General features: G+C 45.4%; 1 protein-coding gene across 1 annotated transcript; it reads left to right on the top strand.

The window, feature by feature from the left end:
* The first annotated feature begins 71420 nt into the window (after positions 1-71420).
* On the top strand, positions 71421-206831 carry EGFLAM (EGF like, fibronectin type III and laminin G domains). Its single transcript, XM_081212716.1, has 23 exons — positions 71421-71891; positions 106532-106641; positions 108602-108685; positions 112307-112333; positions 114715-114832; positions 115501-115636; positions 123619-123785; positions 130015-130130; positions 133436-133778; positions 135556-135656; positions 154240-154340; positions 155983-156127; positions 157952-158141; positions 169692-169817; positions 170942-171185; positions 182340-182451; positions 182742-182858; positions 184786-184966; positions 194416-194494; positions 195515-195658; positions 203256-203339; positions 205057-205160; positions 205813-206831. Exons 1-23 carry the CDS (start codon positions 71780-71782, stop codon positions 205965-205967), a joined length of 3096 nt encoding a protein of 1031 aa, XP_081068842.1. The 5' UTR covers positions 71421-71779; the 3' UTR covers positions 205968-206831.
* Positions 206832-207645: the final 814 nt, after the last annotated feature.

Below are 207645 nucleotides of genomic sequence, written 5' to 3'. Positions count from 1 at the left end.
ACCTCAGCAACTCAGCATTTTGGCTAATCTATTTTATTTACATATAAACACACATGGAGCACTGCAACATGGCTCCCTCTCTCTCTGGCATCAGACAGCAAAGAGAAAGAACAAAGGACAATAGTCCCACTTCACGGAACACAGTAACACAAACATCCTGTCTCTGTCACTTCCTACTCTGTGGAGTCAAAACATATACCGTCATGTGATAGACAAAAATCCCATGACTCCAATCATGGATCAGATTGCTGGACTAGACCAGGGTTCAAATCCCCACTCAAGCCACAAAGCCCACTTGGGTGACTTTGGGCCATTCACACTCTCTCAGCCTAACCAACCTCACAGGGTTGTTGTCAGGATAAAAATGGGGGGGGGGTGCACCACTACCAACAGTGGTTGCTTCTGCTGAATTTCCTAGATTCCCCCCTCCCCAATCAGAGAGCCAGTGTGGTGTAGTGGTTAAGAGCGGTAGACTCGTAATCTGGTGAACCGGGTTCACTTTCCCGCTCCTCCACATGCAGCTGCTGGGTGACCTTGGGCCAGTCACACTTCTTTGAAGTCTCTCAGCCCCACTCACCTCACAGAGTGTTTGTTGTGGGGGAGGAAGGGAAAGGAGAACGTTAGCCGCTTTGAGACTCCTTCGGGTAGTGATAAAGCGGGATATCAAATCCAGACTCCAAACTCCTTCCCATGCCACAGCCCACCTCATACAGCAAGGCCCACCAACCCTCAGGGGAACTTTTTGGGAGAGGTTATGGGGATTCCCAGTAGATGGGGGAATGGGAAATTCAGTTCCAATTTGCCCCGTGACACTCACATTTCCCTGGATCCATCCCATTTAAAATATACATTAAGTAGTAGCAATTGTAATGTTAGTTTCAGCAGCAGGAATAAATCACGGCCCTTTCCTAACTGAGATCCCTTCCACTCATTCATCTTTGTTGATTTCTCCCCTTAGGAAGGGGTGGTGGGAATACTTAGTACTTTCTAAAACAAACTTGCGCAGTGGGTGAGAGGAAGCTGTCGTTTAGACCTCTAATTTATAGGCAGGCAACACCTCCCCTAAATATTAGCTGGATTTTGCATCTGAACATGTGCAATCTATTAAAAGAGAAGATTCAGAGACCTTGGCCTGCATATTCTTCTCACATGGACAGGAAATGGAAAGAAAATTTTTCTACATACTCTATTGGTTATAATACTTTTATTAGATTCCAAGATAAATGTATATATATAATCGATGGTGCCTGCTTCATTCCATGAAGGGGCTATTATTGTAAGTTGTGCAATTCTTATAACACAGTCAGTGAAGGGAGCAGACTTGAGACACAAATGATTTTATTGGAGGAGGGTTGCTTTTTTTAAAAAAGAATTTGTACTTTTTGTATCTTGTTGTACATGTCTTTGGTGGATTCAGATTGTAGAGTGGTTTATAAATTAATGAAAAAAATTAATAATACTCGGCTTTCCTGCATCAGAAAAGGCGTTGGGTCTTAATGCATACAAAAGCCCCAGTGTGAAGAACAACAATTTCAATAAAACAACAATATCAGTATCCACAAAATCAGAAAAACACAAATATAAAAACAGTTTAACATCATGAGTCTATCAGCTGAATACCACTGGGAACTTCTGAAAACCTGCATAAAAATGCCATAAAAATGCCAACTAAATTTCAAGGGGCAAGGAGTTCCAAAGCTAGATCTAGAGCCTGTTCTTCTACATGTGTTGGGTCACTGAGAAGTTGAGAAGGCCCCGTGGTTGTCATGTCAAGCATGCTATTAAGCATGTGTTTTTGCCCTTTTCTGTAGCGTGAAGTTGACAGACATGCAAATAGATATGAGGTAAGAATGGGTGTCAGGGAGGAAGGGGACATTGACAAGGAAGGTTTATTTTATTCTTTATTTATTGAATTTATATACCGCCCTATACCCGGGGGTATCAGGGCGGCTCACAGAATAAAATCAAGACATAAAATCACAAAACACACAACAACCCAATAACCAGCCCACCCAGGTGAAGAGGTTCAGGTTTTCCAAATATGGTCTATCACCTCTCCACCCTTTTCAGCTTTCTGGTGGTATTTCTCCCACCTGCAATGGATGAGAAGTTAAGGAATAGATGGACAGGTCAACTTGCTAAGGCCCATGCTATATGAAAGACCTTTCCCCCTCATATGAACCTGCTCAGGTTTTGAGATCTTCATGGAAGGCCCTTCTTTTGCTCCCACCCCCATCACAAACATGTTTGGTGGAGACATAGGAGAAGACCTTCTTAGTAGCTGCTCCCAGACTTTGGGACTCCTTCCTGAGAGAAGCTAGACTGGCTTGCTCTATGTCCTTCCACTTTCTTGTTCCAACAAGCTTTGGGGAACTGACTGCTGGTGCCATGCTGTTTTTTATTTGTATGATTTTGATGGATTGGCTAGATTGATATATATATATATATATATATATATATATATATATATATATATATAGAGAGAGAGAGAGAGAGAGAGAGAGAGAGAGAGTTTTAATTCTACCAATATTTAACTGTTTTTTTAAATGATTTCCCCTTTATGTCTTTAGTTGTTCTTATTTTTATCTGTAAGCCACCTTCAGTACCTGCAAAGCAAAATGTGAGGTATAAAACAACAACAACATTAACAACAACAACTCGCATAGGTTTGGAATGTTAATCCAGACCTAAGTGGGCATGAACTGTCAAAATGTAAACCTCTTTGAGATACGTTCCATTTACCAGGTTTCCAGACTTTGTTATAGTATGCATTCTCAAGGCAAAAAAACAACCATTCTTAAGTTGCATGATCTAAGATACACTTTATTTTTATCCCACTAGAAAAGAATAGAGGAATGTGCTGAAGATTCAGTTCAATTGGCCCACATTCAATTGGCTCTGAATATTCGAATCTTGACTCGCAACCCTACTGTTCCTGTGACACTAGTCGTTCCCAAACTTAGCAACACCTATTTAGCAATTTCCCCTTTCCCTTTCTCTTCTCATAGCATTTCTGGGCAAGGTTATTGAGAGGGTAGCTGCCAACTAGATCTAGCTACTTTTGGAAGAGACAGATTTTCTAGACCCCTTTCGATCAGAATTCAGGTGTGGTTTGGGTACAGAAACTGTCTTGGTCACCCTGTACAATGACTTGTGTTGGGAAGAAGATAGAAGGGGTACAACTCAGTTGATGCTCACTGATCTCTTGGCAGCTTTCAGTACCATTGACTATGGTACCCTTTTGGATAAATTATTTAAGTTGGGTACGAGATACACTGCATTGTGGTAGTTCCATTCTTACTTAGATGACCGATTCCATAAGGTGCTTGGAAATCTTGTCACACTGTTAGATAAAATGTTTAAGGAACATCTTTTGTTTCAATCCTAATGAACCAATAAATTCCAATACACTTATAATTACCAGTTTGGTCCAAAGTCTGTATTTCGGTCCCATCATGTACCCCAGAGTTTGGCAATGAATATCCTTTTTTTCAGACTTAATGTGTAACATTGAACATTTTTTCAAATCAACATCACATCTGGACATCATTGCTAATAATTTGGTAACTTCCAGAAATCCTTTTGTTGCATTGTTCCCTTGGAATGGTTGTTAGCATTTTTGTTTTATGTCTCCTAACAGCTAAATGTTCTTGGTTATTTTATTAATTATTGAATTTTAAATTCAAATTTGTAATATTTTTACTTTCTTATTGAAAGGAATGGAAGAGTAATGTGATTCACTTTAATGGACTGTGACTGTACAATTTTCCCACAACTTCCTTGTGTAAAGGGAACACATTGAAGGGAAATACCAATGACTACCTCTTTCCACATGAGCTTATCCAGACTCTGAGATCATCCTCTGAGGCCCTTCTTTGTGTGCTTCCTCTATGAGAGGTCCAGAGTACGGCCACACGAGAACGGGCCTTTTCTGCAGTGGCTCCCTGTTTGTCCCCAGGTAAGCTCGACTGGCACTTTCATGATACATCTTTAGGCTCTGGGCAGAAACGTTCCTCTTTAACCAGGCCTTTAGCTGATTGACATTAGATGCCCTTTTAAATATGGTGTGGAAGGGAAGGGGAGGGTGTTTTGGATGTCTTTGTCTTTATTATTTTTATTATGTATTTTGTATTTTTCATATTGTAGTTTTATGTTGTGAACAGCCCTGAGATCTACGGGTATAAGGTGTTATACAAATTGTAATCATCATCATCATCAGGGCTGTCTTAAGTATATGCGGCACCGAGGTACAAAGATCCGCCCGACGCCCCCCCCCCAGGTTGCCCAGTCCCAGACGGGCAGGAGGGCAGAGCCAGCCGGCCACCTCAGCATCTCGCTGGCTCAGTCGCCCCCAAACTCACAGCAGCAGAAGAGCCCGTGACGGCACTCTGACTGATGGGCAAACTCTTCCCCGGACTCAACTCTCAGGCCCTGGACTCTTGGCCTGGCACCCCTGGGAGCCCGGGGTCCGGGTGCCCTGCACCCCTAGCGCCTATGGGTAAGACGGTCCTGATCATCATCATCTTTACTTTTGTGAAGTAGGCTAGTTTCTACTCACTTACAAGCCTCTCTCTGTTCTCCATCCAAGGCAAGGGACATCATTAGAGTCTAAGGCAGTGTTTCCCAACCTTTTTTGGGCAAAGGCACACTTGTTTGCTGAAAAAAATCTCGCGGCACACCACCATTACAGCCCCGTGACGTCAGCGCGCAGCGTCACGCCGGGAGGGACGCACGAAAGTGAAAGTTTTCAATTTTTCCCCTCCCCCTTGCCGGGGAACCTCCAAGCTTTGGGGGTGGGGGGGGGGAGGAGGCAGCAAAGCGAGGGACTGAGGGACGGCGGCAGCTGAGGCGACGGCGGCTGTTGTGGTGGTGGCGGCGATAGCGGGCGGAGGAGGGGGCGGCGGCGGGGCCGAGGTGGCCGGCGGTGGCGGGGGAGGCGGCGGTGGGTGGAGCAGGAGGGCGGCCGAGGCCGGTGAGGGAGTAGGGTTGCCCGGGGCTTGAGGAGCCGTCGCCGGGAGTTGCTGCTGCTGTTGTTGCTGCTGCTGCCCGGACATGCCGGCCTCCTCCTCGTCCGCTGTCTCGCGCTCCTCCCTTTTGCACGCGCTGCCCCGCCACCGCCCCATTGTCTGGGTCCTGTCAGCTGATCCTGTGTGTGTGTGTGAGGGGAGAATGGAGAGAGAAACCTCGGCACCACCACCGCGGAGCCGCCCCCGGCTCGACGCGGATCCTTGCCGCCGCCTCTCACCGCCCGACTCCCACGGCACACCAGCCAACCTCTCACGGCACACTAGTGTGCCGCGGAACACCGGTTGGGAAACACTGGTCTAAGGACACATTCCAGCTATTTCAATGGTGCTTGAATACTGGCGCTTATATGTCACAGTGCTGCAGAAGAGCTGCTCAAGTAGGCAAGCATAGATCCTGCATTGCTATGAATGATTTCCCGGGATAAAATCTTTAAAAAGCATTTAACACTATCCCTGAAAGAGGGCATTGCAACTGAGCAATGCGTTCCAGGAAATAAAACATCAAAATGATCCTGGTATTTGTTTTGTTAGGTTTCCCTTCGCTTTTGACCTTTAAAGGGACACTGCTGCCACCCTCTGGGTGGGCGGAGGAGAAAACCTCAAAGCCATAATATCCCCTCAGCTCTTCTTTTTTGTGTCCCCCCCACAAATGAATTGCAGGCAAGTTAGAGGGGATGTGAACTGAAACGACCCCCAAACACATTTGATTTTCATTAGAGTAAAAAGCTGTCAGCGGTTGCTAGAAGCGAAACGGTTTTGTTGTGGAAAACCTAAGTTGTTTACTTCTCCTTTGTTTAATAGGGTTCCCAGCTTTTAAAAGGCAAAATTTCTGATATCTGGGTGTGGGCTGAGTCACAGAAAACTCTCCCTATTTTATTTCTTTATTTTTATGCCTCACAAATCCCCTGTTGTTAAGCAATGCCAAAACAGGTGGAGCCAAAGCAAGTCTATGTACTCCAACAGGTAAGACATTGTGAAGCAGCAGGCTGAGATCAAACTCTAAATCATCTACACTTGATCAAGAATCCACTGAAAATAGTTTTAAATAAGAAATTTGAATAGAAATATCTCAGTAACATATAATAGATAAACCTGGAAAAACACTGTAGCTGGGTAAATAAACAACTTATAAAAACTGTACAAAATGTTGATCTTCAAAGCATTTTGACTTTGAAGTCTTCTTCAGTGTTCCTAATCGCATGTACAGTGGTACCTCAGGTTACATACGCTTCAGGTTACATACGCTTCAGGTTACAGACTCCGCTAACCCAGAAATAGTGCTTCAGGTTAAGAACTTTGCTTCAGGATGAGAAGAGAAATTGTGCTCCAGCGGCGCGGCAGCAGCGGGAGGCCCCATTAGCTAAAGTGGTGCTTCAGGTTAAGAACAGTTTCAGGTTAAGTACGGACCTCCGGAACGAATTAAGTACTTAACCTGAGGTACCACTGTATATTTATTTGTCCACTGTTTAGTACAAATACCAAATATCAAAAGGCTATTAAAAGGGGGGGCAACTAAGATATAAGATAAGTGAGAAAAATATGTGAAGTAACATTACCAGTCATGGCTAACAATAATGATATCTGTCTATAAAGCACCTTGTATACATATATTCTTCAGAATAAATGCTCAGACAATTGTGGTTAGAATAGGTGCCTCCAAAGATTGTCCAAAATTAGACCAAAAGCTTACCTAACTGTTCATTATTATTTTTGTTGCTATTTATTAAATTTGCATACCACCATCCATCGATCTCATGTTGGTTCACAACATAAAAATACAAGATAAAAGCACAAAATACATAATAAAAACAATAAAAGAAAACACAAACCAATAACCCCTGCCTAGTTTATAATGTCATTTTGCTGTCTACGGACAAGTGACTAGTTGAACTAATTTTGGATAATCTTTAGATGTTCCTATTGGCAGTGGGGTAATCGAAAAGAAGATTAGAAGAAAACAAAAATGGAAGATTAACTTATTTTTTAAGTGTCCCCTGAATTCTTGCCTGAGCTTTGTGTTCCGTTATTTATAATTTCTAGCCGTTGCTTGGCTTTGGCACGATTTTTGTTTTTTAACAACCACCCATTCATTTCCCTAAAAACCACACATTCAGTCTGAAACTGTCCAACTCAACTCATTTTCTGGTTTATACCTAGCTTTCAAAATCCATTGAATAAAATCTGTCCCGCAGGGTTTTTAAAGGAAGCTCACTGATTGCCTCTACTTTTCACTGACAGTGAGTCATATATTAAATGTCCTCAGAGACGAGAGGAACATGTGACTTGAGGTCCTAGAAGTCTGGTCAGGAATGCGATGAAACCAAACCTTGTAACTTCCTTGAATGAATTCAGAGCGATAGAGCAATAACATTAAGTATTTCAGAGGATTACTGGATTTTGGATCCTCTGCATGTGGGATTTTAAATGGTTTCCTCACACATTTGTGGAATCTCCCCCCGCCATTCTACATTCAAAAAATCTACAGTATACCTGTGTAGGCAACAGCTAAGCTGTACAACAGAACAGGTGAAACACACTTTTACACAAACACTTGGGTGTGTGTAGAGACAGCTTGAACTTAAGCTATGTGTAACATTTTCACACCCTCCGTATCTCTCCAAAAACGATTCTATTATTTTCCCTCAGATTGGTTTTCCCTCAGGCTATCCCTACCACCTACACAAAGTATGATTATTAATGGATATTATTATATTGTTTTGAGAAAGCAGAACCCTCTGAACAGTGATCAGATGAGGGACCACCTGGGAACCACATGTCTGCTAAATTGGATTCTGTGATGGAAGAAAGCAGAATAAAAATTTAAGAAAATAAATAGCACAATGCAATGCAATGCAATTATTGCTTAGAGATCTTTTACCCAACGGAGGATCAAAAGGATGCTTAATTTATTTGAAAGTCATTGCTGGAGGTTTAATTCTCAAAGAATGGATCATAAGTATTATTTTTTGTGGGCATGTCTGATATCATTCTTATATCATTCTGGCATTGAATACAGAGATGCAATAACAAACTGTTACAGTGATTTTGTGCTTCCATTAAATCCAGCAGGAATCTTTACAGTTTCTCATTTTCCCACTCTTAAGTTCTCCACATTCCCACACCACTTTGTGATAGGCTGGAGAATTGCATTGCAAAATCTGGAAAAGTACAAAATTTGTTTCACATATTTTTTTCAGAGAGTGTGAATTAGGTAGATTTGCCTTTAAATGCAAACTGAATCAAATTTATCCCCCCATCCCTATAAAGGAATGCCTATATTTGCCTTATAACAACTGATAAACACAGAGGATGATCTAGCAGGCTGATGAAGTGCATGACAAATTAGACGCGGATCACACTTTAAAGTTGAATAGCGCCATTGACATCAAGGAGACTTTTCTGGAAGAGTTTGAGACTTGTAGCCCACAGCCATTTTCAGAAAGCTCTTAGGCTCTGAGACCACCTTCAGGAAGCTCTTTGTAATATGAAACTCTTTGTTCCATGCAAAGCTTTGGCTTCCCAAGAGCATCTCTCCAGCGGAAGTTCAGTATTGTCAGGTGGTGTGAAAGGACATTCCACAGTCCAGTGATCTGCATCTGTTCTTACACAGCAATTCATTTGGGTATTAATATTTGCTGAACAAAGGGCAATATATTTTACCTTTCTTAAAAATAATAATAATCATTTTTAAACCTGTCCATGTAAAAGAAGAGGTTTTTTCTGAGTCTGGGGTGATGGATTTATTTAATGAACACAGAGGCTGAACACACTTACTAGCGAGTAAGCCCCTCTGAACACAGAGTTGTGTTGCATATTTCATCTACTTTTCATCTAGTTCTTAGCAAACCTTTATTGAATGTTGTTCTTTCTATTTTTTATTGTTTTCAAGTTAACTGCTTATATATATTTACTTTATTGAGTGGTGTGTTTTAATTAATTAATTAATGTGCATAGGATTCTGCTGTCAGAACACTAGGTCTGGAAATGCTTTATATATTTAGCAAAATGACAGATGTCTTTAATTCAGTTTTTGAATCTCACAGGTCTTCTAAAAGAAAGAGTATAGAAATACCTCTGTATTTTCAGAGGTTACTGAACATGGTTGAGGGACCTAAGGATACATGTGACCTATTCATTTTTAAAGGGTAGTATCCAATTGGTGTCGCCCTGTTGATGGAATAAATCCATCAGTGGGACATGTGTGTGTGTAGCATCTTTCAGTAATTCTTCCTCTCAACCTTTAGATCCCAAAAATCTTCTCTGGAAGATACCCCTAACCCTCTAGAGTAGATTTAGAAGGGCTGGGGGTGGGCTGGGGGGAGAGAGTGGTACAGTGGAGGGGATCCCTGAAAAGTGCCTTCTCCCCAGTTCTGTTGCCAAATGCCTTCTGCTGGCAGTATACTGTTTTTGTGGAAAACATAGTTTTCACAAGTTTTACATCAACAGTTTGGGTGGGTCAAGGGCCTTTCTGTTGCCTCTGCATGAGGTGGCTTCTCTTCTGTTTCAAGTTGTTGCTCTCCCCTCTGATGAACACACTGGGCTTTGATTCCTAGACTCACAACACAATGAGCCACATTGTTGCTTCAAAGCAAACTTGCGGGTCAGTTCGATGAACACTGCTGGGGTGGAGGGTGAGGGGAGCTCTCTCTCTCTCTGTGTGCGTGTGTGTTTGAGTGTGTGTGTTTAGGGGGTAGGAAACTCCTTCACAGAGAAGCCCTTACAGAGCTGAGACGACTGAGTCACCAGCTAACCCACACAAACAACTTGCGTTTGCAAAAGTCCCATTGACTATGGCGCGATTACTCCACGGGTCGAGAGGACAGAAGCTATAATGAGTCAGGAAGTAAACACAGGACTGGTGTCTCAGAAGAGTAGGGCTGCTATATTTATTCTCCGTCTCATGATTCGCAAGACTGTATTATTATTTTTATTAGCGCTGCCCACTGTTTTGCACCACGGCACACAACCAGAGGACAAGAAACTTGATTCAGCCATTGTGTGCAGATCCTATTTTTAACATCTTTAGCACTGGACCCACATGGGTCAGGCAGAGAGGACGAGGGCCTCAGTCAGCAGAAGAAGTTGCTGATGGCATGCAAACACTGCTGATGCTTGTCCTGGAATTTATTTAATTTATTAAATGTTCCTCCTACCCTTCCTTCCAAAGGAGTCCAGGCCAGCAAACAATCAAACGATGCCATTAAATATTTCAGCAGGGGTGAAGGAGGAAAGCAAGCAAGCAAATCGGTTCTTGAATTCATAGGTGTGCTTTAGGAAGCTTCCCCCCCAAAAAAAACCCCTAGCATTTTTGAAAAACACATTTGTGAAGATATGTAGGCGTTATTGAGGACTAAACACATTTACTAGGAAGCACAGTTTGGTCAATGGCCCTCATTCTGTTAATGGCAGCTCTGAATATAGGGAGTTGGAAACAAACAAACAAACTAGAAATGGCCCTATCGGAGTAGGTCACTGGGACAGCACTGAAATGAAACCCCCCTTTTAGCTTTTAAACAATCAATAGAAAGTCATTACTGGCTTTGGGCAGTGCTCTGCGGGTTTCCCACTGGTGACTGTAGCCAACAGAGTATTTCAGCTCACAACGCGTTGTTCCATGCCTGGTGTGTGCCCTGGAAAAACTTTTGAGAGGGATTGTGTACAGTAGTACCTTGGGTTCAGAACTTAATTCGTTCTGGAGGTCTGTTCTTAACCTGAAACTGTTCTTAACCCGAAGCTAATGGGGCCTCCCACTGCCGCCATGTTGCCAGAGCATGATTTCTGTACTCATCCTGAAGCAAAGTTCTTAACCTGAGGTACTATTTCTGGGTTAGTTGAGTCTGTAAACTGAAGTGTCTGTAACCTGAAGCGTTTGTAACCTGAGGTACCACTGTAGTTGTGAGACTCTTCTTCCTCACAACTACTTCACTCCCACCAGTGTTCTGGATGAGGCAGCGGGTTCTACTCCTTAGGTGTGGCCACAGAGAGGGTCTCTCCATCTGTGTCCCAACCAATCATGCATGCCACCATCATGGCACAAATAAGAGCTTTGCCAGCAGATCTTACAGAATGAGTATGATCCCAAGCTGCTTAGGTTTTTAAAGGTAATCGCTAGGCCTCCAACTCCCATCGACCCCAGCTAGCCAGGACAAAGACTGAGGATTGTGGGAGTTGTAGTCCACCAACATCTGGAGTGCCAAGGGTTTTCCATTCCCATTGTTGCTGTTATTTAATGTTTTGCTCTGAAAATCTAAGCCTGATGTATTCTATATATGTGAACCACCCTGAGACTTGCAGGTATAGGGTGATATATAAACTCAACAAATAAATAAATAAAATTGTATGTTTCAAAAGCAGTGCCGTAGCTACGGGGAAGGGGGCGTGCTGGCCAGGTTTTTTGCCCTGGGTGAAGCCTTCAGAGGGGTGCCATTGAGGCTCCCAGTCTCTCTGTGTGTGTATACGCAAATGCGTATGGGTGGGTGTGCCAAACTGGGTTTTGACCCAGGTGAAAGAAAGCCTAGTTTCACCCCTGTCAAAAGCTCATCTCTTTATCATTTTGATGTGTCCCCTATAAAATCTCAGCTTCTCAACTGTGAAATACTGTCAGTGTCACTGCATATTTCTGCCCCCACCCCATTTTTCTTAAACACTAAAAACTAACATTTGTATACATCTAATCCTATCATACTGAAATAAAATATCAGATGTCAAACATTTGAAACTCACTGTTGGCTAGAAAACTCACAGAATCCTCGGCCAATATTTGAATATTCAGATATTTTTAAATAATGTTACAGAGGAAAATATGTGGGAACAAATCCCACTGGCTTTATATTTTTCACTGTGTGATCCTACCATGGATTTTACTGCTGCTCTTATCTCCATGCTGACAGCATGCTCAGCAGTGCCTGTCTGTCCCGTCCCCAAAAAAACTTCATGAAAACTTTGTTAAGAGGTCTTAGCAGGCACACTGAGAATTTCCAGAGGAAAAACAAAACAAAAACACAAAGCTGCCTTTATTCATATGGGCCACCAAGTCTGCCACAAACATGACACCTCCATCTAATGTACATTTCCTCTGAGATCTCCTCATTGTCCTCTCCCAAGCAAAATCTATATTTATAATGCATAGTATCAAATTTAGAGACAACTGCAAGAATTGCAGCAGCAGCCCAACACAATATTTTAATTCTTGTCCGATGTTAGTGCACGAGTTTAAGCAAAATGAGGCCCTTCTGTCTGATCTCCCCCTCCTCTGCCCCCATTCCTGGGCAAAATATAATGCTCAGCTAGTGTTCTTTTTGCCTGGGGATTGCTTTTGTGGAATCAGGATAAAATGTGGTGCTCAGTTGCTAAACTAATGGAGAACTAAGTAGAGAAAACCATTAGTTGCTGTGTGCAATATAGATTTGCTGGGACTTTCGTAGAAGAGTCATTTAGCATGACACATGCTGACTGCGAGTGGGATTAAGGCTTCTCCTGGCATTCCTTTGTAAATACCAGCCCACGTTCTTGCAGCCAGACTCATGCGCTGATGACTGGAGCATCTGTAACGAGACAAAGGATTTCCATACCCCAAAACACTTTCATTCACTTTCAGAAACTAATGACAGGCATTTCTGGGAATGGACTCGCAATTTCTGACTCAATTATGGAAGAAATTAGATTAGAAGGTAGGCTGTCCTTCAAGGACAGGATTGAACGGTGCCATTGTTGTTAAACGTTCAGAGACAGACTGTCAACAACCCCATCCGTGATCCAGGAGACTTCCATGGAGTCGTGTGCTCCGGCTTAGCACTGTTGTGAACCGCAAGCCCAAGGTTTCACAGCCAGTTAGGTCCTGCGTTTCTCTGATTGACAACATAAGTCTTAATCTTGGATGGGAAAACCCAGCCATTTCCCATGAAGACTGGATACGTTTACAGAGATTCTGGCAAGTTGCTTCTTGTCATCAGAAGAGGATAGCTCAAGAACCACCCCTGACAATATGAACCTACCTGGACCATGAGTTAATATTTCGGGGCCCTTCACATGAGAGCTCCAGAGCGTGACAACATGAGAACAGGGACATGGGGAATGCTCTTCCTGGGGAGGTTTGGCTGCAACTTTCATTAAACACCTTTAGGTGCCAGGCGAAAACATTCCTGTTTATCCAGACCTTTGGCTGATATACACCCAATGCCCTTTTAAATGTGCTGTGAAAGGGGGGTTATTGGTTTGTTTCTGTTCTTATTTTTATTATGAATTTTGTGCTTTTATATTGTAATTTAGGAAAGTTTTTAATGTTTGATGTTTTATTTTGTTTAATATTCTGTTGGGAGCCGCCCAGAGTATCTGGGGAAACCCAGCTAGATGGGCATAGTATAAATAATACATCATCATCATCATCATCAACATCATCATCATCATCATCATTATTATTTTATTTTATGCTGTGAACAACCCTGAGGTCTTGGGATATAGGGCAGCATACAAATTTGATAAATAAAATAAATAATATTAGGGGTAGAATATGGCCAGCAGACTTATTGCCACCATTGACAGCCCTATCCTCCATTAATTTATCTAATTATTATTTTATTATTTATTCCCTAAATCTGAACAGATTTGTGGAGCTTTTTTTTGGTCTTCCCAGACATTTTGCCGAATTTGCCCAGAGGTGTCCAGGAAAACCCAGACACATGGCAACCCCAATTTATTGGATTTATATACTGCTGTACACCCACAGGTCTCTGGGCAGTTCACAGAACAATCCTCTTTTAAAGCCATCCAAGTTAGTGGCTGTCACTGCCTTTTGTGGGAGCGAATTCCATAGTGTAACTATGTGCTGCGTGAACAAGTCTTTTGTTTGTCCTGAACCTTCCGGCATTCAACTTCATTGGATGCCTGCTTGTTTGCTTCCTTGATAGTGCATGTGTTTGGCCACTATGGAAAATAGGATGCTGGATTAGAGAATATTTTGTCTGATCCAACAGGGCTGGGTGACGTGGATGTTAGAATTCCTGCTTCATGATTGCAGTCATGGGATTGTTGTCTATCACATGAGAGTGTATGTTTTGACTCCACAGAGTGGGAAGTGAATGAGGCAGGATGTTTGTGTTACTGCGTTCCATGAAGTGGGACTATTGTCTTTTATTCTTTCTCTTTGCTGTCTGATGCTAGAGAGAGAGGGAACCATGTTGCAGTGCTCCGTGTGTGTTTATATGTAAATCAAGTAGATTAGCCAAAATGCTGAGTTCCTGAGGTCTGTTATGCAAACTGCAAAGACTCTGCGGATCCCTAAGTGTGCTGATGTATGTTGGCATCGGTCGCTGTGATGTTCGGGCAGAAGAAAGCTTTTGAAGCTCCCGAACGATTGACCAGGAGGGAGGGAACATGCCAGTCGGGCATGTGTCTCTGCCAGGGTCCTACTTGAGAGTAGGACGAGCTCCTGACAACGGACGCTGTTAGGCAGTTGAATGTGCATGCATACTCTGTTTCCCTCCCACCCCCTCCACATGGCCCCGGGCACTGCCGACCCATGCTGTGCCACTGGCTGAAGATCAGATTAGCCCACAGTTACCAAATTAGTCCATGCCTAAGTTAGGATTCATAACTCTTCTAACTGGATTCCAGCGCATATCAGTTAATAAATATGTCATAGAATGTTTTGACCAGTAACCCTGTGGAAACTTGTCTCCAAAGCCTTTCTCTAAAGCAGTGGTGGGAAACATATGGTCTTATAGACAGTCAGCATCCCTGAACATTTGCCATGCTGATGGGCAGTTGACCCCAACAAGATCTAGAAGGCCACAAGCTTCAAAGAAAGCTCCCACGGGAGCAAGGCATTTCCAGGATTTGGAGATGCGTATTAAGCTACCTTTCTCTGTGTCTGACCATTTGTCCCAGGTACTGATTGACAGAGACTCTTCAGGCTCTCAGCAGAATTCATTTGCCGTGCTGCTATGCAAGTACCTTTCAACTGGAGATTGAACATAGCACTTTCTGCATGCAAAATAAATGCTCTAAAATGGAATTATGTATCTCCATGATATATTTTGCTTTTACTTTCATTGCCTCGTGATGTGTACGCATATTAATTATAACACTATCTTAGGATGGCAGAGATATTTCAAAGCAAATTGAGGTATTGCCAGGAACATAACGATTTTGTACTTGAGACCAGTGTCATTTAGCAACTCTTGCTTAATTCAAGACAACAACTGGCTCCAAACTCAATAGATAAAGGAATTTCCATACGTGTGTGTGTGTGTGTAGGATCCAGATATCATTCCTCAAGGACATGCTGTCTTGTGTGCATTTTCCAAACATTCAAAAAGCAACATTTTGCACATGGAAAAAGTGCAATTAGGAAAACAGGAAGCTGCCTTGTTCTGTGCCAGATCATTGGTTCATCCAGTTTAGTCATGTCTGTGCTAACTGGCAGAAGTTCTCCAGAGTTTCAGACTGGAGAATTTCCCAGATGTAGGGCACTGGACCTCAAGAACTTCTGTATGCAAAGCAGATGCTTAAGCTACAGCCCTTTTGCTGAAGATGGTGCACATGCAATGGTATGAGTGTCACTCGTGTATATCAGATATGAAGAGACTACATAAGAAATTTGCTGCTGCATCTATCTCATCCAGATGAATCTGGGCTATTTAAAAGCAGGAGATATAGACAACTACGCTCCCTGTTTGTCGCTAGCATTTGGCATTCACAGACATACTGCTCCTGTTCTCATTCCTTTTCTGATTTATTTTGTTCAAATTGTTGAAGCTGAAGTCTCACCCCATACCACTCTAGTGCAGAGAACTCAGCAAGGTATACAGCCAGCTGCCTATTGTCTAGTGACTGGCTGCTTCCTCTGCAGGTGACAATTTGTGCAGGCTTGCTCCAAAGCATGTTATACCTGCTTTGAGAGGTGAGTTGTTGTTGTTTAGTCGTTTAGTCGTGTCCGACTCTTCGTGACCCCATGGACCAGAGCATGCCAGACACTCCTGTCTTCCACTGCCTCCCGCAGTTTGGTCAAAGTTGATAGCTTCAAGAACACTGTCCAGCCATCTCGTCCTCTGTCGTCCCCTTCTCCATGTGCCCTCCATCTTTCCCAACATCAGGGTCTTTTCCAGGGAGTCTTCTCTTCTCATGAGGTGGCCAAAGTATTGGAGCCTCAGCTTCAGGATCTGTCCTTCCAGTGAGCACTCAGGGCTGATTTCCTTCAGAATGGAGAGGTTTGATCTTCTTGCAGTCCATGGGACTCTCAAGAGTCTCCTCCAGCACCATAATTCAAAAGCATCCATTCTGCAGCGATCAGCCTTCTTTATGGTCCAGCTCTCACTTCCATACACCACTACTGGGAAAACCATAGCTTTAACTATATGGACCTTTGTTGGCAAGGTGATGTCTCTGCTTTTTTTTATTTAAAAAAATGTATGAGTAGTCATACATAAATGTAACCAATAAACAAGGCTGAAATCTTACAGCCTCTTATCTAAGAGCCTTGCTGTACTCTGTGGGATTTATTTCTGAGAAGACATGTCATGTATGGCACTGTACTGTAAAACTACGTGCTATACCACAGGTAATATAAGAAGAGCCTGTTGGATCAGGCCAAATAGCATTAAACCAATTATTCCTAATTAAAATGTCCTGTATATGCAATGTTCATGATAAAACGCATTTGCGATGCAGCTGTACAGAATTGTCAGAACGCATACCCAGGACACAGTGTGCCCTTTTTGACTTTCATTGTGCTTTTATATGTTGTGTTTTAAATTCAGTTTAGAAAATAATTTATAATAGCAATTAAAGGCAGCAAAATGAAAAGAGTACAAAAATGAAACTAGTCCATCATGTTGTTGTTGTTGTTGTTGTTGTTGTTGTTGTTGTTGTTGTTGTTTCATATCCCGCCTTTTTCCCTGATGGGACTCAAGGTGACTTACAGAGAAAAACAAGAATTGCCAAAAAGATAGAAAAACCAATAATTAAAAACTAATTAAACATGAATAGACTTAAAGCTATATACATATATAAAATCTGTTTAAAACATACAAATAATTACAATAAAAGCAGAATGGGGCCCTTTAATTAAAAGTAGCCAGTTCCCAAAAGCCTGTTGGAACAAGAATGCAGAGCCGTACGTAAGTCGAAGTTCCACTGGAATGCAAAATGGATCAATCCGTTCCAGACTTTTAAAAACAACCCCTAAAACAGCAATTTAACATGCATTTTACTATCTAACGAGACCATTGATCCATAAAATGAAAGCAATAAACAATGTACTACAGCCACACCATCAATCCCTAACCCGTGGGATAACCCGTAGCTGAACTGGGTCCACACAGTCACAAAAACAAAACAAAGAAGCCACAAAAAGAAAAACGCTAAATCAATAGCAAAAACAGACAGACCTCAGCGTAACACTCAAAACGGAAGTGTGGCACTCAAATCGGAAGCCTGTCCTGTGTGTTACCATCCCCTTGTACCATATTTTAAACGGCATATGAAATGTCTTCGTTTCAAAAGAGAGTTTGCCACCCAGGGCTGTTGCTTTTTGACATTGTGGGGGAGCCTCCCTTTTCTGTTTACTTTTAGAGATGGAGAGGGAGGTGTTTGGCTGATACGCAGTCAGTCTTAAATATGTTTTATTGAGATGCTGCTGCTTTAAATTGTAAGGGTTATTTTTACTGTCTTCTTTGCATTTGCACTGACCTTTGTGAGGTGCTGGGGGAAGGGACTCTTTTTTCTCAAAGTCTACAGAGAAATAAACTCTAATTAAAACTATAACATGATAGGCACTCCCCTGCCCGAAACTCTCCTGAGCCCGTGAAACTAGTTGGGTAGTTCTTTGGCTCTAGGCCAGATCCTTACGCCACCATATTAGGATGATGTGATACGTGCCTTTATTGCTGATTAAAAATAAGTGTTCCGTAAGCGAAAACAAAGCTGAAAACTGTGGAGCGTCCTAGTGTCTAATTAGCTCCTCTGTGAACTATGATAGGTTTACACGAGTTAAGGAGGAAATATTCAGGATTAGTGAGATTTTCTTTTGTGTTTTGCGAGGATCACCGTTTGTGTTCTGTAAGGGTGTCACCCATATCAAAACGTGGTTATATGTACCCATCTGCCCTTGTGTCACCATTCTGACCCACCGGACCCCCCCCCCATTTCCCCTGCCATCTCTAGAGAGGCTGGGAGAGTGTTTTGGATCGCTGGCCTGCAATGTGATTCATCCTGGGATAAGCTAAAGTCAGATGCAAGGGGATATCGTCCCGCCGCTGAGAGCTATGTTATCATGGTCTATGCCTATAATGCTATCCCTCACAACCATCTCAATTTGATCTGGACATCCGGATTTTGTAACCTCATTTTATAACTGTTCCTCTGTCCCTAATTCCATCCTGTAGAGTTCTGAGGACATGTAACAAGAAGCCACTCAGCTACTTTCCCCTCGCTGCTCTGGGCCAGTGTCACCTGCTGTTTTGGCATCACCACCCAGGCATGCGCTGCCGCACTCCCCGCTGGAATGTCAGCTCGGCGTTTGAGATTCACACCCGCACTCGGAGTGCAGGGAGGGTTGGCTTCTGGAGCCAGGGCTGGTGTTTGGGAGCACATAAAAGCCCCGGAGTCCCCTCGCTTTTTGGCAGGACTTCAAGGGCTCTCTCAACGAAGAGGATCTTGACAGCATACTTGTAAACTCCACAGGCCCCAGGGGGGCTCAAACGCCACGATATATATGCTAGGCGGTTGGGATCGTCCAAAGGCTTGGCCTGTTATGCAGACATAGGTCTCCTGGTAAGAACCAGCATTTCTGACACCTGTTAATTGGCATTTAAAAGCATAAAGACTGTCAGAAGTCAATAAGGGGGAACGGAGCACAGCGACATTTGTTCTTCCTCTATTCGACGAAACAAAGGGGGAGGGGGAAAAATATTGTTTTAAAACTCTTTGCATAAGTGGGGGACCTGTCATAACAAACTGGAGAAAATAGGGTTCCCAATATCTTTTCTGCCAGGGTCAGAAAAAAAATATGTATAGGCTGCAATCATCCTACACCTATTTAACTGGAAGCTAGCCCCATGGAGAACAACCGGACATCTTTGTGGATAGATATGTATAAGGTTTCTTTCTCATTGGGCATGTAATTGTTCACTTTGATAGTAAACAGATGGCGTGAAAGTACTTCCATATGGACAAAATTGTTAATCTCTTAAAGGTGGGTTTTGTATGTTTGTCTTTAAAAAGATATTAATTTTCTTCACAAGCATTCTGTGAACTAACCTAGTGTTTGCCTCATTTGACAGAAGTGGACTGAGTCTGAGAAACAGTGGACTGATCACATACACACATGGGTGAACTGGACTTTGAATCCAGGTTTACATGTCTGAGGTTGTTCCAAGGCCAAATGAACAAAAGGCTGTGCCCATTTAGAGGGGCTCTTTTGCACTCAAGCACATAACTGTCCTTCTGCTAATGATGCCATTACAACAAGGCCATAGCTGGTGAGCGACAGGGGTGCAAAAACCAATAAGCCAGTCATCAATAGGGTGATGGGGAAAGGACTGAGGTACAGCTCCTCTTCAGCACCCTGGGTGCCAAGAGGGTGTCCAGGTGGGAAAAGGACAGGGCACAAGTTCAACATCTGGCACCTCCCGTGAAAAGGACCAGGTGGTGAGAAAGCCCTGGAGACCTAATGCCAGCCAGAGTGATCAGTACTGTATAAAGTAGCAGTATCAGTATAAAGCAGTATCAGTATAAAGTAGCTTCATATGATGGTCCCAGGATGTATTCTGAACCTTGTGTGTTTTGTGCAAGACATGGCCCACCACCTTCTTTTTAAAAAACATGATTCTCTCTGTTATCATCCTCTATGTCCCCCACTTTCTTTTATTTTTTATTTTTGCTGCAGCATTTTAGGTTTTCTTATTTACAATGAATTATTTAATTTATTGTGGTGGCGGGATAAAAACAGCCTGTCCACAAATCATTTTCAAGGGCTGTTCACCACCAATATATAAAATTCACATACCTTAATACCAGTGAGTAACAAAAACAATGTTTCCTTTTGCTTTTAATACCCAGTGCTGGATGTAGGACTTGATGTGAGCGAGGGCGAGGTTCTCAAGGTTTGGAAGATATAAAGCAGCAATAATGATGATGATGATGATGATGATGATGATGATGATGACAATAGGAATCACTGTGTCCGTAGGCAAAGCACATTTTCACCACCTCTGAGAAACCATTCAGAAGGAAGAACTTTTCACATAGTCAAACTATGGTATTCACTACCGCAGTATGTGGTGATAAAGGGAATGCATGAATAAGATAGTGAGGTTGTACATGCAAACTCTGCCAACATTCCTACTACTACGATTCCTCTTCTTCACCCTTTATCCTATGGTCCCAGGACAGGTTACAACAATTATAACCCAATGCTAATATCAATGTTAACAGACTTACAACCACAGAAATAAGGTAGATTTAGTGCTTTTCTTCTGGCAGTATTCAATGGTACACAGTACCGGCACCTTCCCCCCATCCCCCCAAATCTTGCAGCAGTGGACAAGGCCCAGAGCTTTTGGTGTGTGTGGAAAGAGGGGGAAAGAAGAAAACTGGGATGCAGGGGTGGATGTAGCCTGGCTGCTGTGAGGGGACGGGACAGGGCGCCTGTCTGTCTGGTTTGTCAGGCAGCGGACATTTTTTTGTAGGGGGAGTGACCTTCTATGTGACTCCTGTAAATAGGGCAGCAGAAGGCAAATCACCATGAACCTGGTAAGTATAGGCATAGTTTTTTTCTAGAAAAAAGTTACATCCTAAAAAATCCCATCATGGCTAAGGGTAGGGTGGGTGCGTGGGGGTATATAATGTGAGGTTTAATGTTAGGTCAAGGTGGCACAAACCAGAAGGGCAGCACACATGTCCCCCATGGTGTGCCTGAGGGCCTGGAGAGAGCTATAGATGGTTTTAGGTAAAGGTAAAGGGATCCCTGACCATTAGGTCCAGTCGTGGTCGACTCTGGGGTTGCGGCGCTCATCTCACTTTATTGGCCGAGGGAGCCGGCGTACAGCTTCTGGGTCATGTGGCCAGCATGACTAAGCCGCTTCTGGCAAACCAGAGCAGCGCACAGAAATGCCGTTTACCTTCCCACCAGAGCAGTACCTATTTATCTACTTGCACTTTGACGTGCTTTTGAACTGCTAGGTTTGCAGGAGCAGGGACTGAGCAACGGGAGCTCACCCCGCTGCAGGGATTCGAACCACTGACCTTCTGATTGGCAAGTCCTAGGCTCTGTGGTTTAACCCACAGCGCCACCCGCGTCCCCCATGGATGGTTTTAAAAGGGGATTAAATGGCTACCCATGGCCAGGGTCAAAGGTTAGCATGGGTGGATCTGTTGAGAGGTCAGAAATGGTGCAGGGTAAAAGGATTCACCTCAGGCCACCAATACTGACTCTCTCACGCCTTTTATTTTAATGTGTGCATTTTAAAGCTCACACTATCCAATTCTATACAAGTGGTTGGTGTTAATTTTTGGCCCTGTATTTTGGCAGGGCAATTTGTACTCGGGCTTTGCGCAGCTAGGCCTGACTTTGTTTTTGTTTTGTTTTTTGCCCTGCCCATGGGTTTGCTCCACGCTGCACCAGTGGAAACCTATCTGCAGCTGAAGTTTTGTTTCTGCAGAAAGGAGGGAGGTGGGGTTACCCATGTCCTCCTGGCCTTAGATTGGGTGAGCTGCTGATGCTGTAAGTGGAGGACAAGCCGTGGGGCTGGCCTTCAAGTAAAGGCATGTTAGTCTCTGGGCCTCCTTGAGTTACAGCTTGCTGAGCAACAGAGGCTGAATAGGTCTGCAGGAAAGTCAGGTAAGCTTATGGGTCTAGCAGGCTGTTAACCTGACCATTTGGATGGAACAATGCAAGAATCCTTAATGGATGGGTTATTAAAAAAACAAAACCCACAGCAATTCTACATAGGTGGGGGAGTGAAGATTGATTTCACAAAATGGAAGTTGAGGGAGGGCAGATGTGGAGTAGTGCAGAGCAGCTTACCGGGGGGGGGGGGGGAGAGAAGATTGGGATGTTGGCTGGTAGGTCTTAGCCGAATAATAATAAAAAAGTTGCAGATGTGACTAGGAATGGTGGGACTAACAAAGCAGAAACCATTCAGCAAAGCAACCTGTTTTTGGTAGCATCGTGAGGTGGTGGTGGTGGGAAGGAAAAGATGGACAAGATTGGTATCTGTATGGCACAAGGTAACTTGATAAAATGTTGACCCCAGCAAGGGGTGCGGAACAGAGAAATACATTTGGCTAGCATTGTATTAAAGGGAATCTTTCTCAAGCCTTAGTTTAGGACCACTGACTTTCACATTTCCTATTGCTGTTGCCCCTCCCTGTTTTCTATCACCTGGGTGTTAAGGCTCCCCATTCACTAGCGTGCTGTGAACTATGAAGCCATTTTAAACCGAGGCAGACCACAAGCACATCAACTGCACCTGGATATGATTCTCCAGGGTCTCACAAAGAGGCCTTTCACATCTCCCTGAGATTCGGTGGCCATCAAATTTGATCAGCATGCAGGTCATGGGTTTTACTTCTCAGTTCTGGCCCCTCCTTAAGTTCTTGTGAAGTCCCACGTGCAGCGAGTGTGTGTTTACCTCTACCTAAAAGCTAGCAGGTGGCGACCAAGTTAAAATACACTTTGTGGTATAATGTAGCATGCAAAGTTAGTGTTTCCCTATCCCTTGGGGAGTTAGGGAGGAAAAGGGGGAAAAGACAAAATGGACATTTAAAGGAGTAGAAAACAAGCAGAAAAAAAGACAAACTGAGCATCCCTTTTTGGCTTATGTGGAATAGGCTAAATAATTCTCCAAACTGCATCAATAGTCCAGGTTGACAAAGAAATCATTGCAACTTCAGTTGTCAGAATCAACTGTTGGAATGAGCCGTGCATTTGGCCTCTCGTAAGAGATCCTGTTTCAGGCTGTGTGCAAACTTTGGAAAGCTTTCCCGTGCTGGTTTCCCATCGGCTCAAATTTTCTGGGTACGCAAAAGACTAAATATATTCTTTTGAAATGAAAGCTAGGAATTTGGAGCATGGATTTGGAACCGTCGTTCTGCAGCTAGGATAAAAACCCCAACATCTGAATGTATGTACCACCAGCACTCCTCCTCCTACTACTACCACTACTACAATTACACTTAACCCCACTTAGGAAAAATCAACCCAGATTCATTGAACTGATGCGCCTCTCACTACAGTGGAATTGCACTCTCGAAAAACCTGTTTGAGTGACAACGAGATGCAGAGCCTAAGTATAGTTGGGCCTCAAGCCATCTTCTCAGTCATCTAATCTCATAAAATGCATCCAAAGTATGTCTTACTATGAAAACCATCTTGTAACTTTGATCACTGAAAAACAGCTACGTGGAAGTCCCCGAGACTCCTGAAATAAATCTACCCTGTCCCAGATTTTTTTCTGGCTCAGTAGGAGCATGAAACCTTTGAACAGGGAGAGTGCTATTTCTTAAAGTTACACCTGCAAACACAGTCCTATCCCAGTTATGTCCGCTCAGCAATATTGAGACTGTATTTGTGTACTGCTTTCCTTTACTTCTGAAAACAAGATGCTTCACTCAAGATGCTACCAGTATGTTCTTGTGTTAAATTAAGGTAAAAGTAAAGGGACCCCTGACCATTAGGTCCAGTCGTGACCGACTCTGGGGTTGCGGCGCTCATCTTTATTGGCCGAAGGAGCCGGCATACAGCTTCTGGGTCATGTGGCCAGCATGACTAAGCAGCTTCTGGTGAACCAGAGCAGCGCACGGAAACGCCATTTACCTTCCCACTGGAGCAGTACCTATTTATCTACTTGCACTTTGACGTGCTTTTGAACTGCTAGGTTGACAGGAGCAGGGACCGAGCAACGGGAGCTCACCCTGTCACGGGGATTTGAACCGCTGACCTTCTGATCGGCAAGCCCTAGGCTCTGTGGTTTAACCCACAGCGCCACCCACGTTAAAATCCTAAGCATATATAATTGGAAGACGTATGCACTGTACTCTCAACTATTAAGTTATAAAATTGCATTTATACCCCACTTCTCCAAGGAACTCAAGTGGCAAGCATTTGTTTTTCTCTCCACCGCCCTCCAATAATACAAACTTTCTCCTCACAATAATCCTTTGAGGTGTATCAGACTGAGAGAGAAAACAACTGGCCCAGTGTCACTCTATGAGCTCAATATAATCCAAGGAAAACATTAGAGGGCAAGTGCCCTCCCTTCCGCACTTAACCAAGAACTGCAAGTAGACACGGTTTTTGTACTAATAATTGCAAACATTAGTAGAATCATTACTGTCTTGCTGGGTTTGAGCTATTAAACCTTGCGGACATGGAAATAACTGATTCTTCTTCTGTGTTGCACTGTTGAGTGACCTCCCTTATCAACCAACAGTAACCTCTGAGCTTTCTAAGGCTAAAGTCACTCAATGCACCTTCTGAGAAAACGTATATAAGATTCCACTGTTGGGTTTTGATCCTGGCACACTTACCTGAGCCGAGTAAGTCCTATTAAACACACTGGGATTTACAGCTATGTGTAGATACGGATAGGGTTGCACCCAAAGTTAAGAGATTTTATGTATTTTAATTTATGTAGTTTTATTCGAGCACATTAAAAATGGTTTTCGTTAGGTTCATTAATAAGATTTCTGAAGCATTACAAGATTTGCCTGTTTCTGTTCCTCTGAGGAAAAGTTCTCACCTTGATTTGAAATCACCTGTCAAATCTTGAACAGTGGGCTGAAAGAGTACCTTCACTGCCTAAATAACTTCATGCAGAAGTAGAATACAAAACTTGTGTCTTTGACTCCGGAATCCTTCAACACTTGCGTGAGAGTCTCCATAAGTTCTGAAGGCACAAACATGCTATTTCCAAAGGGAATATACATTTCAGACCCGTTGTTGTTGTTTTATTAAAATTTGTATACTGCCCTCATCTGAAGATCCCAGCGTGGTTCACAACAAAAAAATACAGAGTGAGAATTCAAAATACCTTTGTCTTTTCCTGGGGGGGGGGAATTTTTGTAACTTGTAACTTTAAGTGCAATATAGATATATCTAATCAACTAATTAGACAACTTCCAGCTTCAATGTGATTTACGAGACAGCACGCACATGGCTTGTCAGAATACAACAGGTCCCCCCCCCCTTGTCTTGGTCTTAAATTTTGCTTGAACCTGTAAGCATATTAGACACATTTATTTCCAGCTGTTCAGTCGCTGGTTGAACCAATGCTTATCATCTCATTGGATCAGTGACCATGAAAAGAACACACTTCTCATTCAGGGTTTAAGAATAGACAAGCAGGTGCGGGAAAGAACCACACAAACAACCAGAGCTTCGACTGCTCTTTTTCTTTCCAGCAATTTCCACTACCAAAGAGACTAGCCACCTTTGAAGAACATCCCTTATCTCTTCAACACAGGGAACCCAAGCGGCAAGTAGAGTAAGCAAAAGCCCCGGTGGATTTCTGTCGGTTTGGAAGAGGAGTTTAACTCATTCTCTCACACTGCTTTCAGTGTGGATTCCTACAAAATACAGACGAGACAATTTTTGGAGAGGCAATTTTTGATGGAGTCATGACAAGGAGAGAAAGAGAGAGGGGGACTTAACTATTGACTCCTCAGTCCCCACATTTACAAGGGACGCGGGTGGCGCTGTGGGTTAAACCACAGAGCCTAGGGCTTGCCAATCAGAAGGTCGGCGGTTTGAATCCCTGCGATGGGGTGAGCTCCCGTTGCTTGGTCCCAGCTCCTGCCAACCTAGCAGTTCGAAAGCACGTCAAAGTGCAAGTAGATAAATAGGTACCGCTCTGGTGGGAAAGTAAACGGCGTTTCCGTGCACTGCTCTGGTTCTCCAGAAGCGGCTTAGTCATGCTGGCCACATGACCTGGAAGCTGTATGCCGGCTCCCTCGGCCAATAAAGCGAGATGAGCGCCGCAACCCCAGAGTCTGTCACAACTGGACCTAATGGTCAGCGGTCCATTTACCATTACCCTATACATTACAAACCAAGCATGTTAATTGTGTCCACACAATTAATGTTGTGCCTAGTTTGAACCCATCTCCCGGCTTTTAATCGTGGCCTATCAACATTGGTATCTTGGGCTAGATGGTGGATGGAGAAGACTTTGGTGGTCAGCAACCCAACTTGCACATAACCCCACAGCTAGGTATGAATGCTCCTGCCAACCTAGCAGTTCAAAAGCATGCCCAAAACTGCAGGTAGATAAACAGGTACCGCTCCGGCGGGAAGGTAAACGGCATTTCCATGCGCTGCTCTGGTTTCGGTGTTCCATTGCGCCAGAAGCGGCTTGGTCATGCTGGCCACTTGACACGGAAAAACTGTCTGCCGACAAACACCGGCTTCCTTGGCCTGTAAAGCGAGATGAGCGCCACAACCCCAGAGTCATCCGCGACTGGACTTCAGGGGTCACCTTTACCTTTTTAAGTATGAATGAGGAGGTGCACAGGGTGAAAAATCATAGCCGCTTTCCTCCTCCCGTGAACCTGCTGCTGTCACACTACCCAGAATTAAGCCATGGTTTGACTTGGCATTAGATGCTAGCCCAGACTCATTGTCCCTCTTCCTCCTTACAAACCACGAGTCATAAGCCAAGAGCAAAGCTTGGCTATAGCTTATGGTTTGTTTGTTTGTTTGCTTGCTTGCTTGCTTGCTTGGAGCGAGACAAACCATGAGTCTAGGTTCACATGTAATGGCTTGGCTGTGACATGGCAGTGGCAGGACAAAAGAAAGGGTGAGGCAGTTCCATGGTGCTCAGTGAATAAGGAGTGCCCCTAGGGGGTGGCTAATGAAACCTCTGGCACACAATGGCTTAGCTAACTAATATATGGCAGCTGTTGAGTGCTTGTTTATCATATGTTTGATCCTTTCACCTGTTTCTGTGCCTTCTATGTGAATCCTGCTGTGGGAGCAAAAGCTGTGGTGCTGTGAGAAAGAATGGGCTTCTGAATCCACAGAAGCTTAAAACCATTCCCATGCGCTGCTCATGTTTACTGTGGATAATCAGTGCCCTCTAGTGAGCTGGAACAGCAAAGGCAGCATCACCTTTCAAGCGCTGTTGCTTGTTTTATCAAAGTGGCTTAGTGTCACATGGGAAAGGTTTGCAGTTCAGTGGTAGAGTATCTGCTTTGAATACAGCAGGTCTCTTTGCCCTTTGGGGAATGATAACAAGCTTAAGAAAATGTTCAAATGTTTCTTCCCTGAAAAACCTGAAGCCTTCCTGCTAGGAATTATGGGTAAGGAAATCCCAAAAAAGTTCAGGAGAGTCTTTATGTATGTTACAGTCGCTGCCAGAATCCTAATCGCAAAAGACTGGGAGAGAGAGGATATCCCATCTAAATTAGACTGGCAAAATAAAGTAAGAGAGTACGCTGAACTGGTGAGATTATCAGCAAGGCTAAGAGATGTTACAGATGAAAAATTTACCAGAGAGTGGGAAATATACAGAGTCTATGTAAAAGAACATTGTCAAAAAATCAATCCGTTGGCAGATTTCTATTGAGCTTTGGTGTGTAAATAGGCTAATTTTATAAAATAATATCTATAGTAAGTTAAATAACATGGAGAAAGTAAAGTTTAAGTGCGTATTTAAGGAATTTAATTTGGGAACACAAGGGGAAGACTGGAGGTCTTGTCAAATCTAATCACAAATGGATGTACGAAGCAAGAATTAGTTAAAGAATGAATAATTTTTTATTTTTTATTTCTCATTTTGCTTTTAACATCTATGATACATTTCTGTTATAAAGTTTTCAACCAATATTCTAAATGTGAAAAAAGAAAAAAAGAATGCAGCAGGTCTCAGGTTCAAAACCCAGTATTCCTGTGTTCCTAATGCCAATCCTGTCTCTGCCTGTGCCAGGGAAACTTGTGCCAGTTTGCAATTGCCTTTCACCCTCCACTGTTCCCCTCCAGATAATCCCAATAGCTTTATTATTATTATCAATACATATTATAATCATTACATTTTGCAGTAGTCACAGAAATAAATTCAGTTCAAGTTCTTAGATGTTGTAACAGATCGATTTTTATTCAAGGGAGGGGTGACATGGGGCCCTCCCGATGTTGTTGGACTCCAACTTTCATCAGCTTTGACCATTGGTCATGCTGGCTGGTCTGCCCCATTTGGAAAGCAGCTCTGCGCACTCACCTTTGCACTAACTAATTCTCTGCATCATGCCTCCGCCAAGAAGAGAGTGTGCAAAGTGTGATCACACGCTTTGTTCACAATCACATTTCTATCTTTACTGGTGTTGATAATATACAGAATAAGCTGCATGTACGTTGTCACAAATTGCTTTCCATTCATGCCCTCCTGTCTTTCAGTTAACTTCACTTTGAAATAACTGTATCTCACTGGCCATTGCTTTCTGCCAAACCATTCCGAAGAAAGCCAGAAGGGCTTTCTCTCAAACCGGGAGACAGCTTGAGTCTCAACACTCCTGGTGTCAGATCATGCCCTGAGTCTTTGCTGTGTCCTGAATCCTGCCCGATCTTCTGGTTTGGGCGCTCTCTGCCCTGCGTTTCTCTGTTCCTCATCCGGTCCAAACTTACATCCCTGGCTCTTGGTCCAGCTATTCGGCTTATGTCCCCATGAGCCCCTGGCACGTACATATGTGCTTCCGCAGGATGACGATGGAGGGCGAAATTAATCAGCCTGATTTAGCCTATCATTAAGTTTCTCTGCTGTTTTTCTCTGCTGGCCCCTGTTTGAATCATCTCACTTGATGTACTCTGTGTCATCCTGTGGAGATTTTCAGGTGCTTTCCCCTTAGGGAACCTTCCTCTGCGAAGGAACCCCCACAGCACATTGTACTGATTCTGGGACATAGTTTAAGGTGTGTGCTCACTTTACACGACGCAGCATTAAACAAAAGAGTTGCACACATGCAAGGATTACCACTCTCGCAACAGGACTTTCCTCATCCTGTACGTGCCCTTTCCCATCCCCAAATATGCTCTGGAGCGTTGGCAGAAAACCCCAGAACAGATTTAGAGAGGGAGGGGAGAGAATGTTTTGTTTCGTAAAGATAATTCCTTTCCCTGACAGAACCAGCAGCGTAGAGTTAATGTTGAATGCAGGTTCTGGCAAGACATGCTTAGACAACACCATTTCTCTTCATGAACTGAGACAGCCTGCACAGAAAACACCCAACATGCTTCTCTATTCCTACTTACTGCAGGGTAGGAACTTTTAGATTCTAAGCCTCTCAGAAGCCAAAGCCCTGTGTTTTTCTACTTAGTAAAGTGCCATGCATGTTGATGGTCCAGTTCATCTGTAAGATCCTGTAGTCAGGTAGCTGCAGTCAGACAGCTTTTCAGAGATTCTTATCTGCTATTGCTGAAAAGCTTCCAAGGAACCCATGTTTCCTTGAACCACACTTGGGGAGCCCCTGTCATACAAGAAATCACATTTTAATTTTGTGTGATACTCCATTATCCTGTTATTGATTTTTCTGTAAGGAATAAACTTGCACGTTCCTGCTGACTCATTCGAAATTGGTGGATTAGATGACTTGAGGTCTTATGATTCTCCAGGGCTTCCTCCTGATTACCTGTTTATTGAACATTCGTCCAGTTTTTGTTTTTGTTTTTTTGCCCAAACTTACCCAGAGGTCATCCAATCTCTGCACTTTACTGAGCATCCATTTTGATTTGTTGGTGGGGATTCTACAGCAGTGAGCACTCACCTTGATTTGTTTGCCCATTGGTTATGCATCTTCCCAGTACATTTCCGAGCACAATTCAAAGTGTTGGTGCTGACCTTTAAAGCCCTAAACGGCCTCAGCCCAGTATACCTGAAGGAGCATCTCCACCCCCATCGTTCTACCCGGACACTGAGGTCCAGCACTGAGGGCCTTCTGGCGGTTCCCTCACTGTGAGAAGCCAAGTTACAGGGAACCAGGCAGAGGGCCTTCTTGGTAGTGGCGACTTCCCTGTGGAACACCCACCCACCAGATGTCAAAGAGAACAACAACTACCAGACTTTTAGAAGACATCTGAAGGCAGCCCTGTTTAAGGAAGCTTTTAATGTTTGATGTATTATAGTATTTATATATATTTTTTGGAAGCCACCCAGAGTGGCTGGGGAAGCCCAGCCAGATGGGTGGAGTATAAATAATAAATTATTATTATTATTATTATTATTATTATTATTATTATTATTATTATTACCATCAATCATCCATTTATTCCACACTTTTTAGTGAACTGGATTTTCCTATCACTGACAACAAAAAGCCTGTGCCCCCCACAAAAGTTGCACCCAATCACTTTAATTTATTTTAATTGCACAAATCTAAATTTCCAGTATGCAACAGAATCCCTCCCATAAAATACTGACAGTCTGGAGGTGATCCAGGACTGAAAAGGGAACAGGATCCAATTAGTTTTGCATATATGCTACTAGCAGTCCTGAAGGACATGGTTTGTAACTTGAAATGAACATCCTTGAGACCTTTGTACCCACAGACTCATTTGTATTTAGCAATAGAAATGGTCAGATTGTAAATAAAACCTTAGAAGGTTGTGAAGAGAGGAAGAGGCTGTTTAGTTCAATTCCTCACTGCAAGATGGGACCTTTGACCACAGACTGAGCAGTGTGATCCAGAACACAGCCTTTGGAACTAAATGTGTATCATGCTTGAAGGCTATGCTTCTCCAGATCTCTCATGCAAATGAGCCACCTCTCATCCCACAGCAGAAGGTGGGGGGGGGGAATCATTTTTAAAAGCCTAAGATTATTAGCTACCGTATTTTTCGCTCTATAACACGCACCCGACCATAACACGCACGTAGTTTTTAGAGGAGGAAAAGCCGTAGGCATGCCACCCGTAGGCATTCCCTCCATAATACGCACAGACATTTCCCCTTACTTTTTAGGAGGAAAAAAGTGAGTGTTATGGTGCAAAAAATACGGTAATTTGTGTTGGGCAACAAGAGTCATGCCCAGTCCTAAATATGGCAGTAAGCCTGAACTTGAGCAGAACTCATCCAAGATATTTTATAAGTGTGCTTGTCCAAACCAACTAGCATTATGTAGCTGTGGCTGTTTCTGAAGCCCCAGAGGAAGTAAGCACACATATACTGCAAAAGATAAGTGACATATAATGCAAGGCTAAATCTCAGTTTAATATACCAAGATACGAATGAGCATTTTGCCTGTACATTAAGCTCCTTCATTCCTGGCACAAAACAAGTGAACCAGGAAGTCTCTAATTAACCATAGGTTCTCATTTTGTTGAAGCAAGAAACAATGGTCTAACCAACTTCAAAATGTGGTTTAATATCCTGGCTAGTCTGACGCTAGAATAATAGTTTCTTGGTTTGGATGAAACAGGAAACAGTGGGTAATTAGAGGCTTCCTGGTGTGATTGTTTGTGTTGCAAATGGGCTGCCTCTGCAGTCAAAAGTCCTGTTCATATCTCAGCATCTTAAGCTGAGATGCGATTGTCCGAACTGGGCCAATGACATCGCTTTAACTCAGGAAGTTCAAGATTATCCTCCCATGGCATTTAAGGAACCTAGGCAGGCATTCCTGATTCCAGTTGCCGCATACATGAGATACTTCCAGCAGCTGGCCCTCATACCTTTTATAGGATCGGATTCAGCCTTCCTTGCATGGTGCACAGAATGAAAGTCCGGTCTAGGATTTAACTGTACCTGGTAGGGATCCAGTCTGCAAACAATAACGTCTGTGTGAAGCTCGGCCAGCCTTGCTGGAGCTTGCTGAACACGGTCTTGGTTGCCATTTCTGCAAGCTGTTCACTCTGCACATTGCTCTGCAAATCCCTATCCCTGATCTCAGATTGCAACCCCTAAATAACATAGTGGGGGGGTGGGGGCTGAGATCTAGTGGCATGTCCTGAATGCTGTTTTGCTAGAAGAAAGATGACTATCTTATCGGGTAAAGTTTCTTTTTCTCTCTGCATCCTACACTGGGCTGCTTTAAGTGCCTGGATAAATCACTCAGCCAAGCCATTAGTTCCTGGGTGGCAAAAAGACAGATATCATGTGCTTAGCTGTCAGTCTGGAGGTGAGAACATCGGACAACTGTGCGGGCAGGACATCCTCGGCTAAGGACCTTACACTGTGGAACTCACTTCCTCTGGCAGAAGATCAAAGGCAGATCTTTATCCCTCAGGGCATGGCACCGGGTTTATCTTTTGGGCCAAGTCTTTGAATTATTTTAATGTGTTGTTTATTGGTGGCTTGCAATATGTTGCAAGCCCAAAAAAGGTTTCAGATACATCTAACACATTGGGATTATAGCTGAGCCTGGGGTGGAGTTAGGATTTCGCTGAGATAATTTCTGAAAAGATTCCAAGAATGTTAGAAATTGGCCGGGGCGGGCGGGGTGTTTGGTGCATTAGAATGAGCGGTTATTTCATACCGATTTTGGAGGGGAGGGGGCGGAAGGAAGGCGGAGAGTGGAGGAACGTGCTAAAGTAAATACGGTGGGACCTCAGGCACCGGCTGCGTCGACACAAGTAGTTTTCTTCTTCAAAGTATACAGTCTTCTGTGCTCCTTAACTCATTTTTCTGTTCTTACTGGGAAATCACCCAAGAAACACTAATAGCATGCTGAACATTGTGACTTGATGCTATGTAGTTCTGAGTCCTGCGCACAGGGCCACCCGCCTGCCCACATTGTTGTTTCACTACACTCCTCAAAGCGTATTATGGACTAGTACCCCACCATGACAGCATCTTAAAAAGAAGAGACATTTTTCCATGTCAACAAAGGTCCGTATAGTTAAAGCTATGGTTTTCCCAGTAGTGATGTATGGAAGTGAGAGCTGGACCATAAAGAAGGCTGACTGCCAAAGAATTGATGCTTTTGAATTATGGTGCTGGAGGAGACTCTTGAGAGTCCCATGGACTGCAAGAAGATCAAACCTATCCATTCTTAAGGAAATCAGGCCTGAGTGCTCACAGGAAGGACAGATCCTGAAGGTGAGGCTCCAATACTTTGGCCACCTCATGAGAAGAGAAGACTCCCTGGAAAAGACCCTGATGTTGGGAAAGATGAAGGGCACAAGGAGAAGAGGATGACAGAGGACGAGATGGTTGGACAGTGTTCTCGAAGCTACCAGCATGAGTTTGACCAAACTGCGGGAGGCAGTGGAAGACAGGAGTGCATGGCATGCTCTGGTCCATGGCGTCACGAAGAGTCGGACATGACGAAACGACTAAACAACAACACCTCACCATAGCTGAGTACTGTGCACGCTTTGCACCTCCAGATGTTGACTAGGGCTAATGGGATGTAGAGTCCAACCATGCATGGGGATCCATAGTCTAGCCACCCCTGCCGTATGGTGTCTGCATTCATTGCAGGGGCAAAGAAAATTGAACTTTGTTGGCCACGTGGAACAATCACACAGTCTCCTCATTGCGTATCCACACTTCTGCCTTGTTGAGATTAAGCCATGTTTGAAGATGCTTCTATGATCTTGTGTTTCTTTGGTTAGAGAAGAGAGAAGGGGACTGCCAGCACATTAAAGCATCCTGACACACAGAAGGTGTCGCATATGCAGGCTCCTACTGCTTGTTTAAATCCGTCTTGTTAGTTGCTAAAAAGACGGGGCTATTGGGCTATAAAGGCAACTGCTTGTGAATGACCGCTGACTGTCATTGAAAAGCTGGGTCCTTTGCTGTTTTATGAATGGGCAACTGTGTTTGAGGCTGTGAACAGTAGCAAACCAGTGAGGGAAAAGATGAGACTGTAGCTAATCCATGAGACTTGTTTCTCCATTAATCTGCATTTTTTATTTATTTAAAAATTCCACATTTTAATGCTTTTTTCTAAACACTCACCCTCAAAAATACACATCCCTAAATGTATTTTCCACTGATATATTTGCAGTCACAAGTTTTTAAGGCTTATAGTTAAATTTTATTATTCTTTAAATTATTAAATGGAGTTCTTATTTCCTTGGATACACATTTTAAGTCTATTTAATCAATATATTGATTGTTAAATTCCACTCTGATCATTTCTATCATTTTTGTAAAGAGCTATGCAGAAATTTTGGTTTTAGTATGCTGGCTGTTTGGCCATAATAATAAACATTCATTCGCTTCTGAATTTATTTTGTCTTGAAATACACTTTTAAAAATATGGTTTGATAATTTCCTTTTGAGTCAAGAAGTGTCTTGGTGCATTTGGGAGTTGTAAAACCTGGGGGGTAAGTTCCAGTTTGCACATTAAGTCTTGGAGGTGTGGAATGGGTCAGTTCATGTTGCAATTTTTATCTTTCAAGCAGCTCTAGGAAAATATGAAATTTTGGGGAGCTCTTAAAGGAACTTCTTTGGCTCTCAAAGGCATGTCTTTGGCTCTCAAAGGCATTTTTGGTATATTGTAAACAAAAGTACAGCCAATAAAAAATGTGCACCAATTAATTACGTAAATGACAATGAATAGCTAAGTATAATATAGTATTGTACAAACACTGTATTTTCCCGTGTATAAGACTATATTCCCCCCAAATTTTTAAAGTTTAAAATTGGGGGGCGTCTTATACACAAAATGTTTAAAATATTTATTTATTAATTTGGGGCTCAAAAAATAGGGGTTGTCTTATACATGGGGGCGTCTTATACACAGAAGAATACAGTATATCTATATATATATATATATCTATAATATATGAATAATATAGTATATACAATATATAGTATATCAGTCTATATCTAGTCTATATCTAGTATACTATATACTATATATATAGTATAGTATAGTATAGTATAGTATAGTATAGTATAGTATAGTATATAGAATATAGAATATATAGGGTATTCAGTCAATGGGTATAAATATTTTTATAATGCTAGACTATTTTTATAATCCAAATAAAGTAAAAAATCACTGGCACTGAATAGGCATTTGCTAATCCTTGTACTTTCTTGATCCAGTTAGAACTAAACTCCTTTCTTCTATGCAATTGTTATCTTTGTCTGCCTTCTGCCAAAAGTTTGTCAGAAACTTTTGCCATCCAAGAGTCTATGGTTAACATCCAAGATGATGTTAAAGAGCTTTTCCATTATATATATTTTTTACACATCAACACAGCAGGAAAGGCCCATTCTCGTGTTGCCACCCTCCAGACCTCTCGCGGGGGAATCGCATGAAGAAGAGTCTCTGGATGGTTCATATGGGGAGAGGTGGTCCTTGAGGTATTGCGGTCCTGAGCTGGCTTAATCACTCAAAACCAGCACTTTGAATTGAGACCAGAAGCTGTCATCTAGAGATCTCTGATGCCAGTGGTATAAAAGGGATTGTGTTGCATATTTCTGCAGCTGTTGTTACCCTAGGTTATGAAGATGCGAAAAAGAAATAGGATGAGAACAACGTGATATTGATAGCATTGATCACTGCCTCAAGAATGGGGAAACCCAGCCAGATGGGCGGGGTATAAATAATAAAATTATTATTATCATTACTATTATTCCTTCCCAAATATACAGTATGGTTTTTAAAAATAAAAAATAAAAATCTCATTGTTGGCTAGCTTAGGCTTTTTTTTCTAACTTTATGTATCACGTCCCACGAGAAGTCTCAAAGTAATTTACAACATGATTAAAATACAATAACAAAAATACATAAACATGTTTTTAAAATGCTTTCTCTCTCTTTCTGTTTACAATGTACAATGCATATTCATTATGGCTGTTTCAAGTGCAGCAACACAGTACTAATATTGTGTATTAATCTTCAATGAGGCATGGAAGATGTTGGCTTGTGGGAGTGTGAAGTTGGTGGGGAGGCAACAAAATTTTGCAGGAGGAATTTGGTGTTGGTGTTTGGCTTGGGCATGTACACAAACACTGCTGAAGGCCTCTGAGGGCTGGACTCAGTCCACACCTTGCAGGTTACCCACAAGCGATTTAGGATATAGCTATTCCACAGGCATTTAATCTGTTTTCCTTCTTGGGAGACACTGTGAATTGCTTGTCCTGGAAGGAAGCTGGTGATTACTCATTAAAAATTCTCATTAGTTTTCCCAAACTACAGTTCCCAGGTCAGATTCTTTCAGAGAAGCCACAGCTATTAAATTGGTATAAAGCCAAATACAGTGGTACCTCGGGCTAAGAACTTAATTTGTTCCAGAGGTCCATTCTTAACCTAAAACTGTTCTTAACCTGAAGTACCACTTTAGCTAATGGGGCCGCCACCGTGTGATTTTTGTTCTCATCCTGAAGCAAAGTTCTTAACCCAAGGTATTATTTCTGGGTTAGCAGAGTCTGTAACCTGAAGCGTCTGTAATCTGAAGAGTCTGTAACCCGACGTACCACTGTATATGTTTATAGAATGGCTCCCCCCTTATTCTCTCTCTCTCTCTCTCTCTCCCTCCACACACACACATACTTCCAGCTATATTTCTCTTACAGTGGTACCTTGGGTTATGAACTCAATTCATTCCAGAGGTCTGTTCTTAACCCGAAGCCGTTCTTAACTTGAGGTGTGCCTTCGCTAATGGGGCCTCTCGCTGCTGCTGCGCCGCTGGCGTGCGATTTCTGTTCTCATTCTGGGGCAAAGTTCTCAACCCGAGGTACCACTTCCGGGTTAGTGGAGTTTGTAACCCGAAGTGTTTGTAACCTGAAGTGTTTGTAACCCGAGGTACCACTGTAATGTGGTTCTAAAAAGGGGGTCAATATTGCAAATGGCTCTAGGGCTACATTTCCATTTATTTATTAAATCTATCAGATTTTCCTTGGAAAGGGAAAACCTGGATAGATGGGGCAAAATGTGGGCTGGCATTGTGTGGATATGGCAACACACACACACACAAAACGCCACACCTGCGCATGCGTGAGGAGCATCCATGCCAAAACTGACATTCTTCGGGAAGCACCCTTAGTAGCAGATCCTGCAGGTGATATTTTTTCATTTCTGTCCACTAGATGTCAGACAAAGGCAGCAGATCTCTGCCATTCCCTTGCTTAGACTCTCATTTCATTCATTAGGTCTGTTGATGAATCTTTTTTTAGAAAAATATTTTTTATTAAGTTTTGCAATTTTATATTCATCACAATAACATTAGATCAAGAAAAAAGAAAACTACAATGCCCAATCTCCCCCACCCCCCTCATGACTTCCCTCAACTTCCTCTTCTGGTTCTTTGCACAATAACTTCTACTGCCTGATGTTTATGTGTGTGTGTGTGTATAAAAATATCGTAATTATTTTCACACTGTCTCTTACACTTTACTTAAATTCATATTATTCCATCTTAATCTCTAAATTTGTTTTGTTAATTCTAAGTGTTTACTCAAACCCTGCTAGTGAGTCCACTTCTTTACAATGCTTTTGAAAGTACAACATAAATGGTTCCCAGTCTTTTAAAAAATCTCTATTGTCCTTATCTCTAAGTTTTCCAGTTAACTTTGCCATTTCAGCATAATCCATCAGTTTTTCTTGCCATTCTTCTTTAGTTGGTATCTTGTGATTTTTCCATTTTTGTGTTATTAATATGCTAGCCACTGTTGTAGCATACATGAATAGTTTCTTCTGCTCTTTTGGCAAGTCTTAACCTGTAATGCCTAACAAAAACACACAAAAGTTATCTTAAGCATTCTTTTCATTTCATTATAAATCATTTCCCTTATTTTATTATATTTTACCATTCCACCACATATGAAAAACGTGGCTTCTTTTTCTTTTTCTTTACACTTCCAACACTTATTGGAGCCTGTTTTGTACATTTTTTGCCATTTTTACAGGCATCATATACCATCGATACATCATTTTCATATAATTCTCTTTCAACAATATACAGTCAGTAAATTTTAGATTCACTTACCATAATTTCCCCCAGTCTTCCATTAGTATGTTATGTCCTAAGTCTTGTGCCAGGTCTGTTGATACATCTTGCCCAGTGCAATGAGCACGAGTTTCCATCCATCCATATGTAGGCACAACAAACCTGGCATGAAAAAGATGGCAACACCTTTGAATCTGCTTTTTGCAACCGATGTGGTAGAGTTTGTGAACAACTTTGACGAAGGAAAAGAAGCCCCTCCCAATTCTACAATGGCAGAAAGTAGTGTCTATAATAATCAATTCACATGTACAGCAAACAAGTTACTGGTCTTTTTTTGTAGGAACTTGCTAGATAAAGTTTTGCACCAAATCACTCTTGCCCTTGCGACTGAAATAAAACATTGCATTTTTTACTGAAATGATGGAGAGTGGGGGGAAGCTCTGTCAATAGCAATTAACACCTGTGTTCAAAATCGCTTCTTCCTGGTGTGGATTTCGGTTTGTGTTCTTAGCATTTCCGTTGACAGAGCTTTCTTCCATTGATAGACTAAACCATTTTACAGTGGTGCCCCGCAAGACGAATGCCTCGCAAGACGAAAAACTCGCTAGACGAAAGGGTTTTCTGTTTTTGCGTTGCTTCGCTAGACGAATTTCCCTATGGGCTTGCTTCGCAAGACAGAAACGTCTTGCGTTTTTTTTTTAAAGCCGCTTGAAGAGGCGCAGTTGTGACGGACCGTGCTTCGCAAGACGAAAAACATCGCAAGACGAAAAGACTCACGGAACGAATTCTTTTCGTCTTGCGAGGCACCACTGTATTAAAAAGCCATCTTGCAGTACAATCTTAACCAGCTGTATTCAGAAGTAAGTCCTATTGAATTTAATGGTGCTTACTTCTAGGTAATCAGGATCAGGATTCCAGCCCCTGTTACCTGCTTCTGAGCAGTAGTGCAGTAGGGTGAGTATGGATTCTATGCATTACATGGTTTTATGGTAATGTGCTTGGCTTTGCTTATTCCAAAATGTAGTAAGCCAGTCTTGTTCGTGCTTCTGAGAGGGGACCCTGCACTTCTGTCCTGAAGTCCTGCCTCGATGGCACCACTGTCTCTGAATATCAGATGCCAAGGAGACCTAGCAGGGGTTGGCAGCATCTCATATTCTGCTCGTGAGCTTGAATAGGCACCTAGCTGAATGCTGCTCTGATCCATCAAGTTATTTTGTTTGCTTGCCGTAAGTTAGAATAGGTGATGTTAGAAAGCCATTTTTTGAGAGATGCAACTGTAGCAAGTAACCTTTGACAGATAAACTTCGATATAACCCCGTTGGCATTTTCCAGCCAAAGATGAGGATTTCAGTTTTCCATTGCAGCTATAGGTGTTTCATCAGGCATATGGATAATTATATAATTACATGTTTTTCTCTGTACTCGCTGAGCTGCAAATTGTGACAAAATGTCAGCTTGCTCTATGCCGCATAGCTGGCACTTACAGTAATTGGAACTATCTTGGCTGTGGTGTTGTGGTACGGCCATTTTATCTGTTGGTATTTTTCAGTAATAGGGATGTGGGTAAAACCTCAGTGCCTAGGACTTGTCGATCGCATGGTCGGCGGTTCGAATCCCCGCGGCGGGGTGAGCTCCCATCGTTCAGTCCCAGCTCCTGCCCACCTAGCAGTTCGAAAGCACTTTTAAGTGCAAGTAGATAAATAGGGACCTCTTTATAGCGGGAAGGTAAACGGCGTTTCCATGTGCTGCGCTGGTGCTGGCTCACCAGAGCAGCTTCGTCACGCTGGCCACGTGACCCGGAAGTGTCTTCGTCACACTGGCTCCTGGCCTCTTGAGCGAGATGAGCGTGCAACCCTAGAGTCGGTCACGACTGGCCCGTACAGGCAGGGGTACCTTTACCTTTTTATTTTTCAGTATTTTCATTTTTTTTAGTTCATAGATTTAGTTTAATAAATTTCATTGTCTCTTCTCCCACACACAGAGAGGATGGACTGTAGGTAGTTTAGTGCTTTGCAAAAGATTCCGGATTCAAACTATATGGAAGGTTTGAAAATGTTCTGGTCTGAAATGTTGAAGAATTGCTGGCCAACAACACAGGCCTGGGGTTTCCCCAACTTGAGTGCTGACAAACATTATTGCCCGTGAGGTAGGGATTTCTGGTTCATAAAATCTGTCAGACAACGGTAACATATTATAGGCACTTTGAAAAATTATCTCTCTCTTGTTTTATTCTTGTATTCTGTGCCTCTCTCCATTTTTATTTCCTTTTCCTTTTCATAGAATCATAGAATCATAGAGTTGGAGGAGACCACAAGGGCCATCGAGTCCAACCCCCTGCCAAGCAGGAAACACCATCAGAGCACTCCTGACATATGGTTGTCAAGCCTCTGCTTAAAGACCTCCAAAGTAGGACACTCCACCACACTCCTTGGCAGCAAATTCCACTGCCGAACAGCTCTTACTGTCAGGAAGTTCTTCCTAATGTTTAGGTGGAATCTTCTTTCTTGTAGTTTGGATCCATTGCTCCGTGTCCGCTTCTCTGGAGCAGCAGAAAACAACCTTTCTCCCTCCTCTATGTGACATCCTTTTATATATTTGAACATGGCTATCATATCACCCCTTAACACCCCTTTTGAACTGCAGCTCCCATCCTCTCTAACCATTGGCCATGCTGGCTGGTGCTGATGGGAAATTGAGTCCAAGAACATCTGGGTGACCACAGATTCCCCACCCCTTTTGGATCAATTGCCATTTTTCTAGGTTCAAAGTCATGTTGTTGTTGTTTAGTCGTTTAGTCGTGTCCGACTCTTCATGACCCCATGGACCAGAGCATGCCAGGCAATCCTACTGCCTCGCGCAGTTTGGTCAAACTCATGCTTCGAGAACACTGTCCAACCATCTCGTCCTCTGTCATCCCCTTCTCCTTGTGCCCTCCATCTTTCCCAACATCAGGGTCTTTTCCAGGGAATCTTCTCTTCTCATGAGGTGGCCAAAGTATTGGAGCCTCAGCTTCAGGATCTGTCCTTCCAGTGAGCACTCAGGGCTGATTTCCTTCAGAATGGATAGGTTTGATCTTCTTGCAGTCCATGGGACCCTCAAGAGTCTCCTCCAGCACCATAATTCAAAAGCATCAATTCTTCGGCGATCAGCCTTCTTTATTCAAAAGTCATTACACCTCTAAATACCAGCTGCTGGAGAACAACTGAGCGAAAGCTGTTGCCCTTGTGTCCTGCTTGTGGTCTTTCCAAATGCATCCATTTCACCTTTATCAGAAGTAGGAGCTGTGGGCTAGATGTGCAGAAATCTGAACAGGCAGGGATCATCTTATCAATTTTCCAAAAGAAAAGTATAATCTTTACTGGTTTTCAACAAAATAAAACGTAACAACTTTAATAACAACCCCACAGAGTATTTGAACATTTCCTATACAGCTTTATTAACTTTTCTCCCTCCCTTCTCCAGAACTGTAGCACCAAAGATTTGCCAGAAGCAGCGTCCAGTGATGAGATATCAAATCAATAATAATGTTTCCAAAAGGATTTTTGTATGCTCAGAGGCCATCCAGAAATCTGGATCCCCTTTATTATTAAATTCAGAGAATGGAAACCATGTCTTTATATAGTCATCTTTTTGTTGCTGTTTTTGCAGCCCCTCTGATTGTGGTGCATATTAACCTCTCAAATAGAACTAATTTCCAAACCCACACAACCCCTTCATTGATCGTAGGGCCCAGCTGAGGCGCCCAGTGTTGTGAAATTGTAATTCTTGCTGTCAGCACAAGGAACCGCATTACCTCCCTAGTTCTTGTGGTTTTATTAAGTTGCTCCCTGGTAGCTATTTGCATGAACTTTGGCGTCCTTGAGCTCGGTCACAAGTTTTCTCACTCGATAGTTAACGCTGGCCATCTGCCTTTGTCATTTTATCTTTTTTACTTCCATCACAGAACGCATCCTTGCTTATTTGCACTTGACTTGTTTATTTGCAATAAAGCCTGCTGGTTTTCTAATTTTAACACGACTTGCTTTACATGTTGGTGGGCCTAGCTTCTTCTGCTGTTGATGAGATCTATGCATGATTAATACTGAATGTGTTGCTACGTTTGTCCTCAATTCTTGGAGCAGATTTGAATTTTGCTGAGGTTTACTTCAAATGGGAAAGCGCCAAGTTTGCGGAACTCAATATGTATTGGGAAATATATTCATAACTGGCACCCTCAGTCGGATCACTCTGTTTTTTGATCTCGCTGGGCTTTGAAGTTTTTCATTCCTTTTACACTGGCAAATCTCACTCTCTGTCCACAAAAATGAAATGCTATTATCACTGCATGGTTGATCTGCTGTAAGACAAACGAGCCTTATTTTCTTTGCTGCAGATGTCACGTTGATTTGAGAACATTACCTGCTCATTAAAACTACTGGTTTAATTGCAAACTTGATATTGTTCAGAAATTAACAGAATTAATCAACACACGCTTGGAAACCAAGTTCTTAAGCATCACTAGTGCATAACCCATGATTAGCATGCAGTCCGAAAATAGAATTGGCTCCATTTTAATAGGTTAGCTGCAGGCAAAATACTATGTTTGAGCAATCATCTCCAGATGGACCGTTTTGGAAAATGGCAGCTGTTGCCAAATGAAGTCCACTGCAATTTGGTCCTATTTTGACCAGCGTAACAAACATGACATTTCACCCAAAAGGAGCATTTTCCCATAAGCTTAGCTATATGGCACGCTTGTTTTGCAGCCACTAGAGTTTAAAGCATATTTCGACAGTAAGGATCCTTCCATAATGTCACAATTTTTGGTTGGGGTTCAATTACATACCGGCAATTTCTGATTGCACAATTTGGAGCTTTTGTGCAGCAAATATGCTTCCCCTACCCCCAGAAATAATAATAATAATAATAATAATAATAATAATAATAATAATAATAATAATAATTGTATTAAGGAAATCCCCTGGAAAGTATGGGAAGCCACTTGCTTGATGCAACATAGCTTCCCTGCACATGAATCAGAATGAATGCACAATAAATATCCAGCATTGTCTAACGTCCCATTAATCTTTGTGCAAACAAATCAGGGTGAATACTCAATAAGCAGGTTATGTTGAAGCACCCCGATCTAATTTGATTATCTGTGACCCTTAAAAACTCAGCCTGCTCAGACTGTAGGCTTTTTGCATAGGTCCTATTAGCAGGTGCAAATATTTTAATATCAAAAAGCTTTCTCTGGCTATCAGTTGTACTTGCTGACCTGCAGAAATGCTGCTTTTAGTTGGCTTTGGGATTCTGTCTCCCTTTTTACTGTGCCAATTCTGTTGTGTTTAGTCAATGAACATATTTTAATATTTTTATTTTCTGCGTGTCCATGAGCGTACTATATGTAGTTTTGCCATCTTTGTGTATATCCAAAAATTGCTACCTGTCTGGATCTCATTCAGCCCAGGTACAGAAGTTTATTTTGGAGGGCTGGGTTTCAAAACCTTTGCACCTGGCGATCTGCTGCCTGTACACATAATCTTTTCCATTTCATGACTAGTAAGCTGATGAAGGATATTCTTATCTTCTTCTCATGGGTGGTTATAAATTCCTTTTTGTCAGGATTTTTTCCCTTTGTTTTGAAAGTTTACACATCTTCCAAACAAGCGATTCTCAAGCCTGCTTGCAAGTGATAGGTCATAAAACAGAATCTGCAAAACTCATTCATATGCACACAACACTCAGCAACCATTAGTCTCTTGATTGATGGATGGTTTGGGTGTCCTTCCCACCTCTCTCTGGTCCTTGAATTCTCTGGTCATTGAGCAACTGGAGGTTGTAGTGAGCATCTTTCTGGCAAGCCTGAGGGAACCAATTTCCTTGGAGCTGCTCCTTCTCTGGCCAACGAATTCCCCTTGCCATGGCATTCATTCTGGGAGAAGCAGAGGCCACGTTTCTAGTGGTGGTGGGGCGCCAGACTCCAGAGGCAAAATGGGCAGAGCAATAAATGCAAATGTTAACTTTGTACAGTAGGCTAGTTTCTGTCAGGAGTAGGACCCTGGCAGAGACACATGCCCGACTGGCATGTTCTCTCCCTCCTGGTCGATCGTTTGGGAGCTTCATAAGCTTTCTTCTGCCCAAACATCACAGTGACCGATGCCAACCGACACCGGCACACTTAGGGATCTGCAGAGTCTTCACAGCTTTGCGTAACAGACCGCAGCAACTCAGCATTTTGGCTAATCTATTTTATTTACATATAAACACACACGGAACACTGCAACATGGCTCCCTCTCTCTCTAGCATCAGACAGCAAAGAGAAAGAACAAAGGACAATAGTTCCATTTCATGGAACACAGTAACACAAACATCCTGTCTCCGTCACTTCCCACTTTGTCGAGTCAAAACATACACCGTCATGTGATACACAACGGTCCTATGACTGTAATCACGGAGCAGGAATTCTAACAGTTTCTTCACATGCTCAAATGTCCGTTTCTTTTCTCCATTCAAGACGAGCAGGAGACACCAGCGTTCAAGAATTCATTTGAGCCAGGCAAAAACACCCAATGAGGGTGTGAAGCTGCATCAATTAGGGGGGTGTCTTGGGGAAAGTCCTAAAGGGTGGACAGAGAGACCTTCAGCCCCCAGGCTTATTGTACCCTGTCTCCTAGGAGAAGGGGGTCTGTTGCAGGATTTTGTAGCCCTGCTACTTAAGAAAGGTACATTTTGAAGCTAGTTTATATACTCTGCACTTCAGGGGTAGCAAAATAATGTTGGGGGCATGAAGTACAAATATGTGTGCAGTCGCTCTGCATTGTTACAATGTGAGGTGCTCAATACTACATAGAAAGTTAGCTGAATGTTATTGTCTAGCCAGATGGAACCCTTTGGAATAAAGAAAATAATAAAACGAGGAAAACTGTGGCAGGGGGACAATTACACCACAATATCTTGTATCTCTGGTGGAGAGAAGCTTTGCAATGTATAATGTACATCAATTGCTGCAGGATTCTACCAACCTGTAATCACTATAGATGATTATCTTGGCTGCAATATTGCATATTAGAGGGATGGTTGGCAGTATATATGTTGCTTTCCTCCGACTGCTGCATCCTTTTAATTTCCCTTTCCTTTTATTTATCTATGCTTAAATCGTTGTCCCTTTTTGTGCGCTGAAAAGCCCATTGAGATTTGGTTCGCAGGGAAAACGCTAGAAGAAATAAACGTTTTTATCAAATAAAAAAAAAGTGTTGTTTTTAAATGTTAGTCATATTGCCCATTGATTTGATTTTTATTGCTCTCCAAACTCACAAGCCACTTTAATAGCAAATTCTTATATCCTTAACACCAAATAAACAAGAAAGGAATGAATAATATATTTTATTTATGTTGCTTTCCACAAGTTCAGTCTGAGCCCACCGGGCACTGATTTAATTTTCATTGCGCTGTGTTGCTAGCAGTTATACATCTATAATCTCCCACGCAGTGAGATGTTTGTATTGATGCTGGTTCCCTGTCTGCCCCACAGTTCTGTTCTCCCATCATATTCACAGATGTTGATCTGAGTTCGCCCTGACAATAAACTTCTGAAACAATGCCATATTATACACCCATCGCTGTATTTTCACCCGCAGCTCTTGAAATACCTATACATAAATGTGGGAATGGGGTGGAGAGGCTATCCACAGGCCCCCTCAGCTCGTGTGTATATGAGAGGGAATAAATGCCCTGTTGTTCGGCTCCAGCACCTGATCGCCAGAAGCAAGACTCAGCAGTCCAGCCACTCAATTCTACAGCCACTGAGCATTCTCGGTTCTTATTGGGCTGCTTTTGTTTGGGGTTCCTCTCTCTGGTTGAGGAAGGGTCTTGGCTTATTAGCAGAACAACTTCTTTGAATGAGGAGCATGTCAGGAGTTCAGCCTACACTCGAGTAGGACCCTGGCAGAGACACATACCCAACTGGCATGTTGCCTCCCTCCTGGTCGATCGTTCGGGAGCTTCATAAGCTTTCTTCTGCCCGAACATCACAGCGAACGATGCCAACCGACACCGGCACACTTAGGGATCCGCAGAGTTTGCGCAACTTGCGTGACAGACCTCAGCAACTTAGCATTTTGGCTAATCTACTTTATTTACATATAAACAGACACGGAGCTCTGCAACATGGCTCCCTCTCTCTCTAGCATCAGACAGCAAAGAGAAAAAGAACAAAGGACAATAGTCCCACTTCACAGAACACAGTAACACAAACATCCTGTCTCCGTCACTTCCCACTCTGTGGAGTCAAAACATATACCATCATGTGATAGACAACAATCCCATGACTGCAATTATGGAGCAGGAATTCTAACAGAGCATTCCTGGTTCAACCACTGGCATCTCCAGGTAAGGCGGTGAGGAACCCTGGGCTGAAATCCCAGGGAGCCACTGTCAGCCAGTGTAGAACGTGCTGAGACTAATGGATCAAGAGCTTTGTTATAAGGCAGCTTCCTATGCTCCTGTGTGATTTTTGTTTCTAAAGCCTTGTACTTCAGCAATCCCAGACAGCTGACAGTGTTGAGGGGTGGATGGAATAGAATTGGCTGTATCTTTGAACAGGAGCTCTCTGTAACACAATGCATGGTTCAGATCCCACTTCTGACTTCCACCCCACCAACACGACAGCTATGGTGGTTTTAGCTGGCTTTTCTACACGGCATCCCATTCGGAGGGGAAGTTGAGTGACAATTTTGTACTTAAGGCAATGGCTCAGTTACTCCCCACCTCCCTCGCTCCCCATAGCCTTTTATCATATTTTCGGACAAGTTTCAGAGAAGCTGCTGCTGTAAAAGGTTTCATTTCAAATGCCTGCTGCTGATCAGCATAGCTGAGGGGGCTACAATTTATGAGGAGAGCTAATTGCCTTTCACACTGTGCGGGGACGATGTTAATTTAGGAGATGCTGCTGAGACAAAAAGCTGGCTGATCAAGGAGTGAAACTGATCAAGATACTTTAGATCCATACGGTTGGGATTTTAGTCTATCGCTGGGAAGTTTAAAGTTCATCTTTGATAACATTCCGTCTCAGTCACAAGCTGTAGAATAATTATTATTTTTTAAAAAAAGAAAATTAAACTAAACTCGCCATATGATTGCATTATTTAAGCAGGTTAGTTTCTACATAGAAGTCTGTTCAGATTTTGCTTGCATATTTTGCCCCCGTGTGAAACTCCCTTTTGGAGAACGAATGATGGTTAGGACTGAAGCTGAATTTTGCAGTGAGTGGTTCTAGAATGCTACTCCTCTCAGCCTATTGATGGGGTGTCATCCTGCTGGTTCCAGCATCCCACATTTCCTCCTCCATTAATTCCCTGCCCCTGTTTGAGACAAAACTCTTATATTTCAGTGCAGTCCTAGCCCAAATGAAGGCAATGAATCCCATTAATTTTAATGGACCAGAATGGTACCCTGGCTGCACTAGTATCTCCTTTTTCCGGTTTCTGCCATGTTGTTTTGGGAGTTGCCAAGGTGGTGTTTGTGGGTGCCAAAATGCCCGCCAGGGCCTCCAATGACACCTGTGAAACGGTCTCAGTACATCCACTCATTTTGTACATCCACTCATTTTCCACTCAGTACATCCACTCATCCACTCAAAAGTCTACAGTACATAAGATAATGTTTGCTTTTCCTGCTCAGTTTTTGTTTGCACTGGCTCAGCCTATCCTACATTCAACACACAGAGATAATAATAATAATAATAATAATTATTAATAATAATAATAATAATAATTTATACCCTGCCCATCTGGCTGAGTTACCCCAGCCACTCTGGGCGGCTTCCAACAAAGTCTTAAAATACAGTAGTCTGTTAAACATTAAAAGCTTCCCTAAAGAGGGCTGCCTTCAGATGTCTTCTAAAAGTCTGGTAGTTGTTTTTCTCTTTGAGGGCGTTCCACAGAGCGGGTGCCACTACCAAGAAGGCCCTCTGCCTGGTTCCCTGTAACTTGGCTTCTCACAATGAGGGACCCGCCAGGAGGCCCTCGGCGCTAGACCTCAGTGTCTGGGCAGAATGATGGGAGTGGAGACTCTCCTTCAGGTATACTGGACCAAGGGCGTTTAGGGCTCTGAACACAGAGAGACTTAAACATGCCAAATTTCATTTGATGTCAGGATTGGACACCCACCTTCCCCTCCATTTTGAACTGAGGAGAGATGCAAAGAACTTCTGTGAGCAAGTGTGGCGTGGGAGTGGGTGTCATTCATTTGGGGATCCTTTTGTGTTCTGCATGCCGCCATGGTGGGCCATTTTTTGACTGATGCCCACGGCACAATCTTAAAATTCCAGATGTTCCCAACTTGCTCCAAAAGCTCAGCAACCCTCTATCTTGATATTATCTCTGTTCTTGACGGGTTGCTATCATTGTTGCCTGTCATTGTGGGCACCCAGATCAGGGCTTTTTCTGTGGTGGCACCCCAGTAGTAGAACATCCTTCATTTGGAGGCACAGCTATCCCAGGCTGGGATAGCTGGGATAGCAGGCTTGTTGGTTTTTGAATGTCTGATGTAGATTTTTTCAATTTTGTTGTTTTGTATGGGACAATGACAATAAAGATTATCGTATCATATTGTATCATAGATGACCATGTCACCGATGGTCATCCATCACATGACTCACTTATTTCCTCAATTCTTTGGAGGTATATTATTATTATTATTATTATTATTATTATTATTATTATTATTATTGTTATTATTATTATTATTATTTGCTGATTGTTAACATACCTTAACAAATGTGTTATTCCCATCTGTATTTTATTAGATATTAGGAATATGGAAGCTGTTTTAGACAACCAATGAGTATACCAATCAACAGTTCTACTATACATTATACTCTCCAGTGAAACAGTTTTTTTGCAAAACAATGACTCCTCTCACCACACCAAGCATGTACAGATGCAGAATACAATGTGGGATTGTGTTGAAGGGATGCTTAATAGTGCTGTTCTATGTATTTCATCAGCTATATGCGGAAAAGGAGGAGGAGAATGAACTATGAAATTTATACCAAGAACAAGACACGTTTCTCAAATTCAGAAGCTGTTATTAAATAGGGATCAGGGTGCAAAATCCTATTTTATTCAAGGAAATGAGCTCTTGTTGGAGGGAAATAATACAGAAAATACAGCACTATTGTGCAAAATAAGAGTTACTAAGATGAACATATGGGAATAGCTAGCCAGCTCCTTAACTCTTTAATGGGTAGGCCTTCCGTAAGCCATGCAATGTGATATTGTGGTGTGTTCAGACCTGCCTTTCTGTAATCTGCTAAAATAAAGCATATGAGATCTCTTTTGCTGCTACTCCTCACTGCTGCACTTCTCAGCTTTAATTTAACGAAATATCTTTTTATTCTCTCAAGAACCCTGTGCATTTTTTTCTTGCTTTTACATTGAGCCGTAGACTTTTACTCTGTTTTTATTGAGATATGATTAGATTACCAAGCCCAGTCAAGCCCTGTTCAGGAGGATAGGAGGCTGTTCCTATAATGTTCATCTGTCTAGGGTACCGATGGAGAACCTGTGACCTTCCAGCATCCTGACTGGGACTGAGGAAAGTTGAGAGACCAACAACATCTGGAAGGCTGTGGGTTCTTCATCCCTGGTGTAGTGGCATGTTTCCTACTTTGGGTGCAAGAGGGCCTGGATTCAAATCCTGAGCGTGCTCATGTGCACTGTGGAAAAGAGAGTCAAATCAGAGTATACAACACTGTTCTTGATGTGCTTCAGAATCCATGATATGGAGAAATTGGGGGAAGCTGTGGGTGAAGTCAAGTATTGCTGCACATCCAGTGTAATGCTGCTACTTCATGGTTATTTTTTTAAAAAAATATATTTTATTTAATTTTCCAAAAACAGGTATATATATGTATTTGTAACAATAAATAAATACAAATTTCAAAATAACAGAAAGAAAAAGGGCAATCAATGGCTACCCTTCTCCGAGAAACAATATGCTGTTGCCATGAACTTTTATTCTATTCATCATCAATCATAGAATCACAGAATTGTAGAGTTGGAAGGGACCCTGTGAGTCATCTAGTCCAACCCCCTGCAATGTAGGAGTCTCAGCGAAAGCATCCATGACAGGTGGCCATCCAACCTCTGCTTAAAAATTTGTCACCACTTGTCCTGAACTGGCAGGATGACAGGGAGGAGGAAGAGGAACCCAGCGAGAGGTGTAGCCATGACTGGGACACACTGGGGTAAGCAGAGGATGGGGAAGGAAATACGGGATGACAGAGGATGGCGATGGGATCAGTGCACAGGAACCAGAGCAGCAGGACCCAGAGCCAGGGGATCCCTGAGCCCACAACAGGCTCTGAGCCATAGGGGAGGAGTGCTCTAGGAGGCTGAGGCAGGTAAGGGCCCACAGCCAAGCTCATTACCTGGCCAGGTGGGACTCGCTAGCTCACAGAGTCGAGAATGGATTTCATGCTCTTTATTGAGCTCATAGTGGTGAGGAGGAATGGAAGTTCCCTCAGGATGTAGAATCATAGAATAGAATCATAGAATCATAGAGTTGGAAGAGACCACAAGGGCCATCGAGTCCAACCCCCTGCCAAGCAGGAAACACCATCAGAGCACTCCTGACATATGGTTGTCAAGCCTCTGCTTAAAGACCTCCAAAGAAGGAGACTCCACCACACTCCTTGGCAGCAAATTCCACTGTCAAACAGCTCTTACTGTCAGGAAGTTCTTCCTAATGTTTAGGTGGAATCTTCTTTCTTCTTCTTGTCTGCTTTATATACATTATTTACACAATGGGCCCGACGTGACTGGCTAATTCCGGGATTCTCCTGTAGGCCAATCAGGTTGCGGATTCACTTCCACCTGGAGCTGGATTGGGTGGCTTGTGTGGACCAATCAGACTGCTGCATTCTGGATCCTACTGTTCTAGGACCAATCAGACTGCTGCATTTTGGATCCTATTCAACCCAGTACATAACACTCTGGGAAGTGGGTTGTGATTCCTCAGCTAGAGAAGGCTTGGAACAGGTGACGGTCACATACCTCATCAAGTCCAGATGCTGCAATCAGCAGGCAAAGTATAAAGGAAAGCAGAGCTGAGGCGAGGTGCCTGCTCAACTGTTGATGGACCTTGGCTTGGGTGTTCCTGGACCTTTCTGGGACTGTGTTTGGGGTTTGACTCTCGACTGTATCCTGACTGCGAGACTTCAGACTTGGCTACTTGGATTGACCCTGGTCTGTGTTTCCTGTACCTTGGACTGGCCTTTGCTTGGGCGGATTGGCCCCTGGTTTTCGCACTTTGGACTTGGCATACAGACTTGCCACCAGGTAGGCTGGGGTTTCAGGACATTGCTACTCATTGGCAGATATCAAGTGTTCTAAATACTGGCAGATCTTGCTGGGAGAGTTTCTCGTGCCCTCCTTGTAGATGCTGTGGGTTGACCTTGGGTCCTGCTACATGCAAAGGAAGTTGCCACCGAGCTGCAGCCCTTTCCTGACACAACATGCCATGCTCTAGTTTCTCCCATCTCTGGTGTGGCAGCAACAGGAGAAGGGGAGCAGTGGGAACTTTTAAGCACAGCTGTTGCCGCTTCAAGCTGCATCGAACCACGGTTAGTTCTAAACAATGGTTTCGTTTACTGGAGTGAGACATCATCTAAAAACTGTAGCTGCTTGTAGTCAGGTAGAGATTGAGCGTAATGAGGCACTGGGTTAAGCTTCATTTGCAAATCATCTTCCCATGGCAACTGCAAAGCAGTCCAATTGCCAGTGTCCAGCACCATTAAGACTGTATACATCTGTGACACTTGACCTCTGCTATTGTGGCCATAAGAAGTAATCATATGTTCAGAAGCAGTTGGACTTCAAGCAGCTTGCTTCTTAATAACTTACTTGGCTATAAAGGAGCCCACTTGCTGAAGCTGTAGCCAGCTGCCCTCTGTCCCTCCAGGATTTATTATTTCATCATTTGTGTTGCATTGTTGAGTTTCTGCTGGGGAGGAAACATTATAAAGGGTAGGCTATTACCATCCATGATACGAGGCAAGCAGCTACTACAGCACCTTGCTGGTACCATAGCATCAGACTGATCGTGTTTCTAACTACAGTGTCTTTCAGAGCTTACTTCCATGGGCGTGCCCCAAAATATTCTTTTCAGACCATTCACCGGGGACACAAGTGGAAGTATGACTTCCTTCATGCTTTTTCAGTGATGGCTCCGACCTGGTGGAATGCTCTGTCCCATGAGACTAGGGCCCTGCAGGATTTAACCTCCTTCCGTCGGGCCTGTAAGACAGAGCTATTCTGCCTGGCCTTTAATTTGAATTCAGCCTGATCTTTTATTTCCCTTCCCTTCTCTTCCCTCCCCCTCCCCTTTTATGAAGATCACCCACTCTGAGACCCCACAGCTAATTCTCCCCTGGCCTCCTCGCTGGCCCAATTAGGACCAATTCAGCCTGCTAGCCCTGGGGATTATCTAATTGATTTTTGATTTTTGAATTTTATTGTTATTCATGTTTTTATATTGTATTTTATGCTGCTTTTATAATTAAGTGTTTTAAAGTGTTTTAAATTTGTTGTTAGCCACCCTGAGCCCAGTTTTTGAACTGGGAAGGGCGGGGTATAAATAAAAAATTAATAATAATAATGTTATTAGTGCCAACATGAATGTGTAAACCCCACTTAAATCAGCTCGTTCACTGAGAGCAGCAGTATTAGCTTCAAACAAACACAATTAGTGGATGGTTCTGTGTCAGAATGTATTCATGAAACAGGAGGATCCTGTTCATAATCTGCTCACGTTGCTCAAGTTGTGTACTACCTGAAGCAGGGGCAATGCTGATTAAGGGGTGGGGGAAGGGATTGTCATCAATGGGATTCTTTGAAGCCACGGAGGGGACGGGACACCTCCATCCTGATGTTTCTGACGCTCACGGTGTGAGTGACGTCGCATATGCAGCTAAAACAGCACCAACGATGCAGCTATACCAATTTCAGTTTCTCATTTTTCCAATCAAAATTGGTTCTCCAGATTTTTTCATCATTTTGCGTTATTTCTTAAGCTTTCATGAAAATTCATCAGCCATTGAGCATGAATTTGCATTGTTTTGGAAAGTCTGAATTGGGCAAGTCCACATTTCAATGCAAACTGAATTGAATATCATCCCTCTCACTTAACTGAGGCACAAGGAGTTATCAACTGGCTTGGGTAAACCCAAAGGTTTGCAGACGTTCCAAAATCCTTTGGGGGGGGGGAAGCTGAAGGACTCTCCCAAACATCCCAGTGAGGACTTAAGTGTGCTCATTGGCCGTGAAATGCTGACAGTTTTTGGGGGGCAGGGTGCTGGCTTAGGGAACAAGCTTGAATTATTCAGGGTCTTCTACTCCCAAGGCACTTTGGTAAGTTCTACTTAACTAGCTTTCTGGATTTAGCAATAGATTGGATAAACTGTGGGAACATCCTTTAGGAAAGAGATGACTTTGGCTTCCATCGCTGTAATCCATTTATTCTTCACACAAATACACAGCTCTATTCTTCTCTCTACATACATGTTACATTTGGGAGCCGAATTCCATATGTCTAAGTTCCAGTGAGAGCTGGACCATAAAGAAGGCTGATCACTGAAGAATTGATGCTTTTGAATTATGGTGCTGGAGGAGACTCTTGAGAGTCCCATGGACTGCAAGAAGATCAAACCTATCCATTCTGAAAGAAATCAGCCCTGAGTGCTCACTGGAAGGACAGATCCTGAAGGTGAGGCTCCAATACTTTGGCCACCTCATGAGAAGAGAAGACTCCCTGGAAAAGACCCTGATGCTGGGAAAGATGGAGGGCACAAGGAGAAGGGGACGACAAGGATGAGATGGTTGGACAGTGTTTTCGAAGCTACCAGCATGAGTTTGACCAAACTGCGGGAGGCAGTGGAAGACAGGAGTGCCTGGTGTGTTCTGGTCCACGGGGTCATGAAGAGTCGGACACGACTAAACAACAACAACAACAACAAGTTCCTACCTAAAAATTACTGATATGGCTGCACCACTTAGCCACTCAGAGCTCTCTGGCCTTTCGCAGTCCATAAGTCTATTCAGTGCAGATCCTATCTTTTCTTCCTCATTCCATATTTCAGATTCGCTGTGGAATCTGGTATATCAGATGCATCTCAGTAACTATAAAGGAAATACAGGGGAAAGAATGTGGCTCAGTGGAAGAGCATCTGCTTTGCATACAGAAGGTCTCAGGTTCAATCCCCGGTAATGACCCCTGCTTGAAACCCTGGAGAGCTGCTGCCAGTCAGTGTCGACAAAATTCTGACCTAGATTGATCAATGACTTGTCTCAGTACAAAGCAGCTTTGAGAGAGGGAGAGGAGATGATTGTTGTATGTGCATCCTCCCTAAAGCAGGAAAAGGGGGTTTCTTACACAGAGAAACAAAGGAGTCGGGTTGGGAGACAGTAAACAATTACTATTATAACTTGATTTGGCAGTATGTACCACTGAGAAGTTATGACCCTCAGTGACCCCCCTTATGGGAAAATGAGAGTGATTTGTTTGTTTGCTTGCTTGCTTACGTTCCTTACAAGGGCTCCCGCAGTGGAGTGCAACATTGGTAACATTAAAAGAATAGAAAACAATTTAAAACCATAGATTAAATGCCTATAGCATAATCAACCGAACCAGCATGTTTTAAATCAAACAGCAACAACAAACCGCCAGGAAACTCTGTAGCTCCCTAACAAGGTCTGACTCTAAATCTAGGATCTGGGAGGCGAGAGGGTTCAAATCCCCAATCAGCCATAAAGCACACTGGCAGACCTTGAGCCAATCACAGCCTTCCCCAAAGGTGTTACAATGCTACAATAAAAATAAAAACAACTGACTGAAATTTGTAAGACATTCAGCCATGCTTACTTCCCTGGGAGTGAGTTTCAAAGGGAGGCTTCTTGGTGTACCACATAGGATTCTAGTTTAAAGTTCAGATCTCTGCTATTCCATAACAGTTGGCAGTTTGTCTGTTGTTGTTGTTATAAAAATTCAACTGCATTTTAGTGAACATCTCTCCAGGTATACATTTTTTTTAAAGCAATTTTTCCTAATATAATATTTTTTTCTATTATATTTTCACTAAAATGCCCATTGTGAGGCTGGGACAAGGGATAAGATCTACATTTGATAGATGGCTTTGTATTTTTTTTATTCCCTTCCACTTTCTCTCTTCGTTTATTTCCTATTTTCTTTCTTTTTATTTAGATTAGTTTGGTTTTTATTGTATGTTGAAAAGTTTCGAGGCAAACATTATTATTTTTTTAAAAAGTCCAAATGCTTGTGCAAATGCCTGGAAAAAATAAGGCCTCAGTCGTAAACAGATTTTTAAAGGAATGATTCCCATTGAACTGGCTGCGAATGACCTCTCAGTTTTAACATGCATCAGAATATTGTGTACTTCTCCAGGTTAAAAGCCAATGAAGATTTAGGCTGCTGACACAAAGGGGAAAGGGAAAGAACGCCCCACCCTAATAATGACCCTCTGGAAAAGGTAAGCAAGCAAGACACTCTTTTATGTTGCATTTTCGGCTGTAAATGGTGTGTTGGCCATTTCCAGTCTCCAGCAGGGAAGTGTGTTAGAACTCCCTCTGGCTTAACCTCCAGATGATCATATATCTGCACTGACTCTGACCTTCCACAAATCCCCTTGGGATGAAAGGGGATTAATTCTCCCTGCTAACTTCAGTCTCTGAGGCAGTTGCTAGAACGCTAGCGAGCTGTACGAGATGAGGGGCTCCACTCTGACACCAGATATCACTTCTCATCTGTTCTGACACCAGATCACTCTGTATATTTGAAATAGCTTTGGGGGATATGACCCCAGCTTATGTGGCTTAGCAATCTGTCTCTGTGAATAATGGATTTCTTTGAAATTATAGTCCTTTAAAAGAAATTAACTGAATGTGCTTTAAGGAAGTTTGGGTGCTTGTGTGGTATGCATGTGTGTTCGAAATCCTGCTGTGCAAGGTTGGGAAAAGTCACTGTGCGAAGACTACATCGCCCAGTTAATTTCCCCCTACCTGCCTGGGAGCACCCTTATTTATCTTTGAATGTAGGAATACTGGTTTACCTGGTCCAATGAGAAATGGGTTACACAAGAGCACATCAGTTCTGTTCCAAAATGTAAATATCAGCTCACAATAGCCTAACAGGAGACCAGAATGATTGGTGACAGTATTTGCCAGGGTTAGAATAAAGAGTATGGGGACATTAAAAGGTAAAGGTAAAGGGATTCCTGACCATTAGGTCCAGTTGTGACCAACTCTGGGGTTGCGGCGCTCATCCTGCTTTACTGGCCGAGGGAGCCGGTGTTCAGATTCCAGGTCGTGTGGCCAGCATGACTAAGCAACTTCTGGTGAACCAGAGCAGTGCACGGAAATGCTGTTTACCTTCCTGCAGGAGCGCTACCTATTTATCTACTTGCACTTTGACGTGCTTTTGAACTGCTAGGTTGGCAGGAGCAGGGACTGAGCAACGGGAGCTCACCCCGTCTCGGGGATTCAAACCACCAACCTTCTGATCAGCAAGTCCTAGGCTCTGTGGTTTAACCCACAGCGCCACCTGCGTCCCTATGGGGACATTAGCAGAACTGTAATTTGACGCTCATTTCTCTACACACTGCGCTCGGAAATGTAGCTAGAAAACTATTCTCCTGTTCCTGCCTCTTAAGTGCTGCCTTCAATCCAGGGGCGGAGCAAGGTGCGGGCGGATCGCCCTGGGTGTCATCTCCAAGGGGGGAGTGACATTCGGTGTTCCAATCTGTGTGGGGAGGGGGGAAGCTGCGGCATTCCCCCCTTCATTTTGACAGCCCCGTGCTCCTGGGCTGCTGGAGGCGGCAGGGAGAGGACGCGATGGATGGAGGAGGCAAGCAAACAAGCGGAGGGAACTCTGGACCCAAACCCTGCAATCGCAAAAAAAGCACAACAACTTTGGCCAACTTTGGCCCCTAAAAGAAGCTCAACAACTACTGGCAATGACAATGCGTAGATCACAGGCAGTCTTTTTATATTGTGAGTAGATTGCAGTCTCTTGGGAATCCAACTAGATTTCAGTGTGTGTGTGGGGGGGGGGTGACAAGAAATTTCCCGTACCGGGTACCACCTGACCTTGCTACGCCACTGCTTCAATTCCACCTCACTTGAGTGGCAATGGAAAGGATGTTTCTTATTCCACTTTATGAATCCCATTTCCCCCACCACAAACACACTTTTGTTCCTGTTTTGGCTGCTCTTTTTCTCCCCCTGTGCCCTCATTTGCCTGCAGGTTGTTTTGGGAAATGAATTTTTTTTGGAAAGAGTTTTATCACAGTTTATCATTTGCAGCGATCACTTTTATTAGTTATTATGCTAAAATGTACCGTGCGCATATTGAGCTCTCTATAAAACCTCAAGGTCCTAAAATTGTTGTTGTTAACAAACCAACACACACAGTGTATAAGACCTTGAAAGTGAGAAGGAGTTTATATACGTTATATGACAACAATACTTACGGCGTAGTCCTGCAGCACAGCCTGCAAATCTATTCCTTAGAGGGCACGAGGGAGGTTTATAATATGTGTGCTCATTTATGTTTTAGTGTTTTCAACAACAGGACGGCCAAATCGAATTCCAGAATGTTTGTTATTGAGTGGGCCCCTGCAAGAGAACAAGACCATTTTAAGCATTTCTTCCTGTCCCTCTAAAGTTTATTGCCCAAACAAGAAGTTTCAACTCTGTCCATATGTTAGGTCTGTGAAGGGGTAAAGGGTAAAGGGACCCCTGACCATTAGGTCCAGTCGTGACCGACTCTGGGGTTGCAGCGCTCATCTTGCTTTATTGGCCAAGGGAGCCGGCGTACAGCTTCCGGGTCATGTGGCCAGCATGACTAAGCCGCTTCTGGCGAACCAGAGCAGCGCACAGAAACACCGTTTACCTTCCCGCCGGAGCGGTACCTATTTATCTACTTGCACTTTGACGTGCTTTCGAACTGCTAGGTTGGCAGGAGCAGGGACCGAGCAATGGGAGCTCACCCCGTCGCGGGGTTTCGAACTGCCAACCTTCTGATTGGCAAGTCCTAGGCTCTCTGGTTTAACCCACAGTGCCACCCGCGTCCCTTGGCCCATCCAAACAAGAAGTTGCAACTCTGTCCATTTGTTAGGTCTGTGAAGGGGTACCATCCAAGTAAATGGGCTTCAGGTCTCCACTTTCATGATGCCTGGCTTCCCATGGCCCATTCCCTGCGAACCCACATTTTAGCATGGACTTCTGGGTTGAGAAACCCTATGCTGGCCCAGCCTTCCAGGATCTGGGGATGCCTATGTGCATAGGCTTGTTCTACCTCCACTTTCCACCTGTTAAGTATAATTAACTGACACTGAAATGGAAAATGCCTGTATGTTGCTTTGGTGGGTGCACAGTTCATTAATGCACAAGCAGCATCACTGCAATGGTACCTTTAATAGTTTAAGCCTGGGAAGGGGCTACAGCTCAATGGCAGAGCACCTCCTTTGCATTCAGAAGGTCCCAGGTTCAGTCCTTGGCATCGCCTCTTAAAATACAGGTGATGGGAATGACATCTTCCTCAAACTCTGGAGAGCCACTGCTAATCAGAGTAGATAATGCTGGTCTAGATGGATTAATAGTCTGATTCAGCATTACAGGGCAATTTCCTATGTTCCATCTCCCTGTATTTTACAGTCCGCAGAGCTTTCCCCATGTCCTTCAGAAATCAATAGTTTCACTAGTTAGTTCAGTCTGCAAAACAGCACTTCTTGCATCTCAACAGCATCTAAATGCGTTGCCCTGAGTGCTTGATTATTAGAAACGTGGCTGCATTTGTCAATGCAAAATTCTGCCAGTGGAAACTTGCACCTTGCAAGAGGTAGTACGGCACACACTTCACTTTCTCCCTCTGAGAATGGACAATCGGTTTCAAAAATACACCAGGACATTTTTAACATATGCCCAGCCCCACCATGAACTGTACAAAGACAAAAAAAATTGAGATCATGTCATCTTCTTTATGTTTAATTATAGGTGCCTTCAAGTAACCGTTGTACATCTGTGACATACCACTGTGGTCCTCTCCACCTTAGCACTGGGAGCTTCTCCTGTCCAAGATTAATTTGCCCTCTCCGAAACATAAAATGAATACTGTAGAGTTAATTCCGCCTGTCTCTGGAACTCGATAAAGCCTCCAAGAAGCTTTTGAAATATCATAAAACTGAAAAAGGACCTTTTTTTATTTATAAAAAAGTACCGTAGTTTTTCATGTTTGCCTCAAAAGAGTAATAATGCCTTTTTAAAAAGAAATAGTTGGTTGCAAGATCTAATCAATACACCATTAAGTTACTGACAGAACTGAGATAAGATTACATGGTGAAGAAATTGTGAAACCTTTTACTTTTCCCATTTTCAGAAAGGAGAACCTAGGAAAGCATTTACTTTTTTTGCAAAAACTTCATATCAGCAACCCAAGGTAATCTCGCTTCTTTACTCGCATCAGAAGAGTCCATCTGGGGTTCAGGTGGTACAAAAGGACAAGGATTGTAATAGTTTCAGTATATCTGATTTCCCCAACCTGGTGCCCCCCCAGATAATTTGGACCACAACTCCCATCAACCCCACTGGCCACTGCTATTTGGGATAGGTAAAATCATTTTTTGAGTTTCCCAACTGGCTATGAATTGGTACTTTCAATAAATAAAAGCCAGTCTCAGCCAGTTTACAATTAATTCATATTTTGTTTGTTTTCATTTATATCCAACCTTTTCCCCCACCCTGAAACCAAAGGCTGGTTCCCTGGTGGTCACCCATCTTGACACTGACCAGATGCAGACCTGCTTAGCTTTAACTTAGTGATGTTTGCATGTGCCTTCACACCCAATTGTGGGATGTTTTATGCGTTAGTTCCTTGGCATAACAGAATGAGATGAAGATTTCATTGGGTAATCTAATACTCAAAATGCTAGAAAGAAAACCTTCTGCTTTCACATGCATACACCTTCAGTTGTGGGCATGGAAAATAGGAAAGGAGAGATTTAATTGGCCACTGTGGGTGTTGGCAGAATGTGGCTCTATTTTCAGAAGAAGAGAAAGGCAAACCCACCTTACTCCTCCCCCCCCCAAACTCTGCTGTGGCTTTTTGCAATCTCACCCACAAAGAGGAGCAGAATGATTACTCAGGAGCATCTCAATTTAGGTTGCTTACTTAGGGACAGATCTGCTGGGAGAGCATGCATATGCAGTGTTCACGTGGTGTAGGGACAGGGGAGAAATTTGAATGTGTCCACATTTAAAGTCAAATCTACCCAATGCTTTTTTTCTGGGGGTACACATACCCCTAAACATTTTGTGAATCTTTGTACTTTTCTCCATTTACTATACAGTGGTACCTCTGGTTACGTACTTAATTCATTCCGGAGGTCTGTTCTTAACCTGAAACTGTTCTTAACCTGAAGAACCACTTTAGCTAATGGGGCCTCCTGCTGCTGCTGCCGTGCCGCCACAGTGCGATTTCTGTTCTCATCCTGAAGCAAAGTTCTTAACCCGAGGTAATATTTCTGGGTTAGGGGAGTCTGTAACCTGAAGCATATGTAACCTGAAGCATATGTAACCCGACGTATCACTGTATTATTGTTTCCCAATTTGAAGTATAAAATGGTGATTTTCTTGAGTCAAAATGAGAGTACCCCTAAACACATTTTTTTAAAGAAAAAAGTACTGGACCTATCTAAATCAGTTTCTGAAACAATATAAGAACCAAAACACAACTGTCTTTCAAAATTTGCATTTCTCTGAATTTTGTAATGCATTCTCACCTTCCGCCAAGTAATATGTTAAAAAAATGCATATGCTAGGGTCAAGTGCGCATAAAAATGCATATGGTATTGAATATGACATACAAAAATTCATTATACTAGGGAAAATTGCTTTGCAAAAAGTTGTATATTAGGCTAAAGTGCATACAAAAAATGTGCATGTTAGAAATTGGCACTAAAATGATGATGAATGTTCAAGAGGACCTTTGGGGGGACAGGGAAGAGGACATATTTCAGGAAAATACCTGCAGCATTTGCATGGGCTATGATTATGAATGTCAGCAGACAGTGATTTATGTTCTTGCTGATATTTGTCACCGACGTTTCCATTCTGCTGCAGTTTGGCTTCCTCCCAAAGCCCCATTATTTGCCTTGCTGCCTTCTGTGATGTCATTAATTACATAATTCCACGCCATTCATTTCATTGCAAAGGAGATTTCAGAAAAGATGGGGGAGGGGAGTCAATACTTACGTATAATTCACAGATTATTATTATTATTCAAAAACCAACAGCTAATACAGATCGTGTTTGCTTGACTGACTTCTGTTATTGACTGCCAATCAACAAGCAAACTACAGCTTGTTTCTGCTCCTAAATCCATTTAGAATGGAGTTTTCTGTCATCCCGAGCTGTGATATTTGTCTTACAAATTGCCTGGCCTTTTTAGAGGAATTGGGTTTCAGGACCCTCCAACTTTTTTTTACAACCTGCAACCATCACATATAAACTCCAGCACTACTGTGTCTACAGACTGTCATACTGTTATAGTTTTAAGAGTTTTAAACTACTTTGAGGGTGGAACTGCATTATACCCTAGTAAAAATGTATTTCCAAATTTCATAGCTGCAAAGGTAACATGAATACAGTGCATTTGGTAATTTACAGGGGAGGATTGGCTCTAAGAAACTGTGCCTAACTCTCTTCCATCCACTAGCAATGGTAGGCGATTAGCAGCCATGATGGGTGATGAACAGATGACTGACAGAGGCTATCAGACATGTTAAGCGTTGTGGCAGAAATAGAATACAACTGGTATAAAACCTTCAGGTCATGCTGTGATGTAGGCTGTACAATGGTGGGGACAATCTTCTGAACTGAATTGGCTGTTAACTCTTAGAGCAATGGAGCCAGGTACTCTTGCTGGTACACTAGCCTATTTCTTCAGTTTGAGGAGGGCCAGGAAGAGAATGGAGAGAGAGGAAAGAGCGCTGACCCTTGTCGTCTGTTCAGAATGGGAGAACAGAGCTCTTTCACCAAGCATTCTGGACGTAAGGGACTCCTTACACAGAGACATTTATTTCGGCTTTGCTTAGTGTGAACTCTGGGAAATGGAAATTGGTTTCCAAAGCAAGAAAAGTAAATAACAAAGTTAAAGGTAAAGGGGCCCCTGACCATCAGGTCCAGTTTTGGACGACTCTGGGGTTGCGGCGCTCATCTCGCTTTATTGGCCAAGGGAGTCGGCGTACAGCTTCCGGGTCATGTGGCCAGCATGACTAAGCCACTTCTGGCGAACCAGAGCAGTGCACGGAAACGCTGTTCACCTTCCCGCTGGAGTGGTACCTATTTATCTACTTGCACTCTAATGTGCTTTCGAACTGCTAGGTTGGCAGGAGCAGGGACCGAGCAACGGGAGCGCACCCCGTCACGGGGATTCAAACTGCCGACCTTCTGATCGGCAAGCCCTAGGCTCTGCTCTGTGGTTTAGACCACAGCGCCACCCGCATCCCTAAGTTAAGCTCATCTAAAAAAACAAAAACAAAAACCCAAACCCTCAACAACAACAACAAACACTTTGTCAGTTCTTTACAGGTTTCCAAATGCAGCTCGAAAAGAAGAAATAACCAACAGAAGCTTGGTTTTTGAGTCACATATCTGAGATACCATGCTGTGCTTTGGATGAAACTAATTTGAAGCTTATTGAACCTTCCTTTTTTCATTGCTGTTGGCATATCCAAGTTCAGGTCCTACAGACACAATATTCTGCATCTACCTAGGAATTGTCATTCTTTGATTTTATTTCTCCCCTTGCCTGGTCCCAGAGGTAAATAGTGGACTTATACCAGCATATTTTTTTTTAAATAAATAAAGACAACCTTTTAATGTATGACAGTAGAACTTTAAAGCTTCTCAAGAGACTTACTATTATTAGGGACCTTAAGTTCTGCAAAGACCTCAATTGCATCTTTTGCTTTCTGCTGAGAGCATTCTCCTACCCCCACCCCCTTCTCACATTACACTGGTGATGTAGGAAATGCTGCATTGCTGATCCTTCATCACTTGGGTAACATTAGGTGTCCTGGGACACAGGGGAGGGCCTATTTTGCTGCATCTCCCTACACCAACATCTCTCCTCCAGGGTAATGTTGGCATGCGATGGATCTGCAGCTTAGGTTCTACCTACAGAGTCTGGGACTTCTGGCAGAGCAAGGATCAGCCCTGCCATTGTAACATGAGCCCAGTTTGTGTTGTCCTCTCTGTATACCAAGCAACAGCAGCAAGGGAATACAGGAAGGCCTTATCTGTGATAGCTCCCGAGATTGTCTAAGGAAACCTGGGTGTTCTCCAGAAGCACTAAAAGGTTGCTCAGTTTGGCCAAGCATTTAGGTGCAGGAGATTGGCAAGGGATTCCTTTTGATGCAGTGTTTAGAATCTTAGAAATTTATGAAGCTGCTTTCTGCTGAATCAGACCACAGGTCCATCTAGCTCAGTAGTCTGCTCTGGCTGGCAGTAGTTCTCCAGGGTTTCAGGCAGCCCTACCTGGAAAAGCCACGGATTGAACCTCAGATCTTGTGTGTGCAAGGCTATGCACACAAACTTTGTGTGTGATCTCAGGCCTTTTTTGTGGGAATGTTCAGGGATGCAGGAGAGCATATATTGTCTGATTATATCCTTATCCAACTTGTGTTAACAAGTTTCCCAATTTCAGCAGAGTAAAACATTCCCCTTTATTTTAAGTTTGCAATGGCAGTGTTTGCTCAGGCTCGCTAAAGCCTCTATAATGACTATTCTGGTAATTCCCCCTTATTCCCTCATAAAATAGAAGAGACGACACAGTCTTTTACAAAAGTATAAAAAGAGTTTACTCACATTCTGTTCACAATCAGATCCCAGAAGGCAGACTTAAGCTTAATGAAGTAACATACATTTGGAATCTATCTTATAAGAAGACAGTCCCTTTGTCCTCTCTTGGCTGGGAGCCAAGAGGGCATCTTTCACTCAGTAGATGTTGCTTCTTTGATGCATGTGGTGAAAGAGAGAAGGCCCTACCCCGTGCTTTTATCATTACCTGCACAGGTGAGGCCACACCCACCTCTAGTCACATGTAGAGGAAGTCTGTCCCAGCCCAGAGGGAAACAGGAAGTTTACCTGCTGGCTGGACAAACATCCCTCCCCATGTCTAAACATGTACACTCTAGGAATGTTGTACTTGACTGCTCTTGTGTTTCACATCCCACATATTTATCTGGCTCCTGGGGCTCTCTCCAGGAGTCTCAACTCAAGCATCCATGACAGGTGGCTATCCAACCTCTGCTTAAAAACCTTCAAGGAAGGAGAGCCCACCACCTCCCAATGAAATCCTTTCCACTGTCAAACGGCTCTTACCACCAGAAAGCTCTTCCTGAAGTTTAGCTTTCCTGATGTTTACATGAATCAAATGTGCCTTTGAACCCTGATAATGCCTCTTATCTGCATGGATGGAGGATAGAGATGTGTCGGTACAAACTACCATATAAAGGGGGGGGGACTACATTCGGTGCTCCACCCCCTTTTTCTGTGGGCCCACCCATCACTGGGTGACACACCCAGCTCTGAAGATTGCCCAGAAGTAAATGCAACCCATGAGCTGAAAAGTGCTCTCCACTCCTTCTCTAGAGCATTCCCCAGAATCCTTTGCAAAATATAGGATATCCATGACAGATACGCAGAGGTTGACAAGCTGGATGTGGAAAGGATTCCCTGAAGCTAGGAAGTTCGAAAACCACTTCCCCATTTTTGTGCCTGAGCACTTTTCAGCTCATGGGTTGCATTTCATCTAATAGTTTTCTTTACTCTCAGTGCTTTAGTGCAATGAATAGCGTAAGATAAACTCCACCTGTGTTTATAGCACTGACTCAGACGGTTCTTTCACGGAGCTCTTTCCCAAGACAGAGATGTGCCTGTTTTTCCATCCATCACAAAATGAAATTTCTTGTAAGCCTGCTGGACACACTGCTATTCCTTTTAAGCCATAGGCTGCCCACTTAGCCACCCACAGGATAAGACTTCCTGATTTTGCCAGACTGTTTTCAACTAAATATCCTGTTGTGTGGGATTAAAAGCAAGCCCTTCCAGAGCAAACAGTTTCCAAAACGTTGAAGGATAAAACCAGGTGTACAGCGCTGAAATAAAGCAATTAATATGCAGCCGGATAACAGCTCGAGCATTTTTTGTTTTTTTAAAAATTGCTTTATGAAAAAACATTATTGAACTCTGCAGAATGAAATGGAAATTAGGGGGTTTGGTAATTGGTATCACTCCTCCCCAAACATACAGCTCTGGCTTCTTTCTTTCTTTTTCTTTTTAAATATATTTTTGCTGTTTGCTTCTACAAATGCTGGTATTTTAATTGGCACTGTGGAAACGCACTGACTTTTGGAATGGCACTAGCATTTCCTGTGCAATGATTATTGCAGGCCTAATGTAGACAGACAGAAGGTCGTGCATGCATCAACTTCAGAGGCTATGAGTCAGGTCTGTGAGGCAGGCAGCCTATACCAGTAAGGCTTGGAGAAGCCTATTAACATACATTTTGAGCTGCTGTTTTGCTGTGACTCGGTGGCAGAACACATGCTCTGAATGCAGAAGGTTCCAGGTTCAATCCCTAGCATTTTCAGGGAGCACCGGGAAAGATTTCTGCCTGAAACCCTGCCAGTCAGTGTTGACTAATGCTGTGATTTTTTTCTTCCTGCATTCCCCGCTGCTCCTTCTCCCATCAATTAATAAGGAAATAAATCACATTCAAAAATTATCAAAGGGGGGCAGTCCTCACAGGTGGGGAACATGGTTTTTGTCATATTTCTGCTGCTTTTGGGGGTGGTTGTGGCTGTCCTTTCTCTCATTCTACAGACATCTCACCAGGCCTGTGGCTCAGTGATAGAGCGTCCATTTTGCAGGCCTAAGGTGCCAGATTCAGTCCCAGGCTAGAAATATGTCACCTGAAACTGCCCCTTGCCCGCTACAGCCTGCAAGAAGGGACTAGCTTTTTAACCATAAATTGATTTACCTGCTTTTGTATTTCCTTTTAGCCTGAATCAGTTTTGTGTACCGAAATGTCTTTCCTACAGTTTAACCTGCTTTTGGAGGTTCCACTCTATGATGTGTAGGGTAGCTTAATGTTTTCCCCATAAATTGTTTATGCAGTAATTTTCTTTATGACGACAACAAAAAGGGGAAACTTTTTAAAAGTTGTGATTAAGGAGCTGTGGTGGAGATGGGTTAGTGACATCACAGGTAGCAGCCAACGGGTACCCGCTTTAACAGTTTCCCCCCAAGCTGTTGGAAACAGGCCAAATCAGGTTTGTTTCTTTGTTTTTGCATTCAACTTGGAGCAGGAAAATATATATCCATTTGCAGAGCAGTAAAATGATCACCCCGTTTACAGCTATACATCTTAAAAGTGAGAGGGGAAGACGGTTAGCTGTTTACTTTGTGGAAAGGGAGTAGCAGGAGACTTCCGCTCCGACACAGCTTTCTGTGCAGTGCAATCACTTCTGCGCTTGCATCTGGCTGCCAGCTGGATTCCCTGCTGGAGCAATGCTGTGAAGATTCCCTAGGAGCCTTGCAAAGTGGCTCTGTGTGCAGCCACCTAGGGAATTGGTGCTTTTCAAACACTGGGAGTGTATTACCACAGGAACCTCAGCAGGAAAATATTTCACCTCTTGTACCATTTGAAAATTGCCACTACGGTAGCGATCAGGATCAGATGGCTGCTGTCCGTTTCAGCATTTTGCCTACATGCTGAGATGAAAGGCAGCTTTTGTCCTATTCAAAATAAAAAAATTCCTTCCAGTAGCACCTTAAAGACCAACTAAGTTAGTTCTTGGTATGAGCTTTCGTGTGCATGCACACTTCTTCAGATACTTTGTCCTATTGTCAGTATTGACTGGTGCTAGACTGCTAGACTGTAATGGTGTGTTTTTGGCCAATGAGGTCATGGACTATGCTCAGGTTGTTCAGTCCTGTCCCCCCCAACATCCTTCCTTGAAAAGATACTGTGGGCACTCAATTTTTACTGGCTTACAGGTGTGTTTTTAAGAAATGGTTTGGAGGCCCAGACCCTAGCTCTTTCGTACCAGACCCCAGATCTCTTGCTCCTCATTCTCTCTTCAAACTTATTTTTACAACTGGGCTTAGAACAATGAACTTGACTATTCCCCATCTCCCTTCCTTTCTGCTACATGCATCTGAAATTTGAGCAGGATTATGATGGCATAATTCCACTGGTAGCTTACATTAATTAGCAGAAGGTTAGGGACTGAAGATCCAAAGGTCTTGTCTACTTGATCATCACTTCTGAGGGATGTCAATTACCGGCATGAAATGTAAAGGTATTATATGAGGATAATGCATCCTCTTAAGGCATTGGATTGAGGTAAGCTTTCTCCTTAAAGGGATATCCCCCTACTCATGTTTTAGTCAGCACAAACAACAGATGAGGTGGTTCTTGAGCTGACTGACCACTTCAGAAGGCCCTTGGGAGACCATATTATTGAATTCTGCTCTCATTGTGCTGTCTAAGGGGGATGCTAATTTTGTATAAACAAAATAAACTTGCAGTTTGAAATCATCCCGCTCATGTACAGCTCCATTTTAATATTTTAATGTTCCATTATTTTAATGTTGTATTTTATTTTTGTTTTTAAGTTGTAATCACTCATCTTGTTTTTATTATTGCTTGTAAGCCGCTCTGAGCCCGGCCTTGGCTGGGGAGGGCGGGGTATAAATAAAAAATTATTATTATTATTATTATTATTATTATTATTATTATTAACAAATGGCACCTGCTACCTCAAATCAAGGTCAGTTTATCTTGGCACCCGAGACACAAAATCCTACAAGCACCTCCCTCTCTCTGGCAATAGAAATATAACAATAATACATTAAAAACAACAGTTTGTTCCCTTTTCCTGACACTCGAAATCTGCAACCACTTCACTTTACCTAATAGCAGGGCTGGTCTAAGGGACGCGGGTGGTGCTGTGGTCTAAACCACTGAGCCTAGGGCTTGCCGATAGGAAGGTCGGCGGTTCAAATCCCTGTGATGGGGTGAGCTCCCATTGTTTGGTCCCAGCTCCTGCCAACCTAGCAGTTGGAAAGCAAGTGCAAGTAGATAAATAGGTACCACTCTGGCGGGAAGGTAAACAGTGTTTCTGTGTGCTGCTCTGGTTTCGCCAGAAGTGGCTTAGTCATGCTGGCCACATAACCCAGAAAAACTGTCTGCGGACAAACGTCGGCTCCCTCGGCCAGTAAACCAAGATGAGCGATGCAACCCCAAAGTCGTCTACAACTGGACTTAACGGTCAGGGGTCCCTTTCCCTTTACTTTTAGGGCTGGTCTAGTCTCCTTTTGATACAAACACTCCCCATATAGAAAATTAAATGTCAGGAATGAGTATGCTAATTTTGTATAAACAAAATAAACTTGCAGTTTGAAATCATCCCGCTCATGTACAGCTCTACCACATCTCCAGTTGCACATGTGAGCTTGGTTTGTCTTGCCAGCTTTCATTTCCCCCTCTCGCCTTCCCCATCTTGTTCATGCAGCATTGGAGGTCTATTCCTGAACGGCATTCAATTAGGTTTTAGTCGTAGTAAAGGTAAAGGGACCCCTGACCATGAGGTCCAGTCGACGACTCTGAGGTTGCGGCGCTCATCTCGCTTTACTGGCCGAGGGAGCCGGCGTACAGCTTCCGAGTCATGTGGCCAGCATGACTAAGCCACTTCTGGCGAACCAGAGCAGTGCACGGAAACGCCGTTTACCCTCCCACCAGAGCGGTACCTATTTATCTACTTGCACTTTGACGTGCTTTCGAACTGCTAGTTTGGCAGGAGCAGGGACCAAGCAATGGGAGCTCACCCCGTCGCGGGGATTTGAACCGCCGACCTTCTGATCAGCAAGTCCTAGGCTCTGTGGTTTAACCCACAGCGCCACCTGCATCCCCTTTAGTCGTAGTAGACCTACTGAAATTAATGGACATAACTTAAGCTGTGTACACACTCCTGCTTATTCTGCATCCATGGTGCTCTTACCACTGGATTGCGAAGTGGTGTATGCATATGGCTAGCCACAATCCATATCTCTTCTGTATCTATCCTGTTGTTTCCCATACTGTATTTTGATGTCTCTCCCCACCCTTCCCCAGGAAACCAGCTTCAAACCGAACTGAAGAACAATCCACCTGTGTTTTAAGCTGGTAATATGTACACAACCATAGTCAATGGGTCCGCTCTGAGTTAAAGCTTAACTGAATACCACTCCTGGTTCCCTATGGATTCAGGTTACCTTCCCCCATTCCTATTCTCCAGCTTGCCGTCTTCGTCCTCCTTGCTACTAATCTGTATGGAAGTTACTATATTAGTCTGAGTGGCCAAAGTGGATTCAGCTTCCATCTGGAAAGATTAAACCTCGTTTATCTGCTTAACTCCGCTAGGACACTTAACAACTCAATTCCCTAACCATATTTACTTGGACATCAGACCCATTCATTTCAATGGGACTTATTTGCAAGTATTTGAGCTTACGGTTGCAACCCTAGCCTTCTGTCGCTCATATCCCTGTGCCAAACGTTAGCAGAATCTCAAATCCAAGATAAACTCAAGTGGTCAAAATTCGCTATTAAAAATCCCAGTGGGTTCAGGTCTGGAGCAGAGGTGAGGAACTTCTGCGTCATGGGCTGGATGCAACCCTTGGGGAATTCGCACCTGACCCACAGGATCACTCCTGCTTTACCCTGTTCCTCATCCTCAGCATCCATTTCTTCTCATTCAGCCGGAAAACAACAAATTACAGGTTCCTGGAAAGGATCGGAGAAACAGAAGAACGCTTGAGACAACTTAAAAAATGTAATCCCTTCCTCTCCCATGTGAAGTGATATAGCCCACTCTGCCACCACAAGACTCTACCACGTTCTTCAGCTGCAAGCTCAGAACAGGCTTCAAATTAAGCCCAGGAGAGATGGGAGCTGATTGTGCATTCTCTATTTTGCAGGAAGTATTTTAGATCAGATCTTCTGCAGAGAAAGTGGGGGAGGGCGGTGGAACCCAGAGTATGTTACGGATTGAGTGGCAGGTTCACAATTCTAATAATGCCCTTTGGGAAGTGATCTGAGCTTTTCTGAAGGAGTGGCATTGCAGAGCTTCTGGGCAGGAAAAAAAATAGGTAATTTCATTTCAAACAGTGACGGGCTGATACTTCCACAACTAGTAAGTGTCCCTTATGGTGTGGGGCAGTTTCTAATGTGCAATATGGCTCATTGTCCACAAGATTTAGAGTATAAACCTATACAAGTAGGTCCCACTGAGTTCAACAGGGCATATTCCCATATAAATGGGTAATGGACTGCAACCTTGAAAGTGCTATAATTTCAGCTTGTTTAATTCAGCACAATATTTTTCACTTAGGAAGTTTATTTTGTGTTGCCTGCAGCATGAATACTTTATTTTTTATTTTTATTTTAGGCTCGCTTCTGCTTTCTGTCCCATGCTTGCAGTTATGTAGAAATAGTGCAAGAGAAACTCAAAAACATGTTTTAATATCATGTGTGATGTAGAAAATGCCTACAATTTCCCCTAGGGGGTAGACTATTATGAAAGCCTCTCTGAGAAGTTTGGTTTGGCTCTGGGAGACTGTGATTTTAAAAAGCCAGGCGCATAAATCCACTTCTGCCACTGGATTCCACAAGTAGCCTTGGGCAAGTCTCATTACCTTTCCGAGTTGCGAGCTGGAAAGAGAGACTAAAAAATATATATATATTCTGAAGGTAAATGTCATATGGTCCTGAAAATCATTAGCCACCTTGGATTTATTTGTTTATTTTCCTAAGGGGGGATACATATTTAAATAAAAATAATGAATTAAAATAACCCCATGGGCGTAGCCAAGGGGGGCAAGGAGGGGCAGCTCTCCCCCAATCAATAAAAACACGTATCAAACTGAGGTTCTGTCCCCCAGCAAAAAGCCTGCCCCCCCACAAAAAGCCTGGCTACGCCCATGAACAACCCTTTGAAACCGGAACGTTTCAAATGAAGAGTAGGGAGGGGGTATTAATTTGGCAATTGTTTTAGGGAGCCGACTCCCCAGTTGGAGGAGTGGAGGAGAAATCTAAGGGAACGTTTGAGGAGAGGCAGCGTGTTTTTGGAGAAGGGACCCTGCCACGGAAAGGTTGTGGGGGGCTCGGGGAAAGAGCCGGGTGTGGTGGTGGGAAGGGCAGCCAACGGCTCTGGGGTCTGCTCTTACTGCGAGAGGGAACCGGCCGTTTTGCGCCGTGAGCGTTTGGAAATGCGCGCTGCGCTGCGGCGCGCAGTGAGCCACGGATCATCTTCCGCAGGGGGGCGTCGCTGGATCGCTCCTCAGAGGGAGGTGGGCGTCTTGTTGGATCCATCCTCTCAGAGACTATCCCGGGGGCGTAGTGGGGCGCAAGTGTGTGTGGAGAGGCAGTTAAGAGGCGCCTCATCCATTCGTTATAGTCGCTGTGCGCCCTCGCATTACTGGGGATTCTTCTAATCCCATCAAAGGGCAGGTCCCCGCCCTGTTGCGTGCGTAAAAACCGTGCTGCTTGCTCCGTGCCAGACCCACTTAAACCCGACTGGCTTCTACAGACGCCGGACTCGCGACTGGTCGTCCTCGCCCCCGCTTGCAACCCAGCACAAAGCTCCTCCCCGATTACCATAATCTCTAGGATCTTTTGGAGCGTCGTTACCACGGATTGCGAAGCCAGCCCTTCAGCGCGCTCTGCTCAACTTGCTCAAACTTTGCTTAAAATCATAATCATTCCTCCCCACATCGCAGCCGGTGTGTTTTGTTGGAAACAGGCCAATCCGATTTGAGCCAAAATGGATTTACACTGCCGGTCTCGCTGCAGCTCCCGGCGCCTGCTTTGGGTCCTGCTGGCTTGTTGCATCGGACCCTTAACCGCAAACAGAAGAAACATCCCAAGGAGGCAAGGTAAGAAAGAAAGAAAAGGAAGAAAGAAGGAGGGGCGCGCCAAACTCTCACCGACTCCAGTGCCCTCTCTCGTTGCTGAGTCCCTGGGCATCTTTTGGGAAGATCAAAAAAGTGCGAAGGAATCGCAGGCACGCGCCCGCTTGCCCTGCTGCGTGGTGTGCATAGGTGGTGGGTGGACGGGGAAGAGTTAAAAATAAAAACAAATTAAAAATAAAGGGCTCCCCCGCCCTCCCAAAGTAACGCGCGCGCTCTTAAGAGACGCACTTAAGCTCCTTCTATCGCGTATCCTCGCACACCTACTCGCCACCACCAGCTCCCGCTGCGTAAATCTTAGCGGTCTGGGGAAGCCACTGTTTTGGGTTTCGTTTTCATTTTAGCCCCCCGAAGAACGGCTGAGAGTTCAGACAGAGTCCATGTGATCTCAATTACTAGGCATTGGCGAGGGAAGAGAGCAAAGGGTGGGGTGGGGGGTTCCATGCCTTTAAAAGAACCATTATTTAATCCATATTGTCAAAACAGCTTCTCCATTTCCTGTTGGGAAAAGAACAATCGGACGAGTCATCTCTTTCTCCCCACCCGCCCCACAAATTCCACCCCCTCCCCCCGGTTTATTACGCGTAAAACAAATGAAAAAGGAGCCGAGGCAAATTGCAGGAAAGAACATCCATTTGTTTTAGGTCATTCCCCCCCAGCAAAAAAAAAAAAAAAATAAATTCCTGAGTTCATCAGCGACTCCCGGGGGAAGAGTATGTTTATGGTTTTAACTAAAATTCATTAAAAAGAAAAGGCATTAGCAGATGTGTCTTATGGTATTAATGATCTCTGCGAACACTGGGAAAATATGTTGTTAGTTCAGAGTTTACATCAAGCTTTGAGACAGACAGACAGACAGACAAGTCAGGCTTACTCCAATGTGATGTTTTACTAGAAAGAAAAGTTGAAGGGATTTGTAATCTTCCGGTCCTCTGTCTCCCAGTGGTGCTCCTTTGCTTTTTAAAAACAACAACAGCTGAGTCTTTGTAAGGCAGAAATTCAACCAGGTAAGTTTCTCTCCATCAACACCCCTCTTGTGCAAAAAGTTGAACCTGTTGGATTTCTGCCTGACATCAGTTGCTAAAGGAGCAGAAACCCCGCTCTGTGGTCTGGTCCGTTTTACTCCAGCTAATTTATTTCTAGCTAACAAGTTCTGCTTTAAAAGTAAGTGGCTTTTTTGTCAAAAGTTATTTGTCATTTTCTCCTTCATTGGAAGTGAGGATGCTCTGGGTGTTAGAAGCATTAGTACCTGGCTGATTAATATTTTAGTGGTTCATGATACTCCATTTAAAAATTAACTTTTCCTCCTGCCCTCTCATTAAAGACAGGCTCATTATACCACCTGCTTTTCCTCTTACTTGTTTCCCTGCTAAACGGAGTCTGTGTAACACAAGCTCTTGGGAGAGATGCCCCTTATTCTGTTTCATTCATTTCAAAAGTGATAGCTGATGTGAATGCCTGCCTGCCTAGTATTAGGTTCTCTGTCATCTTATTGTACAAAATGTCAGTGTGTTAATTGGATAGGGCTTCTGTACTCGCCTTCCGTACAATCAGTGTTTCCTTTTGCAGATAGCAACAGAAAGTCTGGGACGATTAGGCAAATAGAAATATTAACAGAAATAGTAGGACTTCGGAAATGTAGATTGTTCCGCTAGAAAGTAAGGTATCTCATGGACGTTGCCTAGCCCAACTCTTTGGAGTTATGCCTCAGTGGTAGAGCAATGCTCTACATAGAAGTTTCAAGTTCAACCCCTGAAACCTGCAGGTAGGTCTAGGAACCAAGCATGGAGAGCTACTGCCAGTCACTGAAAACCCTTTTGGACTTGGCATTGCCAAACCACCCCCATGGTTCAACTTTGACAGGTGTGTGGGGCAACCTTCCTGCTAATCACCAGGTGCCATTCTTGTTCTGTCAGCTGGGTTTTCCCATCCACCTTCCTGTGTGACTTGTGCAACACATCCCAAGCACCCTATAGCCAGCTAGTTGCCAGGTGCTTGGGAACCACAGCACAAGGAGCTATGCCAGCCCTATGGAAGCCACGAATATAGGGTCACACAACTAATCCAGCAGGGTTAACTGTCTGGCAGTTGATGGGTGGTTACTTCAGTGCTGTTTTTTGCAGGGATGGGCAGTGCAGTCAAATTTCCCATGGCAAAATCAGTTGCTCAGCCTGTCAGATGTAATTTCAGATGTAGGGCAGATGGGCATTGTTTGGAGTAAACAGCTTTGTGGGCCAAATCGTGCAGTCCCAAATTTGGTCCATGGGCCAGATATTCCGCACCCTAGGTGTACACCATGGCTAGCCAACCTAGTGCCTTCTAGATGTTGTTGGCCAACTTTCCCTTCATCCCTCACCATTGGCATGGGAGCTGTAGATTTGTTGAACAACATCTGGAGCCCAGCCATATTGTGCTGAATGGACCAGTGGTCTGACTTAAACTATACCTGGGAAATATTGAGCTCAGATGAGCTCACAAAGCAGTCTTGCAGATGGCACCAGTATATGCTTATTCTGAAGTGCAGTATTGTTGATGCACCTGTTACTTATTCAGACAGCATCTCCTCCTTGGACTCAAATGTGGAGAATTAAGGACATCCGTGCTTATAGACCTCCCCCATATGAGGGAGGACCCATACTGGGTCAGGAGCTCAATGCATTCGTGTTGGCATGCAGATAGACGCCCTTCTCACATGTGCAAAATGGATGGGGTGTTTATTTGGTCATTAGGTACATTGTTGGGTGATTGGAACGTGGGTGGCGCTGTGGGTTAAACCACAGAGCCTAGGACTTGCTGATCAGAAGGTCAGCGGTTCGAATCCCCGCGACGGTGTGAGCTCCCGTTCCTCGGTCCCAGCTCCTGCCAACCTAGCAGTTCGAAACCATGTCAAAGTGCAAGTAGATAAATAGGTACCGCTCTGGCGGGAAGGTAAACGGCATTTCCGTGCGCTGCTCTGGTTCACCAGAAGCGAGTTGGTCATGCTGGCCACATGACCTGGAAGCTGTACGCCTGCTCCCTTGGCCAATAAAGCGAGATGAGCGCCGCAACCCCAGAGTCAGCCACGACTGGACCTAATGGTCAGGGGTCCCTTTACCTTTATCTTACATTGTTGGGTATGACCTTCATGCATCCTTTAAACACCTGAGGGATCATCTGAAATCCCTTCATTATGGACAGTAATTCTACCACCTGGTCCATTGCTTACCTGTTCTTATATATAAGAACTCTTTCTTGTTATGCAACTTAAAAGCATGCTATCTTGCAACTTGAGAGTCACACATTCTTGCTTTTCCATCAGCTTCTTTCAGTAAATATAATGCAAGTTCTCCGTTTTCTTTAAGGAGACATTTGAAAACTACTTGTTTGGATACTTTGTAAGCAGCTGCGAAGGGAGGGACACATAATAACTTCTCCACATTTGTTAAGTGATTCAGTACCCCTCTTTCAAAAAATGGTGGTTGATTCCTGCTGCATTCATGGAGTTGGACCTATCGATGACCTTTGGGGTCCCTTCCAGCACTACAGTTCTGTGATTCTATGGAGCCAAACTCTTGTTTGGGGAGGGGGCTCATACTTAACCAAGGATAGCTCAGTTGGTAGAGCACGAGGCTCTGGATCTCAGGGTCGTAGGTTCAAGCCCCACGTTGGACAGAAGATTCCTGTGTTGGACTATAGATAACCCTTGTGGTCCCTTTCAACACTACAATTCTATGATTCAGTGGTAGAGCACATGTTTTGCATGTAGAAGGTCCTATGCTCAATCATGAGCATTTCCTGTTAAAAGGATCAAGTAGCCAATGATGGGAAAGTCTTCTTCCTGAGACCCTGGAAGGCTGTTTAACTAATGGTCTGACTCAGTACAGTGGTACCTCCGGTTGCGCACGGGATCCGTTTCGGAGCTCTGGTCGGATCCCGAGGAATTTGCAACCGGAGGTGCTTGTTCTGTGCATGCGCGCGTGGCGAAACTCGGAAAAATACTTCCGGGTTTGCTGAGTATGTAACCCAAAGGATACGCAATCAGAGGTGTGCGTATCCAGAGGTACCACTGTATAATGCTTTCCTTACTGTATGGGCTCACATTACAGCCTACGAGGCTTCTAGGCTTTTGCGTCTAGTCCAAACTTTACTGTAATTTCCCTAGAGACCATCAGTTAGCACATCCCGTCATGCAGCTGCAATATTAGTATTATTGCTGGTGAAACGCCCACCAAATAACATAAGGCAAGTTTATGTTTTAAAGCTGGAGAATGTCTCTTGACTAACAAGTAGACTTTGCTGTTTGTGCAAAACCTTTGACAATTAATAAGCCTACACACTTAACCCCTTCCCAGGGAATCAGTACTGTACTTATCTACCCTGATTGTTGCCCATTTCCGAAGGACTATGTTCAATCTTAGCCATTTGTTTACAGGCCTGTTCAGCGGGGCAGTCATTTCCCCCCACTTTTTTAAAGAGGGAACTGTTTTGACATGCAAATAGGTACAGTGGTACCTTGGTTTACAACCACAATCCGTTCCAGAGGTCCGTTTGTAAACCAAAACAGGTTGTAACCCAAGGCGCGCTTTCGCCAATGGGGCCTCCCAAAATTTTTTGTTCGTAATCCAAAAGACAACAACAATGGTTGTAGTAAAAAAAAAAAAAAAGGTTGCAAACTGGGACACGCACTTCTGGGTTTGACGTGTTTGTAATCCAAGACGTATGCAAACCAAGGTACCACTGTCCTGAGAAGAGGACAACCTTGATGGTTGCCCTAAATCAGCTACATGCTGTAATGCTTTCATATGAAGTTCCTAAAAAGTGCGTAGGGTTTCAAATGACTCATGTGTTGACAAATAGGGAGAGGATTCATGCTTGTTGACCATGCTCCTGCAGGCTGCTTGTTTGACAGAAGTGTGAAGGCGCCATATGCGCTTCTCCACCTGAGGAGAACCTTGGACCACTTAAGCTCTTTCCCTTTCTTACTGTTTCACAGCTGGTCTTCAGTAGCATGCTGGATTTGCACTCCATTTAGGAAGACTGAGGGGGACCACTTGCATGGGCTTATTCAGAAGTGCTTAATTTCTTTTCTTTTTAAGTGCTTGGCTTGGAAGTCAGGTCGTACCTCCTGATCCCAGACGTGTGCAGTCTAGCAACAGCCACCTATTGGGATGGAAGAAAGTGTACATTTCTATATATATTCAGAAACACTTTATTTTGCCCTGCTGCTTCACACAAATAATGTCTTTTTGAACCCAAGTCCCACAGGACTGAGCTGTGTTGATCCCTGGCACAAATCAAGCCCTGCTTTTAAGCCTCAATACTTGCACATAACACACACACAATTGTATTGATCATCTGAGGGTCCAGACTGGATGACATGATGCGTACACTCTGGTTTAAGTGGCCTGTGCTTTGGTGACTGCAGGATTGAACCCTGGAGCATCTGGGATGCTAAACAATGAGGATTTTCATGTCCATGTACAGCAGCTCCTTTAAAGCATAAAGATGGGGCTTTCATGGACGGGCAGTTTTTGTAAACTTGGTTGGGGCTCTTGAAAGAGACTCTTAAGGATACATAAAAGGCCTTCAGAATCTAATGCTACTTTTGATCTGTAGCAGAATCCCTACTGACGTCAGTGAGTCTTTTGCATAGGGATCAAGGGCACGGGGTTTGGTCCTTGATGTTGAAATAGTAGAGAGCCAGATTAAAATGATCTTTGCACTCGGAATGAATAGATTTGGAGGCAAAATGCAGGCTCTGATCTGAGGAAGATGCTCACTGCATTAGGTCACTGCCAAATTGGGGCCCCACTGCACTGGGCACATCTTTGCAAGCTCAAGTTAAATGCATGAGAGCTGCATAAGAGCACGGTGGTTTAAAGAATTATATACATTAGTTAGTTAGGAAGTATAGGGAAGTTTAAAAAAATGTTTTATTGTGTTTTTATATATGTTGGAAGCCACCCAGAGTGTCTGGGGAAACCACCCAGTCAGATGGGTCTCTATTTTTACAAATAATAAAATGATGATGATGATGATGATGATGAACATTTAAAGCTTTGCTTCATGCAGGGATGTCACAGGCTCAGTACAGTGGTACCTCGGGTTACATACGCTTCAGGTTACAGACTCCGCTAACCCAGAAATAGTACCTTGGGTTAAGAACTTTGCTTCAGGATGAGAACAGAAATTGCGCGGCGGTGGCGTGGTGGCAGCGGGAGGCCCCATTACCTAAAGTGGTGTCTCAGGTTAAGAACAGTTTCAAAGTAAGAACGGACCTCTGGAATGAATTAAGTTCTGTACACACAAACTGTGGCTTAGTGTGACTGCACAAGCTCTTATATAAAAGATTGAGGCTGCTTCACTCATCCAGTTCTTCTGCTGTGCTGCTGTGAGATAAGCCATGGCTTAGCATGTTGTCTGAACCCAGCCTCCTGTTTCCTCTAGACAGACCATGAATCCAGGTTTGGATGACATGCTAACCCAAACCGTGGTTTAGTTTATAGCAGCAGCAGGACTAGAAGGGGAGTATAGTGGCTTCTATCTCCTTTTCTGTGAGCCCACATACTCACATGTTCATGCTAAGCCTTGGGTTTCCCCCCTTTATACATACATGCTTCCTTCCAGCTGAGGTTACATTTCACGCAGAGGGCTTTAGTCCACAAAGGCAGATGCTGCAATAAATTGGTTTGTCTTTAAGGTGCTGCAAGATGATTATTTTTCTGTTACACCATCCCTCTGAAATGTAAAAATTATGGCATTCCGGTCAGTGTCCTGTTTGCTTGTGACTTCTGCTAGTTTCAAATCCTAGGCTCTGTGAATGAGCCAAAAGTCTTAATGGATCAGTCAGTGTAATTAACTGGGTCATTCGTTAATTTGCAGGATAAAATATGCATTTCAGTTGGATTCTGTTTGGGGATTCCTCTGTTGTGAAGGGGTGCTGAGATAACCTATATTCATCTTCCTGAATCGAATGAAGGGATAGAGTGGGCCATGTTCCAATCAACGATACTATGAATTGAAAGATTGTATCTTAATGTCTTTAGGATGATTTTCTACATACTAAGCATTTTGTTTGGGATATTAAGAGAAACTTTGCGGATTTAAAAAAAAATTATACTTGACTTTCCTTGGAATAGTTTAATTTTTACTTGGAATAACTAAGTGGTTGATTAAAAAGAAGACAGTTAATCAGTCAGTCATCAGTAGCTGTGATAGCATTGCAATGAGAAAGGAAAGACTCACCTGTTGCATGAAAACAGCATTTTTTTTAATAGGCTGATGTAACCCAGTGATTAGTTTGTGCAAATTCTACACAAGAACTCTGCAGAAAAGACAGCAATCTCCTGTAATATAGTACTATCACACATTATGCTTTTATACATAAGCCTGAAACTTTAATATGAAAAAGTGTGAATTAAACAAACACATATTTGCAAACAGGTGTATTAAACAGGATTTCTCGGCAGAGAGCCAGGATTGATGGCAGCTCATTGTTGATACACAGCCTTGTACTTTCCCCCTTATCTTCAATGCACCAGAGAATTAGATCAAAACTTCTACTTCCACTTTTAAATAAGCCACAGTTCCTTGTGATGTGTGAACTCAGAGAACTGTGTTTTGCTTAAATTATGAGTGCCAAAAAGCCAAGGGTTCAAGCCGCAGCAAACCATAGCTCTCTAAGTTGTGAAACCACAGTTTAGTTTAAAACCAGAGGTGGATTCTTCCAGTGCTCTCGTTTGGTGCATCAAAGAGGTGAAGGAAGGAGGGTTTGCTGTGGAAACCATGGAATCTCATAAACATCTAAACTGTGGCAACATGTAAAATGGCCCCAAGTTAACATGAAATGCTGGTGCAAGGACTTAAGGGCTCGGGTGCAGGGAAGTTTTATTGGTAAAGGTAAAAAGGTAAAGGACCCCTGGATGGTTAAGTCCAGTCATAGGCAACTATGGGGTTGTGGTGCTCATCTCGCTTTCAGGCCGAGGGAGCTGGCGTTTGTCCACAGACTTCTTTCCGGGTTATGTGGCCAGCATGACTAAACTGCTTCTGGGGCAGCGGAACACTGTGACAGAAACCAGAGCATATGGAAACGCTGTTTACCTCCCCGCCACAGCAGTACCTATTTATGCCCTAGCATGCTTTCGAACTGCTAAGTTGGCAGGAGCTGGGACAGAGCAATGGGAGCTCACTCTGTCACGGGGATTCAAACTGCCGACCTTCTGATCGGTAAGCCCAAGAGGCTTGTGGTTTAGACCACAGCGCCTCCCACACCATGAATTGTATTACCAGGCAAGGATCCATGCAAGGAGATTGGAGTTAGGGTATTAATGATGCAGAGGAACAACACACTCCTAATTGCTGGAGAGCAAAGTTGCTCCATTATGCATTGTCTGTGAGTTTCTCATAGTTGAGTTTCTATAGTTCTCATGGTGAGTTTCTCATAGTTGGCGATTGCTGAATGCCCCAGAGGGGTCCTTGGTCTGATGTTGAAATGCATGGTTTCTGAATTAGAGGTTTCTTCTTCAATCCAGCCACAATGCTTTGCAAAATGTGTACACCTTTTTCAGAGGTCTCAGAATGGGATTAGCTCGATAATGATAGGTCCTTCTCAGTTGTTTTCCCAACAACCTCCTCTCCTCCCGACTGCCACACACCTTGCCCAATGTGAGGTTGTAAAGAGCTGCTACTTACAGTAGTACCTCGGGTTACAGACACTTCAGGTTACAGACACTTAAGGTTACAGACTCCGCTAACCCAGAAATAGTACCTTGGGTTAAGAACTTTGCTTCAGGATGAGAACAGAAATTGTGCGGCAGTGGCGCAGTGGCAGTGGGAGGCCCCATTAGCTAAAGTGGTACCTCTGGTTAAGAACAGTTTCAGGTTAAGAATGGACCTCCAGAACAAATTAAGTTCTTAACCCGAGGTACCACTGTATTCTTTTTTTCTGACACCTCACAGACTGCACCAAGGAAAATAATGGCAGTTAAAATTGCTTATCGCAAGCTTGAGTAGTCACTCTGAATTCCAGTTCTGTGAGATTACTCCAGAGTAAGAGGTTTACAGATTGACAGTTGTATTTCAGTGGATGTTTGTATTAGTTGAGCTCATCATAATTTGTCTTATCCAGAGTACCAAGCCTTATTCCCAGTCTGGTAAATTTGGCCTATTTTGCTCATTAGGGCATAACTTGCTTGCAAAGTTCAGGTCCTTAAAAAAAAATGTTTTGGTCAAACAACAGTGTAAAGGAAGAAACAAAATTATAAGCTGAGTCATATTGTTGGTCATTTGCTGTTGTGCAAACAGCACAGTTGGAGGCATAATACTTAAGAGCAGGCTGAGCTTAAAGCTTTTATTGGACAGATGGCTAATTTTACTGGCCTGACCTCAAGGATCTAGCTCTGTGATCCCTGGTTAGCTCAATAGATGCCAGTAAATACTAGGATAATTGAGATGGACAGTGTTTGTGAATTAAATGGCCATCAGCTGCAGAGACAGGCAGGAAAATAAAAGGACAAATGAGAAACTGCTTTTAACGTTTCTCTAGCTTCTGATATATTAAAAATATACTTCTTTGGGGAGGAGGGGAAAGGCCCATATTTGAGCATTATCCATTAAAAAAAGATGGGTTAGTTGGTTGATGCCAAAGTGTTGCTGTAGTCAGAGGGATGGTTTGGGGCTGTAATGCAGGCTTGCCTACGGCCACCTGTCAGTTTAAGATGCCCCTGTATCTCTTTTTTTCCTCCATCCTATCTTAGCAGTGAAGTCATTTTGCTGTCAATCACAAGAATGGGTCCCATCTGGCAGGGAGGTGTTGGAATCCAATGGTAGTTAGTACTATGATAACCCATCTCCCAACTTCCCAAAGGTGTCAGACCATCAAAACTGCTGTATTACACATGAGGAGACCAATACCCTGCTTGTAGGTCACTGAAATTCATAGAATCATATAGTTGGAAGGGAAGGGACAACTAGCCCAGGCATTTTGCAATGCAGGAATTCTGCCCATAGCTGTCCGTGTATGGGCTTGAACCACTAACCTTCTGGTTAGATGCACTGACCCACTGCACCACAGTAGGATTAAACTGAATGTGTGTGTCTTAAAGTACCATTCTGGTTTTGCATTTCTCCTGCCTTTTGTATTCTAAATAATCTTCACACCAAGGGATACTGCCAGACTCATGTGCCTAGATAGTCACGATTCCTGCTATTTCATGGGCATATGAGTGGGATTGGGCAAAGAAAATTCAGCCACCTTGGGCTCTGGAGAAAGGTAAGTTGGATGCTTTCTCGGTTTCCCCTTTTAAGATTCCTGGAAAGTTCTCCTGTCCAGGGACAGAGGGAACGTAAAAGGGAGTGGCAACCTATTTGAAAGCACACAACTGGCCTATGCAGACTGGCTGCCATGAAAAGAAGTGAAGAGAAAAGGTCTTCCCCACTCTGCCACCACTAGAAGGTGGACATCCAGTGTGACCTGACCTAGGGCAGCATCCTTTGTTCTTGGAGTGGTCTGATATTTAAGAGAAGGGGCTTGTCTTGATGTGGACTTATCTGTCTATCTGCTTTATCTGTTCATCATGAATGGGCCACAAAAAGGATGTCTGGAAACGCCTTTCCAGATGTCCTTTTTGTGGCATATTCATGATGATTTGTGCCCGCAGTGCTGTCAGACGCAATCCCACTGTCAACACTGTGGGTTATATTCAACTAAGTCATAAGAACATAAGAAGATCCTACTGGATCAGGCCAGTGACCCACTTAGTCCAATGTTCTGTTCTCACAGCAGCCATCCAGATGTCTGTGGAAACGCCTGCAAGCTGCCATGAGTGCGACAACACTTTGCTCACCTCCGATTCCTAGCAACATTTGCTCTGACAGTGGATGCAGAACATAGCTGTCATGGTTAGTAGCCATTGGCAGTCTTGTCCACCATGAATTTGTCCAATCCTCTTTTAAAATCATCCAGGTTGGTGGCCATCCTTAGTTTAACTGTGTTTCAGCCCTACTCAGAGTAGACCCATTGCAACTACAGTCATACCTCGGGTTAAATATGCTTCAGGTTGAGCGTTTTCAGGTTACGCTCCGTGGCAACCCGGAAGTAACAGAACGTGTTACTTCCTGGTTTCGTTGCTTGCGCAGATGCTCAAAATGACATCACATGCATGTGCAGAAGTGGCGAATCGTGGCCTGCGCAGACGCGGGTTGCGTTCAGTTCAGGATGCGAACGGGGCTCCAGAACGGATCCCGTTCGCATCCAGAGGTACCGCTGTAATGGACTAAAGTTAGGCTCTACTCTGAGAAGTGTTCACATTGGATGCAACCCTGTTTGTGCCTACAGATGTTTGGGGAGCAGTCTAACTGCTTCATTTCCAATTAGTGTGTGTCCCATAAGATCCTGCTGGAATCCCATAACTTTTCCTACTAGAAATGTTCTGCTTTCATTGCACTGTAGTCCCTCTGGACAACCATAACATGACAGCCCTGGGGAAGCATTGCAGCACAAACTAAAGCGGAATAAATCCACCACTATGGCACTATTCTTGTGTCAAAAACACGTAGCAGAAAACACCTGCAATAAAACACTAGTCTGGAGGAGCCCATAAAGCAGCTTCTTATAAAAGATTCCTTCCTTGGAGGGGGTTGACTAGATAACCCCCATGGTCTTTTCCAACTGTACAATTGTATGGTTCTGCTATCCATTTCTCCTCATGCCAGCTTCAATCCAAATTTAGGAAAAGCTGAAGTTTAAACTGGTAATGTTTGCAGAGCCAAAGTGTGTGTGTGTTCCTTCTTTGCAGAGGTTTGCTTCATTGCATACTCTGTATATAATACCACAGCACTTATCTACTGGAGCCATTATCCCTTAAGACACCTGTTTTCTCCTATTTGTCTTTAATTTTGTTTCTGCTTTGTTTACCTTCTTGGCTCCGCTTCCAGTGAAGTCCTTATGAGTGGCAGAAAAACATTTAGAAGACTCTTTGCAGATGGGGGCTGCAACCTGCCCTCGTCTCCCCCACTTGCAGCTCAATTTAGGGAAGGCTAAACCCCAGGAGAGAAACTGCAGCCGTGTGCAATTTAAATCCCACCTACACTATTCCAAAGGCTATTGGAATTGTGGGGTTTTCTGAGAAGGCTTCGATTGAGTCCCTGCTGTGAAATATCGTTTTCAATAAGCTGAGTACAGAGATCGTTCAGGTAGCTACGCAGCTCTGTTTCAGTCCTGCTGTTTATCATATGTTGAATGGTTAAAAAAAAATGAAAGGCACCTATCATTTACCTGGCAGCCCCAGAAAACAGGGAAAATCAGCAAGAAGTGAAGAGGTAGTACCTAATTCTGAAAAATAATAATTGTTGAATGTAAATTGCCCAATGCATTTTATTTCTTCCTCACAAATAACAAATAGGAAGGCGAAAGAGATGTTGAAATGAGTGCAGGTAATTGCTTTTGGGTGTTTTTTTCTTTTTGCATTAGTTTCAAAATCTGCATGTTATTTGTGAGCCTCGGTTTGAGATTCTGCTTCTACTTTCTTTTAAACAACAACAACAAAAATCTCATGTACAGAGACATCAAAAGGAAGTGGGCGGACGACAGACAAGACAGCAAGGACTGTTTCTTCCATGGTTTGCTCTTTTAATACTGATAGACAAAGTGAGTTAATGCAGGAATTGCATCTGGAAAAGGTCAAATTGAGAGTGGCAATAAAACTAGTCCCTTTTCAGTAATGAGATTTGACCTTGAAAGGGCTTGATGGAGTAAAAGGAGTAGCCAAGCTCACCTTGTAGTTTTTCTCTCGCTCACCCCCCCCCCAAATAAGTTCTTCTGCTCAGAATCTTGCTGGCGTACACAGATCAATTTTGTAACCCCCAAGAAACAAGCGACTGAGAGAGAAATCTATTTCTGAAGGTGGGGGGAGGGGAGAAATCAGCTGTAAAAATAAATGCCACAAATGCAGCTTGCTAAAATTAAACTCCAAGATCAAAAACCCTTGTGGGTCCGATTCGAAACCTCTTGATGACTGCTGGACTCATTCTGAACATTTATTTATAGTCATATTTGAAATGCATTATGGATGAGGAAAAAGGAAGTCAAGCACAATTTTAAAAAGGGCAAAATGAAACTGTAGCTGTCAGGAATCTGGCTATATCAATAAGTGAAATAGACTTAAGTTCCCCAAAGACTTGAATATTTCTATCCTTATTTCCATCGTGTTTCTATATAATTGCCAGTGGTGTTCATTGCTTAATATTCATGCTGTTCCTTCACTTTAGCTTTGCGCTCGGCTGCCGTTTTGCGCATTCTTTCCAAATCTCATTGGATTGTTTGTTGAAGTAGTTGAAAAACACAGCATTCACCATGTGTAATAATAATCACAATAATCATAATAATGAGGCTTAATAGTGCTGTAATTGTGTGCAGGCAGTAAGAGAACAGTTCCCTTAGGATAACTTAAACTGTACTTTCTAGCTCATTGCAGTTTTCCCCATAACAAAATATTCTAATGTTAAAACCACAACAGGGCAAGGTAAAGAAAATGCAAACCATATTAAGGCACTCAAGAGCAACTTCGTATTAGAGATAATGGACACACAGCAAAGCCTCAAAATTAACTTCCAAGCTTCTCAGGAATGAATCTCAGTAGCTAAGAAGGAATTGCAACACACCAGGGGAGGATGCTCGCAATCCAGATATGCCCTGATTGTTTGTTCACCCCTTTATTTGGGGTGATTGGTACCCAAATCAACAACTAGGTTTGTCTGTGCAGGTACAGTGTGATTCCATGGGGCTATTTTAGCCCCTGTGCAACTTAACTGTTGCTCCTATCAACACACAGTAGTTGCTTCTTTTCCAGTGATGCTTGAGGAATTCAAGTTCTGTGAATTTCATTGTGAATTGACCTGATATGCACTTCCCAGACTGGTAGGCAGATTGTAAGATACCAATCCTTCAGTTCTCACTTTTTTCTGAATTCTTGTGGTGGAAAAGAAAAAAGTACCAAAATGTCTTTTAAAAACGTGCAATTCAGGACAAACCATGTTTAGAAACGTGTGCATTGGTATTTAAATGTGCATTTTGTGATATTTAAGTATGGCTTTTTAATGCAGATTTCTTTGGGGTTTTTTTTTATAATCATGGTTAAACAGGACAGAACAGGCTTAGGAATGAACACTTGTGAAATTGACAGGGCCAGGAAATAGATGGATGAGTCAGTCCCTACTCCTTACTGCAGTTCCATAGGCTAGTTCTACCCTCTTGTGGGAGTGCGGGTGGTGCTGTAGTCTAAACCACCGAGCCCCTTGGGCTTGCCAATCGGAAGGTCAGCAGTTCAAATCCCCGTAATGGAGTGAGCTCCCGTTTCTCTGTCCCAGCTCCTACCAACCTAGCTGTTCGAAAGCACACCAGTGCAAGTAGATAAATAGGTACTGCTGTGGCAGGAAGGTAAATGGTGTTTCTGTGCATTCTGGTTGCCGTCACGGTGTCCCATTGTGCCAGAAGCAGTTTAGTCATGTTGGCCACATGACCCGGAAAGCTGTCTGTGGACAAAACACCGGCTCCCTCGACCTGAAAGCAAGATGAACGCCGCAACCCCAGTCGCCTTTGACTGGACTTAACCGTCTAGGGGTCCTTTACCTCTCCCCTCTTGTGGTTTCCAGCAACTGGTATTCAGAAGCAGCGTTGCCTCTGCCATGGGTACCAACTTGAATACAATAGCACGGGCAGGTAAGCCCCGCCCCACAAAATCGATCAGAAGAATGCATACCATTTGAATGGCAATGCCCACCAACATTGGAGGCCCCAGTCCCCTCAGTTGGGGGGGGGGCGGGTTGCAGGAACCTCAACCCCTAGGAATTAGCTCCTGTGCCTCTGACTGTGGAGGCAGAGCCCGACCATCATAGTTAGTAGCCACTGATAGTCTCACCCTCTGCTGCTTTGCTGTGTCAGGTGGGTTATTAGGTGTTGTAATCCAAGATTCCCGGAGGATAACCCAGTTGGGGAAGGATCCTGTAAGTGGTACAGCCCTATTTCAAACTGTTCCTGTACTGCAGGGATGTCCAACCAGTCTATCAGTTGATCGCGGGTCATCCCTGGTCAATCTCGTGATCCTGATTGATATCCCAAAAACAAGAACAACAAAACAACTCTGACCAATGCTCCGCAGAAAAGCTCAACAACTTTGGTCCATACATCACTACTGGGAAAACCATAGCATCACCTTTGTCGGTAAGGTGATGTCTCTGCTTTTTAAGATGCTGTCTAGGTTTGCCAGGTTTTTTTTTCCAGTGGGAGTAGTTTTCCCAATAGTGATGTATGGAAGTGAGAGCTGGACCATAAAGAAGGCTGATCACTGAAGAATTGATGCTTTTGAATTATGGTGCTGGAGGAGACTCTTGAGAGTCCCATGGACTGCAAGAAGATCAAACCTATCCATTCTGAAGGAAATCAGCCCTGAGTGCTCACTGGAAGGACAGATCCTGAAGCTGAGGCTCCAATACTTTGGCCACCTCATGAGAAGAGAAGACTCCCTGGAAAAGACCCTGATGTTGGGAAAGATGGAGGGCACAAGGAGAAGGGGACGACAGAGGACGAGATGGTTGGACAGTGTTCTCGAAGCTACCAGCATGAGTTTGACCAAACTGCGGGAGGCAGTGGAAGACAGGAATGTCTGGCGTGCTTTCGTCCATGGGGTCACGAAGAGTTGGACACAACTAAACGACTAAACAACAACAACAGATTGCAGTCTCTTGGAAGTTGGACATCCCTGCTTTACTGTATCACTTCATACTACAGGTGAAGGGAGGATGATATGATTTCACGCTCCTCCACATAAAAATACCTTGCACACCCACAAAAAGCAGCTAGGACAAGGGTTATAGCCCTTTTGTCCACCTGGCACACCAGTATTCTATGGCCAATGATTTGCTTTAATGGGAAAGTCTTCCAGTTTAATGGGAGAATGGCTCCACCACTTGCAATTCAAAGCTGTGCTACCAAGGAGCAGTTCACGTACATCAGTCCACAAGCGGGGAGGAGACTTTTAGAAAACTTTGCCGACACACTCAAGTCAAAGCTTCTTCTCTTAAAAATTACATTCGCTTTCTATTCCTTAGGTTTGTAAGTTTCCACCAGCTGTCCTGGTTGACATCTTGAGAGATCTTGAGTAGCAGAGCTGGGAAAGGCCTCTATGCCTGATTCCCCAGAGAGAGAATAAGTTTCACGATGTGCTGCCAATTAGGGCTGACAGTCGTGTCCTAGCTGGAGTCTTGGTCTAACTTTGCTTATGTCACAAATGGCCTTTGTTCCAAAGGGAGTGGGTGACGGGTGGAAGCCACAGGGTTTGGACTGTAAAGCAGCACCTAGTAATACTTCATGGTTAGAACCGTTCTCCGTTCTCAGACGAGTGGCAGGAAATGTGCGCTCATTACGTGGTGAGTGTGAAAAAATGCCTCTGCTGCAGAAATGCTCAAGAACAGCTTGTAGTGACTGATGTTTGCTTGGGAGTGTCACTCCTTTGTGTCAGCTCAGACTTTGGGTCTGAGGCGAGAACGCCTGTTAAAAAACAAACAAGACAGACAACTGTCATTCCAACATTGACTTTGGCATTCAGGTTTGATCCTTTTGGAGTTCTACAACTTATTCTAGTGAGGTTGCAGATTGGTTCTTGTTGCTATGTTTGTGTATTCTGCATGCTGACTTTGCTTCCTATCATGTCGATGTTAGAATTCCTGCTCCATGATTGCAGTCATGGGATTTTTGTCTATCACATGACGGTGTATGTTTTGATTCCACAGAGTGGGAAGTGACTATTGTCCTTTGTTCATTCTCTTTGCTGTCTGATGCTAGAGAGAGAGGGAGCCATGTTGCAGTGCTCCGTGTCTGTTTATATGTAAACAGATTGGCCAAAATGCTGAGTTGCTGAGGTCTGTTACCTCAAGCTGCAAAGACTCTGCAGATCCCTAAGTGTGCCGATGTCTGTTGGCATCGGTTGCTGTGATGTTTGGGCTGATGCTAGAGAGAGAGGGAGCCATGTTGCAGAGCTCTGTGTGTGTTTATATCTAAATAAAGTAGATTAGCCAAAATGCTAAGTTGCTGAGGTCTGTTACGTAACTGCGCAAACTCTGCAGATCCCTAAGTGTGCTGGTGTCTGTTGGCATCGGTCGCTGTGATGTTTGGGCTGAAGAAAGCTTTTGAAGCTCCTGAACGATCGACCAGGAGGGAGAGAACATGCCAGTCGGGCATGTGTCTCTACCAGGGTCTTACTCGAGAGTAGGACCAGCTCCTGATAGTCACATGCATGCTACTTATCTGTATACAGTTTGTGGAAAAATAATTTCTTTGTTTTTTATATATAATTTTCACTGTTACAAATTTTTCATGTTTACACTCACCTGAGGCGAAACAGGAATGTGTGCCCCCACCCTGCAGCCTGAAATTGGTGAGAGGGGGGTGTTTCAGTGGAAGCAGCGGAGCAGGTGGGGCTCCGCCTAAGGGAGCCACTTAACCCCACCTCATGGGTGGGCCAGTGCTGTTCTACACACACACACACCCCTACACACCCCTCTGCCTCTAGGCAAGCAAGAAGAATGTCCAGAGTTCATGGAAATGGCCCATCCAGATAAAAACACTCAAGGAGGATGCCAACCAGGTGTGTGACTTGGGGAGAGCCCTGAGGTTCATGTAGAGAAGCCAGTGTGGTGTAGTGGTTAAGAGTGGTAGTCTCGTAATCTGGTGAACCGGGTTCACTTCCCCGCTCCTCCACATGCAGCTGCTGGGTGACCTTGGGCTAGTCACACTTCTCTGAAGTCTCTCAGCCTCACTCACCTCACAGAGTGTTTGTTGTGGGCGAGTAAGGGAAAGGAGAAAGTTAGCCGCTTTGAGACTCCTTAAAGGGAGTGAAAGGCGGGATATCAAATCCAAACTCTTCTTCATATGTCAGGAGTGCTCTGATGGTGTTTCCTGCTTGGCAGGGGGTTGGACTCGATGGCCCTTGTGGTCTCTTCCAACTCTATGATTCTATGATTCTATGATTCTTCTGGGTGAGCTACGCTTGGTTCCTGAGCCTGAGCTTTCCCATCTCAGATTGAGAGGAAGATGAAGAGAAAAGCCCATAAACTTGATAGCCAATGTCAGCGTGTGAGGAACTTAATAAGAACGTTTATGAAATGACTTACAGGTTCATCCTTAACCCAAGATAGCTGATTTCTGTATTTACTCATGGGTAGTTCTGAGCTTCAGTCAGTGTTCAGGAAGTCCTAATTATGTTTCGCAGCGCAACCTCCCTCCCTCGTAGGAAGTTGGGCTTTGTAATAAAATCAGCACCTCTAGCAGTGAGGGCTTGGGGGCTGTGGAGTTTTGGCACGGCAGGCAGCATTTTCCAAAAAGAGATGTAACATTTTTAAAGCGTGGACTTTCTATATCTCTCATCTTTTTTTAAAAAAAGTAATTTTCTTTTCATATAGTGAAACCGTGGGCAATATATTTTATGACAACTTAATTAGAGTTTGGCTGAGCCTCTGAGACTAGATGAAATTGCTTTGTAGGCCAGATTTGGCCTTTGGACTGCAAATTAACCATCCCTAGTGTAAAGATTTATTATTATTATTATATAGGAAATTACTGAAATCTATTATTTCTTATGTATTGTAGCGGATTAATTATTTAGCACTTCAGTATATAATATGGCATGCTTTACATCCCTTTTCTCAGTCAGGCTACAATGTTATGTCCACCTATCCAGGAATAGGCACCATTGAACTCAATAGGGCTTACTTTTGAGTATATACACATATGACTGGAAAGGGCTGTTGCTCAGTGGTAGAAATTTGCAGAAGGTTGCAGGTTCAATCCCTGGCAGCTCCCAGGTAGGGCTGAGAATGTTCCCTGAACTAGGCAGATCTGTTTCAGACAGCTTTCTAGGTTGCCTGTGACTGCACTACAAGTATCTTTCTTTGTTTAAGGTTAGGAGTCTAATTCACCAACAGTTAAATCATATCAGTTGTTTGCTGATTGGCTATTTGGAAATATTTGACCATGGTCAAATATTCCATGGAACTAAGACAGGGCTTGCAAGTGATGCAAGTCTCTTTTGTTACTATTAGAAACACATGGATTACACTTGTTGGCTACTTTTCTGCTTTAGAAATGTACGATGCTGAAGGAAATGGCAGCAAGGAAACCTGGGATTTGTAAACTACTCTGCCTTCTTATTCAGGTTGGGAAACAGTTTTCGTTTTACAGTGGTACCTTGGGTTAAGTACTTAATTCGTTCCAGAGGTCCGTTCTTAACCTGAAACGGTTCTTAACCTGAAGCACCACTTTAGCTAATGGGGCCTCCTGCTGCCACCGCACCGCCGGAGCACGATTTCTGTTCTCATCCTGAAGCAAAGTTCTTAACCCAAGGTACTATTTCTGGGTTAGCGGAGTCTGTAACCTGAAGCGTATGTAACCTGAAGTGTATGTAACCCGAGGTACCACTGTATTTTCATTTCGCTTTTAGTTTGCATACCACCTTTCTATATTACTAGACACAAGGCGATTTACAAGCTGAAGAAACAACGAAGATCACACACCTTATAACAATCTGATGCAATACAAAAAAGGTCATAGTAAAAACATTACTTTGAAATAAACAACTTACATAAAATAAAGTATTATTGAATAATTCATTAGAATAAAACAGTACACAATAAAACTAAATATCAGGAAATAATTAAACAACTTCACTCTCAGCAGTTACAATAAATAATTACGAAACTATAATCAACAAAAACAGCAGCAAGCCGCAATGCATAAAATACCACAATGCATACAAAACCATGTAGAAGGACCAGATTGAGAAACAAAGACACACACATTTATCAAAACAGGAAATTACAGGTGGCTCATTAACAAATGACTCTGGGCAGAGCTTTCCAAACTTTAACTGCTGGTGGTACACTTCTTAGACATGTATCATTTCACAACACAGTAATTCAGTTTTACTAGCAAACCAGAGGTTAAACTAACCCCTTTCCAGCACCGGGAGGAGCGCAGGGAGTGTTCGCACAACACACCTACACACTGCAGCCGACACACTAACGTGTTGCGATACACAGTTTGGAAAGCTCTGCTCTAGTGAGTAAAGGAGTAAGAAGACACCAATTTCCTTTCTGCCAGGCATTTGTTGAATGCAGTGCTGTTTCCATTTTGCTTCAGTTTGGCTTCTTCTGACAAAAACTGCATTATTCACCCTGCTTTCCACGATGGCAAAATTTTACATAATTGATTGCACAGTTAATTTTGTTGTCATTACATTATTCCACACTATTCATTTTAATGCGAAGGAAATGCAGTGCAAATTGGTAATAATAATAATCAGTCACATATTGTTATGTAGTGCTTGCAGACTGAAAACAGCAGCAGCGATTACTGATCCTATTTGCTAGATTAGTTTCCATTCTGAACATGAGAGGAACAAGCAAATGCTAGCAATTTGCACAGCTGTTTTCATCAGAATTCCCCAGCATCGCTATTAGTGACCATCCCTTATTATTATTATTATTATTATTATTATTATTATTATTATTATTATTATTATTATTATTTGCAAAGGGGTTGAGACTAGAAGGAAGGCCAATGTAGCACCAGAGCCTTTTAAACCTAGAACTGATTCTAGGGTGGTTTGGTTCCAGTTTGCAATGGGTATGTTCAAATTTTAATTGCAAAGCATTGCATTTGAGGTAAGAGACTGCATCTTCCATTAGGACCGCTTCGTATGCGCAATTAACCACTTGATATTGCAGTAGCCAAGGGAAGAACAGTCATGTGTGAACCAGTCCTAAGAAGCCAGGTCACTCTTTTACCACCAAAGCAGCTCCTTAGCTGCTGCTTCCTCTGTTGAGCTCCCTGTAGCTGCACTCATGTGGAAAAGGGTTTACAGAACTGGAGGCACTGAATGAAGAAATACGTTTTCTGTGATGAATTCATTTCAGTAAAATACTGCTCCATGGAGCACTGCATCGCTTCTTGCCATGCCTGTGAAGAACTGTTTCTGTCAGCTGGTAATCTTATCTGAGCCCTTTCAGAAACGGGGAGCTTAAAAGATGCATGCACACCGCAGACTCCAATGTTATTATTGCCAGAGGCAACTCTTTCTAGATTTGAAAATCCAGTACCAACTAAGTCAGATATGTACCTCAGAAACATGGTTTACCATGGTCTCCCCAACCCTTCCCATAAAACAGTTTAAGAGATTAGCCTTTCTGAGGAGCAATGGGCAGTTAAAGGGATAGACATTGGTGTTGTTCCTCTCCTCAATTTTTTTTTAAAGCAGTACCCTGTAGTGGCTAGAGGGTTAAATTTGGCTTTGGGACTGAATTCAAATCCCTCTTCAACCACAAAGCTTGTTTGTTGACCTTGGACAGAGAGGATTGCCAATGCAACACCTATGGGTGCCCGGGTCCCCACCGCTACTTCCTATGGCATGCGCAAAGGAGCTTAGCAAATACCCCCTCAGAAATTCACAATGCATGACAGACGGTTGACTCTTCCTGTTCCTTTCCTGTTTGCACTGGTTTGGCATCTCTTACACTGAAATCAGCACCTGCTTCCATATGCCCACATTAAATCTAGCAGAGGGTGGCTGACTAGTTGAGTCCAGAGCATTGATATATATATATTAAATTGAGTCCATTACATCTTGGGGGCGGGGGCAGGCAGTGTGAGAGCACCTTACCCCATATATGCCCACTTGACCACTTTGCTCTGCAAAACTGGCACTGTTACAGGTGCCACATAATACCCCATCCATGTTTATAAGAAATCACTTGTTTAGTGGGGCAGCAACTACACTTTGGAACTCCCTTGCCTACAGACATCCTGCTAAAAACCTGTTTCCATCTACCCAGTCTAAGTCTACCCAGACATGTGGAGAGTGTTTTTTGTTTATTGCTGATCTTAATCTTTTGTATGTTCTAAATAGTTGTTTTGAACTGTTTTTACCCGCAATTTTATTGCTGCACTCATTTGTAAACTGCTTGGAGGGTTGTTGCTTTTTTGTTTGTTTTTACAGTCAAGCAGTGTATAAATTTCGTGAAATGAATACATAATTTCGCTGGATGCCAGGATTGGATGCCAACCCTCCCATCTTTGTTCTAAACAGAGAAGGGACACAAAGAGCTTCACTCTGCCTTCCCAACCCATCCAAGTGATGGTGTGGCTAGTGGACAGGTGCATGCCCTCACCATTTTTCAGTCCTCTCTCTCTCTGCTTCTTTAGGTGCAGTTGTAGTAATAATAATGATGATAGTATGCCGTATTTTTCGCTCTATAACACACACCCGACCATAACACGCACATAGTTTTTAGAGGAGGAAAATCTGTAGGCATGCCACCCGTAGGCATTCCCTCCATAACACGCACAGACATTTCCCCTTACTTTCTAGGAGGAAAAAAGTGAGTGTTATGGTGCAAAAAATACGGTAATTTATTTATACCCTATCCATCTGGCTGGGTTTCCCCAGCCACTTTGGGTGGCTTCCAACAAAATATTAACAATACAATAAAACATCAGACATTAAAAACTCCCCTAAACAGGGCTGCCTTCAGGTGTCTTCTAAAAGTCAGATAGTTGTATATTTCCTTGACATCTGATGGGAGGGCATTCCACAGGGCAGGCACCACTACCGAAAAGGTCCTGTGCCTGGTTCCCTGCAACCTCACTTCTTGCAGGGAGGGAACCGCCAGAAGGCCCTCAGCACTGGACCTCAGTGTCTGGGCTGAACAATGGGGGTGGAGATGCTCCTTCAGGTATACTGGTAGGCATCTTGTGTTACGCCACACACCCAAAGCAGCCATTTTGTATCATGGACCATCTGCCTGACTTGGCATAAGGCAGCTTCCTATATTCCTGCTGGTACTACAAAGAGTAGGCATTCTTCCAAGAAAAAGAAAAGCTCAGCTTATCATAGAATCATAGAGTTGGAAAGGACCATGAGGGTCATTTAGTCCAACCCCCTGTAATGCAGGAATCTTTTGCCCAACGTGGGGCTTGAACCCACAACCTTGAGATCCAGAGCTCTACCAATTCAGCTAGCCAAAAAACAACAGCAACAAAACACCTAGACAAACTTGTGGAAACTGCAAACTTTACATATCTCATGAAGATACACAACTTCTGAAATGAGTTTCAAGTTTTAATTATACCCTATGCTGTTTGAACAAGAAAAATAGGCACTTAAAATTGCTAGCACCTGTTTGTGTGAAATCTCCTGCTACCTAATGTGCATTAGGAACATTAGGGAATTCTGTAGATTGGTGAATATTTTCTCAAAATAGAAGAGGCACTGCGAGTGTACACAGTGTGTTGTTTTCAAATTCACGAGACGATGGCATGCCAAAAACATTAGTCTAAGTATCTTTTGGTAAAAAAACAGAGCTAGCTTCAACCTCCCAAAACACATTGGAGATGTTCTTAGAACTTACACAGCTAAATATGATCATTAACTGGAAAAGGTTTCAAGTATAGCAGAACTCTGAACTTTACTAGTGCAACAGAGATCATTTCAAGCCATGGAGTTTAGATATTTGAAGATATTCTCTGTTGCTGGTTGACTGACCAAACCCAGAGACCCACTAACCCAAACTCACTCATGGTTCCTCATCATCCTAGGAAATATGAAAAGTGAGGTGCCAGAGGGTTCTGTCCGGTTCTTGTTGTTGGTCAACATCTTTATAAACGACTTGGATATTAAGGTATTAAGGAGATGCTCATCCAATTTGCAGGTGACACCAAACCGGGAGGGGTAGCTAATGTCACTGTAGACAGAGTCAGGATTCAAGATGACCTTAACAGATTGGAGAACTGGACCACAGCTAATGAAATAAATTTCAATAGGGGAAAAATGTTACATCCTGCTCTTAGGCAGGAAGAACCAGCTGCACAAATAGAAGATGGGGGACACCTGACTTGGCAGTAGTACATGTGAAAAGGATCTGGGGGCTTAGTAGACCACAAGCTTTGCATGAGTCAACTGTGTAATGCAGCAGCAAAAAAAAAAAAAAAAAAAAGCTAATGCTATTCTAGGATGCATCATCAGAAGTATAGTATTCAGATCAAGAAAAGTCATAATACTGCTCTATTCTGTCTCAGTCAGACCACACTTGAAGTAGTGTGTCCAGGTTCTGGGTGCCACAATTTAAGAAGGACACCAACAAGCTGGAAAGTGTGTAGAGGAAGGCTACCAAGATGGTGAAGGATCTGGAAGCCAAGCGTTATGAGGAACGGTTGAGGGAGTTGGGTATGTTTAGCCTGGACAAGAGGATACCAAGAAGTGATATGATAGCCATCTTCAAATACCTAAAGGGCTGTTACATGGAAGATGGAGCAAGCTTGTTAGATCCTGCTCCAAACCAATGGATTCAAGTTACAAGAAAGGAGAGTCCACCTGAACATCAGGTAGAACTTTGACGGTAACTGCTGTTCGACAGTGGAATGGTCTCCCTTGGGAGGTTGAGGACTCTACTTCATTGAAGGTTTTCAAGCAGAGGTTGGATGACCATAGAATCATAGAATCATAGAATCATAGAATCATAGAGTTGGAAGAGACCACAAGGGCCATCGAGTCCAACCCCCTGCCAAGCAGGAAACACCATCAGAGCACTCCTGACATATGGTTGTCAAGCCTCTGCTTAAAGACCTCCAAAGTAGGAGACTCCACCACACTCCTTGGCAGCAAATTCCACTGTCGAACAGCTCTTACTGTCAGGAAGTTCTTCCTAATGTTTAGGTGGAATCTTCTTTCTTGTAGTTTGGATCCATTGCTCCGTGTCCGCTTCTCTGGAGCAGCAGAAAACAACCTTTCTCCCTCCTCTATGTGACATCCTTTTATATATTTGAACATGGCTATCATATCACCCCTTAACCTCCTCTTCTCCAGGCTAAACATGCCCAGCTCCCTTAGCCGTTCCTCATAAGGCATCGTTTCCAGGCCTTTGACCATTTTGGTTGCCCTCCTCTGGACACGTTCCAGTTTGTCAGTGTCCTTCTTGAATTGTGGTGCCCAGAACTGGACACAGTACTCCAGGTGAGGTCTGACCAGAGCAGAATACAGTGGCACTATTACTTCCCTTGATCTAGATGCTATACTCCTATTGATGCAGCCCAGAATTGCATTGGCTTTTTTAGCTGCCGCGTCACACTGTTGGCTCATGTCAAGTTTGTGGTCAACCAAGACTCCTAGATCCTTTTCACATGTACTGCTCTCAAGCCAGGTGTCACCCATCTTGTATTTGTGCCTCTCATTTTTTTTGCCCAAGTGCAATACTTTACATTTCTCCCTGTTAAAATTCATCTTGTTTGTTTTTGCCCAGTTCTCTAATCTGTCAAGGTCGTTTTGAAGTGTGATCCTGTCCTCTGGGGTGTTAGCCACCCCTCCCAGTTTGGTGTCATCTGCAAATTTGATCAGGATGCCCTTGAGTCCATCATCCAAGTCATTGATAAAGATGTTGAATAAGACCGGGCCCAAGACAGAACCCTGTGGCACCCCACTAGTCACTCTTCTCCAGGATGAAGAGGAACCATTGATGAGCACCCTTTGGGTTCGGTCAGTCAGCCAGTTAGAAATCCACTGAGTGGTAGCATAGTCAAGACCGCATCTGTCATGGATGCTTTAGTTGATATTCCTGCTTTGCAGGGGGTTGGACTAGATGCTCCTTGGGGTTCCTTCCAACTCTGTGATTCTAATAATTTGAAGGTTTGACGCGGCTTCGTTCGTTAAGCACTCAACCTCCCTACTGCAACCATTAAAACTAGTCACTGTCTGGATTTAACATGGAGGTTGCCCAGCCTTGCGACATTTCAAGTCTTCCATTAAACAGGCTTTCAAATTACAACAATATGATTAAAGGGGATGGCAGTCATGTAAAAGGTTAAAGCATGTGCTGCCTGTTTTCAAATTGCTCATTTCCTAGCTAAGAATGGAATTATGCAATCATGTTTTTTAAGCTGGTCTATTACAGCTGTCTGGCTGCCATCAACTTACTTTACAGCAGCAGTGTCTGAGAAATCTTTGAGATTTTATTCTTACTCATTACGGCTGAGCTGTGGTCATTCAAAGACACGCAGGAGAAGAGAACATTTCACATCCCCTGCTCCATATTGGATTTCTTGACCTTAATTTCTGTCCCACCCCTCTATTTTGCCTTGGAATCTCCATCTTTGTTTCTTTAACCCAGCCCAATGTGTTTTTACTTTTACATTTTATTGAAATGCTTTCGTCTCCTCTCCATCTCCCTCCCCTCTTTACTTCTGTTTTCTACTGTTATTGTTGAAAACTGCTGTGCTGCAGCAGAAGGGTGAGGTGGAAGTTTAACAAGCACAGTAAAGAAATAAATAAACTGCTGTAGCTGTTCATAGTTTTAGGAAGCCACTTTCTATACAGATCAAGCAGATTCCACGGAGACACGTTGTACCAAACTTACCCACTGCCAGAAGTGTTGTAATACTGGTATACTAGGTCCATTCGTGACTGACTCTGGGGTTGCGGCGCTCATCTTGCTTTACTGGCCAAGATAGCCGGCATACAACTTCCGAATCATGTGGCCAGCATGACTAAGCCACTTCTGGCGAACCAGAGCAGCACACGGAAACACCGTTTAGCTTCCCACCTGAGTGGTACCTATTTATCTACTTGCACTTTGAGGTGCTTTCGAACTGCTAGGTTGGCGGGAGCATGGACCGAACAACGGGAGCTCAGCCCATCGCGGGGATTCGAACCACCGACCTTCTGGTCAGCAAGTCCTAGGCTCTGTGGTTTAACCCACAGCGCCACCCGTGTTCCGCTTTAAATGTACACACCTCATTAATCGATAATATTCTTGAGAATATTCTCCAAAAGATTAGTCTCAGGAATTTAACATCACTACCCATGGGGGAGTCTCAAGGGCCAGACAGAGAGGTATGGGGGATCACATTTGTGCTTGGGCTGTGAGGTTTCCAGCCTCTAAATTGAAGACCCCCCCCCCCCCGGCCCTATTGGCCTGTGAACAAATTTGGGAAAGTTTGAGAAAGCTCGTACTACATTGGTAGCTCGGATTAAGAACTTAATTCGTTCTGGAGGTCTGTTCTTAACCTGAAACTGTCCTTAACCTGAAGCACCACTTTAGCTAATGGGGCCTCCCGCTGCCACCGCGCCGCCGGAGCACGATTTCTGTTCTCATCCTGAAGCAAAGTTCTTAACCTGAGGTAATATTTCTGGGTTAGCGGAGTCTGTAACCTGAAGCGTATGTAACCCGAGGTACCACTGTACGTTTGAGACAGGCACAGCAATCATGTTTTTCCTTGATCCCCTGCTGGAGATCACTTCCATCCCTCTAAGCTCCCTTCCCACAAATTCTCCCATAGCAGTAAACAATCAGATAAATTATTTAAAAGTCCCAAATGTCATCTCTCTGCTTGCTTTCCCTCCCCATCTCCGAACATCTTGTTGCTGATCAATACCGGTGAGTATTTGTATGGTGTTAAGTTTTGTGTTTAGCTGAAGATCAAATGTTTGTGGAAATGACAAGAGCAAACCTGATGGAAGCCTCATCTCACGTTTTCCAAAGTGACCTTTAAGATAACTTCATTTCACCTGGCATTTTTGTTAGAATTGGTTGAAAAGCCCTCTCTTCGCAGCTTTCCACCTCTGTCACAACAGATAAGGTCGGCAATATCATTAGCTTGCAGAAAATAAAAGTGGTGCTTGTGTACTTATAAAGACCTTTTGCCAAGAAAATTGTTATCTAAGAGGTCTCTATAGAATGTGCTTTTGGTTCTGAGACCATATTCTTTGATCACTTTAAGTCCTTTTAAAGAAATTTTGGTTTCAGTTCCTATTAAATCAAAACCTCCAATTCTAAGGATAAATATTGAAATATTTAAGGAACAGAGAAGACTTGACTCTTTAGTTACTTGGTATCCATATCAAGATGCTCATGCTCTAAGATCAGCATATGAGGTGGTGGTCAATATGAGGAAGGTCGGGTAGTAGGGCCTTTTCAGTGGTGGCTCCTTGCATGGCAGGCATTTGAAGGCAAAGAGACCTGACTGCCACTGCTGTTCTCAATAATTGTTCTTTACTGACGTGTTATACATTTTTAAGGATTGTGAATTTTCTATAATCTGTATTCCTGCTGTAAACTGCCCTTAGGCAAATGGCAGAATATATATTATGTAATTACATAAAAATTGTATATGAGGGGTGGGAAATCTCAGGGCTTGGGGCCAAAGCTGGCCCTCCAAACTTCTTTATCTGGCCCTCGGGACTCACCCCAGGGACCTCCTCTCACTGCCCTTGGGATGATAAAGTTTTTGGCCCAGTATACCTGAAGGAGTGTCTCCACCCCCAGCGTTCAGCTGGGACACTGAGGTCCAGCTCCGATGGCCTTCTGGTGGATCCCTCCCTGCAAGAAGTGGAGCTACAGGAAACCAGGCAGAGGGCCTTCTTGGTGTTGACACCCGCCCTGTGGAATGCCCTCCCATCAGATGTCAAGGAAATAAACAACTATCTGACTTTTAGAAGACATCTGAAGGCAGCCCTGTTTAGGGAAGTTTTTAATGTTTGATCTTTTATTGTGTTTTTAATATCCTGTTGGAAGCCGCCCAGAGTGGCTGGGGAGGCTTGGCTGGATGGGTGGGGTATAAGTAATAAATTATTATTATTATTCCCACCTCAGTAGTAAACAGTAACATGTTGGCCTGAGACCAATTTTGCTGCTCCAGACATTCTGCTTGCACATTCTAGATTACTTGCAAACTTGCAGAGGCCACACTTGACAATGTGCTGCACCCCTTTTCCTCCCATGAAAAAGAGTGGTTTTTCTTCTTTAGTCTCATGCTGTATGTTTGGCTTTCTGAAAATGTTGCCATCCAAGCTTCTTCCATTGCTTTTGCCAGTCTATGCTTGTCCCATGGAAAAAATTAAAAATAAAATCCCCACCCTTTACTACAGCCACCATTCCCACTGCGTATGAGTGACTCCGTGATCCGTGTGCTCCTGTGCTGATTTTCATAAAAGGAACAATAATGGTTTTTTGGTTTTGTTTTAAAAAGACACTCATAAAACATACAGGAGGAAACGCTAACGTAACCAAAAAAGTGTGCAAGTTCCGTAACAGAAATAATAATGAGCTGGGAAGTAGGGAAAATAGTTCAGGTTATACTGAAGTACTGGAATAGCTGTATGAGTGGCTGGGGCAAGCCAGCCAGATGGGCAGGGAATAAATAATAAAAATACTATTATCATTTATAGGAGGTTAGAACATCCAGCCAGAGCCATACATGAAGTCTTGCAATATGACAACAGGTTAAGTGTTTGTTTGCATATGCTATATAAAGATACGGTGAAATTGTCACTATGCAATTACCAGGTGAAGACTTTGAATTTGCATTTCATAAACAAAGCTAACATCTGCCAGCCCTGCCCAATATTTGCAGTTGACATCCATTCATTGTTCCTAATGAACTGATACAATAGAAGATTTTCCACCCCAAAAATTACGCACTGGAATTTTTTCCACTTTACATCACTGGCAAGGGCTACTGATGATTGCTGTACTATTAAGCTTGATGGGACAATGGTCTTAATTGGTATAAGGCAGCTTCCTCTGTCTTGGAACATTAGCTTCCAGTATTTTAACTTGGTATGAAAGGTAAAGGTAAAGGGACCCCTGACCATTAGGTCCAGTCGTGGCCGACTCTGGGGTTGCGGCGCTCATCTCGCTTTATTGGCCGAGGGAGCCGGCATACAGCTTCCGGGTCATGTGGCCAGCATGACTAAGCCGCTTCTGGCGAACCAGAGCAGCGCACGGAAACACAGTTTACCTTCCTGCCGGAGCGGTACCTATTTATCTACTTGCACTTTGATGTGCTTTCGATTTTCACCCAACAAATTCACAAGAACATTTCTCCTAACCCTGCCATGTTGTTCCTATGTTGAAAGAAGAGGCTGTTGATAGCACTGTTGTAAATAGCACCATTTGTATTCTCAGATTGGTCCAAGATAAATACATTTTAAAATAAAGTATGTAAAACTTGCCTGCACCTGTCACAGGTGGGAAGTAAGAATTGTGCCCTGGCAATCAGGCAGGGAACCATTTGTGTATTGGAAAAAAGCTATCAAATAATGGGGATTACGTAGTTTGAGGTCTGATCAATTTACTTCATTGCTGAAGTTATTTTGATGAGAACTGTCCATGTGCTGGATAGATTCTCTACCTTAAACTTAAAAAAAAATAAAATTAGCTGCTAAAATCGGACTAATCCGGCACAGCAGTAATTCCGGCAATCATGGAGGGGGCAAAATGGTCAAATTGATAGATGAGGTTTACCACAGAAGCAGATCTAATCTCTTGCTGAAGTGAGAGAACATTGGACTCATTCATTTTATACCAGAAGCACACATTGGATTGGATACCTGCCCCCTGATCCTGCTTGTTCTGTGAAGGGAAGTAGGCGTACACACACTTCTGTGCAGGGATGTTGTTGTTATTTAGTTGTTTAGTTGTGTCCGACTCTTTGTGACCCCATGAACCAGAGCACGCCAGGCACTCCTGTCTTCCGCTGTCTCCCACAGTTTGGTCAAACTCATCTTCGTAGCTTCAAGAACACTATCCAACCATCTCGTCCTCTGTCGTCCCCTTCTCCTTGTGCCCTCCATCTTTCCCAACATCAAGGTCTTTTCCAGGGAGTCTTCTCTTCTCATGAGGTGGCCAAAGTATTGGAGCCTCAGCTTCAGGATCTGTCCTTCCAGTGAGCACTCAGGGCTGATTTCCTTCAGAATGGATAGGTTTGATCTTCTTGCAGTCCATGGGACCCTCAAGAGTCTCCTCCAGCACCATAATTAAAAAGCATCAATTCTTTGGCGATCAGCCTTTTTTATGGTCCAGCTCTCACTTCCATACATTACTAATGGGAAAACCATGGCTTTTACTATACGGACCTTTTACTATAGGGCAGGGGTGGAAAGTCTGAATAGAGCCTACACAGGTAGACTAAGCTCCTGCAATCGACCTGAAAAGTGAGGGTGGAACACCCATTAAAAAGCCACCCAGTTTTGCTCCATGCATTTCGGATGCTATATGCACGCTATATACCATGCATAGGTATATCAAATGGGTGAGCAGGACAGACATATTATAATTATAATATTTTAAATATAGTGCTCTCTCTCTATATGTATACACACAAAATAATATTTTCTTAATAATAATTGATATACAGCTTAATACCATGTCTTAGTTCCTAAGCAGTGTACAATATTGATAGAGCACACATCATAAAAGCAGTTCAAATGAACCGTAACATCACAAAAAGATTCCAGTGTGATGGGCAGGATCATCCAATCCAACCTATGATTATATAAAGATCGGAATCTCTCTTGATAATATAAATCTTTTTGATTGATTTTTTTAAAAGAATTGGTATCTTTTCTCCTTTTACTCACCTAATATAAACATGTGTGTTGACTAGCAATGCTTTTGATGGGCTACTAATGTTTGAGCATTTTATTTCCAAGACAGGAAAATAAATAAATACGCAAGTAGATGGAACTTGTGGTATGAACAGCTTTAAGCTTTCTTCTAGCCGGAAAATAACTGGACAAGCTCTGCTGATTCTTTAATAGCTGAGGATATGTGTGTGTGTTGCATAATCTCTCATTGGTATCTTTTCTCCTTTTACTCACCTAATATAAACATGTGTGTTGACTAGCAATGCTTTTGATGGGCTACTAATGTTTGAGCATTTTATTTCCAAGACAGGAAAATAAATAAATACGCAAGTAGATGGAACTTGTGGTATGAACAGCTTTAAGCTTTCTTCTAGCCGGAAAATAACTGGACAAGCTCTGCTGATTCTTTAATAGCTGAGGATATGTGTGTGTGTTGCATAATCTCTCCCTCACCCCTAATATTCATTATTTCTTTGATGGTCTTGCCAAGGATAACCAGCAATTAACCAGGAAGGTCTGTTAGCTTCAGCAACAAAGGGGTCCTATGATAAAAATCATAAAAGATCCATGGCAATGATGAAATGATGAACACCCATGGCAAACCTTTCAGACTGAAAAAAAGCTGAAGAGTAACTTGAAACACTGGGCAAGCTGCTCCTATAATTGCAGTTGATGCGCATCAGGGATAGCCAACCTGGTGCCTCCAGATGTTAAAATTACAGCTCCCAAGGCTGCTGACCATTGGTTAAGTTGGCAGTGGCCCCCACCTTCGTGCAGTTGAACTTTATTTATTTTGGGAATGGGTGGAGCCTGCCCCCTCTCCTTACAAATAACAAGTTTTAAATTCTTATTTATTTTATTTTATTGCTTCTCCATGGATCTCTGTGCACAGGGCAAGAAGTAATGTTCTCTGCTTTCCTGACCAATCTCTGCATCTTGAGAAGGGGAAGGAGGAAGGTCTGTCAGCCCAAGACAGTCCATATGAGTCCACAGAATTCTTACACTGCATGTGTCCCAGCACCAGGTTTGTGCCTGGAGTCCTTGGACACTTTGAATCCAGTACTCCCTATTTATCTGGATCAGACACTTTCACACTGCTCCCTACCCCCTTTCCCATTCTCTCTCTATCTCTCTCTCACACAAATCTGCTACCAAGACAGGCATTCCTCTCTCCCTGTGACACACAGCAAAAAGAACAAACTTTCTAATGCCTCTTTAAAGGAACATTCTACATTACAAATTGGCAAACCGGTTGCACACACACCAGTTGCAGGTTCTCCCCCCGTGTTTCAGGGTTCATAGTTGTGGCAGGAAACGAAGTGCTTCAGTAGTAAATGGTTGCCAAGGACCTTCAGTTGCAGAGAATGTTGACCCAAGAAATATATATATTTTTTTAAAAAGTTGACAGCGGCTTATGGGATCTGGAGTTCAACAAAATCTGAAGGACACCATGTCGGTTAAGCCTAATGTACAGGGTAGAGTGGCTACATTCTGGAAACATGATGGGCTTTGGGGATGTCTGAGTATGAACAATCTATCTCTCTTCCCAGGGATTTGTACCTCTGTTAGAGTTGTAGCTCTGTGAAAGGAAAAGGAGCCTCCTAACATCTCTCAGTATCCTTGACAAAACTGCAGCTTGGAGGAAGCTGTGGCTGTTTAAAGTGGTATCATAGGGCTTTAAATGTATGGTGTGAACATGGTCTTCGGCTGTGTACAGATTATTGGCTTGAAACGCAGTGAGGTCGCTTTTCCACACAGCATTTCAAGTTGAATTTGCTTGTCACCATGCACATCGGAGTGGTATTCAGTGCAGCCTGAACGAAGCTATCATGCTCAAGTTGGATTGGACTGCATCGAAACACAGCATTTCTCCAGAGACTACAGGATAGCTCTGTGTCCCTGGGTAACGCCATGTGTTCACAGATTCAAAAACAAACAGTGGGATCTAAGTACAGTTAACAGAATAACTCAAATATGGCTCGGGGATATTGGATGGATTCGGTTCATATGATCACTTTGCATCCACTGTGAGATAATTATTACTCAATCAAATCTCAAAACTTTATGTAAGCTAAATAGATATCACAGCAAGTGTGTTATGTCTTCAGGTAATATGTACCTACCCACAGAGTGAGTCCAATATGGTCCTTAGGCAAGGACGATTATTAAATGTAGGGGCCAGATTGAAACTACCAGCCCAGCTGTCCAAGACGCATGGTTCTGCTCTGCTTGTCTTTTTCCATTGACATGCCTCACATGGTGGTTTGGGGTGTGCACGAAAATAAAGCCCAGTTCAGGGTTTTGTCTACTCCACCTCTTGGGTAAGCTGTTAAAATCTGAAACTTCCAGTGTAAAGAAGCAGCACCACTGTACAAGTCTAGGAACACATGAAGCAGCCTTATGCTAAGTCTCAGACTATTGGTCCATCTAGTTCAGTATTGTCTACATGGAGTGGCAGGGTCTCTCTGGAGTTTAAGACAGGACATTCCCAGCCCTTTCCTGGAGATGCTTTGGGTTGAACCTGGGACTTTCTACATGCAGAGCAGATGATCTACCACCAAGCTTTGACCTAGTTTGAAAGCTGCTGCTCTACCCCTGAGCTACAGTCTAGTCTATCCCATTGATTTTAGTGGTCCTCCAAGGTAGGTTTAAGGATGCAGTCTGCTGTAACTGCAGCTCCACAGCTTGCAACATGAAGGATGGAGTGGGGTGGTTCTTCTTGGGTTGTTGTTGTTGTTTTGCTACAGTAGCTCTCAGACTGGTGCAACAACAGGCCTAGGTCAGGCTGCTTGCTGACACTTGCCAGAACCCAGCAACTTTAACCAACCCCCCAAATGCCCCCTTTGGGTGGTTTACACTAGCTTTCACCCATCCACAGTTTGTGCAGGTGCACCAAGGAGTTCTAGGGTGGCAAAGGCCTTACACTGCCACAGCAGGGCAAGGCTGGATGAAGCAGTATTGCCACCTTGTCGACATGCCCCCCAGTACAGCAGTTCTGGGGTCTGGGTTGCTCTGCCTGCATCTTTAAAAAAAAAGATTCAGGAGGGCTTTCCTAAAAATAGAGGAGATTCAGCTGTTTCCCCCCCCACATGCACATTTTGTCCTCAGTATACAAACAATATTTTTATACCCTACAGCTTCTTGTGTTTTGCCATTTCTTTGCCACAGATAGGCTGGGGCCGCCTCTGGATATAACCCTGGATTCACTCAACTGCACAGCATTTAGTATACAATGGAGAATGCCTCGGCAGCATGCAAGTTCCATCACCGGGTATACTGTGAGTACCTTTCTGTTTTGGCTATGCAAGGAGGTATTCCTGTGTCCAGTGTCTCCAGGGCCGGGTTTAGGTTTGATGAGGCCCTAAGCTACTGAAGGCAATGAGGCCCTTTACACGTCCAGCTTTCCTTTGTCAACAACAAATTGTCACTGTTTTTAGTGTTGAATATATGCTATATGGTAATTTATGGACCTAATAGGTATCTAAAGCCATTTGCACATAACAAAATATGTACATCATCGGAGCCTACACAACACAAAACACTGTTGCTGCATGTAGGTTTTATTTTATTTGTTTTTTATCTTATATTTTTTGAAATGTACATTCAGTTTTTTTGCCCTTTAAATTTTTGGGGGCCCCCCAAGAGAGTGGGGCCCTAAGCTATAGCTTGTTTAGCTTATACATAAATGCGGCACTGAGTGTCTCAATAGCTCGTGGTGTCATGTTTATGTGACTACAAAATTCTAAGTACCAGTGATACACATTCAGGGAGGAATTCAGCGTCATGTTCTTGTAATCATTCTTTTGGCACAAGTTGCATATACCCTGAACCCTGAGCTTGTTGTGGATGTGCAGCCAGCTTTTTTTAGCTGAATGAGCCCAGGAGCAACCCCATCTTCTCTTTCCAGTAAAAGCTTGCTGTGCCGAATTCTGATTGGCTGGAACCTGTGACCAATCAGAATACCTCTTCTGTGCAGACTGCAGATTGGCTGGCACTCAGAGGAATCACAAAACTGCTTTCCTCACCAGAGCAATGTTTCCAGTTTGGCCAGTGATCAAGGACAGTAGGAACTGTATTCCAACAACATCTGGAAGGCTGCAGGCTCTCCACCCCTAATTTAAACTATTAAATGAAAAAGAGTCCTGTTCCTTGCAGAATTTGGTACTTCAACTGAAGAACTGTGCTTACTTTTAAATAATTATGATATCATGGGCACAATGTTACTCCTAAAGTGCTCTCCAATAAATAAGAAACAAGACAAACCCTGCCCTCCAGGCTTGCAATAAACATAGGGAAAGGACACACAGGCAAGGCCATGCGAGATTTTGTGTAGGGCTGTCACCTCCAGTTCTGCCTAAAGATCCTGTCACTTTAAAATCTGTAGGGCTAAGAAAAAGCCCAGCAGGTCGTGAGTTTCTTTGCTTCTGTATATGCAGCCGAAGTCTTTGGTGGTCCAGCTGTCCAAACTCTCCTGTGCCTGTTTAAGCTGGGTTGGATTTCAAGCAGATGAGATGTAGCACACAGCAGGCAGCATTAATCTGAAAATCTAAGGGCAGGGGAATCCAAAACTACCATACATTTTGCCTTTCAAAGGATTATGGTGCAGTAGTCTAGTAAAGGGTGTGAGAACCCTGATCTTGTTTTGTTGGTTTCCTGTTCGCTTTCATATTTTATCTGTCTAATAGTTCTTACAGAGCCAGGCAACCACAGTCCTTAGTATCTTTAGGCTTAGGTATCCCCCTTTCCCCTCAGACCCTTTCAAAACTAGCACCTCCCCTATATTTTGATGAAATGAGAGAGTTAACCCTTCCCTCTCCCAACTGCAAGTTTTCCTCTGGAAAGGGCCCTCCAGGATCACAATTTGGCTTGAAAAAATGTTGCTGTGATATAAACCCAAATCAGTGTTATTTTTTTTAGAAAAACGGTGTTGGAGCTCACCATGAACGTCTCGCCTCCTCTCTTAGAATCTGGCAACCTAAAAGCAACACACTCCTCCACTCCTTTTGCGCCAAGAAGAGTATCCCACCACAATTGGACGTGTGTGTGTGTGTGTGTGTGTGTGTGTGTGTGTGTGTGGAGAGGGGTACTCCTCCTGTCAGAGCCAATAAAAAGCTCCTTTCAAGCCTAATTGCCTTGGGGGTAAAAGCTGAGTTGAACGTCAATATTGCTTCTACTCGCAATGCTTCATTTCACTGTCATTCTTACTAGTTTACCTAACCTAACCAATTTATTTTAAAGGTCTATTACACCGAGTTCAAGGCAGATAAACCAATTAAACAGCAGTCCCATGATGTGCCTCTTAGCCTGGACATGCTCAGTATGGTGAGTATTTGATATTAAGCATATGCGGTTCTTGTAGGTCAGTTTATCTGATCAATGGAATTTTATCAACACAGGGGCTCTGCTTAGATCAATAAAGTCTGGAGCAGTGTTTCTCAAACTTGGGTCCCCAGCAGTTTCTGGACTACAACACCCATCATCCCTAGCCAGCAGGAGCAGTAGTAAGGGATGATGGGAGTTGTAGTCCAAAACATATGGAACAGCCATTTTGTTCCCGTAGACTTGAGTATCATGGCTAAATGACAGCTTTCCATTTGCTCTGGAAGGTCGGCCCATGGCCTGGCTCACCCATCAAATTAAACCATAGTTTAAAATAAACTGTGCAGCATGCTAGTGCATTCTTTTGAAAAGTTCCTGCTCCTCCACTCCTGCTGCTACCGCTCCACAAGGAAACAAGCCAATGTTTGGCCCTGCTGCGATATCAAAAACTTCCAGAGGAAGAGAGGGGAACCTGCCCCGTTGTATATCGGGGGGGGGGGGCTGTGTGGAGAGAGTCTCCTTCTTTAAATTCCTGGTCCTTAGTGAGGACCTCACTTCGAAAATCACCATAACTCAGGTGGTCAGAAAGGCCCAACAGAGATTCCATTTCCTCAGGGTCTTGCGAAAGAATAATGTTAAACAACAACTGATGAACTCCTTTTACCGGTCCGCAATAGAAAGTGTGCTTTCATATTGTATCACAGTGTGGTATGCTGGCCTGACAGCCACGGACAGAAAGTCTCTACAGTGGGTGGTGAATACAGCACATAATATCATGGGCTGTCCCTTGAGTCCGCTAGATGACATCGCATGGGATCGTTGCCTTAGGAGAGCGAGAAAAATTCTCAGGGATGACTCACACCCCGGCCATCACCTCTTTAATCTTCTGCCCTCGGGAAGGAGATATAGAAGTATAATCAGCTGTACCAACAGGCTAAAAAATAGCTTCTATCCATGGGCTGTTAGGCTGTTGAACGAAAAATAACAGCAAAATTGACTTGCGAGGTGGTGTGTTGTTTGATAAGAGATTGAGGGTTGGGGGAGGAGTGAGGCTCGTTTAATTTCATTGTACACAGGTTGTACAATGACAATAAAGGCATTATTAATTATTATTATCATTAGGTCCTGGTTTGTTTCTCTCCAAACAAACCAAGAGTAGTGACCAAGTTTTCTTCTTGGCTTAGTACTCTTGCTTTTTTCAGGGAAACGAAATCACAAGCCCAGGTATGTCACAGCAAGAGCGATGTCTCCGTGACACTATGCAGCAGGGCTGCATAGAGAACTTTTAAACAGCATACACAAACACTCCACTTGTTCACTTAAACCATGGTTTAATGTGCCAGGTAAAGTGGGTTTGTTTGCCACTCTAGCCTGTTTCTGTCTCTGTGACAGTGCCTGCAAAGTTAGGGTGACCAAGTGCAAAACAGGATGCCTGCATCTTTTAATAGATGTGCAAAACAGCATACAGTGGTACCTTGGGTTACATACGCTTCAGGTTAAATACGCTTCAGGTTACAGACTCCGCTAACCCAGAAATAGTGCTTCAGGTTAAGAACTTTGCTTCAGGATGAGAACAGAAATCGTGCTCTGGCTGCGCAGCGGCAGCAGGAGGCCCCATTAGCTAAAGTGGTGCTTCAGGGTAAGAACAGTTTCAGGTTAAGTACGGACCTCCGGAACGAATTAAGTACTTAACCTGAGGTACCACTGTATTCTAGCTTGCATGACAAGCAATACTTGCTGAATTTCCCTTCCGTGCACAACTCTCAAAGGTACTGGTGTCTTGTCCTGTTTTGCAGCTGTCCACCCTGTTCAAGGAAGAGCTGCCATCTGCATCTATTCCACTCTTATGACATTCGTTGTTGCATAATATGCAGAAATCCAACAGGTTTCTCTCTCTCTGTATCCCTCTCTGTTTTGGGAGGAGCTGCGCCTATTGCATCTCTCGGTGCCATGCAACTGTAAAAAAGTCCCAGCAGCCTCTCAGAAAACAGACTTGACGTTACTAGGCCTAATTGTGTGTTCTATAAGAAAACCAATGTCTGACTTTACCATTATCTTCCTTTTTTTCTATTTTCTAAAAAAAATATATAGTTTCAGAAATTGTAATCTGGGGAACATGGCTGTCTAAATTAAAAACATGTGGTAGCCTTGTTACAATTTGACTTTAAGTATGGCATTTTAATTAAGGAGACATCTGCATGTGTGTGGAAAAATATACGAGTAAGTGAACAGCTCTGTTGGTCATTCCCAGTGAACTGTGCCATGTGGGACCGATCAGAGCTCTTCCATGCACAAAAGTCTTTCTAGGGTGTGCTCAGGCCCGTTTTTATGCAGCAGGAATGGAAAAGTAAGTGGGTGAACAAAAGCAAGCTATGAACTGCAATCCTGCTTGCTTTGTGTGCTAACAGGGCTTTGATCCTTGTGGGTGGAATTTTAAAATAGGAGACACCGATGCTCCCGTTTGCTAGTGTATAATTCCTGGCTTATAAGTTTATTATTTGAAGAGAAATTCTCACACCCCTAAAAGTAGTGAGGCCTTTAAAAGAGGATTAGACAAATTCATTCAGGGTAAGTTTGCACTCTGCCTCAGCTGTCAGAGGCAGTATATATCCCTGAATAACAGTTGCTGAGAACCACAAGTAAGAAGAAGAAGAAGAAGAGTTTGGATTTGATATCCCGCCTTATCACTACCCAAAGGAGTCTCAAAGTGGCTAACAATCTCCTTTCCCTTCTTCCTCCCTCACAACAAACACTCTGTGAGGTGAGTGAGGCTGAGAGACTTCAGAGAAGTGTGACTAGCCCAAGGCCACCCAGCAGCTGCATGTGGAGGAGCGGGGAAGCGAACCCGGTTCACCAGATTACGAGTCTACTGCTCTTAACCACTACACCAGTTGTGTTGTTGCAGTTAGGTATTGTTTTGAGGCTTCCCATAGGCATCTGGTTGGCTACACTGAGAACAGGATTCTGGGCTAGATGCCTTATTCTTAGAGACGTCAAGCCTTGCATGAGCATATGTTGCAAAATGGCAAGTGATGGAAATACCCCAGGGAAGACCAGGGCCCAAATTTCTGCATTTCCGCCTCTTGGCACCTTCTTTTCTTTCCACTGTGTTTGCTTGTGTCTTCTTTGGCATCCTGCTCCCTTCTCAGGGTCCCACTTCAGAAGGAAAGGGGGTTTGCTTCACTCTTTTCTGCTGCCTCCTCTTGTTCTGACCTAGGGTTGCCAGCTGGTTGGCTCCTGTGCATTTGCTATGCAGAAATCAGTGGCTGACACTTCAATGGCATGGAGTTAAATATGGCCACTTGCCTGGGAGTTTGGTTCAGCTCACATTTAAAAGTGAGCATATCTAATATTCACTTTCAGGAACCATTCGTGAGCCATCCTTCAATCTTCATTCTTTTCCAACTTTTGCGATACAGTTCTCCAGCCAAGTAATGTGTACAAAAACACAATTTCTAGGGTAAATATAAATGCATATGTTTTTGAAAATAGCATATAACATGTATTATATATGGGAATATTGCTTTGCAAAAATGTGCATATTGCACCCAATATGTTTTATCCGATATGTTTATTTAATTATGGTGCTTCATTAAGAAGTTCTTCTTCTTTTCCTTCTACCAGGGTCAAATGGATGGGCAAGCCATTTTTGTAAGTATTATATTTCTGGAGATTGTTTTTTTTTTGCATTTCTGGGCAAAGTGGCCAATTTCCACTTACCTTTTCCAAACACAGGCACAGCATTTATGGCCAGTATTCTCCAGCTCTGGTAAATGACTAGCAGGCAAGATAAAACGCCTCTGTTATTCTTCCTTCTTCCTCCCTCAAGAGAGATGGATCGTTGTTGCTGGTGAAAAAAAACAAGTGATCTTTCAGTAGCCAGAACATGTGTGCCTGAAAGCTTGGACTCTGGTGTCCAAATCCCAACTTTAGTAGAGAAAGCCATTTTCTTTTCTCCCTACCCTTCATTGACCTGGTGGTGAAAATGAAGAAGCCATGGCAAGGTCTTCATGTGAATCTTTCTGAGAAATGCAAAGAGAGAGAGGGTTAAAAGAAGGGGGTGTGGAGAGAAGAACACAATGAGATTTGGCAGACAAATCATTAGTTTTCTGCACCTGGAAATAGAATTTCAAGCTGTTCTGAAGTTTTCTGTAATTTTCCATGTACTGTGAGTAAGATTTTAGGTATCTGCAAACAAGAGGGGCAGGGAAGGAAGAGCACTGACAAAGTTTGCAGAAATGATTCTGATGTGTCATAACTGAATTTTCCAAGTGCTCTTACTTCAAGTCATTTTGGCCATCAATATGCATCCGTTAGACTAGTCCTAGACTGTGATTTACCACTGACAGAGACTGGGACACCGGGACTCTCCCTGGCAAATAGGGGCAGTCGGAGCGTATGACATTCACCTCAGACTTAGCAGTGCTGAGCTCTGTTATCCAAAGGACAGACTAAAATGTACAACTTGGGTTTTGTTTGGTAAAAATGTCAGCACATCTGTTTCCATTGTGTCCTTGTGGGCGTCAGTGAGGTTAGAATTTCTCTTCGCACTGCTGTGGGTTTAAAATTAAACTAGATCATGCACTTAGTTGCCTTTGATGCTGGAGGAGGATGTGGCGTAACTTTGCTTTGGACAGCAAACCTCTGTCAGCGGCAAATTTACTTCCAGCACAGACGTCTGAACTGTGCTGAGAGATGGGTGTAGGTCAAACAGATACGACTCCCTCAGGAGAGCTTTTCAGGGGAAATCCTTGACCTTACTTGTAGTTGTTTACATGTTCAAAAAGAAAAGAAAAGGCGTACTCTAATTGGAACCCGGAACTGGATGAAGTGCTGATCATGGGATTGCTACCAACACCAGTCCTGTGTTGAGTTTCTCTTTCCTTCCTTAATTGGTATCCTCCTGATGTTTTGGATTACAACTCTCATCATCCCTGACTGGGGCTTATGGGAGTTGTAGTTGAAAACAGCAAGATGGTGCCATATTGGGGAAGGTTGCACTAGCCATCACATAGTTAAGGAAATAATAATGATAACAACAACAACAGCAGCAGCAGCAGCAGCAGCAGCCGCAGCAGCAATTTATTATTTATACCCTGCCCATCTGGCTGGGTTTCCCCAGCTACTCCGGGCGGCTCCCAACAGAATATTAAAAACACGATAAAAAATCAGATATTAAAAACTTCCCTAAACAGGGCTGTCTTCAGGTGTCTTCTAAAAGTCTGGTAGTTGTTTATTTCCTTGATATCTGATGGGAGGGCATTCACAAGGTGGGAGCCACTACCAAGAAGGCCCTCCGCCTGAAATCTAGGATGTGACCTCATCATACACATTTTGGCACTCTGGTCCATATTATTGGCTGCTGCTTGCATTGGGAAGGGAACTGCAGAAACTCACAATGTGATGATATCATGTCTTGCATTTCCTCTACTACCCATTAAGGGGAGAAGGTGACTACCTAAAGGACTTGGGGCCTGGTGATCTAAAGGACTCCCTTCTTCCACATGAGCCTTCTTGAACTTTGCAATGGATATTTAAGTCCTACTTCCAGGCCCACTGCCATTTGAGAGAGGCCTTCTTGGTTGTGGCCCTTTACATTTTGGAATGCCCTTTCCTGAGAAGCTGAGATTTTTTTAAAAAAGCTTTGCCAGACATTTCCTCAAGTCAGATAGTTACAATTTTTATTGCTGTTGTCGCCTGGGTTTATTCATGGTTGGTGCCGCTCCTGTACTTTAATGTTGTTTTATAGTAGAAGACTTCTTATTGGGTACTTTTATTCTTTTAAGTGTGGAAGTTTTAATTGCTTAGTGTTATTCTTTTAACTGTGTGCTGCCTTGGTTGCTGAAGGATGGCTTAAACATCCCCTTAATAAGAAAATGAACAAATTCAGCCTGAAGTTGCCTTTCTAGCAGAAAGAGGATTTGTCTAACTCTGCTGGACCACATTTTACTTATAATTAAACAGTTATTTGTATTTTTAAAAATATATATACATATATATATATATATTTCCCCAATTTATATTTCAAACAGGAAGTTGTCATTGGAGATTTGAAGCCAGGCACTTTCCACCGTGTAAGTGTAGGAGCTTACGGCTGGGCAGGAAAAGGCAGACCCAGCATGCCCAGAAATGTAACGACTCTATCGCAAGGTAAAAGCTGTGCGAATAGCTTGCTATTGTGGATGCCGGTTGGGGCAGAGATAATCCCAGGCATTGTGTTTTGCTGGCAGGCAAATGCATGCTGACAGCGAGAGGGTACAGCGTGCAAATTGCAGCTGGGGATGGAGGGGGATGAAGATTTCAGAAGTACTGCTGGTGAGAGGGCAAGATGTAGATGTATTGGCAAAACATTCAGGAGTGCTATTAAAGATTTAAAAGGAGAAATGCAGCCTGATGTGGTTTCTTGGCACCTTCGTAAACTTCCTTGAAAAGTCTCCACAAGGGCATTGAAGCATTTGCTTTGCTTCATAAAGTTTCTGGTCTGCAAGGCTGCCTCCTTGTCACAGCCAGGCACTTCGTTGACCTGGAGATGCCAGGAGTTGGATCTGGGATCTTTGGAATGAAAAAAACATGCGCTCTCTCACTGTCCTGTGGCACTAACTACAGCCACTAGGTCTAGGGGAAAGAAAGTAGGTTGCAGGAGCTGGAGGTAACAGCGAACTAAGGAAGCCAACAAAATATTCTGATGAGATGTCCAGTTTCTTTCAAAATATAGTTGTATAGATGCATTTGACACAGCAAGAAGTACTTTCTGGGATTCTCCAAAGTGACCGATGAGATGGTATGATTGGCAGACACATACTCTTCTTTCGTTTTAGATAAATGCATGCCTCCAGATCCACCATACCAGCCTCAAGTCCTGGTCGTTTCTGACTCAGAAGTTGCTCTGTCGTGGAAACCAGGACCCAGTGAAGGAAGTTCCCCAATTCAGTACTACACAGTGGAATTCATAAGGTGATTTTGCTTATAGGATTCGCATTTGTGTAGACTCTTGGCTCACACGGGTTGAAATCTATTTCAGACTGGTATCTTTATTCTAGGTGGAAGTTGGTTCTCATTTATTCATTCATTCAAATGGCTTGGTCCCAAAGAAAGCTCCTTCCCTTCTTATGTCCTATTGATGCTTTTCATGTGCTCCTCTTTGGACAGCGAGAACATACAGGACATAATCAGAGTCCTGCTGGATCACACCAAAGGCTCCTCTAGTCCAGCCTTCTGGACTGACCAGCCAGGGGCCTATGGTAAGCCTGCAAGCAAGACCAGAGGCATATTGCCTCTGATAATGGAGGTAATTTATAGCCATCAGGACCAGCAGCCATTTCTGTTGCTCTCTACAACTCCTTTTCCTCTGGAGACTCCTGGAAAACTCAGCATCCTTCCATAGCTTTGCAAAAACCATGTTATTTCTCCCAACTTTCAGTGGCTGTGAGTTTAGGGATATATAATGCCATGTTCAAGTTGTTTGAAATAGGTGTTTCATATTATTGCATTCACCTGTGAGCATCAGCAAGCTCACCTGTTTAGATGTCATGCTGGAAATGAGTAGGAAGTGGAGTCACAGCCCCTTGGCTGCCAAATCTTCTGAGGTCTCAGTTGTCCTTGGCAGCCTTATGCCAGGCAGGTGAGTGGGAACTTAGAAAAGAGTGAATGGGTGCATTTTGTTAAGTTCAATATATAGATGATTGCCTTGACACCTTGTTTATGCAAGTCGGTTGAGCAGGTGTGGAGCCTTTTGGTGAACACAGATGGACAACAGCTGTGCTCTTCATGAATGTGATTTATTTTGTGTATTGTTAACCACCTTCAGGATAGCCATTTTATGTTTGTTTGCAAATCGTTGTCTGGGTCACGGTGATCTTGCATTTCCAGGAAAATGTGAAATGCTCAAAGCCATCATAATAATGTTTTGCTTAGAAATGCGACACGCATTTCATTACATGATTTACCTGAATGCATATGGTGCTAAATACTAGTCAAAGCAGCTTGCCTTCTGCAAGACATATATTTGTGGTCACTGCTGGAGATGTTTCTTCTCCCATTGTGATGATTGTTAAAGGTGTCATGGCCATTGGCTATGAAAAGTAAAAATCTGTTAGACCGATTCTTGAAGGTGTTTGGTGGAAAGGTGCTCCTACGCACTTCCATTATATCTTAGGTGAGACTATCTTGTTTCTGACTCATGTTCCTGGCTGCCACTGCAGATCACCTCCCAGTCTAAGCATCAATCAGCTGTGTGGAACAGGGAACTCCTCCACATATACACCTGTATTCCATTGTATATCTATATTGTCTTGTTCCCTACCAAAGTGCTGGCTCTTATTGTGCATTTGACTATTAGATGCAAAAATATCCAAGGTTCAGACTTACATAGTAATTAGGTAACCTTGGACAAATTTCAGCTTTCTATTCATTTTGGAAATGTCCTAAGCATTTTGCTATATCCATGAGCCATTCATGTTGAAGATAACTATCTATAACTCTCTCTATGTATTTTATTCTTGGTTTATTTGTGTAAGACAGTTGCCATCTTAAAGCAAGTTAAATATTCTCCATTTGAATTAAGATATTTCGTTCTGACTTGTTTTTATTTTTTAAAAATTATGTTTATTATGTGTACCACCCAGAACTCTAGTAAATCACTTCTAAATGCTAGTCCCCGTTGTGTTCATAAGAGGAGTTTTGGTGCTTTTGCACAGTTTTCTCTGCTATCAACTCAGATATATTCAAGTCAGCTTAATACATTTTAGTTCTGCAAATGACTTTATCTAAGTGGTTTCCAAATTCTCCCTGTGTGTATTTAACCCCATTCTGAAACTTGCGTTTTCCCATGACCCAAGATTGCATCCTGATTTGGAAGCCAAGAAACTGTAAATTAAACGTGTTTTACTGCACTAACATTCTGTTGTGCAACTCATGGCTCTTGGTGGTCTGTAGGGATTAGACTGGATTTCATGTGGATCCTGTATCTTTGACCCCCCAAATTGTTACCCTGCCATCCAGAAATTCATTGTGTGCTGTAACATTAAATCAGTTTTCCTGAAACCCCCCTTTTAAAAACACAAGGCACATAATGGCTGAGACAAAGAAACACTTACGTAGCCATAGAATGTGATATGGACAGGATGATGGGAGATGAAGGGTTGTGTGTGTGTGTGTGTGTGAGAGAGAGAGAGAGAGAGAGAGAGGTTCTGAAATTTTCTCTATTAGAATAAGGTCTGGAAACACTTGCATCTTCTGCAGTTTCATGACCATTCTGAGGTACATATGAAACTCCTAAGCATGCAAGTGCTTCATGTCCATTGATAGGGAGCATATGCAAACAGATCCTTATGCAGAACTGCATGATTTGTAATTTATTTTTATTTCACAAGATTTATATACAGCTTGGTTGTAATGTAGACACATGTTTGAGGATCGGGACATTCGCAGGGAAACCTTGTTTACAAAGCTATTGTACTACCAACCTTACTGTACACTTGTGAAACATGGACCATTTCTAAATGCCATCTCCAACTCCTTGAAAGATTCCATCAACAGTGTCTCTGAAAATTTTTACACATCACTTGGGAGGACAGGCGAACTAATGCCAGTGTACTGGAAGAAGCAAAGATCACCAGTGTCGAAGCAATGATTCTTCAACATCAACTTCGTTGGACTGGTCATGATGCGCGGATGCCTGATTATCGTCTTCCAAAACAACTCCTCCATTCTGAACTTTAAAATGGAAAGTGTAATGTTGGTGGTCAACAAAAGAGGTTTAAGGACTCTCTCAATGCAAAAAAAGAAGTAAAAAAAGAAGTAGCATAAACACCGACAACTGGGAAACACTGGCCTGCGAGTGCTCCAGTTGGAGAACAGCCTTTACCAAAGGTGTCATGGGCTTTGAAGACGCTTGAACTCAGGACGAAAAGGAGAAACATGCTAAGAGGAAGGCATGCTTGGCAAACCTTCACCGTGATGAACTCCCGCCCAGAAACCTATGACCCCACTGTGGAAGGACGTGTGGATCCAGAATTGGCCTCCACAGTCACTTACGGACTCACTTTCAAAACCGTGTTTATGGAAGACAATTTTACCCAGCTACTAGTGATCGCCAAAGAAGAAGACGTAGTAGACATATTCATGACCATGATAGTATATGTGCTTTTTTGCTACATATGAATTTTAGATTTCTTTTATGTGTAGTGCAATCTTATACATGTCTATTGAAGCAAGTCCTGCTGAACTTAATTGGACTTGTAGGTTTAGAACTGTACCCTAGTAAAGCAGCAGAGACAGGATATCATAATTAGGCTTTGGAAGTTTGGGATCACACCCTGTAAAGCCATGATTTTTTCCACTTTTGGTCTTTGTTCAGAAAATACTATACCCTACTGACTGTCTGGGAAGACAAATAAGACGAGAGCTAAAGTGTACATATGTACTCTAAGCTATATAAAGATTGATGAAAACGAAAGGAAACTATAAGATGAGATGGATGCTGACATTGTTAGCATAATTTCCATCTTCTTTGCCCAGCTTTGGAGAAACAGGTCTAATAAAATATGGAAATGTGTAATTTGTAACATTCTCTGAATTACACCATAGGCAGAGTATTTTTCATAATTGTGAATTCACTGTTACTGGCATTCAACTAATTACTAGTATTCATAGAAGTGCAAGAACAGGGCTCTCCCCAAGCTGGGCTTGTTGGTTCAGCTAAGCGTACGCCCCACATTATGGGCTTGAGAATTATATATTTCAGATTGCTAGCAGATGTTTTTACAGGGAAATCATTCCCCCACATTTCCAAAAGGAAGAAGAAAGAAGTCTAAACATTGCACTTTTGCATCAGGGGGAAAAAAGAACCTCTTTCCAAATTCGGTTGGACATTAATCAGAAGGAATGCTTGTAAAGGGAAAAAGCAGATGGTACATGTAAGATAAAATGGTACGAGATAAAATTCTCCTCCCAGATACACCTGCAGGTGCTTGGTAGGTAGTAGTTCATATATTTGTAGTTGGCGCTTCAACACTGTTACAGAATTTCTATCAAGGCCATTTGAGAGCCGGAATTGTTCCTCAAAGCCTTCTGGATGATTTGTTCACTGGGGCGTCTTAAGATGCTATATTATAGTATTTTGGCCTTAAAGCTTTATAGGCTGTTTGGTGCATATATATATATAGCAAGAGAGAGATCAAACAGCAGCTTAAAATGAGGCTCCATGCACATATTTTATTCTAGAATCAAAGGAAACCACATACAGTGGTACCTTGGTTTACGAACTTAATCCGTTCCGGAAGTCCATTCTTAAACCAAAGCGTTCTTAAACCAAGGCATGCTTTCCCATAGCAGCGGGGGACTCAATTTAAAAATGGAACACACTCAACAGGAAGAGGAACATGTTCCGCTTCCAAGGCAAAGTTTACAAACCAAAACACCTACTTCCAGGTTTGCAGCGTTCTTAATCCAAGTTGTTCATAAACTAAGCTGTTCTTAAACCAAGGTACCACTGGACTTGTATTTTCCATGTAGTCCGCAGACAATCTAGATCAACTGCATAGTTTTTGCCCCCGAAAAGCACCTTATGAGAAACTGGCTTCATTCCGAAAGCAGAAGCTGGTGGGAGATTGATTTGCATTACTTCACAGTGTGCCCATTTGAGAACAGATGAAAAATGACATAGGTGTTCCTGGCAATGGGAGTTGTATCCACAGCAGCTCAATGACATGGGTGGCCATATACCACCATCACTGCTTCCTCTTTCGTGCAGCTGGGGCATTTTCAAGGAGAAATAGGCATGGCTAACCTAATCAAGGGGAGAGTGTTCAAACATTGCATCAAGTAACCAGGCCCACCCTTGTGGACTGCTGGATCTAGATTGTAATCAGAAGAAGAAGAAGAGTTTGGATTTGATATCCCGCTTTATCACTACCCGAAGGAGTCTCAAAGCGGCTAACACTCTCCTTTCCCTTCTTCCCCCACAACAAACACTCTGTGAGATGAGTGGGGCTGAGAGACTTCAGAGAAGTGTGACTGGCCCAAGGTCACCCAGCAGCTGCATGTGGAGGAGCGGAGACGCGAACCCGGTTCACCAGATTACAAGTCTGCCGCTCTTAACCACTACACCACACTGGCTCTCAGCACATTGAGGATAAATGTGAATGATTCTGGATTGAGAAAAACTACATTTTTGTGCCCCCAATAGTTTAGTGTGTAAATGACCACAGATTACCTTCAGTTATCTGTTTCCTTCCTGTCCCATGAGCAGTTGGCATTGTATGCAGAATGCCATTTTAAGAAGGATCTGTATTAAAGAGTGGGGGGAAACCATCCACCTATAAAAACGAAGAACAAAGAAAAGTGAACAGATGCTCTTAATTAGTAGAAATGGTGGAGGCCATCAGTTTGTATAAAAATTAAAACTTGAGTGTTCAGGTAGGTGCACATCATTAGGCCATCTTTTTCTTCTTAGCATCGGGGAAGCAACATGTCTGGAGAAAATTTATTTTCTTAGAACCGGCGCAGAAGTTTAAGACAAGACAATATTTTAGAGGTGAGTCATCCTTCCTTGGGCTGTTGTGTAGAGGTTTTTCCTTTGGTCTCCTGTGACCAGAGAATTTGGTTTCTCCAGTTCACAGAGTACTGACCAAGCTGAAATAGAACGGTTCCAAATTGTGTCCACCCTTCTTGCTCAACTGAAGTGACCCTCGGGTGATACTGGCCGATAAAAGAATTTTGGCAGCCCTTGCTAGGCTCCAAATAAATAAGGAATACACAGCCTGCCTGCCTTGGACTGTTGTTTTCATTAGAATACTGCCAGAGTTGTTTGCAACTAGTTCTGCATATAAACAATAGTAGATCTGAACCTTGGAGGTTATTTCCTGCCATAAATATTACTATGGGGTGGACAGCAACTTTATTTTTCCTTTAGATGTCATTTCAGTCCTTGTTATTTTCAGGCACTTCAACTGGAAAGACTTCAGTGGGATGATATGGGGTGCTCTCCTGCTTGCCTCCCTGCCCCATAAAAGTGTGGGAGATGCCCCATAGAAGACAGTATAGCCCCTCCAGCACTGCAGCTGGGTTCTTGACATGCCAGTCCTCCTTCATTTCTCCCATTAACATCTCCCAGCTGCTGCTGTTGCTTTTTAAAATAAAATTTTATTAAAGCTTTTTCATGATACAATAAAAGAAAAGGAACCGATCTAATGAAAACAAAAGCAAGGAGAGAAAGAGAAAATAAGGAAAATAAAAATATTCAAATCAAAAAGAAAAGTGAAGATCAGAAGAAAAACAAAAAGGGACTTCCAGTTTTCCATCTGTTTGTTACATAAAAGAAATGATTCAAAATATTCACTCTAGAACAGGGGTTGGCAAGGTTTACCTCGCTTGGGCTGGTTCCCTCCTGCGGAGATCGCTCAGTGGGCTGGATTGTGTCTGTCTGTGCAGATACGATTTCCGGTGTCCCGGAAGCGAGTCCCCGCTCTGTGCTGCGCCGGTTTAGCACAGTGCGCGGGGACTCACCGAATGGGAGGCTTGGTTCAGGGACGGCTCGCAGGCCGTTTAAACAACCCCTGTTGGCCACTTGTGGCCCATGGGCCGCAGGTTGCTGACCCCTGCTCTAGAATGACACCTAGCTGATCTACTTTCTGTTAGGCAATATTTTCCCAGTCTTCAACCTAAATTGATTAATTCATTTTCCTTTTTAAACAAAAAGTCCAAGAGGGCTTCTCTACTTATTATTAATAAATGTCAGCAGTAATTTTCTCTAATCAATCAACTTTGTCTCCAATAACTTCAACAATCATTCCTCCAAGTCTTTCCATCTTTGTCTCTCTGCTGTGATCCTATATTAAAATAATGTTCCACCGTTCTTTACTTAGTATGTATTCATTAGTTCACACCCAGTTCTGTATGTTCCATTCCCATTTCTAATTACACAATTTCTCTGTGTGGTTTCGCTTCTGTTTCTTCCTGGGAATATCCCACATACTGTAGCCTGGTTGGTATTGACCTAGGGCAGGGCCTTCTTAGTGTTGGCTCCCCATTAGTGGCATGCCCTCCCTGGCAAGGTGTGTGCATTCCTCTTTTGCGCACTATTGACATTCAGGAGAAAGTTAAAAGCGTTCCTGTTCACCCAGGCATGTGATGGATGAAAGAGACTCTTCCTGGCACCTCAGCATTCTTAGTTCTAAGGTTATGTGACTGTGAGCTGCACAACTTTGCAACGGCATCCCTTGGAGGTTGTTCTTAATCTTTTTGCCTCCATGGTAGGAATGTGTTCATTTTTAGAGTTCTCTTATTTTGACACTTCTCGTTGGAATGAAGGGTCTGGGAGTTGAGAGAGGTCCCTCTCCTCTGTACACAGCAGCTGGAGGCTGTTTCCAAGTCGCAAGGACCCTAATCCCCATGCTAGCTATCCTCCTTTCTTTGAGAAGAACAGACATTCACTGGCAAGTACAACATTTCTGTTCTGGTAGGCAGAATAGATCAAAGTATATTTCTGTAGATACAGTCATAGCTAAATCAATACTGTACACGCCTGTATCATAAGTCACAGCGGATCATTTTTACATTTTGAACCTGGGTACAAAAAATATCCAATGTTTGATTTCAGTATTTCATATTTGGCATAGGTGGCATGCAATGGTATGCAGTATTTTACCATCATATTTGGTAGCTTATAGGAAATGTTCACTGCTGTCTGGGTTTTTTTCCTTTTTTGACATGAAATGGCAATGGAATTGCTTGTGGGATTTAATGTGTGATGGTTACTTAAAATCAGAACATCCAGAAGACACCAGCACATTTACAGCAGTCAAATTTCATAGCCGTAATTCCAGATAGAATGACAAGTTCGGTAAATCTCTTAACATTTGCAAATATTTGGCTTCAGCTGATTGACATGGCCGATTTGAATTATACCTTGTGTCTTCTTTGCTCATCCTAATCAGACCTGATCTCGACGCCAATTGGACAGTAATTAGAGAGCAGATCCAAATGGACTCCATGGTTCTGAAGGGTCTCACTCCGAACAACAAGTACCAGTTTGCAGTCCGAGCGGCAAATTCATATGGATCCAGCCTGCCTAGTGCTCCCAGTGATGCTATCAGAATGTTCAGTGAGTAGAATATCCCTCTTTGATGGTTTGGCACTTAAAATATTCACGGTGGCCGAGAACTCTCTTTAGCCACTGATGGTATTTTTTAAACACTTCTTCCCTGTTCCTTTGCTCCCTGAATCTGGCCTTGCCGACTACCTGGAGGTTGGCAGCTTCCAGAATTCTGTAAAAGTCAAGCCATGGGTGCAATTAAAGGAAGCCCCAGGCTAAAAAACAGCCTTGTGCTGCTCCCTTGCAACCACAGAATTCTCATTTTTTTGTTTTATAGCAGCTACATACGGAATTGATAAGCAAGCATCTTAGGGAGAAGAAACACAGACAGCCCTGTTATTCACTTTCTCCTGCAGTTCTTTAAAATGGAATTGTATATATTGCATGCACAATTTAAAAACGACTACAGAAAAAGACCAAAGTAAATCTGTGATGCTGCGATAGAAGGTTGGAGGTGCTTGCACAACTTTGAGCACTGACTGAGGGGCGGGTAATGGGATGAGCCAGTTTGCATCCGTTTTTGGATCAGATGTTGTGGAGTGAACATTGGACTCTTTTATTGTTGTTGTTTTTGTGTATGCGTGTGCGAGGGTTGTTGTCTCTTCAGCCTTTGGCTATCCTGCCTGCGTGCCTTGAATTTTGAAAACCCCCACACTCTTTAAGGATGCAAGAGCAGAAATAAAAGCTATGTGAAGTATAACTACCTGCTACCAAAATCAGCAGTCCATTCTTGTACAGCTTACCCCGGGTCCCCCTGATGACTCTATTCTGGTTGTTTCCCTACCCCAGTGGCGTAGCGTGGGTTGTCAGCTCCCGGGGCAAGGCAAGTAATTTGCGCCCCCTAACCCGTGGATTTGCGCCCCCTAACCCGTGGATTTGCGCCCCCTAACCCTAACCCCCAGATGTTGCGCCCGGTGCGGCCGGCCCCCCCTGCACCCCCCACGCTACGCCACTGCCCTACCCCACTTCACGTCACTGGCTGTCTTTGTTTGGTGTGAGGAAAGTCGACTGTAGTGCATGGCCAGCCCTGCCATTAGACAGAGGGATCCAGGCTCTTCAAGTGGCAGATTCTGCAGGCAGGGAGAAGGGTTGGAGAACAGAACGGCGTGTGTCATGTGACTCACCCTGTGCACCGTTAGCTGGTATGCAGTGAAAGATCCTGTCCCATCACCTGTGTAGGAAGTGAGGTCACATCTGCTTCCCGTCCGGCTTCCGAAACGTTCAAAATCCGAGGCGTGGCTTCCCATTGGTTGTAAGAGCTTCTTGCACTCAGAGGAAGCCATGTTGCACGTTCGGGTTCTGAAAAACGTTTGAAAACGGAAGCATTTACTTCCAGGTTTTCGGCGTTCGAGAACTGAAATGTATGACAACAGAGGCGTTCACAAACCGAGATTTCACTGTACATTTAAAGCACTCTTATACCACTTTAACAGCCATGAAGAAACCTGGGAACTGCAATTTGTTGAGGATGCCGAGAAGTACAGATCTGTGAGGTCATCACCCTTAGCTCCCAGGACTCTTTGGGGGAAGCCATGGCTGTTAACGTGGTGTCAGAGTGCTTTAAATAGTTTACAAATATGGAACCAGGGGAGCCGCCATCTTGTCCTTCATTGCGGGCGGGAAATAGCTAGGGCCAGCCCTGACGTAATGGCATCAAAACACAGAGAAGTTCATGGAGGAGTGGGGAGTTTTGACGGGGGTGTCATTTCTTGTTGAGTTCCATCCTCTGTGTGGGCAAAAATGAAAACTGGCAGCAGGTTAAGGATGAAGCTGAGCAGAAGGATTCATTAAAAAACCATGGTGGGTTTGGGAAGGGGAGCAGTATTCTGAATTTTCAGTTAAACCTGAATTCTGTTGGGGTGGGTTTTGTTAGCAGTGCTATTTTTTAATCCAAGCTTCCTTTTCATGCCAGCCTCTTTCATCTCCTGTGGTCTTGGCCTTCATTCCTTGGTCCCAGTGGGACAACTTCATTGCAAGTTGTGCAGAAACTTTAGAATTATGATCCTCATTGAAGTTTCTTGGGTTTAAATTTAACTTCCGAGCAGAATGTTTATGGAAACCTCTTCCAGGTACAATCTGCTCCATGGAATTTGTAGTCTGGAATTCCTCACGGAAGGTCATCTGTCTTTGTTGCTGGACACACACTCTTCCCACATCCTGTTTATCTTTAGACATAAAATTTCCAAATCCTTCTGTATCCAAAGATAGACGTCTTTTCCTCTGCTGCTCTGGGTATGATTGGCTCCTCTTAACACAGAAGCTCAATTATAGCTTATCACAATAACAATAATAATGCTGTATAACAGGAATAATATTGATATGTATGATATATAAAAAGCCACTTTCTGTTAGGTGCTCGTATAGTGGTGGCCCATGAACTAGAGCAGGCATCCCCAAACTCAGCCCTCCAGATGTTTTGGGACTACAATTCCGACCATCCCAGACCACTGGTCCTGTTAGCTAGGGATGATGGGAGTTGTAGTTCCCAAACATCTGGAGGGCCGAGTTTGGAGGTGCCTGAACTAGAGGGAACCTGCCAAATCTCTCCCATAAATCTGCAATCTGCGCCCAGAGCTATCTTGAACCATGCAATCCGACTATGCAAGAATATCTAGATTGCTTTGTTGTGTGTGTGGTGGGGGAGAGAATGGAGTGTTGTGGTGTTCTTCACAGGACCACAACCTCTGAGTATTCTCAGTTCCCTCCCATGTTAAGAAACAGGGTTTGTAGCCACTCTTGGTCTCTGCTCTTAGATCTAAGCCCCCTGATTCATCATGGAGGAAGATTGAGGACAACCTATCGTTCCTTGTCCTTTTCTAAAAGCCAACTAACAATTATTACAATCTTATTTTTCCAGTGTATATGTGTGTGTGTGTGTATATATATATATATTGCTCCTCCTGTTGCACCCAGGCTGTTTCTCTTTGTTTGGCCCTTCCTCAGCTTCTTTTGTTGCTTATGAAGCAGAATCAGCCCGTCATTCCCCTGCTTCTCTAAACTCACATTCCTTCATCACACCTGAGCTTAATTTTAGGCAGCTGCTGTCGGTGGGGAGCCAAAATGCACTGGCATCTCTTGGACGTATCACAGGCATATTTATTCATATATTTATTTCTTCTGTTAGGTATTTATTATTTTCTTCCCAGTTGGGATTCAGGGTGGCTTCCAACATTTAAAAATAGCATTCGAAAACACAAAGTAAGGAAAGCAAACTAGCTTAGAACAATAGCTAAAATACACCAAAACCTGCAAGTAAAATACTTTTTTGCCCTGACAGCAGCCCACTGATCAACATTGTCTGCTCCTTAGTTTTCAAAGACCTGAACAGGATAGTGAAAGGATAGCAAAAAGGGAGCCAATCTTATTTCTCCTGGGAGAGAATTCCATAATATGAAAGCAGCCCCGTTCTCAACTGAGGATCCTAGCACCTGGGCAGGTTTGAACAGGGAGAGGCAATCTCTCAGGTAGCCTGGACCCAAGTGTTTGAGTGTGTCTTGTGTGTATGTGTTTTGCTACTTTGTATATGCAACCTTCTGACCATTTTACCCTTGCTTGTGTAACTTAGAGATAAGCCACTTGGGGCTATGGAGAAACAGGTTTTGTTCTCAAAGGCTGGAATCACAAAGTCACGATGTGCAGGAGGGGCATTTAACTCATTCTGAGTCGTATTTCCATGTTCATCCATACATTTCCTTTTTAGAGAGAGGCATAGTTGCCATTCACTCCTATAGGGAATAGTAACAAGCAGCTCATGGAAACTTGATTATAAGGAAGGAAGAAGCTGCCTTCGGTCGCTGATTCTAGATAGCTTGGCCTTCAGGGACTATGTGTGTTTGTGCAACATATCTCTGTCCATTGCATTTGCCCAGAGGTCTTTGCAGTGTACAAGCCCCTAGCCTCTGCTTTTGTTTTGGTGGGGTAAGCAGTATTTGGCGGTGGTTGTTTGGTTTTTTGACATTTAAGTTAATCATTACCAGATAGCTCAGTTGCTTCGAGCATGGTGCTGATAATGCCATGGTTGCAGGATTGATCCCCATATGGGACAGCTGCAGTGCAGTGAGTTGGGCTAGCTGGTCCCTTCCAACAATTCTGTGATTCTATGTCCTCTGAGCAATTCACATAGAAAGCAAAGCAGGACATCTGGCTTCTTCCCCCCGTCAAGGCCAGTAAATTACCCATCAACTGGAGTAGAAGAGGCTGGTCTTTCTGCTTAAAGGTAACGGTAAAGGGACCCCTGACCATTAGGTCCAGTCGCAGACGACTCTGGGGTTGCTGTGCTCATCTCACTTTATTGGCCGAGGGAGGCGGCGTACAGCTTCCGGGTCATGTGGCCAGCATGACTAAGCCGCTTCTGGCAAACCAGAGCAGCGCACAGAAACACCGTTTACCTTCCCGCCAGAGTGGTACCTATTTATCTACTTGCACTGCGTACTTTTGAACTGCCAGGTTGGCAGGAGCAGGAACCAAGCAATGGGAGCTCACCCCATTGCGGGGATTGGAACCGCCGACCTTCTGATCAGCAAGCCCTAGGCTCAGTGGTTTAACCCACAGCGCCACCCGCGTCCTGGTCTTTCTGCTTAGTTTTAGCCATTAAGCAAAGCTACCTTGTATAGACTTAAAACACAGTGATTTCCCAGTGGTGTAAGCTTGTGACATTGGCCTCTTCATGAAAAGGCATTGTAAGCTGTTGATCAATACTCAGTTGCCACTAATTAGCATCAGCACGAGGTTTTTACAGCTCCCTATTTATTTTAACAGGGTTGATTTGCTATAACCTAATCCTTGATTATTTGGAGAGAGGCTTCCTTTCTCAATGTCTCCCCTGCAGGCCTTTCAATTAATTACGGGCGCAGGATTACAAGGATAGTAGGACATCTTAAGTTGGTGTCGGGTCATTGCAAGATCAAGACTTTGTAAATGAAGTACTGCATGCCCTTAACAGCTGTCGCCCCCTTTTTTGGGATTTCTGGAATCACCATTACTTTAACAGTTAACTGATCAGTTACCCATTATGATCTAGTGAGCTCTTCCATCAGTTGCATAAAACTTCATCTCATTCTCACTCCAGGAATAGTAGTAGAGCCTTTTACAAGTATCCCTGCTTTCTTGCAGAGACAGTGCTATTTTGTGGCATGACATGATCCGACAGAGGAAATGAGAGAACACAAAGAGCTGAAAACACTGCGGGGGGTTAGATAGCTTCATCTTCATGTGTGAAGACACCAAAATAGGAGGAGACTGTAAAAACACATGGCCATGACACTTACCAGCTGCATCATTGCTTGCCTTTAAAAAAATATCTCTTCAGCTAACAACATAAAGAGTTGATGTATTCTTTGCAGCTGAAACTTTTTCCACAGGCTTGGAGAAGTAAGATGAAAACTATATCTGACTGTGGGTCCATGTTTTCCAACTTACATTGGTCTAAAACAGTATTATTATCATCATTATAATAAAACTGAGTACAGTGGTACCTCTGGTTATGAACTTAATTCGTTCCAGAGGTCCGTTTCTGGTTGTTGTTTTTTTAATGTACCGCTATTCTTAAATGTAATCGAGAGCCCACAAGTAAAAACACAACTGAAAATATAACAGTACGATAAAGGATCAAAAGGCGGCTAAAGAGATAAAAGTTGTAAGAAGCAGAATTAATGCAGTCATGTGTAAGAGAGAGAAATGTTAACATCTAGAAATGCTTTGTGCACAGGTGCTTGGCTATCAAAAAAATGAATGAAACGAATCAATTTCCTGCTCCTGAAACAAATCATCAGGATTTTGACTTGTGGAAAGAAATGAGACATTTTAGGTTGTTCTAATGCTCTATCAATATCCAAAAGTGAAATATTCCCCTGTGAGCTAAGGCTGTCTTGCTGGGCTCTACCCTCACTTGATGTTCTCTTCAAGGAGCAAAGGCCTGATATTTAAGGACATTTGAGTAGAAATTAGGCAGCCTTCAGCAGAGCTGCAGCAACTGGGGAGGGGGGTTGTTTGCCCTGAGTGAAACCTCCAGAGGGGCACTATTGAGGCTCCCAGCCTGTGTTTGTGTGTATGCAAATGCAAGGGGTGTGTGTGGGTGTGGGTGTGGGTGTGGGTGTGCCAAACTGGGTCTTTGACCCGGGTGAAATAAAGCTTAGTTTCGCCCTGTCTTCAGGACCCTTTAACCACACTGTTCTATTTTACGTATACCATGTGACTGACACAATATGGGTATGTGGCTATACCAACTTTATCTTCGCAGACCTTGAAGAGTTAGGGAGTGGAAGCTACGGTCATCGTTACATTACAGAATCTGGACTTGGAGACGACGAAGGAGCTGACCTCGATGATTCAGACTACGATATTTACATCGACGAGGTAAAGCTAAAAGTGCCACTCTGGTGTTTAGGTCCCTCAAAATATTTTTGGGGGAGGTTACAGTGTTTAGGTCTGAAAAATATAGGGTCAAAATGTATAAGCTCATGCACATTCCGATGACGTAATACGTCTTTCTCTGTATGTTGGGGGTGAGGAACCTTTTTCGTCCCGAGGTCCGCATTCTCCCAAGGGACAACCTTCTGTGGGCCGCATGCCACTGGTGGGCGTGGCCAGAGGCAAAAATGAGTGGGCCAAAGATTCTTATCTTTGTTCGTCGGTTGCTGCATGCTGGCCATGCAAAAGCCAGAGGTTTTTAACACACACGTAACGGCCTCCATTCTCCATCCAGGCAAGAAAATGCATTACAGTGGTACCCCGGGTTACATACGCTTCAGGTTACAGACTCTGCTAACCCAGAAATAGTACCTCGGGTTAAGAACTTTACTTCAGGATGAGAACACAAATCGTGCTCTGGCGGCGCGGCAGCAGCAGGAGGCCCCATTAGCTAAAGTGGTGCTTCAGGTTAAGAACAGTTTCAGGTTAAGAATGGACCTCCGGAATGAATTAAGTACTTAACCTGAGGTACCACTGTATTACAATGTAGAGGCACATTCCTTCCATGCAAAAGCACTCGAGAAGGGTGCTGTTAAGGGCTGTTAAGGGATGGGGCAGCAGTTCCAAGAGACAGATAAGAGAGACGTTTGTCTCTTGGCCTGAGTTTTCCCACCCCGCTGTATGTCTTCATTTGCTTTGGTCTCACTGACTCCTTTTGCTTCCTCGTGTGATCACATGAAGCCATAACCTTTTTCAGACACAATGTGTGTTCACTGGGTGTGTGGAAGACAGCCTGTTTGAGTGCAGCAGAAGGACTGTGAAGAGCCTACTCTGCAGTTGGGGGGCCTGCTTTTTGCAGAACATATAGAGCTGCCTGGCCATGGATCTTTGTCACAAAATGTAGAGAAAGGGGGAAGTCTGAGGAAGATGCACGGAGGATCCAGTATATAGGATCTGGAGTGGCCCAATTAGTTCTGGTGAAAACATAGGGGAAACATTTTTAAAACTGGAATAGCGAAGTCTTAGCCTTGCAAGGGAATACGGAAAACAAAGAGGAAAGGATTTTTAAAGATAATAAAAGCATGTATAACTGTATCTAGCCAAAACTGTTCATGGGACCAGTCTTCTGGCTCAAAACAGCAGGCTCAAAATGAGAGAGAGAGAGAGAGAGAGAGAGAGAGAGAGAGAGAGAGAGAGAGAGAGAGAGAAAGGAAAGCCAGGAACAGCTTCAAAAACTGGAGGTGAAGCATGCTCAAAGCAAGACATCACTTCTTCTCGCAAAGAGAAGGCAAACAGCCAAGCTGAGCTCTAGGAATCCCCAGCACAAACAGAAACCTGCCAGCAAAATCAGAGTGAAGCAATAATAAGTGGAAGAAGAAGAAGAAGAGCTCAAACGCTGAAGGGTAGCCTCATTTTGATCCCCCCAACATATCCAAATGTTATACTGGTTTGCGTCTTCTTGCCCCTTCTTTTTCTCACAGTTCAGTTTTTCTCTGTTAGATTCAGGAGGAAGACACCTGCAGAAACAGTTTTCCATTATTTTGGGGTATCAGGGTATTCTTGAGGCTAATCAGGGTACATGGAGACTCATGAAACTGGCTGAGAGCCGCTAGCCATAATTCTTGTATCTTCTTCACACGGGTAAATGATCTCAGCTCAACCAAGGCTGGGCCAGACTTTCTGCTTCCCACGCTCTAGAACGGCCACCCCAGCGCAGCCAGCCATACAACTTAAATAATCTTCACACTGGCACATGATCTCAGTTTGACTAAAACCTGGCCAGCTTTTCTGCTTCTCATGTATCAATGGGGCAGCAGATGCAATTCTACCCTTAAAGGTAAAGGGACCCCTGACCATTAGGTCCAGTCGCGGATGACTCTGGGGTTGCGGCACGGAAACACCATTTACCTTCCCACCAGATTGGTACCTATTTATCTACTTGCACTTTGACGTGCTTTTGAACTGCTAGGTTGGCAGAAGCATGGACCGAGCAATGGGAGCTCACCCTGTCATGGGGATTCGAACAACCGACCTTCTGATCGGCAAGCCCTGGGCTCTGTAGTTTAGACCACAGTGCCACCCGTGTCCCAATTCTGCCCTTAAACTTGCTTAAACAAGGGTTCGTGAGCAAGCACTGCTCCCATTCCACTCCATGGCTCTCTAGGGCTCTTGACTTCATCTTGCTTGCAAACAGCAACAACAAGGTTTTTCAAAGGGATCCTTCCATTCCGGATGACTGAGCATTAAAATGGTCAATGCGGTTCTGTGTCGGTCAGTGCAAAGTGATGTGCTCTGGGGCAAAATGTTTTAATTTCACATGTAAACAAATGAGGTCTCAACTGGGCTTGACAAACCAGGAACAAGATGGTGTTGTGGTGGATAGCTCAGTGAAATCATTGTCCGTTTTCGAGAGATCCCTTTGGCACTTCCCCTGATCCCTCTTTGTTTATATCAACTGGAATCATTTTGTGTTTTTTGCCTGCTGTACGGCAGCTGTGGTGGTGGGGAAACAACAGATTTCATGCCAGGTATCATTAGGCAAGAGATCAAAATAAAGATGCCAGTATCACAAGGCCTGTGCACAAGTGCAGAAAAGGGATACTAAAGTAATCAAGTCTCTGGAGCAACTTCCCCTCCAAGGAAAGGTTATGACATTTGGAGTTATTTAGTTTAGAAGAAGGTGAGTAAGGAAGGACATTATAATGCTGTATAAAATTATGCACGGTTTGTAGAAAGTGGATATAGAGGGGTAGGAGAGCTGGGGGAGGGGGAATTACATTTGCCAGCCAATACACACTTTTGGTTTCAGATAGTACATGGGTAGACGAGTCTAAAAAGCCTAGGGCACAAATTTTCATGGCCCTTTGGTGGCTATGGTGGCTCATTTACCAGAAGTAATGTATTTAGTATACAGTACTCTGGAAGTGTTTACAGTGGTACCTCGGTTTTCGAGTGTCTTGGAAGCCAAACGTTTCAGCTTTCAAACACCAAAAATCTGGAAGTAAATGCTTCTGTTTTCGAACGCACCTAGGAAGTCGAACAGCTTTCTCTGCATGTTTTTCAATTTTCTCAATTGAACTTGCCTCCAGTCCTTTGCGCCTGGGTTTTTGAACATTTCGGAAGTCAAGAGGTCTTCCAGAACGGATTACGTTCGAGAACCGAGGTACCACTGTACTTGATTCTGACCAAACTAAACCAAAATCAGCAGTTAATTATGCTAAACTTACTTTTACCTTTCTGTCTTTCATCAGCTGAAACCACTTCCTGCTATCAAAGGTGGCAACAGGAAGTTTTTGGTTGAAACCAAGCTCACGCAGGAGTCTAACGCAAGGCTTCTTTCTAGACTGCTTTCATCGACTTCCTCTCCTATTAGTTCCCCTACAACAACTACTCTGCCACCACGTACCACCACAGCAACCAGCGTTACTGCCAAGGCCACCAGGTGGAACAATGGGGCTTCGGTGGTGCGGCAGTCTGACCTGTCCTGTGATGAAACCATCTGCTCTACTGACAGCTTCTGTGTCAATGATTATGAGCGGAGTGGTTCTCGTTGCCACTGCAACCTTGGCAAAGGAGGAGAGAGTTGCTCAGAAGGTTGGTTTACTTTGGTATTCATGGTGTATGCTCTGCAAGTTGTTTTTACCTGGGGAGATTTGCAAAAGAGCATCCTGTATGTTTGGTTTAGCACTAGTGGACATACAGGGAACAGTTGAAAAAGGGTTATGGGCAGGTGGTAAGCTACAGAAAAATCTATGGAGAGAGCACACATTTGTGTGCCCTAACAGATGATCTCCGCAGGCAGCTGGATCGAGGCGGGTCGGGGCTGCTGATTCTTCTAGATCTGTCAGCAGCCTTTGACATGGTCGATCACGAACTCCTGGACCACCGCCTTGCCGACGTGGGGATCCAGGGCACAGTCCTTCAATGGCTGCGCTCGTTTCTCTCTGGTCGGGGACAGAGGGTGGCGCTTGGGGGGGAATTGTCATCACGCCACTCCTTGGTGTGTGGAGTGCCTCAGGGTGTAATTCTCTCCCCGATGCTTTTTAACATCTTTATGCGCCCCCTCTCCCAGCTTGCCCGGAGTTTTGGGCTGGGTTGCCATCAGTATGCTGATGACACCCAACTCTATCTGTTGATGGATGGCCATCCTGACTCGGCCCCAGACACACTGACCAGATGTCTGGAAGCTGTGGCTGGATGGTTACGTGGGAGCCGGTTGAAGTTAAATCCTTCGAAGACAGAGGTCCTCTGGCTGGGGCAGGACAATATGGGATTGAGGGGGCAACTCCCATCTCTTGCGGGGGTGCAATTAGTGCCAGCACCGACCGTTAAGAGTTTGGGTGTAATCTTCGATACCTCCCTCTCTATGGAGGCGCAGATTACAGCTATAACAAAGGCGGCATTTTTTCATCTCCGCCAAGCTAAGCAGTTGGCCCCTTATCTCTCTCATCCTGACCTAGCCACTGGGATCCATGCGACGGTCACCTCCAGACTGGATTATTGTAACTCGCTCTACGTAGGGCTGCCCTTGAGACTGACCCAGAAACTCCAGCGGGTGCAGAATGCCGCGGCGAGACTCCTTATGGGGTCTTTGCTGCGAGATCACATTCACCCGGTGCTATACCAGCTGCACTGGCTCCCAGTGGAGTACAGGATCAGGTTTAAGGTGCTGGTTTTAACCTTTAAAGCCCTATACGGCCTAGGACCCTCGTACCTACGGGACCGCCTCTCCTGGTATGCCCCAAAGAGAAACCTACGGTCTGCAAATAATAACATCCTCAAGGTCCCAGGCCTCAGAGAGGTTAGGCTGGCCTCAACTAGAGCCAGGGCCTTCTCGGCTGCAGCCCCAAACTGGTGGAATGCTCTGTCACAAGAGACTAGGGCCCTGCGGGACCTGACATCTTTCCGCAGGGCCTGCAAGACAGAGTTGTTCCGCCAGGCTTTTGGTCAGGGCGCAGCCTGACTCCCTCCTCTGGCAACCTGCTCAGAATTTTGCTTAATTGGTTGCCATCAATTTGATTTAATTAATTTTTATAATGAAATATTTTTAGATTGTGTGATTATTTGACTGATTATTTGATTGTTGTTAGCCGCCCTGAGCCCGGCTTCGGCTGGGGAGGGCGGGATATAAATAAAATTTATTATTATTATTATTATTATTATTATTATTATTATTATTCTCTTGGGCGTTAGCTGGTGTGGGTTCTTCAAAACCTAAGGCTGTGAAAGGCTAAAGGGAAGGCAGAGCCAGACTGTCAGATGTGGCTGAGAAAGAAAATTTCAATAGAAAATGCCTTTTCTAATTCTTAAATGTGTTTATTTTATTTGGAGGTGAATTGCTAAGCACTATGTTCTTATTGTTGTCTTCCAGATGTTAGTATTCAGTATCCTCAGTTCTTTGGCTACTCATACATGACCTTTGAACCTCTGAAAAATTCCTACCAGACATTCCAAATTACTCTCGAATTTCGGGTAAGTGTGTATGACCTTGAAACTGCAAAGCCCTTTTAAATAATAGGTTACATTTTGACTCCTGGGAAGAATAGGCATCTGGAAAGTTTTGCAAAGCACCCCTTCTCCTGAAGCAGCAAGGTTTTAAAGAATGAAATATAGGAGAGCTGTGGAACAGTGGCTTGGCGCTCCTTGTGCTTCTTGAGAAATAAATAAATTCTGAAGCTTATTGGAGAAATTGTATCAAACTAGGACCGGTAGAATATTGTGCTCCAAGCCATTTGAGGCCAAGTTAGCATTCTCTCAAGGAGACTCAAAACGTGACTGGGCTGGGGTGTGATGATGCAATTTCTATGATATGATGATGATGATGATGATTTAAATCATAGAATCATAGAATCATAGAATCAGAGTTGGAAGAGACCACAAGGGCCATCGAGTCCAACCCCCTGCCAAGCAGGAAACACCACCAGAGCACTCCTGACATATGGTTGTCAAGCCTCTGCTTAAAGACCTCCAAAGTAGGAGACTCCACCACACTCCTTGGCAGCAAATTCCACTGCCGAACAGCTCTTACTGTCAGGAAGTTCTTCCTAATGTTTAGGTGGAATCTTCTTTCTTGTAGTTTGAATCCATTGCTCTGTGTCCGCTTCTCTGGAGCAGCAGAAAACAACCTTTCTCCCTCCTCTATGTGACATCCTTTTATATATTTGAACATGGCTATCATATCACCCCTTAACCTCCTCTTCTCCAGGCTAAACATGCCCAGCTCCCTTAGCCGTTCCTCATAAGGCATCGTTTCCAGGCCTTTGACCATTTTGGTTGCCCTCCTCTGGACACGTTCCAGTTTGTCAGTGTCCTTCTTGAACTGTGGTGCCCAGAAATGGACACAGTACTCCAGGTGAGGTCTGACCAGAGCAGAATACAGTGGCACTATTACTTCCCTTGATCTAGATGCTATACTCCTATTGATGCAGCCCAGAATTGCATTGGCTTTTTTAGCTGCCGCGTCACACTGTTGGCTCATGTCAAGTTTGTGGTCAACCAAGACTCCTAGATCCTTTTCACATGTACTGCTCTCAAGCCAAGTGTCACCCATCTTGTATTTGTGCCTCTCATTTTTTTTGCCCAAGTGCAATACTTTACATTTCTCCCTGTTAAAATTCATCTTGTTTGTTTTTGCCCAGTTCTCTAATCTGTCAAGGTTGTTTTGAAGTGTGATCCTGTCATCTGGGGTGTTAGCCACCCCCCCCCCCCAGTTTGGTGTCATCTGCAAATTTGATCAGCATGCCCTTGAGTCCATCATCCAAGTCATTGATAAAGATGTTGAATAAGACCGGGCCCAAGACAGAACCCTGTGGCACCCCACTAGTCACTCTTCTCCAGGATGAAGAGGAACCATTGATGAGCACCCTTTGGGTTCGGTCAGTCAGCCAGTTACAAATCCACTGAGTGGTAGTGTGAGGGTTTGATTAGCTGCTTGTGCGTGAAAACGTGCTCCCTCAGAGTTTGTGCGCCCCCACAAACCTCCGTGTGTGACGGAGCTCCTCAGACATGTCTGCTCTAGTCACTAGTAGAGTCCGACAGTGGCTGTCTGCGGAAGCGTTTCCAGCAAAGAAGTTCCTTAACGGAAACGCGTCTCCTGGACTCACGGCGTGACAGTTTCCTGCGAGGTATGGGTCTCCCTATGGGAGACTCCGATACCTCCCCACTGTTCTCGCTGGAAGCCTCCCTGAGCCCTCCCTCCTGCTCGCATTCCCTCAGAGACCCACTCCTCCCCCTGCTGGTCCCTGCTTCAGCAGTTGAGTCTCTTTCATCCTGCCTGAGTCCCTCCACCACCTGATGCTCTGATGGCAGTTCCCTGACATCCACCTCCCCTCCAGGGCCCCCCTCACCCCCTCCCAATTCCTCCCCCCTGGGAGGTGAAGGGCTAAAACCCCGAAACGAATCTTCCTCATCTTCTGACGTCTCGAACAATTCTCTCCATCGATCGTCGTCCTGGCCAGCTGAATCCTCCTCCTCTTCAGAATCTGGGAACCCCTCCAACTCCTCTTCCTCGTCGGTGGTGGCAAAGTATTCCCTTCGGAACCTCGCTACAGGCTGAGGTTTACGTGGGAACCTCTGATGAAAAGTCTCTATTAAAACCTCGTCATTGACATCCTCTGCCCTAACCCAGGTGTTTTCCGACTCCGGTTCCCCTTCCCACATTACCAAATACTCTACTTGATCTCCCTTCCACCTGGAATCGAGGATCTCCGCTACATGGTAGCTGTGTTCCTTCTCCTCCATTGCTGGTCCCCTAGTGACCCTCCCCTCACTGTCTCCTCTATACGGTGACAGCAACGACCTGTGAAAAACTGGGTGCAGCTTCATGTGGTTCGGTAACCGGAGCCTGAAAGCCACTGGATTGACCTGCTGTATGACTTCAAACGGACCCAGCCTTTTGGGTCTTAATTTCTTACAACCTCCTTTGAATGGCAACCCTTGGGTTGACAGCCACACCTGGTCCCCCACCCTGATGCTTTCACCTTCCCTTCTGTTTTTGTCTGCTTGCCTCTTATATTCCTCCTTAGCCCTGTTTAAGTTGAGTTGGAGCTGGCGATGGATCGCTTCCATTTCTTCCACGAACTGTTCTGCAGCTGGAACGCTCCAGTTCTCCCCCTCCCCCCCTGGGAAGGCTCTGGGATGGCACCCGTGATTAGCCAAAAAGGGGCTCATCCCCGTGGACACGTTCTCTGCATTGTTGTAGGCAAATTCTGCCAACGCCAGCTTCTCCACCCAATCATTCTCTCTGTCATTAACATAACACCTCAAATATTGTTGGAGAACCCCATTTGCTCTTTCCGCCTGCCCGTTGGTTTCAGGATGACGGGCCGTCGAGAAATTAACCTCTACATGCAGTAAGCTCATGAGCTTCCTCCAGAACCTGGAAGTAAATTGTTTCCCTCGGTCTGAAACCACCCTCAAGGGGGCGCCATGCAACCTAAACACATTCTCTACAAACAATTTGGCGGTTTCTTCTGCTGTAACCGCATGTGAACAGGCTATGAAGTGGGCCATTTTAGTTAACAGGTCTACTACAACCATGATGGCTGTTTTCCCTCTAGACCTTGGCAGATCAGTCATGAAATCTATTGCCACTGCTTCCCACGGTCTCTCAGGTGTGGGCAGTGGTTCTAATAAACCAGCCGGCGCCTGCCTCTCCCCCTTGGCTCTTTGGCATTGTTCACACCCTCTCACATACTCCCGCACATCTTCCCTGACCTTGGGCCACCAAAATTCCCTGGTAACCAGCCACATGGTTTTGTGTTGCCCAAAGTGCCCTGCTGTGGGGCTATCGTGCAGCTGCTTGAGTACTTTCTCCCTCAATTCCCCTTCAGGTATATATAACGCTCCCTTATAATACAATGCCCCATTTCTCTCCTCAAAACCACCGGGTTTGTCTTCCTCCCCTCTGAGATCCCTGAGTTTCCCCTGGGCGTATGCATCCTGCACCGTACCCTCTACCAATTCCCTTTGCCCCACCAAAGTCGCCCCACACACCCAGCGGTCCTCTGGAATGATATGGGTTTCTTCGGGTGCTCCCTCCCCCTCCAAATATTCAGGTTTGCGTGAGAGAGCGTCCGCCCTAACATTCTCTGGGCCTGGCACATAACAAATCTCAAAGTTAAATTTGGAGAACTCTTGGGCCCATCTCAACTGCCTTTGGTTGAGCACTCGCGCCGTTCTCCAGTACTCTAGATTTTTATGGTCCGTGCACACTTGCACTTTATGTTGTGCACCAACTAGCAGATGCCTCCATCTCCGGAACGCCTCATGGATAGCAAGCAGCTCTCGGTCGTACACCGTGTAGTTCCTCTCGGATTTGTTCAGCTTCCGCGAGAAGAAGGCACACGGACGCCACTCCGACTCCTCCTTCCCCGGCTGCAGAAGAAGCACCGCCCCTATGGCTCTGTCAGATGCGTCTGTTTCAACCCTTAGCTTCTTGCGTAAATCCACATGCAGAAGTTGTTCTTCAGAGGCGAAGGCCCTTTTCAGTTCCTCAAACGCTCGCTCCGCCTCCGCCGTCCATACAAACTTCTTCTTACTGCTGAGACAGTCAGTGATGGGCGCCGTCAGATGGGCGAAGTTGCGGATGAACTTACGATAAAAGTTTCCAAACCCTAGGAACCTCTGCACATCCTTCTTGGTTTTGGGTGTTTTCCATTCCAGCACTGCCTGTACCTTGCCGGGATCCATGGCCAATCCCTTGTCTGACAGGCGGTACCCCAGGAATTCCACCTCCTTGGTATGGAACCGACACTTCTCCAGTTTGACCCACAGCCTGTTGGCTTGCAGTCTGCTCAACACTTCTCTGACGTCTCTCACATGTTGCTCCTCATTCTCAGAATACACCAACACATCATCTAGAAAGGCAACGCAATTCTTGTAGAGCAAAGGGCCCAGCACGTGGTTCATAAAAGATTGAAAACACGCGGAGCCTGCTTGTAATCCAAATGGCATAACGAGGTATTCAAACGCCCCCAAAGGGGTAAACATGGTGGTTTTCCATTCATCCCCTTTCCTTATGCGTATCAGGTTGTACGCCCCCCTTAGATCCAGCTTTGTGAAAATCTTTCCCTTCCTCACCATGGTCAAAATATCATCAATTCTGGGCATAGGGAACGCCACCGGTTCAGTCACTGCATTCAGCCGCCTAAAATCACATACAAGTCTCGGCTTGTCCGCATTTTTTTTGTCCACAAAGAACACTGGGCTCCCCCCTGCTGCTTTGGACTCTCTGATGAAGCCTCTCTTCAGGTTCTTGTCAATGAACCCTCGCAACTCCTGCATCTCCCTGTCTGACATGGCATACAACTTGCCCACGGGAAGCTGTGCTCCAGGGAGTAAATTGATCTGACAATCAAAGGGTCTATGAGGTGGTAGTTGGTCAGCTTCCTTCTCGCTGAACACGTCGCTGAGATCTGCATACTGTGGTGGTACCTTCACCTTCCCCATTACTTCAGTCCCTGCTAGGGTGGCTTGGGCCCCTACTGAACCCTTCTCCCCTTTGCAGTGTTCTAGGCAATGTGCTGAACCAAAGGACACCACTCTTTGATGCCAGCCAACCAGCGGATCATGTAGAGCTAGCCAGCTCATTCCCAAAATAACGGGAGCGCCTCCCAGGGTGGCCACATTAAACGCTATCAGTTCTGTGTGCCTTGCCACCCTCATTATCATTGGGACAGTCTGCAAGCGGACTCCTCCTCCCAACAACTCCCTGCCATCAATCGTGGTCACCTGCAGGGGGTTGCTTAAAGGGATGGTCTGTATCTGGTGTTCAGCAGCAAACTCCTTGCTCATAAAATTGCAGGAGCTGCCTGAGTCCAATAGCGCCTTTATTTTTAGGGGGTGCCCATTCTGCAGCTCTAGCGACACTTCAATCACTAGAGCAGGTCGAGGAGCTTCTGGCACGGGCACTTTCACTGCTCTTTGGCCTGGCTGCAGTGCCCCAATTGTGGCAACCAGGCGTTGGCTTTTACCTGCTCCGCTCCCCCTTCTTCTCCCCCCTCAACAGCTCCCACCATCCCTTGCCATTCCTTCCTCTGGGGGCAGACTCTGGCAAAGTGGCCTGGCTGTTGGCAGAGATAGCATTTCCGGGGGCCCTTTCCCTCCTTCTTAGCTCCCTCGCTGGTTTTTGAAAATGCGCGCGCGCGCGCTGTTCCGATTTCCATCGGCTCTGCCGGCGGGAAAGCTGGCTCAGGAATGTCTGGAATGCGGAACTCCTTCCAACGTTCCCCTCTCCCTTCCCGCCTCTCCAAGGCTCTTGCCTCCTGCCGCGCTCCTATGGTCAGCGCAGATTTGGTCAGCTGATCCATAGACTCCGCCCTGGGGCTCCGTGCCAGCTCGTCTTTCACCCCCGAAGAAAGACCTTCTTCAAATAGCATTTGAACGGGTGCCGCCGATAAATCCCAACTCAGTCTGTGAATCAGCATGGTAAACTCAGTCCAATATTCACGGACAGATCGACTCCCCTGCTTACAAGCCATTAGCTGTCTGCGCACCACCCCTTCCTCAATATCGCTGGAAAACATGATATCCATTGCACGAAAGAACTTCATTGTGTCCTTTAGTATGTCATTGTGCGTTGCCATTAGGGGTCGAACCCAGTCTCTAGCCCCTTTCTCAAGATGCCCAATTACAAAAGCAACTCGCGATTCCTCATCAGGGAACTCATCGAACTGCACATTAAGGGCATATTGCATCTCTGTCCTAAAAGCATGGTAGTCCTTGGGGTCCCCCCCAAATTTCTGCACCAATCCTGGTACCTTTCTGGGGAATTGAGTGGCTCTCCCCTTCTTGTCTGCATCCTGAGCCCTTCTCTCCTCCAGCCTCGCCGTCTGCAGGGCCAGTTGAACCTCCAACGCTCGGTATCTATCTTCCAAGCTTGGACCAGCTCCAGCCCCTGCTCCTCCGGTTCCGGTTGGTTCGCTCATGATGCCTTCTCTTGCACAGGCAGCGTACAAAGACTGTCGGACTGCTGTGAGGGTTTGATTAGCTGCTTGTGCGTGAAAACGTGCTCCCTCAGAGTTTGTGCGCCCCCACAAACCTCCGTGTGTGACGGAGCTCCTCAGACATGTCTGCTCTAGTCACTAGTAGAGTCCGACAGTGGCTGTCTGCGGAAGCGTTTCCAGCAAAGAAGTTCCTTAACGGAAACGCGTCTCCTGGACTCACGGCGTGACAGTTTCCTGCGAGGTATGGGTCTCCCTATGGGAGACTCCGATACCTCCCCACTGTTCTCGCTGGAAGCCTCCCTGAGCCCTCCCTCCTGCTCGCATTCCCTCAGAGACCCACTCCTCCCCCTGCTGGTCCCTGCTTCAGCAGTTGAGTCTCTTTCATCCTGCCTGAGTCCCTCCACCACCTGATGCTCTGATGGCAGTTCCCTGACAGGTAGCATAGTCAAGACCGCATTTTACTCAGCTTCTTACTTGCCCTTTACCATGGGGTCTCAGGACAGGTTACAACAATATTAAAATACTGTACTAAACTAAAAACAGTTAAAGCATATTGCTATAAAAATAACAAGCGTGAGTTCTTGAATATTTATCACAAGCATCAAATGCCAGGGGTAAAGAGGTGAGTCCTCAGACTCTGACAAAAACTACTTAATGAAAGGGCCAGGGGTATCTCTGTGGAGAGGGAGTTCCTCTCCGAGGCCGCCATCCCTGAACATCTGAAGGCAGTGAAACAACCAAGATGGCCCCTTCTGCGGAATGTAACACCTGAGAAGGGTTTGTAGGGATAGAGATGCACTGCCAGAGATTTCGGTTTGTTTACGATTTTATTTTATTTTTTATAATCTTTTTTATTGATTTTCAAAAATATAAACAACATAAAACAATTCAGAATCCAAATATCGACATTACTCTGAATCTCCTGACTTCCCCCCTCCATCCCTTCCATGGGTCCTTTTGATTCTATTTTCAGCTGCATATCAATACTTCTCAATGTTTTCATCTTCCTAGGTTATCTATACGTTCTGTTAGATTACAAGTGTATTTAAAATCCTGCTAATGTTTTGGCCTGCTTACAATGATTTTGTATATACATTGCAGTGGTACCTCGGGTTACATATTGTCAGGGGTTTAGGAGCAGAGGCACGGGCAAGGGAGGAAACAGAGAGCGAAGGGGAGGAGGCAGAAGAAAAGATGAGTGATGACGACGACCCGAGATCTCCTAGTCTTTCCAGTGAATCAGAGGATTCACAGAAAGGAGCACCAGTGGCCAGGGCAAGGGGGGCACCCCAGGAAGATAGAGCCAGAAGGGACTCAGGGGGGAGCAGCTGGAAATCGGGACCAGCGTCACCGCCAGGAAGCAGGGAAGAGGAAGGGAGCCAGGGGGGAAGCGCTGGCAGCTCACCACAGGAGGGAGGGCATGAGTCAGGAGTGGCCACACCTCCATCGGGGAGCGAAGAAACGGTTAAGAGGAAGGTGGAAGGTTGGGCGCGCGCGCCAAGTTCAAATGCAGAGGAAGGCGGCGCAGTAAGCAGCCCCGAAAGGGAACCAGGTCCTAAAGCCCGGCGCAAGGAGGCAGGAGGGTCCGGGTCAGCGTCAGAAGAATCCCGGAAGGAGGAGGCCCCGGGGGGTAGAGGGACCCAGAGGAGGACAGTCAGGCGGAAAAGGTGGAGCAAGGCTAGGATATTAAGTTGGTGCTCACGGGGCGGAGACTCAGACGGAGCTTCGCCGATCTAGCTACTAGACGTAGAGTTTGCGCGCAGCAGCGTGAGAATGGAAACTGTAATTCAATAAAGACTTTTACTTAATGATCGCTGGCTAGCGTGATCCTCTGTGAGCTAGGATCTTCAAGCAGCTCTGACAGTAAGCTCCGTCTCCCCATTGTGGGCATCTACAGCCTCGAGGAGGGGAGAGAAACAGGTGCCTACTAGCGAGCTCACGAACGGCAGACGACATGACGGCTGAGCAGCAGATAGAGGACCTCAGAAAAGCAGTGGCACAACTGAACGCCGAGGTTCTCGCATCCAGGAAGAGAGAGGAGGAGGCAGCTGCCGCCTGCAGGGATCTCCAGGTCAGGTTAGACGTGCTGACAAAGCAGACACCCCGGCAGGAGGGAATTGGGTTGGCGAGACGGACAGGCGGGCTGGTCTCTCACTTCGATGGGAACCTGCAACAGTATCCCAACTTTAGAGCCGACGTACTGTGCGCACTGCAACTGCTGCATAAAGACTTTAGAGATGAACAAGAGAGAGTGGGGTTCATCATGTCCCATCTGCATGGGGATGCGAAAGCATGGCTACGCAATTTATGGAGAGATAAGGATCCGGCGCTCCAGAATGCGGATGCCTTTATTAAAGCGATGGATGGGTGCTTTTTATCAAGTATTGACGTGGATCTTGCACGGAAGGAGGTGCATGGGCTGAGACAAGGGAGGGCCAGCGTCAGGCAGTATCATGCCCGCTTTTTCGCCTTGGTCAGTGCCCTGGAATGGGACAGAGATTCGGCTCCTGTAAGAGACCTCTTTTGGGAGGGGCTGCACAACTCGATTAAAGATGAGATCGCGAGGGGGGAGAGACCCCGAACCACCCAGGAGGTCGTTCAGAGGGCACTGGCAGTGGGGGTGAGGCTGGAAGGACGTCCGTGGAGCAAGGACGAAGGGCGTGGAGGGCGCGAACCAGCCGGGGGCCCCTCCTTCCTTCCCAGAGAAGCAGCGCGGGCGCAATCCACGCCTCCGCCAGGAGGAGGAGCCGAACCTATGGAGGTTGGAGGTGCAAGGGCTCAGTCAGCAACCAGAGCCCTAGCACCGGCAGCAGTGAAAGCGAAGCCTCCTAGAGGGAACAGGAAGTGTTACGTCTGTGAGGAACCAGGGCATATGGCAAAAGAGTGTCCCCAGAGGCCCCACAAGCTCACTACAGCCTCAGCAATGGTGACTGCAGCAACGCAGCAAGGAGGACCACAGCAGGGAAACGACGCAGTCTGGCTGGAGGAAGAGGCACTGGGGCCCAGCCAGACGTGTTAGTGACGCAGTCCCCAGAGATTTTACAGCCCGTGAACCCCCTCCCGCCCAAACCAGTAGTGAGGCTCACAGCATCTCTCCAGCTGCCCAATGGAATCACCATAGACGTGCCAATCACCATTGACTCAGGCAGCAATGCAGACTTTATAGGGCAGGACTTTGTCGACAGGCACGCTGTGCAGTTGCTGCCGGCCACACTGCCCCTGCAGGTTGTCACGGTGGATGGCAGGGAGCTGCTCGGGGGGCAAGTGGTGAAGCAGACACCACCAATGGTGATGCGACTTGGGAATCACAGAGAAATCATCAGCTTCAACGTCACTCAACTATCTGACACGCCCGTTGTATTGGGCATGAGTTGGCTGGACAAGCACAGCCCAACGATGGCTTGGTACCAGAGGCAGCTGACCTTCGGCTCTTCCTTTTGTGCTGAACACTGCATCGTGCCCAGGCAGGAAGGAGAGGAAGAGGAGTCACAGCTGCTGCTAGGCACGCTGCAAGCGATTCCCCACAAGTACGCTGAATTTTTGGAAGTTTTCTGCGAGAAGGAGGCAGACAGGCTACCCCCTCACAGACCATATGACTGCAAAATTGACCTGCTGCCGGGGGCGGCGCTGCCTAAAGGGAGACTGTATTCCATGTCAGAGGACGAACTGCAAGACCTCAAAGAGTTCATTGATCATAATTTGCAGCGCGGCTTCATCCGGGAGTCCAAGGCAGTGGGGGGCAGTCCCGTATTCTTTGTTAAGAAGCGGGACACGCCCCAAAAGAGACTCGTAGTGGATTACAGGATTTTGAACAGTGTGACTAGGCCATCGGACTTCCCCATGCCCCGAATTGACGACCTCCTCGCAAAGGTACGGAAGGGCAGAGTGTTCACCAAGTTGGACCTGCGGGGGGCGTACAACCTCATTCGCATGCGGGAGGGTGATGAGTGGAAGACAGCCATGTTCACGCCACTGGGGACCTACGAATATAGAGTTATGCCTTTTGGATTGCAAAATGGCTCCCACGTTTTTCAAGCATTTATGCATCACGTGTTGGCGGGACTTCTCTACAAGACGTGCGTCTGTTTCTTAGATGACATCCTGATCTTTTCGGAGTCGCAGCAGGAGCATGACAAACACGTCAAGGAAGTGCTGAGCAGGCTAAAGCAACATAGGCTCTACGCCAAGCTGGAGAAGTGCCAATTTGACGTGACGGAGGTGGATTTTCTGGGCTACAAGCTGTCTGACAAGGGGCTCGCCATGGACAGCGCCAAGGTTCGAGCGGTGTTGGATTGGAAGAGCCCGCGCAACCGGAAGGAGGTCCAACGGTTTGTCGGCTTTGCGAACTTCTATCGCAAGTTTATCAAGGGCTTCGCGATGCAGACGGCGGCCATCACTGACACGCTTAGCTCCAAGAAAAAGAAGTTCATTTGGACAGAGCAGGCGGAGCAGTCCTTTCAGGCACTCAAGCGTCTCTTCGCGTCGGAAGAGCAGCTGCTTCATGTCAACCCCAGCAAGCCGATGAGGGTGGAGACAGACGCTTCGGACAGAGCCGTGGGGGCGGTCCTGCTGCAGAAAGACCCGCAGGGGGTGTGGCGACCGGGAGCGTTTTACTCCAGGAAGCTCAGCAAGTCCGAGCAGAACTACACCATATGGGACAGGGAGTTGCTGGCCATTCACGCAGCGTTCAAGGCGTGGAGGCACTTTCTGATCGGCGCCAAGCACACGGTGCAGGTTTGCACGGACCACAAGAATCTAGAGCACTGGCGCACGGCACAGTTCCTGAATCAGAGGCAGATACGTTGGGCTGAGTTCTTTGCGAACTTCGACTTCCGAATAGAGTATGTCCCGGGGGACACCAACATCATGGCAGACGCTCTCTCCCGTAAGCCACAGTATCTGGAGGACGCAACACCAGCGGCCGCCATGCACATCTTCGCACCGACAGTGTGGGCGTGCGCCGCGGCGACCGTGGACCTAGAGGCGGTGCGACGAGCGTTGCAGGGGGACTCCTTCGCACGAGCAAAGATGGCAGAGGTGCAAAGGGGCAAGGCAGCGGCCGACGGTTTCCAGCTAAGAGATGGATTGCTCATCCGTAAAGGGGCCATCTACGTGCCGGGAGACGAACTTCGAGCCAAGGTGCTGCAGCAGCTGCACGACGCGCCCACGGCCGGGCACTTTGGCAAGGAGAAGACGGTGGAATTAGTAGCCAGGGATTTCTGGTGGCCTGGAATGAGAGGGGAGGTCGCAGACTACGTGGCGAGGTGTGACACCTGCCAGAGGGCCAAACCAGTGCACAAACCGCCGGCCGGACTGTTGGAACCGCTGCAAACTCCGGTCGAACCTTGGGAAAGGGTGGCCCTGGACTTTGTCACGGATCTGCCCAGCTCAAGGGGCAAGACGGCAGTGCTGGTGGTGGTGGACCTGTTTTCCAAGATGGCCCATTTCATTCCGTGTGCTAAGGTGGCCACGGCGGAGCAAACCGCCAAACTGTTCATAGACCACGTGTTCAAGGTTCACGGTCTGCCACGGTCTATTCTGTCCGACCGGGGGCGGCAGTTCATCTCGCATTTCTGGCAGAAGCTGATGGGCTTCCTGAACGTCAAGATCAACCTGGCGTCGGCGAGACACCCGCAGACCAACGGGCAAGCGGAGCGGGTCAATGCCATCATGCAGCAGTACCTGAGATGTTATGCAAATCAACAGCCTGCGACGTGGGTGGATTACCTGCCGCTTGCCGAGTTCGCCTACAACAACACGAAGCACGTGTCCACGGGGGTCACGCCGTTCTTCGCCAACAACGGGAGGCACCCCAGAACCTTCCCGGGACTGGAAAGAATGGGGGAGGGGGAGCCGCAGACAGCAGATGCGTTCGCGTCGGAGCTGCAGGAAGTCCACGATCAGCTGAGGCGCCACCTGGAGCTGGCCAAGCACGCATACAAGGTACAAGCAGACAAGCACAGAAGGGTTGGAGAAGAGCTCCACGTGGGAGACTGGGTTTGGTTAGCAGCCCACGCAGTGCCGGCCAGGTCGTTGGCCAAGAAGAAACTAGGGCATAAGCAACTGGGGCCCTACCAAGTCGAAGAGCAGGTCAACCCGGTAGCTTTCAGACTGGCACTTCCGGAGGGTTCCAGGATGCATCCGGTATTCCACAGATCGGTGCTCACTCCCTACAAGGCACCGCACAGGTTCCAGGAACCCGGAACGGCGCCGAGTCCGGCCAGAGACAGAACAGGGCACGCGGGAGTGGCACGGAAGGAGCGCATCAACGAAGTCACGGAGATTTTGGACTCCAGATGGGGGGAAGAGGGGGTAGAATACTTTCTCGCCAAGGAGGGCACCCCGGCCAGTGCGAACAGCTGGGTGCCGGGCTACGCCTTAGACGAACCTCTGCTCAAAGACGAGTTTCATGCCCTCTTCCCACATAGACCTATGCCAGCAGACTTTTTCGACGACTGGCTTTTCACGCCCACGCTTTCGGCCAGCACGTTCCGGGGGTTCGACTCGGACGAGGAACCGACACGAGACGTCCGTTCCCCGGAGGGGTCACCCTCGGGATCCGCCTCAGAACCCTCGTATTGGTGGGACGATAGGCCAGAGGAGCAGTTCCGCAGAAAGTGGCTGGAATGCTCAGGACGAGCAACGCCGCCAGGAGGAAGTGAGGGAGAGACGGACATGGACATTTTCGGGGACGACCCTGGTTTCGAGCACGGCGGCACAGAGATGGAAGCGGAGGTGACCGTCGTCGACGAGAGCAGGGAGGAAGAACCGGAAGACTTCAGATGCAGGCCCGCCACGGGAAGCGACCGATATCCGACGTTCGTCCCTTTGCAACAGCAGCCCCCAGCTCCAGCACCGGAAGGAGGGGAGGGGGGAATGGGGGGCTTCGAGGGGGGGATGGATGTCAGGGGTTTAGGAGCAGAGGCACGGGCAAGGGAGGAAACAGAGAGCGAAGGGGAGGAGGCAGAAGAAAAGATGAGTGATGACGACGACCCGAGATCTCCTAGTCTTTCCAGTGAATCAGAGGATTCACAGAAAGGAGCACCAGTGGCCAGGGCAAGGGGGGCACCCCAGGAAGATAGAGCCAGAAGGGACTCAGGGGGGAGCAGCTGGAAATCGGGACCAGCGTCACCGCCAGGAAGCAGGGAAGAGGAAGGGAGCCAGGGGGGAAGCGCTGGCAGCTCACCACAGGAGGGAGGGCATGAGTCAGGAGTGGCCACACCTCCATCGGGGAGCGAAGAAACGGTTAAGAGGAAGGTGGAAGGTTGGGCGCGCGCGCCAAGTTCAAATGCAGAGGAAGGCGGCGCAGTAAGCAGCCCCGAAAGGGAACCAGGTCCTAAAGCCCGGCGCAAGGAGGCAGGAGGGTCCGGGTCAGCGTCAGAAGAATCCCGGAAGGAGGAGGCCCCGGGGGGTAGAGGGACCCAGAGGAGGACAGTCAGGCGGAAAAGGTGGAGCAAGGCTAGGATATTAAGTTGGTGCTCACGGGGCGGAGACTCAGACGGAGCTTCGCCGATCTAGCTACTAGACGTAGAGTTTGCGCGCAGCAGCGTGAGAATGGAAACTGTAATTCAATAAAGACTTTTACTTAATGATCGCTGGCTAGCGTGATCCTCTGTGAGCTAGGATCTTCAAGCAGCTCTGACACATATGCTTCAGGTTACATACGCTTCAGGATACATACGCTTCAGGTTACAGACTCTGCTAATCCAGAAATAGTACCTTGGGTTAAGAACTTTGCTTCAGGATGAGAACAGAAATCATCCTCTGGCGGCGCGGCGGCAGCGGGAGGCCCCATTAGCTAAAGTGGTGCTTCAGGTTAAGAACAGTTTCAGGTTAAGAACGGACCTCCGGAACGAACTAAGTACTTAACCCGAGGTACCGCTGTATAAGCATTTCCCATTCTTTTTAAAATTTCTTGCCTGGAGCTTCCCAGTTAATTTTGCCATAGTCTATCAACTTGATTTGCCATTCTTCTCTGGTCGGGGCTGTCTCTTCCTTCCATCTAGTTGTTTAAGACTTTAAACACTTCAATGTGAGCATCTTGAATTGTGGAGCTGGCAATGCTGATTCCTCTTGTGCTGGGACTTCCGGGGGGGGGGGCTGTTGCCTGAGGCTGTTTCTTTGGTCATATCTCGTCCTAATACATCCTCCAAATCTCCAGACTTGTTGTCTTGAAGATGGGAAATCAGACCCCCCCCACCTGTGTATAGATGTTGAAATCAGTCACGGGTCCAAATATTAGAAACAGTGTTTTAACTTACATTTCTGATGAGTCACACTGCTACTTTATTGCTATGGCCCTGGAAACACGTGTTTGTTTGTGTGTGTGTGTACTGATTGAATTATATTTTAAGGGTGTTGCTGTTTTTCCCCCTTTTGTTTTCAGCATTTTTTGGAATCGTACCGGTCCATTACCACATTACAGTGGTGCCTCGCAAGACGAAATTAATTCGTTCCGCAATTCTCTTCGTCTTGCGGTTTTTTCGTCTTGCGATGCACGGTTTCCCATAGGAATGCATTGAAAATCAATTAATGCGTTCCTAGGGAAACCACCTTCAGGCCAGGTCCGGGGACAGTCTGTCCCCGGACCTCTTCTGAAGGCTGGGGGGGGGGACAAGGGCTTTTCTTCCCACCCCCAGCATTTTAAAAAACCCTGGGACAGCGGAGGACTTCTCCGCTGTGCGGGGCTATCTTAAAATGCTGGCGGGCGGCATTTTAAAATCGCTCCGGACAGCGGAGGACTTCTCCGCTGTCCGGGGCGATTTAAAAGCCCCTGGGAAGGCAGGCAGGGGGGACAAACACTCTCGCCCCCTGCCCGCCTTCAGAAGGTGTTCCCGCCCCCCGCCCCACTTCGGAACAGCTTTCCGAAGTGGGGCGGATGGGGCAGGTGTCCCCGCCCCCCCGCCCCACTTCGGAACAGCTTTCCGAAGTGGGGCGGCGGGGCCAGGTGTTCCCGCCCCCCCGCCCCACTTCGGAAGAGCTTTCCGAAGTGGGGCGGCGGGGCCAGGTGTCCCCGCCCCCGCCCCACTTCCGAACAGCTTTCCGAAGTGGGGCGGCGGGGCCAGGTGTCCCCGCCCCCCCGCCCCACTTCCGAACAGCTTTCCGAAGTGGGGCGGCGGGGCCAGGTGTCCCCGCCCCCCCGCCCCACTTCGGAAGAGCTTTCCGAAGTGGGGCGGCGGGGCCAGGTGTCCCCGCCCCCCCGCCCCACTTCGGAAGAGCTTTCCGAAGTGGGGCGGTGGGGCCAGGTGTCCCCGCCCCCCCTCCCCACTTCGGAAGAGCTTTCCGAAGTGGGGCGGCGGGGCCAGGTGTCCCCGCCCCCCCGCCCCACTTCGGAAAGCTCTTCCGAAGTGGGGCGGCGGGGCCAGGTGTCCCCGCCCCACTTCGGAAGAGCTTTCCGAAGTGGGGCGGCGGGGCCAGGTGTCCCCGCCCCCCCGCCCCACTTCGGAAGAGCTTTCCGAAGTGGGGCGGCGGGGCCAGGTGTCCCCGCCCCCCCGCCCCACTTCGGAAGAGCTTTCCGAAGTGGGGCGGCGGGGCCAGGTGTCCCCGCCCCACTTCGGAACAGCTTTCCGAAGTGGGGCGGTGGGGCCAGGTGTTCCCGCCCCCCCTCCCCACTTCGGAACAGCTTTCCGAAGTGGGGCGGCGGGGCCAGGTGTTCCCGCCCCCCCTCCCCACTTCGGAAGAGCTTTCCGAAGTGGGGCGGCGGGGCCAGGTGTTCCCGCCCCCCTCCCCACTTCGGAAGAGCTTTCCGAAGTGGGGCGGCGGGGCCAGGTGTTCCCGCCCCCCCTCCCCACTTCGGAAGAGCTTTCCGAAGTGGGGCGGCGGGGCCAGGTGTCCCCGCCCCCCGCCCCACTTCGGAACATCTTTCCGAAGTGGGGCGGCGGGGCCAGGTGTTCCCGCCCCCCCGCCCCACTTCGGAACAGCGTTTTAAAATGCTGGGGGTGGGGAGCGAAGCGCTGCCGACCCCCAGCATTTTAAAATCTCCCCGTGTCCCGGGGAGGTTTTAAAATGCTGGGGGTCGGCAGCGCTTCGCTCCCGACCCCCAGCATTTTAAAATCTTCCCAGGACACGGGGAGATTTTAAAATGCTGGGGGTCTGCAGCGCTTCGCTCCCGACCCCCAGCATTTTAAAATCTTCCCAGGACACGGGGAGATTTTAAAATGCTGGGGGTCGGCAGCGAACGCTTCGCTCCCGCCCGCCAGCATTTTAAGATCGCCCGGAGCAGGTGGGGGGGAGGCAGGCGGGGGGAGCAAAGACTTTTGCCCCCCGCCGGCCTTCAGAAGAGGTCCTCTTCTGAAGGCCGGCTGTGGGCGAAAGTCTTTGCTCCTGACCGCCAGCATTTCCCTATGGGCTTTCGTCTTGCGATGCAAGCCCATAGGGAAATTCGTCTTGCGAAGCGCCTCCAAAACAGAAAACCCTTTCGTCTTGCGGGTTTTCCGTCTTGCGAGGCATTCGTCTTGCGGGGTACCACTGTATTGAATTTTTAGGCTTGTATTTTCTCCAGCTCTTTGTCTAGACATCATTCAGAAAGGTGGCTTTTAAACATTTAAATAAATAGAATAACTTATAATAGGCTAGTAAGAAAAGCAGGGCCAAGGAAGCATAAAGGCACAAGCAATCCATGTTGAAGGTCTCTGGTTCAACAACTTTTGAGGGGCAGTAACCGACTCTTTGAGCTTTAGCAGTTATAGGCAGGAGCACAGTTAACACAGAGACACTGCTTTAGCAACTGTTAAGATTAACCTTTTCACGCGTCATTTTACTCCCAATTTTGTCAGATTATTATTATTATTATTATTTGCCCAAAAGTCAGATCATTTATTTGAAGCAGCTTTGGTATTGCTGGTTTTTCTTAAATAGAATATTGAACAGTTATGAATCTAACTTTGCATCTTGTTTGCATTTGAGGGGAATTAATGGAAGCAAAACTGAGCTCCTGGTGCAAATCTGAGATGCGCATCTCTGTACATCCCTTGTATAAAGTATGCGGTCCTTTGTTCGGAGAGCATTCTGAGAAGTCATAGCAACTATCAGTCAAGTTTTGCTTGGTTCACTACCCATGAGACTCAAACCTGAGTCACCTTAGCTTTGATTGTCTAGTGAGAAGCAGGAAATGGCAAACCCGTTCCTTTCAAAACAAAATCACTCCCCCTCTCTCATAGTTTTTGTATTTTAGGGCATGTATTTTAGGCTCCTGTGTCTTAGCGGTTTTTGTTTTTATCTGTAAGCCACCTTGAGTCCCATCAAGGAAAACAGTGGAAATACGAAAGCATATATATATATATATATATATATGGAATATAATAATAACAATCAGTCTGAGCAGGGAGTTGCAATTGCTGCAGCATCGGAAGGGATCCTGGGACATGTTTCCTAGGTCATGTGACCAAGCTGTCACTATGCTGTGGTGGCTAGAAGGACTGGGCTTGTGACCAAGCTCAAATCCTTTCTTAGCTGTGGAATTCCCTTTGATGTTGCCTAACCTACCCTTGCCAACAAAGGTCCATATAGTTAAAGCTGTGGTTTTCCCAGTAGTGATGTATGGAAGTGAGAGCTGGACCATAAAGAAGGCTGATTGCTGAAGAATTGATGCTTTTGAATTATGGTGCTGGAGGAGACTCTTGAGAGTCCCATGGACTGCAAGAAGATCAAACCTATCCATTCTTAAGGATGGGCCCTGAGTGCTCACTGGAAGGACAGATCCTGAAGATGAGACTCCAATACTTTGGCCACCTCATGAGAAGAGAAGACTCCCTGGAAAAGACCCTGATGTTGGGAAAGATGGAGGACACAAGGAGAAGGGGACGACAGAGGACGAGATGGCTGGACAGTGTTCTCGAAGCTACCAGCATGAGTTTGACTGAACTGCGGGAGGCAGTGGAAGACAGGAATGCCTGGCGTGCTCTGGTCCATGGGGTCATGAAGAGTCGTCACAACTAAATGACTAAACAACAACAACAACAAACCTACCTCAAGTGGCAGTTGCTAGGATCAAAATAGGGTGCTGTGTGCACTGCTCTGAGCAATTTAGAAGAGTTTTGGAATAAACAACAAATGAAAAGAACAACTTGGGCTGATCTCATTGATATTTTTGCATGCTTCTGTATTCCCAGGCTGAAGCGGAAGATGGTTTGCTTCTGTACTGCGGAGAGAATGAACATGGGCGTGGGGACTTCATGTCTGTGGCAGTCATCAGACGAAGCATTCAGTTCAGGTAAGAACTACAGAACAATGCCAGTGGAACTTTGGTAGCTTGGCTCTATGTCTGTAATATAAACATTGTCATATCCTTAGTGAAGCTTTGGAGAGAGCTGCTCAGGTGATGCCTTGGCTAAGTTTCTATTTACCGTATTTTTCGCCCCATAGGACGCACTGGCCCATAGGATGCACCTAGTTTTTTTGGGGGGAAATAAAGGGGGGGAATTATTTCCTCCCTCAGGTGCGCTGCGCTAATCCCGAAGCTTGGGGCGTGCGGAGCTCAGCACCCCCAAGCTTCTGGGTGCAGGCAAGCTCTCCGCCAACCCTGGGAGAGCTGGGTCACCCACAGCTAGCGGATAGCTTCCTGAAGCCTGGAGAGTGAGAGGGGTTGGTTCTCACCGACCCCCATCGCTCTCCAGGCTTCAGCAAAAGCCTGCATTCTCCCCATAGGACGCACACACATTTCCCCTTCATTTTTGGAGGGGGAAAAGTGTGTCTTATAGGGCGAAAAATACGGCAGCTACTCTCCTGGCTGCCCCTGTTTGGGTACACATTGCCTGGAGGCAACCAAGCAGAGATGTTTTTAATAACTGAGAGGGAGGAAGAGCAAACAGGCTCCGCTCCCTTTTCAGACTTCCAGAGTGCCACCAATGAGTTGCAATTGGCATGGGCGATGTTGCTGATGTTGCCTGTTTTGAGCATATACAGCTAGATTCTTTTCAGGAGGACATCTCTGTGAATGAGATATGTTGCAAGGATAAGGGCGCAGGCAGTGATCTCTCAGAAACCTACTTCTTATTTTCTTTTAATCACACCCAAGTGATGGATGCCAAGCAAAGGGGGAAAGAGCACATTTCACACATGTGCATCTTTGTGTTGGCTGGCTGCTGAGGCTTCCTTGTCAGTCAGCTCCACCAGCATCTTGAGTTTCATATAAAGAAAGCCGGTATTATTAATACAGGCCTACCTCTCACCAGGGAGCCAGGAGATTTCCCAAGATAAATTATTGTGATAGCAGTAAGTCAGATTCTAATCCTGTGCATCTCCAAAACCATTTTTGAAATGTGTTGGTTTCTTGTTTATATATGTGATATATTTTCCTGTCTGTAGCCAGAGGATGTGAAAAGCTCAAACTCTTCTCTGTGGGGAAAGGAAAGAGATTAAAGAAAACTTTCTCCCTTTCTCCTTCTCCCTCTCCCTTTTTGTCCATAATAAAAGAAGGTTAGATATAAGCGTCCAGTGAACAGCCTTGGAGTACGAGAGAAGATTGCATCATCAAAGCTAAATAGGTGTGGACCTGTTTACTAATCTGGATGGGAGACCACTTAGTGTGTTGTTTTAAATTAAAATATATGCTTAGTTGTTATAAAGAGATAAATGTGAGCCATGTGTTTGGATCTCATACACTGCTTTTGAATGTTAAAAAGAAGCAGAAGCTGTCTTGAGGGAAGACCCTTTAAGGCAGTGGTTCTCAACCTTGGGTCCCCAGGTGTTTTTGGCCTACAACTCCCATGATCCCTAGCTCACAGGACCATTGGTCAGGGATGATGGGAGTTGTAGGCCAAAAACATCTGGGGACCCAAGGTTGAGAAAGGCTGCTTTAGGGTGAGTTAAGTTTGGTCATTTCCTGAGAGGTTGTCCTGTTGTCCTGTTGTCAGGTTCAACTGTGGTACTGGAATTGCAGTAATTACAAGCGAGAACAAAGTGAAGCTGGGTAATTGGCACAGTGTGACTGTGTTCAGAGATGGACTGGATGGATGGCTTAGGCTGGATAACAACCGTCCAGTTTCTGGTAAATCCCAGGTGAGTCATATACCGTTTATGAAAGGGAATGCTCTTTTTAAAGCGTTTTGGCAGTGGGAAGGTGCTGGAGTGCCAGGGAGTCCCCAGAGCCAGGAATGGCCAACTCACCCCATATTCTGGGAAGCAGAGCAGCCCAATGTAGTTGTGTCTTGTGACTTTTCCGAGGACGTTTGGAGAGTCCTTAGTGCTCTCCGTCCCCCATCTTCCCACAAGTCACTACGTATACCTGTTGCTTCACATTTACCTCTAGGATTAAATCACTCTAAAATATCCCAATATCAACAGCTGCCCCCACCTACCAAGTTGAAGAGTCTGTCAAATATTATAAATGGTGAAATGTATGCAAGGTACCACCTTATAAGTCTGCTGGCTTCCAATGTCTAAATCCGCCAACGACCCTAGAGGGTTAAAAAGACAGTTTGCCGTAACTTTGCTGGATAATTGAGATGTTAATGCAGGGGATGAGATAAGCCTGATTTGAATTTGTTTAACAAAAAATAATTAATGATTTATTAAGCAACACAGAGAATTGCCATCAGGGAGCTAAATTGTGAAAACCTGTTTGGTTCAAGCTTCAAATGCCTTTCCTAGCTCATATTATAGTCAGCTTATTTTATTTAATTCTATTTTATTTTTCATTTCACTTCACTTTATTTTTACTTCACTTCACATTACATGGCTATGAAGAATCCATAGCAAAAGGCTCAGGGGTTGGACGTGTGGCTCTCGAGCTGCTGTTGGACTTCCATCCACGCCAGCCGCCATGTGCAACGCTCAGAGCTAGTGGAAGTTGCGGTCCAGCAATACCTGCAGCCTACAGGTTCCCCACCTGTTCATTAGCTGAAGCAGGGATCAAAGCCCTTCTCTCCAGCTTCCTGGCAGAAGAGGCAGTGTGTCATCCGGAGAACACACCTTCTCCTCACCCCAAATGAAAACATTTTAACACACTTCATTGTATACGTATAGGGTCTTGCTTCCAGAACTAATGCAGTGTATTGGACCTGCATGTTTCTTTTCCTTAGAAACAAAACTTCGAGCCATTAAAACTATATCTGGATTACAATTTGCTGGGGCATCTGAGAACCAGGTAAAACTGCTTGGAAGGTTTTCTGTGGTTTGCCATCTCTGCCCCGGACGTGTGACTAGTAAATTGCCTCCCTTCCTCAAATCCTGGAGGTGGGCATGTTTTGAAGCTGTTTCTTATCACAAGGCACTGAATTCTCTAGTTATGATGTTGCCCAAGGCATGGACTGAAGGCACATGATGCAACATAATTGCTAAAGCTAAGGAAGTCTGAGTCTGGTCAGGCTAAGAACATAAGACAAGCTCTGCTGGATCAGACCAAAGGCCCATCTGGCCAGCATTCTGTACTCAGAGTGGCCAACGAGAGATACATGGGAAAAACACAACTGGGGTAGAGCACTATCCCACTCTTCTGCTCATGATCTCCACCCAGGAAGTGGTATTCACCATCACAGATGGGGCCAGCCCTATCGTTGGACAGAGTGATGCAGCTGTGGCACATAGTGATGGAGGAAGAGCGGACAGGAGAGTGTGAGCCATGCAGCCTGCCCTGTGCCACCTATGTTTAGCCCCCTGCTCTCAGGTGTAACTCTTGTCTCCAGTGTTAAAATAAGAGCTATTCTGGCCAATTTCTGCACATGGAACGGGGAGTTTCCATCTTGGTTTCTACCTTAGGAAGCACAACGTCCTGGGCCAGCCCTGGAAGAAAAGTGAGATCTCTAAAAGCTCTAAATAAATTAACAGGTCTATTTATCCTCCTTCAGCCAAATTTCCTATCAGTGTTTCCACCCCACTTTCTAGGGTCAATACAGCAAAATTACTTTCCGGACTCCCTTCTATCTTGGAGGTGCTCCTACCGCCTACTGGCTAGTGAGGTCTGCAGGCATCAATCGTGGCTTTCAAGGCTGTGTCCAGGCACTCACGATCAATGGGAAGATCATGGACATGCGGCCCTGGCCTCTGGGGAAAGCTCTTAGTGGAGCAGATGTCGGTAAGTGCGATCTTATTCTCATCCTTGTCCATGGGAGAGAAATGGGTTGCTTCCTTCCATATAGAAAGGCTAACCATCTCTGTCCAGTCATGGTTTAAGTTTAACCTTGCCCTGCCTTAGAGCTATGTTTTGTTTGCTTTCGTAAACTTTAAAATGGGCACAACAGGAACCCAACAAGAGCATTGACAAAATGGGAGCTTTCTTAAAAAAGGGGGCTGGCTGTTGCAGGTAACTAATAATATGTTTATTTTATTTTTCTAAGTGCACAAGCTAAAATAAGACGTGAAAAAACCAAAAACCCTATAGACATTTCATGATTGTTATTGCAGCTTAAACGTAACCTAATACTGCATTTGTAAAAATGAATTCTAAATACCATTCAGTTTGTCTATGGCGAGTCTACTTTTGTACGCAACTTGTTCGTGTGTTGCAAGGTTGTACATAACTTCTATCCGTTCGTTGAAGGGAGCTGCAATTTATTTTTCCAGTTCATCAATACCTGACTTTTTGCTGTAGTAAGGGCGCAGAGAGACCCTTTGTTAGGTTACATGTGCTGGATATATAATTCAAATAACAAATAATCTTGACTGAGATAGACCAGCATGCACACGACACCCCAAACTCACTTGCTCTCAGGTTCCTTGTGTCCAGTCTGATTTGTACCCCACTCCATGGTAAACCTCACTAGCCTAGACTCCTGCTGACATTTGCCAGCACCTTTTGTGGGCTCTAGCCTGGAATAGAATAGAGAGCCTGTTTCAAGTCCTTGGTGAGCCACAAGTTCCTGTACATGCTGCTTAGGTCTGGTCTGCCCATGAGGCAGACTGACGCATCTGCCTCAGGATGCAGAGTCCCATGGGCTGGTGCCCCCACAGGCACCCTGCCCTGACACCACTGGGATCACATGATCCCATCTTCCCATTTCTCCTCAGCCTGCAGAATGGAATGGGGGCACGCTTGGTGCTTCTAGTCAGGCCGAATGTCTTTCGCCTTAACCTCATGAAACCTGACCTGAGCCATTGGGCCGAGGCAACCAAGAAATATAAATTAACAAAAGCCTCACATTGCTCACCTGACTGAAAGGTTTGCTCAAGTGACTGCACCTTGTTAGTGGGAGAAGTGGCTGAAAATCCTGGTTTCAAGTCTAATGTTTCTTAGGTAACAAGCTCAACCTTCCCCACCCCCTTCTGTATTTTTACAGCTGGTATCAAAAGAGCCACTGGCCTGTGTCAGACATAATAGCGGTTGCTGCACTACCTTCTGGATAAAAACACCAGAGATCTATGAGATACAAAAATAAAGCTAATAGATTGGCCTGGAAAGGAGGCAGTGAAGAAAACAAGGTCTTGGAGAAGCACAAAGGGTTGACCCTTTTCATGATAGAGTGAGAATCTGTGGAATACATGCAGAGCTTGGAACATATCAAAAGTTCCCTCTGATCTGTATTGGTTCCTAGATTTCAGCTGTTGCAGCCCCCAATACCACAGTTGCTTCAGCAGCTGCTTTCACTTCAAACAAACAACTCTTTTGGGGTGTTTTTATGTGTGGCCACTGGTGACCTGATGCCGAATAACGAAAACGGAAAGTGTGAACGATGCTACTTGCAGCAGCAATGTGGTGGGGGAGCACATTAGGGTGATCTTGGTGCTTCCCAATGGATGATGCTGAATGTCTCTTTAAAAAGATGCTGAGCACCAACGGTGGCCCTCACCTCCTTCACAGCCATGGCTGCCAAAGGCAATGGCATGCTCCTCAGTCATGTGGCCTTCACTGAGCTATCAGTGGCTACTAGTCATGATGGCTATCCTCTGCCTCCCTGGTTGGAATACAAGTTGCTGGAAGCCACAGGGGCTCTTCTGCTTGAGGGTTTCCCATGGGCATCTGGTTGGCCACTGTGAGAACAGGATTCTGGCCTAGATGGGCCATTCGCCCAATACAAGCTCCAGCTCCCATCAGCCCCAGCCAGCGTGCTCAGTCCTTGGGGATTATGGGGATTGTAGTCCAGCAGCATCAAGAAGGTTGGCCAGCCCTGGGCTAGATGGGCCAAAAGCCTTGACTCATTCGGTGCATATCAGACCCTCACAGCCCACACTGCTAATTAGAAATAACCTGGTGTATCTTCTAGGGCTGGATCTGATCCTCCCAGGGGAATGCACTTGCCCTCCATTTGCCAGTCTCAAAAGTTCTTGCAGAAGGAGTCAAGGGCTTTAGCTATGGGTCTTTGGAAGTGGGGCTGAAGTCAGTGACCCATTCACATCCTTCCCATTGGCCCTCCCTTGAAACTAGTTTTATTTAGTTACTTATTAAAAGGGTATATACAGTCCCATTTTTTTCTCCAGTGTGCTTGGAGTTCAGGGAGGGGGTATTCTTAGGCTGGATACTTAAGGTAAAATGGTAAGACCTGAGAAACCCACCTCTTCAAAGCAACAGTTTTCTTAGATTTGGAAGAATTTCATTCTTTATAGAAAGCACGTAGGGCTGCGAAGGTTGTCTTTCAAAATTCAGACAGCCGTTCAGTTTAGCTTCTTGCAGCATTCATTAAATTAAGAATGAGATTGTATACAGCTCATGTTTTGCATTGTCCAAGAAGTCCTGAATGCCCCGGTTTGAAGATTAAAGTGATAATGTTGATTTGAGTGAACAGATGGGAAGAGAAGAGTGATCAATTGATGGCATGTCTCTCGAAAAGGTCTTTGATTGGATTAATGGGCTTTTATTCGTAAACCTTGATAACTCAATTCAGTCCCCTCAACGCTTCCTTTTCAGCAAGTTGTCAAGGCTGTCTTTCAGTCTTTAGAATTTCTTGCTAGTGGCATTTCTATCAACTCATTCATCAGTCTTTAGGGAAGAGATGAGTTGGGATTTTATTAGCATAGAAGTCAAGACAGGTTGGTTGACAGCCTCTGCACACTTACCTGGGATGAAGCCACACTGGAACTCAGTGGAGCTTACTTCTGAGGAGACAGGGCTGGGGTTTCACTGTCAAGTCATTCATTGTTGCCAGAAATGGGTGGAGATCCTGTGGATTATCACCACAAAGAGTTTTTTAATAGAGCCCCAGACTGTATTTTGGAGATATTCAAATTCTCTGGCAATGTTAACAGCTGCAGATAGACCTTGAAGCCAAACTCATGGGCTTCTCAGCCCAAGGAGCCTCCAAATGACCACTCAGGGAGAAGCAGTGGATGGGGCCTGTGACAAACAGCCCCACATGGCTGCAAGACCTCATGCTGGGTGCCTGGGGTCCAAGACTACGCCAGGGTCCACAAAGTGTTTTGCTAGTTGTAACAAAATTCTTCCTTCCTTCTTCTTTTAAATATAGTATAGTCAGAGTGGCCAGCTAAGTGTCTAGAGAGGCTCGTTTATTTTATTTTATTTTAAATAATATATTCTTAGGCTCTTCAATGGAATAGTGTTTATTCCCAAGTAAATGCATTCAGCACAAGGGAGGAGGAAGCAAACTCTGCACGATGGTGGAAATCCAGATTGACAAACTTTATTGATTGATTGTCTCTGATATAACAGGAATATAGGAGCAATTAAAAAGCATGGGATGTTGGAGCAGGTGGGAGAAGAGAAGTGTTAATTGTGTGCTGTCTTAAGACACAGCTCTCTGACATTAGGCAGTGAGGACCTTTCTATGCCACAGCAAAGAGAGAGAGAGAGAGAGAGAGAGAGAGAGAGAGAGAGAGAGAGCGTTCACTGCTGCCCATGCCAACCCTTGGATGCCCAGTGACTGTGTTGGTTCCTAGAAGGGTGAGCTGGGTGACCAGACCAGATGGAGAACCTGCTTCATTTTGCCTATAAAGCTCTCCAGGGACTGTGGTGCAGCTCATTCCGCTCACTGTCTGGAGGTGTCACACTATGGCATCCACCTAAGCTTAGCAGCCTGCTACTGCTGCATCCCATAGAGTTGCGGTGATTTCCAACTCATGCCTGGACTTCATGTATGGGATGGGAGTCTCCTGAACCACATGGCAGGATTCATGTTGGCCCCAAAGGGCTCTGTTGCCCTGGTAAGGCCCCAAAGTCTAGGGTCTGTGTTTACCTAACTGCACCACTGTCCTATGGGAACCACCTGAGGAGACATTGCCAAGACTGCTTGTCCTTCCCGCATTTTGGGGAGAGAGGCACTGCAAAAATCCTGAGAGAAGCTCTTCTTCTTCTTCAAAGGTTAAATTGCAGACCCTGCCTCTTGAGAGTTTTGCAAAATCCGGGCAGTGGCTTAGCTTTAAAGTTACTAGCAACTCCCATAGGTGACAAGCCCCAATCCACTTGCAATATAATTATGGAATATCCTCGGGGGGGGGGGCTTTTCATTGCCAAGAACAGAGTTGCTTCTCTAAGGAATTCAGCCTTGCTTCAGTTTTGTGATCGATCCTGGAAATCAGTTAGGGGAGGGCATGAGCTCTATTGTTGCTGCCACATGTGTACAAAAGCAATTCAAAAGGGAATTCAAGTCTAGTCCTTATAGTTGCCAGAGCTGGGGCTTAACTCCTGCGGTGGAGAAACAAACTCTCTCTGTATTTTATTTTTCCCATTTTTTATGTTCCCATTCAAGCTATGTCCATGGGTCGTCTATAGTTGGACATAGTCTTCTAATAGATTTTGAGAACCAGTGTGGTGTGATGGTTAGAGTGTTGCAATAGGAGCTGGGGGAGCAGGGTTTGAATCCCCACTCAGCCATGAAGCTCACTGGGTGACCTTGGGCCAGTCACTATCTCTTAGCCTAACCTATCTCACAGGGTTGTTGTGAGGATGAAATTGGGAGCAGGAGAACCTAGGAGATCCTAGGAAGATAAAGGTGACACAATACTACTAATAATAATAATAATGCCAAGGCAGGTTTGTATAGATGCAGGCAGTTCGCTGTGTGTTAAACCACAGAGTCTAGGGCTTGCCGATTAGAAGGTCGGCAGTTCAAATCCCCACGATGGGGTGAGCTCCCGTTGCTCGGTCCCTGCTCCTGCCAACCTAGCAGTTCGAAAGCACGTCAAAGTGCAAGTAGATAAATAGGTACTGCTCCGGCGGGAAGGTAAACGGCGTTTCTGTGCGCTGCTCTGGTTTGCCAGAAGCGGCTTAGTCATGCTGGCCACATGACCCGGAAGCTGTACGCCGGCTCCCTCGGCCAATAAAGGGAGCTGAGCACCGCAACCCCAGAGTCGGTCACAACTGGACCTAATGGTCAGGGGTCCCTTTCCCTTTCCCTATACCATTGGGATACTGGCAAGTCTTAAGATCCAAGCTGCACATGACAAGGGTGGTTCATGATTAGATTGCCTGATAACTTCTACATTCTACATTCAATAAAAGCAGCCATGACTGCGCCACAAACTATTTGGTCTGGGGCTATGGTGCAAGGCAAATTGTTACATGGCTGACAGATTCCCATGTCAAAAGTAACTTCCCCTGCGCAGAGAAAACTGTGGGTCAGGGAGAAGGATTCTAGCCTAGACCTGTGCCAAGTTAATAATAATAATAATAATAAATTTTATTTATATCCCGCCCTCCCCAGCCGAAGCCGGGCTCAGGGCGGCTAACAACAATAAAACAATACAAAAGTACAACATAAACAACATTCTAAAATCATTCATTATAAAAATTAATTAATTCAAGCCACTAGCAACCATTGGGCCAGAGCTCTGCGAAGATTGCCGAGGGAGGGAGTCAGGCTGTGCCCTGGCCAAAGGCCTGGCGGAACAACTCTGTCTTGCAGGCCCTGCGGAAGGATGTCAAGTCCCGCAGGGCCCTGGTCTCTTGTGACAGAGTGTTCCACCAGATCGGAGTCACAGCCGAAAAAGCTCTGGCTCTAGTTGAGGCCAGCCTAACTTCTCTGTGGCCTGGGACCTTCAAGATGTTTTTATTTGAAGACCGTAGGTTTCTCTGTGGGGCATACCAGGAGAGGCGGTCCCGTAGGTACGAGGGTCCTAGGCCATATAGGGCTTTAAAGGTTAAGACCAGCACCTTAAACCTGATCCTGTACTCCACCGGGAGCCAGTGCAGCTGGTATAGCACCGGGTGAATGTGATCTCGCAGCGAAGACCTCGTAAGGAGTCTCGCTGCAGCATTCTGCACCCGCTGGAGTTTCTGGGTCAGTCTCAAGGGCAGCCCCACGTAGAGCGAGTTACAATAATCCAGTCTGGAGGTGACCGTCGCATGGATCACAGTGGCTAGGTCAGGGCGAGAGAGGTAAGGAGCCAACTGCTTAGCTTGGCGGAGATGGAAAAATGCCGCCTTTGTTATAGCTGCAATCTGCGCCTCCATGGAAAGGGAGGTGTCGAAGATTACACCCAAACTCTTAACGGACGGTGCTGGCACTAATTGCGCCCCCGCAAGAGATGGGAGTTGCCCCCCCAATCCCATATCGCCCCGTCCCAGCCACAGGACCTCTGTCTTCGAAGGATTTAGCTTCAACCGGCTCCCACGTAACCATCCAGCCACAGCTTCCAAACATCTGGTCAGTGTGTCTGGGGCCGAGTCAGGATGGCCATCCATCAACAGATAGAGTTGGGTGTCATCGGCATACTGATGACAACCCAGCCCAAAACTCCGAACAAGCTGGGCGAGGGGGCGCATAAAGATGTTGAAAAGCATCGGGGAGAGTATCGCACCCTGAGGTACTCCACACACCAAGGAGTGGCGCGATGACAATTCCCCCCCAAGCGCCACCCTCTGTCCCCGACCAGAGAGAAACGAGCGCAGCCATTGAAGGACTGTGCCCTGGATCCCCACGTCGGCAAGGCGGTGGTCCAGAAGTTCGTGATCGACCATGTCGAAAGCTGCTGATAGATCTAGAAGAATCAGCAGCCCCGACCCGCCTCGATCCAGCTGTCTACGAAGGTCATCTGTTAGGGCGACCAGAGCCGTCTCGGTCCCATGACCAGGGCGGAAGCCGGACTGGAATGGATCCAGAGCCGATGTTTCATCCAGAAACCCACCAAGCTGTTCAGCAACCGCTCTCTCAATCACCTTACCCAGGAACGGAAGATTCGAAACCGGGCGGTAATTGGATAGATCTAAAGGATCTAATGATGTTTTCTTTAAGAGCGGGCGCACCACTGCCTCCTTCAGTTCCCCTGGGAATGTCCCCGTGCCAAGGGACAAATTGATGATATCCCCCAGGAGGGCCCGCACCTCGTCTGGACACGCTCTAATCAGCCAAGACGGGCACGGGTCGAGAGGACAGATGGTGGGCTTTCCAGCTCGGAGGAGTCTGTCCACATCGGCTGGGGATATCTGGTCGAAGTGGTCCAATACTGGACCCGAGGACAGTCGAGGGGCCTCCAGTTCCTTTATTGTATCCAAATTGGCAGGGAGGTCATGGCGGAGCGACAAGACCTTCTCCGCAAAAAAGCTCGCAAATGCCTCACAGCCATGTGTCAATTTGTTATTTAAATTTGGCTGTCCCTCAAGGGACGTTAAAGACCTGATTATACTAAATAATTGCGCTGGGCGAGAGCTAGCGGAGGCAATGGAGGCCGAGAAGTATGACTTTTTAGCAGCCTTCACCGCCATCTTGTAGGTTTTCATAAAAGCCCTATAAGATGTTCTTGAGGCTCTGTCACGGGCACCCCGCCATACTCGCTCTAGCCGTCTGAGGTCCCGCTTCATTTTCCGGAGCTCCTCGGTAAACCAGGGAGCCCGGTTTCTGCGGGGTCGCAGAGGGCGCTTAGGTGCGATCTCATCGATGGCTGCCAGGAGCTGGGCATTCCAGCCCTCAACAAGCTCAGTCAATGAGTCGCCAGGGGGAGCAAGGTCCCGCAAGGCTTGGCGGAATCTCTCAGGGTCCATCAGCCTCTGCGGGCGAGCCCAAATTGGCTCGCCACCTAAGCAGGGTGGGGGTGGAAAGTCAATCCTGGCTTTCAGAGCGTAGTGATCAGACCATGGCACCTTCGTCGAAGGAGACATGATCACATCTATACCGACGCCAAAGATCAAATCCAGCGTGTGGCCTGCTTGATGTGTGGGGCCCGAAACAAACTGGGAGAGCCCTAGTGTCGCCATGGAAGACACCAGGTCCAGAGCCTGTGAGGAGGGAGTGGCATCAGCATGGATGTTGAAGTCCCCCAATACCAATAGGTTAGGGAACTCCAAGGCCCAGCCGGCCACCGCCTCCAATAGGCCTGACAGGGTGGCTGCTGGTGCGCTAGGTGGCCGGTACACCAGCCAGACAGCCAAGCTCTCCTCGGAGCCCCACACTAGGCCAACACATTCGATGCCGGGGATCGATGGCGATGGTAGAGCCCTGAAAGGACAATCTTCCCGGATTAATAATGCCACCCCTCCCCCCCGGCCCACAGTCCGCGACTGGTGGAGGACAGAGAAACCCGGGGGCGCCATCTCTCGTAAGGTAACTGTTGCCCCTTCGCGCACCCAGGTCTCCGTCACACAAGCCAGGTCGACCCCCTGCGAGATAAAGAAATCTCGCAGGGTGGCGGTTTTATTGCCTATAGACCTGGCATTGCACAGCACCAGTGACGGAGGTGAGTAATCCTTGCTCACCCTACCCTCGTCCCTCGGGATGGGGCGCAGATTGGAAAGGGTACGAGCGTATCCATATCTCGATCCCCTTCGCCTGTAACATCTGCCCCCACCGCCATACCTCCCTCGCCCCTCCACGGTAGCAATCCCAGGCCTCATAGTGGTCTCCATTGATGGCAATTAATATTATTCTTTCGCAGCCTAGAACAATAAAACCTTAAAACAATAAAAACAAAAAACAAAAACAACCCAGAAAACAATAAAACAGTACAAACAAAAACTGCAAAAATTACAAATTCATCAAAATCTAACAAATTCCCCAGCCCACCCAAACATCCATCCCACCCCCATATATAGAATCGAAAGGGAAAGGGAAATATTAAAAAACAAAAATAAAACAAAACATGTTAAAAAGAGCTCTGCACTCCTCCGGGTCCTCCTGGGCAGTAGCAGCATCAATGGCAACAACCATCCTTGTGAGGCCCCACCCTGGGCCAGATAGTAAGTGGCAGGAGCAGTCCTTGTGAGGCCTGTCAGGCCCTCCCTGGGCCAGGTGGTAAGTGGCAAGAAGGAGCAGGGCCCTCAGGCACTCACGCAGGAGAGTCTTCCTGGGCAGCAGAGCAGTCCTTGTGAGGCCCCAGGCCCCGCCCCACGCCAGATGGTAAGTGGCAAGAGCAGGGCCCTCAGGCACTCACCACAGGGGAGTCTTCCTGGGCAGCAGAGCAGTCCTTGTGAGGCCCCAGGCCCCGCCCCAAGCCAGATGGTAAGTGGCAAGAGCAGGGCCCTCAGGCACTCACCACAGGGGAGTCTTCCTGGGCAGCAGAGCAGTCCTTGTGAGGCCCCAGGCCCCGCCCCACGCCAGATGGTAAGTGGCAAGAGCAGGGCCCTCAGGCACTCACCACAGGGGAGTCTTCCTGGGCAGCAGAGCAGTCCTTGTGAGGCCCCAGGCCCCGCCCCAGGCCAGATGGTAAGTGGCAAGAGCAGGGCCCTCAGGCACTCACCACAGGGGAGTCTTCCTGGGCAGCAGAGCAGTCCTTAAGGCTAACTCAAGCTGTTATGGCACCAAGTCTGGTTGTTAAAGATACTCCTCCTAGTGTCTCCAGTACTAACTAATAGACATACTTTACTGCAGCTAAATACTTTGTGATGCTAATTATTCTTTTGGAATTGAAATAATGCTGATTCGTGGCAATGGGCTTGAACTATACCTATGTTTTTTCAAGTGATACCAGGAGTTTGGGCCTCTTCCTTCAATTGGCTTCATATTCTATGTTAGATATTGTCTGAGCCCATGCATTCAGTCATTTTACACTGACACTTGGAAGATGCCACTTCCAAGCTATTCTGGTGGTGCCTTTCGAGATTTTCATTTAAGCACCCTAAATATAGAGACTTAAAAATGAATGGGCTGTAGAAATGCTGCTGTTCTGTTTGTGCAGATTTCCACTTGCACAACAGATGCTCCCGTTCCTGACCTCTCCCCTGCAGCCCCCAGCATGCCCTCAAAATCTGCTCCAGAGCATTGAGGGACTCTCTGGAGCAGATTTTCAGGGCAGACAGGGAGATGAGAGGAAGGAGAAGTCTTGTTGTGCAAGCAGAACTCCACCCATGACCCAGTGGTCAACTGGGTGAGCATAAATTGCAGCAGACTATTGTTGGACTAAGGGACGCAGGTGTCGCTGTGGGTTAAACCGCAGAGCCTAGGACTTGCGGATCAGAAGGTCGGTGGTTCGAATCCCCGCAACGGGGTGAGCGCCCGTTGCTCGGTCCCTGCTCCTGCCAACCCAGCAGTTCAAAAGCACGTCAAAGTGCAAGTAGATAAATAGGTACCGCTCTGGCGGGAAGGTAAACGGTGTTTCTGTGTGCTGCTCTGGTTCGCCAAAAGCGGCTTAGACCCGCTGGCCACATGACCCGGAAGCTCCCTCGGCCACTAAAGCGAGATGAACGCCGCAATTCCAGAGTTGGTCATGACTGGACCTAATGGTCAGGGGTCCCTTTACCTTTACCTTTATTGTTGGACTTGTGTTTCTCCTTGTCTATAAAGCTCCCTGTGTGGCTTTGTGCCAGTCACTCTCTGCAGCTGTCATTCAACTTTTCACCACCTCAAGAGTTTTAGGGAAATTATTTGGTTATTACGTTTTAATTCCCCCCTTTTAAAACCCCTTTGAGGCATTATTTATCACAAGGAAACAAATTGCTTACTGTATTCATATTTCTTTTGCTAGGATGTTTATCTGTGGATCTGTGTCTTCTTTAACTCGGCTCTCTACTATGCTGTGGGGAAGAACAGTGTAAATTACTACCGCAATTTTTTTTTTTTTAAAAAAGAGAAACACCTTAACTGCACATTTCACAAGATGATGTGTGCTGAAATATTTAAATGCTCCTCAGAAGTATCTTTGAGGCATTCTCATCTGTCAGTCTTCTGACAGTTTCTGTGCTGTTACCTCCAGCCATCTTCCTGTGAGATGGCAAGATGATAGAGATGTTGATTATAAAAGCCCGTATGTTGACAATATGGATTACCTGCCACACAGATGGAACTGTTAACAGTGTAGCAGCAGCTAATAAGCTTAGACCCTGCTGCTTAACACCTCCAGCTCTTACTACAGCTTCCCTCAAATGCAGAAGGAACAAAACAGCACTTAAGATAATTGAGGTTAAACAACAGCAAGAGAGAGAGAGAGAGAGAGAGAGAGAGAGAGAGAGAGAGAGAGAGAGAGAGATGGTACTTGCGATGTAAACAGTCTGGCAGTGTGTGGAGATTTGAGCAACCTGTCCAAGAAAAAAAACTATTGAAAAGTGGGAGACACCACCAGTCTGCTTGGCAAGTGATCACTTCTGGAAAGTCAATGCAATTAGTTCCTGTTGCTGCCATTTTGTAAAGCCTCTGGCCTGCAGCTCAGCCACTTAATCCGGAGCTTAGACTTAACGCGTTGCCTGGGAAAAGATGCATTTACGTGGCAGATCTGGCGCAGATCTCTGTGTGTGTAAGTGATTGAAAACAAGTAGCTAAATTAACCCATCCTTGAATGACAAATCAGTGCGTGTGTTGTTTTCTACTTTTAGGTGAATGCAGCAGTGGAATTTGCGATGAGGCTTCCTGCATAAATGGTGGCACTTGCACAGCGAGCAAGGCGGACAGGTACATCTGCCTGTGCCCGCTTGGATTTAAAGGGCGCCACTGCGAAGAAGGTGAGAGGAGGACTTGCTGTTGATCTCTGCAGTTAGATGCCAGCATTTGGTGTGTTTTATGGCAGTGGTGTCTTAAGCGATGCCTCCAGATGTTGTTGGATTACAAATCCCATCACCCACCTCCGTTGACCCTTTATGTTTTGGCTGATCAGAGAGTTCAACAATGTCTGGAGGTCTTTTCACTGGCTACCCCTGTTACTACAGGCTGTGTCTGCACCCAGTTTAATCAGGAACCGTTTGACTGACTTGCACAACTAACATCCCATAGTTAGTTGGCTACACACTGGTTTAATGCTGCTTTGTACCTCACCACTGTGGTTTGCTTGCAATTTAGAATCTCTTCCATTATTTCTGCTTTCTGAAGTCTTGCTTTCTTTCCTCTTCCTGCCTTCTCCTTCATTACTCAAGTGTGGAATGCTACACACACAAACTTCCCTACATTGACGGCATCCCTGTCCAAAACAACGTCATACGCGAGTGATCATACTGACCTGGTAGTTTTTTATTGTTTCCAGGCCTAAGCAAGTGATTTCTCTGCTACATTTTCACATCATTCGGTTCTGTATCAATTGGGGGAATGTTCATAAATGCCCATTTATTTCCCTTTGCCTCCCGGTTACGATTGAAGTGGAGCTTGCTTCACTTGTGGTTAAGAAATAAAATATACGGAAACCATATTGACCATAAATGGAGTACCTGATGTCAGTGTGGACAAACCCCGGTTTCCTACATAATGGGTATCAAAGTGCTATAAGTGACATGGCCTTCTCTAGCCTGCTGCCTTTGAGATATTTTGGACTACAACTCCCATCATCCCTGACATGCTGTCTGATACTGATTGGAATTATAAACATCTGGAGGACCCTAGGTTGTGGAAAGCTAGACTACACAGATGTGTGCTATTAAAAATTATTATTAGTTGTATAATAAACCATCTCATTTGTAGGTTTCTCAAACAGCTTTGGGCTGTTTTGTAAGTTACTCATCACTATTTGTGATAGTGTTTCAACTTTATATGTGGTATGGGTTCTAGTATTGCTTTCTACAATGAAGTTTGAAGTTGAAGCAGACTTTGTTTTCTTGAGGGATTTTAAGTAATGTGTTTGCTTGCCCTGGTCTTTCAGCTTTCATTCTCATCATACCTCAGTTCAACGAGACTTTGAAATCCTTTGCCACCATCCCCTGGCCTTTGGAACCCCAGAACTACCTTTCCTTCATGGAGTTTGAGGTCACCTTTCGTCCCGATTCGGCCGATGGTGCCCTTTTGTACAGCTTTGACACAGGCAGCAAAGACTTCCTGTCCATTAGCATGGCAGACGGCTATGTGGAGTTCAGGTTTGACTGTGGTTCAGGAACTGCTGTAATCAGGTAAATGCAATTTACTAATTATTTCTAGAATTAATTAGCCATAATTTTTTTTTGCTGTGAAAAGTATCTGTAATTCTATACTAAAAAATAAAAATATGATGGGTGGAATCCAAAGTAGCGCATACCCCCGAAATTTTTTCTTTGGTTTACCACAACCCTTTGTAGCAAATTTGGGGAGGAGAGGGACACAGGGCCCATTGCACAAATGGAAAAACCTGTGCTGATGGGATGGGCTAGACGAATATCTCCCCTGGAATGCAAGTTGTCCACCAATGTCATAAACTGTGGTTGTTTTCATGGAAAGAAGCTTCTCCTGGTCTCATGTGCTCCTTCCTCTTCCAGCACAGCAATGATAAGTACCGTATTTTTCGCTCTATAAGATGCACTTTCCTCCTCCTAAAAAGTAAGGGGAAATGTGTGTGTGTCTTATGGAGCGAATGCAGGCGGGAGGCTCTGCTCAGCGCTCCCTTTAAAGAGTTGCGTGGAGCGTGTGTGTGGCTCTTGGGGGCTTTTCCCAAGGAGGTAGAAGGGCTGCCTTGGGGGAGCCTTAGCCGCGCACAGCCTCTCGCGGGCAGGGGATGAAGGCTCCCCTTGCCCGGAAGAGGCTGTGCGCGGCCAAGCAAGAAGCCAGGAGATCAGGAGATCAGGTAGAACCTTGTGCACCTGAGTAATTGGGGCATGGGGATTGCCTTGTTTCCTTCATGAGAAACCAGGTCATCATAAACCATGGATATTCATGGCACCCCCAAAGCATCCAGTTTATTGTGAAGTGGCCTGCCCCTATTCCCTGCTGCTTCCTTTGTGCTAGCAAATATGAAATTATTAAGCGTTCATAACCTGAATTTTCAGCACACACAAACATCCACTAGTGCACTTCACAGAGGACCAGTGGCCCATATAACTCTTCAACTCATAGAACTTCCTACAGAGCATTCTGTCTAGTCATTATTTAACCACTAGGTAATACTATGGAAGACCCACGTTTTCTTATTTTTCTCTTCCCTCCTTGTTTCTTTTCATTTTGTATCGCAACTGCTAGTCTTTATTTCGAACTGTAAACTGCCTTGTCAGCAAGGCAGTATATAAATAAAAAAATGCAAATCACCGTAGTGTCATGGTGTGCACACGTTTTCAACATATTTCACACCACCTGAACCTTTTAACTTGAAGGTGTCAAGGACTGAACACGGGATCTTTTGCATACAAAACATGGTGTGTGGACTTCACCCCCGTCTTAGCTATGGCCTTGGATAATTGTAACACTAATTGCTGAAAGCAGGATGCCTTCCGTGACAGAGATCTGTGCTGGAAAGAGGACATAATGTGCATATTGCTCATTATTAAGTAGTCAGCCCCATCTGGCTTTTTAATTACATATTGATCTGAGGTGATTATTACCCTATTATGTATCGATTTATCTTAGGTAATTAAAGCCTAATTGTTATTAAACGTAGACCGCGAGTGGAGAGGCTGGATGACATTGGCAGATGATGATTATTACTTTTTTTTCCCAAGAAAAAGAGGTGGCGGGAGGATTATTTAGTAAAATGTTTTTCTAGCATTTCCGAGTAGATATTTACTTAAAGAAATGTTAAGAGCTCATCAGTGACAAGGTGTAAAATGTGACATGCATTTGAAATTCAAATTTGTGCACTGTTAAAATTGACATGACATTTCAGCTTCTTCCGTAAGTCTTTACTGAAAGTAACATGTCTGGCGGGAATTTAATTTGCATTATATAACTATCCATTATATTTCAGCTGTTTTTCTGTTTTCTCAGATTAGTGACAATTTGTAAAGATTACTGCGGTGCTTTTCAAATTTTTCCTTTGGGATGCATGGAAACACAGTTGCGAATTACGATTCTTTCTTGTGGTCTCTCTTCATAATTAGGCTTATGGTTACAGTTGTGCACCCTCAGAGAACGCCTGATGTATGAAAAACATTGCTTGAAATTTAACCGTAACAGGTTGTGTAAAACATACAGCACGATTCATCTGCAGATCTCCATGGAATGTCCTTGGGTCTTTCAATTCATTATGCTTCCAGCCCACTTGTAGGCAGTCCTCAGCTGGTTCTTCTATGACTTGTGTCAGGGGTTTAGGTGCAGAGGCACGGGCAAGGGAGGAAACAGAGAGCGAAGGGGAGGAGACAGAGGAAAGGATGAGTGATGACGACGACCCGAGATCTCCCAGTCTTTCCAGTGAATCAGAGGATTCACAGAAAGGAGCACCAGTGGCCAGGGCAAGGGGGGAGTCTAGGGAGGCACCCCAGGAAGATAGAGCCAGAGGAGACTCAGGGGGGAGCAGCTGGAAATCGGGACCAGCGTCACCGCCAGGAAGCAGGGAAGAGGAAAGGAGCCAGGAGGGAAGCGCTGGCAGCTCACCACAGGAGGGAGGGCAGGAGTCAGGAGTGGCCACACCTCCATCGGGGAGCGAGGAAACGGTTAAGAGGAAAGTGGAAGGTTGGGCGCGCGCGCCAAGTTCAAATGCAGAGGAAGGCGGCGCAGTGAGCAGCCCCGAAAGGGAACCGGGTCCTAAAGCCCGGCGCAAGGAGGCAGAAGGGTCCGGGTCAGCGTCAGAAGAATCCCGGAAGGAAGAAGCCCCGGGGGGTAGAGGGACCCAGAGGAGGACAGTCAGGAGGAAAAGGTGGAGCAAGGCTAGGATATTAAGTTGGTGCGCACGGGGCGGAGACTCAGACGGAGCCTCGCCGATCTAGCTAGTAGACGTAGAGTTGCAGACAGCAGCGTGAGAATGGAAACTGTAATTCAATAAAGACTTTTACTTAATGACCGCTGGCTAGCGTGATCCTCTGTGAGCTAGGATCTTGAAGCAGCTCTGACAGTAGGCTCCGTCTCTACATTGTGGGCATCTGCAGCCTCGAGGAGGGGAGAGAAACAGGCGCCCACTAGCGAGCTCACGAACGGCAGGAGACATGACGGCTGAGCAGCAGATAGAGGACCTCAGAAAAGCAGTGGCACAACTGAACGCCGAGGTTCTCGCATCCAGGAAGAGAGAGGACGAGGCAGCTGCCGCCTGCAGGGATCTCCAGGTCAGGTTAGACGTACTGGCAAAGCAACCACCCCGGCAGGAGGGAATTGGGTTGGCGAGACGGACAGGCGGGCTGCTCTCTCACTTCGATGGGAACCTGCAACAGTATCCCAACTTTAGAGCCGACGTACTGTGCGCACTGCAACTGTTGCATAAAGACTTTAGAGATGAACAGGAGAGAGTGGGGTTCATCATGTCCCATCTGCATGGGGAGGCGAAAGCATGGTTGCGCAATTTATGGAGAGATAACGATCCGGCGCTCCAGAATGCGGATGCCTTTATTAAAGCGATGGATGGGTGTTTCTTATCAAGTATTGACATTGATCTTGCACGGAAGGAGGTGCATGGGCTGAGACAAGGGAGGGCCAGCGTCAGACAGTATCATGCACGCTTTTTCGCCTTGGTCAGCGCCCTGGAATGGGACAGAGATTCGGCTCCTGTAAGAGACCTCTTTTGGGAGGGACTGCACAACTCGATCAAAGATGAGATAGCGAGGGGGGAGAGACCCCGAACCACCCAGGAGGTCGTTCAGAGGGCACTGGCAGTGGGGGTGAGGCTGGAAGGACGTCCGTGGAGCAAGGACGAAGGACGTGGAGGGCGCGAACCAGCCGGGGGCCCCTCCTTCTTTCCCAGAGAAGCAGCGCGAACGCAATCCACGCCTCCGCCAGGAGGAGGAGCCGAACCTATGGAGGTTGGAGGTGCAAGGGCTCAGTCAGCAACCAGAGCCCTAGCACCGGCAGCAGTGAAGGCGAAGCCTCCTAGAGGGACCAGGAAGTGTTACGTCTGTGAGCAGCCAGGGCATATGGCGAAAGAGTGTCCCCAGAGGCCCCACAAGCTTACTGCAGCCTCAGCAATGGTGACTGCAGCAACGCAGCAGGGAGGACCACAGCAGGGAAACGACGATGTCTGGCTGGAGGAAGAGGCACTGGGGCCCAGCCAGACGTGTTAGTGACGCAGTCCCCAGAAATTTTACAGCCAGTGAACCCCCTCCCGCCCAAACCAGTAGTGAGGCTCACAGCATCTCTCCAGCTGCCCAATGGAATCACCATGGACGTGCCAATCACCATCGACTCCGGCAGCAACGCGGACTTTATAGGGCAGGAATTTGTCGACAGGCACGCTGTGCAGTTGCTGCCGGCCACACTGCCCCTGCAGGTTGTCACGGTGGATGGCAGGGAGCTGCTAGGGGGGCAAGTGGTGAAGCAGACGCCACCAATGGTGATGCGACTTGGGAATCACAGGGAAGTCATCAGCTTCAACGTCACTCAACTGTCTGACACGCCCATTGTATTGGGTATGAGTTGGCTGGACAAGCACAGCCCAACGATGGCTTGGTTCCAGAGGCAGCTGGTCTTCGGCTCTTCCTTTTGTGCTGAACACTGCATCGTACCCAGGCAGGAAGGAGAGGAAGAGGAGTCACAGCTGCTGCTAGGCACGCTGCAAGCGATTCCCCACAAGTACGCAGAATTTCTGGAAGTTTTCTGCGAGAAGGAGGCGGACAGGCTACCCCCTCACAGACCATATGACTGCAAAATTGACCTGCTGCCGGGGGCGGCGCTGCCTAAAGGGAAGCTGTATTCCATGTCTGAGGACGAACTGCAGGAACTCAAAGACTTCATCGATCATAATTTGGAGCGCGGTTTCATCCGGGAGTCTAAGGCAGTGGGGGGCAGTCCTGTATTCTTTGTTAAGAAGCGAGACACGCCCCAAAAAAGACTCGTAGTGGATTACAGGATTTTGAACAGTGTGACCAAGCCGTCGGACTTCCCCATGCCCCGCATCGACGACCTCCTGGCGAAGGTACGGAAGGGAAAGGTGTTCACCAAGTTGGACCTGCGGGGGGCGTACAACCTCATTCGCATGCGGGAAGGTGATGAGTGGAAGACAGCCATGTTCACGCCACTGGGTACCTACGAATACAGAGTTATGCCTTTTGGACTGCAAAATGGCGCTCACGTTTTTCAAGCATTTATGCATCACGTGTTGGCGGGACTTCTCTACAAGACGTGCGTCTGTTTCTTGGATGACATCCTGATCTTTTCGGAGTCGCAGCAAGAACATGACAAGCACGTCAAGGAAGTGCTGGGCAGGCTGAAGCAACACAGGCTCTACGCCAAGCTGGAGAAGTGCCAATTTGACGTGCCGGAGGTGGATTTTCTGGGCTACAAGCTGTCTGCCAAGGGGCTCGCCATGGACAGCGCCAAGGTTCGAGCGGTGTTGGATTGGAAGAGCCCACGCAACCGGAAGGAGGTCCAACGGTTTGTCGGCTTTGCGAACTTCTATCGCAAGTTTATCAAGGGCTTCGCGATGCAGACGGCGGCCATCACTGACACCCTTAGCTCCAAGAAGAAGAAGTTCATCTGGACAGAGCAGGCGGAGCAGTCCTTTCAGGCCCTCAAGCGTCTCTTCGCGTCGGAAGAGCAGCTGCTTCATGTCAACCCCAGCATGCCGATGAGGGTGGAGACAGACGCTTCGGACAGAGCAGTGGGGGCGGTCCTGCTGCAGAAGGACCCGCAGGGCGTGTGGCGGCCGGGAGCGTTTTACTCCAGGAAGCTCAGCAAGTCCGAGCAGAACTACACCATATGGGACAGGGAGTTGCTGGCCATTCATGCAGCGTTCAAGGCGTGGAGGCACTTTCTGATCGGCGCCAAGCACACGGTGCAGGTTTGCACGGACCACAAGAATCTGGAACACTGGCGCACGGCACAGTTCCTGAACCAGAGGCAGATACGTTGGGCTGAGTTCTTTGCGGACTTCGACTTCCGAATAGAGTATGTCCCGGGGGACACCAACATCATGGCAGACGCTCTCTCCCGCAAGCCACAGTATCTGGAGGACGCAACACCAGCGGCCGCCATGCACATCTTTGCACCGACAGTGTGGGCGTGCGCCGCGGCGACCGTGGACCTAGAGGCGGTGCGGCGAGCGTTGCAGGGGGACTCCTTCGCACAAACGAAGATGGCAGAGGTGCGAGGGGGCAAGGCAGCGGCCGACGGTTTCCAGCTACGAGATGGCTTGCTCATCCGTAAAGGGGCCATCTACGTGCCGGGTGACGAACTTCGAGCCAAGGTGCTACAGCAGCTGCACGACGCGCCCACGGCCGGGCACTTTGGCAAGGAGAAGACGGTGGAATTAGTAGCCAGGGATTTCTGGTGGCCTGGAATGAGAGGGGAGGTCGCAGACTACGTAGCGAGGTGTGACACCTGCCAGAGGGCAAAGCCGGTGCACAAACCGCCGGCTGGACTGTTGGAGCCGCTGCAAACTCCGGTCGAACCTTGGGAAAGGGTGGCTCTGGACTTTGTCACGGATCTGCCCAGCTCAAGGGGCAAGACGGCAGTGTTGGTGGTGGTGGACCTGTTCTCCAAGATGGCGCATTTCATTCCGTGTGCTAAGGTGGCCACGGCGGAGCAAACCGCCAAACTGTTCATAGACCACGTGTTCAAGGTTCACGGTCTGCCACGGTCTATTCTGTCCGACCGCGGGCGGCAGTTCATCTCGAACTTCTGGCAGAAACTGATGGGCTTCCTAAACGTCAAGATCAATCTGGCGTCGGCGAGACACCCGCAGACCAACGGGCAAGCGGAGCGAGCCAATGCCATCATGCAGCAGTACCTGAGATGTTATGCAAACCAACAGCCTGCGACGTGGGTAGATTACCTGCCGCTTGCAGAGTTTGCCTACAACAACACGAAGCACGTATCCACGGGCGTCACGCCGTTCTTCGCCAACAACGGGCGGCACCCTAGAACCTTTCCGGGACTGGAATGCAGGGGAGAAGGGGAGCCGCAGTCAGCAGATGCGTTCGCGTCGGAGCTGCAGGAAGTCCACGATCAGCTGCGGCGCCACCTGGAGCTGGCTAAACACGCATACAAGGTACAAGCGGACAAACACAGAAGGGTTGGCGAAGAGCTCCACGTGGGAGACTGGGTCTGGTTAGCAGCCCACGCAGTGCCGGCCAGGTCGTTGGCCAAGAAGAAACTAGGGCATAAACAACTGGGGCCCTACCAAGTCGAAGAGCAGGTCAACCCGGTGGCTTTCAGGCTGGCGCTTCCGGAGGGTTCCAGAATGCATCCGGTGTTCCACAGATCGGTGCTCACTCCCTACAAGGCACCGCACAGGTTCCAGGAACCCGGAACGGCGCCGAGTCCGCTCAGAGAAGGAACGGGGCACGCGGGAGTGGCACAGGAGGAGCGCATCAACGAAGTCACGGAGATTTTGGACTCCAGATGGGGGGAAGAGGGAGTAGAATACTTTCTCGCCAGGGAGGGCACCCCGGCCAGTGCGAACAGCTGGGTGCCGGGCTACGCTTTAGACGAACCTCTGCTCAAAGACGAGTTTCATGCCCTCTTCCCACATAGACCTATGCCAGCAGACTTTTTCGACGACTGGCTTTTCACGCCCACGCTTTCGGACAGCACGTTCAGGGGGTTCGACTCGGACGAGGAACCAACACGAGACGTCCGTTCCCCGGAGGGGTCACCCTCGGGATCGGTCTCAGAACCCTCGTATTGGTGGGACGATAGGCCGGAGGAGCAGTTCCGCAGGAAGTGGCTGGACTGTTCCGGCCGAGCAACGCCGCCTGGAGGAAGTGCGGGAGAGACGGACATGGACATTTTCGGGGACGACCCTGGTTTCGAGCACGGCGGCACAGAGATGGAAGAGGAGGTGACTGTCGTCAACGAGAGCAGAGAGGAAGACCTGGAAGAGTTCCGCTGGAGGCCTGCCACGGGAAGCGACCGATATCCGACGTTCGTCCCTTTGCAACAGCAGCCCCCAGCTCCAGCACCGGAAGGAGGGGAGGGGGGACTGGGGGGCTTCGAGGGGGGGATGGATGTCAGGGGTTTAGGTGCAGAGGCACGGGCAAGGGAGGAAACAGAGAGCGAAGGGGAGGAGACAGAGGAAAGGATGAGTGATGACGACGACCCGAGATCTCCCAGTCTTTCCAGTGAATCAGAGGATTCACAGAAAGGAGCACCAGTGGCCAGGGCAAGGGGGGAGTCTAGGGAGGCACCCCAGGAAGATAGAGCCAGAGGAGACTCAGGGGGGAGCAGCTGGAAATCGGGACCAGCGTCACCGCCAGGAAGCAGGGAAGAGGAAAGGAGCCAGGAGGGAAGCGCTGGCAGCTCACCACAGGAGGGAGGGCAGGAGTCAGGAGTGGCCACACCTCCATCGGGGAGCGAGGAAACGGTTAAGAGGAAAGTGGAAGGTTGGGCGCGCGCGCCAAGTTCAAATGCAGAGGAAGGCGGCGCAGTGAGCAGCCCCGAAAGGGAACCGGGTCCTAAAGCCCGGCGCAAGGAGGCAGAAGGGTCCGGGTCAGCGTCAGAAGAATCCCGGAAGGAAGAAGCCCCGGGGGGTAGAGGGACCCAGAGGAGGACAGTCAGGAGGAAAAGGTGGAGCAAGGCTAGGATATTAAGTTGGTGCGCACGGGGCGGAGACTCAGACGGAGCCTCGCCGATCTAGCTAGTAGACGTAGAGTTGCAGACAGCAGCGTGAGAATGGAAACTGTAATTCAATAAAGACTTTTACTTAATGACCGCTGGCTAGCGTGATCCTCTGTGAGCTAGGATCTTGAAGCAGCTCTGACAACTTGCATAATTTTTTTCATCTACCCTGCTCTCTGGGCCGACCCACCCATGAGGCAAGGTGAGGTGACTGCCTTGGGTGGCAGGATTCATAGGGGCATCAAATCCCGAGATAGATAATTGTGTCTCCTCTTGTTTCTGATGTAGATCTTCACGCACCCCTTCTTCCTTGTTGGGGGGAGCACCGTTTTGTGGTTAGACTTGGGTTCCAAAATGTATTGGATCATCCCTGCCTACTCCTTTCTATGGCTTTTATACATGTGTTACCTTCACAAAGATATCTTTTTGTATTATTAACAATTCTATCCTTCCCTTCCCCCCAAAGTAACCTAGAAGGGCCAGCCAGCAGCAAAACAATAAAAAAAAACTTTTAAAAACCATTAAAGGTAAAGGTAAAGGGCCCCCTGACCATTAGGTCCAGTCGTGGCCGACTCTGGGGTTGCGGTGCTCATCTCGCTTTATTGGCCGAGGGAGCCGGCGTACAGCTTCCAGGTCATGTGGCCAGCATGACTAAGCCGCTTCTGGAGAACCAGAGCAGCGCACGGAAACGCCGTTTACCTTCCCGCTGGAGCGGTACCTATTTATCTACTTGCACTTTGACGTGCTTTCAAATGACTATGTTGGCAGGAGCAGGGACTGAGCAACAAGAGCTCACCCTGTCACGGGGATTCGAACCGCTGACCTTCTGATCTGCAAGTCCTAGGCTCTGTGGTTTAACCCACATTGCCACCCACATCCCCTAGTGCCACCCACTGCCAGCAGCAAAACAATAAAAAAACCTTTAAAAACCATTAGAAACATCTAAATACACTTGGAAATATTAAGAGCATCTAAATGATTAAGCATAATTACATACTTTTGGTTTATTCTATACTGATTTGGTGAGTGAGTTGCACAGTAGATTAGATCTCCTTAGAAGTCATGGCTTTGGTGTAAAATGCTAGCCATCATATCTGCTGCTCACTCCAGACACAGTACAGTTGGCATGCTAAACATCTGAGCACCTGAACTTTGGAGAACGACAGTGTGCAAAGCAAGCTACCTTCATAGCCCTCTAGATTATAGAGATGCACCGAGCTGAGATGGGAACTTATTCTAAAGCTGGCTTGGCGAACTGGGAGCCCATGAGCCACATTTGGTGCATGAAGCATTTTCAGCTGGGTCCCAATGGCAACACCAAGTTTTAATTGTGGTGTGGTAAAGAGTTTACCTGCAATTTCACGGCAAATTTATTTTCAGAAGTTACAAGCAAAATGTATACTCCACATGTTAGCATTGACTTCTCTCTTGGTGGTGATGGAAGGAGCTCCATAACTGTGAAATGTGGCTCATGGGCTAACTATTATAGAGCCTGAGCATCTGTGAAGTAGCAAAAAACATTTCTGGCACCTAAATCAGGTAAAGTCCTTGTAATCCTACTTTTGCTAAGTACCGCCAGGAGAGAAAGTACAGGCAACTCTCAGCTTACATGGCGGCACACTCTGGATAGAGCATGTAAAGCCAAAATTGTGTATACTCAAAACATATTGGGTTCAATAGCGGGTGGGATTGCCAAAGACTTTTTCCCTGGATGCCTACCTCCTTTCCTGCTCTATGGGTGTCAGGCATCCATGGGGTCAAGGTAGGCTGGTGGTTGCAGGACCATGGATAGCTCCATGGGTTGGAGGTGAACTGAAACCTTATGGGTCTCTCCCTCCTGTCCACCTTTCCTAAGCTCCACCTCTTGGCCTGAGGAATGGGTTCTTAAAAGGCTGACCCACTGGCCTGAATATGCGTTCTTCGTCTTTCTGTGGGCTTCTTCCTGGTGCACTCCTTGTGCCATTGGGTAGACATAATAGGTTAGGAAGCACTTGGTTCCTTTGCTGGCTCAGAGTCAGTGAGGGTTGTCTCATCTGTGAGGGTCGTCTCAGGCTCTGGACCACCAGCCTCAGATTGTATGGGCTTGGCCAGTTCCTCCTCCTCCAATTCCAAGCTTTCCATGGAAGAGTGTAACTGTTTGATTCAAATCTAGGACCCACGTACCTACGGGACCGCCTCTCCTGGTATGCCCCGCGGAGGACCTTAAGGTCCATAAATGACAACATTTTGGAGGTCCCAAGTTGCATGGTGGTTAGATTGATCTCAACTAGGGCTAGAGCCTTTTAAGTACTGGCTCCTACTTGGTGGAATGCTCTGTCACAAGAGACTAGGGCCCTGCGGGACTTGACATCTTTCTGCAGGGCCTGCAAGACAGAGCTGTTCTGCCTGGCCTTTGGTTTGGACTCAGTCTGACCCTTACATTTTCCTCCCCTTATGGTATTGATCTATGGGCTGCATTTTAAATTGCATTTTAACCTGTATTTTAAATTGGTCCCCCCCATTATGTTTTTACTGTAATTTTACTGGTGTTAGCCGCCCTGAGCCCGGCTCTGGCCGGGGAGGGTGGGGTATAAATAATTTTTTGTATTATTATGATTAAATGTAGGAAGGTACAAACATCTTTGGGCCTCTGGCCTATCTGTTCCATTTCCTTTTTTAAATAGGAGTGAAGAACCCATCAGTTTGAACCAGTGGCATGAGCTCAAAGTGTCTCGCACCGCAAAAAATGGCATATTGCAGGTTGATCAGCAAAGACCAGTTGAAGGAATGGCAGAGGTAACAAAAAAGCTTTATTTATATATTTATATGTACATGGAATGGCTCTGTTTTAAACATTTGGTTTATTCGGGTTTTGGATGTTTGGTTTACTTATTTTCTGGTTCACTGTCCAAAAATAAAATAAGTGGTTGAACAGAAATTCAGCTCTGTTGTAGCAAAACAAAGGCAGTGGCACTGTCCCCCACGTAGATATAAAATACTTGGGAGGTATAAAAAATGTTTGGGAACATAACCTAAAGCAATCTGACCCCCTGATTAATTCTGATGCATATTTTTTCCCCTGATAGGGAGCTTTCACACAGATTAAGTGCAACCCTGACATATTCATTGGTGGAGTACCAAGTTATGACAGTGTAAAGAAGAACTCTGGCGTCCTGAAACCTTTCTCTGGGAGTATTCAAAAGGCATGTGTGTGTTTGTCTGTATTTATATAATCTGTCCTTCCTGCAAAGAATTCAGACCTGTCCTTCAGAGAAGGGGTAGAGCATTCCTCAGTTGTCTCCCATCCGCAGGGACTCAGCTAGCCCAAGACTGGATTAACTTCAGAGATGGACCGATAAGAGGTGCCTTCAGATCTTTCTGTGCTATCCGCACTCTCTGTGTGCAAATGCATTCTGGCTGTTGCTCAAGCTGCCTCGGAACATTTATTTTTGGCGCTTGAAATTCTAGCACCCTAGCAGAGCAACCCAAAGCCCTTTGAGGCTGAGCTGAGCTTGAATGGAGCTGAAATTTCCCTCCACTTACCTCTGCTGGTTGAACTACTGCTGGCTGTCAATGGCGGGAGGGAAGCCCACGAGCAGCACTCCCACTGACTGGGGCCAGCAGAAAGCCCTGAAACAGGGTGTTTGGAAGGAGGGCCTGAGCTGAGCAGCTACTGGATCCCATATGTCAGCACTGAACCTGATTCAGATATAAGCTAGCATGGGGGTAAGGCCCAGTCATTCCGCCCCTGCCTTCCACTGTGACTTCCATGAGCAGCCAAGGTCTAGGTGAGGCAGTGGCTAAGCCTCTCAGGAAAGCCCCATTGTGGAGTGGAGGATTGGACTGCACCTGAAAGTATCTTCTCGATACATTCTTTCAGGATTCAGAAAAACAAGTGAACTAATGATGATGGCAGGTTTTATCAGGTTTTAGGTTTCTTTCGCTTTTTCCAAAGTGCATGGAGATAATCCGTATGAAGTGGCTGCAATATTCTGTTTGATTGCAAGTGCCTCTTGAAATGGGGAGTTAAGCACTTGCTTTATATGAAATTCTGAGCTGCCCGTAGGAGCTAAGCTACTTGGAGCACTCCCTTGGGCTTGTAAATTGCCAAATGCTTGATCATCTGGAAGCTTTAGAAAATAGTGAGAGGTTCTGTGGTTGTTGTTTTTCCTTTCAGACCATCAGATATTGTGATCTCCATACAGCTGAATGGCATAGGTGCTTTAGGAGGACAAGTATCCCACATAAGAGCAGCCTCTTTTGCATACACCCAATAATAGGTCCATTCCTTTTCTTTCTTTCTTTCTTTCTTTCTTTCTTTCTTTCTTTCTTTCTTTCTTTCTTTCTCCCTTCCCTTCCCTTCCCTTCCCTTCCCTTCCCTTCCCTTCCCTTCCCTTCCCTTCCCTCTTTTCACAAATTTTAATCCCCGCCTCAACACTCACATTTACAGTTCACAGTTTTCCCTAAAGTGCACATTTTGTAGTCTTCCCCTCAAGTATTTGTTTTTGTATGCATTTTCCCTAAAATAAAGTTTTATGTGAATGTTTTGAACTAGAATTTGCACTGCTAAATGTGGAGAAGTGTGTCATCTGATTGAAAGCTGTGTTCCAATCAAGGTATAAGTCAGGGAGTGGGGAATTGGGTCAGTTCGCTTTCAAACATAGACTGAGCAAATTTCTCCTTCCTCCTTAATACAAAGCTAACTCAGGAGGAATTCTCCTATTTTAAGGTGAAATTGGTTTCCGCCAAGAAACTTATTTTATATCTCAGATTTGGCTCAGAGCAGAGCCATAAAATGTGCTCTAAAGTTCAGGCACAGTGTTAATAAATCTGACTCAACTTTTTTTTTTTAAAAAAATAGAGGTTAAATAGTTTTGAGCTACATGGCTCAGAGGAACTCATCCTACTTCCCTTTGAGGATAAACAGCGGAATCCTCTGGAAGGCTGTTCTCAGGAAACATACTGTTGAAAATAAACAGATGTTAAAATGATCTCTTCATATAAAATTTACCTCATCCAATTTTGGTCTTTTTAAAAAATAAGATAACACTTTTAGCTTATGATACTGAGTAATAAACTCAAGTATTGAAAAAAACCTCTTCAACTTCTAACCTTGTCTCTTACATAAAGATTGTTCTGAATGACCGGACAATAGATGTGAGGCAGGATTTCGCATCTGGAGTCAACCTGGAGAATACTGTCCATTCCTGTGTGAATTCCCCCTGTGCCAACGGGGGCACCTGCGTGCCCAAAAAAGATGGCTATGAATGTGATTGCCCATTGGGTTTTGATGGACAGCACTGCCAGAAAGGTAAAGCTTTTATTTTGTGTTGGAACTGCAAAATCTCCTTGATTGTAGAGAGTAGTCTTGCTCAGATAATGAACTTGCGGCAGCAAAGCCGACAGGGGAATGTCAGCACAAGGTGATTGTTTCTTGGTTATTTGTGATTATTTCTTGGCTATTATTGCTGTAATTATTTCTTGGTTATTTGCTCTCATAAATGTGCTCTTCTGTAGCAGAGAGAGGAGGCACAGTTGCCACTAATAACAATTGAAAGACACAGTTTGCTTCTTTCTTTATTATCTTACAATCCCACCTTTCCTAAGCAGCTCAGGTGGTGTATATGGTTCTTCCCCCTCACAACACCCTGTGAGGTAGGTTAAGGTAAGAGGGAGTGCCTGGCCTAAGGTCACTCATTGAGTTTCATGGCTGAGTCAAAAGTTGAACCTTGTTCTCCCAGGTCCTTAGGCATAATTCATTCTTGAACTCTTTAAACTGGTTTCCATCACCACATTCTGTAGTAATGTGTTTAAAAATCCCCTTATCCTGTTTGTGATCAAGTATCTTCTTTTATCACTCATTTGCCCACAGTTAGATGAATGGGGTTGACCACAATTTCTAATATTAAGAGAGAGGAAGAAACATTTTCACTACGCCATTATTTTATAAAGCTCTATGATTTGCCATGTCCCTTCCTGGTGGTGCGCCAGGACTGACCTGAGAAGCCTTCTTTCATACATAATAAACATCATAATCATTATTATTATTTATACCCCGCCCATCTGGCTGGGTTTCCCCAGCCACTCTGGGCGGCTTCCAACAAAAGATTAAAAATGCATCAAAACATCAGTCATTAAAAACTAAACCCTAAACAGGGCTGCCTTCAGATGTTTTTTAAATGTCATATAGATGTTTATTTCTTTGACATCTGGTGGGAGGGCGTTCCACAAGGCGGGCGCCACTACCAAGAAGGCCCTCTGCCTGGTTCCCTGTAACTTCGCTTCTCGCAATGAGGGAACCGCCAGAAGGCCCTCGACGCTGGACCTCAGTTTCTGGGCTGAATGATGGGGGTGGAGACGCTCCTTCAGGTATACTGGGCCAAGGCCATTTAGGACTTTAAAGGTCAGCAAGAATACTTTGAATTGTGCCTGGAAACGTACTGGGAGCCAATGTAGGTCTTTCAAGACTGGTGTTAGGTGGTCTTGGTGGCCACTCCCAGTCACCAGTCTAGCTGCTGCATTCTGGATTAGTTGTAGTTTCTGGGTCACCTTCAAAGGTAGCCCCACATTTAGTTCATTGCAGTAGTCCAAGCGGGAGATAACCAGAGCATGCACCGCTCTTGAGAGAAAGTCTGTGGGCAGGTAGGGTCTCAGCCTTTTACAAGGCTTCTATCCTCTGTCCTCTCAGATCATGTTGGACTCCCATCAGCCCATCAGCCCCAGCCAGGATAGCCAACAGTCAGGGATGATGCGAGATGTAGTCCAGCAACATTTGGTGGACATGAGCTACATTTCCATTATAATACGCTAAGTTCCAGACTTGCTCTCTTCTGCAATGATAGTGGTAGTGGTGGGTTGTGCTGAGGTTTGAGTACAAGTGAAGCCATCATGCGATGACTTGAACACATGCTTAACTTAATAACAAACTAAGTGATTCAGCATCCAGTTTGCATTGTGCGAACTGGCCTTTTGAGGAGGAAATTGCTGTTAACAATTATTAAATGCAAATCCTGAACACAAGATTCCAGTGTCGAAGGATTGTTTGCTTGTTTGCTGCTGCTGTTGGGTTTTTTGTTTTTGTTTGCTGCACCCACAGAACTTGCATTTTGCTGTTGGGGTTACAGTGCCATCCACCCCCCCCCCAATTTTTTTGTTTCTTTTCTGGGACTGGTTTTGATGGGCACAACTTAACAACAACAAAAAGACGCATGTGATTTCTGCACTTCAGGGGGTTGGACTAGATGACCCTTGCAAGATAGCCCTTTGACACTTGATAATTACAAATCGCCATGATTAAATGGTTACCGCTCCCTATATACACTAGTGAAGTGCCTGCACTCTTTCATAGCAGTTTGGAGTCTAAAAAGCTTCCATTGCCAGAATTAAAAATCTCTGTTGCCTCACACAAGAGACGGAAGCTCCATCTTGTCTTATTCAGTGGGACTTAGCTCATGCCCTTAAGCAAGGGGATTTATAGGCCTTGTAACTTTATCCTCATTTGTGTTAACCGCCAGTGCTGCAATGCAGCCTCTAATCCTCAGCTACACTTTGGCTCCCTTGTAATTTGACAGCAAGAACAAATCCTTCCTCGGTCACACACCAGAGACCACCAAAGAATTCTTTACAAAAGTAAAGGCTCTCCTTTTTGTTGTTGTTCCTCAGAGGAGCTAAGAACCGAGATACTTCAATCCAGTGGGTTTCTTAAACCGGCTGAAATTCTCAGTGACTTAAATCGCATGCAGATTTATTCCACTAGGTGGTAGCATCCTTCTTCCATATCAGCCTGGCTCCGCTGAACAGGAGCGGGAAAATATGTTGCTCTCCAAGTGATATCTGAGTTTAGGGGCACCTGCAAGCGTGAGTTTACTGTCGACTCTGTTCTCATGCATGCAGGTTTTTCACAATATTCATGTGACATTGTTCTCATCCAAGTAGGCTGGACTATGGCACTTTGGCCACAGGCCTCACAGTCCAGGGCCAAACCTGAATGACTACCCAGAGATCACCAGGTGATGAGGTCAGTGGCTAACAGGTCTCATGCTGGCACCTGGCCTGGCTTCTCCTTCCACTGATGCTGCCCCATACAGCATCTTTTAACTGCAACAAAATGGAGCTTATTCTTCAGTAATGTGTTTAGCACCAGAGCAGAAGAAACCAAGGTCCACTATTTTCCTGCAGGTAGGTCTGCCGTAGGTAAAAAAACAAAAAAACCATTCCAGTAGCATGCACATGAATGCTCATACCAATAACAAACTTAGTTGGTCTCTAAGGTGCTACTGGAAGGAATTTTTTTATTTTCCTGCAGTCACAAGAAGCACTTAATTGAATGCTGCTTTTTAAAACTTGAGCCGGACCCACCCCCTTTCGTCAACTTACTCCGATACCTAATGCCAGGTTCAATAATTACGAAAGAAAAAAAAATGCTGAGATTTTGCATAGTTAAAGCTGGGTGCTCCTTTTCAAAGATGGGGAGAGGGGTTATTTTGCTGCTGAAAAGTAAAATCTGAATGTTCCTTCCATTTTATGCTGCTGCACTGCAGAATGTGGAAATTACTGCTTGAACAGTAAGTAACAACTGTCAGACATGTTCTGTAACTGTGAGTGTATGATCTGTGTGCGTTCCTACCTCCATCAAGCTAATGGTATGATTTAGGCCGCTTTTTGCAAATGTCTGTAGATAACGGCATAATCTGTAGTCATTTCCTGGATTGCACTGCAATGCTACAGCACTATTACGAGGAAGCTCATAAAATAGTCTCCTTCCTTGCAAACTGTGACTAGTGAGAATTGCCTCCAGGTCAATATGAGTATATGTAACACCAAGTGGTTTTATAAACATTGATGGAAGTGGTGATTTTGTGGGGTTACTTGCATGGCTGATTTAAAACAAGAACTACAACAACAAGATTTTGAGAGAGAAGAAGAGAGAGAGAGCTAGTTGGACAACCAACCAGAAATCCATTGGCTTGCATTGCAAACATGGGAAATCATTTAATTTGCAAAGGGTGGAAGAAAGCTTGAAACTATGTGTCTCCTATTTTCCAACTTTAATTCCTGCCATTTTCTTCCCAAAGAATTCAAATCATGTGGGGGCAGGAGGCAGAAGGAAGAGTCCCTAATTTGTGTTTCAGAGCCTAGTCGCAGCATTTAAAGTGGATAGAATTTGTCTTTGGCAGAATGGGGAGCTCACTAATTTCTAAAAACGTCCTTCCATAATTAATTTTAAAGTCCTCTTTGTTTTAGAGGGAGAGTTTTAAAAGAATGTATCAATTTCTCCATTGAAATCAGTGGAATGTGCCTGTTGATTCAGGACCAAGCCTCACTGCATTCAATGTAACTCTGTAGTCCAGCAAGTATGTTTATGAGAGCAGCCCTCAGAATGCATTATGTTTGGCCGGACTGTGCTCAGACAGAACGAAAGTGTCCTATTCCTTTCTGCTGAATTGTTCTCTTGTATCCATACCACGATAAGTTGATTGAGAAATAGTATCTGAGCTGTGTTTTGCCTCTTGGTCCTAAACCAAGCTTCAGATAATTTCCTGCCTTCATTGCCTTGTCCATATCATCTGTGACAGAGATGGGCAAGCTGTATCTCTCTACAACTCCCTTCATCCTTGACCCCTGGTCATATTACCTGAAGCTGATTGAGGTTGGAGATGAATGCTACTAGTTCTGCAACAGAGGCATCTTTGTGCTGCGTTGGGCTGAAATGGGTTACGGGGTTTATATCTAGGGAGGGTGGCATCCTCCATCCTTAGCTCACATTCTTGCTAGTAAACACCATTCAATTCAGTGGTATGTGGTTCCAAGAATTACCATATTTTTCGCTCTATAGGACGCACCTTGTTTTAGAGGAGGAGAACAAGGGGGAAAAAATCTCCCCCTCTCTGCTCAGCGCCCCTTCAGCGAAGCGGCAGGAGAAACGGAGCCCCTTCCATTTCTCCTCCTGCTTCGCTGAAGGGGCACTGCGCAGCTCTCCCTCTCTGCTGAAGCCGGGAGAGTCAGAAAAAGGAACCCGAAGCCTTTGGAGAGCAGCGCAAGTTCCCGCTGCGCTCCAAAGGCTTCAGGCGGCTATCCCTGAAGCCTGGAGAGCGAGACGGGTCGGTGCGCACCGACCCCTCTCGCTCCCCAGGCTTCAGCGAAAGCAATGCATAGCCTCCGGAGGGCGGAGGGAGCGCTCCCTCTGTGCTTCGGAGGCTTCGCGTTGCTATCGCTGAAGCCAAGGAGCCTACATTCGCTCCATAGGATGCACACACATTTCCCCTTAATTTTTGGAGGGGAAAAAGTGCGTCCTATAGAGCGAAAAATACGGTATGGTGTTCATAGTTACATAACTGCAGCAGGATTGAATCCAGCAGGTGCAAGGTAGACAAACCTAAGGGTTTGTCTCCATGTTATGCTCGCTGACCCAGCTCATACGTAGTGCTAAGGCAAAGCATGGAAGTTGGAGCATGTCAATGCTCACAGTAAAAATTAGCACCTGAGTCACTCCTCCTTCAGTCAACCTGCTGCCAATCTACTACCTATAGCTAAGCCATGGTTTGGATTAGCATTACATCCGAACCCAGGCTTGTGTTTTGGAGAGAAACAAACCATGAACCCAGGTTTGTACATAATGCTAATCCAAATCACGTCTTAGCTGCAGGTATGACAGCAGCTGGTTGACTGTGGGAGGTGTCAGGCAGCTGGAATTTTTACTGTGAGTGCCTTTGCATTACATTCTCATTTAGCCATGATTTGGTCTTGGGTTACTTGCAATCTGGATTGCTGTGTAGAAGCCCCTGAGTCCAGTCCCCACACAGTCTGAAATAGATGGCTCAGGTTATAGGGTTTGTCTTTGAGGCACACCTAATTTTCACTGGATTGCACCCAAGGCGTTCATTTGCAGGAACTAGCAGGGTGATGCTGGGAAATCCTGGCGAGGAATCAAATCAATGTATAAGAGAAACCACTTGGGTGCTTCCCCATGCCTGCCCATGCCAGACCATAGTCTAACAGAGTTTGGCATGGTCAAAACCTTTCATTTCAGTGGGTTTATATGTGCCGAATGTATTGCTGGATGGTTCGAGGGGAAGGGGAGCATAGGATGCCTTTAGCACAGCTAGTGCAAGGCACACCGAGGAAGGTCAGAAAGTGCTTGGCCCAGAGTGTTGCTCTAGATGTAGAAAATGGCTGGCTCCATACAGCCCAGGCCTTCCTTTGAAGCCTGCAAAGAGTGATGCACAGCACTGCTTGTGTCGTGGGTTGCATTGCATTGTGAGCGGCAGGGTGCAAGACTTGGGTTCCTGCTTCAGCCACACTGGACATTTTCCCTAATTTCATTTGCAGATGAAACAGCCATTTGCCTACCAGGTATTTTTCATATTTTGTTACCATGCCTTTTCTCCCCTGCTTTTCCTCCTTAGCTATTCAGGGAGCAACAGTATTCTCTGTAAAAAGAAAACCAGGAGCAGCTGCAGCAACAGGCAAAAGCCAAAATCAGTGACCACTGAGGGCCAAAACCATACATAATGCAGGATTTCAATTATGGGTCTCCTGTATATTTTTGGGATTTTTTTATTAAAAAAATACAAGTGTAGGGGTGGGTTCCAAATTGGACCTCATCTGCACTATAAATTTGATGCAGTATCATCCTGCTGTAAACATTCATGGCCTCCCTCAAAGAATCCTGAGACATGTAGATTGTAAGGGCTGCTGAGAGCAGTTAGGAGACCTCCTGTTCCTCTCACAGATCTACAAGTCCAAGAATGGGTTAACCGCCAATCCCTTTTCTCAGGGAACTCTCAGAATTCTAGCTCCATAAGGGAAATCAGGGCCTCCTAACAATGGTGAGGAGGATTGAACCTGTATCCAGGATGTGTGCTTTGCTGCTGAGCTACACAGGCACCGCTTCTGGGTCTGTCTTCTGCTCCCACCATTCAGGGGGACTATCAGCAGCTCTGTGGGCATCAGGGAGGGGGTTTGGAGAGGTTTAGATTGGGGAAATAGCATGGGGGAAGGGACGCAGGTGGCGCTGTGGGTTAAACCACAGAGCCTAGGACTTGCCGATCAGAAGGTCGGCGGTTCGAATCCCCATGATGGGGTAAGCTCCCATTGCTCTGTCCCAGCTCCTGCCAACCTAGCAGTTCGAAAGCACGTCAAAGTGCAAGTAGATAAATAGGTACTGCTCCGGCGGGAAGGTAAACGGTGTTTCCGTGTGCTGCTCTGGTTCTCCAGAAGCGGCTTAGTCATGCTGGCCACATGACCCGGAAGCTGTACGCTGGCTCCCTCGGCCAGTAAAGCGAGATGAGCACCGCAACCCCAGAGTTGGCCACGACTGGACCTTTAAAAGGTAAAAGGACCCCTGACCGTTAAGTCCAGGAGGGAGCCGGCGTTTGTCCACAGACAGCTTCCGGGTCATGTGGCCAGCATGACTAAACCGCTTCTGGCGAACCTTTTTATCTACTTGCACCTGGACGTGCTTCCCCGGGGATTTGAACTGTTGACCTTCTGATCGCAAGCCCTAGGCTCAGTGGTTTAGACCACAGTGCCACCCACTGCACACAGCATGGTGGTAGGGGAGGCTTAATATCCACGCACCCTGCTGTTGCTCAAGCAGATTTGGATCAGCCCTCCCACAAAAATGAGGGGAAGCTGTCTTTGAAATAATTGAACGGGTCTCATTTTTTTTTTTTATAATCATATTTATTAAAATTTCCAATAAAAACAGAATAGAAAAAATAGAGAAGATAAAGAAAAGAAAGAAAAAGAAAGACCAATTTTAAACCCTTATTTTCATAACCTTCTTTCTGGGACTCCCTCCTTCCCCTCCCGACTGTATTCCCCTTTCCCTAAGTTGATTCCACAAGTTCTCATTCCCAATTTAAACCTAATATGTTGTACCTATTAGCCAATTTAAATTACAATCTTAACAACACTCCTCATCTTTAACAAAATAGAACAAAGATTTCCCCCCCCAAGATCAGCCCCGTTTCCTTCCACGAATTCCCCCTTTTTTCCCCAAAACATGTTAAATCAAAATACCAAAGTTATATAGAAAGATAAAAGATAGAAGATAGAAGAAGATTCCAAAAGTTGGTTACATAGCCTTTGGATTCTAGAATTCCCCCTCCCTTCCCCGGTTTGGATTCCCCATGTCCATCAGTCTGTATGTTGTCGGCCTGGAGGTCTCAAGTCCACAGCCAAATTTTCCTCAATCCATCTTGCCGGTATTCTTTGAATTTGCTTGTTTTGATAATGTTTAATTTCAAAAATCTAGTCTAAAAGAGGACTTTAATTTCCCTTGGTCATTGTTGTTCCTCCCATTGTTCTTTCCGTGGCGTAGTTGGTCCTTTGCTCTTTTGTTTCTTACTTTCTCAGGTTTCTGTCTTGTTCAGCTGCAAAACCATTCTTATTCTGAAATCTAGTATCTCTACAGAGGTTTGTTAATCAGGAACAAAAACTTACGTCCAGTTCCTACCTTACTTCAATAGAAAGATTCTATTGTGTTGTCACCTCTGTAGACAAAACAATATTTCAGTTTTGCTACTTTCCCAGGAGCTAAGACCAGTACACATCCCAGAGTAGTTTTCCACATACGCCACTTGTAATGTCTCAAAGCCCCTCTAGGGGGGTTGCAGTAACTTTATGTCCTCTAATCCAAAAGTCAAGTTGTTGTTTCTTTTTCCCCCCGACATTTTGTATCCATATTTATATCCAATTGTATCAAAATTAACCAGCAAAATGCTTGTAACAAAGTCCTCTTTGTATTCTCAAGATTTGACAGCTACTTTGACAGCTGTCAAACTCTCCATCTCTCTCCGCCAGGTTCTCCGAATCGCCCCGGTTCCCAGGGGGGGGGTTGCCTTTTCCCTCTCACCCTCGACTTTTCTCCTCCAGCACAATTCTTGTAGTATCCCATCGTGGAATTGATATTTTTTGTCAGCAATAAACTTCTGAATCGATCTTGGTTTCTCAGTCCTTGTTTTAGCATGTTTACAATCAGGGAGGGGACTGACTTCCTTTTTAGATCCCCCCCGCTCGTGCCGAATCCGAAAAAAATTCCTTTTTTTCTCCTTTTGTACCCGGTTACCCAATTACTCACGGGTTGTTGTTAAATGTCCAAATTTCCAATGGAAGAAGCCAGCGCTCTCCGACGAATGGCATGCGGCTGCGCTCGGCAGGGGAAGCGATAGACTCACAGTACCACGCCGCTCCCCGGCACCCGATCCGTAGCCTTTAAAAAGGCTCCTTCATGAGTCGGGAGGGCGCTGACGGTACCAGCCGAGTCCCCATGTCCACGGGCTCCGTGCCCGTGGTTTTTGAGGGTCCCCGCGTCGCCGGCGCGGTAGGACCCAGCCCCTGCCGAGCAGACTCCCTCCGGACCTCGGAGGGAGTCCGCCATTCGGCGATGGCGCCAACCCGGAAGTCGAACGGGTCTCATTTTTGGTTCTCCTCCTCTTTACTCGTAACTGAGCCTTGCTCAAAGGGCACTATAAGAAATGTATAGGAAATGCTTGCCATGAATTGTGTTAGCTGTCTCGTTGAGAAGCCCGAGGTAAAAAACCAGTGACTCATTCTCAGTATATTGCTAATGACAGTCAGCCTTGATAGATTGAGGTGGACAAACCCCAATGAGCCATGATAAATACCGGTCTTGCGTCAGAGGAAGATTGCATTGGTACTGCATGTCGTTTCACTTTCTTCTTTAATGCTGTTGAAGGGAATATTTTTACATGCAAATCCTGCCATCTCAACATTGGGTTTTCCTTCATTTCCCAGCTGTTATGGAAGCCATTGAAATACCGCAGTTCATCGGACGCAGCTACCTCACCTATGATAGCCCAGATATTCTTAAAAGGTAAATAAAGTTAAAGGTGGGGTAGCGCTTATTTATAGAGATACGATCTGAGGAACCCTTTGTGTGGGTATCTGGTTGTAGAAAGAAAGCAGTGTCACTTTGTGTCATGCAGACAAATGGCAGATGCTAAAATGGGACCTTTGGCTAAAGGTCAGATTACAAATGGTCATAATGAACAAAAATGAAATAATACATGAATAAAATAAGGCTGCTTACAAGGTTGTGGAGGATACAGAACATGCCTTATGGGATCGGGCCAAGGTCCAGCTAGTACAGCTTTCCTCAACCTGGTTGCCCTGCAGACATTGTTGGACTACAACTCCCATCAGCCCCTGGCAGCATGGCCAATGACTGTAATTTTACCCCACCAACCTAATTTGGGAATATAGCAGAAGTATATTCCCATGTAGCTACCTACAGCTACATGCTTGTATATTTAGCAGGGGTGCTGGTCATCTCTGCTGTATTTCTGTACTTTGGTCAGCCAGTAGTTAATATGGTCCCTTTATGTTAGTTGTTTTCCTTTATATTGGTGTTTAATAGGCTCTATAGGAGGGGGGCTTACCTAATTGTTCTGTGCCACTTAAAACATGAATTTCTATTGCATTTTTGTGATGTTTTTAAACATTGCAAACCACTTAGAGACATCTTCAAAGTTTGAAGCAGTATATAAATTACCCAAACAAACCTCATAAATAAATAGATGGTGACAAGAGCTGTACCCAGTCAGATGGGCGAGGTACAAATAATAAATTTAGTATTATTCAAAATCCAAATATTTGGCACTTTTCAAATCAACTGGTACTTCATTGTCCTGGAAGCTAAGCTGATAAATGTGGATTTATAGGGAGAGTAGATTCAGCTAGAATTGTAGCAAAAATATACATTTATGAGTTAGAGTTGGTATGTTCAACTATGTGTGGGAGGGGGGAGATTATTGATCATAGAGCTTCAGTGGTGCATTATTTTCACTGCACCATCCAGATGTTGTTTTGTACAATGTGCCTCTCCCCTAAACAGAGTAGCGGGATCAAGAACAAATGTCTTCATGAGGTTTAAGACTACCCTGATGGATGGCCTCTTGCTGTGGAGGGGAGACAGCCCCATGAGACCAAACAGTGACTTCATCTCTCTAGGTCTTCAAGATGGTGCCTTGGTCTTCAGGTAAGCTGCCTGCATCTTCTTTCCCACCCCTACCCCTTGCTTCAGCAGGGGACTTCTGACTAGGAACGGGATATAAATTTGGTCCAGTTTGCAGACCTCTCTGAATTTTGCGGTGCAGTTCTCCAACCAACAATGTTCACTAAAAAGCATACATTGCAGGAAAGCATGTATAAAAATGAATGTGTCAGTGAAAATTATGTACAAAAATGGATTATATTGGAAGAAATTGCTCGTGAGAATATGTAGTTGGCAAAACTGCCTATGAAAATGTGCTTCTTGAGACTAAAATGTTGCAGAAATGTGGGGAACTGAATTTGAGATTAGAACGATGAGAAGGAGAAGAGTTTGGATTTGATATCCCGCTTTATCACTACCCGAAGTGTAGCACCCTGCTTGTGGTTAACGCTTAGCTGGAATGAAATATTCAACGCAGCAACAGAGAAATTAAAATAATAATTTATTTGTCAGACAAATAAATGAGAGGCACAGTGGTATATGGTTACCAAGCTCTGGCCTGCCTCCTGCCATTATGGCCAGCCCTTATATTTCCTTAATCCACCCCCCTTTGCTCCTCCTGTTCAATCAGCCTGCTTGAATTTCCTATTGGCTGATTGCTATAACCAATTTTTAAGATACACCCATATCCTTCTGTCCTTATATGGAACACAAAGAGCTATATATTGTTACATCTATAAATGACAAATAAGTAGTAATATATCTTACATGTGTCTCAACAAGGAATCTTAATTACCAGCTCACCTCTTGCCTTCCTTGCCCTCCAAAACAGATGGTTAATAATTTTAAAATTTTATCTTGAACAGATGTCAGAGACCTTGGGTTCACATAAACATTGAAAGATCTCCTTCATTTGAAGGTTTCTAAACAAATGTCTGACAGCCATATATCAGGATAGCTCGGATGGCGTCTCCTTGTCTAGGAGGAAAACACTCTCAAGGTTCTCTAAAAACAGCTGGCCTGCCTGGCATGAAACTTTTGAAAATCTAAGCCCATTTAATTTAGGAACCTGATCAAGATATAAGCCAATATATGCCTTGATTAAAAATGCAGTCTATATTCAGATGCCACATTCCCCCCTTTCAAGCTCAAGGACCAAGCGTCCTTGATAGCTTGATCTGCATCATATTCCTGAGTTAAAGCTGTGTATAGGGCCATGATATGAGGTAGAGTTTCATTCGAAATCATCTTGCTAATTGTACTTCTAAAACATGAAATGATACATGGCATCATACATAAAACCATCACTACTACTGTCAAGAAAAACAAGCAAGACAATAATATCCCTTTGAGTCCTGTGACATTAGGTAACCATCCCATATCCCATCCTTCCCATGTTTGTACTGGGACATGTGCTATATTCTCCATCTTTGTGGCCAACACACGGATTGCCTCACCATTATCTGAAATGTTAAAGCAACAGGCATTCCCTGTCAAGTTCAAGACTCCACATAGGCCTCCCTGCTTGGCAAGTACATAATCCGTTCCCATTTTCAGCTGCAAAATGGGGCTCTACTTTCATCCAACTGTTGTGCAATACGTCTCAAACTCTGGGCCGTTACATTGGTTACAAGTTCCACTACTGCTTGCAATCGAATTATTCTGTTTAGATTATAAATAGGATCCTGTGCCCCTTGTATGAGCTCACCAGGATTCCAGGAGGCAGGATCATAATAGGCTATAATGCGCTCTGGTGGCCAATCATCAGTACCGCTCCAACTTTGGGTACTTCCTCCTGCTATATGAGAAATATCAGCGTTTCTTCGTGTTCGCTTGGCCAAATTAGTGGGCAAAATCCACATTGGTGGTAATACCCATCCCAGGAAACAAGTCCCACTCCATTTGGAAGGGAGTTTCTTGTATGCCCATTCTCCACATATCCACCACAACCATGGGTCTGAGGGTTTTGGTATGTGGAGTGCATGAGGCGAAATATCACAAGGGGTATATAGTTCACAGTGCAGTATGTTAGATTGCCTTTCTCTGTCACAGTTATGTTCCATACCACTTTCCATGCATGAATAAAAGGGGTTGCACAGGGCAAGGTATTCCGAGTTCGATAGGTAGTACCGTTTGCCCAGGTATGACTATTCTTAATATAATCCCAAGTATAGTGACAATGAGAAGAGCCTATCATGGTAGAATCAGCTGCATCTGATGATTTATGTACACAGAATTCCCCTTGTACAGGTATAACTCGTAATGTTTAGTTGAGTTCCATCCGAGGAAATTCTGTACTTCTGCTTGGTGTGGCATTTCGCTTACCATACCAATGGCATCTAATGGTATCGGTAATAAGGGCATACCTCCCTCTGAATCATCTGGCCCAAGAGAGCAAACAAGGCAATTAGTCCTATTTGCAACATTGGCTTACCATTTCAGCTAAACCTACCCACATATTGTGATCATAGCGGAATCCATATTTAGCAAATTTGGTCAGATTCAAGGACCCTTCCTCTTCCCAAGGGATCAGGATTAATAATAAAATCATGTTGATGTCTAGCATATGCATTCCTTCCACAAAAGATTACCGTATTGTGATAGCATATAAATATTAGTCCCTATATAATTCCCCCAGTGACAGAAATGGGGAACCACCAAGACCAAAACATATATCCCAAAGATCCCCAATGTGTAATATCCCTGATAATTGTTCCACAAGGGGGCAGTCAATCAATTGTATAAGAGAATCTTCCCGCTCACAGTCTCTGGTTCAGACGCTCCTCAAGCTTCAGGCGTGCGCAGGTCAGCCAGCTTCCAGGGTGTGGCTGCAGCAGGCCGGTCGTCTAATGTTGCCCGTGACCTAGCCCGTTCCCCGTAGGGCTAGATACAGGGGTTTTTGGAGAGAGTCAGTTTAAGAGGATTAGAGGGGTCACCTTTGCACGTCCAACTGCCTTTGGACTTCTTCAAACGGGAGTGATGAATCCAGGGGGGTCACCTCAGCTACCTTCACCGCTGTTGGAGTAGAGAGCAAGACGGTGTAAGGTCCACGCCACTTAGGTGCAAGTGGATCACGTTTCCACTCTTTCACCCATATGCTATGCCAGCCTGAAGCTGATGAATCGGCACGGCAATGCTGCACGGCGTGCGCTCGAGGGCCCACCTGTTAAGATAAAAAACAAACAAACAAACACGGGAGAGAGACAAAAACACGGGAGAGAGACTGCACTTGTCCCTGTGTCACATGGTCTCTTATTTGTTTGAGGTCAGTTGGACTATCCTGAACAAAGGAGGGCGGCCTCCCATACAGGAGCTCAAAAGGTGACAACTTAAGTCTTTTTGTGGGTGTGCACCGAACACGAAACAGTGTTATGGGTAACACGTCTACCCTCCTGAGACTTTAGACATATTAGTGGGCTTCTGGCATGCCCTGCAGATACCTTGCACAAGCGTCTGGCGGTAGGTAGTAAGCCTGGCCAGGTGAATTGCATTGTTTGGATCCCAATTAGGATCTTCCAAGGGAAAGTTGTCCTGGAGATGACGGTCAATATTAAAAATATTTCCCACTCTGGCCTGCTCACGCAAATATATCTGTGCCTTTTCAATTATGTCTCTCCTTTCCTCAGTGGTGAAGAGAGTATTCAGGAGCTGGCGGCAATCTGTCCAAGTAGGACTATGAGTATTTATTATTGAAGTCACCAAGTCCATCATAGCCTGAGGTGGCTGTATTGCTTGCTGACCGATCAAGGTCTCCCTGTAACTTCTGTAATAATTCTCTAGGACTTGGATGTACAGGGGTTTGGGGTGGGCAATTAGTTGTTCCACTAAAGGAGACTGTAGATGGAGTTCTACTGGGACTCACAGGTGGAATAACCACTTCTGCTTGGGCTTCATTATAGGACTCCAATGCCTCCTGAAGATATTTATCATAATCTATCAAGGAATCAAGTTCTGTGACTCCACCCCCATTATTCATTCCACTTTCTTGCCTTGGGGTTACAACTGGTGGAGTGTTTGGATTTATTTGGCAAGATTCCTTTCCTAGCTTTGGCTTTTACAGCCAATAATTTGCATCGTTGGACTTTGCATTCCCTTATCCATGGAGGATTTTTATTTAATGTGCTCAGCCAGGAATCTATATGTGAAAATTGTTCTGGGCACCCTCCATAGACCAAAGTTTGCTTACTAAATTTATATCAAAGGTTCCTCGAGATGGCCATTCAGTATTTTGCTTCGGCCACTCTAATTCACATAACGTTCTCAGGCGCTCTGGCGTCATTTTGACTCCATACGCCCCTGAGAAGGCTTTCTTAAAATTATTTAACATACATTCAAAAGGTGTATTTCCCCCCTTTGAACCCCCAACTCCCATTGTATGGCCCTGTGAAGTATCCACTCAGTCACTCACACACACACCTTACTGGGAAACGAAGTAGTACTCACTCCACACTTAGGTCAGCTACACATTGTACTTTCTCACACATGCAATGCGCCAGATACTTCACCACACACTACCTCCCATTCTTCCCTTTCCCCCCACCAGATCACCATCTGATATACCCAGCCACCTAGCGTACTCAGTTCCCCTTTACTGAGACGCAGAAGTTTGATCAGGACTTCTCTTCCTCCCAATTAATTGGAGGGCCAAAACCCCTTAGTGCACTTACCCTTAGCTGGTTCCCTGTTTATTTCTCTGGTCCCCCCCCGGTCCGTCGCCGTCGGTGGGCAGGGTATCAGACAGACGAGACTGCTGCGTTCCCCTGGAAAAAATTTTTCCAGTGCGCGCTTGGGTAGGCAATCAGTTGTCCTCTCTCTTGTACCCCGTCCAGTGAGGCGAAGGAGCTGCGTTCCAGCAGACCACTGATCCGAGTCGCAGGCACCATAAAATGTAGCACCCTGCTTGTGGTTAACGCTTAGCTGGAATGAAATATTCAACGCAGCAACAGAGAAATTAAAATAATAATTTATTTGTCAGACAAATAAATGAGAGGCACAGTGGTATATGGTTACCAAGCTCTGGCCTGCCTCCTGCCATTATGGCCAGCCCTTATATTTCCTTAATCCACCCCCCTTTGCTCCTCCTGTTCAATCAGCCTGCTTGAATTTCCTATTGGCTGATTGCTATAACCAATTTTTAAGATACACCCATATCCTTCTGTCCTTATATGGAACACAAAGAGCTATATATTGTTACATCTATAAATGACAAATAAGTAGTAATATATCTTACATGTGTCTCAACAAGGAATCTTAATTACCAGCTCACCTCTTGCCTTCCTTGCCCTCCAAAACAGATGGTTAATAATTTTAAAATTTTATCTTGAACAGATGTCAGAGACCTTGGGTTCACATAAACATTGAAAGATCTCCTTCATTTGAAGGTTTCTAAACAAATGTCTGACAGCCATATATCAGGATAGCTCGGATGGCGTCTCCTTGTCTAGGAGGAAAACACTCTCAAGGTTCTCTAAAAACAGCTGGCCTGCCTGGCATGAAACTTTTGAAAATCTAAGCCCATTTAATTTAGGAACCTGATCAAGATATAAGCCAATATATGCCTTGATTAAAAATGCAGTCTATATTCAGATGCCACAGAAGGAGTCTCAAAGCGGCCAACAATCTCCTTTCCCTTCCTCCCCCACAACAAACACTCTGTGAGGTGAGTGAGGCTGAGAGACTTCAGAGAAGTGTGACTAGCCCAAGGTCACCCAGCAGCTGCATGTGAAGGAGCGGGGAAGCGAACCCGGTTCACCAGATTACGAGTCCACCGCTCTTAACCACTACACCACACTGGCTCTAAAATAGATAGATCCTCCCATCTCTACTTCTGACTCAAGCACACTTACAGCTTGCTACTTATCAGAAAGCTCCATTTACTTCAACATAGAGGAGGAGCTCCATGTGCATAAATTCCTTTGCATATATTGAAGCAAATGACAGCAAGTGTCTTGTGAGGACACTTTGCTTAAAGAAGGCTTATCTTCACCAGATCACAGAGCACCCAGCATTTGAAGAAACCTGGGCATTTAAGATTTGGTTGCTCACTTCCTGCAGTGAGAGAAACCAAGGATGCGATTGGAACGCAAGGTTAGGAAAGTGAGCAGACCTGTTTCTCCCTGGGTACAATCTTAGGGGAAGATGATTTGTGAACGGGAGCACAAGAACAAGAATGATTACTTTTAATAGGACAAGAATTTACAATTTGGTTTAGTCCCATGGGAAAGCGGAGGCGAGATCTACCTTGCTCTTTGGGTTTTGTCTTTAATCCACTCACTGTCTCCGTAATGTAGTGGAGCATTTTCCGACTTGTTATTCTCAAAAGCAAATGTTCTGTCTGCCAGAAATGAAATGTAAACCCAGGGAATGATAGACAAAAAAACTAGCTGTTTGTCGTCTGGGGATTACGCCCCTGTACTTCAGTGCCTCAGGAAGTTTTCAAATGTACTTCTTCCTCCCCCCCCCCCCCGGTCAAATTACGAGTTTGTCAAAGAGTCTGCTGTTTCTTTTTGTTACTTTCCTTTCTTCAGATTAAGTAACCACAGAGCATTTTGAGAAAGCAGTTGTCACTCCCGGTATGATTGTACATGGATACGATGCAGCAAAGTGCTATTTTCACAGTGCAGTAGAACACACAATAAGAGACACCTCAGGCAACATACAAAGACATATTATGAGCAGTTGATATTCCAAATGAGGGTAATTATATTCAAATAGTGTTAGGCTACCCAACAAATGGGACCTGGGTGGCGCTGTGGGTTAAACCACAGAGCCTAGGACTTACCGATCAGAAGGTCAGCGGTTCGAATCCCCACAATGGGGTGAGCTCCCATTGCTCGGACCCAGCTCCTGCCACCCCAGCAGTTCGAAAGCACATCAAAGTGCAAGTAGATAAATAGGTACCGCTCCGGCGGGAAGGTAAACAGCGTTTCCGTGCGCTGCTCTTGTTTGCCAGAAGCGGCTTAGTCATGCTGGCCACATGACCCGGAAGCTGTACGCTGGCTCCCTCAGCCAATAAAGTGAGATGAGTGCTGCAACCCCAGAGTCGGTCACGACAGGACCTAATGGTCAGGGGTCCCTTTACCTTTACCCAACAAAAGCTTCTTCTTAACAAACCATCCACAACACTTTTTTGAAATCTGCCTGATGCTCGCTTCCATTTGGGCAATCACAATTTGCCCTTCTCACTTTTATCAAGAACTCTTTTGCCCAAAACATTCACACGGTATCCCTTTCTTAAATCCCCGCAGTTGGCTTCCAGTATAAACCCTGTGCCCTTACCTTTATTACCCTTTGGCGTCCTTGTCTGCCCCCTCTCCCCATCCCCCATTATATATGGATGGGCTCCAGCTCAGTTCTGGAGCAGGTATTTTTATGCACAAAGTCCTGGGTTTAATCCCCAACATCTCCAGTTAGAGCAAGGAGAGTCACTTTACAACTCTCAGAATGGGTTAACAGTCAGTCCCTTTTACAACTCCCAAAGGAGTCAAGGATGATGGGAGTTGTAGTACAACAACATCTGGAAGCCGCCATGTTGGCTACCCCAAACTTTTTGTCCAGCTACACTTGACTAATAAAAACGACTCAGGTGAATCATGACTGTGAACTCTCCAGAACATGATGAGCTTCTCTCCTTTGGTTTCAGCTATAATCTGGGCAGCGGCATTGCTACCATAACAGTGAATGGCTCCTTCAACGATGGCAGGTGGCATAGAGTAAAGGCAGTTCGGTAAGTTGTTTGTTGTTATCGTCAACTTCCAGTGTAGTGCTTTGAGGAATATTGGCAAGAAGTCAGGTTCCTTTTCTAAGAGATGGGTAATCTAAATGTTAGTTGCATAAATACAAGGAAGGGATGAGAGGGACAAGGAAGGCCCAAGGTGAAAACGACTATATACAACTCTTAACAATTGGTAGAGCATGAGACTATTAATTTCAGGGTTGTGGGTTAGTGTTTCACCATCTGAATGAGCCACAGGAGAAGAAGTCATAGCATCTTTTTCACTGCCACATGCAGGCTCCCTGAGGGGACTCTGCAACTCATTGACTCAAGACCTTTTTGCTGCAGGAGGCATTTGGGAGTGAGACAAATCAAGTTGGGTTCCGTGCAAAACTGATGCTGCAATTGTTTTTGTTTTGTTCCTCTATGCTGGCTCTGAAGACTCCCTTAATGTTTTTTGTTTATTGCTCATTTTTATTACAGCTGGAAATGATCGATTTTATTATTGTATGAGTTTTTATCTACTTTTTGTTAATTGCCTTGAGTGCTGGTAAAACAGAAGGCAGGATATTAAACCTTCTAAATGAATAAGTCAATCTGGCATCATATTGACTGGCGCATGTGAACCAAGTGACTGTGCCTTTGCAGAAAAATGGGTTTTGAGCAGAAAGATGCCAGGGTGGCCAGGTTTCTTGAGAGAGCATCTTATCCCCTGTATATACTCAGTAGGTCACTACATTCTACCAGAGAGTTTCTCCTTCAAACCCTCCCCCTAAAATCAGAAGCCTGCTACACTGTCACTCAGCGCAATACTTTTGCTGTGGCTGCCCATTCTGTGGAAGAACATCTCTGTTGAGATACAACAGGCACCCACAATCTTTACTTTCCAGAGCCAACTGAAGTCATTTTTGTTTCCAGAAGCTTTTCCAGCTGGACACCTTAGATGTCCATTTTGTATTGTTTTATAAGCTATCTTCAGTTGTTGTTTTTAATACTGAATTACTTTTTTGATATTTTTATGGCATGTCTGCAAGTTGCCTTGAGACATGAGACAATTCATAAATTTAACAGCAGCAGCAACAACAAAAACACAAACAAACAAATAATATGAAGCCCATGAATGTTTCTCCAGCTCAGATTAGAATCCAAGCTGGAGAATCCACATTTTACCCATCCATTTCTCAGACACCCCAACTCTCACCCAGCCTCCCACAATCTCCAACTCCCCAACCATTCCATATTAAAGACCACCAGGTATTGGAATGAGCAACTTCTATTTAGGCTGTGTACACACCATACATTGAAAGCCTATTACCCCCCCCCCCCAATAATCCCAGGAATTGTTGTTTGTTAATGATACTGGGAATAGTAGCTCTGTGAGGGGTAAACCACAGTTCTGAGGATCATTGTGGGGAAATGATGTGCTTTCAAGGTGCTTTAAATCTAGGGGCTGGATTCAACTAACAGGTCCTATTTGTGGAAGCCCAATGCAAGGACTTCTGCTAGCACAACAGGGCTTTCCCCCCCACATACCCAGTGGTCAGAATAACCCCCAGAATAAGAGTTCACGGGTGGAAGAGAGGAATAACGCTTGCACCAATGGAAGCGTTTGTAACAGTGTGATATGGAATTCCTCCCTTGGAGTGTATATGGTGCAGCTGCACAACTCATATGATACTACTTACCCATGTTACAATAGTAACAATGTGAAAATGTGCATGTATTTAAGGGATGGGCAGTCCGGGAAAGTAACGGTGGACGACTATGGTGCTAGAACTGGCAAATCACCAGGAATGATGAGACAGTTGAATATCAATGGGGACCTCTTCGTTGGTAAGTTCCTCCTAAATTCTGTTACCTACCTTTCTTAAGAGTTGTAGAGAGGCTGGTTCATGCACACAAGCCATTCGAGACAGTTGTTTACTGTAGGACGAGTAGTGCTCATACATGCAGTTGTTGTTTTTCAGTGTCCACACAGCACTGTTGGGATCAACATGCCAGTCTGCACCGTATCCCCCACCCCCCAAAAAAATTAATATGGATTTTTACTTACTGGGGGAAATCCAATTACAGTGCAACCTCGGTTGTCAAACGCTTTGGAAGTCAAATGTTTTGGCTTTCCAATGCCGGCAACCCGGAAGTGAATGCTTCCGTTTCTCCATTTTTTCAATGGATTTTGCTGACTGACAGTCACGCCTCTGTTGTCTGACAGTCTTCCGGAATGGATTATGTTCGACAACTGAGTTTCCACTGTCTTTATCTACCTAACAAAAACATCCTGTGGCCTCTTTACAGTGATTGGTTGGCCACCATAGGAAAGAGATGCAAGACAAGGTAGGCCTTTGGCCTGATGGAGAAGGGCTACCCTTTGGTTATCGTGAGCTGCTGAGAGGACCTTTTAAGGTCCCTTAAAAGAAGCATGTAAACCTTTTTAAATAAGCACATCCTTACTTACTTAGTTTCTCCATCTCTCTCTCTCTGGCAGGTGGAATGAAAGAGATCGCTCTGCATACAAACAGACAGTATATGAGGGGCTTGGTGGGTTGCATTTCCCACTTCACGCTTTCTACGGATTACCATATTTCACTGGTTGAAGATGCGGCTGATGGGAAGAACATCAACACTTGCGGGGCAAAGTAACAGGTGGGAAATAGTCAGAGGGAAGAGCCTTTCACCACTGTTTTTGCACACAGAGGACTTGCCTTCTGAGCGAGGCCTGGAAGCAAGAAGCAACCTGAAGCAAAAAATCACAGAAGGGGACCATTTGCCACTCTCCTTTCCTTTGGATAACAGGCTCTCTCTCGGTCAGTGCAGGAGCACAGTACAGGAGCGCCACCCTTTAAACTGCAAATAGTTGTAGAGTCCCGTGCAGCCGAGCACCTATGCTGTTGTCTACGGCCGCTCCCTGCCCATTAACATGCATCCTCCGCAGCAGGGCTGGCTTCAAGCCCACTTGCCTTCGCAGTAGCCTCCTCACGCAGTGAGCAAAAGGTTGGGTAGCAACATGCCCCATTTTGCTGGCAAGTGGAGCTTTTGGCTTTTGTGGCTAGGATCAAGAGCTCTGCTGCATTGCAGAGAGAGAAAGATTGGAAGCCTCCATCTTGGTTCCTGCTGTGCCCCTAGGCCCTTCCCTGTAGTAAGAATGTGCAGAATTAAGAGGGTGAAAATGGTAGCAGCGCTTGTTGTGACCACCTCATCGTTTCAGCCACAGAATGTCTACTAGCATCCATGGCTGGAGAATAGTATAGTCTGCATTCTTGTGCTTTGAAGAACAGATCCGCCTCCCTCCGAATATGCCGTCGCACAGCACGTTGTATCAACCACTATTCTAGTCTCATTCATAGGCCGGGCCCAGGAGAGACAAACAGCAGATCACAGCATCAGAATTGTACTGCTCATCTTCAGGCTGCAGACAGAAAGGCTTTGTTTGCTTGAATCCCCAGAATCTCTGCACCTAGAAAACTAGCGTGGTAAGGATTATAGCTTTCCATCTGCAGGGACTTTTTTTTTTAACATAGAAAGAATGATCATTTCTGCAATATCCTGCTGACATGTTACAATCCAGGAAGAGCTTTAACCATGCGATACGCTGGTTTTGTACACGGAAGGCTATTGCTTTACTCCCATTTTCTCTCTGCCTGGGGAGCAGCACCAGAGCAGGGGGTTCCCTTAGGTCTTTAAGCCTAGTGCCCTGCTACAAATCTGCTAACAGAGAAGGGATGGTATTCGGCATTGGTGTTGACGCTCACATGGACTGTGTTGCTGGCCAACAGTGACGGTTCTGCATCAGTCCAGCTTAACAAACAAGCAAAAAGAGGGGGAGAGAGGATGTAATGAGTTACAGACCATACCCTTGGCTCACACAGTGTGTCTTTATGACCTATGGGTCAGTTCTGAAATTGTGGTAACTTATGCAGCCTTAATGGCACAGCAACTGTATCATCCGCACCACTGAGTGGCATATTTTGAAAGTGCTGTATTTATGCATTACTTTATCCTATTCCAGCCTCAAAATCAGTTGCAGGTATTTGCAGCTCCAGTCGACCCAGTGTATATACTCAAAAGAAGTTATATTCCTTTCCAGAGTTCTGTTGCTTCCCGAAGAGAATCCTCCTTACTATTTTGAAAACTCTACTTTTTTATTACATGCAATTGGGGCGGGAGGGGGGGGGAACCGGGACCCAAGAACCACATTTTATAGCAGTAATTTTGCACCTGTATTTTTATATAGCAGAGGCAGCGGCAGTGATTGGCTAGTTTTGTAAAAGGATTAGGTGTCTCACAGAGAGTTTAGCATGCTGCAGATCTTTCCCTAAAG

The sequence above is a fragment of the Podarcis bocagei genome, assembly GCF_964188305.1.
Source record: "Podarcis bocagei genome assembly, chromosome: 11".
Lineage (NCBI taxonomy): Eukaryota > Metazoa > Chordata > Lepidosauria > Squamata > Lacertidae > Podarcis > Podarcis bocagei.
Note: the sequence above shows the minus strand (reverse complement) of the source record. Positions and strands in the feature narration are given on the sequence as shown.

Coding starts and splice junctions, on each gene's coding strand:
- EGFLAM (XM_081212716.1), top strand. CDS start 71,780: ATGGATTTACACTGCCGGTCTCGCTGCAGCTCCCGGCGCCTGCTTTGG. Junction 114,833..115,500: donor TGTAACGACTCTATCGCAAG/GTAAAAGCTGTG, acceptor CTTTCGTTTTAG/ATAAATGCATGCCTCCAGAT. Junction 184,967..194,415: donor TGGACAGCACTGCCAGAAAG/GTAAAGCTTTTA, acceptor TTCATTTCCCAG/CTGTTATGGAAGCCATTGAA.